Source organism: Dromiciops gliroides, chromosome 4, assembly GCF_019393635.1.
Source record: "Dromiciops gliroides isolate mDroGli1 chromosome 4, mDroGli1.pri, whole genome shotgun sequence".
Lineage (NCBI taxonomy): Eukaryota > Metazoa > Chordata > Mammalia > Microbiotheria > Microbiotheriidae > Dromiciops > Dromiciops gliroides.
The window spans coordinates 73087795-73376152 of NC_057864.1; the positions used below are offsets into that span (position 1 = coordinate 73087795).

At 38.8% G+C, this 288358-nt stretch overlaps 1 protein-coding gene across 1 annotated transcript; it reads right to left on the reverse strand.

Moving 5' to 3' along the window:
* Nucleotides 1–9910: 9910 nt before the first annotated feature.
* ACBD6 (acyl-CoA binding domain containing 6) lies at nt 9911–212255 on the reverse strand. The gene is given in 10 exon segments (XM_044001699.1): nt 9911–13898; nt 26452–26482; nt 110257–110346; nt 139597–139727; nt 163641–163688; nt 163691–163716; nt 199290–199294; nt 201551–201647; nt 204595–204659; nt 211580–212255. Coding segments are annotated over 10 exon segments (873 nt in total). The 5' UTR covers nt 211805–212255; the 3' UTR covers nt 9911–13743.
* Between the last annotated feature and the right edge of the window lie 76103 nt (nt 212256–288358).

Genomic DNA, 288358 nt, shown 5'->3' on the forward strand with positions numbered 1-288358 from the left:
ACCTGATCCACTGTTCCCAGGACTAACAAACCACTGAATAGCAACTTCACTTTCTACAGTGTATAGCTTCCATATTTGGACATGACATTTACTCCAGGAATTTTTGTCTGGGGTTTCGTGTCCTCAGTTAACAGAAGATGATCTGGTAGGAGAGGCTGAATGGTGCATTGGAAAGTGTGTTGTTCTTGGAGTTGGGAGGGCTGGGCTCCCATCTCGACCCTGCCACTCATTAGCTATGTGACCTTCGATAAATCACTTAACCTCTTTGATCACCAATTTCTTCATCTGCAAATGGCCCTGGCACTACTCTGTGTGATTACCTTTTTTCTTTGTCCATTAAAGACCTGTTCTTGAGTAGTTTGATTTTCAAGCTGAAGGCATCTCAAAAGGTCAGTTACTAGAGAAGTAGGGAAGGGAAGAAATAACTGGTTGGAGAAAATTACATCAGCTTGGAGTTTCAGAGCCCAGTAGGACTGAGATGGAGGGCTCATAAATCAGCTTTCCCGTTTGTCTTGGAATCCTTCATTTTTTGTCTCAGGATTTTATGTAGCCAAATGCAGGAGGAAAAGTGGCTTAGAATAGAAGATAAAAGGACTGCCTTGGAGTCATGAAGATCTGGGTTCAAGGGTTACCCTGGATACATACCAGCTCAATGACCATAAGCAAGTTCCTTAATTTCTCAATGATTCTAGCAACTAAGACTATATAAATCAAAGGCAAATTATCAATACACATTGGTGGAAAGTTTCCACCTGAAGCTCTTTAGACCAAGAAATCTACATGGGGTTGGTGGGTGAGGACTCAAGCCCTACAGCAGACCAGAAGCAAATTAAAAGGAACTGGAGGGTCCTGCCCCACTTTTTTTTTGAGGTGGTGATTTCTTTTTTTATATACTGGGTTGCTGTTTTTCTTTTTCTGGGGGGGGGTAGGGCAATGAGGGTTAAGTGACTTGCCCAAGGTCACACAGCTAGTAAGTGTAAAGTGTCTTACGCCAAATTTGAACTCAGGTCCTCCTGAATCCAAGGCCTGTGTTTTATTCACTGTGCCACCTAGCTGCCCCAGTGATTTTCTACTTTAAAGTTGGGAATTACTCTTGTTCTAATAGATGCACAGCCCCACATCTGGCACATAGTAGGTGCTTAAATGGATTGGAGGATAGAACCTGTCACAATGATTGACCCAGGGAGGCCAATTTTAGCTTAGCTGTTGCCCATCAGTGGAGATTTTCAAGAAATTGAATGTTGTGGATTTCTTAGTTCAGGTTGGGGTTGCTCTCAACCTCCAAGGTTCCTTTAAGCTCTTTGATTATTTGACTTCATGAGCCTCTTTCTTTGAACTGGAATAAAAATTATTAGGAGTAAAGGTGTTTGCTGCGTTCAGTGGAGTTCAGTTTTGAACCTCTCTAAAAACAATCATCTTTAGGTTCTAAATATTATAACCTCAATTCCTCCCTTCTTTGAAGAATGCCATTTTAGTTCCATTTTAGCACACAAAATTCACTATCCCCCCACAGCCCCCCACCCAAGTCCCAAAGACTGGCCAAAAGAGTGAATAACTAAATTCCACTTTGGGAATTTTTTCTTTGCTGAACATGCGACTGAAAAGTAAACATCAAGCTGCCATGTTGCCCTTTGTGCAGTAGAAATATGATGGGTGAGAGAGGAGGAAAGAAAAATCAATGCTTATAAAATGGGACCAAAATCATTAAGAAGAGGGAATTTTTTATCATCATGCTTCTAAGAGGGGTAATAAAAATATACCACTAGAACGATTAAATAAAGGTCTTTTAAATGATCAGCTCTTGCCCTAGAAAGAGTATATCACATGCTTATTTGGTGCTTTCTCCTTCCCAGATCTCTTAAAATAAGGATTTCTGAGGATTTTTTTACATTTGGTGTCTTTTCTGCTTGCTACCTAAACCCTATTTAAAAGAGGAATCAGACCTCAGGGTTTATACCATGAACGATTCTGGGGTGATTTCAGGCAGGAAGCACATAAACAAGTCCTACCCTACATCTACCTCATCCCTAAACCTCAGGCCAGTTTTGTGGTCATTCCTGTCTGGGAATCATGAATCTCCAGCCTTTCTTTATCATGCCACAGTAGCCTTCTCAGCCCTGGAAGTTCACTCCACCTCTGTAATGCCCTTATGGTGGCTGGTTCTTCCCAGAACCCCAATTTTAATGAAGGTGCTCAGGCACCATTCTGGACTCTCTATACCATACTCCTATATGGTACCTTCCCCCTCACCCCTTTCAGCTTCTTTTTATGTGTGGTCTTCCTCCTTCAGAATTCAAATTCCTTGAGGACAGGAGCTTTCTTTTGGCTTGTATATGTATTTCTACAATTTAGAAATGTGCAGGGCACATAGTAAACACTCAATATTATCTGTTGTTATCAAGTGTAATGCTCCTTCATTGAGTCCAAGATGGACAAATTCCTAAGATACTTACTTCCAGGATGGAATAAAATTAAACAACAAACCTCTGAACTTTCTGAAACAGTCAACACGGAATTTTTTCAACCCATCCCTCACCTGTTCCCCATTTCCATAATAGCAACTTTCTATTGGAATTTGAGCTAATTTACTAATATAAAACATGAACCCAAGTGGGTTTTGGTCCATGTCCTGGTGAAACCATGGGCAAGGTTAAACCACGCTACCAAGGCATTTGCAGGTTTTGGCAGATGTCTCCTTATACAGGAATAGAAAGTGCAGGTGATGAGTTGGGGGTTAAATCTGTCACATATTTTGGAAACCTGGGGCACGACTTTCATTTCAGAAAGACAGGCATTTATGATGGTGATGACATCCTTCCTTGTTACTGTTTGTGCATACCACAAATTCTCTGAAAGATGGTGTGATCCCAAAACGTTGCACTGAGGTATTCCTTCTTGCTGTTGTTTGCTTACTGTCCAGCAGTCTACAGACAGTGTCCTCGGAAGACAAAGTCTTGCTTTGTAGCAGATAGATACCTGTAAATAGCCAGTGCTTATCCAAGTTGGAGGGAACACTATAAAAAAGAACCATATTACTGGTGAACCAGGGCCCTTTCTACTCAGCATGCGTTGGCTTTATATTTTTTAATCATTTTAACATTTAATGCTTCTCAATTAAAGTGATTTCCTAGAGTGGATGCCAAGCTTCATTTAGAATGCGCATTAACCACTTTCGGCATCGGTAGTTAAAGGCACTGAGGGATTTAGACAGCAATCCACAAGTCTGTTCAGTAAAGGTTTGGTGGAATAAAGCAGATTATAAACAATAATATATGTCTCCCTTTTCTTTTTTTGGAAGGGCTCCAAACTCACAAACAGGGCTAAAGTGCTATAAACATATCCAGGACTAAGCTTGGAGCTCCACAAATGTACTTCATGAGAGCTGTGGGCACTGCTCGGCCACTTTTCATCCATATGTGTGTGTGGGGGGTGTATTTTAAAAGAATGTTTTATTACACAAAGTGTCCATCAAGCTGAACTTACCTTCCAAATATTAAAATGCAAACCAGGATTGCCACCTAAGTGAGAGGAATAAATCCTGGCCCCGACACAATGTGTTGCTGCAGCTCAGGCTCTGCATGAAGGTCACCTCCCTTCCCGACATGCTCCAAGTTCACAGCCACTGTACAGGTTAATTTTTGGTGCATGTTATTTTCTCACGCCAAAAGAAGAGCAGGAGGTAAATAAGCCCCTGGGATTCAGTCTGGGAAGGACTCCTCAGTTCTCTTCTCTGGCTGCCTCTCTGACACCATTTTGTGTTTCTGATGGGTAGCTGATAGTGTGGTCTTCATCTTAGTCCAGAGATTCTAAACCATCGCTTAACTTTGTTTTCTTGCTGGCCCCAGAAATGAGGAACTATCCCCAACAATTACCCGTTTGGGGACAGGTGGGAAGGTAGGAAAGTGTCCCAGATGGGAATTAGGGTCATGGGTTAACCACTCATCTTGGCAAGTTATTTCTCTGAGCAGCAAGTTGGTGTGGAAAATGTGTTGCAGTTAGGAGAGATCTGGGTTTGATTATTGTCTGAAAATACTAGTTGGGTGACCTTGAACAAGTCATTTTTGCTTTTTTATTTATTTATTATTTTTTGGTTTTTTTTTTGTGGTTTGGGGGGGCGGGGCAATGGGGGTTAAGTGACTTGCCCAGGGTCACACAGCTAGTAAGAGTCAAGTGTCTGAGGCCGGATTTGAACTCAGGAACTCCTGAATCCAGAGCTGGTGCTTTATCCACTGCACCACCTCGCTGCCCCCCATTTTTGCTTTTTTAAGCCTCAGTTTCCTCACCTCAAAAAAAAAAAAAAGATCACAATATCGATCTCACAGGATTGTGGTGAAGAAAGCACCTGGCCAACTCTAATGTGCTTTTATCAGTGACCTGTGAAATCTTGGCTCTACCCATTACTAGTTGTGTGTGATAGGCAATGTGAGATGGTAAACAGAGAACTGACTCTAGTCAGAGGACCTGGGTTCATCTCACTTTTGATGCTGTGGGTCATCTTGGGCAAGGCATTTAACTGTCCTGGGTGTCAGTTCCCTCATTTGCAAAATGAGTGTGGAAGGGTGAAAGATAGCCTTTGAGGTCAGTCACAACCTCTGTGTGCCTCTTTCCTCTTCTATAAATTGGGGATATTTGTACTACATCTCAGTTTTGTTGTGACACTCAAATAAAATAATGTATGTGAAGGCACATACATGTAAAATACTGTATAAACATAAGGTGTCTTTTGTTTAGGAAGAATATAAGTATGGTAAGAACCAATATTAAGAGTAAGACAGCCTCAGCACTGGCCATGAAGCATACAGCCAAATCACATAAGCCAGCACAAAACTCAGAGGCAACCATGCCTGTATTTCTTGTTACTATATCCTAATGTGGCCTTCCTGTTATAGTAGACCTTGTACTATATTGGTTAGCTGTCTTCAGAAATGTCTAGTTGTTCATTAAAAAAGGGGCATTTAGGGGCAGCTAGGTGGCGCAGTGGATAGAGCACCGGCCTTGGATTCAGGAGTACCTGAGTTCAAATCCAGCCTCAGACACTTAACACTTACTAGCTGTGTGACCCTGGGCAAGTCACTTAACCCCAATTGCCTCACTAAAAAAAAAAAAAAAAGGGCATTTAGACAGCTTTAGAATGGCATTAATTTGAAAGAAAGTAGCATGTAAAACAGTGAAAAAATGCTGAAATTCACTTGATTTATATGATAAAATTACAAATAGGAAAATTCTGAAAGGTCTTTTTCTTCATAAGGATCCGACCCTTATTTTGATGATTTGGAATTTTCTATGTCTCTAGCAGGAATATTTCAAGGTGTGATGACCTAGGACTAGGTCTGATTTCTCCTTGCATAGTGCCAATTAATATATCATTTAAAAATTCATTATTCTTTGTGTATTTTAAACTGAAAACAAGGATTCCAACTAGTAGGTTTTTGAGACTGTTATTCTAGAAAGGTTGTTTCTCTTCATTTAAAACCTACGCTTGACAATTACTTTCTCAGTCAGCTCTCAATATGTTAACTAGGCTTTTATGTTATGAGTGAAAATCTATAGTTCAGTCATTATGAAATGGTACTGAAACAATGAAAAGATAACTGAGTCAATGCTTCAACTAATCACGGATCCTTTTATTACCATCACAATACTGTATAACTGTTTCTCTGAGCAGATCAAATTCCAAGTTGACTAAATCTTCCAAATCTCATTTTAAACAAAATATTAAAAGCCTGTTATATAGAGAACTGAGGAAGGGGCTTCAGCTCTGAAGAGGCTACACTATGAGGAAAGCAGCACTTTCTTGTATGTCACTTTGTACCCGAGGACATGGATCTCAACCACAGCATGAGGGTATCCATGCAATAGCAAGGTATTTATTTTATAATGGGAGTTTACCACAGGGAAAAATACAATACCATGCTAACACAGCAAAGGAGAGGCTTTAATGAAGGCTTTAGGGCATGCTGACATGCCATAATGAACTTTTGCCTATATAAAATCTAAGTCAGGTTAAAAACTAGGCAAATGTTGTTCTGGTGATCAGGGGACAAAGAAACTGGAAAATGAATTTGGGATCTGGTTCCTTTTATTTTGATCAATATTTTAACAATTCAAACAATAACAAATCATCATAGGAAAAGAAATTTAATCTGTACTGGTGTGTAGGTAGAGTGTGGTCTATTTTATGCATTCTCCTTTGAAGAATGCACTCTGACTTACTAAAGGGGCTTTGAAAGCTTGAAATTTAACATAGATGTTGGGCAACTAAGATCTCACATTTCAGTTTTGAAAAAGAAACACCTAAAAATCTCTATGTACAACTGAAACAGCTACTTAATGAGCTCTATTACTTAACCCTCTAAGCAGACAAAGCTTAGCTTTGCTGCTATCCTAGACCTGGTACATATTAATCCTCAAAGATGCTGCAGTGTCCAGGACATGGAACAATAAGCCACAGCCAAGTAGTTAAAGCTGGCAGGAAGCAAAGAAATACCTATTTAATAAAAAGGTTCACTGGATAATAGCAACCTTTTAGCTAGAAAATGCTGAAACATTAAAAAAAAACCCAACAGATGATTCCAGATCTGTTTCCACTGCTATACTTCTGACTAAAGAGAATCAGACAGAATTATGTGGTGTTTCATATAAAATATGTGGAAAACGGTCCATAATTCTCACATCTTCATGAGAGACATGGTTATATTATAAGCTTAACTCTGAATTATGTTCTGATATTCATGTATTGTAGAAAGACTGTTTTTGAGTGATTTCATGAAACATTCTGAGACATCAGTAGAGAACCAATTCTTAATTATCTATGGTATTGGTGGGATGACCAGTGGTGAAGTATTCATGCAATTCTCACTCTGCATCCTCTGCCTGGAGTGTTATCCTTACTCTTCTTCAACATTAAGTCATTAGGTGCCCTTTAAAGCTCAACTAAATGCAGTTTCCGTCTTGGAATCTTCCTTGATCTCCCTTAACATTTTTTCCTCCTTGGTTGTAACTGTAATGTACTCATCTTGTATTGCTCTATGTTACAGCTGTGTCTAGGGTAACTGGGTGGAGCAGTGGATAGAGTGCTGAGTCACTCAGGTCAGAAAGACCTGAGCTCAAATGCAGTAGTATCTCTGGACAAGTTACTTAACCTTCTTTGCCTTAGGTCCTCATCTGTAAAATGAACTGGATAAGGAAATGGGAAACTACTCCAGTATCTTTTTTTTTTTTTTGTGGGGCAATGAGGGTTAAGTAATTTGCCCAGGGTCACACAGCTAGTAAGTGTCAAGTGTCTGAGGCCAGCTTTGAACTCAGATCCTCTTGACTCCAGGGCTGGTGCTTTACCACTGAGCCACCTAGCTGCCCCGTCCAGTATCTTTGCCAAGAAAACCCCAAATAGGGTCACAAAGTTGGACATGACTGAAATGATGGCACGACACAGCTCTATCTATTGATTTCTTAATCTACACTGAGATGATAAACTCCTTGAGAGTCTAGTTTGGCTAATTCAAAATTTCTCTAATTCAAATTTTATATCTCCACCAGCAACTAGCACAGTGGGTTGAATACAGTATGTATTTAATATTTATTGCAGGAGATTGTGTTTTAGATTTGGAAGGGACCTTGGTGACCCATTTAGTCAAACCTAAAACTGTAAGGAACCTCACTATAACATTTGACAAGTGGTTATCAACTCTCACTTTGAAGACTTCCAAAAAGAGGGAAAGAACAACCTTCTAAGGTAGTTCATTGAATTTTGGGGCAGCTCTTCTTGTTTAGAAGTTTTTTTCCTGAAATCAAACCTCAATCTGCCTCTAACTTCTACCCATTGATTCTGGTTCTCAGGCCAAACAAAGCTCAGCTGATTTTTTTTGGGGGGGTGGGGTGGGGTGGAGCAATGAGGGTTAAGAGATTTACCCAGGGTCACACAGGTAAGTGTCCAGTGACTGAGGCTAGATTTGAACTCAGGTCCTGCTGAATCCAGGGCCAGTGCTTTATCCACTTTGCCACCTAGCTGCCCCCAAGCTCAGCTGATTCTTTCACAAGACAGACCTTTAAATACCAGACCGATGTTAATATGTCTCCCTTTGAATCTTCTCTTTTCAGGCTAAACATCTCTTAACCAATTTATATGACAAGGCTGGTTTGGCTGTCTTCCTTTAGACATTCTCCAGCTTAACAATATCATCAAGAACTGAACACGATGTAGAGATGTGGTTTGAAGAGGGCAGAGCAGAGGACTAGTGCTTCTTTTTCCCCATACAGCAAGTCTTTCTAATTCAGGCCAAGATTCCATTCGGGTTTTTTTGGCCACCACATTACTACCTTATATTGAGTTTACATTCCATGAAAATCCCCAGATCTTTTCATACAAACTGCTGTCTGCCACGCTTCTACCCTCCCACGCTTATGAAGCTGATTTACACAGTAGGTGCTTCAATAAATGCCTGTTGGATAATATTAGCCTAATGAAGCCTTGCATTGAATAATGTAATGAACAGAGGAGAGAGGGCTGGATGTCAAGAAATCTCAACTCTTAGTTAGTTAGTCTGGAGTAGACTAACACCAAGGCTGGAGGTGGGGGCCTCTTATCATTAAGGAGTCATTATTTATGCTGCAATTTGCCACGCCAAATGAGGCTTTGGAGATTATCAAACTAAAAACAAAACATGGGCATCTGTCCCTTTTTGTCATCATGTCAACCTGGTCCTAATAATGGTGCTGCCACTAACCCGGTTGGGTTACTTTGGAAAAGCCAGTGAATCTTTAAATATCCCTAGATTCCTAATCTGTTAAACAGAGATCCTACTTCATTGGACTACTGTGAAGAAAAAAAATGCAATAATTTGTGTAATTTAAAATTCTAAATGTGGGTTCTAATCTATTCCCCCAGTTTTGGGGGAAACTGACTAAAATCACTGATAAAACGAGTTTAGATTTTTAAGGGTTTATTGAAATATAGAAAGAGAAAGATTGAGAACAGAATTCTTACAACCTCGCAATCCTATCTTTCCTCAGCTCCTCTCTGTCTTTTCACCACCAAGTCAGGAACCAAAAGGACACAGAGCTCTCCGCGCAGGCCCTCTTTCCTCCTTCCTGTCCCCTGCCAGAAAATAGGAGGCTCCTCAAGTTGATTGGCTGGTAGCCTTGATAGACAGCACCCATGAGCAACCGTCACTTCCTGACGCCAAGGAAAAGCCGCATGGCCTTGCCCTCTGAGGCATTCTCCTCATGGTGGAGCTTTCCTATAGTAAGTCTCCAGTAGTTGGCATCATTCCAATCATTACAAATTCATGATAAAGCACTTTGAAAAGGTAAAACAGGCATTATTTACATGATAACTAACCTCCATGTGGCTTTCTTTTCTGCCATGATGTGATTTTAGGAGATTAAACAGTAAAGGACCCAGCAGTTTATGGATTCAAAGGGTTTGGCTCTACCCTTTTAAAGGTTTCTCTAAGTTTTTTTATTTTTTTTTAAGGATTATAGGATTTCAAATTGTAAGGGACCTTGCAGATGATCTAGTCCAACCTCTTCACTTGAAAGTGATACTCATACTGTAATGACTCTGTGACCTCCCTGACATAGGTGTTCCATCCAGGGCTACAGCTCACAACCCATCCAAGTCCTCCTGATCAGGCTCTCTAGTATATGTCTACAGAGGAGCTTCACACAAAGAACATGCTATCCTCAGCACCTACTAGGTACATTTCTTATTCCCTACTCTTGCTATATGGCCAACCCATAATCCATCTAGTTGATCATATCTTTTATCAGCCTTTTAAATTCTTTGTTGGCAATGTGCTACAATCACTGACATCAATCCCACAAACCATCTTCACTGCTTATTGTGTAATATGCAGTTCTTATTCTTTATATTCCGCAATTCAGAGCCATAGAGTACTAGTGTTAAGTTTTGTTTTTGTTTTATTTTGTTTCAGGGCGGAGCTTGGGGGTCGTCAAAGTGCTGTACCATTTCCCAAATGCAACCCAGTACACTCTTCCTCCTATTCAACTATATTTGTTGTCCATCTACAATGTCTGTCCCAGATATATAGGCTGTAAAACCCTGATGGTTGCTACCCAAACCCTGGGAGGTAGGTTTAGCTGCTTTAGCTTTCAAACAGTACAACTGGACTAGATGGCTTTGGGTCTCTTTCAGTTCTAATAGTTTGTGGTTTTAGGATTCTAGGTCCAGGTTTGGAAGGCTGATGTTGGTGAGGAAGTAGATACACTCTATATACATACAGAGTATGTATTTTCCTTGGATTGTGACTCTAAAAACTATTAAAGGTATCACAAGTGGAGCAGCTAGAGCACTGGCCCTGGATTCAGAAGTACCTGAGTTCAAATCCAGCCTCAGACACTTGATACTTACTAGCTGTGTGACCCTGGGTAAGTCATTTAACCCCAATTGCCTTACAAAAAAAAAAAAAAACCACAAAAAACCCCACAAAAGTATCACAAGTCCACAAAAAGTTTCTAACCCTTGAAATAGTGGGAAAGGCGAGGAAATAAGCTTCAGGAAAGCATTTGGAAGACAGGGTGATAAATTTGATATTGTGTTTTGAATCCACTTGATACTTTGTATGCTCTCTTTTCATTCCTTATATTCACAGGTTCATAGAGTTGGAAGAAACCTTAAAGATGATCTTAAAGGTAGGTCATTTCTCACTCCTGCTCTCTCACGTTTTGATGATGAGTAACCTGAGACTCGATGAAGTACCATGCCCAAAGCCATATAGCCAGTAAGTAGCAGACCTGGGACTTGAACTCAGGGTCTTTACTCCAAATCCAGAACTTAAACAAAGTAAAACTTTGTAAGGCTGTTAGAAGGGAAATTTTAGGATGATAGTAAAAAATCTTCTAAAGATGTAACAATCAGAATAATGTACCTGGCCATGGGACTGGTGGGAAGAAGGGCGAAAGTATAGATAAAAATTTGACTGCTTTTCTTTTAAAATTCTGCTTTAAAAATGGAGACCAAAAGAGTTATGATAAAGGCCAAAGAGCAAGGATGCAAAAAATAACCTCAAACAGGGTTTGAGAAGTTTTTTAGTTACATCACTCACAGATGATTTATTCTTCTAACCAAAAGATAGCTCTAACCCCACAGAAACTGATTGTAGTACAAATTTTACAATGCTCTGTTGCATTAGAAATATCAAACAGGAAAGATCTGGAATCAGATATCTGAGCCAATAATAACTCAAACTATTCCCTCCCTTCCCCCAAATAACAGTGGCATCTGAAAAGTGATTTTAAAAATTCTTGTTGGTTCTTATAATAGAACCAGAAATAATTGTTTCAAAATACTTCCCATTATATTTTTGAGTATGATTAATTTGAATTATTATTAACATATCCAGGATTCACAGCTGACCTACACTTCCTCTTTCAAACCAGTTTGTTCATAGGATTTAGAGCTGAAAGGTACATGAGCAGTCACCTAATCCAGAATCTCCTCATTTTATACAGGAAAGTGAGGCCTAGAGAAGTAGAGAGATTCACTCTAAGTCCCAAAGATGATCAGGGCCGGAATCCGAAGCCAGGTTTCCTGACTTCAGGTATGGTAATCTCTAGGCCAAATTATGGGAAAATCCAAGTAAGTGATATGGAAGCATTAGCTCATCATGTACTCACCATGAGGAGGTTCTCAGATGACTAGTTGAGTTTCTGCCTCAAAACATATTCTTTACTTGGGAGTAGCTCCTCCACTTTTGGCAAGGAAACTCAAGGAATTGTCATAAAAAATGCTCAAGGCAGGAGCATAATTCTCTTTATAATAACTCAAGAAGAGTTAAAGGGGAATCAAAACCAAATTTCCACTTTTGTAATGGCTAATACCAGCACAACCCTTACGATACAAAGAGATAATTCACAGGCTGCCGTGTATGATAATATTAACTGCTTCTGGAAAAGTTTTCTGAATTCAAATCTTGGTAACGTAATGAAAGAAGGGTTAAATATTTTGAAACTGGCTTTATAATGCATTTGATATTTCTAGGGTGATGATTATATTCAATTAATGACCTAAAGTTGTAAAGATGAACTCAAAAAACCTTAAAGTGAAATAAATTTTTAAAAAAAGCTATCTCACACTTAAGTCCCATTGACTTTGTTTTGATGTGAGAGAAGAGGAAACTGAAAGTTTGGCTAATATGTATCAAGTTCAAACGACCAAATCTTGACAAAAGACAACAGTGTTTTGCACAGAGCAGGTGCTTAAGAAATGCTGGCAGAATCAGGTGAACAAAGGTCAATAGACCCAAGCAGCTGCCCTTCAAGCCTGTACAGAACAAACACTTTCCTAAATGTGCTCTGTTACTAATATTCACAAAATGACATTCATTTTAAGAGGGCATGCAACAGTTTTTGCAGTTGGGCTGCAACCAGGAGAGGGGGATTCTTACACACACCAGGGTACACAGTGGAAGAAAGCCACAGTGAGTTGCAGTGTAGCTTGAATATTGTGAAGGGAGCGCCAAGGTAAGGACAATGTTCTATAAGAATACCTGTGGAACTTCAGGAGGCTCTAACATGCACATCAGGTTTCCAAATAATTAAAAAACTGAATACAGGTGAAAGATGTTGGTCAATAACCTAGAAGAGCTAATTCTTCAAGTAAGCTTGAGAGCACTCCAGCAAGAGAGGCACCAATCAACATGCCTGACTTCTGCCATGGAAGCACTCCTGATGGGGGTACAAGCTGATGGAAAGCTTCACCACCAATCAACGTTCTGAGATGCTTGGCCTGCTACTATTTTGATATTGATTACAGACCTCAAACTAACTTCCTACTTAATGAGCTACTTGATTTGTACAGTAATAGCTTTCAAAAGAGTTTCCTGGATTAGTCTGAACCAGGATAACAAGGCAAACTTAGAGCCCAGGATGGATACTAGTATACTGATTTAAAAGCACCCATACACTTTTACAACAACAGAGGTTACCTTGGTGTCCACTCCACCCTCAAAAGCACTGGGTAATTGTGCACCATTTCACACTAGGTCTTAAAAGACTCTTACATAACATAATGCTGAAATCCTTCTGACACAAACATTGTATCTGGAGGGAGAGGGCTGGCTACTAAGGAAATCCCTCTCTTTTCTTCCCCCAAGTTGGTTAGGAGAAGAATACTGGCTTAATTGGTGCTTTGTCCATTATCAATATCTCTCCCACTGAGAGAACTTACTGGATCTTCCTTATGCCTTCCACATCCCTCAAAGAATGCAAACAAATGTTTTCCTTACTGTTTTTGACCACTACCTCTTCTTCCCCTCTCAAATTTGTCTGTCAAATGAGGAGTATACTTGGAATGTGTTCAGTTGTGTTAGTGCCACTGACCATTTGGTTACCACCAAATAAGGTATTTCATGAATAGATGCCCTCATTTTCTGTGTCAAATGGTCATTTTTTGCTTATATATCCATATTTTAAAGAGCAGCCACATTTAATGTTGTGAAAGATGATCTACTTCCTTCCCCTGCCCTCTTGAGCAATGGTATCAGAGCTTGCTCAAAAGAACCTGATCATATTATGCATTGCACCCAAGTTCATCTATTCTCCCCAGTGTATGCAGAAAGAATGAATGGCTGAGGCTTTGAACCACCAGTCCACATCTCTGAGTGTCCTAGTCCTCATTAGCCAATGCATACCAAAGAAGAGTGGCAGAGAAGGGTTATTATTGCAGTTTTCTTTCATTATTGAAGCCCTGGGCTAGTTAAAGGCTGCAGCTTCCCAGCTGTGGAGTTAAGCTTTGCCAGCTGTGTGTTGCTGCAGTACTAAAGAGACGGCTTTACAGCCTGTCACCTCCTCAGGCAGACAGCCCTCCTGGTCTCGTAGGGTGGGGTCAGCTCCACACTTCAGCAGCAGTTCCACAATGTCTAAGAACTCACAGGCAGAAGCTAAAGAGAAAAAAAAGGTTAGTTTGATATGAATGGAAAATATAATACCTCATTAGCAGTGATAAACACAAAGCCATAATGTATTACAAACAACGCTTAATGTTTAATGCTGAAAGTTTATAGTGACATAGTTCTGATAGTACGTTTGGATACTCAAGAGTTAGAAAAATTTAGTTTGTTCAGTGCCTTGAGAGGGAAATATAAATATCTGGCATATTTCAGAGAATTATAGAAACTCAGTTGTAAGAGATCTCAAAAGTCATTTATTCGGACCTGTATCCAAACAGGAATGAGGACATTTAATGGTGAACATGCGGATTTTAACTTACTGGTTAAGTATATGTAATAATTTTACTTCAGGGGTCTACTTTGTGGTACCCATGACCCAGACTACCTATGACTCATCTAAGAAGGTTTCATGTTGTTTGTTCTGTGTTTAAACATCTCAGTTTTGCTTTGTTGGTTTTTTTTGTTTTTTATTTTTAGTGAGGCAATTGGGGTTAAGTGACTTGTCCAGGGTCACACAGCTAGTAAGTGTTAAGTGTCTGAGGCCGGATTTGAACTCAGGTACTCCTGACTCCAGGTGCCGGGCTCTATCCACTGCGCCACCTAGCTGCCCCTCAGTTTTGCTAATGAATTCTGGTTAATCTGTTTCATCATAATGGCTATCTGAGTCAAAGCAGTATTTCAGGCAGATTCTTTCCATGCAGGGAAAATGTGTACGGAAGGCCCATGTGGAATGTGGAAATTTTTCAACTGTGCCTTTCAGAAGATGCATTTATGAGGCTGGAAAAAACCCCCAAACCTTAACAGGCACAAACTATTAATATCAGTTGTTAAACCACCCACTTACATTTTTGGCTACAATTTGTAGGAGGCCTTTTATTTTAAATGATTTTGTAGTGACATTTCCCTTTTTTCATCCCCTGGTGCATGCTCTCTCTCCTTAGGTAAGGAGCAAAATGATTTCTTTGACCATTCACAGTTCCCCAAAGGTCCTGGAGTCTTCAAGCTTAATTGTTGTTGTATCGCTCATTAGCTTCTTGAAGGGGGCACCTGACTTTCAAAGCCAATTTTTTTTTTTTTTTTTTTTTGCGGGGCAATGAGGGTTAAGTGACTTGCCCAGGGTTACACAGCTAGTAAGTGTCAAGTGTCTGAGGCCGCATTTGAACTCAGGTCCTCCTGAATACAGGGCTGGTGCTTTATCCACTGTGCCACCTAGCTAACCCCCAAACTTTTTTTTACAGGTTCATGATTTTTTTAAAGTAATAAACATTTTTATTTACAGTTTTGGGTTCCAATTTTTATCCCTCCTTCCCTTCCTCCCCTACCCCCTCCCTCTGAGGTGGTAAGCAATCAGATACGTGTACAATTATGTAAAACATGACCATATTAGTCATTTCCATAAGAAAATTGAATAAAAGAAAAAAATGAAAGAGTGAAAAATAGCCTGCTTCAATCTGTGTTCGATCAATATCAGTTCTTTGGAGGTAGACTGTATGTTTCATCAATAGTCCCTTGGGATTGTCTTGGATCATTGTATTGTTGAGAATAGTTGAGCTGTCAGTTTTTCATCAAACAATATTGCTGTCTCTGTGCACAATGCTCTCTTGGTTCTGTTCACTTCACTATACATCAGTTCAAACAAATCTTTCCAGGCCTTTCTGAAATCACCCTGCTTGTCATTTCTTATAGCACAATAATATTCCATCACAATCATATACCACAGCTTGTTTAGCCATTCCAATTGATGGGCATTCCTTTGATTTCCAAATCTTGTCCACCACAAAAAGAGCTGCTATAAATATTTTTATACAGATAGGTATTTTTCTCTTTTTGGAGATGTTTTTTGGATAGAAACCTAGCAGAGGTATTGCTGGATCAAAGGGTATGCACAGTTCTATAGCCCTTTGGGCACAGTTCCAAATTGCTCTCCAAAATGGTTTCAAAGCAGCACTTTCGGGGGTATCTTCCATCAGCACACACTTCCCTCCTCCCCCAGTCAGTTTTAATGATTCTTCAAATGGCAGAGAATAGGCTCAGGACAAGCCACCCCCACCCCCATCTCTCCTTCTCTCTCCCTCCAGTCTGCCATAGTTATCTAGATGCTGCTCTCAAGAAGCTCAATATGCAAATAGCTGTGTGCATACAAGGTATATAGAGAATAAATGGAAAGTAATCTCAGCATGAAGGCACCAGCAGTGGTGGTGGTAAAGGGAACCAATGGAACTAAGCCGAATCCCAAACAAAAGATAGTCATTTGTCATGCAAAAGAATAAAATTAAAGATATGTTGCTTGACAGTCACTATGAGAAGAAAAAACAACTAATCTGATTATAAACAGCAATGTGAATCTATATCACGAGCAATAATCATCTGACCTTATTGTTACTATAATGAAAATATTTCTGGCTGTCAATCTCTACTTTGGTGAAAACATCTGGATATGAGTCAATAAACCCAGGTCCTTTCACCAACAGTGAAGCAAGACTGTGCCTACTGTATTAATCTTTAATCCCAAATACTAATAACCAAGTTATTTCAGATCAGATTTACTTCCACCCTACTCTGAGATTGGACATGATCTGCTACTGTGATTTGACAAATATTTGTTACCGATGAAGATAAAACTGTAGTTTCCCAAAGATAAGGGGCATTAGTATGATAGTAACTACTTTATGGGAGGTGTAATATGATTGCACACCCATGTTTGTATGGGATTTGAACTTCTAAATACCATGCCTATTGGCAGGAATGAATAAAATTTAAGATCAAATGCAGCTGTCAAGTCTAATCTAATCTAAATTAAAAAATTTTAATATGGAATTTGAGGTATGGATAAACGTTACAGTATGTCTTCAGTCAGAGATTTTGTATAATCACAGGGAATGCCTACCATGTGTCACCTTTATTAAAACACTGTTTATAAATAAAACACTATTATTATAGTGTTTTATAAATAAAACACTATTATAAGTAAAACACTATTATTATAGAAAAGGGAAATTGGCAATATAGGAAAAAGCAGTAAACTGTAGAGATGAGGTAAAGGAAAAGAATATAAGTTAAGCCTCTTTAGGCTAGTACTTTGACACGATGAAGAACCCACATATGGGAATACTCTATAAGAAGATGGTAAAGTGTTGAGTGAAGGAAGCATTTGAAAGGTAATTCTTAGAATCTTTGACATAGAATCATCCAATTGGCCTCTACTGTATATTGCTTTTTGCTGTTACATAATTTTTCCTCTGTTTATGTCTTATTTTTCTATTTTCTATAAGATCCTTGAAGGCAGAGGTCATGTCATATCTTTTTGTATCCCCCATAATGCTTAGCATAGTCTTGGGTATTTCATAGGTGATCAATAATAGGTCATTGACAAGTATTTGCATCTTCAGTTAAAAATGGGGTACAAACTATTTTGAGATGTGACTTATGAACTTCCTACTCATTCCAAACAGACACAAAAATGGGCAAGATGAAGATGGGAGAAGTGTGCAAAGAGGGAAAATGGGCTGAATTTTGTATGAAATTAATGAGGAAATGGGTTGGTACTCACACTGCTGGGAAATCCAAAAATGGTCATCAGCCCATCTCGGAAAAGCTTGAAAAAATCTCTAGGGGTTAGAACAGCTGCTGAATTTATGGTACCCTGGGAACCTCTATTTGTCAAGTGCCAGAGAGGCAGCCCTGACACTGGCACAGGTGAAGATGAATTTTCATTCAGCACAGTTCGCCTTCTGACTCCATTAATCCTCGGGGTTTTGATGATGAATTTCTTTCTTTCTTTTTAAAAAATTTTTATTTATTTTCACTCTAATGTCTCCTCCCACTGCCCTGCAACAGCATGGAAGGAGCAGAACAGATGGTGCTTTACAGGGAAGATGGAGAGCCCATGAGGATACAAAGCCAGCCCACTCTGAAATCACATGACTACATGTGCAAGGAAAAGCCTTGATTTCCTCTGGGAGACATAGAAGCAATGATGTTAGTATTCCCGGTGGAGAGAGGGGAGGGGGGGAAAGACTAACAGGCCATTTATGAGGAAGACCACATTCATACCGATCAACTCTTCAACAAGGACCATATTTAATCATAAAATAACAGAAGCACCAATTCCTGAAGGTCAGTGAATACTAAAGTACAATGGAGGCAAACAGGTGCCATAGTATGTTGCTACCCAAAGTCCACGTGGGATGAACTGGTAAGGACATATGATAGTAGAATACTGGCCTCTATTTAACCCTTCTGTTGGCTCTGACCCCAGCTTTAATCGGAAGGGGCCAGTATTTACAACCCTTCTAAGGATGGAGTTTGACACCTGCTGTAATCACAAAAACTGTCATCACAAGGACAGCTGTCAGGACAAACTGTAATTAATAAAAAAGAATGGACAGAGCCTAAAGAAATCCCCAACATCTCACTATTCTCACTGAATTGAACCATATTTATAGTTATAATGAAGTTCCTAAAATAGTTACTTATACTGAAATAAAATGAAATCAAATCAGTAAATATGTATTGAATAGCTAAAAACTGGTCTGGGGTAGGTGTAGTAAAGATTGATGTTAACCTAGTAAATTAAAGGGTATTTTGTTTTAATTTAACTTAATGGAAAAAAAGAATTACTTTAAAAGTGTTTATTACATAATCTGCATAATTTCATTTTGAGGCATTTTTAAATGAGTACTTTTACTTTTTAAAAAGTTCATTTTAATTTGAAATATTTGCTATGTTACCAATCATTCGACAAATCATATTGTGTTGTGTCTACCTATCTTAATTATTAGCATTATCCCATTTGTTTTCTTTACAATGATTAATAAAACTACTTTGAAAGACAGCGACAGAGGCTTTATCTAGCAAGGAATCATTTGAGGTGTAAAATTTCTGAAATGGAATAATTTTTTACAATGACAACAATTCATTGCATAGGAAATAGAATGCAAATAAGTACATGAGCATGGAGACATGGGTATGATACACACAGACACACACACAAAATGTCAATAGCCTTGAAAAATAGCCATTACTTGGCCAAGGTGGTCAATGAGTGGAAAAGAATTTGGGTTTGCATTTAATTTTTCTATTGCACCTATGTACCACCCACAGGGAGAATGTAATATTTAAAAATTGGTGGGATGGTGAGTTTTTTGTATTACTTATAAGATTATCTGCCGTGGGGATTATCTATGGCAAATATTTAATCCTGAGCTGACTTCCCCTTACAACCCAGCAGGCTCCAGAGTTGCTTTCCCTCATTGTCCAGCTGGTGTATGCCCAGGGAATTCAAACTAATTTTAATATCCATCCAAACAAAATATAATTAAGAAGGCAGGTCATATGTGTAAAAACTGTATAATGCATTTCAAAGTCAAACAAAAATGACATTGAATTATCCATTGTTTTGAATTATCCCTACCACTGCTCCCTTCTATTAAAACAGGCTATAGATATAATTATATATATACATACTGATATATATATATATGTTAAATTGTAGGATCCAACACTAAATTGAGATTTTTGTGGAAAGTAAAATACAAAATACATAGGCATACACTGAAAATTTCCACAAAAATGACCATACAACATAAATGAAACTGTATTTACATTTCTTTCATTTCAAATAAAGATTCCTTATTCATTCATTTTATCTATCATTATAGTTATTTTCTTCTTAAGAATAGAAAACTTGTATTATAAGTGCTTTAAAGTTTGCAAAGTGCAAACTTATGTATATTTATCTAAATTGTTACAAACCCTGATCAGCTAAGTTATATTTTTATCTCCATTTTACAGATGAGGATGCTGAGGCTGTGAGTGTAAGTGACTTGGCCAGAGTCACACAGCCTAGGTAAGAGTGAGGTAGGATATAAACTCAGGTCTTCCTGACTCCCAAGTCCAACATTCAATCCACATTTGGCACCTAGCCAAATAAAACTTTTCTATGAGCCAAACTTAGTGGAAAAAGCACAGTGTCTGTATTCAAGTATGTTACATGATCCCACATCCATGTTTCAAGTGTGGTAACTCATCTCTAGAGCTGACCATCTCTTTTCTCACAAGGCCTGTGCAATCTGGGCAGGAAGTGGGAGGTAAACAGAAAGGGCACGAGAATGTTCTCCCCTGGAACATGGGGACACATCTAAAACATGTTGACAAGTCTCTAGACTCGCCTCTTTCTGATGAGAACACCCCCCAAGGTGAGCCATTTTTGACTCCTTTTGTTCTCCCCTCATCTTCAATCAGTTGCCAAGTCTCATCAAATGTACCAGTACATCTTCCTTCCACCTAACTTAGCTGAGGCAGCATTCATTCAACGCCTCCTATGTGCCAGGCCCTGTGCTAAGGACTTTGCAAGTATTTCATCTGAGCCTCCCAACAATCCTGGGAGGTAGGTGCTATTATTATCCACATCTTACAGATGAGTGAAGTGAGGAAAACACAGGGTAAGTGACTTGCCCAAGGTCACACAGCTAGTAAGTGTCTGAGGCTGAATTTGAACTCTGTTCTTCCTGACTCCAAGCCCAGCTTCTACTCACTGTACCATCCAGCTACCTCAATTTGTTTGAACCATAAAAAAAAAACTAGCTTCTAATCAGCTTCCTTATTTATGGTTTCTGTTCTCTCCAATTCATCCTCCATGTAGCTGCCAACAGAGTCTTCCTCTGTGTACATCTGTCCATCACCTCACAGTTCAATGAACTTCAGGGGCTCTCTCTTACCTCCAGAGTCAAATGCAAAGTCCTCTGATTTACATTTAAAGCCCTTTAAAACCAGGCCCTTTCTTATCTTCCTAGTCTTCTTATACCTCCCTCCCTTCAGCATACTCCCGGAATCCAGGGACATTGGCATTCTTGCTGTTACTCAGGAGTTAAGTCAAGTCTCACCACCTGTCAAAAACTTTTCCACATGCTTGCTGCTAATACCCTTTCCTCTGAGATAACTTCCCATCTATTCCATATTTTCTTGTCCTTACCTATTTACATATTGTTTTCTCCATTAAAATGGAAGCACTGTGAAGGAAGGGACTTGTTTTTTTACCTTTCTTTATATGCCCTGAGCTAAGCACATTCTGGAATGTAGTAAATGCTTAAAAGTGTTTGTTAACTGACTACAAAGCTGTCGAAATAATGTTCCTAAGGAAAGTATGACTGACCATCATGGTACTCCTCTACTCAAAAAATTTAATTGTGTTTCTATTAAATCTAAGAGAAAATGCAAACTCCTGAGGCCAGGCATTTAAAGGCTTCCAAAATCTGGCTCCCATCTACCTTTCCAGCTTTATTTCAAATCACTATCCTTTATATAATCCACATTCCAGCCAAACTGCACCAAGAGCTTCGTTTTGAACTTGACATGACAACTTAAGCCTCCACTCACTGTATAAAAAAATGTCCTCTGAGGGGCAGCTAGGTGGCACAGTGGATAGAGCACCGGCCCTGGAGTCAGGAGTACCTGAGTTCAAATCCAGCCTCAGACACTTAACACTTCCTAGCTGTGTGACCCTGGGCAAGTCACTTAACCCCAACTGCCTCACTAAAAAAAAAAAAAAAAAAAAAAGAATGTCCTCTGAATCTACAATGTGCACATTCACACTCTCTCATGCTCGATCTCTGCCTTGAAGGATCAGCTGACCTGCCAGTTCCTCAGTGAACTTCCCAGACCACTTCTACCTCCTCAAATTATTTTGTACTGACTTATCTGTATGACTACTGTACCATCCAGAGGAGTATCAGTTCCTTGAAGGTAAGGGCTACCTCGTTTCTGTCTTTGTACCCCCAGGGCCTGTCACAGAGAAATTGCTTAGTAAATGCTCTTTTATTGAATGTGTATTCCTGGCATATGGCACAGTGCCTTTAATATATAGAAGTCCCTTAAGAAACATTTGAGATGCTCAGAAATAACTGAATTGGCAGGGGTCTTCTTCCCTTTGGAGGTGCTTTCTTGATAAAATATGTATCCCTAGGGCAGCTAGGTAGCACAGTGGATAAAGCACCGGCCCTGGATTCAGGGGGACCTGAGTTCAAATCAGGCCTCAGACACTTGGCACTTACCAGCTGTGTGACCCTGGGTAAGTTGCTTAACCCTCATTGCCCCACAAAACCAAAACAAAATATGTATCCCTGAATTTAGGATTTCTCCTTTCTGATTCTCTGAAGTTGAGATTTATGTCTTATTACCCTGAAACACTTGGCGATTATCACCACTAGAAGCTGGTGGTGTTTATCTATTCCAATAATCTGGGCAGATATGCGTTCTCCCCTAAGGTACTCTCTTCTTCCAAGGCTCTATTTAGCCCTGTGATCTTTACCCTCTTCAGTAGCTCTGCCATGTGGCTGTTGTGGTTGGTTGGTGGGAGTCTATGTATGAGTGAAGGGATGTCTTGCAGGTTAGAGGGTCCCAAAATCCTATCTGGATTATGGCTGCTGGTTATGGCTCCTGATTTAGGTACTATCAGACAGAATCTTGATATAAATGACAGAATGAAAGCCAACCCAATGGGAAAAAAAGATGCAAAAAGAATGTGAAGGGAAGGATATGCACTAATGGAATTTGATGGCTTTGTGTTTTCTAAATTATGGGTTTCACTGAAATATTGTGGTTAGGCTATGTTATAATTAGTTGTGATTCAGAATTTTTATCCATATCTTTCTTATTTAATAGTCACAGAAGGAAGTTAATGGTAGTATCTTCCACTGGAGATTATTCTCCTGTTAATCTTATTTTTTTTATTTTTATTTTTTTAATTTTAGTGAGGCAATTGGGGTTAAGTGACTTGCCCAGGGTCACACAGCTAGTAAGTGTTAAGTGTCTGAGGCCGGATTTGAACTCAGGTACTCCTGATTCCAGAGCCGGTGCTCTATCCACTGCACCACCTAGCTGCCCCTGTTAATCTTATTTTTACACTGTTTTTTGCATGCTGTAAGATCTTTGAGGGCAGAGACTATTTTGCCTTTCTTTGTATCCTCAGTGCTTAGCATAGTCCCTGGCACATAGTAGGTGCTTCATAGATATTTTCTGACTTGGCAGCAGTGTAGGTGACTGTTTTTGTGCACGGTTAGAAGTCAGGTTAGGCAATAGCCAGCCACGGGGTGTCTTCAGGACCTGCTTCAACAGAAATGCCATCCCCACATGCTTCCAAGCTGGTCCTCCTTTTCTTGCCCCTGGAGGCAGTGTACACACACACACACACACACACACACACACACACACACACACACACACACACTCTGCAGAGGAGTGAGCACTTCAGGATGCTTATACTGGGAGGGAACAGGAGAATCGAATTCTTTTCTCTTTTCAAGTAAACCTGTTGAGGGACTTCCTTGTAAGGTTTATACACTTCTGCTTTTTAAACTTTAGGTAGGAGAGCAGGATCCAATGATATGTTTTTCTCCACTAAAGTCTTACCCTACATGCTTCAATGGCGTGGTGCTAACCCTGGTTTTCAAAAACAATGCCTTCCCCAAGCTGGCCAGGCTGTATGAATGATCCTGGTGAGACTCAGTAAGTCTGTCATTTCAGGACTTGCCCAGCTAGATTCAGAGGTTCACATCACAAGATGGGGAACCACTAACTGATGAATTTTTTTGGCTTATCTATTCATGAAGATCATTTGCTAAGGTATGAAGGGGTTATGATCTACATTGTTGGATGGAGTAATCACCCTGATGAAATCAAGGATCCTTACAATAGTAAAATATATTATAATCTGTACATGCTGGTTCATCTCCCAGAAGTCTGAGGAGCATTTAAATTTGGTTTTTCACATCTCGCATTGTCTATGGTACATAGATGGGATAAGCCAGAGCAGTGGACAAAGGAAGGGTGCCTGGGGGCTTTATGATGATTACAGAAGAAGGGCAATAGGACTGGCATGCTTATAATGACATCCGTGAGTCTCTTATCCTGGACTTGGTAATTTTTAGTCCAGAGGCTTCAGTATTGGTGGTCACAAATCTTTCCTCGTCATACCTAAATAGAATCTTCTAATGGCAGCACATAGTACTAAAATACAAAAACTATGCTATAGGAAGATCTTTTCCACATGTTCTCTCACAATAAAGGTGAAGGAGTGTTAGGAGCCCCTATATCTACTGTTAAGAGTTCTAACTTCTACTGGAATATCCAGGGAACCCTTGATCTCATTCCTACTATTCATTTATGTAAAGTCCAGGGGCTGAGGATTTTTTGGGAACTCCTAGAACTCCTGTAAAGTCAACATTTTCCCATTCCACCTCCACATCTCTTAAGCTCTATAGTTCAGGTGCAAGAACTGGACATACTAGATTATTTTGCCAGGGTTCAGCACTGGATTTCCTGTGGTCCATTCTAATGAAAAAGTACATTTGGGGGTCCAAATCTCCTCTCTAACATCTTCTGGGATTTAGGAGTTCTTCTGCTAAATATTAACTCTAGTGGTTACTTTAAAATATTTTAGACTGGAGTGTTCTTATTCCTTTTTTCAGTGAAGCATGCAAATTGTTGGTTTCAATTTATAAATTTAGAAAAAATCCTTACCAACTTGAGGGAGTTAAAAGTAATATATGTGAAATCTCCTGAAGGTAAAAATGCTATGGTAGCATTACTATATCACTATTATTGATTTATCTTAATTATTCAGTATTTTGCCAAAAATTTTTCAAGTGGGTCCAATTAGATAAGAGAGATGATCACTGTTGCCATCTTAAATCAGTTAGTTGTTTGTTTTAGTTTTAAAAGGGTTGAAATCTAAAAATATAAGAGTTATATATGCTATCATGTATGGAAAAAGAATATTGTAGTTTAGAGAAATCTGTAGTCATGTTTATTTCAAAGGAACATCCAAAATGTCAATGACCTTAATAAAGCAACATCATGGGGATTAAATATGAATGAAATTTAAGAAGAAAGGCAGTGTGGTATAGTGGGTAGAAATTCAGTTTTGGAATCGGGAAGACATGAGTTCATCTGCCTCTAGAACATTCTAGCTATGTAAAAGCTTGGGACAGGTCAATTAACCTGTCAGTTTCCTAAGGCAAATCTTGAAGACTATAATTTATTGATCTACAATGGTAGAGGATTTTCCATATCAGAGTTATTTGCAGGGATGAAATCACAAGAATAGATTCCTTCTTCACTCCCCGCCTCCCCGCTAAGGTGTGAGAAGTTATTCTTATTTTTACTTAATATGAAAGAATACCTAAGATGAATAGGAACATTTTTGCTGTCATTTCCACAGAAAGGGGGAATGGCTTTCCTAAATATTTGACATTTTCTGTTCTTTCCCACTTTTCCCTCTAAGATTTGAAAAACGTATCCATTAATGTGATCATTCAGACACCTCTTTTCTAGCCTATGTCTAATTCCATAGTCAAAAGAGGAAAGATATAGGATAAGGAATGGACCTGAGATTTCACAGGCAGAGGGAATTCTGGAGTAAGGAAATCTTCAGCATCTTTTGGGCAACTTATAATCTTGGGAAGTTACCTAAAGCACTGAAGGGCTAAGCAATTTGTTCACAATAACAGCCAGTACATAAGCAACAGGACTTGAACCCAGGTTGTTAGAAATGCAGCTAACTACTCTTCGTGTTGCGCAGCTCAAGTGTTGGCAGCCCTGGTGTTGCTAGCAGGTCGCTGTTCAAAAATGCCAAGCAGGCAGCAGTTGGTGAGTGAAGGCTTTATGCATCTTCTTGAAGATGGGCACTCTTCTGAATGTGCTGGAGAGTGCAGTGAACTGAGGTCCCTCACCTCTATTTATACCCCTCAAAGGGGTCCCTTCTGACCAATCACATTAAGGCATTTTGATGCCCCTCATTTACATTTCAGTTATTACAGTTGCTATTTATACAGAATAACAGTAACAGCCTAAGAACCCATCAGGTGGTACCAGTTAACCAATCAGATTTTACGAACTACGATAACCTATTCTGGGCAAGACTGTTAGCTCCCCCTCAGAACAATACTGTGTTAACATACATAACTCTTCAAGAAAGAAAACCTGTCTTGGGGTTTGACCAATCAGACTGCTCCATTTACCAACCAATCAGATTGCGGCCTTAGGCCCCAACCCTATGCAGCAGTAAGAATGTTCACATTCCCCACTAAACAGTGCTTGTGTAAATATAACCTTTCAAAACAAAACTCAAGTCAGGGCTTGAGCTCTGAGTCACGTGAGGATCACCTCGGGTACCCCAAGGTGAACTCCTAGCCCAGCCTGACTCCCACAAAACCCAGGCCCTTCTTCAGGCCCCAATCGGGCCTAAGGCCCAGAAGCCTCAGCTGGAAGCCTCATGTGCTGAGAGGCCCCCTGCTGGGAGGTTTGGGGGGGGGGGGGGGGGCCACAAAGCTGTTGGGCCTGAAACCGGACTCACTCTCTGCCTTTAGAGCTCTGAGAAGAGTCCAAATATAGTCTTTTCTCTCAAGGTCAAAGCTGGGAGAACCCAAAGCCCAAAGCCAGGAAGACCTGGGTTCAAGGCCAGCTCTCTAGTCCCTATGCTATGTTGCCTCTCTGAAGACATAGAACAGTATCAATTACAATTCTATAATATTAATCAATAGCTTACCATAATGTAGGGCTGTCTGACCTTCATTATCCTAAAAAGAAAGGAAATAACACATTTTAGAATGTCAAGCAAGTGATTTGTTGTTTAATTGTTTTTCGGTTATGCCTGGCTCTTTGTGACCCCGTTTGGGGTTTTCTTGGCTGAGACACTGGAATGGTTTGCCATTTCCTTCTCCAGTTCATTTTACAGATGAGGAAACTGAGACAAATAGGGTTAAGTGACTTGCCTAGGGTCACACAGCTAGTAAGTATCTGAGGCTGGATTTGAACTCAAGACAAGTTAAATGTTGAACAACAACCACAACCACAACCACAACCACAACAACCAACAAAAAACCAACAAAAAGCCTCACAGCAAGTCCAGTGGTAGGGAGACAACTTTTCAGTCAGCCTTTCCCCCTGTATTGTTGTTTGGTTAGGATGGCATTAGCAAAAGTGTCTGATCCCAGAGTTACAGCAGGATTGTGGGACAAGGGGAAATCCCAGCATGTGTGCTAGTGTGGTGATGGGCTCACATAACAGAGCACAATAAGATGGGAGCAGGTAACCTCCATCACAATAATAAAACAGCAAAATGCTGAAGAGGCAGGTTGTCAGATAAATGATTTGAAACACTTTCCTAGCGTGTGCTTGATTGTCATATGGACCTCCAAGCTTAGCACCCTACCCCTGCTTTCCAATTTCCATCCTAGCACTTGGATTTGGCAGTGCCTGAGAAATGCTGATTCATGATTCAGCATGACCTGTGGTTTATGTTTGCATTTTAGATTATACCCCTTCTTCCCCAGAAGGGGTTTTGCCTTCAGATCCAATTATGTCTCTAACTAAGGAAAATCCAACCCCTTGTGGCAAGAAATGCTAACAAATGGGCCCTTTTACTATTTTAAGCTGTTAGTGAATGACTATAATATGTGAGTAAGAAACTATAAAGCCCACGCAACTATGTTCCAAGATTCACAATTGTATCACATCACAGGAAGAACAATGGCAGTGAAAAGATGGGTTTTTCTCTTAGGGAATCACATTAAAAAAGATGGGCCTTTGTTTTAGGGAGAAAGTTAGGATCATTAAAAATACTGGAGATCTAGGATCCTGTGAGTCTGAGTCTTGAGATTAAATAGAAGCTGACAAGTATAGCAACTATGAAACCCTGGGAAAGTCACAAAATACAAAAATTTACATTTGGAAAGACCTCAGCAGTTACCAACCCATACCCTGAAAGGGACCCTTATTATAACAAGTTGGGGAAATCCCCACTTGACAAGTGGTAACCAGCCTTTACTAAAAGAGGTATAACGAGGGGGAACTCACTAACCCTCTCAAAAGAAGCCTATTTAACTTTTGGACAGTTCCAACTGTAAGTCTTTTTTCTTCCTTCTGACAAAGTCTAAACTTTTACTGTATTAGAAAAGGAACATCTTATGAGGGAGGGAAAAAAAGCAACAAAATTTATATAGAGGAACAAAAGATCAAGAATCTTAAGGGTAATAATGAAAAAAAAAAGTAGGAAGGATATGGGGGTGTTCATCTGTTTACCAGATCGCAAACTGTACTACAAAATGGCAAAAGCATTGAAACTATTTGAGACAGCTTAAAAAGGTTAGAGGTTGGTCAGTGGCACAGATTAGGTACACAACACAGAGAAACATAGTAGTAGCACAGCCTTTGGTAACCCCAAAGACCCAATTACTGGAGGAAGGACTCACTATTTAACAAAAACTGCTAGAAAAACTGGATAGCAATCTGCAGAAGCTGAGTTTAGACCCACATCTCATGCCATTTACTAAGAATAACCACAGCAATACCACCTTGCATTGATACAGTAGATTAAGGTTTGCACATTATTTTGGTGATACTATCTCATTTTATCTTGACAATAACCTGGGGAACTTAGGTTCTACTATTACTTCCATTTTTACAGATAAGGAACTGAAGATGACAGAAGTTGAGTGACTTGCCCAGGGTCCCATGGCTACAGTAAGTGTCTCAACCTGGATTTCATCTCAGGTCTTCCTGACTCTAAGTCTAGCACACTATATCCACTACACCTTCTATGTAGTTTTCACCATGATAAGTTCCAAATGAACACATGAAACCTAGATATCACATCATAAAGAAGTTAAAGGAGCAAGGAATACATTACCTTTTTAGCTCTATCAACAGTGGAGGAGCTCATGAAGAAACAAGGGATAGAAAGATCACCCAAGATTAAATTTAAAATTTTGATTATTATAAAATTTAAAAGTACTTGTGCAGACAAATCTTAAAATTAGAAGGCAAGCAGGTAGATAGGAAGTTTCTCTCATAAAAACCTCATATCCAAGATAAATACAGATAAATTTTCAATGGATATGAACAGGTAATTTTCTTTTTTTCTTTTTTTGGTGGGGCAATGAGGGTTAAGTGACTTGCCCAAGGTCACACAGCTAGGAAGTGTAAAGTGTCCGAGTGCGCATTTGAACTTGGGTCCTCCAGAATCTAGGGCCCGTGCTTTATCCACTGTGCCATCTAGCTGCCCAAACAGGTAATTTTCAAAAGAAGAAATCCAAGCTACCAATAAAGCACATGAAAAAATGTTCCAAATTAGCAATGATTAGAGAAATGTTAAAAGTTCTACCTCATACCCATGAGATTGGCAAAGATTCCAAAAAAAAAAAAAAAGAATATGGCAAATGCTGACATTTGTAGGAAAATAGGCATTTACTATATGACTTTTGGTGGAAGTGTGAACTGTATACCTACTCTGGAAAGCAAACTGGAACTATGTCCCAAAACTTATTAAAACGGTGCCTATAACTTTTGACTCAGCTATACCATTATTAGGCTCTTACATCAAAGAGATCAAAGGAAGAGGAAAAGGACCTGTGTGCATGGAAATATTTACAGCAGTTCTTTTCATTTTAGCCAAAAACTGGAAACTAAGCAGCTGACCTCCTTTTGAGGAATGGCTAAACAAATAGGAAAGTGATAGAATGTATGTATAGGAATGTGATAGAATACTACTGTGCCATAGGAAATGAAATTCCAAGAAATCTGGAAAGACCTGCAAGAAATGATGCATAGTTGGGGCAGCTAGGTGGTGCAGTGGATATAGCACTGGCCCTGGATTCAGGAGGACCTGAGTTCAAATTAGGCCTCAGACACTTAACACTTACTAGCTGTGTGACCCTGGGCAAGTCACTTAACCCCAAGTGCCTTACCAAAGAAAACAAAAACAAAAACAAAAAAAGGAAATTATACATAGTCAAGTGAGAAGAACTAGAACAATCTATAAAATGACAGCAAAATGGCAGAGAAAAGCAACTTATAAACTATGAGTCCAAAGGACTAAAGATGGTACATGTCACTCACCTCCTGGCCAGTGTGAGATTCAGTTTTTACTGGACTATGTACGTTTGTGATTAGAGATCTGTCTGTGCACCTATCTTTGTTCAATGGGGCAGTGACAGGAGGAGCAGATTACAAATGCATGTAAAAATAAATAATTTTTCAAAAAAATCTAAATGTTTCTTTGCAACTTCCTCTTCTGTACCTGATTCTAATTCAGCCCTTTACACACTTGAACAGAGTTAGCCTCTCTCTCTAGTCCCTCCTTCTCCCACCTTCTTTTCTCCAGCTGAAAACTAAACATCCTTTAGTTCCTTTAAATGATACTTATAGGACTCAAGGACCAACAGCATTTTGATGACCTTCTTCTGAGCACTCTCCAGTTTACCAATGTGCTTCTTAACCTCTATGCCCTAAAATTAAATACAATACTTCAGATGTGGTCTGGCCAAGCCTTTCAAATTCAGCTGAAGACCTCATTAAATAATTACTATATGCCAAGCACAAGCTAAATGCTGCAGATACAAACAGAAAAGCAGGACAGTCCTTGCCCTACAGATATAAACTGTCTTATGGGGAGAAAACACACACAGTAAGTTTTAGGTGCAATCAGATGGAAAGGCCCCTGGTTCTGAGGGTGCCTCAGCCAAGTAGATAGTAATGCATCTTCTTTCATGCCATGTTCATTCATTAAACAATGATCTATTTACGATACCACTTGACAGTGTCAAGAACTTTAGTGGTGAGTTTTCCCTTCCAGTTCCTCAGTAGTTATGGGTCCATCAGATGCAGTGCTTAATGACTAATATTAAGTTCGTGTTCACAGTAAGCACTAGATCTCCCAGATCTTCTTTAGACAAACTGTTGCGGCTGTATAACCATGTCTCCTCTGTCCTGTCGGCACTTGTGAACTTGGCTTTTTTAATCCAAGCATAAAACTTTACTTTTATCCCTGCTGAATTTCATCCTTCAAATCCTCATCATTCATCACATCTTGAACTCTTGCAATAGTGTTCTAATTGTTTTCCCTACCTTAAGACTCTCTTGACTCAAGCACAGGTCTGACCATAACTCTTCCATGTAGCAATTAAAGCCTTTTACAACCTGACTACCGCATACCTTTCCCATAGTATTCCACCGCACACATTTTTTACTCTGACAAAACTGTACTTCCTGCTGTTCGTCACACAGGACATCCCACTCCCGGCTACATGCCTTTGTGCAAGCCTTCCCACATTCTCTCCTCACTTCTTCCTCTTAGAACCCCCCAGTTTCCTTCAAAGGTCAGTTCCTATTACCCCCTACATGAGTCCTTTCCTCACTACCATTATTGTTATTCATTTGCATATATTTTGCAAAAACTTATTTATGTGCTGTTTCCCAGAGAGAATGTAAGCTCCTTGATGCAGGAATGGTTTCATTTTTGTCTCTTTATCCCCAACACCTGGCACTATTCTTGGCACACAGTAGGCTCTTAGTAAATACTTACTAATTGATGGATTGATCTTATTATAGCCAGCTCAGCATTCTAGACTGTCAAAATCTATTTGGATCCTGATTTTGTCACCCAGTGTTTTAGCTATCCCTCCCAGCTTTGTAGAATCCTCAAATTCAATGAGCATGACATCTATCCTTTTATTTAAGGGACTAATAAGAATTCTAAACAGCAAAGATCCCTGGGGCACTCTACTGGAAACCTCCTGCCATGTTGACACTGAACCATAATGACTATTCTTTTGAGTCTGGCCATTCAACCAGTTCCAAATCAATTTAAATGTATTAGTCTTGTCCATGTCTCTTCACTTTTTCCATAAGAATAATATGAAATGCTTTATTAAACGTTTTGCTAAAATCTAGTCTAGGTAAACAACATTTAGGGTAATCCCCCATCTACCAGTTTAGTAACCTAATTAAAAAAAGGAAATAAGGCTTTTCTAGAATGATGCATTCTTTTTAAGTTTGAAAAGTCATTTTAATTGATTCTGAGTTCAATGAATTTTAACTCATATACTCTAACATATATACTTGTTAATATATTTTGTTTTGACACAATAGGTACTTCACAGCAAATAGGCAATTATCATTTAAATGATAACCCTTATAATAGTTTTAATATTTTTTATGTTAAGAAGGAAGTGAGGAATATTCCCCAGGGGAAAAACAGTATTGATTTTTAAGTTAAAAATTTAACTTTTTTCTCAATTACACAAAACCAAAAAATTTTAACATTCTTTAAAAAAATTTTGAGTTCCAAATTCTCTACCTCTTCTCTCCTCTCCCTAAGAAGGCAAGCAAGCTGATATAGATTGTGCATGTGCAGTCTAGAATGATATACTCTTTATTTTATTTTAGCAGGGCAATGAGGGTTAAGTGACTTGCCCAGGGTCACACAGCTAGTAAGTGTCAAGTGTCTGAGGCCGGATTTGAACTCAGGTCCTCCTGAATCCAGGGCCAGTGCTCTATCCACTGTGCCACCTAGCTGCCCCCATGATATATTCTTTTTTTTTTTAAGTGAGGCAATTGGGGTTAAGTGACTTTCCCAGGGTCACACAGCTAGTAAGTATTAAGTGTCTGAGGCCGGATTTGAACTCAGGTACTCCTGAATCCAGGGCCGGTGCTCTATCCACTGCGCCATCTAGCTGCCCCCCCCCATGATATATTCTTAATGAAGCCATCAACTAAATTTCACATCAGTGTTCCTCGTGGTACTGCCATGAGGAATACTGGTGTGAAATTTGGTTGTACAAGGAACCTCCTATCATTTATCAATTTGGAGTATATACCTAGTATGGAATAGAAATGAAAATTAGGAATGATTTCTTTTTTTTTTTTTTTTAGTGAGGCAATTGGGGTTAAGTGACTTGCCCAGGGTCACACAGCTAATAAGTGTCAAGTGTCTGAGGCCGGATTTGAACTCAGGTACTCCTGACTCCAGGGCCGGTGCTCTATCCACTGCACCACCTAGCTGCCCCGGAATGATTTCTTATTAAATTCCAAATTGTTTTTCAAAACGGACTTATCCACAGCTCCATCAATACAACACATGCACCAGGGGCAGCTGGGTGTCGCAGTGGATAGAGCACTGGCCCTGGAGTCAGGAGGACCTGAGGTCAAGTACAGACTCAGGCACTTGACACTTACTAGCTGTGTGACCCTGGGCAAGTCACTTAACCTCAATTGTTTCACCAAAAAACAACACGTGCACCTCCAATGCTGACTATTTCTGTCTTTTGCCATCTTTGCCAAAAATGAAATCTTGGGGTGTGTGTGTGTGTGTGTGTGTGTGTGTGTGTGAGAGAGAGAGAGAGAGAGAGAGAGAAATAAGCATTTATTAAATACCTACTATATGCCAGGCACCATGCTAAGCATTTTACAAATATTAGATCACCTGATCTGCATTGTCTTAATATATTCTCTTACTATTACTGACTTGGAAGGAGCATATAGTTGCTGATGGTTTGCAATTCTACTAAGAACTGTACATATCTAACTAGTTTTCTTAGGAAATCTACTCTGTTACCAGAAAATTCAAAGAGTTGGAAAACTGGTCATGGACATATGACTACTAAAAGTTTTGTCCTTAAGAGTTTATTTTAGCTCAGTGGCTAAAACAAAACATGTAAGATTTCTATTTGTTCTAAAAGTAACAAAACAAGAATACAGCAGTTTAGCTTTAGAGGGGAGTGAAAAGACTGAACACATCTTTCATCTGCACATTACACCGCCACAGCGCCCTTCCATTTTGGCTGCAAGAGTAAAAGCAAACTACTGGATATAATATGTAAATGGATTAATAACTATTGCAAGCACAGCGAGGAACTGACTGAAAGGAAAACAATCAAAGACAGGGTCTATCGATTATTCATCCTTAATAAGACAACAGACCAGATTCACATCCACACAAATGGGTCTCAAGAATGGGCTGGCACTGGAAACTCCAGCTAAGATGACTACATTGACTTCAGCAAGATACTGAAATTGCTAGAGAGGCAGAGGCTGGGGTAGACCTGGCACAGTATAAATGAGTTATTGGAAATATAGAATGCATAATATATGTGAGGTTTTGCTAGCTTGTCATGGGGGAAGAAGAGTAGGAAGGAAAGTGATTCTCATGACAAGGAGCTCCTAGTCTATTTTTGGCCAACATTTTGACCAAAGTACTGGGACCTTTTTAAAATGTCAGTTATTACAGGGAAACTAAAGCTCTTTACTTTAAGTGGAAAAAAGACAAGGACTCCTAGATTACAAAAGAGGTATGTTCGAATAAAGCTGGCTGTAAAGCTAACATCTTAATTTTCCATTGATTTCCATCATAAAAATAAGAGATGCATTTTTTACAGAATGGCTTGAAATCTTTTGGTAACTAAAAAAATGACCAGCTTTTTAAAAAAAAAGGCAGGGGGAAAGCTAGGTGGCACAGTGGATAAAGCACCGACCCTGGATTCAGGAAGACCTGAGTTCAAATCCGGCCTCAGACCCTTGATACTTACTAGCTGTGTGACCCTGGGCAAGTCACTTAACCCTCATTGCCCCACCCCCTCCCCCCCAAAAGTAATCCAGATGTAAGTAGTTGGGCATCAGTGTTACACTTGCACAACTGCAGGACCTTCTCACTTTCCTTTGCAATAAATCAGAGACCAAGGACATTTCAAGAGTTGGAAGGGCTCTCACTGCATATAACCCAACTCATATCTGAATGACAATCCTCTCTACAGCATTTCCCAACAAGTCACAGTTTTCCGGCGATAAGCAAGCCATGATTTTGGGAGGCAGTCTACTCCACATGCAGTCATCTCTAATTGTTAGGAAATTTTTCATCATATTAAGTTTAAATATTCTACCCATTACTCTTGGTATTTCCCTCTGGCATGAAGCAGAAGCAGAACAAATCTAACCCCTTCTCCAAATATCTGAAGACAGGAATTGTATCCTACCTATGGTTTCTTCTTCAGGCCAACCACCACCAATGTTATCCTCATTACCCTAAACATTCAGTTATATTTAATTCAACAAACATTTATTGAGTGCCTTTCATGTGCCAGGAACTGTGCAAGCAGCTTGGAATACAAGGACAGAAATGCCAACGGTTCCTGAGCTTGAAGAGTTTACATTCAACTAGGGGAAAAGAAACAACACATACAAAGTTAACTAAAAACAAAATATAACATAGTGATTTTGAGCAGGGGAAGCTAATAATTGAGGGATCAGAAAAAGCTTCATGGAGAAGGCTGGATAGGGACAGGGATTGCACAGTGGAAGGGGGGAGAAGCAGCATTCTAAGAAACAAGAGAGGGGGCACATAGCCTGTGTAAGCTGTGAGGTAGGAGACTGAATGGTGTATACAGGGAATAACAGGAAGACCAATTTGGCTGGAACATTGAATACTTGGGGGGAAATGATAAGAAACATCTTGAAAGATAGGCTATAGGGGGCAGATAGGTGGTGTAGTGGATAAAGCCCTGGCCCTGGATTCAGGAGGACCTGAGTTCAAATTCAGCTTCAGACACTTGACACTGACTAGCTGTGTGACCCTGGGCAAGTCACTTAACCCTCATTGCCCTGCAAAAAAAAAAAAAAAAGAAAGAAAGAAAAAAGAAAAGAAAAAAAGAAAGATAGGCTGGGGACAGATTATAAAGGATTTTAAATGAAAAAAGGGGAGGGGGAACAAGCATTTATAAAATATCTACTATGTGCCCAGAACTGTTCTAAACCCTTTACCAATATTATCTCATATAATCCTCACAACAACCGTGTGAGGTAAGTGCTGCTATTATCCCCATTTTACAGTTGAGGAGAGAAAGGTTAAGTGACTTGCCCAAGGTAAAACAGCTAGTAAGTATCTGAGGTCATATTTGAACTCAGGTCTCCCTGACTCTAAGACATGCTCTTTATCCACTGTGTCACTAGTTGCCTTCTCTACAAAACAGAGAAGTTTGCATTTTTGTCCTGTAGGCAATAGATTGCCAATTAAGCTTCTTGAAAAGGGGAATGACATCTTCAGGCATATGTTTTAGGAATACCAATTTAGCAGTTCTGTAGAGGATGGGAAAGAGGTTAGAAGCAGGGACACCAATGAAGAGGAGGTAATACAGCAAAGAAGTGGTGAGGGACTGAATTAGGGTAGTAGTTGTGTGAGTAAAGGATCAATCAACTTGGCCATTTTCCTTAAACATGGTTGTCATTGTCCATCATAAAATATGGCCCCAGAACTGAAAATAATACTTTCGATGTAGCTTGAATGTGTGTAATGTGTAATGGAACTAGCACCTCTCTTGTAATGGACACTACACCTTTTTCTCTTAGATCACAATGGATATAGAGCTATAAGGGACCTCAGAGTACTGAAAGTAATTTCACCTAGTACATTTTTCATTTTGGTCACTGTATTTTCCTCTCTTTTTTTGGGGCTAGGTTAGCTAAAGATTTTTTTTTTTTAATTTTGATGGTCTATTCAAAGAACTAGCTTTTAGTTTTGTTAATTCTACAGTCTGTTTTCCATTTTATCTATTTCTCATGTCATTTTCTAGATTTCCTCTAATGTTTTCATCTTGGGTTTATTTTCTGATTTTCTAATTAAAATCAATAAGCATTTATTAAAATCCTACAATGTGCCAAGCATTGTGCTAAGTACTGGGGATACAAAGAGAGGCAAAAAAAAAATAACCCCTATTCTTGAAGAGCTCACAGTCTAATGGGGAAGACAACATACAAAAAATGGGAGATACTTTCACAGGGAAGGCACCAAGATTAAGGAGGATTCAGAAGGGCTTCTTGAAGAAAGTAAAAGGTTAGCTGAGATGCAAAGGAAGTCTGGGCAGCCAGGAGTCAGAGATGAGGAAGAAAAGTGTTCCAGGCATGGAGGACAGCTCGTGAAAATGTATGGAGTTGGGAGACTGAATATTGTGTGCAAGGAATGGCAAGGAGGCCTGTGTCACTACATGTGGGAGATGGGAGACTAGTGGGGGAAGGGGAAGGTGTAAGAAGACTAGAAAGGTAGGAAGGGGAATGTTTTGTTCATTCTTTCATCTCTATCTTGTTCATGTGTGTCTTTTACTTTCTCTAAATGCCTACTCTGTGTTTAGAAACTGATTTTCCAATGCTCCGTTTTTTTGCTGGAATAATTACTATTTACACTTGACCTATGAAGAATTATTAAAGCAGTTAAAAACCAGTCACTTTAAAATGCCCTTTGAGCATGCTCTGTTTTGTGTTCAGTATTCACATTCTCTTGCTTACTATCTGTTTCCAAGAGAACCATGTCTAATTCAAGACTAATGTGTTCAGGTGCTGTGTGTTAAAGTGTTCTAGTGAGATGTGAGATACTTTTTATCCTTTCCTGCCTGAAAACCAATTAGAGCAGGGGGCATGTACATAAGAAGAGGACTTAATTCAAAGAACTGATTGGCAAGTACAAAGTGGAAAGAAAAAGCTTAAGTGATTGTGCTCTAATTTCATTATCTTGTGTCTCATAGTAGAATTAGAGAAGGGGGGGAGCTATGTCTTTGACTAATTCATTATACATTTGAGAGATCTACAACATGGATGAAACCAACTATTTCCATTAATCGATGTTTCTAAAATATTCTATCTAAATGTGGGATGGTTCTGACTGCCCAACATGAAGCCATGTTTGTGTGCATATAAAATGTGTATATATAAAACACACACATATGGGGCAGCTAGGTGGCGCAGTGGATAGAGCACCGGCCCTGGAGTCAGGAGTACCTGAGTTCAAATCCAGCCTCAGACACTTAACACTTAATATCTGTGTGACCCTGGGCAAGTCACTTAACCCCCCATTGCCCTGCAAAAAAAAAAAAAAAATACAAAACACACACATGTGAACTTACTTAAATCTACAATACAATAGCCCCCAGTGTACTTGATAACTTTCCTATGTGAGGTACCTGAAATGACTCAGTATTCTAAACAGTAATCAACACCAAACTATTCAAATCATATGATCATTGAGGATGGGACTTAATTGAGTTGGATGTGAATGGTAGCTCTGAACTACCTATCATCTTCATTTTAGATTACACTTTTTGGCGGGACAGTGAGGGTTAAGTGACTTGCCCAGGGTCACACAGCTAGTAAGTGTCAAGTGTCTGAGGCTGGATTTGAACTCAGGTCCTCTGCAGTCCAGGGCTGGTGCTTCATCTACGGTGCAACCTAGCTGCCCCATTTTTAGATTACATTTAACTAAAAGGAATTATATCAACAATCCCTTGGATGAAAACTAAACACAACTACATGTGTTTATAAAAAGTAAAATAATCTTAAGTACAATAGTACTTGCTTTTGTTCTTTCCCTTTACAAGGGAATGCAAAAGCATGAATGTAGTTCTAAACTAAAAATGTGTTTCTATTCTTTCTGGGTAACCTTAAAATGAAGTATAAAGACAAAATTTCGATGTCTGTAAATTATTTTCAAATACATTGCAAAGACTGAATAAAGAAAACTCTCAAGAATGAGCACATGAGGGGCGGCTAGCTGGCACAGTGGATAAAGCACCGGCCCTGGAGTCAGGAGGACCTGAGTTCAAATCCGGCCTCAGACACTTAACACTTACTAGCTGTGTGACCCTGGGCAAGTCACTTAACCCCAATTGCCTCACTAAAAAAAAAAAGAAAAAAAGAAAAAAAAGAATGAGCACATGAAAGCTTTTACTTACCTATTACAAAACTAGTATTTGCTAATTTTTCTTGATTTAATGAGTTTTACAAAATTCTTTCAGTTTAGCCCAATTTCCCCAGTTTGATAAATCCGTCCTTTTAAAATAGAACCAGGCCCATTCCCAGACATTTCCAAACCATGCCACCTTCCACAACCCACTCCCCTGGCATCTTGGAGTCTGCTTATGAGATTTCTATAGCTAAGTGTCCTGGCCATTTCCAAACCACACCACCCCTCTATCAGCTCTTCTTTGTGTCTTGTCTACCCCCATGAGAATGCAAGTTTGGAGAGGATGGGAAGTGTCTCACTTGCTCATATAGACTCAGTGTTTAGCAGTGTACCTGGCACAGAGTGCTTAATAAACACTTTTTCTTTCATTCATAACAAAGAATTTGGGGGGGGGGCAGGGAGGAGGAAATTGGGGTTAACTGACTTGCTGAGGGTCATACACCTAGTAAGTATCTGAGGCTGGATTTGAACCCGGGTCCGCCTGACTCCAGTGCCAGTGCTCTATTCACTGTACCACCCAGCTGCCCTGTTTTGTTTTGTTAGTAAGAAGAAAAAAATCTTATTACTCCAAATAGTTCAAGGCACATAGTAAAAAGATGAGACAGTACAAAAAAAATCTTTATTCATTATGAATTTTTTCTCTACAATACTTCATTAGAGGCTAGAGTTCAGTGATTTACACTCAGAAGTTATATAGCAAGGAGACAACCAAGTGTAATAAAAAGAACTGGTCTGACATATCTGCACTGAAGGTAATATGAGTTCTCTTGTTTTAGGGAAATGAAATGAACAAAAACTTGCGGTCAACTGAAGTCTCTGTAATATATATACAATGCAATCCAGTAAAGTAAAACACAAAACCTAGCTGGAACAGTCAGATTAAACTCTGAGGATGGGGCCTGGAAGGTACCCAGCCCTGTCCCAGTATAGTTCGTTTAGAAGTTTATTGCTTGTCAAATTCTCACTGTCTCCTTTAAGTTTTATTGCCAATTAACAGTATTTTTACTTCTGCTCAGTCTCCCCACTTGTCAGCTACATATTAGTTTTGTCTGCAATCCATCATGTGTCAGAACCCCAGTCAGTGGGTCAGGGAGTTAGCCCACCAATTCAATACTTGGGACTCAAGAAGAAAGGACAGGACTCAGCACAGGATGCAGCAATTGAGTTGAGACCAGATGTTAAGTGACATGTCTCTTTTTCTCAGAGCAGAATCCCCCTGACCCTAGGGTCCCAACAATGTGTTATTCTTTTATTCTTTATTCTATTTCTTTGACTTCCCAACATAGCCGAAGATAAATTTTAACCCTGTCATCCTTAACAATGTTGAAGCACCTGAGTGACTCTTCCTGTTATTCAGGTTGAATATCTTTAGAGACAGGGGCCCGGAGAGGGGAGTCAGTGGGAACTGTGAGATCTGAAACATCTGACTGTCACTCCCCTGTTTCCTCTTCCTTTGGTTTGACCTTGTTCCCCCTCCCCTTTTCCCCCTTGCTCCTGGAACACGTATGCATGTCTCCATACATTGATCATGAGCTGAACATGCACCCTGGGTGAGACAGGATTGGATGTTAGATTGTGAGCTCGACCTAGTGTGTGTGGGGACTTCCCCTCTGACTGACATTCCTATATAAGGTCAAGGAATGTATTGGCTGGTGCGGTTCATGTATTGAACTTGCCCATTCCTATGGGAATGTAATAAATCTGTCTCTGCTTGACTTGGTGGTCTCCTCGAGTTATTTGGGTAAACTGAGGCAGTTTGCTCCATACACTATCAAAAAATGGAAGGGACAGCTTTGAGATGGTCCTTACAGGGCTCCAAGGAGAGGCTGAATGAACACTTGTCAGGTATGTTATAAGGGAGTGTTTGTCATCTTTGTTCTAAAATATTAGGCTGAATCTAATAAGAAGAAATTTAATGGAAATAAATGCTAAAAAATCTTATAATTGGAGATACAATGGGAAATGTGTTGGTGTAGGATGAAGCCCAGCTCTCATATGATTGTTATTCTAACAGATCAAAGAAGGCCACTAGATTGAGTAGTGACTGGGACTTCCAAGGAGAAACCTTAGTGATTTTTCCAATCCGTATCAGAAAAGCCAGAGACCTGTGGACACTGGGGGGGAGATCTGGCCAGGAGAGGCTGCTCAAAGCCTCACAGCATGGTAACTGGATTAGGGCCTTCAAGGCTAAATACCAGGACAAGAAGCAGAGGTTGAAGACATAGCATAGATGGGGCATAAAGCTGTATACCCTGCAAGGAAGAGGAACAAGAACCAGAAAGAAGTTGTGTCATTCTGACCCTGTAGGGGACTACAGAGGGACGGAGTTGTAGCTATGCATCAGGCAAGAATTAATTGATGAACTAGTGTGGACTAGGCCTAACAAGTAGCCGTGTGATTCTGACCCCAAATTGGTGTTGCAGATTCAGTCCACAGAGCCTGGCGGGGGCCTATGGCTCAGGAACCAGGGAAATGAGCTCAGATCAAGGGTGAGCCTGCAGTTCTGTCCCTCTGACCCTGTAGCTTTCCACTCAGCTGAAGGAGATTAAGGCTAGCGGCAGTCTGCTAGAGCCTTGCATTGTATCCCCAGCACTTATAACAATAGCACACAGAAGTACTTATTAATGCTTACTAACTGACTGTGTGTGTTGCCCAGACCCAAACGAGGAGGGCAGCCATCAAACTTAGCTCTATATCTGAACACTTGGGCATGTTGAAAGTTTTCAGTTCTCAGCCACCCTTGAGATTCTTGAAGATCACAGTACTTAATGCTTGGAGAAAACAACATCAGGTCTCCAGAGAATACAAGTGAAGAACAAATAAGGTCCTCGCATTCCCTTGAGAAGTGTGCAGAGTCTGGCCTGAACCCAAAGTCACAATTCAAGAAGTAATGTTGGAAGAATGAGTAAACAAAAAGGCATTCATAATATGAGCCATTATGAAGCCAGGAATACCCAAGGCAAAAGAAAAAAAAGAAAGAAAGAGAGAGAAAGAGAGAAAGAAAGAAAATAATAATTCCACAACACTGTTATTATCTATAAGCAAATCCACAAAGAAAAACACCTCTTGACCATAAAGTCAACTAGAATAAATAAATAAATCAGTCAAGTTTTAAAATATCATATTATAAGTGAAAAAAGATATTTTTAGAATAGAAATGGAAAAGTAATGAGACACTAGAAGAAAAGACCTAGGATAAGTAGATGTATAAGACCCTAAGTCAAGTAATGGATTCCCTGAAAATTAAAATGGATCAAACAGAAACGAATTACCCTATGAGAAGTCATGGAAAAAAAAAAAGCCTTGTTTTAATAACAAGTTTAAAGGGCATAATGTAGGAAACATAGGATACCTCATATCAAAATCAAATGACCTGGAAAACAAGTAAAGGAGAAAAAAGTTTTTTTCAAAAGAGCCATGAAACTGTATTATAAGAAATCACAAATGGAAACTTTTAAAACCTATTAGAACCAGAGGGCAAAGTAAAAACCGAAAGATTTCTCCCAGTCACCTCCTGAAAAAAACCTCAACTCCAGATCTTCCAGGTTAAAAAAAAAATAATAATGGAGGAAGCTGGGAAGACAGAGTTTAAGAACTGAGGAGCCACAGTCAGAATCACATAAAACTTGGAAGCTTCTAACTAAAAAGAATTGGAAAGCTTAGAATATAATTTTCTTAAAGGAAAAACAAAGGCTTATAACCATGAATAACTTGCAAAAGTGAAAGCATTCCTAATGAAAATTCCAAAGGTTAGTAGGAACTTTGAAACACAAGAACAAACACTATAAAAAAAATAAATATGTTTGAAGAATTAGAAGGGACTAGAAAAGGACAAAATGTTTACATTCTAATAGGGAAAAGAAACAAGTGGCACTTCCACATCCCTAATGCTATTAGTAAGGGAATGAAATAAGACAAAGAGCTTGTTCTATTATGATTTAATGATCTTAAAATAATAAATAAAGGCAGAGAAAAAACTAATACACTAGAGAAGAATAGTGGGGAAGAAACTTGCTATCATATATAATCTGTGTGAGCAAGTAGAGGATGATACAAAGAGAAAGGGGTGGACAAAATATCCTTCACTGAAACCTCACTTTCATTTAAACTAATCAAAAGAGGGTAGAATGTAGTTTGGTACAGAAATACATTCAACTTGTTACACAAATTGGAGCAAATTGGGATGATGAGGGGAATAAGAGAGAAGGTAGATTCAGGGAAGAAGTAGTCACAAGCAAAGCAAATTCTGATTCTAGAAAGTGGATCACTTAGGAGCTTAAAGAAAAAAAAAGAATGTTTATTATTGTGGTCTAGGAAAAGGGATGAACAGCAGAGGAATAGAAACAGACTGCATCAACTATAGACCATTAGTGCTTTGTAGACATTTTTTCTTGCTCAATACCCTCTTTATGAAGTGGGGGACTTCAGGGAAAGAGAGGAAAGGATATAAGAGAATACAATGAAGGGAAATATACAACTAATGACAATAATTCTGAATGTAAATGAGATAATTTAACACATAAAATGGAAAAGGATGGCAGAAAAAATTAGAAAGCAGAATTCAATAATATGATGTTTATAGGAAATGAATTTGAAACATGATCACACACATAGTTAAAATAAGAATCTGAAACAAAACCTATTATCTTCAGTTGGACTAAAAAAATCAGAAGTACCAATGAGATTTGATTAAAGAAGACCAATGGGGAAACTACATTATACATAATAGAACTGAAAAAGTGTGTTGTATGTGAAACTGTTAATGGATATTACATACAGCTTTTTTTCCTAAGTAATAATGCAATCTGTAACTTTCAAAGCTATTTTGCTTGTCTGTGCTTCTTTTTTGCTTTCCTTCTGTCCTTTTCTTTGCATTTTTGAAAAAAGATTCCTCAATAAACCTCTTTTCCTGGCTCAGCACCTCCCACTTGTAGGGAAAAAAAAGAAAACAAAGCCATTGGGACAAAACATATTCCCACAAAGACTATGTCTGAGAATGTATTGAGTCCATCATCTCTCTATCAAAAAGTGATTAATATTTAAATATACTATATCTCTGGTGATTACTGAATGGGAAAGGAAAGCATATATACTTCTCAGTTGTACATGACACCTTTACAAAAACTGACCATGTACTAGGAAATTAAAAATCTCACAAATACAGAAAAGAAAAAATATTAAACCTACCCTTTACTGATAAAAATTATATTCAGTAAGGGTCACTGAGGAAATTACTAAAAATTAACTGGAGACTAAATTATTTAATCTTAAAAAACTTGTGAGTCGAAGGAAAAAAAAATCACAGAAATGTAGATAATCTCATCAAAGAAAATGGTAACAGTCTGTGGAATTTAACTGAAGCAGTTTTTAAAGGTTAATATATGTCTAAACTCTTCATCATCAAAGAGAGAGAGAAAAACAATCAATGAATGTCAGACTAAAAAAATTTAAAAACAAATAAAAACCCATACCAATTAAACACCAAAAGTAGAAATTTTGACAAAGATGAGATTAATAAAACTAAAAAAACCCCACTGAAGAAAAATTAACTGTTTTTAAAGAAAAAACAAAAATTGACATCTTTTTAGCTAAGCTGATTTAAAAAAAGAAAAAAGAAAACAAAACTACCAGTATCAAAAAAGAAAAGAGAATTCACAATAAATTTACACAATGGAAATTATAAGAAACTATCCTGCCCAACTATATTCCAATAAAACTTACAATTTTGAATAGAATCAACTGATATTTACAAAAACATAAACTGCTCAGATTAGTGGAACAAGAAACAGGCCAATTAAATAAACCAATCTGTAAGGGGCTAAAATTCTAGCTAGTCTGTCTAAAATATCTAATGAGTGGTCGCCAATAAATTATAAGCTTTAGCAAGAGTTAGACTTTTAAGCATTTATTAAGGAGAATAAGAATTTGGTAGAGAGAGAGAAAGGCCTAGATTCATCTATCTATTAAAGGGAGAGAGCATTCTTAGCTCCGCTCTCTGCCAGAGTCCTGACGAAAGAGAGCGAGAAGCGCCAGCCTCGCCTCCTCTTCCTCCCACAAGCAAACGTCACTTCCTGATGCCAAAGAGCTGCGTGTCTTGCCCTCAGTTGCCTTCTCCTCATGGCAGAGCTTTGCTACAGTAAACCTCCAGCAGGTGGTGTTATTCCAATCGTTACAAATCTCAGAAAGACACTAAACAAGTCATAAATGAAGTACCAAAGGGAAAATAAACCCAAGACCAGAGAGATTTTTAAGTGAATTGTATCAAACATTCAAAGACCAAGCAATCTCAACATTACATAAACTGTTTGAAAAACAGGAACAAAAGAGATCCTACTGTAAAGAATTAACTGTTATTTGAGGTTTTTATGCCTCGCCGCACACTGGCCTGGGGCTCCGCAAACGGGTTTTAGCCGTTGCCAGGGCTCTGGCACCTCATGTCCTCACCACTCGCCAACGCCTACATGGGCCTGGCAAAATTATAATGATTGGAAGCCTAGTGAGGGCAGTCATGTGACTGTCAGAGCGGCCATCCCATTGGCTGGGGCTGTGTGGGAGTTTCTAGGTTTGGGGGAGGAGAATTGGGCATTCTAGGTGGAAGCTGGAAAGTGACAAGCGTTCTGCTGTGTATTTTCAGCTGATTCCTGGGCGGTGGTATTTTTTCAGGTATTATAATTTCCCCTTCCCCACTTTATTTCCTTTCCCTTGATCCTACTGATCCTGTCTGTGTTTGTTTTTTAAGTTCGTTCTTGTTAAAATAAATCTTGTTCTGTTTTGAGGGAGGCTGCCGGTCTCCTTCCTTGCCCCAATATTGTGGTGAGCTGCTTAGCTAGCACTCACTCCCCCATTAAAAATTGGTCCCCACACTACCAAATTCCTTCTACTATTTTATTATCATCTAAATACTTAAACAAGGTGGAGAAAAAGCTGAGAAACAACTATACACCAATATCCTATTAAACACTGATGCAAAAATGTTTAAATGAGATATTAATAAAGAGGCTAAAGCAACATATCAAAAATGTCATACACTTTGACTAGGTTGGATCTATAGTAGGAACGCAGGGCTGCTTCAGTATTTGGAAAATTATAAATAAAATTAACCACATTAATAACAAGAACAACAAAACTATATATCAATAGATACAAAATTTTTTTCAAAGTATAACTCATTTGTATTAAAAACACTAAAAATCATAGGAATAAATATGTCTTGCTAACCATGGTAAAAAGTATATATCTATTATTAAGCATCAACATTACAGAAAAATCATACCACCTTTACTTGCAGTTAACACCAACTTTCAGATAACAGCAATGTCTGTGTTTCCATTATTAGCATCCTTCATGGATACATGGGACATAATGCTCCCCAATATGTCATACTACAAAATGTTAACTTGAAATAATGAACAACTCCATAAAAAGCATATGAATTCTGAGTACCTTTTGCCAGTTAAGATTGCATGGGTCAATTCATAGGTGCTGCTTCAGCTACCCATTTTATATAATTTCAATGGCTTTAAATTATTTATCAGGCAGCCCTTTAATTTGGTAATGGCACGAATTGTCTGTCATATATCAAAATTTTCCAGTAATGGAAATAAAAGGTTTACCTAGTCCCTTATCTTCTATAACTGTTATAGGTATGATCATTTTACCTCCCATTTCCTTCTTTCACTTCACCTTACACTTTTGTTTTCTCCTTTTCCACCATTCCATTTGGAAGGTACCACATTATGTGTGGAATTAACTAAGTACTTCGGTTTTACATTTGACTTTTCAGTTTTGTAATCTCTCTTTTGGAGATCCTTTCAGGATCTTATTTTTCATTTGCAAAGGATTAATCTTACTTGGTCTTGAAAAGAAAGATGCCATCAGTCCAACTATGTGATTATTAACAGCAAAGCCTTTAACTTAGAATCAACATGTATTTATGTATTATTGTGATGAAGCACATTATATGAAGATGTTTAAGCTATGTATATTTAAGGAAAATCTGTAGAAGTTTCTCCATACTGAGTTGAAACTAGGGACTGAGAAAATACCCTAAACACTCTTTCACAACACATCACATTTCCACCACTCTCTTATTATCCTGTTGTTTTATGTTAGAGAAAGACATTTTTAATTTTGTGGAAATTAGTTGGTAAAATATGAATATTTATTGTTGTTGTATGTGGCAATTTGGAGTTATCTTTGTCTAATACATATGCTGCAGGACAATAATATGATTTTATGAGTTACATATCTTTTTACTGAGGGGCTACTGATGTGTTGGTTATTGTTAGTTTCCAGTTGGAATGGGCCTTAGTTACCTGTTCTTATTCTCATTTTCCAGATGAAGGAACCGAGAGGTCCAAAGATGTTAAATGACTTGCCCAAAGTCACATGGTAAATCTGGGACAAGAACACAGATCTTTTGGCTCCTAGAAAAATAATTTTTCTGTTACACTATGGCTAGTTGTCTCTACTTGTGTAAAATGACATTCACTGTATAACTATCATATAGTTACTATGCCTTTAGAATGCAACAAAGCAGCAAGCATTTATTAAGGTCCTGCTATGTTCCAAACACTGATCAGCACTGGAGATAAAAAGAAAGGCAAAAGAAAGTGTCTGCTTTTAAGGAGCTGACAATCTAATGGGAAAAATAATATGCAAATAACTATGTAAAACAAACTATATAGAGGATAAATCTAAAATAATCAATGCAAGGAAGGCATTCGCATTGGGAAGATGGGGGGGAAGAGAGGCTTCCTGAAGAACGTGGGCTGTTAGCTGAGATTTGAAGAAAGCCAGGGAAATCAGGGAGCAGAAATGAAGAGGGAGAGAGTTCTAGGCATGGTAGTGACAGCAAGTGAAAATACCCATAGTTGGGAGATGGGGTGTCTACTTCAAAGAATATCAACATCAAGGAGGACAGTGTCACTGGTTTGCAGAGTATGGGGCAGGGTGGGGAATAGTAAAGGGTGAGAAAACTGGGAAGGTAGTAAGGGGTCAGGTTATGGTGGGCTTTAATGAGTAATATGTAGATAGGAGAAGAGAGAAGAGAATATCAAGGAGAAGATGATAAATGGTCCCAAAGGCTGCAGAGTTCAAGAAAAATTAGACTTGAGAAAAGGCCATTAGATTTGGCAATTAAGAGATCACTGGTCATTTTGAAAAGAGCAGTTTCAGTTGAATGATGAGATTGGAAGCCAGTCTGCAGAGTTAAGGAGACAGCGAGAGGAACAGAAGTGAAGGCATCAATTGTAGATGGTCTTCTAAAGGATTATAGCCACAAAAGCAGGAGAAATAAAGGATAAGAAGTAGTGGGGACAGAGGGGTCAAGGGAAGGTTTTGTGAGGATGGAGAAGACAGACATGTTTGTAAGAAGTAGGCAAGCATTCATTAGAGAGGGAGAGATTGAAGAAAAGTTAGAGAGAGAATAATCTGATAGAAAAGATGGGATAGGAATGGGATCATTTGTGCATGGAGGGGAGTTTGCCTTGGTCATGGAAATATCATCACATACCATGTGAAAATGGGTGGTTATTGAAATGATGTGAGATGAAGAAGGAACTCTTGGCAATTGGTATTCTCTCAGTCTAAGGTATTTCTTCAGTGTGTTCAGCTCCCCCACCCTGCTTTTACTCCTATATCTAGCCTCAGTTTCTAGCTTGGGGGCTTGTGCTACAATAACATGTCATTCCCATTTTTGGACAGTATGAGTAGACCCTACTCAATTCTGAGTTCAGTGGTTAAGACTAGGTTCCATATTCTGCGGGAACTGACTGGCCACAATTCTTGCTGTGGCTCAGGCCCTGGTTGCCTGGATGCTTGTCTGTGTTCCTGGATGGGATGAGGCCCCTGGGTTGCCCCTCATTATTCTGGGCACTGTTCTGACCCTTCTGCTACAGGGCTGGGATGTTTTGTACTTCACCTTCCAAATACCCTCACTTTGTTTTTTGTTTTTTGTTTTTTGCAGGCAATGGGGATTAAGTGACTTGCCCAGGGTCAAAGGTTACTAGCTGTGTGACCCAAGTCACTGATGGATCTGAGACATGTTGGTTAACCTCAACTTGACCTAGCCCTTCTGAGGAGATGGTTTTACTAGGGTGTGGCCTTGTGCATGCTACAGCTTCTTGGAACCACAGGTGAGAGGAAAGTGGCAAAGAGACACTAAAGGTGAATAAGCAGCTCTGAAAAGGGCGCAGCAAGCCCTCACACCAGAGGTGCTAGCCCTCCCTGAACATCCCATATACCTATTAGGTGCCAGGCACTGTGCTAACCACTGGGGGATACAAAGAAAAGCAAAAGAAAGTTCCTGCTCTCAAGGAGTTCACAATCTAATGGGTGAAGATAAGCAAACATGAATATGTGTGAACAAGCTATATACAGGATCAATTGGGAATATTCAAGGCACTGGAATTGAAGGTGATTAGGAAAAGCTTCCAGTAGAAAGTGGGATTTTAGCTGGGTGTTGAAGGGAGTCAGGTAGGCCAGGAGGTAGAGATGAGGAAGGAGAGAATTCTAGGCCTGGGGGGACAGCCAGGGGAAATAGCCAGATCTGAGAGAGAAACTGTCTTGTCCATGGAATAGAGGATGTATTTCAAATTACCTTCTCAGAGTAACAATGGGATAGTTCTTTTACAGTTTGTATGAACTGTTGGTATAACTTAAAACTCTTGATCAATGGATCTAACGTCTTCAGTCTTCTTTTTACAGAAAAAAGTGGCTGGACTGGTTGATTTTAGGGTCCTTCTAAGTCTAAAAATTGTGATTCTACCTAAGGATATGATACTTGATTGCCCCTACTTGTGCCTGACCCCTTATTGTCTGGACTTGTAGCATCTGCCAGACTCTTGTTTCACTGGATTTCTGGCTTTTGACTCTCCCTGGCTAAAAATCACGTTCTGCTACCTTTGCCTCGGAATGGATGAACACACACACACACACACACACACACACACACACACACACACACACACACACACTCAAAACCAAAAAAAAAAGAGAAAAAAAGCCTTCCAAACTCTGTCATTGCCATGATTATTTTAAACATTAAGATTACTTTCATTTTTGTGGTAATAATTTTATTCAATTACTCTTAAAATCACAGACAGTATATTTATACTGGGCATGAATAAAATTTTATTAAATTCTTCATTGTTTCTCCATTTTCTTTCAATTCTATTTAATTTTAATTTTGACAGAGCTATCAGTAAGAAGTCTCATGACTACAGTAAATTTCAGTGGAGACGGTGGGCCATGTAGACAGTTTGATGTAGAGTGCCCATGTGCCAGAAAAAGATTGGCCTATTTCCCCATAAAATGTGGCCAATCTATCCACTGAAGGTTGGATGTAAAGGTGGACCCTGGAAAGAAGCATCATGGTAATAGGACGCTAAGGATGGAGGCAAAGCTTTTTCACCAGCACTAGTGATAGCTTTGAGTTTGGGTGTTTTATTTTTGGTTCTCTAGAAATCTTAAACTACTAGTGGTTTGTATTTAAGAAGTTTATCTCATTCTACACAGTCGATATGTTTTCTAAAACTTGCGTGTAACCATATTTTAAATTGGCTAGGAGTGCAAATTCTTTAAAAGGACAAAGAAACGAACCTTTTTGTTGAGCTTTTGCAATATGAATAACTACCCACTTAATCAAGTGGTGAATTCAGATTCTTTAATATGTATTTCCTTAAAGGGAAGGTCATAATGGTACTAAACCCACACAAGACTCTTATTCCATATGTGAGGCCCTGTGTTGAGGATAGGAATTCTTCAGGATTAAAGATGTACATCAATAAGTTGAAATAGAGATTGATATCCTTCATGTTAAAATCCTTTTACAGAATTTATGTACAAGCAGAAAAGAATAAGATTTATTAGCCTTATTGGTTATCAGTATACAACCAAAAAAATTCCCATAAACCCTGTATTTATATTCACCTAATGATTAAAAAAAATCCAAGTATACTTAAAGGCTAGATAAATAAGCAATTGGAAAATGAATCAAGCCTTGCTATGTTGAGAAAGATGTCAAAATTATGTCTATTCAGTGCAACACATCTTAAAATTAAAATGTGATTTAATTACACTCTATGAACTATACTGCCCCTTCATGAAACTATTAATAAAGTGAAAATACTTTCGGAGGCTATTTCGCAGGGTGTTAGATGTTTTTCCCTTTGTCCCTCTTCCTATAATTTTGGGAAATAAAGTTAGTGGATTTCTATTGCACTGCTGTTGTCACTATTGCCAAATGCTTTAGTATGGATGAAGTAGATACCTGGTTATTTAAGGAGCAGAATAAATGGGCCAAGACAGCTTTCCCCGTCCTCAATTCACCAGGGAACGTTAGAGAATTCCACCTGACATGGGGACGGCACAGTGCTCTTAAACAATCTACCGGCTGATCCGATTGTTCCCCAGTGGGGGAGGCTGACCACAGCTCACTCAAGAGTCATTGATTGGATTAACAGCCTAATTCCCAACAGATGAATAGAATACTGATGTCTTGTCAGCCTAGATCACAAAAGGAAAACACAATCTGCTTCTACAGCTCAGATTTAACCCTCAGTTTTCTTACCATGAAGGTCTTAATTTTGAGCAATTCAAGTATCTTCCACATCAAAATCATCTGATTCCACAAATAATATTCGAATGCACTATAACTCTGGCCCATGCTCACACTGCATACTACCAAAACCCTTTCATTCTTCTTTCAGGATTGTCCCTAAAGATGCATTTTAAATGTTTCAGAAATCGGCAGTATACTTTACTCAGAACTTTAATTCCCACTTCAATGATGCTACATACACATCTCAATTAAATGTGCTCCTCGACTTCTGGCTGGATTAGCTAAAGAAATGTTGAAACACTGTTGAGTCTTCAAACTGCATTATTACATCAGTCTCCTACAGGCATCTATTAAGAGCCTACTATTAGCTTCAGACATAAAGATAAACAAAGACAACCTCTTTGAAGAAGATTAAATGTTATTTAATGAGGAATTATTATATTTCATCATTGACTAGAGAAGAAAATGGGAGAAGATGTCAGGGGCTTATGAGATGAAGAGTACAATAGGGGAGAGTAAACTTGTGGATGGACAATGGCCTCTTCTCTCAGAAAAGTATATGAGGGGGTGGGGATGGGGGGGTCAGCTAGGTGGTACAGTGGATAAAGCACAGGCCCTGGATTCTGGAGGACTTGAGTTCAAATCCAGCCTCAGACACTTGACACTTACTAGCTGTGTGACCCTGGGCAAGTCACTTAACCCTCATTGCCACACAAAATAAAAAAAACAAGAAAAGTATATAGGGAGGTCCTTTGCTGAGAGGGACAGGGGAGAGATGTGGAGGCTTGAGGAAAGAAGTAGCTATGGGAAATGAATGGAGTCAATGAGGAACGAGTAAGGACTGCCTTGGCAGGAAGGATCCAGTTAAAATTAAAAGTTAAAATCAGTCAATCAAAATATATTTATTAAGCATTTACTATGTTCCAGGTCTAGTGTTAAACACTGCAGATACAAATAAAGGCTAAAATACAACCGTTGATCTCAGAAAATTCACATTCTAGTGGGGGGAAACAAAATGTGAAGAAGATATATGTACAGTGTAATTAAAAATATAAAATATAAAAAACCCCAATAAAATGAATGATTCATTGGATAATCTGATTTTTTAAAAGAAAACCAAAATAATCAGTATCAAAAATGAAAAAAGAGAATTCACAATGAAGAGATAAAAGCAAATATTAGGAGTCATTTTGCCTAACTATATGCCAATAAAACTGATGATCTAAGTGAAATGAATGAGTATTTACAAAAATATAAATTGCCCAGATTAAAAGAGGAAATAGGATACTTAAAAGAACCCTATCTTAGAAAATGAAACCAAACCAAGTCATAACTCCCAAAGGAAAAAATCCAGAACCAGATGGATTTACAACTGAATTCTACAAAACATTTTAAAGAACAATTAATTCCAATTATGCACGAAACTATTTGAAAAAACAGGAAGAGATCTTGCCTAATTCTTCCATCACACAAATATGGCCTTTATACTTAAACCAGAGAGTCAAAACAGAAAGAAAACTACAGACTGATTTTCCAAATGAATATTGATATAAACATCATAAATAAAACATTAGCAAGGTGACTATAGCACTATATCACAAAGATCATATACTATGACTAAAATGGATTTATACTAGAAATGTAGGGTTGGTTCAATATAAGGAAAACATAAACATAATTGACCATATCAATAACAAACCAACAAGTATCATGATTATTTCAAAAGACGTAAAAAAAAAATAAACTTGACAAAATACGACACTCATTCCGGTTAAAAACACTAGAAAGCATAAGAATAAACAGTTTTCCTTAAAATGATTAGTACCTATCTAGAACCAAAAGCCAGTATTATCTTTACCAGAAGCCTTTCCAGTAAGATCAGGAGTGAAGCAAGGATGTCCATTATCACCAGTACTATTCAATATTGTACTCGAAATGCTAGCTATAGCAATAAGACAAGTAAAAGAAATTGAAGGGATAATCACAGCAAGGAGGAAACAAAACTATCACTTTTTGCAAAGGGTATAAAGGTTTACTTAGAGAACCCTAGAGAGTCAACTAAAAAATTAATTGAAACAATCAATAACTATAGAAAAGTTGCAGTTTATAAAATGTTGTCGAGTTGTTTCAGTCCTGTCCAACTTTTTGTGACCCCATTTGGGGTTTTCTTGGCAAAGATACTGGAGTGGTTTGCCATTTCCTTCTCCAGCTCATTTTACAGATAAGGAAACTGAAGCAAACAAGGTTAAGTGACTTGCTCAGGGTCACACACGTCTGAAGTTGGATTTTAACTCAGGTCTTTCTCACTCCAGGCCCAGCACTATATCCACTGTGCCATACAATATAAAATATAAAATAAACCCATACACATCAGCAGCATTTCTGTACAGGAAGAGATAGAAAGAGAAATGCTTGAGAGTTTGAAAAAACACAAAATTATATGAACATAACTACAAAACACTTTTTAGACAATGACAGATCAAAGTAATTGGAGAAATATTAATTGTTCATTTGTAGGCCAACCCTGTATAATAAAAATGATATTATCTAAATGAACTTCCTTATTCAACGTCATACCAATCAAACTACTATCAGTGGAACAGATTAGGAATACAACATGCAGAAGCAAATGAGCACAGTAGCCTCGGGGTTGATAAACCCAAAGTTCCCAGCTATTGGGGCAAGAACTTATTATTCAACAAAAATTATTGTAAAATTTGGAAAGGAGCCTGCTACAAAGTAGGCATAGAACAATATTTCACACTATATACCAAAATAAGCTCAAAATGGGTACAAGGTTTAGACATAAAGGTTGACATAACAAATTGGAAGAGCATAGAAAAAAATTATCTGTAAGATTTATGGATGGGGAAGAGTTCATGATCAAACAAGAGATAAAAAGGTTCACAAGAAGTAAAATGGATAATTTTGATTACATATAATTAAAAGGCTTCTGTACAAACAAAACCAATGTACTAAAATTTAAAATGAGAAGTAGGAAACTGGGAACAAATCTTTGAAGCAAATTTCACTGATAAAAATCTCATTTCTAAGATATATAGGGAACTAAGTCATACATATAAGAAGAGATATTTTCCAATTGATAAATGGTCATTGTTTATGAATAGGTAGTTTTCAGAGAAAATCTAAATTATCAATAATAGCCATATAAAATGCTCTCAATCATCAATAACTATGAAAATGAAAAGGAAAACAGCTCTGAGCTACCTATCCCTTTGGTTTTTTGTTTTTGTTTTTTTTTAAGTGAGGCAATTGGGGTTAAGTGACTTGCCCAGGGTCACAGAGCTAGTAAGTGTTAAGTGTCTGAGGCCAGATTTGAACTCAGGTCCTCCTGACTCCAGGGCCGGTGCTCTATCCACTGCGCCACGTAGCTGCCCCTACCTATCACTTTGTATCCATCAGATTGATAAGATGACAAAAAAAGTAAAATGACAAATCTTGGAGGTGCTATGGGCAAACAGCTATACTAATGCACTGTTGGTGGAGCTGTAAACAATTCTAACCATTCTGGAAAGCAATTTGGAACTATGCTCCCAAAAGTTATTAACTGCAGCTAGAAATACAAAGATAATAAAGTAAGAATTTCTTATAATCTGTTTTTTTATATAACTACTTTAATGAAAATGTTTTTCCATTATTAGCAGTGATATATATATATATATATATATATATATATATTTAATGGGTAAATTCATTGGTCTTTGCTCAGTTTCTCTCTTCTGACATCTTGTAGCCTATGACAATACTATCATGTCCTCCCAAATAGTCTCTCCTATCTTCGTTTTTTAATTCTTAACTTTTTTGTTCTCTTCTTGCCTTTCTTACTCTTTTTTCATCTCTTTCACGGATTCTTTTTGGCCTGATTCTTACATTTGGCCTTTCTCTCCCTTTCATCTGTAATGTGCCCATTTTCATTTTCACTATACATGCTCTCCCTTGGTGATCTCATCAACTTCTGTGGGTTGAATTATCCTATCCATGCAGATTATTTCCACAGAAATCCAGGCCTAATCTCCTTCTCTAGTCCCACATGGTAAACTGTGTGCTAGACACTTCCACCTGGATATCTTGTAAGCATCTCAAAATCAAAAAGCTGAAAATAGAACTCATAATCTTTCCCTCTAATCTCCAAATTTCTCTATTTTTGTAAACCACCCTTCATCCTAGTTAACCAGCTTCATAATCCCAAAATCATTCTTTCTTCTCTGTCTCTGTCTCTGTCTCTGTCTCTCTCTGGTGTCTCCCAATATTCAATCAGATACCAAGTCTTGCTGATTCAACCTCCACATCATCTCTTATAATCTACTCACACAGGCATCACCCTAGTTTAGGACCTGATCAGCTTTTCCCTGCACTATCATAAAAGCCCTCGAATTACAATCCTTGCCTCCATTTCTTCTCTCCAATCTTCCTTGAACAGAGGCAAAATAATATTCCTAAAGCACAGATATTTTACACTTCAGCTAAGAGATCTTCAGTGGCTCCTTGTTGCCTATAAGATATAATAAAAATTCTTCAGCTTAGCATTTAAGGCCCTCTAAAGTCTAGCTCCAACCCACTTTTTCAAGTTTATTTCATATTATTCACCTTTAGCGCATTGCATTCTATCTAAACTACATTGTACTCAGCACTCCATCTTTTACTTCTATGTGTCCTTCTCCGCCCCTCCCCACTTTCCTAACTGCTGTGCATTGTAACAACTGCACCCCTCCATCCCTGTAATGCATGCAATTCAATTCAGCAAGCATTAGTAAATTCAATTGATCACACATTTATTGCTATGTGCAATGCACTCAGAAAACAAAACTCTTAAGGTACTTAGATTCTCCTGGTGGGATACATATATACAAGTACTGTAAGTATATACAAAGTAATTCCATGGTGGAGAATGCTAATAATTTGAGAAAATCAGGAAATGTTTCACTTTTTCCTCTTAGTATACATTTCTTTCAAAGCTCAGATCAGGTGCCTCTTTTTGGTGGAGTTTCCCGATTGTCTCCTAGTTTTTAGTCTCTCCTTCCACATATTACCTTGTATTTATCCTTCTATGTCCATGTTATATACCCAAGTAGGATGTAAATTCCTTGAGTGTTGGGGTTGCTTAATTATTGTCTTTGAATTTACAGAACTTAGCTCAAGCCTTTACACAGGAATATAAGATTTGCCAAACTGAACTGAAGACACAGACCTTGGTCTTCAAAAAGTTGACAATATGATGAATGGTGGGTGCTAGTTAAGAGAAGTATGTAAAAAATTATAAAAGTCTGGATGGGATATGTTCTAGGAATAAGTCTAGACAAAGTGTTATGGAAAGTGTGAAGGGAAAACCTTTTTTCAGCTAGGCAGAATAAGTAAAGATGGAGGGAAGGGAGGACTAAGTATTAAGAATATTCATTTGAAAGAAAAAGTATTTAGGGACAAGTCAGTACACAACTTCATTCAATTTAACAGGGGATTACAAAATTTCATGAAAGGAAACAAAGGCTGGATCAGCAATTAGGATGTCTGAGTTTAAATCTTCAATATCCCATTTATGGGGGCAGCTAGGTGGCGCAGTGGATAGAGCACCGGCCCTGGAGTCAGGAGGACCTGAGTTCAAATCCAGCCACAGATACTTGACACTTACTAGCTGTGTGACCTTGGGCAAGTCACTTAACCCCAACTGCCTCACCCCTGCCCAAAATCCCATTTATTAGATATATAACCATGGGCATATTATTTTGCCTTCTGGGCTTCAGTTTTCTATATGTAAAATGGGGGTCGGTTTAAATGACCTCCAGAGACTCTTCCAGCTCTGACAGTCTATAACTAAGATAACTGTAGGAAATGGAAAAAAAAAGACATTTTAAAAACTTTTCTAGGATTCTATGGGTTTTCTTTAATATGCTTATATGTAATAATTTACTTTTCAGTACTTTGGGGCTTTAAAAAATTAAAATTGAAGTTGTGGTATATGAATGTGATGGAATACTATTGTGCCATAAGAAATGATGAGTGGGTGGATTTCAGAAAGACTTACATGAATTAATGCTGAGTGAAGTGAGCAAAACTGAAAAAACATTGTACACAGTAACAGCAACATTGTACAATGATCTACTAAGATAGACTTAGCTCTTTTCAGCAATACAATGATACAAGACAATTCCAAAAGATTCATGATAGAAAACGCTATCCACATTCATACAAATAACTATGGAGTTTGAATGCAGATCGAAGCATACTATTTTTACTTTTTGTGTTTTTTGTTTTGTGGATTTCCTCTTATGTTCTCTTTCTTCTTTTACAACATGACTAATGTGGAAATATGTTTAACACAATTACACATGTATAATCTATATCAGATTGCTTGTTGCCTTGGGGAGGGAGGGAGAAAAACTGTAACTCAAAACCTTATAAAAAACTAATGTTGAAAACTATCTTTATCTGTAATTGGAAAAAATAAAATACTATTAAAATTAAATTTCAATTCTAAGTTTTTTGTTAATTTCTCTTTACATTTACTGTCCAGGAGTTCATTTCTTCATATGGCTTTCATCAACCACCAATAGGTAGAGAATTCTCAGATCTATATCTTGATCTCCTAATTTCTTTCCATTTTATGACTTCTCCTTCTTATATCTTTTACATATGTATGCATGTATGTATGCATGTATGTATGTCTGAGCACTACTAAAACTAGATTTAACAACAAATCACCTTCAAGACTACTTTCTCCTTCATTCCTTAAATCCAGTTTGTCATCAGTTCATAGCACCATAATTTCCCCTTCAAATTCCTCAGAGCTACATATTACCATGAATCTCATATTCCTTCTTTTCCATTTCCATCACCACAGATCAAATTCCAGGTCTTACCTTCCTAACATGTACAATGTCCCCAAAACTTTTCAGTCATTCTGTTATTAAATCTACTCACATTCACAAATTAAAAATAATTTTCTTTCAGCATCACACCCTGATGTTATCCCTCCACTTAAAACATATAAGTGTTTTTCAACTGTCTCTCAAATCTGATCAGAATTTGTAATAAAACATTTTGAGGCTCTTTGAAAAATGAGTTTTCTATTTATTATGGCCTCATAAGTGAATATCATGCATAGGAAATACAGAGTGAAAAAACCCCAATTCATTTAAAATTTGAAAATGTTCATTACAACTACTACTGCTACTACTACTCCCGATATTATTACTACTACTACTACTGTTGCTGTCATATAATACCTATTTTATGTATAATTCATAATTCAAAAAATGCTTTAAAAATTTAGGTGTTTCCAACATGCCAGACACTGTGCTAGGAGCTGGAAATAAAAAGAAAAAAATGAAATAGCTACATAACCTCAAGGACTTTATACTCCATGGGAGTGAGAATACAATGTGTATTACATAGTTCAATAAATAAAAGGCAACTTGATAAGAAAAGGAACACTACAAACTAGTAAAATATCATAGAAGATACTTGAGGAGCACTTGAGCTGAACCTCAAAGGAAATAAGAATTTTGAAGGTCAGAGATGAGGAAAAAAGAAATTCCAGGAATGAAGGCTAGTTTCTTTGGGTGGCCTTAAATACCACACTCAAGAGTTGCATTTTATCCTCAAGGCAAAACTTATTTGGACCCATTTAGATACACTTTTCTTTAAGCAACATATTGAAGAGGCAGATGTCAGTTTTTGAAATTTCAATGTTTACCTAGGTTTTTAAATTTTTCAGGTAAAAATTATAATTGAATTTATATTCTAATAAAATGTGAAATGTATAATATGGCCACAATATGTTATCCCCACCCTGAAATGTGTAGTCAGCATTCACTCAGTTATATATTTAAAAACATAATTGAGAGAGGGAAAAGACCAGTTAGTGGCCAAAAATGGTACCTCTACCCCACTACAAAGCAACTAATTGTTAATGACAAGACCAGTTTTCACTAATCTTATTCTGATGCCTCACTGTGACATGGAGCTATGCAAATCACAAACTCTGGAAGGGCCCACAAAGCTGTAAAGGCTCCAGTTATGATAGTAATTAACTGTCTATTTTTCCAATTCTAGGTAAATTTAAAGAGACTCATCATCATCAAATTGACTGCAGGATGATGACTTGTTTTTGACCAGAACAACTCTTAAAGACCATCTCTTAAGTTATAGAGACGTTGTGATCTGCATGCTTTGTATAGATGTGCTTATAGAAAGTCTGGCTTCCTTTAACAGGTGGAGAAGGGCTCTACAGAGCACCTGAGAAACCTAAGCTCTATTTCTGATTTGAAAAGCCTTGCATGTATATTTCTGGAGACCAGATTGGGTTGACCCAACTTCCTACTGTTGGCCTAAAAACATTGAGTGCGCCTTCAGATTTCTAATACTTTATCCCTTCAAATTCTATGAGTTTTCGGCTTTGGGGAAAAGAATTAAAGGGCCTTTTGGTTCTCACTAATAGAGAATAACAAGGAAGAAATCTCTGGATCAAGTGCCCTGATTGGGCAAATATGTAACTATTGGTGTCCATGTCCAATCAATCTTTGAAAAAAATATCCCCCGGGACAGCTAGGTGGTGGAGTGGATGGAGCACTGGCCCTGGAGTCAGGAGGACCTGAGTTCAAATCCGACCTCAGACACTTAGCACTTACTAGCTGTGTGACCCTGGGCGAGTCAATTAACTCCAATTGCCTCACCCCCCCAAAAAAAACCCCGAGATTATCATCTTCAATAAGTATCCATTTCCTCATATATGTATATACGAGGTATTCATATAATGGCACTTAGATACAATGTAGGATATTTAACAAATATCCCAATGATACCCATGAAAGAATATGCATTTCAGTAACTTCAAACATTTAGAAAATTAAAAAAAAAATCAAAAGAACAATCAACCTTAACAGCAAAGAAAAACCCAACTAAGACGGTATAGAAAGGAGAAAGCATGGTACGACAGAAAGGATACTGCCTCTGGAATCAGAGGACCTGCTAAATCCTACCTCTGGTACTTATTACCTATATAACCTTGGGCAAATAACCTCCCTGGTTCTCAGTTTCTTCATTTGCAAAATGAGGAGGCTGAAGATGTATCTGCTGTCCCTTTCAGATCTAGACCCATGATTCTAATGTGTATCACTGTGGCTGGAAAAACATACTAGCTGCTTGTGGAAACCAGGTTTAGGGCTGTGTTTGGACAGTTGTGCCCCTGAACTAGCAGACTGCATGTCTTATAAATACATACAGGAATAATTAAAATCTAAGGGGTTTAGAAGGATTAATCTCTTTTAAATAATCTCTGCCACAAAGCTTGTAAAGTCACTGCTGGCACTAGGCCCATGCTGGACCGGCTGTCGGGTATCAGAACAGCACATGGGAAATAGATGCAGAGTGATTAACTACTGTCTCTTCTCCACTGGTCTCTTCTTTGTCATTTTCTTTGGGTTCTAGTCTCCTGTACTCACTGTGGTACAGAGAAATTTTCTGAAGCCATCACTTGACAATATGGGCTAGACAGAAACAGAAAGATGGAAACGGAGGTGGGGGGGGAGAGACAGAGACACACAGACAGTAACAGAAAGATTCTGAGAGATTCAAAGAGAGAGTCAGATTTAAAGAGTCATGGGTAGGGAGAGAGAGGGAGAGAAAGAGAGGGAAGGAGGGAGGGAGAGAGGGGAGAGAGGGGAGAGAGAGGAGGGGGGGGGGGGAGAGAGAGAGAGAGAGAGAGAGAGAGAGAGAGAGAGAGAGAGAGAGAGAGAGAGAGAGAGAGAGAGAGAGAGAGCAAGAGAGAGAGCTTATTTTGGCAGCAGATTATATAGAATGCAGAGCTCTAGGACTCCAGGGAGAGGGAAGAGGACTCAAGAAAAGTGCTGATCGCTCTGGTCCAGCCGTTTAACCCATACCAATTTCAAAGCCATCTTTAATTATTTTCAAATTGAGTTTTAAGGAATACAGATAGCACTTTTACTCCCAAGAGAACCACGAAGTACCACTGACAGCTTTTTAACACAAAAACAGATTTCTTTCTTGAAAGCCCCAAATTCAACAGCTTAAAAAAAAAAAAGTGCTAAAAGTGCACTGTATAAAATTTTAAATGAGTACTATTCTATCAGCCAGAATATCTTTCCTGTCTGTACTTCAGTGTCTTTTAGTGCTGAGTTAAAAGGAAACCAGTTTGAAATGCACTTAAGTTGAAAAGAGATCATTACAATGAAATTTAGTGCATCTGAAGGTATACCTGAAAGCCATGGAAACAGCAGGTGATCACAGCAAAAATAGCCAAGTATTGGGGCAGCTAGGTGGCGCAGTGGATAAAGCACCGGCCCTGGATTCAGGAGTTCCTGAGTTCAAATCTGGCCTCAGACACATGACACTTACTGGCTGTGTGACCCTGGGCAAGTCACTTAACCCCACTGCCCCATTTAAAAAAAATAAAAAATAGCCAAGTATTTACTTTTCTAAAATTGGAGATAGCTATTATGTGCTTTTTTTCTACAGGTTAGAGAAGGTGATTTTATATATAGGTGGTTGACCATATTGAATGGTTTTACTTAAATGAAGACTGTCTAAACCAGAGCTTCTTAAACTTTTTTGTATTATGGACTCCTCAGAATAATTTTTTAAATGTATAAAATATGTAGGATTTGAAAGGTAACCAATTCATATCGAAATACAGTTCCCCTAACAGACTCAAGGGCGGTCTAAACCATGTATATACTACAGAAAGTTTTGGTGAGAACATTAGTGTTTATAATACTATGTTTTATAAGTGGCTTGAACTTGATGACCTAGTGAACTAGTTGACTTTCAACTCTGGTTCTTGGACCCATGCTATATGATTTAAGACAGATGTTACTTAGCCTCTTTATACTAAAGTTTTCAACTAAAAAGTCACATTTGCAAGGAAAAAAGCTTCAAGCTCTTGGTAAGAAAGGGATGCTGTAACCACAAAGGTATCATACCACAAACAATTATTTCAGTGTTAGAGAATGTCATGACCTCGTCGATCAAATATTCTAGACAATTATTTGAACGTGTCTTTCATAGATATTGTTTTCAAGGAATTGGACTACGAAGCATTGAACATTAAAAACTGCTAAATCTGATCATTTGATTTTTATTTTGATTCAAAAGACGGAATCTTGAAGGGACATCAATATGAACAAAACTTATCATATAGCTAAAATGTGGAAATGCCAGTTAAAAGATTTTTGCTATATCAGGTGAATAAGCTTTTACTGTACTATTATACAATTAGAAAAAGTTGATTTTTTAATAACACACATACAAGGATCCATATTGTTCTTAGCTTTGACCCTGAAGCATCATCTTTAGAAAAATCATTACTTAGATTAGGGCTTCTTAAACTCTTTTCACTTATGATCCCTTTTCACCCAAGAAATGTTTACATGACCCCATATATATAGGTATATAAAATAGGTATACATAAACTTTTACTGTTGCAAATTTTTCGCTACCCCCACATTTAGTTATGCAACCCCATATGGGGTAGTGACCAACAGTTTAAGAAGTTTTGAATTAGATAAAACTATCTTCATGCCCTTCCTTAATGTAGGCCTCAGAAACTGGCAATAAGACCAAATATCAAGTGACTACCTCTTCATTAAGAGCTATAGTCAGGGCAGCTAGATGGCATAGTAGATAAAGCACCAGCCCTGGATTCAGGAGGACCTGAGTTCAAATCCAACCTCAGACACTTACTAGCTGTGTGACCCTGGGCAAGTCACTTAACCCTCACTGCCCTGAAAAAAAAACCAAAACAAAACAAAGAACTATAGTCTAATCTATCAGCACGTGTTAGAGTCAACTGCTCTCTAATGTTAAAGACTTTTAGATTAAATGATATGATCCAAATTCTGGGTCAATGACCCATGAGTGAAGGGCTCTGTGCTACTTTTATCAATCAATGCCTATGCTAACTAGGTCCACTAGCATACATACATACTTATATATACATATATATATATATATATATATATACACACATATACACACATACACATAATTTTATAGAGACAAATGTCAACACCACCGAAATGAATAAAAGGTGATCAGTTTTCTAGAAGATTCTTTAAAATTCAAAGCTATTTAAAATCTTGTCTGTTTAAAACATTTTTTTAATATTTAAAACTATTTGGCAAGATTTCTTTTAATTTCCCTGTGACAAAGCTATCTATCACATGTGTCCTGCTGTACTGTTTGCATCGTGCAATAACATAAGCTGACATTTATTGGAGCTTCAGAGAATGTTGCTCCATCAACAAACATGAAGGGAGAGCAATAACCAAGTAAGCTTCATTGAGCAAATACCTACACATCAGGACACTTTTCAAAGCCATCAGGCAAAGGGGGTCAGTTGTGCTTTTTTTTTTTTTTAACTGCACAAGCTAATGCTTTAAGAGTGTCTTGATGGAATCAAGGAAATTGGATTGTCCCCCCATTTGCTGGGCTAAAACAAGCCTTTTTTTATTTATCCCATTAGAGGAACACAAGAGAAACCTTTTAAATGTCACTAAAAATTTCCCCTGCATTGCAAAACCCAGTCGAAAGGGTTTTAATTCTCCCTGAGAACTCTTAAGTAATGCAGTATGTCAAGGTTTAATAAATTGTGGGGGGGATCGTTTTCATTCCAGGCAACACTATTTTTTATTTCATTGCAGGTGGTTAGGAATACTCAGTCCCCAACATAGGAGGTCAGGGGTTGCCTGGGAGAGCTGTGAATTTACCTTCAATCACAAATAGCCATACCACAAATGCCATCTCAAAAATATTGAGATTTTTAAAAGTACTAAAGGGATTTTTAAAAGTATTTCTAATGAAAGATCTTTCTCTTCCTTATAAGTGATACTTCTGTTGCTGAGATTTTAAAAAACAGTTGATTAAGGAATATGACCTTGGAAGAGGCCTTCACCAGAGCCCCCAAGGAGCCCAGACAGAGGAGGCAGGTGGAATTTTCAATATGCTCACAGAAGGAATATTTGTAAAAGGATGAATCCCTGTATATTTATATTTTTTAAATGTTTAGTCAAGCCAACAAGCATTCATTACTTACTATGTGCCAGGCACTGTGTTAAGCTCAAGAAATACAAAAACAAGCAGAAAGATAGTCCTTGCCCTCATTTCTTGGAGGGAGGGGGTAATAGAAGACCATACATAAAAGTAAGATGAAAAGTGAAGAAGAGGAAAAGCAACTACCCACATGGAGGGACATGGTATACAAAATCTGTCAAGTCAGGAGTACAACCTGCAGAGGAATGAAGACATGGTTGGGCCTGGGTGAATCCCTTAAGATGGAGGTTCCTGGAAGAACTAGCCAATCAGAGGGTGGAGTGAGTTTAGGGAAGTGGTATCAAATTGGTGGCCCATAGGCTGCACGCAAACCCACAACACTCCCGAGTATAGCCTGAACCAGATTAAAATGTAATTGGGAAATATTTTTAAAAATAAAAATACAATAAAATATAGATAGCACTACATTTAAAAACTAAGTCAACATGCATCATTAGGAATCATTATGTATAGTTTAGCAGCCCCGGTTTCTATCTGAGTTTGACACTCCTGGTTTAGGAGAAAATATATGAGAATTGAGTATTTTTAAAAATCAACTTCTGATTTGTGATTACATCTAACTATAACTTAGCAGTGTTTAAAATCTCCTTCACAAAATCCCCATCTGATTTTGAATTGTGTTATGGAGATGAGTATGGATTACCACAGGCTGCTCAATGGATTCTACTGGCTTGCATAGCTGACTCACTCTGCTTTCTGAGGACCAGGCTGTATCATTACAAGGCTAGATAAGTATGGAGAACTTCATTGCCAGAAAGTTGACAAATTGGTAATGAAGTGTTGAGCCACAGTAACTCATGAAAAACATAAAAATACAGTTTCAGTTAGTGTGGCCCCTTTCCATTTTTGTTATGTTAATGATAGAGAAACAGAAAAATGGGGCACAAGAGGCTAAGAATCACATAGTGTTCAGACTATAAACTTTAATTTGGCCATTGGAATTTTGAGATTCTAATGATTAATGAATAGACATATTGTAGGAACTGAATCCTATCAATCTTTACATTTTCAATATAATGAAATCAAAAGAAATAAGGAAGTTGCAACTAAATAGGAAGACAGTTTACAGGTAATTTCTTGGAACATCAAATTAAGTAACTGGTAGAGTTTTTAGCATATGGGATGTCTGTTCATCTTATATTACAGTGCTGATGATATATATTTGCAAAAAAGATCATCATAAAAATTGTAGATTATATATCAAGATCAGTTACAAAAGATGAAGCAGAAAAATTTTATAAAGAATCTAATAAGAGCTTTCAAATTAATTTCATTAGCAGACACTGATACAAGATAACTTTGGAGCAAAGGTAGGAAGAGGTACGTTGGGAAATATGGGCAAGAATAGAGAGGGGAAAGAGTCAAAGATTTATATAGAATACACAGAAATCTCATGCATCTACATGATCAATATTTTCTTTTGAGAAAAGAACTTGTAGGTGTTTTAGATATGGTGAACACAAAATACCACCACAAAAAAATGAAATTTATTATATTTGAATGGATGGAAACAGACTTGTTACCACTATGGGAGTTATTTCTCAATCACCTGTCCATGTATAATCAGAGCACTGACTTATTGGAGCAAAGATCAAAATTAGAATAAGGATTAGAAGATATTAAATGATGATGAGAAAAGAGTAAGACAATTGAAATAATTTAATTCTGAAATTATTCAAATAAGTTACTGATAATGAAGAATGTGTAATAGACAGTACAAAGGATATTGACATTGAATACAAAAATTCAGTATAGGAATTTAATAGATATAAGTCACATGACATAACAAGGAGACCAAAAGAGCCATGAAAAGCAACTTAGTCAACAAATACTTGACTTATCTGGCAACTGAAGGCAATTAAGGTTTAGATATAAACTCATTGGGAGCTCTTCCACTCAGCCTGTACTTGCTTCCCCTTTACCCCCAAGCCTAGGCACCACCTCTTCTCTCTTAGTTTAAGACTTGCTACTTGAAAGATTGCCATGGATGATGATATTGCTGCACTCGGTTGTTGACAACAACTCCAGAATGTGCAAAATGGTGGATTTGGGCCAGAAAGACAGCTACATGGGGGATGAAGCCCAGAACAAGAAAGGTATTCTGACCTTGAAGTATTCCACTGAATATGGTATTGTCACCAACTGGGATGACATGGAAAAGATGTGGCATCATACTTAAAAAAAAATGCCATTCTCTACCCCCCCATTCCCAATTGCATGTAAAAATAATTTTTTTACTTTTTTTTATTCTGAGTTCCAAATTCATTCTCATTCTCTCTCTCTCTCTCTCTCTCTCTCTCTCTCTCTCTCTCTCTCTCTCTCTCTCCCACCCACCCCCATCCTATCTTCCTCCAACAAATGGTAAGTAATCTGATATGTTATACATGTGCAATCATGTAAAACATACTTCCATATTACTCATTTTGTGGAAGAAAACTCAAATAAAAAAAAAGAACAAAGAAAGAAAGTGAAAAATTGTATGGTTCAGTCTGCCTCATAAGGCAGAGATACAAACAGAAGGTAAAACAAAAAGAAGAAAAATGTAAATTATCTGTCAAGATTTTTGTGCAAAAGGACAACCAAACCCAAACTCCTGATATCACCAACTCAGACGTACTTCTAGAGGAGGTAAAAAACGGCTCTGAAAAGAATGAATATGGGACAAGCAGGTGGACTGGACCGTTTCATATGGAGGAGACTCAGGCTGGAAGCAACCTAAATGGTTGTTTTAAGTCATCTGTAGGCAAGAAAGATACCCAAAGTGTAAAAATGTTCACTGTTGTCTCCAGGATCAAATGCAAAAACCTGTTTTGAATATGGCCCTTTATAACCTATCCCCTACCCCACCCACAACTTTCCAGTATTCTTATACATTCCCCGACACATACTCTGTGACCCAATGACAATGGCCTCCTGGCTGTTGTCAGAACAAGACAGTCTGCCTCCTGCTTCCAGACATTTTCATTGGCTGTCCCCCATGCCTGGATTATTCTTCCTCCTCATCTTCACCTCCTGGCTTCTTCTAAATTCCAGCTAAAATCCCATCTTTCCCAAACCCTCTTTATTTTAAAAAATAATAATTAACATTTTTATTTAAAAATTTGAGTTCCAAATTCTATCCCTCCATCCCTACCTCCCCTACACCCTCCCTAAATTATACATGTGCAATTATGTAAAACATTTCCATATTAGTCATTTTGTATAAGAAAACTGTGCTAGGTGGCGCAGTGGATAAAGCAACAGCCCTGGATTCTGGAGGACCTGAGTTCAAATCTGATCCCAGACACTTGACACTTACTAGCTGTGTGACCCTGTGCAAAAAAAAAAAAGAGAGAGAGAAAAAAATTAAAGTGAAAAATAGCATGCTTCAGTCTGTGTCCAATCAGTATCAGTTCTTTCTTTGGAGGTGGATTGTATGCTTCATCATTAGTCTTTTGGGTTTGTCTTGGATCATTGTATTGCTAAGAATAGTTAAGTCATTCACAATTCTTCATCAAACAATACTGCTGTCTCTGTGCACAACGTTCTCCTGAGTTTGCTCACTTCACTATACGTCAGTTCACAGAAGTCTTTTGAGGCCTTTCTGAAATTGTCCTGTTTGTTATTTCTTACAGCACAATAATAATCCATTACAATCATCTACCACAATGTATGTAGCCATTCCCCAATTGACGGGCAATCTTTTGATTTCCAATTCTTAGCCACCACAAAAAGAGCTGCTATAAATATTTTTGTACAAATAGATCTTTTTCTCTTTTTTGTTTTCCAAACCCTCTTGATTCTAATACCTTTCCTCTGTTAATTATTTCCTATGTATCCTTTTTTTTTTTTTGGTGAGGCAATTGGGGTTAAGTGACTTGCCCAGGGTCACACAGCTAGTAATTGTTAAGTGTCTGAGGCCGAATTTGAACTCGGGTCCTCCTGAATCCAGGGCCGGTGCTCTATCCACTGCGACGCCTAACTGCCCCCCTATGTATCCTTTAAATGCCTTTTCTGTAAACAGTCATGTGTTCCTTGAGGGCAGGAACTTAGTACAGTGCTTGGCACATGGAGATTAATAAATGCTTACTGACTAACTAGAAAGAGTAATTATTACCAATAATAGCAATAACACAGTGCTTTAAGGTTTGCAAAGCTCTTTACTTGGCAAGGGTCACACTTGTCTGGCTAAGTACGTATCCAAGGAAGGATCTAAACACCAGTTTCCCTATTCCAAATCCAGCACTTTATCCACTGTGCCACCTACTTGCCATAAAAAAGATCAGATCTTATTAAAGAAGCAACTGAGAAAACATCAACAACTATTCACCTAAATGCTTACTTTCTATCTGCACACACATTAAGGGCATTCTCAGGGAGAGAATTAGTAGGGAACAGGAAGACGAAGTGATTTACATCTTCATCTTTACTATCAAATAACTGACACAAGTATGCTGAGAGTAGGGGCAGCTAGATGGCTCAGTGGATAGAGCGCTGGTCAGAAAGACCTAAGTTCAAATTTGGCTTCAGACACTTTTCTAGCTGTTTGACCTTGGGCAAGTCTATAAGGAATTGCAAATGAGTATCATCCTGTCAGTCGTCAGGTTGGTGTAAATAGGATGTAGCATGTTACAGACTAGAAACTCTTGAAAGGAGGTGATTTCAGCAAAGAAATGGGTAATCAAAAGAGAAGAATGACTAGTCACCTGGCTAGGGCGAGGTACAACAAGTGAAACGCCCAAGTCCTTGACTGGTATCCTCATGATGTCAAGACAAACTGAGGAGAACCCTGGCAATTCACATGAAGTCCCTATGGTGAACAACCACATGAACAAGGCTGGGCAGGCACTGAGAGGTTATGATCTGTTTCACTGGAAGAAACATCCCTCTCAGTCAATTTGCATATTTAAAAGTTAATGTCCAGGGGGCAGCTAGATGGTGCAGTGGGAAAGCACCGGCCCTGGATTCAGGAGTACCTGAGTTCAAATCCAGCCTCAGACACTTGACACTTACTAGCTGTGTGACCCTGGGCAAGTCACTTAACTCTCATTGCCCTGCAAACCCCTCCCCCCCAAAAAAATAAAAATAAAAGTTAATGTCCATCACTAGTGAAACTATATTTTTCTTTCTTTTAAAAACTCATTTATAGGGATGAATAAGTAGAACTTATCTGTAAAATTCTCCTATGTTAGAATTGAGAGTTTGGTTTATGAAAAATCACATCATTTGTTAATATTTGGGAAACGGGCACCTGTCCTAACCTAAGAAATTGTGTTATGTCATCAAGGGTAAAAGAAGACGACTAGGGAAAGTATAGAAACGTGAAAAGTGATCCTGTACTAAGTAACAAAGAAGGCCATCATGGCCAAGGGCCTCTCTTTTTCAGGGCAGGTACTTGTATAGCGATTTAGAAATCTCATCTCCTGGCAGTAAGCCTCTACAATTCTACTTTGTTGTGAAAGAACCCATTGGAGACAGCATAATTCTTATTAGAAAAAATAGCCTACATATATTTCTCTACATAAAAATTAACTTAAAGTGTCAATGATACCCCCAAACCTCATTTTTTCTCCCAAGTGCCAAAGTAAGTCGATTTGTCAGTTAAGCTGAAATGGAAGCAAGGTGTTTGGGTGGGGGCATAAATGTTTCTCAGTGTATGAAGGAGGTGATATGCAGAGGGAGGAGGGGTACAGTGAAAAGAAGATCTGGAGTCAGAGGTACTAGGTCTGATTTCAAATTCAGTCAGTTGACTATGGAGAGAAGTTACTCTACCTCTATAGGCTTCAGGTTACTCAGATATGAAGAGGTTGAACCAGATGACTGCTAAACTCCAAATCTATGATTAAGGATTGAATTTAGTTTTTCCATATCAAAACCTCTCAGGAGGCTGGCTACCATTTCCTAATTCTAGCATTTGGATTCCTTAATTTATTTTCGTTTTGCTTTTTACAAAATATCAACATTCTGCTTGAAAATAGAAGGAAAACAAAAAAAAATCTGTTTAGTGAAGCAAAGGCTGAGTTAAAAGGATCAAAAGGTGGTTAGTTTGGTGCTGGAAGGGGGAGGGGGAAAAGAGAAGGGGATAAAGTAGTGAGTCTAATCAAATCACTTAAAAAAGCTACAGTCTCTCAGAGTTAACCTTGCCAATCAGAGCCAGCAGTTGTAGAAGAGGAGCATGCCTGTGCAAATTAAACTGGGAGTATGTCCTTGAACCCATGGTGCACTTCACTCTCCCCTGAAGTCTAGGCAGGCTTTGTAAATGAGCACCCTCAGAGAGGGCCTTGAATTCCATTAAGAAAGCTTCTTAAGAGGGAGAAAGCCTCAAGTAGCAGCTTCCACAGCATAGCTAGCTCATACCCTTTACTGATATTAGAGGTGAGCTCATGGGATTAAGTCTGCAAGAGCCTAGAAAATTAAAAAGGACGAACCTACTGACAAAGGCCATTACACCAACAAGATGACAATATGTATTCCTAAACCATGCTTGTTTTTAAAGAGACACTGTTTGTTTAAAAACAATACTGCAATATCATTTGGGATAGGATAAGTCTAAGATAGTAATTACCTTTTGTTAAGTTCTATCTTGTATGTTAGATAAAAATCACATTCCCTACTAACTAAAGGAAAAACAACTAATTAGTATTTACAGTTTTCAAAGCACTTATATGTTATCTCATGTGATATTCTAGTACATATGAGAAACCACATATATTTAAAATTATAGAGAGGAGAAAATGGGATGAACTAGCTAACTGCAGGTAGATTTTCCTTTTTGCCTTGGTTGTTATACTTACTTAAATGGTTACATAGGCGAGAGGAGGTCATTGAAATCCAATCATTCCCAATTCTGACCTGCTTTAAGCATTCATTCTTATACACAAAAACCTGAAGGCATCTTGTGTAGGTATGTCATGTCAACTAATATAATACCAGGGACAAATTCCTCACATCAAACAAACAGTAAATTGGAATTTTTAAAAAAATGCATCAAAAAAAAAGACAGGTTCAAAGTCACAACCTAATTTGAGGGAATATACATTTTACCTATACAAAATGTTCACCTTTATTGCAAAGCTGTATTCAACAAACTCAGGATACAATAACTTTAACCTGATAAGAAATGCTACCGGGACAGCTAGGTGGCGCAGTGGATAGAGAACCAGCCCTGGAGTCAGGAGTACCTGAGTTCAAAACCGGCCTCAGTCATTTCACACTTACTAGTTGTGTGACCCTGGGCAAGTCACTTAACCCCAATTGCCTCACCAAAAAAACAAACAAACAAAAAACCCCCCAAAAAAACAAAAAACAAAAAAGAAATGCTACTGAGCAAAGTTACCATTTACTGGGTTTTATTAATATAATGTTCTCTCTGATGCCACAGTATTTAATCTCATTGTCTGGAAAAAGGTGAGCCTGATAAGCAAGCAAGTTATGCTAAAAATCTCTTCACAGAAACATGATATAGAAAGATCATCAAAGAAATACCACTTTTTTTTTCTAACTTAAGACTGACAGACCTCAAAACAACTCTTTAAGAAAAAGGCAGATAAATATTTCCATGACTCTAGAAAGAGTTTAAAGACTTACAAAGTAAAAGACCCTCATGGTACTGAATAATTTAGAAACTACTTGTTTCTATGGGAGGAAAGAACCAAATAAAAAGGAGAAGTAAATCACATGGGTGACTTGGAGAGAGCAAGGAAGAACAGTACTGGGCCTGCAGTCAGGAAGATCTAAATTCAAAATCAGTCTCACACACTAGCTGTGACCCTGGATAAGCACTTAAGACTGTTTGCCTCAATTTCCTCAACTGTAAAATGGGGATGATAATAATTGCACTCAGCTCCTAGTGTTGTTGTGAGGATCAAAATGATGCTGCTAGATCTTGGGGTATGTGAGGGCCAAAATTTGATATATGGAACGTTATTTGGGTGACGCCTTAAGATTGGGGTCCCGGATCTCCAAATCCAAGGAAAAAAAAAAGAACTGTGGAGTATAGATGCTGATTGAACCATACTATTTCTTTTGTTTTGGGTGCTGTTTTTTTTTTCTATTTTGAGGTTTTGCATCACTGCTCTGATTTTTTTCTCTTGTAACAGGATTAATGCAGAAATAGGATTAATGTTATTATGTGTATATATATATATATATATATGTGTGTGTATATATATATATATATCTATATCTATATGTATATGTATATAGATATATAGATACAACCTATATCAGATTACCTGCTGTCCAGGGGAGGGCGGAGGGAGGGGAGGGAGGGAGAAAAATCTGAAATTGTAAAGCTTGTATAAACAAAAGTTGAGAACTATCTTTACATGTAACGGAAAAAATAAAATACCTTATATGTAAAAAAAAAAAAAAAAGATTGGGGTCCCAGAAATATGAGGGACCTTTTAGGTTCACCCTCCCCTCTGAACTGCCCTTTTTTGATATTTCTCCCAGGCCAATAAGAAGAGAGCCTTTAAGCTTTAGATGACAAAAGGATCAGATTTTATTACTTGGGAATTAATTAAACAACAAAGGTAAAGCTAATAAAAATCAAAGATAAGGTAATAGGAAAATAGAAATACAGAGAAATGCTCTTAATTCTAAACTTAACCTATTCGATACCCAGACCGTTTCCAATTAAGCTAGTTCAAAGGAATTTAGGATTTTCTGTAATTAACTCACTGAAACTAAAAGTTTACAGACAGCTAACATGCACCACCACCATAAGGGCCAAGCACGAAAAAGGTCAAGTCCCGGAAGATGCCTAGCATTCCAGAAGCACCCTCCCCTCCTCCCTTCAGGGAGCGTTCAATCTTTCCTTCCCCAAAAGGGGAAGTCCTTCAAAAGCTGCTTAGCATACGTAATAATTTTTACCACAGTTATCCTTACTATAGTTCCACAGTAACTAAATCCCTTTTTTCTAGCTGCTTGCAATATTTTCTCCTTGACCTGGGAGCTCTGGAATTTGGCTATAACATTCCTGGAGGTTTTCCTCTGGGGATCTCTTTCAGGAGGTGATCAGTAAGTAGATTCTTTCACTTTCTATTTTACCTTCTGCTTCTAGAATATCAGGGCAATTTCCCCTGACAATATCTTGGAAGATGCTGTTTAACTCTTATTTTGCTCATGGTTTTCAGGTAGACCAATGATTTTCAAATGATCTCTCCTGGATCTGTTTTCCAGGTCAGCTATTTTTCCAAGAAGATATTTCACATTGCCCTCTATTTTTTTATTCATTTGGATTTGCTTTACTGTGTCTTGGTTTCCCATAAAGTCACTAGCTTTCATTTATTCAATCCTAATTCTTAGGCAATTATTTTCTTCTGAGAGCTTTTGTATCTCCTTTTCCATTTGCCTTTTCAAGCTGTTGACTTTTTTCTCATGACTCTCCTACATGGCTCTCATTTCTCTTTCCATTCTTTCCTCCACCTCTCTAAATCTTCCTTCTATCTATCCTACTTTCTCTTCAAAGTCCCTTTTGAGTGCTTCCATGGCCTGAGACTAATTCATATTTTTCTTGGAAGCTTTAGATGTAGGGGCCCTGAGGTTGCTATCCTTTTCTGAGAGTGCACCTCAATCTTCCTTGTTGCTAAAGAAACTTTAGATAGTTCTTAACTTTCTTTGCTTGCTCATCTTGCTGTCTTTTACTTGACTTTTAACTCCCTCTTACAGTGGGGCTCTACTTCCAAGCTTCAGAGGGTCCCAGGTGTTTCAGTTTGAGGGAGGGAAGGTTTTTCTCTCACCTGGCCTGGCTTGTTCTCTGGTCTGAAGATAACCTTAAGCCAACTGGCTAATTAGCCAGCCAGCAGAACTTTCTGTTCTGTGTTTCTTAGCTCCGAGGAGCCTGTGCCCCTCCCCCACCTGGGCCTCCCGCCGCTCAAGATTTCTTCCTGGTTCCCTTCTTGGGTGGAATAGCTGAATTCCTCCTTGGGTCCTGCAGATACCCCTGTATTTTCCATCCCCCGCCCCCCACCCCACCCCTGCCAGCCATTCAGCCCTCTAACCCAACTGTAAGGTTAGTTCCAGAAGATGCAGGTACTGCAGCTGATTTGACGGCCCGGGGGTAAGTTTCTCTGGTGTAGTGTGCCTGGGGTCTGTGTCTCACAGGGTTGGACTCTTCCTGAAGCCCACCATAGCCCCCTCGAAGATGTCTTTGGCTGAAGAATAATCTCAGCCTGGTGTTTTTGTGGGTTTTGCTGCTCCAGGAGTTGTTTTATTGCTGTTTTGGGGGTCGTGGGGATCAAATGAGATACTGTTTATAAAGCAATTAGTGCAGAGCCTAGAACATAGAAGGCACTATATAACTACTCATTCTCTTTTCCCTTCCTTCCCCCAAATCCCCAGAGGAATTTGGCCTAGTAAAGTAGATAAGAGGTTGAATTTGGGGAGGAGAAATTTGGAAAATAAATCAATCAGTAAATAATCAATAAACATGTATTAAATACTTATCATGTGCCAAGGACTATGCTAAGTGATGGAGAAATAAAAAGAGGCAAAAGACAGTTCCTGCCTCTGAGGAGCTCACAATCTAATGAGACAACATGTAAACAAATATGTATAAACAGGTTATACAGAGGATAAGTAGAAAATAATTAACAGAAGGAAAACACTAGGATTAAGAGGGGTTAGGAAAGGATTCCTATAAAAGATAGAATTTTACTGGGATTGAAAGAAATCCAGGGAAGTCACTAGATGCAGTTGAGGAGAGCCAGTATTCCAAGCACAGAGGACAGACAGAGAAGATTCCTAGAACCAAGAGATAGAGTGCCTTGTATGTGCAACAGCCTGGAGGCCAATGTTGATGGACTGAAGAGTGCATGTTGGGGAGTAAGGTTGTAAGAAGAATGGAAAAGTAGGAGGGAGCTAAGTTATGAAGGATTTTAAATGCTAAACAGAGCATTTTGAATGTGATCCTGAGGCAAAAGGGAGCCACTGGAGGTTACTGAGTAGGGGAGTGACATGGTTGGAACTACACTTTAGAAAAATCACTTTGGTGACTAAATGGAGGCTGGAGTGGGGAGAGGCTTAAAGCAGGCCAACCCACCAGCAGGCTATTACAACAGTACAGCATGAGGTGGTGAGAGCGTGCAGCAGGATGATGGCAGTGCCAAGGGAAAGAAGGAGCTGTATTTGAGAAATGTTGCAAAGGTGAAATTGACAGGTTTATGGGGAGTGAGAGATAGTGAAGGGTCAAGGATGACTCCTAGGTTGTAAGCTTGGTGTTGCCCTCTACAGTAATTAGAAAGAAGTGGAGAGAGTTTGGGGAAAAGATAATGAGTTCTGTTTGAGATGTCTGTAAGGCAATTGGAGATATGAGCTTGGGAATTGGCACAGAATAGGTAGATTTAAGAATCATCAAGCATGTACACAGTATCAACAACACTGTGATAGACTTGGCTCTTCTCAGCAATACAATGGTCCAAGATAGTTCCAAAGGACTCAGGATGGAAAATGCTCTCCAAATCCAGAAGAATAGAACTATGGAATCTAGATGCAGATTGAACCATACTATTTCTATTTTTTTGTTTGTTTTTTTTCTTTTATGAGGTTTTTCCTTTTTGCTCTGATTTTTCTTTTGCAGCATGACTAATGCAGAAATACATTTAATGTGATTGTACATATATAACCAGATCAGATTACTTGCTGTCTTGGGGGGGGGGGAGAGAAAATTTTGAAACTAGAAATCTTATAAAAACAAATGTTAAACTATTTCTACATGGAACTGGAAAATAATAAAATAATTTTATGAAGAAAAAAGAATCATCAATGTAGAGATGGTAATTAAATAAATGATAAATGATAAGATTACCAAGGGAGATAGTATAGAGGGAGGCCAGAAGGCAGCCTACAGTTAGGTGAAGTGATCAGGATGAGGATCCAGCAAAGGAGACTGAAAAGGAGCAGTCAGATAAGCTGGAGTCCCAAAAACCTCGAGGGAAGAGAGTACAAAGAAGGAGAGAGTGATCAACAGTGTCAAAGTCATCAGAGAGGTCAAAAGGAATGAGGATTGAGCAAAGGCCACTGATCTGGCAACTAAGAAAACACTGATAACTTTGCAGAGAGCCAATTTTGGTGAAATGGTAAGAGTGGAAGACAGACTGTAAGGGGTTAAGAAGAACGTGAAGAAAGTGGAGGTGTCTCCTCTAGATGGCCTCTTCAAGAAAAGATATAGAATGATCAATAGCAGAGATGAAAGGATTCAGTGAGGGTTTTACCAGGATGAGGGAGACATGGGCATATTTGTAGGCAATAGGGAATGAATCAGTAGACAAGGAGAGCTAGAAAATGAGAGCTAGAAAAGGGATGATAGAGGGGGCAATCTGTTGGAGGAGATGGGATGGAATGGGACTGATTGTGCAGGTAGAGAGGATGCCCTTGCTAAAGAGTAAGGCCACTTCATCATGGGAGGTGAAGGATGAGATAGTGTCAGAAGGCTTATGAATGTAATGAGATGGGAAAGAGGAGAAAAGAGAGAGAGCTCAAGGCAAATGGCCTCAATTTTTTTCTATAAAATATGAAAGACAAGGTTCTCAGCCTTCAGGGTGGGGGAGCCATGTGAGTTTTCAGGAGTGATGAAAAGATTGGAAGAGCTACTCTGGAGAGTGGGTCAGTGAGTTGATAATGCAAGCTTAGAAGGATTACCTAACAACAGTGAGGGCCCAGTTGAGGTTGTGGACCCAGTCAGAACAGTTGTGTGATTTTTCTCCACATACAGGAATGAAAGTGGCAAATGGGGGAGTGAAGCAAAGCTGAGGAACGGCAGACCATAACTGGCCAAACTATCATTTGGAGGCTGGTGATCCAAGAGAAGAAAACAGTGTAAAATGTAACTGATTCACCAAGGGATTAAGATGGGAAAAAGAGGAGAGTCTAGCTAGTGCAGGAGAGATGGTCTGGGAGAGGATTGAGGAGTCAAGGATTGGAGGTTGTCGTATGGACAAAGAGTTGGGTTTCATAAGGGAAGGCAGAGGAAAAGACAAAAGGAATCATGGCTGGATAAGGGGATTTTGGAATTTTTTTTCTTGAACATGGAGGTGGTACATTTGTAAGTGACAGCAAGACCAAGGGTGTGATTATCTTGACATGTGACTAAGGTGAGGTGGAAGTGGTGGTTATTGAAAATGAGAAATATCTCCAAGCTCAGATACTGGTTCAATTTTTACTTTTAAGTTAAAAGGGGGTAGTCAAGGAGAATTAAGGAATACCTAAAAGGATTATGGAGGACTAAGGTGAATCAAAGATTAGGGAGTAGAACCTAAAGAGGAAACTTCAAAAGGAAATGGAGAAAGTAGTAGGCTAGAAAAGACAAGTGAGAAAAGGTAGGTCAAATAATTAAGGGTAAAGAGCAAACTGACAGACTAGATAGGTGGGAGAGGGAAAATGGTCAGACAGATGAGAGGGGTAGGAAAAGTTGGAGAGGGAGGTAGATGTGGCTTTGGAGTTCTTGAGACTGAGGAAGGGAAGCTGAATGGTGATGTTGAGATTCTTTTTTTTTTTTTTTAAAGTGAGTTAAGGGGCAGCTAGGTGGCGCAGTGGATAGAGCACCGGCCCTGGAGTCAGGAGGACCTGAGTTCAAATCTGGCCTCAGACACTTAACACTTACTAGCTGTGTGACCCTGGGCAAGTCACTTAATCCCCATTGCCTCACTTTATTTTTTGTTTTTTGTTTTTTGTTTTTTGCAGGCAATGGGGATTAAGTGACTTGCCCAGGGTCACAGAGCTAGTAAGTGTTAAGTGTCTGAGGCCAGATTTGAACTCAGGTCCTCCTGACTCCAGGGCCGGTGCTCTATCCACTGCGCCACCTAGCTGCCCCTAAGATTTTTAAGAGGTGACAATTGGTTGTAAAAGTACCAACAAGGTTGAGAGGTAAAAACCACAACCAGTATGGAGAGTGGGGAAAATTGTGTAGTAACTTGCAGTGAGTATGCAATCTTTGTATTTTTGCCTTGGGTAAGGCTATAAGCCTCTACATATGTATCAACAGACATTCTTCTCTAGAATCTATCAGCTTTAGGTAAAGGTGAAGGTTGCCTTCTAATAATATCAACTGATGACCAACTGCTAGATACTGGTCTGGATATGAATAGCATTTTCATTGTAGAATCAGAGCTAAAAGAAATCTGAGAGATTCAATGGTCTCATTTTGCAGATAACTGTAGCATTTGGCTTTCTCTAGCAGTGACTAAGAAGTCATTAAGCTGTTTTCCACTTCCACTGTTAGCAATTTCTTGAAGGTAGGTATCCTGTCTAAAGTATTTTGTGTGTATAAGTAAGCCCTGGGGACTGGGGCCCTGAAACTTTGTAGATACTCTGCAAGTGCTTGCAGTGCTAAGTGGCTGATGGAATAGAATTCAGAAGTAACCTAGGGACATTCCCTTTCTACAAAGAATGGTTCATGTCAGAACACAAACTCAGAGGCAAGATATTCCTGGCTATGAGAGAAAGACAAGTGTCAATGGAAAAAATGTTTGAAAATTACTAACAAAGATGATTTAAGAATATTTATTTTAAAGTGATCTTCAAAAACTTAGTAGTTTTATACTTCACAAATATATAACTGAAGATATAGAGTAATTAAATGTTTTCATATCCTTAATATTTAGTTCTTTTTAATGAAATTTTGATATATGTAGGAATGGTTTTAAAATTTATCACTTTTACCAGTTCATTTTAACTTTTAGTTTCACTCTCCTTTTCCTTTCCACATTTCCTCTGAATAATCCCTTTTCATGAGAACTAAGATTTTAGAAATTGGATAATTTTTACTTTTTTGTTATTGTTGTTGTTGTCACTTTTATATTGAGTACTCACTTCTTTAGGTAAGTATTTGTTAGCAAGGATGAACAACCTGCAGTCCTTTAGCTCACAGTACAGTGTGAATCAAGTTCAAATTACTTTGAGTTCAGAGAACACCCAGTGTCACCTTATTTTTACATCTAACTGAATTATAGGACACTGTCAAAGTGTTATGACCTGGTATAGTAAATTGCTCCTCCTTAATGGTCCCCTGGCTACATTCCCTCTTACTGCTGCTGCAAGCCACAGAACTGTTGACTCTTTATACAAGTGTTACCCTGTGATAGTGTACTTCTTCAATGAAAATGTTTCAAAAATCACAGCTATATAAACTAAGTCACTATTCTTGCTTTCAAAGCCAATTATACCATTAGGATTGATCCATTTGAACTAATTAATAATTTGCCAACAGAGTTTTTGTTAAGGAGGTAACAGAGCAAAGGTGACTGAATTTGGAGTCAGAGGACCTGGGTTTGAGTCTTGGCTCTGTCCTTTACTGCCTAGACAAAGAGGCAAGACACTGTGCCTCTCTTGGTCTCATCTGCCAAATTTCATCTGTAAAATGAAAGGGAAGGGTTTGCACTGAATCCCTGATCATGTGATTCAGAGGCCACAGGGTATAAGAAAGAACACTAGATCAGGAATTGAGAAACCTGGATTTATATGCTCAAAGAGCCACAAAACTTGTGCGAACCAGCCTGGCCCTGCCCTACCCCAAGACATTGTGAGATGACCTTTTCTATAGGTCAGCCTGATGTCTGGAAGTTACCTCAATTCATAGAACCACCTATAAGTCATGTCAATCAGTGGACCAGCCAATTAGCTTGGAGCTGTGTGTGGGGACCGCCATGCTTCCTATTTCACAGGGGCTTCTGGGAGAACCGGCTGGGACTCAGGCTCTTTGGTTCAGGAAGAAGCTTGTGGTGGCAGAAGGAGGAGGAAGGTAGCCAGGTTTCCTAACTTTGTAACTTCATGTGTTTTCTCTTGGATAGCTAGGTGAAGGTGGCTTTCTCTCTCTCTCTTTGCTAACCCTTAATATGCTTTAATAAATGCTTAAAAGCCTAAACTGTTGCTGAATGTATAAGCAAACCGTAGCTACTTCTCTCCGCCCCCCCCCCCCCGCCCCCATGCATACCCTTTGATCCAGCAATACTACTGTTAGGTCTATATCCCAAAGGCATCTAAAAAGGAGGGGAAGGGACCTATTTGTAAAAAATATTTCTAGCAGCTCTTTTTGTGGTGGCTAAGAATTGGAAATCCAAGGAATGCCCATCAGTTGGGGAAATGGCTAAACAAGCTGTGGTATATCATTGTAATGGAATATTTCTGTGCTATAAGATATGACAAGCAGGATGATTTCAGAAAAACCTGGAAAGACTTACATGAACTGTTGCATAGTAAAGTGAACACAATCAGGAGAATGCTGTACACAGGAACAGCAATATCATTCAATGAAAAATTGTGAATGACTAAGCCATTCTCAGCAATACAAAGATCTTAGAAAATTTCAAAGGATTAATGATGAAGCATACTGTCCACCTCCTGAGAAAGAACTGATATTATCTGAATACAGACTTTAGTATGGTATTTTTCACTTTCTTACATTTTTCCCGTTATTTGAGTCTTCTTGTACAAAATGGCTACTCAAAACTTCAAATAAAAATGTTTTTAAAAATTGAAAAAATGAAATCCATGACAAAAAAGAATAAAAAATAAAAATAATTTAAAAAAAAGAAACCTGGTTTCAAATAGATTCTATAGATAGGTTCTATAGATAGAAGAGTTCACAACCAAACAAGGGACAGAGAAGATCACAGAAGATAGAATGAACAATTTCGATCGGCTATATGAAAAAAAAATGCTCCCAATCACTAATCAGAGAAATGAAAATTAAAGTAATTCTAAAGTTTCACCTTATACCCAACTGATTTGAAATAATGAGATAAAAGGAAAAAGAAAAAAAATGGAGAAGCTTCTAGAAAACAGACAATAATAAATTTTTGGTGGATCTATGAATTAGTCTAGTCATTTTGTAAAGCATTTTGGAATTATGTCCAACAAGTCACTAAATTGTCCCTTTGACCTACTAATAACCACCACTACGCCTATGCCCCATATGAACAAAAATATTTACAGCAACTCTTTTTTAATAAGAACTATAAACTAAAGGGATGCCCATCAAGTGAAGAATTACTAAACAAATTATAGCTTATGAATATAATAGATTATTATTGTTCTCTAAGAAATGATCAAGTTTTAGAGGAAACTGGGAAGACCTCTACGAAATGCTAAAGACTGAAGACAAATAAGAAAATAATTTACACAATATCAAATTACAAAGAAAAACAACTTTTTAAAACTTTAGAATTCTGATCAATACAGTAACAAACCATACTGCTCAACTCCTATGAAAGGTAGCAAATTTAAAATGCAGAATGAGAAATATATTTTTGGACTGGGCCAATGTAGGAATTTGTTTTGCTGCATTATACATATTTTTTATGATGGTTTTATTTTCTCTTAATTGAACAATGAGAATGGGGGTGACATAACAAATGAATGTAAAAAATAAATACAACACAAAAAAATTAAATAGGGTATTCCATGAGTGTTCTTTTTGCTTGTCCATTCTCAAAGAGGACCATGACATCGGGAGAAGATGTCATGACGGATTTAAGTGAGAGAAGGCTATGCAAAGTCACCAACTTCATTGTCTCCTTCAGAGGGTTCAGTGGCCACACATCAGGATGACTGGAGATGGCTCAGATGTTTAAGAATAACTAAAGTATGTCTTCAGGAGTTTCTTCAAAACCTTATTCTACTGAAAGCAATGAATGATCAATAAATGCTTGGTCTTCAGAGCAACTGGGAAAGCATGAAGAATTGATGAAAATGTATTTCTGAGGTATATAATTATAATCTTAACATATTTGGAAACTGCTTCATATTTTCAAATAAGGTCCCTTATGTGAACAATATTTCCTTAAGATACGCAGGCATGTATCCACCTCCAGAGAAAAAATGATGGAGTTTGAATGTGGATGAAAGCAAACCTTTTCACTTTTTTTTTTTTTTGGGGGGGGGGGGAAGCAGTCTGTGTTTTCTTTCACAATATAACTAATATGGAAATGTGTTTTGCATGATTGTACATGTATATAACCTGTATCAAATCGTTTACCCATCTCAGGGAGGGAAAAGGAGAAAGAGGAAGGAGAGAATTTGGAACTAAAAAATTTTTTTAAAGAATGTTAAAAATTATTTTTACTTGTAATTGGGAAAAAATAAAATACTCATTTAAAAAAAGATATAGAGTAATTCCATAATTAATTCCAATAAATTTAACACTGGATCTATGTTAAGCAGAAAGAAGCTTTTGATAAAAGGTTTGGTTAATATAATTAAGAATCTATTATGCTGGGGGCAGCTAGGTGGCGCAGTGGATAAAGCACCGGCGCCTGGATTCAGGAGTACCTGAGTTCAAATCCGACCTCAGACACTTGACACTTACTAGCTGTGTGACCCTGGGCAAGTCACTTAACCCCCATTGCCCCGCCAAAAAAAAAAAAAAAGAATCTATTATGAGAGTGGAGAAGAGAATAGCCATTTATAGAACACCTACTATATGCCAGGTACTGTGCTAAAGTACTTAACCCCCCAAGTTTATATTGATGATATCTTCTATTTTTTACATCTCCACAGCATCCCTTGTAACACTTCCCCTTCCCAGAGAGTCATCCCATATAACAAACAGAATTTTTTAGAGGGGGAAAAAATCAGCACAACCGACTGATATATTGAAAAAGTTAAAAAAGAAAACATGCGGTGTGTCACACCTGCAGACTTCCCACATCACTTCATTTGAGTCCTGATGGATCTTTATAATTTCATGACATTCATTTTTTTTTTGGTGTTTTGTTCTTTCCATTTACATTGTTGAAGTTATTGCAGATACTGTTTTCTTGACTTTGCTTACTTTGTGCCAGTATAATATGGATCTTTCCAAATTTCTCTGTAATCATCACACATCATTTCTTTTATCATGGTAATATTCCATTATATTCATATACCACAATTTACTTAATCATTCCTCAGTTGATGGGCATCTACTTTGTTTCTAATTGTTAGCCATTACCAAAAAAAAAAGTGCTGCTATGAATATTATGTAATATATGGGAACTTTCTTATCACTGATTTCTTTGAGGTATAAATCTAGTAATGCAGTCTCAAATGGTATGGGTGTTTTAATTTTATTTGCATAATTTCAAATTGTTTCCTTGAATGGCTGTACCATTTCACAGTTCCACAAGCAATGTAGTATTGTGCCACAATCTTTCCACAACCCCTCCAACACTGATTGTTACCTTTTTTGCTGTTTTTGCCAAATTGCAGGAAGGTGAAACCTCAAGGTTGTTTTGATTTGCATTTCTCTATTAGTGATTCAGGACATTTTTTCACAAGGTTGGGACTTAATTTTTTTAAATGCATAGTCAGTTCATTAATCCCCTCTTTTTCTATTTTGTTAATGTATGTTTGTAAGCATTTCACCCCTGAGAACTTCTTTAGCATCCCAGAAATTCTGGTAGGTTGCTTCATCATTATTTTCTTTTACATTATTATTAATTGCTCCCATGATTTATTCTTTGAGACACTCATTATTTAGGAATTCACTGGAAGCCTGTATTTGGGCCTGTGTCATATGTTTGTGGTCTCTTAATCCGTGACTATTTTTACTGAGTTATGGTTTGTAAAGGATGTATTACTATTTCTGCCTTTTTATATTTGCTTGCCACTCTGTATCCTGGTCAATTTTTGTAAAAGTTCCATTTGGTGCTACAAAGTATGTATATTCTCTGGCTGTCCCATTTGGAAGATGCCATCTTTCAACTCTACCTTCTCTAGAAATTTGTTCTGTTTCATGTTTTCCCTTTCGTTAATCTTTCTGTTAGGTTTATCCCAAACTGACAGAGGCATTTTGAAGTCCCTCATCACTTTTCTGGTACTTTCTATCTCTTCTTGTAACTCAGATGTTTCCTTTATGAATTTGGATTTTAAGGCAATTAGATATAAGTTTATTACTGATATTAGTTTGCTGTACATGGTTCCTTTCAGTATAATTTGGTGTACTTGTTTATCCCTTTTAATTTTTTGAATATTGTTTTTGCTTTGTTAGATACCTTGACTACAACTTCTCCTTTTTTGGTATTTACTTGATACATACATAGTAATCTCTCCCCTCCTTTACAGTTTTATTTTGGATATGTCTTGGTTTTTGAAATGTGTTTCTTGGAAGCAACAGATTGCAGGGTTTTGTTTCCTCATCTTTTTCATATTGTTAGATTGTTTAATCCATTGTTAGTTTCAGTTATGAGAGCTAGGTTTATATTTTCCTCTGTCTTTAATACAGGGTTTTTTTAGGTTAAGATTCTCCCCACCACCTTTCTGCTGCAAACACAGAACTATGTATTTTCAGTTACTTTTTTTTTTTTAAAGATGGCCCAGTTCCCACTGGTTTTCTTCCCTTTATTTATATCTTGGAATTTGCACCCTTGGGTGCAGATGATCTGTGAATTCTTTCAATTGGTATTTCATTTTTTATGTTCAGAAATTCTGGCTAGTTCTTTTCTATGATTTATTTCATTATGCCATTGAGGTTTTTGGTCCTGTTATATCTTCTGAGAGACCTATGAACCTCAAGTATTCTCCACTTATCTTTGTCTTTGAAATCAGTATGTGTTGCTTGCTTTGAATGTTGGTTTATCTTCTTGCTCCTTCTGGATCGTCCTTCACTTCTGTATATTTGTAGTCCCAATCTACTGCCCTCTCTTTTGTTTCTTTGGTGAGACTTGCCATCAGAAATTCCAGTTTTTCTATTCTGCTCATCATTTTTACTGTGCAGGTCACAAATTCTGCTCTCATAATTCTCATTTCTCTTAGAACTACTCAGGAATAGCATACTGTGTCATTCTGTGTTCTCATATTCTACAGAGACTTCTGTCTCACTCAACATTGTATCGTTTTCCTCTGATTTGTAGTATTTATTCATAGATACCTGAACTAGTTTGGTAAATCTGGAGGACGTATTTCCTTCTGTTGTTAGTACCTTCCCTGTTGATTTATCTGCTTTTGTTCAAAGTCTTTAAGCTTTCTTCTTCCTGAGATTTTTGGTTATTTCATCCTTTCCCCACCCCCTACCCCATTCTTCCCTCTTCTCTTTCTGACTGTCCCTTCTGATGATGGTTTCCTTGGGGGCTAGATCTCAAAGCATCACAGCCTGCTCCAACACTGTGTGGTTCACAGTTCACCAATCTAGTCCTTTGCCCCAAGAGCCTTTTAAATGGTCAGAGCTGACTCCACTTGAATGTTCTGTTCCTTTCCTAATACTCTGTGGAGTGCCACCAAGCCTCTCCCCCATAGTGTCCTGATGTGGTGACCTGTCTCACTCCTATGTCTTTGTTCTCTAGTCCAAGACCAGCGATTCAGAGCTTTGCAGTGCTTGTGTTATAGGGTTGTGGCCCCTGGCAAGCTTCTGCTCCACTAGAGCTGTGGCTGTGATGGTTGTTGCAGCCCAAACAAACTTCCACAGTACGGAGCTGGATCTCCACAGCATTAGAAGAAGCAAGGGAAGCCTGAAACATAGTGGTGGATTTTGTTGTAAGGCAGTGTTGTGTTCTTGGGTCTGATAGTACTACCTTGCTGTGGTAGAATGGGATTTCGTATGAGGCCGATGAAAGAGCTCAGGGTCAGTGAGGGTCAATTCTTGGGTTTGGAGGATTTTTTTAATCTTCTTTTGGATTCTGGGTATTTTAATGATTATTATTTTAAAAATCTATTAAACACAAGAAATGAACTAAAGCAGTGCATGAAAAATGTACCTTATACTTCAAAGACCACCAACAACCAAATAAAATAAAACCAGCCCACTGCCAAGAGATTTGTCACAAGTAATAAGTCACCTCAGCATGGGCATTGTGGTCTTATAATGCAAACCCTTCATTTAAAAGCATATCTAATTTATCTCTGATACGGCATCCTTAGTATGAAACTGCTTAAGAATACCTACCTGATGTATTAGTTACAGCACATTTATCTAGGTCTGTCACATTTAAACAATTCTATGTGGAACAAATGAGCATGATGCCAGCAGTTGTCATAATGTGCTGATGGCAGAGATTAAGGAAGCTACAATTTCTTCAAATATTTTTTTAAAGCATCTCTTCTTATCACCAAACTATTTCTTTTTTTCTTTTCATGAATTTCTCCAAACATTAAGGCATGTCACCATTTCTCTTTTTTATATTTTATCACTTTTGCCCTAAATTGAAAAAAATATATGTGAATTCTGTAGACTTACATATTTAGCCATCAAAATAAATATCCTAATGACAGAAAGTAGATCTATTAAAGAATCATAGTATTTCACAGTTGGAAGGTACCTGAATGGCCATCTAGTCAAATCTATAACTGAAAGAAATCCCCTCTACAGAGCAATGCTTATCTAGATTTCAGTCTTTGTATTCCCATTTCCTAATGGTGCTTTTCCTTATAACAAGCTCTTAAAAATGTTTGTTTACTTGAAATGAACTTAGTCTGGATTAAAAACTCAAAGAAGCTGAAATTTATTAGTGAAAAATTTAAATTTCTACCTAGTTTCATAAGATAAGAGACTGACTTAGAGGCCACCTCCTTCAACCCTTATTTTTAGAGATGAGGTCACACAAGTATTAAATGGCAGAATCAAGATCTTAACTTCACAAGTGATAGCAAAGGCATGGCTAGAAGTATCTAGGAAGAGGCAGTGCTTTAGTGGCTGTAAAGCCAGCCTTGGGTTGTGGTCTTACTTCTGACCCATACAAGAATAGCTGGGTGACTTTGAGGCACTTAACCTTTCAATGCCTCAAAAAACTGACCTAGACTTTAAGTCCAAGACCACATGTCTGGTTTCTTCATCAGAAATTCCCTATTCCATGAAATTACAATTTTAGACTAAGAGCTAAGTATTTTAGAGATAAGCTCAAAAGGAGTCAAAATTGTAACATCAAAGCCAAAAAAGCTAACTGATCTTAGGCTTCAGTGAAAACAAAACTGTAGTACCCAGAACTCAGGAGATGATAATAACACTATCATTGATCTAGTTGGCTCTTGTGTGTGGGGCAGCTGGCTGGTGCAGTAGGCAAATGCTGAGCCTGGAGACATGAAGACTTCTCTTGCTGAGTTCAAATATGGCCTCAGACACTAACTGCGTGACCCTGGGCAAGTCACTAAATCCTGTTTGTCTCAATTTCTTCATCTGTAAAATGAGCTGGGAAATGGCAAGCCACTCCAGTATCTTTGCCAAGAAAACCCCCCAAATAGGGTCACAAAGAGTCAGACACAACTGAAATGATACAATACCAACACCACAATTTTTCACTAAGGTCTAGGGAACTACCTATTTCACACAGAACTCTGATTTTTTATCTCTATTTGAGGATATTCTATAGTCTTGTTCTAAATGGAAATCAGATCATTGATAATAGCACTGCTTCTTTGTTTCCATTATCAGATAGATATTATTCATGGTTATCGTTTCTAATGTTTAAAAAATTAGCAAACTTGAAGTTTATCTTCAAAGTTATATGGTCTTACATGTTAGACAATTGAAAGAGACCACTGGAAGAGGAGGCCAACCAGGATTGTAGAGAGTTTTAAGATCAAACTACCCAAAGACAGGTGAAGGAACTGTGGAACTTGGAGAAGCAAAAATTTGGGGAGGTAGAACATAGTAACTTTTTTCAAGTATCTGAAGGATTGTCACCAACAGAAGAGAGATTAGATTCATTCGGCTTGACCTCAGAGAGGAGAACTAAGAACACTGGACAGCAGCTGCAGAGATACAAATTTAAGATAGAAGGAAAAACCTTAAAGCACTACAGAATGCTATTGTGACATTTAGAAATGTTTAGAATAAGGAAAAACCAATGTTGTAGAAGGTTTGGGGACCTGAATTGGGGAGGATTTGAACTTTTGGAGAGAAGGAAGAAAAGTTCTTCCAGAAAGAGGGAAAGAGATGATTGATAAAAAGTGTGGATGTGGGAACTAGTATGTATTATGAAAGCATCAGAGTATTACAAAGTGGACAGGGTGCTGGCCTTGGATCAGACAAAAACTCAGATCCTTTGTATCTTCACTTGGCTAATCATATTAGTGATGAGACTGAACACTTTGGAATAAAGGACTATGCCAGGAAGTAGAAGACAGAAGTTTGAATAAGCAGTATGATGGCCAAAACTCAGTCAATAAATTACAGAGGGCCACTGTATGTTTTTGAGCAAAGAAATTATATGATGACATAGAATTTTTAAAAATTAGAAAACAACTAATAGTGAGATCTAAAGTATAATAGGAAGGGAAGAAACTATTCACAAAGAAGTGTTTCATGGCTTGGACTAGGTGAGTAGTGGGAATGGAATACGTACAATGAATCTTTCGGGCTGCTCTTATCATACTTACACCACTCCTTTTGGGCCCTTAGAACCTTCCTTCCAGGTCAGGTGCTGCTTGAGTTCTAGTAGCATCACTGTTACAATTCATAAGATATGGGATACCAAATTTTCTCCAGAGCTTAGTGTTAGCAAGCTAATAGCAAAATTATACTGTGCAGTGTGATATAGTGGAAAGAGATTGAATTTGCAGTCAGAAAGCCTGGATTTCTGGCACAATTCTGTAACTTTGGGCAAACCATATAACCTTTCGGGCCTCAGTTTTCTCATTTGTAAATGGAGAGGTTTAGATAAAATAATCTCATAGATGGAAGTTCCAGGTATGACTGAACAGAAACGGTTAAGAGTTACCCCTCCTCTCCTTTTAAAAAAGACAATCCTTTATTATATAGTCACGTATTGAACTTTCATAGTTGGAACAACTATTAATAAAAGTCCATGTCTATCCCATATAATCAAAGTAATGGCATAAAGGTATTCTTCTTATCACAAGGCCATTCCTATATATAAATGAGTAATTTATGTTTGAGTAATCACAAAACTTTTCAAATTCTTGTGATCTTAGGATCAGAGTGACAAGGAAGCCATGAGACCTATCCCTATAGAGAATTTTCATTTCTATATTAGTAACTAGAAGTCACTCTGGATTACACACAGAATGTTTTCCCAGTGCTTCCAAAAGCCATTCAGATTAACAGCAGCATCTTCTTCCCAAGTGTCAGTGGGTATGAAGAAACATCACAAAGAACTATGGCATACTGAACATACTTCAGGACTTTGCCCTTAAAGGAACCAAGACCTCTGGCCAGTGTCAGATAATCTGTCACTAGAAGCTACTTGTATTCAGGCCAGATATTTATTACTATTGATCTGCCTGGTCCTAGAGAAAGACTTTTGTTCTCTCAGCCCAGGACTTTGACCTCAATTAAGTTATGAATTTCAATCCGATAGACTACTCCACTTACCCTACTGCTCTCTCTGACTGGATTAATTAGAATTAGCTAGGCCCAGAGTCACCCCAAGCTCCTCATGGATCATGTTATTTTAATAATAAATAAAGGAACAGAAGCAATGTACGAGGAAGGATTTTGAAAGATTGCTCAACCAAGAACATCATTCAGAACCTGCCAATACCAATTTCCCTGACTTTGATTGCCTCATTTACTTCTTTTTTATTTATTTTTATTAATTGGACCTTTTCCCTTTGCATGAGCTTCCCAAACATGTTCTTCTAATGAAGCTATCAAAAGAAGTACTTGCCATTTTGTATCCCTGATTTGCTGTTCCTTTTACGTTTCATTACAATTACTCATCAAAATTATCTTTAGCAAGAATGAAGAGACTTTAAACATTTAATAATCTAAGAACATTAAGACAAAGCTCATGATAATCTAGTAAAAGTAATACTAGTCTTTAGCCGAAAACTATTATCATTAAATATATAAAATAAGCTTTTTCTCTTGCTTATTGAAATGGGATAGGAGACAAATTGGAAAGTCACTGAATAGGCAATATCTAAGCCAGCAAAGGCTATGTATTCACATTGAATGTTCCTAATATCTATGACACATAAGAAATAAGAATAAAACAGATTAGTTACTGGACTAGATTAGGTACAGGTCAATGATAATTCTAGATCATACTGATATCAAACATAACCAGAAGGATAAGGTCTTGTTGAATTTATCAATTTATTTTATGTCCCTTTTAAATATAAAGGGCCACAATTTTAGATGCAATTTCAGGTATTTGGCAATAGTTATGGAGTGCTCAAAATTCTTCAGAGTATCAAAGAAACCATACACATCTTCAGTTATTATTTGTCATATCACGAAAAATCCTTTTTATTTGTTTACTGAAATATGAATTATTTTTATTGCTTCCAGAGGGATCACAGAAGTTTTTTGGCTAGAATGAGATGAAAAAATTGATATTGGTTTTAAAAAGATTACCTGTCATTTACTACAAAATAAAGATATATTTATCTATTTTGTATGTACTTAGTTACTTGCCTGATCTTTCCCATTTCAACGTGAGTTGCTTAAGGGAAAGGATATGTTTTTTGCCTTTCTTTCTATTACCTTTATATAAACGCTTAAAAAATGCTTGTTAACTATACAGAAAGCACTGACAACTAAGAATTATATCTGAATAGCTTTCATTTTCAACATATTATACATAAGATGAAGCATTACTCATATTTATCCTCTTTTTTGTTTCCATACCCACCAATCCATATGGTTGTAACTACTATTAAAAAAAGCTTGTTAATGACTTTTGGTTATTTTTATACCAATTATTTCCTGATAGTATCCCCCTCCTTTCCCTTCCCTTCCTAATAGTACCACCTGTTCTTTTAATACAGAAAAAAAAAAGCACAGATAACATTAAATGATAGAACAACTGTAACAGCACATGAACCATTCACCTTGATGGTCCTCTGTCTCTCTAATGAAAGAGAAATGTCACTTCACCTCTTTGGGCTTCAGTTTCCTTATCTGTAAAAATGAGGGGATTAGACTTGGCCTTTAACATCCTTTCAAACTGTAAATTTTTTGGCTTTTATCATCCATTCTTAGGTATCAAGATTGATCACTAGAATTATTATTAATTCTGCTGCCTCTTAGTACTGTTTTCATTTACTAGATTTGTCATTATATATTAATATTTTTCTTATTTTTGCTTTTTTTGCTCTGTGCAAGTTTGCACCAATCCTTTTAAATTTGTCTGAATCCCTGATATTCATAATTTCTTATAGTTTGGTAATATTTTATTACATTCCTATACCACGGTTTGTTCTGCTTTCCCAAATGATGGCCAATGATGGGTATATACTTTGTTTCCAGATCTGGGTTACTTTTATTAAAAGAGTGCTTCTATTTTAGCAAAATACAAGCATGCAAATTAAACTCACATAAATCAATAATGAAATATAAGAAGTAATAGAAAGGAAAGCCCCATTCAAAATAACTATAAAGTTCACAAAATATCTGAGTCTTCTACCAAGACATACTAAGGACTTGTATAGAAACAAGAAAACTCTTTTCAAAGAAATAAAGAATAAGAAATAAATGGAACCATATTCAGTGCTCACAGCTGGATCATACCAATATAGTTAAAAAAAAAAATACTGGGGGCAGCTGGATGGTGCAGTGGATAAAGCACCGGCCCTGGATTCTGAAGGACCTGAGTTCAAATCCAGCCTCAGACACTTGACACTTACTACCCATATGACCCTGGGCAAGTCACTTAACCCTCATTGCCCTGCAAAAAAACCCCAAAACAAAAACAAACAAAAAAATACTAAACTACTTAAATTAATTTACAGATGTGATATACCAATCAAACTATCAAGTAGACACCTTGCAGAGCTAGATAAAATAATAAAATTCGTTTTTAAGTCGTCTGAAATATCAAGGGAAATAATCTTTTTAAAGTAGATATGAAAGGGAATAACATTTCCAGACCTTGAATTATACTCTAAAGTAATAAACACACACACACACACACACACACACACACACACACACATTTTACTGATTAAAAAATAGAATTGTTAATGGGGGTAATAATAGTACCTATCTCCTAGGATTATTGTGAGGCTCAAATGCTATAACATATGTAAGGTGCTTCTGTAAACCTTAAAGTGCTACATAAATGTTAGCTATTGTTATTAACAGAGCAGCTAGGCAGTGTAGTGGATAGAGTTCTGGGCCTATAGTTAGGAAAACTCATCTTCCTGAATTTAAATCTGGCATCAGACACTTGAATAAGTGTGTGACCTCAGGCAAGTCAATTTACCCTGTTTGCCTCAGTTTCTTCACCTGTAAAGTAAACTGGAGAAGGAAATTGAAAACCACTACAGTATTTTTGCTAAGAAAATCTGTAACAATTGGAATGACACCACTTGCTGGAGACTTACTGTAGAAAAGCTCCGCCATGAGGTGAAGGCCTCTGAGGGCAAGCCACGTGGTCAAGGTCCTTAGCATCAGGAAGTGACATTTGCTCATGGATACTGTCTATCAAGGCTACCAGCCAATCAACTTGAGGAGCCTCCCATTTCTAGGAGGAACACACGAAGTAGGAAGCAGACGCTAGGGGAGGAGTTCTCTCTTTTTGGTTCCTGACCTTGCCATGGTGGGTCAGACGATAGGATCTCTTAGAAATAGTTAGATTTTTACCTTTCTCTCTGATCCTAATGCTCTTTAATAAAAACTTAAACACTTAAATACTCTTGATAAAGCTTATAATTTATTGGCGACCACTCATTAGATTTTAGATAGTATAGCTAGAATTTTAGCCCTTACAAATCCCAAATGGGGTAATGAAGGCGACCCAGCCTGAGGTTTGAGGGGAAAGAAGGATTATATAGGCTGGGGGGGTAGAGATGTAGAGGGAGAGGACAGTTAGCGAGAAGGTAGAGAGGCTGGGAGTTCAGCCAGTGGGAGAAGTGCAAGGGAGCTAGAGTGAAGGAGAGCAAAGGTGGCAGAAGGCCAGCCACACCCACAGAGAGGGAGCGGCTGATAGTTCACTGTAGCAGGTGAGAGACGTGCAGGGGAACAGGCAGCAGCAGAGTTCACTGGCTGAGGTTTCGGGTTGTATATTTTACTTTCCTGTATTCTGATTTCTAAATTGGTTCTCATAAATAAACTATTTTGCTTTAATAGAAAAGAAGCTTTAAAATCTTTTCCTTATCAGGCTGGGAGAGGCAGTAAGGGAGAGAGGGAGCCTCCCAACTGGTTCTTTCCATATTAAATTATTCTTTTGGGGGGGGGCAGGGCAATGAGGGTTAAGTGACTTGTCCAGGGTCACACAGCTAATAAGTGTCAAGTGTCTGAGGCTGGATTTGAACTCAGGTCCTCCTGAATCCAAGGTCGGCACTTCATCCATTGTGCCACCTAGCTGCCCCCTCCCATATTAAATCAAAAGCAGTCAGACAGTCAGCCAGGAGTTCACAGATTAGGGCCCAGTTAAAGTATTTTTTACACTATGAATATTTTAGAGTTCATGGGACCTTTCTGTCTATGACCCTTCTGGGGAACACATCTAGCAGTAAGATTTCTGGTTTGAAGGTATGGAGGTTTTAGTTGCTTTTTAGCAGAATTTCAAACTGCTTTTCAGAAGGGATGTACAATTATTATATTATATAAGCCTATATATGTATGTCCTAGATCAACTCATTCTCTGAATTGATCCACTTCATCAGCAATCTTGCTCAACTCAAAATGCCTCTGCCCCAAGGCCTGCTCTCCTATTTGGGGAATCCCTAGGTGGGAATCCCCAAGCCCACTTTCCAGCTCTTCTTCATGTTTTGTTTTGCCCTAGAATATATGGTGTTTGGGAGCAGGAACCATTTGGTTTCATAACATTTGTATTCCCAGCACTTAGGACAGTGCCTACCACATAATCACTCTTTTTTTTGGGGGGGGGGGCAATGAGGGTTAAGTGACTTGCCCAGGGTCACACAGCTAGTAAGTGTCAAATGTCTGAGGCTGGATTTGAATTCAGGTCCTCCTGAATCCAGGGCCAATGCTTTATCCACTGCACCACCTAGCTGCGCTCCCCCCGCCCTCCAATCACTTTTTTTTTTTGTGAGGCAATTGGGGTTAAGTGACTTGCCCAGGGTCACACAGCTAGTAAGTGTTAAGTGTCTGAGGCCGGATTTGAACTCAGGTACTCCTGAATCCAGGGCCAGTGCTCTATCCACTGCGCCACCTAGCTGCCCCCCACATAATCACTCTTAATGAATTTTTTATCTATCTATCTTGGTAGATTAACTCCTGGATAGTTTGTGTTTTTTAGTTATTCTTTAGGAAACTTCCCCTTCTAATTCTAACCCATTTTTTATTACTCCTCTATAGAATCACTGACAATTTTTGTGGATTTACTTTGTATACTGCTACTACCTGAATGAGTTTCTTCACTGATTCTCTGGAGTTTTCTAAGTAAACCATACAGCTGTTACCAGGGATCATTCTGTCTCCTTTGATAAAGTTAAAGTCATTAATTTTTTTCCTCTTGTTTTATCTTGCTCCTCAAGCGATTATTTTATACTTTTTTCTCCATAGCCAAAACTCAGAAAAAGTTGTTTATACAAGTTGTCTACACTTCTTCTCCTCTCACTTCTTAACCATTTGTAATCTAGTATATCTTCTTATCACTTAACTCAAACTGTTCCTTCCAAAGATATTCTCTGGGATTTCCTGATACTATTCTTAGTTTTCTTCCTACTTGCCTGACAATTCCTTTGTTGGATCATCTTACATATCTAGCCCTAATAACTCTGGGTAAACACTAAAACAAGGCTTGATTCTCTTCTCTTTCTCTTAAGTGATCTCAGCAACTCACATTGGTTTATCATTTCTATATACAGTCAGTTCTGCTATAAAGCTTGTTTCCAAAAGAGAATTTGCTTATGTGTAATTTCTTCTAGGATAAACAGTGAGAATACAAAAAATGAAACCTTGTCATAATAACTCACAAGCCAGTATCCTAATGCCCACTTCCACAGGCATACTTCAGGTCTTTTTTAAAGCACAACACCATATTTATTATATATCTTTTGGTGCAGCAGGATCCACTCACTAACGTATAACAATGTACATGTGACTTAACCTATGTTTGCTTCAGTTTCCTCAACTTTTAAATAGAGATGAAAGCACCTACTTGGCAGGGCTGTTGTCAGGATCATGAGATATTTGTAAAGTACTTAGTTCTGTGTCTAGCACAGGGTAGGTGCTGTACAAATGTTTATTCCCTTCCCCCACTCATTGTGCAATTTTGCATAGTGCAATGATTTTTGGGAATGCACATGTCATGTTATAACAGAACTGACTGTTCTGTGCTCTCAGAGTATCTTCTGATCTTCACTTTTACATCATGAACTTTTTGTTAGACATTTCCAATAGGATGTCTTATAGACATCTCAAACTCATTACATTTCAACCCAAATCTATTCTTCTTGAGGAAAATCCTCAACAATTTCAACTTTTCAAACATATGAGAAACTTCACTTGCAAATCTACCTGAACCAGGGTTTGGGGTTGTTTATTTTTTTTTCTAGCTTTTTTATGACATGTTAAATTTTATTCTTTGATCACGTTCCATTAATTTGGGAATTTTATATTTTTTATAGATAATCCTCCCTTTCTTTTAAAATTTCAATTGTGTTAGCATATAACTGTATATTAAGTTCTAAGGGTTCTTTTTATTCCTTCACTTATTGTGATTTTTGCCTTGTTTTTAATTTTGGCAATAGGAATTTCCTCCATTTTTTGACCCAAGTTAAATAAAAGTTAACCAGATTTCAGTTTCATCAGTCCTATAATCTTTTTATTTTCTATTTTATTTCTTTCTACTTGAGCTTTAAATGTTTTTTTCTTTTCTGCTTATTTTGGCTTAGCTCTTAATTTTCCAGTTTTTAAATTTGCACACTGATTTCATTAATGCATTTTCTATTTTGATAATATATGCTTTTGGAAATATTTTTCCTCTGAGATTACGTTAGCTGTATTCCAGAAATTGCTGGTGCATCATTATCATTTTCTTTCACAGTTACTGTCTGATTTGTGCCTAGTGAGGATATTTTTATTAATTTTCCATTTTGTTTTATATATTTTGCTTGTGTTCCCTACATTCACTACTATTTTATACTAATGCTATTCATTATGGTGTGAATAATTTTCTTAGTTTTTCTAATTATTTATATTTAGATGTAATTCTCTATGATCTAGCATAAGACCAATTTTTGTAAAGGTTTCACGTGGTACTGAAAAATCTGCTTTAATGTTCTTATCCAAAAGATATCATGTTTTTTCAAATCTAACTTTCCAACAATTTGTTCACCTCTGTTTTCCTTTTTTTTTTTCTAAATTTATCCTGAACTAAATGGAACATTAAAGACTCTCCATCCAAGTGCTTCCCTTGAGGTTTTTAAATTTTGCACTATTTCTGATTTCCAAATCAATTTCTTCTTTTAAAAGTTTTATGTCTTTTGAATTGTTGTGGAGTTTCTTGGTCTTGTCTCATGATGAATTTTGGTGCCTTCAGAATTCTCTTTTTGACTGGGGAGTTTAGATTCATTTTCCTTCTAAGTATGATGCTTGTTCCTACTGTTGGGGCTTTTCTCAATTTTTCCTCATCCTTCATCCTGAATTTCTCTGGTCACCTGCTTATGAGTAATATTTTTACTCAGCCTTTCCCCCTTTGCCTTTGAGGATTTTTACTCACTTACTCACTGTTTCTTTTCCTCACTCTTCCACTGCCCCACAGATGCCCAAGGCTGTGAATATATGCCTTTTCTTGTTTGTGGGGGCTTCAGGTTCCAACCATACTGTCTGCCCAGGACTCTTGAGAAGAAAGCACTGGCTCCAGTTGGTCTTCAACCCATTTTCCATCAGGGAACAGAAACTCTTCTACTCCTTAGCGAGCTCTGTATTGCCCATGCCTCCCTCCCTCTCAGCCCCCAACCCCAGGTTTTCTCTCTTTCCTTTCCATGGAAATATAGAATCAACCTTTGTTATCTCTTGTGCAGCAATAAAAGAGTGGTTCAGGTGGAGTCACTGCTGTAGGGGAAAAAGTCGACTGAAATATAAGCCTGAGAGGCTGCTGTATGTAGTATAAAAGAGAGGTCTGGGTTGAGATGCTATCTGGAATTTCTAAGTTTGTATATTCTCTGATATTATTTCATGGGCATTTTATCTTGTGCACTGTTTCTGTTTTCTTAGCTTGTGAGTTATAATAATTCAATATTTGATGCATTTTTTTTTACTGAGGTTTTTGGGTTGGAGTAATGTTCCTTTGCCAGTGACATGAACTACTTTATATTTTTTGTAGAATTAATCTGTCAAGGGGCAGCTAGGTGGTGCAGTGGATAAAGCACTGGCCCTGGATTCAAGAGGACCTGAGTTCAAATGTGGCCTCAGACACTTGACACTTACTAGCTGTGTGACTCTGGGCAAGTCACTTAACCCCCATTGCCCCACCCCCCCTCCAAAGAATTAATCTGTCACATGACCTTTGAAAAACATAAACTTAGCAAATATCTTTTCTATTGGCATATAAATCTCCTAATACCACACAAATTTTAACTATTTACAATGAGTAAATCTTAAAGAGCTGCCAGAAATTAAGTGAGAATAAGTGACTTGCTAGTTAGGTACCAAGAGGCAGCAGGACTGAAACTCAGGACTTTTAGACTTCAAGTACTGTATTCTACCATTATGCAGAACTCGTAATCCTTAAACTAACCCTGCAATATAGGCAGGGCAGGTACATACATATCTTCTTTGTGGTTCAGCTTCATCCAGTGATACTTTCCAAAATGAACAGATAATGACAGAACTGGAACTAGGTATCCTGCTTCCTTGTTCAGTGTTCTCCCTATTATACTACATCATTCCTTTATTACTCTATACATAAGGAAAGAAAGAAACCTTTCCAAAAGCAACAAATATTTACTTTAAAAACTGTACAAATTTTAAGACAGAATACAAATCACTTTGGGTCAGAGAGAAGAAACTCAATTATTAAACATCAAACTTAGGAAATGTTTAGGCTGTTACGACTATATCATGTAACTATGACGGGCAGTTATTGGCATAAATGTGATATTGTATCGTCTATTAACACACTAAAAATGAAATATTAAGAAACTATGTGTTAGATGCCAGAGATACAAAGAGAGAAATGACACAGACATAGCCTCTTCTTGAACTGATACTGAAAAAGAAAAGAAACGGCATACATACATATAATTATAATAATAAAAGGAAAATATACTAAGTACAAAGGGGAGATAGATCCTAGTAATTTGCTATAAGAAACTGACACAAAAATAAATTCTAGGAAACAAAATTATAAGAACTTGAGGGTGTACACAAGGGAGATCCTAGGTATGGGAATAATTCCTATGGCTAAGTGGGATGACAAAATAAGAAAGGTGTTATAAAGAGATGAACTAATAAGATTGCATTGGGGCTGGTCTGGGTGTCAGTAATTATAAACTGGTATAAGAGTACTATAGTACTCTTTTCAACACATTCCATTGGGAAACTGGTTTTCATGGAAGTAGAGTTATAATGTCATAGTATGATTATAGGGGGAAAAGAGGAAGTATTTTAAAGAAAATCATGTTGTAGATAACTTTGTATCTATAAAGCAAGAAATATATACCTATAGATATATACACGCATATTTATATGAGACATAAAAGGAAACAGGATAGTCCTAAACCAAGAATAAGCACTCCTGTAGAGAAACAAACATGCATGAGCACACACTCTTAAGAGAATTTTAAGGAATTGACATTCAAAAGTTTGAAAAATGAAGAATCTCGATCATTTATGATTTAACTAGTTGCCCAACAGTTTTCCATATGCAAAAAAGAAGTATCCCATTTTTAATATCATGTGTCATGTATCAGATAATGCTTTAATGAGGAAATCTATTTCTTGTTACTAAGATTTAGTAAAGGGTTTTATAAAAAGTAAATAAGGTGAAGAGTAGAGCAGAGAAAAGCTTTAGAAAGAAAGTGTTTTGACAGTATTGGACTAAACAAAATCTAAGTGTTCATTTTATGAAATAGTGTTTATTTTATAGATTATCTACAATTATTCAACTGATCTCAATTTGTAATGATTAAACTTTGTCTTATTTTAAAAGCAGTTTCCTTAGCATCATTTTTACTTTCAGTAAAACAAAATCCCGGGGCAGCTAGGTGGCGCAGTGGATAGAGCACCGGCCCTGAAGTCAGGAGTACCTGAGTTCAAATCCGGCCTCAGACACTTAACACACACTTACCAGCTGTGTGACCCTGGGCAAGTCACTTAACCCCAATTGCCTCACTAAAAAAAAAAAAATAATAATAATCCTGCCTTAAAGCATTATTAGCGACAAGTTCTCATGCATACACATCAAAATGATGCAAATCTTTGAAAGATATAACAACAGAGATAACCTTTTCCCCCCACAGCCATTAATTAATTAAGGTCATTGATATCAGCTGAGAAATAAGAAGAGGGATGTTTACCAAGGATTGTTGTGAAGATCAAATGATAGTAACTGTAAGTGCTTAGGACAGTGTATGGCACATAGTAAGCACTATAGAAATATTAGTTATTGTTGTTGTTATTATAGTCAGTGTCATAAATAAGATTCAATGCAGAATTCAAGTTGAAGAATTTTTTGTAGATGGTGAGGTTCTCCAGATTAACCCATTTAGAGATGATACTGTACTGATTGTTTCAGGCCCTGGAACATTTAAGCATTTCCTAAATGACATCCATAACCATGTAAAACAGGAAAAATCAAGTAGATGATTAATGTCTATGCTATATGACAAACTGTAGAGCTCATCTGTCTGTGTGTATTTTCATATGTCTCAGACAGTGTAAGTGTATAATGAGTTGGAACGAAAGTAAACAGCAGAGTAGGCTGGGCTGCTTTGGGAAATGGCAAATTTCTTTAAAATACTCCAAACTGGGGCAGCTAGATGGTGCAGTGGTTAAAGCACCGGCCCTGGATTCAGGAGTACCTGAGTTCAAATCCGGTCTCAGATACTTGACACTTACTAGCTGTGTGACCCTGGGCAAGTCACTTCACCCCCATTGCCTACAAAAAAAAAAAAAAAAGATCAAATAAATGGAATTTAAAAATTTTAAAAACAAATGTTAAAATTGTTTTTACATGTAATTGGAAAAAATTTAAAAACTAAAAAAAAAAGAAATGATGAATATAGAAAAACAATGGAAACATCTATATGAACTGATATAGAATGGAATAAGATGGCCAAGAAAAAAACATACACAATAGTTACAACAATGGAAATGGAAAGAACAATAATATGTTTAAAAAATCAAAGTTGAATGTAACAGGTGGCACAATGGAATAAAGCACCGGCCCTGGATTCAGGAAGACCTGAGTTCAAATCCGGCCTCAGACACTTGACACTAGCTGTGTGACCCTGGGCAAGTCACTTAACCCTCATTATCCCTTCCTCACACCCCCCCCCAAAAAGTTGAAGGTAACAGAATTATAAAGATAAATCATGACTTGAATGAAGAGATATGAAAAGGCATTTCCAAACCATCACTTTATGGAGGTAGAAGGTCCACAGGAATTAAATATTGTGCATGTTTTTGGACCTTTTCAACATATTGCTCAATTGAAATGATTTTTTTTGATGGCTCTCTGGGAGGTAGAGAAATGATACTGGTGATAACTATGAAGATGTAAGAAACAGAAGACATCAATAAAAATGTATGAAAATAAAATATCCCTAACCTCTCTCTGAAACAAAAGCCCATATTTTTTTATTTTATTTTATTTTATTTTTTAGTGAGGCAATTGGGGTTAAGTGACTTGCCCAGGGTCACACAGCTAGTAAGTGTTAAGTGTCTGAGGCTGGATATGAACTCAGGTAGTCCTACTCCAGGGCTGGTGCTCTATCCACTGCGCCACCTAACTGCCCCCAAAAGCCCATATTTAATATTAACAGTCTACTCAGGGGTTATTGTATGGCTGAGTCACAGAACATCACAGTCTTTAAAGAATTAAAAATGAGTATTATCTAGAAGGCAATAGTGAGATGCCTAATAAGTATGAGCAAGTTGTCTCATATCAAGAAAAAGCATAGTAAAGGATCATCAAAGAAATATATGATCAATAAAGAAGATGGGCTGGTCTAGTTTCAAGAATGAAGACAGCTGTGTGGATGAGAGACTGAAGTGAGAAGAGACCTCATGAGGCAGGGAGACCAATTAAGAGGCTACTGTAGGGGCAGCTAGATGGCGCAGTGGATAAAGCACCAGCCCTGGATTCAGGAGTACCTGAGCTCAAATCCAGCCTCAGACACTTAACACTTACTAGCTGTGTGACCCTGGGCAAGTCACTTAACCCCAACTGCCTCACCAAAAAAAAAAAAAAAAAGCTACTGTAAAAACCCAACTGACAAAAGATGAGGACTTGAACTGGGGTAGTAGTTGTGTGAGTGAATGTCTGAGTACTGAGAAAAAACTTCTTGGAGGTTCACACAGCTGTAATTTCATAGGTAATCAGGAACTCCCAGTATGTAAACTCTTACAGATGCAGACTGGCAATTCATCTGCAATTTATGGTTTGAGAGCACTAGAGGGCTGGGGTACTGAGAGCTTAAATGACTTGTCCAAGTAGTTATACTCTGAATATTTATCAGAAGCATGACTTGAATCCATTCCTGATTCCAAAGCTAGCCTTATAAATACCTTATCATGATACCTCTTTAAGAAAAACTAGCTCTAAAATTTCAATATTCAGGTCCCATTTAAATGACTGTGGAGCACTTTTAATCTTCCCATACATTAGGAAAAACTATTGTAGGCAGGAAGAGATCAGGTGCTTCCCTTTACATATATTCCAAACTTTACTTAACACTCAAATGGAGAAATTCCCCTGCTTTCTGAGAGGTGTGGTGGAGCTGGTGAACACAAAAATCAGTGCTCCTCAGAAGTTAAAAAGCAAAACTTCATCCATAAAAATGTTAAATGCATAATAAAATGTATACAAGAATCTTCCCTAGAAATAAAAATTTTAAAAGGCTCAAATTCCACTAGACAGATTTGTACTGGAGCTACAAAATTAAGAAGCAAAAAAAATACACATAGTACAATAAAAGACTATATGAAGGAAAATGAAGGGGAAAAATGACAGTAAAATACCAGTAAGACTTTGACATATCTATATTTACCGTTTCATTTCTGGCTAATGGTGGGAATTAGTCTTTAGAGAGTTGATAAAATCAGCCTGTCCAAGCTGGTTTAGTACTGTCATCTGTGGCCAGGCAGCTACTTCTAATAAAATTGATTTTCCTTTTTTGGCAACCAATAGGCCAGTCAATAATAATGTTGTTTGAGAAGGATTGAGTCATGAGGGAGATGAACCTTCCCTGCCATTTATTATGTTTGTATTGTCTACATTTGAAAAAGGTTTTCAATAAAGACAAAAAAAGAAGGAATTACAAGGCAAAGCTCTATTCTGTGAGCTGATCTTCTCAAGGCCTCAGAATCAAAAGTATGTTACCATCCCAAACTAACAGAAAATGAAGCTTTCCAGTTTACTGATGTGAACAAATAAGACAGATGAGTCAAGAAAGTTTGGGGGGAAGGGGTCAAAAGCAATAGGAGACAGCTAGCAGAGGAGGAGCTGGTGGCAGCCACCCTTCTGGCTAATAAAGCACGCCTCGACATCAAAGGTTACTTTGCGTTTTCCTGCAGCTATGCGTGTTAGAGTAGGCCCACCACAGGCAGGAATCTTCCTGAGTTAAAAACAAGACGTGGCCCTGGTAGCAGTCATTTTATCTTACACACAGTAATCTTAAAGCAGTTTCATATATATTCAGAGGATCAAAGCTTTGGAGCTGGAACAGACCTTAGCAGTCATCCAGTCCAAATTCCCTCACTTTAGAGAGGAGGAAACCATGGGGACATGAGCTAAGTTAGTGGTCCCAGGTCATACATAGCCAATAAGTAACAGCGTGAGGACCCAACCAATCAAGGTTCTCTGTTTCCAAATCCAGAATTGTTTCCACCATACCATATCATCTCATTTCATCATCACAACCATGTGAGTTAAGGGGGTACAAATTGCATTGTCTTCATTATAAAGTTGTGAGAGGAAGCTGATCACAGTTCCAGGAAATCTGGATTCAAGTCCCAACCTCTCCTAAATACTAGCTGTGGGACTCCAGGCAAGTCACTTCACTTGGCAGTGCTCGAGAAAGTTCAGTCAGTAACTTGCAGAAAAAGGTGCTAAATGTGCCTTGGTAGAGGAAATTTCTCACCAGCAACTCCCAATGTCAATGAAATCAAAGGTCCAGGCCCTAACCCAATTTAACAAATATCTACTGGGTACCTAATATGAATACTGATTACAGCTTAATTTTTTTCTTTTTTAGAAAGTTATTAAGAAAAAATGCTGTATAAAGTTTTCAAAGATAAAGTTAGCCAATAAATATTCATTAAGCACCTATTCTGAGCCAGACATTGTGCTAAGTGAGGGAGACACACCAAAAGGCCAAAAAATAGTCCTGCCCTCAAGGTGTTCACGATCTATTCCACTTCTCTGCCATTCTATTTGTTAGCCAGTACTGAATTGTTTTAATGATTACTACTTTGTACTATAGTTTGAGATCTGGATTGGTATGCCCCTTTCTTTCACATTTTCCCCGCAAAGATTCAAGTCTTTACGTTTTATTCCTCTAGATGAATTCTGTTACTATGTTTTTCTAGTTCTATAAAATAATTTTTGGCAATTGGCATGACACTGAATAAGTAAATTAATTTAGGTAATATTACCATTTTAAAATATTGGTTTGGCCTACCCATGAGCAATTAATTTTTCCAATTATTGAGCTTAATAATCAGTTTTCCTGATTATCTCTTTTAATGTCAAATTTTGCTTTTTCTTTATCTGTGATTTTGATTGCTACCCATGCCTTTTTAACTTTAGCTAAAGCATAACAGATTCTGTTCCGGACTCTTAGTTTAATTCTGTGTGTCTTTCTGTTTCAAGTGTGTCTCTTGTAAAAACATATTGTAGGCTTTTGGGTCTTTTTCCCAAAGAGATCATAAAAAAGGGGAAAGGACCCACATGTACAAAAATATTTATAGCTGCTCTTTTTGTGGTGGCAAGGAATTGGAAATTGAGGGGTTGTCCATCAATAGTTGTGGTATATGAATGTATATTATGTTGTAAGAAACGATGAGCAGGAGGAGTTCAGAGAAACCTGGAAGGATTTGCATGAACTGATGATTAGTGAGATGAGCAGAACCAGGAGAACATTATACAAAGTATCATCAACATTATGTGTTGATGAACTGTGATAGACTAGATTCTTCTCACCAATCCAATAGGAAGAAGTCCAAAGGAGTGGAGCCTGTTGCAAAAAGAAGAAATGGCTGACCTGAGGGCCTTCCTTCAATGGAGAATCTGAAAGGAGGTCTCCTCAGTCCATCATCTTCAATTAGAGGAAGGGAGGGGTCCCAGAGACAGGCAATATTTAGGAGGACATTCTTTATAGGGTTTTTATTTTCCACTGCTAATGGAGAAGTCAGTCATTCAACATTATTAGGAATCATCACTACTAAATATATTCTTATTGAATAATTATGTATACATGCTTTTAAATCACATTTTAAAGAATATTTAAGAATGATCTGAAGTTCCTCTTTTACATTACTCACAAAACACTTTCTAGCAGAAAGTCCTAATATCAGTATTTTAGATATAGGAAGGTCCCCATAGGCTTAAAAAGGACAATATAGTTTATAGATTCCTGTGCTGTGGGTATGACTTAGAGTTACCAACTACCCTATGTATACACATGCCAGAAAAGAGACACCTACTACAACCAACCACTGAGAAATGGCCTATGGTTCAGAGGATTTAGGTGATTCAATTTTATAAATGTCCTCTTTCAACCTAAAGCAAAAAGTATGCCTATTTGACTTCATACAATGCTCTGTTCCCATATGGCGAATCAATTATCACCTCTTTATATTAGATGAACCCAGGAGAACAATTAGAACTAATTACTAATACTCAAAAGAATTCCCTTGAAGCTAGCTTTATCCAATAAAATACCTCTTTAAAATAAAAATAAAACACATGCCACTAGAGTACTATAATTGAAAAGGGAAATCAATTCAAAACTGCCTCTGTTTAAGTTTAGAGACTGGAGCCCATCCAAGAAATATTGTACTTGTGGATTTATAGCACAAAATAATTAAGAGGTCTCAGTGCCTGGTACTGTTATCCACTGTCTTCACAAACACTAAATGATAAAGATGGATTAAGAATTTTTAAAAGGCGTTAACTACTACTTGCTTAAATTGTATCAAATTTATGACAAGAAAACCCAGTACCTAGATAGTGTTTTGTCCTTTCTCATTTGCCATATTAAGAGATACGAAACATATTAGGTCATTAATAGATGTTCGTTGAATGGATATTATCTTCTTTAGAAATAATAAACATTTTTATTTATAGTTTTGCATTCCAAATTTTATCCCTCCTTCCCTCCCTCCCCTACTCCTTCCCTGAGGCAGTAAGCAATCAGATACAGGTTATATATGTGTAGTTATGTAAAACATTACCATATTAGTCATTTTGTATAAGAAAACATGAATAAAAGAAAAAAAGGAAACAAAGTGAAAAATAGCATGCTTCACTCTGTGTTCAATGAATATTAGTTCTTTTTTTGGAAGTAGATAGCATTATCATTAGTGTTCTGAGATTGTCCTGGATCATTGTATTGCTGAGAATAGTTGTCATCCACAGTTCTTCAAACAATATTGCTGTTTCTGTGCACATTATTCTCTTGGTTCTGCTCTCTTCGCTATACATCAGTTCATACAAGTCTTTCCAGGCCTTTCTGAAATCATCCTGCTTGTCATTTCTTATAGCACAATAATATCCCATCACCATCATATAATTCCCCAATGGATGGGCATTCCTTTGATTTCCAATTCTTAGCTGCTCCAAAAAGAGCTGTTAGAAATATTTTTGTGCAAATAGGTCTTTTTCTCTTTTGAGGATGTCTTTGGGATATAAACCTGGCAGGGGTATTGCTGGATCAAAGGGTATGTACAGTTCTATCTATATATGTACAATGCTTATCTGAGGTTTTTAAATGCATTCTCTGAATCTTCAATATTTATTTGTCCTGCCTCCCTGTGTGACAGAAGTTATGTCTTCTTATTTTGCTTTCCCTTCAATCCAGGCCTCCTGGCCCTGCTCCTGACTCTCTCTGGACTTCAGAACCGTGCCTCTAAAACCAAACAAAGCACCACTCACCCTCTATTGCAGGCTCGTCCTGGGATGTTCCTCAGTGCTGTGGGCCTCTTCACGAGACTTGCTGTCCTTCCTCCCACTGGTGACCGGCCCAAGCAGCCCTATTTTCATCCCCCTCCAGGCTCTGTTCTAGACTTTTTTTGGACCTCAAAACCCTGGCCCTGGGCAGGTACCATCGATCCCCTGCCCCTTGCTGCTTTTCAGCTCCCTTTTGTGTTTTGTCTTCTCCTATTAGAATGGAAGTTCCTTGAAGGCAGGGACTGCTCATTTCCTTTCTTCCTAGTCTATCTCTCTACGAAGAAGTACTTGATGTCGCATAGTAGAAACTCAAGGAATTTCAGATTTAGAAAGGATGTTAGGTCATATCTGAGTAGGAATGTCCAAATATCTCTAAAAAGTAGAGATTCAGCCACATTTTAAAGGCACCTAGTAATTAGGAGCTCATGACTCCTAACACTGCCCATTCTACCTTTTTAGGAAACTGAGTCTTTTTGATCAAAAAAGACAACACTATCTTAGTATAAATTAAGAGAGACATCATGTCCATATCTACAGAGGCAATAGTCCTACTAATGTACTTTGTCTTAGATAGGCCACATCAGTTCTGGGAACCACATTTCAGAAAGGCCTTTAATAAGCTGGAGGAAGTTCAAGAGACAACCAGGATGGCGAAAGACTTCCATGTCCCATAAGGATCCATGGCAGACACTGGTGATATTTAACCTAGAGAAGATTTAGGGGGGTGGACTTATAGCTGTCTTCAAATGTTTGAAAGACTATCATGTTGAATAGGGTTTTGATGTGTTCTGTTTGTCATAACAAAGAGAGAGAGAGAGAGCAGCTTTTCAAGTGTGGAATGGGCTTAATAAATGAGCTTACAAATGGGTTTCCCTCTAATTAGAGGAAGTATCTTGTTGAGGGGATTCTTGTTCAATGACTAGATGACATCTGAGGTCCCTTCTAATTCTGACCTTGCAATTCTGTGAGATAACTCTAATTCTTGGGAAGTTTTCCCTTATATGGAGGTAATTCATTTTCTTTCTCTCTCTCTCCAACCTTCTTTCATCCACTCCTATTTCTTCTTCCAAGAGCTAAGCAGAATAAGTCTAATCCCTGACCCAATGCTATACTAACCTCTTAGCTGGTCACCTTATTTTCTGTCTCTCCTCACTTTAGCTCATCCTTTACATAACTGCCAAAATAACTTCCCTCCAGCATATGTTTGACATGTTACTTCCCTACATAAAGAGGTTACCTCCACTGTCTACCAGATAAAACGTAAACTCCTTAGGCCAAGCATTTCTGGTCCTCTATAATCTGAACCCAACCTAGTTTTCTAGCCTTTTTTTTTCCTCACATTACCACCATTCATGCATTTTATATTGCAGCCAAAAAGGGGCTACTAGCTGTTTTCCAACCTTGTTCTACCAGCTCCTGATCTGCACAGGCCACTCCCCTTGGCCTGGAATATACCACTTTCTTTACTAGTACCTTGTTTTTCTTAATGAGTACCTAGCTTCTTCAAATTCTCCACCACTCTGGATCTCTCCTTTGCTCCTATTGTACTTTATTTGCACATATGATTATATATGAACATGCCAAATACTCCTCTCCATCCCCAGCTCAATGTAAATAGCAACCTCCTTGAGGGCAGGATATATGTAATTTTTCATTTTTGTATTCCTAGCACCTAAGAGAGCTGAATCTTCTGAGTTGTTGCCATTTTTCAGCAGTCATGTCCAATTCTTCATGACCCCATTTGGGGTTTTCTTTTCTTTTCAAACAGGGCAATGAGGGTTAAGTGACTTGCCCAGGGTCACACAGCTAGTGTCAAGTGTCTGAGGTCACATTTGAACTCAGGTCCTCCTGAATCCAGGGCCGGTGCTTTATCCACTGTGCCACCTAACTGCCCCCCATTTGGGGTTTTCTTAGGAAAGATACTGGAATGGTTTGCCATTTCTTTCTCTAAGCCATTTTATAGATGAGGAAACTGAGGCAAACAGGGTTAAGTGACTTGCCCAGGATCATCCACCTAGTAAGTGTCTGAGGCTGGATTTGAACTGAGGTCTACCTGACTCTAGGCCCGGCACTCCAACCACTGTGCCACCTAGCTGCCTTGGTGTTGTTACTAGTGAGTGCTTAATGTTTGTTGAATGGAAGTGAATGTCGCATTAGAGCCCTTCCAATAGCTATCAGTTCCCCATCTCATAACCTCTTCCCCTTCTGAGTCTTCACTTCTCTGGGACAAATGTTGCTAGTTCTTTTTGCAAACCATCTTAGACATAACAACATTCTGGTTAGCTTCCTCCTCCTCAAATTTTGTGCCCAGAACTGGAAATACTCTCGATATGATCTGATCAGTGCAAAGCACAGCGGGCCCATCATTTTCCTTCTAGCTAGCATTGCTCTCTTCATGCAGGTAAAGATCATGTTGGTATTTTTGCCAACTATGTTGAACTACTGACTCCTGTAGTGCTTGTAGTCCTCTACAACTTCCAGGTCTTTTTCACATGAAGAGTGATCTAATTATGCTACATCCCTCTTGGACTTGTATTGGATCATTTTATCCCAACTATAGAAATTTACATTTACTCCCAGCCAAATGTCAGCTTCCTATACCTAACAATATTGAAATAGGAATACTTTAAGCTCCTTAAGTGAAAGGACTGTTTAGTTTATGGCTTCATTTAAAAAAAGCTGGAATATAATAGGTATTAAATAATTCCAACTTTTGAACTAAACTATACCTAATAATATCATCTAATTAGATTATACTCCCAACTATAATTATTTGCTAAAACTATAGTTGACTAATGATCCTTTATCCATAGCCAAATGTTTTCTCTATGAATTCAATGACATTATATGGGTATGAAACTCTATAATGTCTATGGTCATTCCTAGCTCTCATCATCATGAGGATTGCTTCGACTTTGATACTGAACACCTCCTTCAGTTGCCTCTCCCCTCTGATTAGAAAGCTGAAAGATAGAATCAAGGCTCCCTTTATACATGACTCAATTTCCAGTCAGCTCTTCAATTCCCACCAGCTGCTAAGCTTGGTTTCAACTCCATGAACAGTATGCTCCCAAGCCAGGTACTACCTGGCACTTAGGTGCCATCTACCCCTTTGAGTTTCCTTCTGTGTATTGTCTTCAACATTAAACTGTAAGCTCCTTGAGGACAGGAACTGTCTGTCTTTTTCTTATTTGTATACTCAATGCTTAGCACAGTGTCTGGCACATAACAGGCAAGTAATAAATGTTTACTGATTAGCTAACTAAAGGTCTATGTGAGTAACAAGCAGCAATGAGTGGGAAAAACTGATTAAAGAAAATTCTTCTTGAGGTTTCAAGTAAAGACCTTCTTCCTTTTCCCTCCTAAATAATTGTGTAGTATCACTATACAATATTAATTATTTTCACTACTGGAATGGTTACATTTTAGCATCACCTCAAACACATATGTGGGTAGGTTATTAAAGTAGACAGGGCCCTGGACTTGGAGTCAGGAAGATGTGAGTTCATATCTAGGCTCAGGCACATACTATGTGACCCCAGGCAAGTTATCAATTAACTTCCGTCTGCATTAGATTCCTCACATATCAAATGTGAATAATAAAAGCACCTACAACCCAGTGCTATTCTGGGGATAAAATTATATAATATATGTAACTATTACTTAGCAATGTACTTAGCACGGTGCCTGGCACATAGTAGGTACTTAATAAATGTATGTTAAAAATACATACATTGGAAAATTATATTAGAATAAAAAGCATTTTGTTAAAATGTTTTCAATCGTAGCTTTCCCTTTTATAGGCAACTTTCCAAGTGAAGAGAAAGAACAAGTATGGAATTATAGTGGGCATTAGTCAAGATAAATCAAAAGTAAAAATCTAACCCAGTATGACTCTCTGGACATGATAATACTAACTAATAAATTAACTCTTTCAGAGAAACTAAATAGTACAAAGTAAAAAAAAGGTTATCCCCAAAACAACTGAGAACACAAAACAGAAACATACAAAATTTCCCCAAATATTCTTCCCATTTCACCCTTCCTTACCTGACAATTAATGTCAGCTGTATATTGCAGCAGGACTGTTACTAGATCCTTATGTCCTCGGTCACATGCCCAATGGAGTAGAGCCCTGCCCTAAAAATTCAGAAAAAAAAAAATATTTGAGCACAATCATTAAAACAATTTAAAAAGAACCAGTTTAACATGGGTTAGCCAAAATTCAGTGTATTCTATACTGGAACAAATAATAGAAAAAAAATCAGATTTTCTTCGTATTCTGGTAAATTAAATGTTTTGTAATTCATTCAATAGTAATGAATAAACAGCAAAGTATTCAGTAAACAAGCATTTATTAAGTGCTTAGGCACTTGTGCCAAGTGCTGGATAAAAAGAAAGGCAAAACAGACCCTGCCCTCAAGAAGCTCATACTGTAACATGTAAGACAATATATAAATACTACACACACACACACACACACACACACACACACACACACACACACACACACACACCACACAGAGTAAATGGGAAGTAGTCTGAAAGGGGATGGAATTAGGAATTGGAAGGACCAGGAATGGCCTCCTGCACAAGATGGGATTAAAGCTGAATCTTGAAGGAGGAAGGGAAATGAAGAGACTGAGGCAAAAGGTCAGAGTATTACAGGTATGGAAGCTGGGGGGTGGGGGTGGGGAAACAGCCAGTACAAAAGGTAGAGATGATGCCATGTTGAAGAAACAGCAAGCAGGCCAGTGTAGCTGGATCATAGAGTGCATGGAGGAGTAGAAGAGTGACCTTCTTGAGGTCAGAGTCTGTGTCTTTGCCTTTCTTTGTATCCCCAGCACTTAGAATAGTTTAAGAACTGTTCTAACTCAGTGCGTAGTAGGGCTTAATAATTGCTTGCTGATGGCTCTTTGAGAAGGGCCCAGGGCATGAAGCTGATATCTGATCCTCCTGGAGGTAACAGAGCACCACTAGAGCTCAATAATATGAGAAGAAAGGGGGTAAATCTAATGGTCTTTGCTCAGTCTTTACCCTTCTTGACCCCTCTATAATCTCTGACCCTGTAGATTACCCTTTCCTCTAGGATAATCTCTCCTTTATAGGTTTTTCTTATACTGCTCCCTCCTGGTTCTCATCCTACCTGACTGACCACCTCTGGGTTCTTTTGTTTGATTTTCACCAGGTTTTTGCCCACTAACTGTTGTTATCCTCTAAGATTTCTTCTTGGACCCCCTTTCTTGGTAATCAGATCCTGGATTCAACTATCATCTCTATGCAAATGCGTCCCAGATTAATCTCTCTCCTGAACTAGTCATGCATCACCAACAGCCTCTTGGAAATCTCAAACTGGATTCCTATAGACATCCCACACTCAACTTGTCCAAAACAGACCTCATTATCTTTTGTCCCAAACCATTTCTTCATTCCATATCTTCCTATTACTGTCAAGGATACCACCATCATCCTGGGCCCATCCTCAACTTTTCACTTGAACTCACCTCACATACCTGATCTATGGCCAAAACTTGGTGTTTCTACCCTTGAAGTATTTCTCATGTAAATTCTCTTCTCTCCACCAACACAAGCATTGCCTTGGTTCAGGCCTCCATCATCTCCTGCCTGGACTACTTCAATGGCCTTCTGGTTAGTCTCTGTGCTTCAAGTCTCTCCCCACTCCAATACATACTCTACTCAGCTGCCAAGGTGATTTTTCTTCAATATACACCTCACCATGTACCCCTCTACTCAATAAATTCCAATGGCTCCCTAGTGTATTCAGGATCAAATACAAAATCCTTTTGGGCATTTAAAGGTGTTCACAACCTGGCCCCTTAATATCTTTCTAGTCTTACATTTTACCCCCTCCATAAATTCTATTATCCGGCTCCACTGGGCTCCTTGCTATTTCTCAGACATGAGACTCCATCTGCTGATAATGCATTTGCATTGGCAACCCCTATGCTTGGAATATCCCTTCTCACCTCCCAGTTTCCTTAGACTCTTCCATGACTCAGCTCAGTCTACCTTCCATTTTCTACAGGATGTTCCTGGTCACTGTTCCATCTCTTTCCCCTTTATCTAATGTAACAGCTACCCCCTTCCTTTAAAAATTGAGATGCAAGCTACTACCTATTTGTACAAAAATATTTACAGCAGCTCTTTCTGTGATTGGAAATCAAAGTAATGCCCAGCAATTGGGGAATGGCTAAACAAGCTGGGATATATGATTGTAATGGATTATTATTGTGCTATAAGAAATGACAAGCAGGATGGTTTCAGAAAGACTTACATGAACTGATGTATAGTGAAGTGAGCAGAACCATAGGAATATTGTGAACAGTGACAGTAATACTGTTTGATGAAGAACTGTGAGTGACTTAACTATTCTCAGCAATACAATTATCCAAGACAATCCCAAAGGAATAATGATAGAGCATATTATCTACCTCCAAAGAAAGAATTGATATTGATTGAACACATGAAGCATGCTATTTTTCACTTTACTTCTTTCATTTTTTTCCTTGTATTAGTTTTCCTGTACAAAATTACTAATATGGTAATGTTTTACATAATTGCACATGTATAACCTATATTTGATTGCTTACTGCCTCAGAGACGGGGTGGGGGAGGGAGGGAAATGAGGGATAGAATTTGGAACTCAAAACTTTAAATAAAAATGTTTATTATTATTAAAAAAAGAAAATATTTCATAATTTGCAAAGATACTAAGGCTACAACATCACTACAAAGTCATCACTGTTTCTATAATGATGCCAAAATCCAAAAGGAAAGGGAAACAGCATTCTAAATAACTACAAAGTACATAAACAATTTGGGGATCACTCTATCAAAGCAAAGTAATCCTTAAAGAAATAAAAATAACTTAAATAGCTGGAGCAATATTTAGCACTCCTGGCTGAGCCATACCAATATAATAAAAATGACAATGTAACCAAAGTTAATTTATAATTTTAATGCTCTACCAGTAAAATTATCAAAGGGACACTTTAAGGGAACTTGTTAAAAATAGTATGAGAATTCATACAGAAAAATTTTCAAAACTAGAATATCAAGTGAAATGATGCTAAGTGGTAAGGACAAAGGCACTTCTAAACCTCAAACTACAAAATAAAGCAGAAGTCATCAAAAACGTCTCTTATTATTTTAAAAACTAGAAAGGGAACATCAATGGAACAGACTAGATATGGGAGAGTTTACAAATTGCTTAGGAAAGAACTCCATGTTTGGGGGCAAAATGTGGGGAACACTGGAAAACTGCCTAGCAGAAATTAGGTTTAGACCAATGTTTTAAGCCACATTCCATAATACATTCTAAATGGATAATTATCTCTGATTTTAATGATCATACTATTTTTCTAAAATGAGAAGAAAAGCTTTCACAGCTATATGTGGGAGATATATTCTTAATCAAACAAGAGATAGAGATAATTACAGAAAATGAAATAGATAACTTTATGACACTTAAAAGCTTCTGGGGGCAGCTAGGTGGCGCAGTGTATAAAGCACCGGCCCTGGATTCAGGAGTACCTGAGTTCAAATCCAGCCTCAGACACATAACACTTACTAGCTGTGTGACCCTGGGCAAGTCATTTAACCCCAGTTGCCCACACACACACACACACACACACACACACACACACACACACACACACACAAAAGCACTTCTGAACAAAGAAAGTTAATATAGTTGAAATAGTTGAATGACAGGGAAAAAAATCTTTGAATCAAATTGCTTTCATAAGGGTTTAATATCCATGATATAGAAAAAATTAATAGCTATATAGAAGACCAAAAGCCATTCCTCAATAGCTAACTGCCTAAAGGACAGGAACAAATAGTTCTCAAAATAAGAATAAGAGATCCACGACCACATGAAAGAATGCTCTAAATCACTAATAAGAAGAGAAATACAAATAAAAACACCCTTGAGGTTTTACCTCATACTCTGCAAGTAAGTAGACAAGAATGACCAAAGAATAGGAATAGTCAATGTTGGAAGGGTTGCAGGAAGAGAAGCACACTAATGCATTCTTGGTGGATCTGTGTGTGAATCAGTACAAAAAACAAATTGAAATAAAGTAAATAGAATAGCTAGATAGAATGTCAATACACTTTGATCCAGAGATTCTATTATTAGGTTTACACCCCAAGCCACTGTAGCAGTACTTTTTGTGATATCAAAGAATTGGACACGGGGCAGCTAGGTGGTACAGTAGATAGAGCACCGGCCCTGGAGTCAGGAGTATCTGAGTTCAAATCCAGCCTCAGACACTTAACACTTACTAGCTGTGTGACCCTGGGCAAGTCACTTAACCCCAACTGCCTCACTAAAAAAAAAAAAAAAAAAGAATTGGACAGAGCAGATGTCTATAAATAAAAAATTATGGTGCATGAATGTAACAAAATATTACTAGATTACAATAAATTAAGAAAGTTGTGAAAACAGAAAAGCAAGGAGAGAACTATATGAACTAAATACAAGGTAGAGGAGGCAGAGCCAAGAAAACAATATATACACTGACACAATGACTATCTAGATACAGCCAAGTACCAAAATGGATAAAGCACTGGACCTAGAGCAGGGAAGACCTGAATTCAAATTCCACCTCGGACCATGACTAGCTATATGACCCTAGGCAACAAACTTAACCCCCATTAGTATCAGTTTCTTCATCTGTAAAATAAAAACAATACTACCCAGGGTTGTTATGAGGATAAAATGAGATGATATTTGGAAAAGTACTTCATAAATCTAGAAGATATAAACAAACACTAGCTTTTATTATTCACAAAATGTGTAAAATTCTAGGAAAAGTCACCTATGTGCAATTAGTTGAAACTGTAGATAGTTTTGAACTTGGGAGTTGAGAAGTGCAGAAATAAAATCCTGACTCACTTTCTAGCTGTGTGGCTCTAGGCAAGTCACATAACCTCTTTCTATCTCAGTTTCTTCATGTCTAAAATGTCTAATAATAGCACTCATCTCCCAGGGTTGTTGTGAGATCAAATAAGGTTTTTTAAAATTTAAACTGCTCTAAAAACCTTAAAGTGCTATAAATACAAGCTATTATTATTACTACCACAACAATTTAAATGGAAAGAAAAGCCATGAAAAAATAATAAAAACAGAAAACTGTAAAGTCATAAAGAATAAGCATGGTTCAAAGCAAGAGATATGAGGAGCGACCCCCATCCCAACCCTTTGCCAAAGTGAGAATTACAGAAGTGTTGCACATTGAATACACATTCAGGCTTTTTTGATGTACTGTTCAATTATGCTGATTTTTCCCCTCTTTTTTTCCTTAAAAATACTATCTATTATATGGGATAGCTTTCTGGGAGGGAAAAAGGAAAGAGTACTGGAGGAAATTATGGAGATATTTTTTTAAAAGACACAAATAACCTTTTTTTTTTTTAAGTGAGGCAATTGGGGTTAAGTGACTTACCCAGGGTCACACAGCTAGTAAGTATTAAGTGTCTGAGGCCGCATTTGAACTCAGGTCCTCCTGATTCCAGGGCCGGTGCTCTATCTACTGCGCCATCTAGCTGCCCCACAAATAACTTTTTTAAAAAACCTAAAAGGTGGAGCAGCTAGGTGGCGCAGTGGATAGAGCACCAGCCCTGGAGTCAGTAGGAACTGAGTTCAAATCCAGCCTCAGACACTTGACACTTACTTACTAGATGTGTGACGTTGGGCAAGTCACTTCACCACGACTGCCTCACAAAACAAAACAAAAAAAACCCCTAAAAGGTACATGAAGAAATTAGGTTATCATAAAATTCAACTGAGATAAAAATTTAACTACATAAGTGAACTCATTTATTTACATAAAAAAATATTCTACCACCTTGACATTCCAATTTCACACTCCAAAATTCTTTGAAAACAGTTACATTTACAATTTACAAGTGTTTTAAAGGGGACAAGTGACAGTATAGGCTATTTATAAACATGAATAGACTATAAATGTTTAACCAATCAGAAAGAACTAGGATATGTGAAAAACCAACCACACTGTCTACCACAAACACTATTACTAATGTAACTGCTCTAATAATGATGTCAATACTATTGCTTTGGGGGTAGGTAGGTGGCACAGTGGATAAAGCACCAGCCCTAGATTCAGGAGGCCCTGAGTTTAAATCCAGCCTCAGACACTTGAGACTTACTAGCTGTGTGACCCTGGGCAAGTCACTTAACCCTCATTGCCCCACAAACAAACAAACAAACAAACAAATAAATAAATAAATAAAAGGAAAAAAAAGAAAAATACTATTGCATTGTGAAATGGAATCTAAGTTTAGTTGATGTGAAAAATCTTAGAATATTAATAACCTAGGACCTATCTAATAGAATGACTGATGTAGTTCAGCATTGTTTTAAGAAAGGCCAGAGAGGGGCAGCTAGGTGGCGCAGTGGATAGAGCACCGGCCCTTGATTCAGGAAGACCTGAGTTCAAATCCAGCCTCAGACACTTGACACTTAATAGCTGTATGACCCTGGGCAAGTCACTTAACCCCAATTGCCTCACCAAAAAAAAAGAAGGAAGGAAGGAAGGAAGGAAAGAAGGAAAGAAAGAGAAGGAAAGAAAGTTGGAAAGAAAGAAAAAGAAAGGCCAGGGGGCACCTAGGTGGCGCAGCAGATAAAACAACAGCCCTGGATTCTGGAGGACCTGAGTTCAAATCTGGCCTCAGACACTTGACAGTAGCTGTGTGACCTTGGGCAAGTCACTTACCCTTACTGCCCTGGGGGGGAAAAAAAGAAAGGCTAATATGATGCTGCTGCCATGTTTAAAGGATATAGTGTTTTTTCACATTAAATTTTAAACTCTAAATTAGGTGATTTTAGAAGAGGTTAAGGAACTGCAGGATGTTCCAAGGATGGCATTAGAAAAGAAGACCTCTTAAGAACTCACCTTTGTTTTTTTATTCAAACTCTTCTTTTCCTTATAGATTTATTACATTAACAAATTAAAGGATCCAATATAAAAGTGATACAACTTAGGACTCAATTTTCTTCTGCTTTCACTTAATGCTTGACTGACTTCTTACTTATCTCTATATACTTATATACTTTAAAAAAAATTTTTTTTTGTTTTTAATCTTTTTAAAAATTTTTTTGAGGGGCAATGAGGGTTAAGTGATTTGCCCAGGGTCACACAGCTAATAAGTGTCAAGTGTCTGAGGCCGGATTTGAACTTAGGTCCTCCTGAATCCAGGGTCTGTGCTTTATCCACTGTGCCACCTAGCTGCCCCTATACTTTTTAATGAAACACCACAAAATCCAAAATGGAAAGGAAATTTTTAAATTGTCAGATGTGAATAAACCTTGTGCATATTTCTATTTTTTTTAAAAAACTTCTCTCATAATAAAAAAGTATTTAATCATTCTTTATATAGAATTAAATTAAATTAATTGGTCGAGATAAAATGTATACAAAAAACCCCAAAGGAACTTTTTGCTGTTGTGACTGGGTACCAAAGAATATTTTCTTTTACTGATACTCCTATAGCTTCTGTTACAGCTAATTATTCAGTTATTCTGAGTACTAACTCTAAAATCTTCCAAAGGAACAATTACATCCTTTAATGAGTAGTTCTAAAACATTTCCAATGAACTAGAATGTGTTTTATAAATTGATAATGTTTTACATCTCTTTAAGTGAAAGGAATCCGGTAAAATTCCAACTTGGAAGGTGCTATATGGTCTCTATCACTTTCAGTTCCAATTTTCAAGTGTATATTTTATGGCTGCTAAATTAAACTATTAACATGAATTACAATAGATCTAATATGTTATACCATATAGTGTATTAAGACACTTATCAGATCTACTATTTTAGTTAAGAAACCACAACATAATCTGTATTTTTTACAAAAACAAAACAAAAATATACAGCATATTCCTAGCTTCTTAATAAATATCTGCTTAGGTTCCCTGTTGTTAATTATAAAATTTGTTGTCAATTATAAAATGTAAAAAGGTTAAGAAAAGAAATACTAGCTCATAAATCTTCAGGAATTACTATAAGGAAGCAGACAAGCAACTCATTTTACTGTTAATAGGAGTTATATGTTAAATTTCCCATATGCAGTGCCAAAAATTTACTTTAGGGGAAACACCTATGACTGGACCTCACTAGTGATTTTCATTTTGGATATTTTTTCCAGAAGAGTGGTACATATATAACATTGTTTGAAGTATGATGATATGCTCTCAGACATTTGCACCAAGCTTTTTAACACACGTTTTGACCCAGTATGTAATTAATTTTTGTAACACATTATTTTAATGGTACACTAATTAACCTTGAATGAGAATGAATTCTTGGACAATGACTTTCTGTAGGAGCTCTGGAAGATATCCACATTAGTACTTTTGAAAGGGTTTTTTTTTTTTTACACAGTAGTATGCAAGCCCAAAAGCAAGCAAAGAACAAAAAAATTTAGTGAATATTTTAACACTTCATACATTTGGCAAACTAGATCATTCAAGCAAACCATATGAGGTCCCAGTTGTTTTGTTATAGAACTTTCCATCTTATTATAAAAATACAAAATCTACAAGCTTCAGTGGGCTGGTCTACAAAATAATATTGGTCCTGAACACCACAGATTTTAACCAAATGGATAAAATAGTACACAAAGCTGCATGTACTTATTTCCATAATGATTTTCATGTAATTTCTGTATATCTATGTAAATAAAACAATCTATTATCAATTCCGAAGGTGAAGTTTTATTGCTGCTAACTAAAATCTAGACAATTTTGCTTTTACTCTATTTCCTTTTATTCATCCATAATAAGCATTTAGGGAATATGGGTGAAAAAAAAAATCAAAGAATGGGAGGAAAAAAAGATGCAGGAAGGTCTTTAAAAGCCTTGACTGGACAGTCAGCAGACCAAATATAGCAGAGTGCCCTGAATCCATTTTTGGCGCTCCCAAAGCACAGCAGAGTAGAATGAAAAGAATTCTCCTCTATTAACAAAGGCTGTTAGTTAATACTGACCTACCGCAGACAGATAAATGACTACAAAGTGCTTTGAAAGTTCAGAGAGCTAGCTACACTGTTAAGTGGTATTACTTAGATGCTTTCTGGAAAATAAAAATTAGTCCTTCATATTTAAGGTGTTGCTTGTAACAATCCTTTACCTTGAAACCAATTATGTGTGTATGGATATATCACATGTAATATTATATATATATATATACATATATATATATGGTATGTAAAGGTTTTAACTTTTTAAAATGTGGTTCAATTGGAAAAGTTACTCTTAATAGTTCAGTTACTTGTGTTCCAACCAGAAAAAAAGTTATTATTTTAAATAACCCAATCTCAAAAAAAAGAAACAAAAACCTATAAATGAAGCACCAAGGGTAAGAGGAGAAAAGGGGAGACAGGGTAGGGGAATAGGACAAGACATATTCACAAGGAAATTATATCAAATATTCCAAGAACAATTAATTCCAATATAATATAAATTGTTTGCAAAAATAAGAACAGAAGGGATTCTACCAAATTCTTTCTTTGGCATAAATGTAGTATTTATATCTAAACCAAGGAGAGACTAAAGACTATAGACTAATGATCTGAATATTAATGTAAACATTTTGAATAAAATATTATTAGAAGCCACAGAAATATATCAAAAAGATTAATGCACTATAACCAGGTTGGCTTTATACCACAAATACAGATCTGGTTCAAAACTAAGAAAACCAACCATAAGCATAACATACTATACTGATAACAAAAAATCATGATTATATCAATAAATACAAGAAAGAAAGTTTCTGACAAAATACATCACACATTTCTATTAACAACACTAAGAACAAAGAAATAGACTTTTCCTTATTATGGTAGGTAGTCTCGATCTAAAACCAAAAGCTGCATTATATGTAAAGGGAATAAAATAAGAACAGGTGTAAAGGCAAGGATGTCTATTATCATCATAACGGTTTAATATAGTACTAAAGATGATGGCTATAATAAGGCAAGAAAAAAAACTGAAGAAATGAACACAGGCAAAGTAGAAACAAGATTACTGTTATTGGAGATCATATAATGGTTCATTTAAAGAACCCTAGCAAGTCAACTAAAAAAAATTTAATTGAAACAATTATTAAATTCAGCAAAATTGTAGTATATAAAACAAATACACACAAATTATCAGCATTCCTGACAATTACTAACAAAATCCATTAGTAAGAGAGAGATAACTATAGAATGTATAAAATACATTCTTAGAAGTATATAAACCAAGACATACACACACACACACGCACAGAGGAATTCTATGAATACAACTACAAAATAGCTACTGAAATAAAGACAAGTACAAATTCTTAAGGGAATATTAATTTCTCATGGATAGGAAATGCCTATGTAATAAAAATATGAATACTATCTAAGTAATTTACTTAGTGCCATACCAATCAACTATCAACGGATTACTTAATTGAAATAGAAAAAATGATAATGAAATTAATTTGCAGGAACAAAATGTCAAGAATTTCAAGGGATATAATGAAAAAAGTGGAAAGGAAGGAGGCCTACACATATCAGATTTCAAATTATACTACAAATCAATAATCTTCAAAATAATTGAGTACTGTTTAAAAGATAGGTCGAGGGCGGAGCCAAGATGGCAGAGGAAAGACATTAAGCTCTGTGGTAAAAAGTGAAAGTTTTTAACTGTCAGTTAGCGAAAACTGAAGGACCACCCTTTCGGGGAGGAGACAGTGAGCCGTTCATTTGCTAAGGCACTCCACCTTGGTCTGCTAGGGACTCCACTTCCAGGTGCCAGCTTAAAAGGCAAGGAGAAAACCGAAGTGAGTCCTTTTCTTTCCCGCTCTCCTCGTCTGCTGGTTGCGCTGCACACACAGAGGCTGACTCAGGTTCGACTGGGCCCGATTCTCCGTAACAGCACGTGCTTGACGAGGCTCAGAGGTGGCCTTGGGTTTTTGGTGAGTTCTATATGGAATATAGACTAAGCTTAGATCTAAGACTACTTATTTGTATTTCTACTTTCCTATCCCTCCAATCAACATCGCCTTGTAATTTCCAAACAATAAAAGCTCTAACTAAAGCTCAGAGGCTTCTTCCATTTACTGGTCTGGGAGATAAATAAGGGAAAGGTTAAAGGGGAGTTTAATGCTCTGGTATCCAATTTTAAATCTCACAGTTCACAGGGCTCCTGATACAATAACCCCCAAAATAGCAATAAAAGAACCCTTGGGGCAGAAAAACACACAAAAATACGGGCTGAGAGTTTTCTCCAGCTATAGATAGATTTCAGGGGGCTGTGCTGGGCCACGAATAAAGCCTAACCCTGCAATTGGGCTGACACACCAGACACCCGCCAGAGGAATTTGCCCCAGTGCTTTTGAATTGGGGGCAGCACCGGAGTCCTCTGGATCCGAGCGCGGGGTCAGACTAAACGTCTGGCGGGGGGGGGGGGGGGGGGGGGGGTGCAGGGGTACCAGTGGACTGGGGGGAAAGAAAGATTCGACTGTCCCACCCCAGTGGGCAACCAGGAAGAAATCCCGAGCTTCGGGAGACCCAGGTGGGCGGGGGGAGCAGGGGAACAATCTCATCGGAAGCTGAGAACCACACCACAGAAAGTTTTGCTGGTTGGTTTCTTAGTAAATAGGCCTGAGGTTATCTCAGGACCTGAGAACAGGCCAGGTGAGATTAAAGCCTGCCCCCCCTCAACCCAAAACACCTGGGACCCTCTGAAGCTGAGAACAGGAGTGGAGCCGAGAAGCAGCCCCCGCCCCCCTCCCCAGTGGAGAGTTTGAAATCAAATGAAAGCGAGGCCAGGCAGGCTGAGAAGAAGCCCAACCATTGCCCGGGCCACACTGTAGCTTGAACAGTGTGTCCTGGAAGCAGAGCCACACTTAAAGAAGGAGTTAAAAGATAAGAAATAGTAAGCCCAGGATGAGCAGGCAGAGAAAGCAGAAGACCATCGAAAACTTCTTTGGGGGTAAGGTAGACCACAATACAACCTCAGAAGAAGATAATAACAGGGTCAAAGCTCCAACATCCAAAGCTTCCAAGAAAAATATGAACTGGTCTCAGGCCATGGAAGCTCTCAAAAGGGACTCTGAAGAGAAAGTAGGAGAAATAGAAAGAAGATGTAGAGAAAAGGAGGAAAGAATAGAAAGGGAAAGGAGAGCAATGAAGGAGAGTCATGAGAAAAAAGTCAACAGTTTGAAAAGCCAAATGGAAAAGGAGATTAAAAAACTGTCTGATGAAAATAACTGCCTAAGAATTAGGATTGAACAAATGGAAGCTAGTAACTTTATGAGAAACCAGGACACAGTAAAGCAAATCCAATTGAATGAAAAAATAGAGGGCAGTGTGAAATATCTCCTTGGAAAAACAGCTGACCTAGAAAATAAATCTCTAGGAGAGTTAATTTGAAAATCATTGGACTACCTGAAAACCATGACCAAAACAAAAGCTTAGACACCATCCTCCAAGAGATTGTGAGGGAAAATTGCCCTGATATTCTAGAAGCAGAAGCTAAAATAGAAATTGAAAGAATCCACTGATCACCTCCTGAAAGAGATCCCAAAAGGAAAACCTCCAGGAATATTATAGCCAAATTCCAGAACTCCCAGGTCAAGGAAAAAATACTGCAAGCAACTAGAAAAAAGGAATTCAAATACTGTGGAGCTCCAATAAGGATAAAGCAAGATCTAGCAGCTTCTACATTAAAGGACCGAAGGGCATGGAATATGATATTCCAGAGGGCAAAGGAACTGGGACTTCAACCAAAAATCACATACCCAGCAAAACTGAGTATAATTTTTCAGAGGCAAAAATGGGATTTCAATGAGAAAGAGGACTTTCAAGCATTTGTGATGAAAAGACCTGAACTGAATAGAAAATTTGACTTTCAAATACAAGATCCCGGAGAAGCATAAAAAGGTAAACAGGAAAAAGACTTCAAGGGGGATATTAAATGATCAAACTGTTTACATTCTTACATGGGAAGATAATACTTTGAAATCATAAGAACTATCTCAGTAAGAAATTCAGGGGCAGTTGGGTAGTGCAGTGGATGGAGCGCCAACCCTGGACTCAGGAGAACCTGGGTTCAGGTGTGACCTCGGACACTTGACAACTGTTGGCTGTGTGACCCTGGGTAAGTTGCTTGGCACCGGTGGCCTTACCAAAAAACAAAACAAAACAAAAATTCTTCACAAGAAATTCACAGAAGACAGGGCCGAACTGAATATGAAGGGATGATATCTGTAAAGCATTTATGTTTTGTTCTTTGTAGGGCAGACAGGGAGGGGTGTCTTATGTCTGGGGCTGGATTTGGGCTTGGGGGGCCTCCTGGGTCCAGGGCTGGTACTTTATCCGCTGTGCCACCTAGCTAATCCATGATGACATCATTAAAATAGGGTTGAGGTGTAGGAGGAATAAACTGAGGGAGGGAGAAGGGGAGAGATGGTCTGGGGAGAGGTATTTCACATGAAAGAAACAAGAAGAAAGCTTATGGAGGAGAGTAGAAGAGGGGGAAGGAGTTGGGGAGTAAGTGAACCTTAATATCATCAGAATTGGCTCAAAGAAGGACTAACATACATACTCAAGTAGGTATAGTAATATACTTTTGCCCTGGGGGGGGGGGAGGGAGAAAAGGGCAGGGAGAGGGAAGGAGGAAAGGGCAGATTGGGGGAGAGAGCAGTAAAAAGCAAAACACTTTCAAGGAAGATGAAGATGTTCTACATTACTGCACCAGTATGACATATTGAATTGCTTAATCTCATAGGGAGGGTTGAGGAGGGAGGGAGGAAGAAAAATTTAGAACACAGAATTAGCTCAGGGACCCTGATCTCATTGGAGTGGGCTCATGGAGGGAATAGCTTTCATACCCAATTGGGAGGAACAATCTATTTAACCCTGCAGGAAAATAGGAGGGGAAGAAGACAAGGAAGGAAGGGTGAAAAAAGGAGTGCAGAGTGAGGGAGAGGATAGTCAGAAGTAAGGCACCTCTGAGGAGGAATAGGTAAAAAGAAGAGAGAGTAAATGTCATGGGAAGGGAGTGGGATGGAGGGAAATAGTTATGATGATTGATTATAATGGCAAAATGTATAGTACCTACTTTGCTGGGCTTTTGTGAAGAAGATTCTCTGTCAAGCTTAAGGTTCTGATGAACAGGATGCTATTGGGAAAACCTGGAGAGACCTAAATGAGCTAAAGCAGAGTGAAATGTACTGTATACAAAATAACAGCAATAGTGGGGGATGATCTGCTGGGAAGCATGTGGTTGTTTTCAGCAAGGCAATGATCCAATGTAACCCCAAGGGACTTATGAAGATTGCAGCCCATCTTCAGAGAAAGAACTGATAATATCTGAAAACAGATGGAAACACATTTAAAATTTTTTTTTCATTTCCTCTTTGACAATTCTTTAATCTGAAGTTTTCGGTTTTTTGACTGTTTTCTCTCACAACTAGCTATAATGGGAATTTTTACATGACTACTCATGTATAACTTATTTTGAATTGATGGAATTCTTGTGGGTGGGGGGCAGGAATGGAGGGGGGAAGAGAAGTTGGAACACAAAGTTTTGTAAAAATTGATGTTAAAATTTTGTTTTTACATATATTTTGGAAAATAAAATTCTATTCAGAAAAATAAATAAGTAAGAAAGTAAATAAATAAATAAATAAGATAGGTCAATCAGTACAACAGATTACATACACAACATACAAGCAAACAAACTCAAGTAGCCAAGTATTTGAAAAGTTCAAAGACCATACCTATTCGAATAAGTACTCACTAACACAAAAGCAAACAAACAAAACCCTACAAGGAAAACAAGAAAGCAGTCTGGCACAAATTAGGTTTAGATCAATACTCTACACCATTTACCAAGATAAATACCAAATACAGGACTTAGATATAAAAGGTTTCATTAGAAAACAAATTAGAGAAGCATAGAAGAAATTACCTTTCAGATCAGGATGGGAAAGACTTCATGACCAAACAAGGTACAGAAAGGATAAAAGATAAAACGAGCAATTTTTATTACATAAAGTTATAATGCTTTTGCACAAATAAAATCAATGACATTAAAACTAGAAGGGAAATGGGTAAGTGGAAAATGCCTTGCATTATGATTTTCTAATAAGGTCTTATTTCTAATATATGTGGGATACATATTGATATATAGCATATATAAAAAATATGGTGTATATTATACATCACACATATATCAAATATATGATAAACTAATTAAAATATACCTATGTATATATATATTTCCTATTCTTTTGTCATTTATTAGAAAATGACTGTGAAATATATGTCTGTATGTAGAATATGAAAAGGCAGCTTTCAAAGGCAGAAACCCAAGCTATCAACAATCCTACCAAGAAATGATTCCCTTAAGAATTAGAGAAATGCAAATTAAACCAACTCTGAAGTCCCATCTCACTTCCATCAGCTTAGCAAAGATGATCACCCCAAAATGATAAATACTGAAGAGATTGCAGGCCACCTGGTGAAGCCATGAATTGGTCCTGCCATTCTGGAAAGTATCTAGAACTATGCACCAAAATTACTAAGCTTGCATACCCTTTGACCCATCAAAACCACTAGTACTCCTATACCCCAAACAAAAAAAAAGCACATATTTGTAAAATATTTGTAATAGCTCTTTTTATAGGGTTAAAAAGGAAACTAATGTGGCATTCATCATTTGTATAATGACTGAGCAAATAAAGATACATAAATGTAATGCAATATTATGCCACAAAAAATATGAAAGAGATGGTTTCAGAGAAACCTATGAAAACCTGCATGAACTTATATGCAGTCAAGTAAGCAGAACCAGAAGAATAGTTTACATAACAATAGCAACATCATAAAGACAAAAAAAATTGAAAAATTTAAGAACTCTCATGAATGCAATAATCAGCCAAGATTCCAGAAGACTAATGATAGATCATGTTACCCATACCTGCTGATAAAATGGTGATGGAACTGTGATGCAGAGTGAGACAAGCGTTTTGGGATATGCTTCACCATGCAATTTGTTACAAGAATTTTGTTTTTCAATTTGGGAAGTATGTGGTAGAGAGAGAAAATAAACACTTTTTAATTGAAAACAAAATAAAAAGTTAATGGAAAAAATTATTCAACCAACAATGAATAGTAAAACATTTTAATGTATATACGAATTATGTTATATATTAAGATTACTGAATGAGTCTACACTTACATTTTAATATAGGAATAATTTTTAATTAAGTTTAAAAATTATATTTAGTGTTTCTCAAGATACCTATAATTATAATTACTTTGTTTTTCCTCTTGCCAATTGCAATCCTAAACCTTCAATAAATTTCACCAAGTATAAAACTGCCATTGTTGCAAAACATATGTATGCTACTACTTAACTAGCAAATGAAACATTATATATAGGCTAATAACAACAGTAATGCATTTATTTCATTCTGGGTTTGCAAAGCACTTTACAAACATTATCTCATGTGAGCATAGAATAATCCTGAAAGCTTAGATATATTATCACCTCCATTTTACATATGAGGAAAGTAATGAGAAGAGTTATGTCACTGCCTAGAATTAAAGAGCTACTAATGATATGAGCCAGAAATGAAACCTAGGTCTCCATTATTCCAAGTCCAGTGATCTGTTGTCTACACCTAAGTGCATAATATAGGTCAACCTGGTGAAGTGATGTATTTGAATGCAAAGCCATCACATTGAAAACTTTAGAAGTGCTAATTAACCTGGAATATATCTCCCCATCTCAAAATTTTAGCTAGTTCATGAATGCCACTCCCATACTTGCTGAATGGCTGGCCAACACAGATCAATCATTTGTGTTTATGTTTTACTGCTATATCCAAAAAGTACAGCATGCTTTCTATTTCCAGCTCTTGCCAATACCACAAAACCAATGTTACACAGAGAGGGAACGTGTCTGGGTGGGTGGTATACTAAAGTTACCAGGAGGAAGGTATTACTGATAGTGCATGAAGTACATGTCAATTTATAGAAAGGTGCTATTTTTATAAACCATAAGAGGCCATATTTATAACACATTTGCTGCATGGTAAAATATTTAAATATTGGAAATGTTAACAATAGTCAACAAACACAAACATATCAATACACAAAGAACAAGAAAGAGTATTGTATATGGAACTGTAAACTTGCTAGATTTTTATGTATATATTACATATGTTTAACAATGCAAAGAAGATCAACAAAACATTTTAAAATAAGAGTATAAATTTAAATTTCTTTTCTTTTTATGGTTGAGAAGTAGAGAAGCTTGGCTGCCAAATTCTAGCACTAATGAGCTGTAATGAAGGCTCAAGCTAACAATCAACATATTCCTTCATAAGAATGAGTAACAATGGTTATAACTATTAAATGATGTTTTAGTAATTGCTGGATTTTCCATTTCTGAGCTGCTATTTGCCTTTTTTCTTTGAGGTGCCAGGGAGTTTTACTTAGTTCTTTACAATAGCTTAGTTTGATCACACACATGTGTTCCTGCTATATTAAAAAAGACAGCATTGTTTTCTGTAGTGGTAAATGTCTTATAGTTTTCATAGACAAATGGAACACTAAAGACAAGTAGTTAAAAGCAAGAATCGAAGGGTAATCCCATTGAAAACTGTATCTACATATATTATCAGGCACATTAAGACAGCTTTAAGGAATCTACAAGATCTTCCATCAGAAAGAGATGGGTAATAAACTTGACAAGAATAAAAAGCTACTTGTGAAAATTCATTCATGAGCAATATTTACAGTAAGACCTAGGGAGGTAGATTAGAGTAAGGGAAGAGAAATAAACAAGAGGTAATGAATCTATTTTATAATCAAAGAAATAAGAATAGTAAAAGCTATCAATCTAGTATCTGAACAGCTCAAAGGATTTAAATAGTTTAATTATATTATTAGCATTTTAATTTTTGTTTCCAGTGTAAACTATATTACTTAAATACTATGATTTTTATTTTGTAAACAGCATTGTTTGCATTCATGCAAATTGATAAAATTTGATAATTCATAATGTACCTCCTAGTCATTAGAGTGAATGAGCAAGGTTCTGGTAAATTAATATTTTAATCAAGTACATTACCACTGCAGTGTATATACTGCTGTATAGAAGTTATTTAAGAGGGTGCATTTTTCTTCCTTCCTCAAATCTTGAATAAAAGCATAAATTTAGTCTCTGCAGACTGACCCTGCCTCTTAAATCTTCTGTGTTTCACTTGGGTTACTGTTGCCAGTTTGGCCAATTTTTGTAGTAGTTTCTCAAGCCAAAAGCATATAAATATTATTCTGACATGAGTCAAAGATTTATTTAAAAACAAAGCTAGAAGGGGGAGAGAAATTGTGAGAAAGGTAGCATCCTTCTAAGTCTTCTAAAGAATTAATAAACAAATAGAGAAAACGGATAACTATGATACTCTCATAAAAATGAGAAAGAGAATACATGGTGTGAAATGTCTCCTCTGAAAAGGAGAAATCAAGTTGATTAGAGGTAGTATGAAGTAGTGGAAAGAACACTACAAGTCAGGAGCCCTGGGTCTGAACCTGGGCAACAATACTGTTGGCTACAGAGACCACTGAACCTCAGCCTCAGTTTCCTTATCTACAAAATAATAAAAGGTAACAACATTAGACTATTTACTTCACAGGCTTGTTGTAAGGAAAGCTTTTTGCAAGCCCTAAAAAACTGATTTAAATAAAAGCTATTGTTATTATCATTAAAATAACCACCTCAGTAATAAAGAATTTGGGGATGGTAGTAGTAGATGGCATACCTGAATGATAGAATGTCTATTATCAAAAAATAAATCACTTAATAGAGGTCTGAATTCCCATTAAGATATATAATTACTTTCAATGCCATCAAAAAGTACTAATATAGGCCTAACCTAGGAATTATTGTTTGTCTGTATGTCTGTGTCTGTCTGTCTGTCTCCATCTCTCTCTCTCCATACACACACACAAATGCACACAAAATACATTTTGTCTGGACCTGAAAATTTTCATTAGGAGACCTTTGGATGAAAAAACTCCTTCTACCAATGTAGATCAGCAGCTCTCTTAGAGAACTACAAGGATTACTAAGTCAAGTCAACAATTATTTATTTTCTATTCTTTTTTCCTTTCTTTCTTTCTTTCTTTCTTTTTGGTGGGCCAATGAGAGTTAAATGACTTGTCCAAGGTCATACAGCTAGTAAGTGTCAAGTGTCTGAGGCTGGATTTGAATTCATGTGCTCCTGCATCGAAGGCTGGTGCTTTATCACTGCACCATCTAGCTGCCCTCAACAATTATTTATTAGGTACAAATTGCCTAGCAGGTAGTAGGAACTCAATAAATGTTTACTGATTATGTGTCAGTTACTGTGCTAAATACTAGTAATAGTCTTGTTCGGTGGGCAGCTAGGTGGCATAGTGAATAAAGCACCAGCCCTGGATTCAGAAGAACCTGAATTCAAATTCAGCCTCAGACACTTGATACTAACTAGCTGTGTGACCCTGGACAAGTCACTTAACCCTCACTACCCCACAAAAACAAACAAACAAAAAATAGTCTTGTTCTCAAGGAACTTATATACAGGATAAATTGGAGATAACCACAGAGGGAACATGCTAGCATTAAAGAAGACTGGGAAAGGTTTCTTGCAGAAGGTGGAACTTTAACTGAGACATGAAGGAAACCAAGGAAGCCAGGAGAAAGCGATGAGGAAGAAAAGAATTCCTATGGGGGACAACGAGTAAAAATGCTTACAGCCAGGAGATGGAGTTTCTTTTGCTTTTGGGTTTTTTTTTTTTTTGGGGGGGGGGGGTGGGGGCAGGTCAATGAGGGTTAAGTGATTTGCCCAGGGTCACACAGCTAGTTAGTGTCAAGTGTCTGAGGTTGGATTTGAACTCAGGTCCTCCTGACTCCAGGGCTGGTGCTTTATCCACTACACCACCTAGCTGCCCCCCTGAGATGGAGTTTCTTCTGCAAGAAACAGCAAGGAAGCCAATGTAATTGGATCAGAGTATTTAAAGTGAAGTAAGGTGTAAAAAAAGTGAAAGGTAGTAGGGGACCAGGTTGTAAAGGACTTTAAAAGACAAACAGGATTTTACAATTTGATCCTGGAGGTAATGATGGAGTTTACTGAATGGGGGGAGGGGTTTGCGAGGGACACAATATAGTCATACCTGTACTTTAGGAAGGTCATTTGGCTAGTGAGTGTGTAGAGATTTGAGACAAGGAGACCCACCTGAATAAGGCATAACAACCAGGCATAAATAAGGTGCTGAGGGCCTGGGTGGCTGTGTAAATGGAGAGAAGGGGAAGTATAGAAGAGACACTGCAAAGTCCTGTGCTGATGACAAAACTTAGCAACTGATAGGATATAGGGTATGAAAAAAGAGTAAGGAGTTAAGGATAACACCTAGGTTGGGAGCCCAGGTAACTGACAAGATGGCACTGTTCTTGACAGTAATAAGGAAGTGAAAAAGAGTGGTGAGTTTGGGGGAAAAGACAATGAGTTCGATTTTAGGCGTGTTGATTTTAAGATACCCATGGAACATCCAGTTTTAGATGTGCGACAAGCAGCTGGAGGTGGTGGGATACTGGAGATTATTGAGTCAATGAACATTTCTTAAGCACCTACTCTATTCCAAGTACTATGCTAAGAGTTGGGGGATACAAAAAGATGCAAAACACAGTCTCTGTCCTCAACAATCTAATGAAGGAGATAACAAACACATATTTACAAACAATGTACAGGATAATTATGAAATAAATAACAGAAGGAAGGGACTAGAAGAGTTAGGAAAGGCTTCCTGTAGAAGATAGGCTTAGGAGAAAAAGAAGAGGTTAGAAAAGATGGCAGGATTAGATAAACAGATCTAAGAATCATGCGCATGGAAGGAATAAATAGAATTTATGCGAACTGATGAATCGCTTAGCATGGTGGTTCTCAGAGTATAATTCAGGGATTCCACCCCCAGGGTCCAAAAGCTAAAAACTATTTTCATAATACCACTAAGACATTATTTGCCTTTTTCACTCAAATTCTCTCATACGTGTATAACTGAGTTCTACTGAGGCTATATGACTTGTGAGTTAAAAAATTATCTATAAATAAAAACTGAATTAATAAAGCTGTATTGTACTTTTATCTTACAAATGGACACATCTACAAACATTTCCTTATATTTATCAGGTACCAGCACAAACTAATTATTGAAGAAAAACATTTATATGAACATTTGGCAACAAACACAAGTGATGCTGAAATATTCTAAGTACTATATAATGAATCTCATGGTTTATCCTTGAACAACTGTGTTGAGACTTGTATTGATGGTACAAAAGGAATGGTGGATAAAATTGTTGATGATTAGCCAGAATCAAGGCAGTGGTATCAAACTGTAGTAGCCATCATTGTATGCTTCATCATCACACATTTACAGTATATATGAAGCCAGTTTTGCTTAAGAATGTCCTTGATGGGGGGCAGCTAAGTGGCGCAGTGGATAAAACACCGGCCCTGGAGTCAGGAGGACCTGAGTTCAAATTCTGCCTCAGATATGTGACACTTACTAGCTGTGTGACCCTGGGCAAGTCACTTAAACCCAATTCCCTCACCAAAAAAAAAAAAAAGAAAGAAAGAAAGAAAAAAGAAAAAAAAAAAAAGAAGAATGTCCTTGATGAACAGAAACAATGCACCCAAAATTAGAAGGGAGACAGAAAGCTGGGAAACAATTTTTATAACCAGTACTTCTGATAAAGGCCTCATTTCTAAAATATATAGGGAACAAAATTAAATTTATAAGAATCCAAGTCATTCCCCAATTGAAAGATGGTCAAAGGATATTAACAGACAGTTTTCTGATGAAGAAATCAAAGCTATCTATTGCCATATGAAAAAATACTCTAAATAACTACTGATTAGAGAAATGCAAATTAAAACAACTCTGAGGTACCACCTGACACCTATCAGATTGGCTAATATGACAAAAAAGGAAAATATTAAATGTTGGAGAAGCTATGGAAAAATTGGAACACTAATGCATTGTTGGTGGAGCTGCAAACTGATTCAACCATTCTGGAGAGCAATTTGGAATTATGCCCAAAGGACTATAAAGCTGTACATACCCTTTGACCCAGCAATACCACCACTAGGTCTTTTCCCCAAAGAGATCATAAAAAAGGGAAAAAGACCCACTGTACAAAAATATTTATAGTTCCTCTTTTTGTGGTGGCAAGAAATTGGAAATTGAGGGGTTCCCCACCAATTGGGGAATAGCTGAACAAGTTGTTTGTGTATGAATGTGATGTAATACTATTGTGCTATAAGAAATGATGAGCAGGCAGATTTCAGAGAAACCTCGAAGGACTTGCATGAACTGATGATGAGTAAGATGAACAGAACCAGGAAAACATTGTACACAGTATCAACAACATTATGTGTTGATCAACTGTGATAGACTTGACTCTTCTCAGCAATACAATGGTCCAAGATAGTTCCAAAGGACTCGTGATGGAAAATGCTCTCCAAATCCAGAAAAAAAAAAAAAGAACTGTGCAGAACTAGATGCAGATAGAACCATACTATTTCTATTGTTTTTTATTGTTGTTGTTTTTCTTTTTTGAGGTTTTTCCTTTTTGCTCTGATTCTTCTTTCACAGCATGACTAATGCAGAAATATGTTTAATGTGATTGTACATGTATAACCTATATCAGATTACTTGCTGTCTTGGGGAGGGGGAGAGGAAGGGAAGAAGGAAGAAAAAATCTGAAACTAGAAATCTTATAAAAACAAATGTTGAAAACTATCTCTATATGTAACTGGAAAATAATAAAATTTTCTATAAAAAAAAGAATGTCCTTACTGAAACAATAAAAATTACTAATTTTATTAAATCTCAACCCTTGAGTACATATCTTTTTAATATTCTGTGTGACAAGATGGAAAGTTTGCACAAAGCACTTCGCTGCATACAGAGTACAATGGTTGTCTTTAGGAGAAGCATTGTGCAACTGAGCTTCGAGCTGAATGAGGAGCTTTTTCCATGGAACACCATGTTTATGTGAAAGAATAACTGACAAACAACTGTTTTTCAGGCTTGGGTATCTGGCAGACATTTTCTCAAAAACAAATAACATAAGCCTGTCACTTCAAGTAAAGCAACTGATTCTTTGAGGCCAATGATACAAATCAAGCTTTTGAAAGAAAATTAGATCCAAGACAATCCCAAAGGACTAATAGTGAAGCATACTATCTACTTCCAAAGAAAGAATTGATATTGATAGAACACAGACTGAAGCATGCTATTTTTCACTTTCCTTTTTTCTTTTATTCAAGTTTTCTTATACAAAGTGACTAATATGGTAATGTTCTACATAACTGCACATGTATAACTTATATCTGATTGCTTAATGCCTCAGGGAGGGGGTAGGGGAAGGAGGGAAGGAGAGAATTTGCAACACAAAGCCATAAATAAAAATTTTTATTATTTAATTTTTTTAAAAAAGAAAGAAAATTAAAATTTTGTTAGACTTGTATATACTGTCATGAGCCTGACAGTTTACTGATACTTAAATACTTTTCTGATGAGATTGGTAGCAATATTATCAAATATGGAAGATCCACATAACTTGATGAACGCATCATTTCCAAATGACTAATGTATGATTGTGTACAATCATGCATAGGTAAAAAAAGATTCATTTAAAGTGCAAGACAGACTAGTGGATATTAATGTGAAAGAATAAGAAAAGTTCCTCATTATGATTTGAAATTCCACACTGCAAATAATTTTTAAGAAATTAACACTTTGTGAAGTTTTGGTATAGCTTCACAGAATAATATTCACAACTTTTTGAAAAGGTTATTAAAATACCCCTCCCTTTTCCAACTCCGTTATCGGTGCCCCCCTGGATTTTCTTAATATACGATAAACAAAACAACATATTGAAAAAGATTAGATACAGAAGCAAAAATGGGAATCTGGTTGTCTTCTATTAAGACATTGAAGAGATCCGAAAAAAATGTAAAAAACAATGCTACTCTTTTCACTACATTTTTTTTCACAAAAAAATATTATTTATGTTAACATGATGCAGTTTAGTTTATGTAACATACATTTTTGGTTACCACAGTGAGCATGGTCACTCAACAAGGAAACGGAGTAAAGGAGAAAAGGAGGGGAATAAGAAGGTGGGTATATGAAGAAAAGACTGGTCCTAAGGAACAAAAAAAGCCCCACATCAACAAAGCTTCTAAGGATGTGCAAAAATATTTATTGCAACTCTATTTAGGTGGTAAAAATGTGGGAGAGAGAGAATGATAGTTTTTGTTTTAAAATTGTCTTGCTGGACAGACAATGTTGTTTCCTCCCCATCCTTGAAAAGAGATTCTCATGGAACTTTGTACACCCATTGTCTGGGCTGGAAGGAAGAACAGCAAAAGCCTGAATGAAGCTCAGCAGCAGCAGCCTCTCAACACTCTGAGCTCTAGAAGGGTTGTAGGCTCAGCTAGAATGGCCCACCTCTTTTGAGACTGCTAAAAGGACAGTCAACTCTGTCCCTATTTCCTCTGCATTGGAGCAGACAAGCATCACTCCATGATTTCTCTATGTGTAATTCTTGCTCTCTTTAATATAGTCCAATGGTCTGTCATTAGGAAGCAGCTAGGTGGTGCAATGGATAGAGCACTGGGACTGGAGTAAGGAAGGCTCAAATCCAGCCTCAGACACTCACTGCGTGACCTTGGGCAAATCACTTAACCCTGTTTGCTTTAATCCACTGCAGGAAAAAAAAATCCACTCCTGTATCTTTGCCAAAAAACAAACAAACAAACAAACAAACAAACAACAACAAAAACACCAAACCACCACAACCAGTGTGGTCCCCAGGGGTCATAAATAATCAGACACAACTGAACAACAGCAATGATGGTCCATCGTTGCTTTTTTGTGCATCATATCTGCTTACTGTCTACAGAAGGACTATAATGAAGGAAGCAGGTGAAAAGATGTTTGTACCTCCTTTCAAAACATTGGGTTTTTTTTCCTCTCAGCTGGCAGCTGACCCAAATGGGAGACAATTTTTTGGCTTAGGTTTTCTTCATGACTCATAAGCTTTTACTAAGTAGGAGAGTAATGAAGCAAGTCGCTCAGGATCCCCTAAGTTCTGGAGTCCTGACGTATTGGGGTTCAGATGATTTGAGAATGGCAGCCTTTCAGTGAAGCTTTGGGCCTCTGGAGTGAAGGCACTGACCAAGGGAAGGGTAGCCAACTATGGGCTGCCAGGTGGAAGAAGGAAAGGCATGGCCTGAGAAAAGTGCCACACACACATTTCTCTTATGAGTGAATCACAGATTTATTCCCAAAGCACAAATATACACTACATCAGAGAGGCATGTAATTCCTGCTTACTGTTTAGTCAAGAAATGCTCTGTTCACACTTCAGGTATTTCTTAAACATTTTTTAAAGCTTTTTTTTTTTTCCCCTGGGGAGATAACATGGTACAGTGGATTGAGCACTGCCCTCTAAAGCAGAAAGACCTGGGCACATTCAAGTCCTGCCCCTGATGAACACCCAGCCATGTGAACCCAAGCAAGCCACTGAACCTCTAGGAGCCCTAGGCAACTCTCCAAAAAGCTAAGTTGCAGAGCAGTGACAAGTTGGGAGGGAGAGGTGACTCACTTGGGATTCTTTATACTAATAGAATCGTGGGTCCATTTCAGAAATAAAAGATAATTAAGAATTAAAAAAAGTTTTCCCCTCTTAAGATGCCACCCTAGCAACAAGGCAGATAGCAAATGTTTGACATAGACATATAAAGAGGATTCCAAAATGCTCTATTTTTAAAAGATGAAGTTTTAAAGGTTTCACTTTCTACCTTCAGGTTTTGTATATCAACTTCCAGCACTTTTTTTTTTTTTTCCGTGAGGCAATTGGGGTTAAGTGACTTGCCCGGGTCACACAGCTGGTAAGTGTCAAGTGTCTGAGGCCAAATTTGAACTCAGGTCCTCCTGACTCCAGGGCTGGTACTCTATCCACTGCGCCACCTAGCTGCCCCACAAAGATTTTTTTTAAAAAACTTCCGGCACTTCTTAAAAATTTGTTTGCATTTTTAAAATTTAAATAAAATTTATAGTAATTAAGATTAAAAGTCAATATATGCAAGACCATGGCTTTGTAATAATACTGGACAATAAGTCATTTGGTATAAACACAACTTCTTGAACTACTTCACTTCTCTGCCATATTTTATATCTCTATATGTGTATAAGTTGATTAAATTACTATTCTATGAGGAATCTACTTCATTTCCTCAAATTTGAAATATTTTCCTCACTGCAGGAACAGTGAATTTTATGCATTAATTTCAATGTAATTGAATAAAAAGTGCCAGTAGGGAAAAAGATAATTAATCACATTTAAATAAACATATACAGTATGTAGGAAGAACATTTTATATGAATTATCTACACATAACACAAAATGTAAGAATGTCCCTACATGCACATAAACATAGGTATGTGGCTAAACATACGTGTAGCTATATACAAATATATAATTATTACAATAAACCAGGCTATTTACTTCAATTATTTCACTGCAAATATAGTTCATCACAAAGAAAAAAGCATAAAGATTCAGAATACAACTTGAAAATTTACTTGTTTTTAATCATATTTCTTCATGTACACACGTCAAATCTGAAATATAACAACAATTTTTAGTTGTCCAATAAATAAATGTTAAAATGGAGTCAAACAAAATAAGAATTTTAAAATAATGGAATATCATGCACATAACTTTCCAAAGACATTACTAATAAAATACTTTAATTCAATACTGAATAATTACATGGAACACTATATGCCATTTCAAAATAATCTTTACTACATAAAAATGCGTTTTTATGTAATTCTACTACCTAATACAAGGATAACTTGAAATAATAAAATGAGAATTCTGCAACTTAATTTTGAGGCTCTGGTCCTTAAGTCAAGAACCAAAGCTGACCAACTTTACAAAGAACCGAATGCAAGAGCTTTAAAAAGCACAAAGCACTTCATGTATGGTGTTATGTTTTGACCTTGATTTTAAGTTATCCTTTCCTCCATGATTCTAAATGAATTCATATGAATTGCTGATTAATAATAAAATGACTTGCCATCAGCATTCAAAACCCCAGCCTGAGCTGTCATGGCTGAGAGGGCAGAAATCTGCTTAGAGCTATGAAAGAACCCAACTGAATTCGTGGCGTCTCAGTCTATGAATGTGTAAGCACTTCATCTGTTCAGAAAAACACAATGTTTTAGGAGCCAGGAGTAAGGCGAAACTTGGGGGTGATGTAAAGGTAGTTCAAGGTATGATGGACTGAAAGAAAGAAACACACTGGCAAAGGAAGTGAATGACCGAAGTGAGCATTTTTATTTCACCAAGAAGTTGCTTTTACTCAATATGAAGGACTTTTGTACTAAATACATCTATGTCTTCACTGTCACTCAAGACATCATCATGTGATTCAATATGGCACAGGCTAAGAGGGCTCTTGATAGTCACGTGTAATAGTTGACAACCAAGGTAAAATACCAATAATTTCCAAATAAGTCACATCTAATTTAATTTCATTAAAAGGCTGTAATTACCACTAGGCTTTGAAAGAAAATGGAAATTCCTTGATAGATCAAAATCAGACACCATATCGCCTAAGAAACAAAACTTTTTTTTGTCTTGGCTTTGCGATGTGTAATAATTATTTCAGGTTTTTAAAGTTACTATATGTCACTGAGAATTTCACCAGTGAAAAACACTGATATTTAAGTATTTGATAGAAAACAAACTGTGCTACTAGACACACTTTTCTCCATAATCAGAGGATCTAGGTTCATGTCACACTTCTGACCACTAGTTACTTAATGTCCCTGGGCCTCAGTTTCTTCATCAGTAAAATAAAGGAGTTGAACTAGATGGCCTTTGAAGTCCCTTTCAGCTCCAGATCTATGATCCTATGGATTCCAATTGTCTCTGTCAATGGAGCAGAAGTGAATTTCCTGAGATAGATATGATATTAAGGTCTAACTTGTTCAGAAAAAACACTACCATCTAGAATTTGATTATTTCCTATCACTACAGATTACCCAGTACCTTTTCTTGTTCTCCTCCCACCTATTTCCTGCCTCTTGGCCATTTCAATCATCTCAAACCCATAACAGAACTCACCTTCGCCCTTAGAGCCACTTGTGATCCAAACATTCTTATTTATGTCATTCCAAATCACCTCCATTTGCAATACTGGCATTCTCTTTAACTTTTTACTGTCACTCGGTCCCCGTACTCATTGCTTAGTCTTGACAAGTCTACCTCGACAACATCTCTTGCATCTATTCCCCTCTCTCCAGTTACCACCTTAGTTTAGACCCTCACCACTTCTCACTCAGACTTTTAATAGTCTATTTCAACATAGCTGCCACCCAGCTTTCAGTATCTCCCTTCTCCAATTTACCCTCTACACAGCTGTCGAATGAATACTCTTAAATACTCCTCCTCCTCCTCCTAAAGCAGAGATCTGACTAAACCATTCCCCAGCCCAAGAAGCTTCAGGAGCTTCCCACTTCCTAAAGGATCAAAAGCCATTCACAATTTGGTTCCAATGTCTCCTTGAACGTTGATCTCACACTCCTCTATTCCATCCCTCCCCCACCCCCCCACCAGTCCACCTGCTGTTCCCTACGCAGGGTATTCCGCTGGATATGGCACTGCCTCTGAGAAGGTGGAATATTCCCCCTACTCACCTTCACCTCTTGGAATGTCTAGGCCCCATTCAAGGTTCAATTCAGGAGATGGCACTAGCCCAAAGTTCCTTTGACTCAAAGTCAGTGCTCTTCCCACTACAGCATCCTGACTCAAAGTGGTACTTACCGGATAATTGATGAATTGAAAAAAAATCCAATATCCATTATTGTTGTGATTGGTATTTTATCAACAACTTCCTAATTGATGCAGCAGAAAACCTTTGGTTTGAACCATCTTCTCTAGTTTTAGTCATTCTTAGAACCCACACTATACTTTGAGGTGAAATCCATAAGTATTTGCAAAAAGGGCAAGGAGAAGGGGCAGCTAGGTGACGCAGTGATTAAAGCGCTGGCCCTGGATTCAGGAGGACCTGAGTTCAAATCCAGCCTCAGACACTTAACACTTACTAGCTGTGTGACCCTGGGCAAGTCACTTAACCCCCATTGCCCCGCGCAAAAAAAAAAAAAAAGGGCAAGGAGAATGCCGAGAGTTCTAAAAGAAAAGTAAACAGGACACAGTTTTCATACCTCTTCATCCTTCATGTTCACATCCACTTTTTTTGATCTGATGGCTTTGGTTATGTGGTCAATGTTGTTTTCCCTGCAGTAATCAAATATGTTCTTGTCTTCTTCTCTAATTAGGGTAGAAAAAGTAGATGCTCTCTTACTACGTGATGTATAAAAACCACACACATATAAAATACAAGCTGTTTAATTGTTAAAACAAACCATGCAGGGGCAGCTAGGTGGCGCAGTGGATAGAGTACCAGCCCTGGATTCAGGAGGACCTGAGTTCAAATTAGGCCTCAGACACTTAACACTTACTAGCTGTGGGACCCTGGGCAAGTCACTTAACCCCAATTGCCTCACCCAAAAAAAACCCAAAAACATGCAAATCAAGAAAATCATTGGAGTGGTATATATTTCTAACAATTTTCATGAATAAGTTGTTTTCCAACATTATATGACACAACCCTACTACAGGAGATATTATAATCCTATCAAATGAAACTATGGAAAAAAAAAAAACCTTTTAATGTGCATTCCAAAATGGAATAATAAGGTTCATTTTGATTAGTGCTTTGTCTTTTTCAAAGTGACTTTAGTCTTTTAGTCCTACAAAGAGGACATATTTACTTACTGATTCCAGCCCCTCACACTAAGGACTAACATACTTTTTATTGCAAGTACAGAATTATTCAAGTGTCAGTATATGTTAAAGGGACTAACACAATGTTTATCACTTTAAAAAGGTAAGAGTGCCCTATAGGACAATAGAAAAACCAGTGAAATATAAAGCAGAACTTAAGCTCTTTGAAGGCAGGAATGGTTTTCCCCCTTTTTAATCTTTGTAGCCCCAGGTCTGGCACAGAACCTTTGATAAATGTTCATGGAATTAAAATGCTACTTGGATATTTTTACTAAAGCTTTTTTTTTCCCCCTCATTTTAACCAGAAGCAGTTGTTTAGTTGTTTCAGTCATGTCCAACTCTTCATGACCCCATTTGGGGTTTTCTTGGCAAAGATATTGGAGTGATTTACCATTTCCTTCTCCAGCTAATCTTACAGATGAGGAACTAAGACAAACAAGGTTGGTTAGTGACTTGCCCAAGATCACACAGGTAGTAAGTGTCTGCAGCTTAGATCTTCCTAACTTCAGGTCTGGTGCTCTATCCACTGCACCACCTAGTTGCCTCCCATATTAGTTATCTTCCTGTTTTACCAGCGAGATTATGATGTCGAAGGGCAGGGAAGTGAAGAGGCTGCCTTTTTCAATGTGGAAAAATTTTCTCTATAGCTTTCATGGCTGCAGGGGCAACAAGGGAGAGGAGCAACTGATAACAGTTTCACAGAGATATGTCAGGAAGTAGAGAGGTTGCTATTACATTGCAAAGGATGTTGGATATGGGGCTAGCCTTGGTGCAGAGTCAAGTGTTAATAGAAAGTTAGGCACAAATCAGGAGATCAGTACTGCCTGTCACATAACTAGTGCTTAATAAATGCTTTTGAATTTAATTTTTTAAAAAGGAAGCTAACGGGGGCAGCTAGGTGGCGCAGTGGATAAAGCACCGGCCCTGGATTCAGGAGTACCTGAGTTCAAATCCGGCCTCAGACAGTTGACACTTACTAGCTGTGTGACCCTGGGCAAGTCACTTAACCCCCGCTGCCTTACAAAAAAAAAAAAAATAGCTACTTGGGGGCAACTAGATGGCGCAGTGGTTAAGCACGGCCCTGGATTCAGGAGTACCTGAGTTCAAATCTGGCCTCAGACACTTGACACTTACTAGCTGTGTGACCCTGGGCAAGTCACTTAACCCCCGTTGCCTGCAAAAAAAAAAAAAAAAAAAGGAAGCTAACAAATGCCATGCCCTTTAGGCATTTGTTAGTATTATTTGATGAAATGGATCAATTAAAATTAAACATCCACAGGAGAAATCCAATAAAGTTCTCATATTTTTACTTCACTACAACCCATCCCCACCCTCCTATGCTGTTTAATTCTTATCTATTCTTTCAGAGGCTCTACCCATCAATAGAAGCACATTTAATATGTAATATATTGAAAAATTCTTTATAGTTTCTTATCAAAGATGTCTTTCTCTAGTCTGCAACACAACTGTTAAGTAGGCCACACCCCAAGTTATCTACAATGGTATGTTGATTTTAATGTTTCTGGCCTGTCTTATCCATTAGTCTCTGATCCATCCCCGCCTGGCTGTCAAATTATTATTTGTAAGCATGGGTCAGACCCTCTCACTCCCTGCTAAAGAAGCTTCCAATGGTTCGCTGCTGACTCTAGAATGGAAGACAAACCCCTCTGTTCTTTAAACTGTTTCACAACCTGTCCCCACCTTACTTTCCGGGCTTCTAACCCATGACTCCTGTACTCTACAGTCTAACCAAACTAGTTTTCTTGCTGTTTACATGGTTTGTCAATCAATTAACCAACAAGCACACATTAAGTAGCTCCTATACATCAAGCATTGTGCCAGGGGCTGCTGATACAAATACAAGAAAGAAATCACTCCCTATTCTCAAGGAGCTCATATTCTGATGGTGAAGGACAATGCGTCCATAAAACTTACAGAGAATAAACACAGATCGGTCCTGGATCAGTTCTGCTGCTATGATGTCATCAGTATCGGAACTTAAAGTCGGGAACAAATGTGCGCTGGCATTGCAGATCAGCACCTTTTCTACAGCTTGCTGAGGCAGTTACTCAGAAGACAGGGCAAGAATGGTGCTGCTTTTGACAGAACTAGGGAAGTTTGGAAGAAGGCTGAGTTTGGGGGAAAGATGATGAGTTCTACTGTGCACAGGGTGAGCTTGAGATGTCTTAGGGACACCCAACTCGAAATGTCTAAAAACAATTGGTAGTTGAAGATGAGGACAAAAACTAGGCTTGGCTATACATATTTGTGAGTCATCTGCCCAGGGATAAATAACTAATCATACAGAAGCTTAAGATGATGCCAAAAGAGAGAGAGGAAGAAGGAGGCCCAGGATCGAGTTCTGGGGAATACTTTCAGTTTGGGGTCAGAAGGAACATGTATCAGTAATAACATTCCTCTCCCTACCTCTTTTCCTCACTTTCACTCCTTGAAATCTTAGGTGAGCTTTCCTCATATAGACGCAAACTCTAACCCAATACTATTACTATTCTGCTCCTATTTCTCCCTTCCCCTTCATTCTCCCCTCTTCCCTCATAAAAGCTGAGCTGTTACAATGGGTTAAAGCTTTCATTTATGAAATAGCACCATGCCAATAAAAGAACATTTTAAAATGTTCTTGGGACACACAGTAGGCCACACACACACACATACACCAGATAAAGTAAACCCAACCAGCTTTCACCTGTGATAAGTTACAGTACCCCTTGAGTTGTAGAACTCTTACACAGCATTTGGCCAGTAGCCATTTTTGCCCTAAGTTATTTAACCTTTACAAAGAGCTTGGATGACAGCCAGCTTCATCCTAGAGCAGTATAAATTAAGGACACTTCTCTTTAGACTTTGGATTCCTCAATTAAGAACAAAAATGCATGTCAGACACCTACCCAGACAATGAAGATCCTGGATTCTAGATGTAGAGGTGCCAGAGCAGTTGAGCAGGGATCCTGCACAAGGACAGCTTATGACGCATAAACAATATCCTTTACCTGAAAACTTTCTCTCTTTTTTTATCATTATCACTTTAAGTAAAGCTATTTTTGCTTTTAACTGAGTCCATAAACGAAGCCTTGTTGTGAAATTGTAAGCCCAGACATCATCACAGCTGTATTCTATAAAATGGCAAACTTGTTGATATTTTTCATCTTAATATATGATAATAATAATCGAGTCAACAAGCATTTATTAAATGCATACCGTGCTCCTGGCACTATGCTAAGCAATGAGAATACAACAAAAGCAAACACTGTTTGCTTTCTTGAACTCTCAAGGAACTCACAATCTAACAGGAGAAACAACATGCAAACAACTATGGACAAACGACATATTCATGCTAAGTTGGCACTTATGGAAAAGAGCTTCCCTGAAGGAAGTCATGAAAACTAGGAGGCAGAGGTAAGGAGGAAAAAATTCCAGAGTGGAGGAACAAAAAATTAAAAGTCCTGGTGTTGGGAGATGGGAGCGCCTTGTTTGAAGAAGAGCCAGGAGGATGGAGACACTAGATCACAGAGTACATGGGCGTGGAAGAAGACTGGAAAGGTAACAACAGGCCAGGTTGTGAAGGGCTTTAGATGCTCAAGGGAGCGTTTTATATTTGATCCTAAGGGTCATAGGAATTACTGGAATCTGTGTAAAAGAGGGCAGGGGGTTAATGTGGTCAGACCTATACTTTAGTAAGATCACTTGGATAACTGAGTAGAGGAAGGCCTGGAGTGAGAAGAGACTTGGGACAAGGAGAACATCCCAAAGTTCTGGCAAATAGTCCAGGCGTGAGGTGATGAGAGCCTGCACCAGGAGACTGGCAGTGTCAGAGGAAAGAAAAGAACGTACATGAGGGATGATGTGAAGGTAAATTTGACAGGAGTTAGCAACAGATTTAACACCTAAGTTAGAAGCCTGGGTGGCTGGGAGGATGGTAGTTACCTTCAACATAAAAGAAAAGTCAGGAAGAGGGGAGGGTTTGGGGGGATAGGGAGTGAGTTCAGATATGGACATGTCTGCTGAACATCTTGTCACGAAGATCCAATAGAGAGTTAGAGATGTGAGACTGGAGGTCAAGAGAAAGGCTGGGAAGGGGCGGCGCGATAGTTGACATTTATATGGAGCTTTAAGTTTTGTAAAGCAATATATGCATGTGTGGCATATATTGTACACACATAGAACATATAGCCTGTGCATGTATGCATGCATACAGACATACATTCATACTCTGGATCTTCTCAGTAACTGTGTGACGTTAAGTGCCTACTGGTATGGCTGTTCCATTTTGCAGATGAGAAAAGAAACAATTTGAGTGACTTGTTGTGTTCACACAATTAGGGTCAGGGGTACAACTGGAATATTTTTCTCTAATTCGTTCCACTACATCAGTGCTCCATGAAGTCACTTTTGTATTTTTATTTACTCAAAACAAGCCTATTGGGAAAAGGATGCAGGTATTATTACCTGTATTTTAAATAGAAGAAAACTGAGGCTCAGAGAGGACTTAGTGACTTGGCTGGGGTCACTGAGTAATTAAGTGTTAGAACCAGTAATTAACTATCTCCTTCATTTTGCTTTGTTATGTCCTTTATCTCCCCAAATTTTCTTTCAGGTGAATTACCATTAGTCTGGAGTTCTGAATAGATTATATTAAGGGTTACATTTAGTTTTAAAAGGAAAAAAAATTCTAAATAGCAGTCAGAGTCCTTGAAGAGACTCAAAAATGTCAGTGTAGGTCTAAATTTCTATGAATGTCTGTTATAAACCAAAACTAAATTCTAAGATGTTAATACTAGTGTCATCGTTTCTTTTCTTTTTTTTTTGACAGGGCAATGAGGATTAAGTGACTTGCCAGGGTCACACAGCTAGTAAGTGTCAGTGTCTGAGGCTGCATTTGAACTCAGGTCCTCCTGAATTCAGGGCCTGTGCTTTATCTACTGTACCACCTAGCTGTCCCCATCTTTTTCTTTTTTTTTAAGAAAAAATTCACAAAATATGTTACCTAGGTAGAACTGTCACAGTCAAAAAGCAAAATAATTTTAAAATTCCCCTCAAGTAATTTATTACTCAAGTGTATACTTCCCTCCATTTACAATCCTCTGTGGGGTATGCATGTGATACTAGCTTCTCAATGACTATGCCCAAAAAGTACAGTATGTTCACCTCCAAGGTTTTCTGAACTGAAGAAAAGGCCATTTACATACGAGAGGAAAAGAAAAGTCAAGCTCATATTAGTTCTGTTCCAATCTTGTGTGGAGACAGGGTTCAGCAGCTAGAACATCGTGCTTAGATCAAAAGATGTGTGTATAGACCTGCCTCAGTGATTAGTTGTGACCAAGGCAAACATTAACCTCTAAACCCCACAGCTTCCCAGCTATACAATGTGGATAAGGCTGAAATGGCCTAAGTTCCCTAATGTCTCTAATTAGTCTGTTTTCTCAACTATAAACAGAAATTAATTCTTATAGTACATAGCCTCAGAATGTTGAGAGGCTCAAAGACAATGTACATAGAAGTACTTAGCAACCTTTTTAATGCTATATAAGTATCAGTCTCATGTGAAAGCATATTTTCAAAAGAAACAATGCATTTTTTTTCTTTTCTTCTTTCTTCTTTCTTTTTTTTGGGGGGTTGAGGGGTGGGACAATGAGGGCTAGTGACTTGGCCAAGGTCACGTGGCTTGTAAGTGTCAAGTGTCTGAGGCAGATTGAACTCAGATCCTCCTGAATCCAGGGCTGGTGCTTAATCACTGAACCACCTAGCTACCCCAACAATGCTAACTTCCTAACATTGGTGGTAGGTTCCCATTGGTTCTGACTCTGTAACTGATATTGGCAATTTAATCTGACCATATTACAATTTCAGAAATATCCTGTATAATTTTAATTGATCCCACAAAATAAAACACAAGATAAAATAAGTTCTAACATTCCAGAGGACCATACTATATAAATGGGCCACCCAAGCTGTGAGCTGATCCAACCATTCTGGAGAGCAATTTGGAATTATGCCCAAAGGGCAATAAAGCTGTGCATACCCTTTGACCCAGCAATTCCACTTTTAGGTCTTTTGCCCAAAGAAATCATGGAAGGGGGAAAGGGACCCACATGTACAAAAATATTTATAGCTGCTCTTTACGTGGTAGCAGGGAATTGGAAGTCGAGGGGGTACCCATCAATTGGGGAATGGCTGGACAGTTGTGGTATATGAATACAATGGAATACTATTGTGCTGTAGAAATGATGAGCAGGAAGAGTTCAGAGAACCTGGAGGGTCGTACATGAGCTGATGATGAGTGAGATGAGCCAGAACCAGAAGAACATTGTACACAGTATCATCAACATTGAGTGTTGACCTACTGTGATGGACTATATTCTTCTCACCAATGCAATGTCAGAAGAGTTCCAGGGTACTGCATGATAGAAGAGGATCTCCAAATCCAAGAAAAAAAAAGAAAGAAAGAACTGTGGAGTATAGATGCTGATTGAATCATATTATTTCTTTGTTTTGGGTGCTGTTGTGTTTTTTTTCTATTTTGAAGTATTGCATCACTGCTCTGATTCTTCTTCTCTGTAACAGGATTAATGCAGAAATAGGATTAATGTTATTATGGATATATATATATGTGTGTGTATATATCTATATCTATATGTATATGTATAGAATATATAGATTTAGCCTATATCAGATTACCTGCTGTCTAGGGGCGGGGGGGGGGAGGGAGGGGAGGGAGGGAGAAAAATCTGAAATTGTAAAGCTTGTATAAACAAAAGTTGAGAACTATCTTTACATGTAACGGAAAAAATAAAATACCTTATACATTAAAAAAAAAAAAATGGGCCACCAGCTGATATGCCATTATGGTGGGACAAAGGGGTAAAAATTAAGGCACTGTTACAGTGCATTACCAGTCTCACTATGGACTGATCTGAGCAAGGTTATGTAGAAAATATCTGTTCCATCATACAGGAGGCAGAGGCCCTGGTCTTCGCCCCAACTTCTGAAGCAAGTCATTAACCTCACTGAACCTTAGTTTGCTAATCTGTAACATGAAGAGCCTGAATCAAAAGGTCTCTGAGGTCCAGCTCAGAATCTATAATCCTATGGAGCTTAGTATACTTCAAGTTCAACCAAAGATCATTTCAGCCTCATTTTTAGTGCTCTTTCTGCCAGAAAACATATTCTAAGTTCCAAAATAAAACCACTTTCAGAATAAAATCTGTTTGTAAAATTGGGGCCTTCCTATAATGATATTTCAGGTGTATTTTGTTTTAAAACAATGTATTGTTCTTGCTGAGTTTTACAAAGGGAGAGTTTCACCACCTCTGAGCCACATTCTGTCAGCCCCACGTACCATCAGCCAGCCCAATAACCAATATCCCAATTTCTCAAGTTTCCTTCTTGCAGGGCTGGCCTCTCACCCTCACTGCAACGATTCATATAGCTGATTCCCACACATCCACCATAACCCCAACCAAGATTCTTGTTCTAGGTTTATTTCCTTTATCTCTTCATTTTAACATTCCTATTTTCTTTCACTACTTGTGGGTCACCAATTCCATCTTGGGATACCTCTAACTGTTAGAAGGTTGTCCTCCTCCTTATGATAAAAATTGCAATCCGCGGGGCGGCTAGGTGGCGCAGTGGATAAAGCACCGGTCTCTGGATTCAGGAGTGCCTGAGTTCAAATCCGGCCTCAGACACTTGACACTTACTAGCTGTGTGACCTTGGGCAAGTCACTTAACCCCCACTGGCCCCACAAAAAAAAACAAACAAACAAACAAAATGCCAATCCACCTACAGAGAAAGAAATGATGGCATCTGAATGCAGACTGAATTATTACTTTTCCCTTTTCTTATTTTTTCTTGGGTTGGTTTTTGTTTTTGTGTTTTTTTGGTCTGAGTTTTCTTTCATAACATGGCTATATAGAAATAAGTTTACATGACTGCACATGTATCATCTATATCAAACTGCTTTGCCTTCTCAAGGAGGGGAGAAAGAAGAGAGGAAAGGAGAAATTTTGGAACTCAAATTTAAAAAAATGAATGTTAAGGGGCAGCTAAGTGGCGCAGTGGATAGAGCACCAGCCCTGGAGTCAGGAGGACCTGAGTTCAAATCCAGCCTCAGACACTTATTAATACTTACTAGCTGTGAGACCCTAGGCAAGTCACTTAACCCCATTTGCCTCACCAAAAAAAAAAAAGTTAAAAATTATTTTTACATGTAATTGGAAAAAAACAAAAATTTTTCCAAAAAAAATTTTTTAAAGAAAATACCTCAAAGGAAAATGGGAGAGAGGAGATTAGAGATATTTGAGAGATTTGGTCAAACCAAATCCTGAAGTCTCTGAGTAGCACAAAAAGTGGATAATCTAGAACCAGAGGCACGAACTAAATGAGGCAGTACAGTACCCCGAAAAAACAAAACAACAACAACAACAACAAAAACAACAACCCAGTTTTAGAGTCAGAGAAATCTGCAGTCAAATCCTCTCTTTAATGTTTAATACCTGTGTGACCTCAGACAACTCACAATCTCCAAAAAAAGAAAGGATTGGTTGAAATGACAAAATGAACTCTAGATTATAATCCTATGAAATAGTTATTTATTCTCTTATCTGTATTTTAAAAATTATTTAATCAACACTTTCTTTTTCTCACCCTAATGCTAACAAAGTAGTTAAAAACAAAGTACTAATACTAGGCTCTGATGGAAAAAAAAGTGCAAGGATGTATTTCTGAAGATTACTGCTCGAATACATTACCTCTCCTATGCATGAATTTTTTTTTTAAGTGAGGCAATTGGGGTTAAGTGACTTGCCCAGGGTCACACAGCTAGTAAGTGTTAAGTGTCTGAGGCCGGATTTGAACTCAGGTCCTCCTGACTCCAGGGCTGGTGTTCTATCCACTGCACCACCTAGCTGCCCCCTATGCATGAATTTTTAATCCCTGTTCCCTACTTTGGACATATGATGAGAAGGTGTCAAAATCAAGGGTAAAGGATTGATATTTCTGCTAAATGTGATGTCTGGAAATAACTGCTGTCTCTCTCTTTTTTTTGTAAACCTTTCAGTTCACTATGACAGTTTGTGTTCTGCTTGGTATGCCAAATACAAAGACCCAAAAGCTAATGACATGTCTTTTCAATAGTCTAAATGTTTTGTTGTGACTCAACTATCAGTGATTTACATACTGTTCCAAAATTATCTATATGTTATTTAAAAAAAGAAATTAAGCTATCATAGGAACATTTAAAGTTAAAAATGTAAAAAAAATCATAAGGCATTTTAGGTAACAATAAAGTGCTATTTCGGTCATTTAATATAATAATTGCTGTGGGGAAGTTAGGAAGTTAGTTAGCCTCAACTCGAGGCTCCAGCAGGTGATGAAAAGCAGCAAACAGACCCTGAAAACGATCAGACCAGGCAAAGCCAAATTGGTCATCTAGGCCAACAACTGCCCAGTCTTGAGGAATCAGAAATGGAACATTACACTATGTTGGCCAAAACTGGTGTACATCACTACAGTGGCAAGAACATTGAACTGGGTACAGCTTGTGGGAAGAACTACAGAGTTTGTACACTGGCTATCATTGATCCAGGTGATTCTGATATCATTAGAAGCATGCCAGAACAGACCAGTGAAAAGAAAACTGTACAACAGCATTCTTTAATAAAGTAGCCCAAAGCTTGTTTTTGGAAGGAAGGTAAGGAAGGAAGGAAGGAAGGAAGGAAGGAAGGAAGGAAGGAAAGGAAGGAAGGAAGGAAGGAAGGAAGGAAGGAAGGAAGGGAAGGAAGGAAGGAAGGAAGGAAGGAAGGAAGGAAGGAAGGAAGGAAGGAAGGAAGGAAGGAAGGAAGGAACAAGGGGGGTGGGGGGGGAGAGAGCGAGCAAGCGAGAGAGAGAGAGAGAGAGAGAGAGAGAGAGAGAGAGAGAGAGAGAGAGAAAAGAAGGAAGGAAGGAAGGAAGGAAGGAAGGAAGGAAGGAAGGAAGGAAGGAAGGAAGGAAGGAAGGAAGGAAGGAAGGAAGGAAGGAAGGAAGGAAGGAAGGAAGGAAGGAAGGAAGGAAGGAAGGAAGGAAGGAAGGAAGGAAGGAAGGAAGGAAGGGAAAAACTTCTTATCAATGAGAAAGATGGAAAATTGGGATAGGCTATCTAAGGAAGTGGCCAACTCCCCCACAAAGCTCTATAATCAAAGGCTGGTGAAACTTCCCTCAGGCATGATATAGAAAGGGTTTTTTTCTGGTAGGGCTTAGACTAGATAAAGTCCATTCTACCTCTACATTTCTGTGATTCTGATTGAGGAGTGTTATACAACAGCAAAAAAACCCCAAAAACCCCGTGATTTTTAGGCTACATTAAAGAGAGGGTGGCTACATCTAGAATATTTTAAGGTAAGGAGGCCAATATAACCAAATCTGAACTCATACTGACCCAAAGACCACCCAACCTAGTCATCCAGGCTTAAAATCTTAGAACGACCTTAATTCCGCCTTGTCCCTCAGCTACATTTTATTTTACTAAGGGAATTTATAAGCCGAAAGAACATTCAGAAAAGAGCAATCAGGATGGTGAAAGGCCTCGAGATCATCCCTATGAGGAAAGGGTTGTCATATGAAAGAGTGCTTAGACTTGGTCTACTGAGTTCCTAAATAGAATTTCCATATTGTGTAGTTCACTGAATGCAGGGGAGAGAAGGGGTGACATGGTCTGACTCATACTTTTGATGGAGTGGGAAAAAACTTGAGGCAGGGAGGCCAACCAGAAGTCTACCGCAATAGTCTAGGAGTGAGGTGGTATAGCAGGATTGTAGCTGATGAGTGGAGAAACAAGGGCATATTATAGAGATGTTGTAAAGATAGAAATAACAAGAATTGGTAAGAAATTATATAAAAGTGTCAAATGCTGCAAGGAGATCAAGAAGGATGAGAGTTGAGAAACAGTCCTTTGATTTGGCAATTAAGAAATCCCTGGCAACTTTAAAGAAAGCGGTTTCAGTTGAAAGATTAGAGTTAAGAGAGGGTGAGGAAAGGAATTAACACCACCAGATACAGACAGCTTTTTAAAGAATTTGATCTATGAAAGGGAAGAAAGCTATAGGAGGTTGGCTAGCTATGTGGGAGGGGGGGGACCAAGTGGAGAGTTTGTGTGGTGTGTGTGTGTGTGTGGTGTGTGTGTGTTTTAAAGTACACAGAGTCCTAGGGGGCTAATCCACTGTTGGTGAAGTTCTGAAGTGATCCAGCCATTCTGGAGAGCAATTTGGATACCATGCCGCAAAGGGCTATCAAACTGTGCATACCCTTTGATCCAGCAATACCACTGCTAGATCTATATCCCAAAGACATCCCCAAACGGAGGAAGAAAAGGGCTTATTTGCACAAAAATATTAATAGCAGCTCTTTTTGTGGTGCATAAGAACTGGAAAACAAAGGAATGTCCATCAAATGGGGAATGGTTTAAACAAGCTGTGGTGTATAACTATAATGGAATATTATTGTCCTATAAGAAATTACAAGCAGAAATGATTTCAGAAAGTCCTGAAAGATTACATGAACTGATATATAGTGAAGTGAGCCAAACTAAAAGAACAATGTGCATTGTGACAGAAATACATTCAATGAAGAACTGTGAATGACAACTATTCTCAGCAATACAAGGCTCCAAGACAATCCTGAAGGACTAATAGTGAAGCATACCATCCACCTCCAAAAAAAAGAACTGATATTGATTGAACACACAGATTGAAGCATGCCACATATACATAGAACCCAAAGCCATTCCCCAACAGATTAGATAAGTGACCAAAGAATATAACAAATCATAATAATAAACATAGAAATCAAAACACCGTGAAGCTTCGCCTTGCCCGCAGCAAAACTGGTACCTATGCCAAAAGGGAGCTTAGTCCAATGTTAGAGGCATTGTGGCAGCTAGATAGCTTAGTGGAGAGAAACACTGGACTTGGAGTCAGGAGACAAGTTCAAACCTGGCCACAAATGCTTACTAGCTGGTGAGACCATGGTGTGAGTCACTTAACCTGTTTGCCTCATTTTTCTTCAACTATTTTTTTTTTAAAAAGGATAATAATAGCATCTACCTCCTCTTAAGGGGTAGTTGTAAGGTCCAAAAGAGATATTTGTAAAACCTTAACACAGGACCTGAACCATTAATAAATGTTTGGTCCCTTCCCTTCCCCTCTCCCCACCTCAACTTTGTGGGAAGATAAGCGCTAATGTATTGTTGGTGGAAGTGTGAATTAGTACAACCATTTAAAAAAGCAATTTGGGGGGCAGCTAGGTGGTGCAGTGGAATAAAGCACCAGCCCTGGATTCAGGAGAAGCTGAGTTCAAATCTGGCCTCAGACAGTTAACACTTACTAGCTGTGTGACCCTGGGCAAGTCACTTAACCCTCATTGCCCCACTAAAATTAAAAAAAAAAAAAAGCAATTTAGAATTATGCAAATGTCCATATCTTTGGACCTGGAGATTCCATTATTATGCATATACAAAAAAGGAGGTTATTGATAAAAATGAAAGTCACTATATATACCAAAAATATTTTATAAACAGCACTTATTGTAGTAGTAAAGAACCAGAAAGAAAGTAAATACCAACTAGCTGGAAAAATGACTTAACAAATCATGGTACAACAAAGTGAATAGAATGGAATATTATAATGCTGAAATAAAAAATATGATCAAAAGAGAAAGCATGGAAAGACTTCTATGAACTGATGCTGAATGAAATAACCTGAGCCAAGAAAACAACATACATAATAACAACATAAGTAGAAAGAACAACCATGAAACAATCAAATATGAATGTTACAAAAGTACAAAGAACAAGCACTTGCCTTAATGAGAGACAGGAAAAGATACCCACCCCCTCTCCTTTACAGAGGTGGGAGGTCTATGGGTGTGGAATATTGATTATATTTTCAGATTTTTTAAGTATTGATTCATTTTGCCCATGTTTTTTCACCCTTTAAAAAATATATTTTCTTACTGGAGAGGGAAAGAAGAGGAGCACAGAAGGAAATCTAGGTTTTATGAAAACTAAATATATCAAGAAAAATTTATTTTTAAAAATGAAGGAGCCGGGCAAGATGGCCTCTGAGATCCTTTCCCAGTTCTTAAAAGAAAAGTCTCTTCCTCTGGACTTGTGTATGTTACATCACCAGAAGACAGCGCTTTACTTAGGACAAGTCATATGGCACCACCTGCCTTTTATTTGAGTAATGTTGTGCCTATGTATTTCTTAAGGAACAGTGTGGTGTGGCAAAGGAAGTCTTTTTACTTCTGGTGCTGCTACTAATTTACCTGTGCCTTGTATAAGTCACTTCACTTTTCAAGGCTTCAGTTTGCTTTCATTAAGTTAAGAGGGTTATAGCAGATTATCTCTATGGAATCTTTAAGACTCCAACTTTTTTTTACTGTACCTGGTTAAATTAAAAGCTCCTCAAAGATAGTCAGAACAGTGCCTTGCACAGTACTTTAAAATACATTCACCATTAAATAAATAGTTGCTGGTTTACTGAAAGAATGAAACAAAAACAGGGAGGTTTTGGCTAAAGGCTGCAAGCTTGCAGAGCCAAGACTGGGAACAACAAAACAGGTGCTCTGCTCGTATACTTGGCATCAGGCCAGGAGTCATACAAGAAACTAAATAAAGTGCATTTAAAAAGGCAAATATGGGAGCCAGGAAACTCCTGCAACAGTTACTTGTGGTGTCAAGGCCTTCTTGCCCAAGGGGCCCCATTTTCACATAATCTATAATTATCTCTTTGCTTTAATCGCCTTGTTCACTCCTGAGGCTCTCATGGGCACCCAACGAGGAAAAGCTCATTAACTGAACCTTTTCTCCTCCCTCCAACCACCCATAGCTTTTAATTGCTTGGTGTTGTTCTCATCGAGCAGTGCAACTGGGATCATTTTCATAAGAAAGGGAGGGAAAGGGAGGGAAGGGAGCCATGTGTCCCTGAGGTGTGCACCACAGACAAACCTTTGCTTTCTCAATTATTTATGCCAGCTGAGGTTTACAGGCTGAATAAATCCATAACTCAAGTTCATTCTGAGCAGTCAGATTCTCAAGGGGAGTTGCCACTCTCCTATACACTTTCATGGAGTCCTCAGGAGAATAACCGGGATGTAACCAGACATATGTCATCCAATTCCCAACCCATCACCAAAGTGTTAACACAGCTCTGATCACAGGTAAACAGTGCCATAGCCAGAGGATAACATACCAGGTCCATGTGGCACTCAGAACATAGAGGGTGGGGACCCAAAGATGATTCTACTCTTTCAAAAGGTAAAGCTACAAGCACAATTTTTAAAGAACTATTTTTAAAATATAAAATGTTTATAGTATGAGCTGCATAAAATACTGTTCAGGCACTACCAGTCTGAGAAGTACTTGGTCAGAAATGGGCCTTTTCTCCAACGTTTTGAGTCTTTAAATCCTCAACTGGCTGGGCGTCTATATGCTGTTTCTTTTCTCAGTAGTCACTGCTGTTTGGCAGGCAGAGCCATGTATAATACAACTACCTTTTCTTCCAGTTATTTAAGCTCTTTAGACAATTTTATAGCACAATTTATATGTGAAGTGACAGGTTTCAGTGCTGCGTTCATTCTGCCTACTGTATATAATATTGTATTGCCAACAGAGTTCTCATTCCTAGTAGTTGAGGGGGAAAAAAAGCCAAACCAGTCTAAGTTTTCTGCTTAATTCTTTAATTTTATATTCACTTAAGACTACAGAACTGCCCATGAAGAAAAAAACTTCAATCAGAATATTTTTAAGTCCATTATTGTTTAGGAACATCAAATTTACAAGTCTATGATAAAAGCATCTCTTTAAAAATTCTTCAGGCCTTTGTGCCTGACCACATGCAGTGACCTCTGGTATTTTCTGCCAAAACAGTTCATTTTCTCACAGAACAACTAATCAATTCCAGAGCCCATCAATCATTCCAGTTGTGCACAAGTACAGTCTTGCTCGGGCAGGTGCCAGATGGCTGCTTGTATAAGTGGGATTAATAAAATTCTGATAGATTACATAGCATCTAACAAACTACAAAACATAATGGGAACAATCAGTTCTGAGTGGCGTATGGGGGAGGAAGAAACACACAGCCTCGTAATTTGTTGGCATTTAAATTTTTGCTTTAATTTCTAAATTTATTTCCAACTCATGGAGCAAAGCTTTCTAAATATATGGACCAAAGTGACTACTTAGCAAGTGTAAATAACAATCTTGAGGTGTTTTTTGCAAACAGTTTGCCTATTAACTATGTTTTGTTTGCCCACCTGTTTGTTTCAAAATTAAACATAGCTAGGGGCAGCTAGTTGGCGCAGTGGATTAAAACACTAGCCTTGGAATCAGGAGGACCTGAGTTCAAATCCAGCCCAGACACTTGACATTATTAGCTGTGTGACCCTGGCAAGTCACTTACCCCAATTGCCCCACGAAAAAACCCAAAACAACAAAAACAATAGCATGTCAATAGTGGAAAGAGTCACATAAGACTAATGTTTTAGTTTCTGGTTCTGATAAGACTAGCTAGAATCACAAGTGAATTCCAGTTCCCAGACCTGGTTTCTGTCTATCCTGCCCATTATCCATAATTAACTCAGAGAGAACTAAAGAAAAGTCAAATGTTAGGTTTCTAAATATAAGAGAGAGTCCCATTCTTGACTCTACCATTGAGTATACTTTGCACTTGGAGCAAAGTATCTAGGAAACAAAGCTGGTCCAGAAGGATAAGGATCAGGGTCAGGTCTGACGTGGGAATTCTCTGCAGAGACCTGTGGACTCAAGATCCTATCCAGGAAGTGGGAAACAGAAGCCCTGACTTTCAGCTCCCATATCTTGGACAAGGTACAGTTTCCAGCAAAGGCCAGGAGTATAAGTGTCATAAAATGGGTATACTGTTTCATGAGGATATTAGTTTAGTATGAAAAGGAACCTCAGACTTTCAACCACTTCATTTTAGAGTAGCAAGTGGGAGAGACAGGACTCACCCCCCCCCCTTTTGATTCCAAATCCAGTGCTCTTTCCACAGGACCATACTGCGGCTCTCTAATTATACTTATCACTGCAAATAATTTGTTAACTACACCACAATGCTCTGCCAGTAGCCAAGACTTTCCACTTACAGTACACAACTTAGCATGGAATTTAGTTGAATTGCACTTTTATTTATTATTTTTTGTATGCACTTTTAAATTACATTTTTGATGTACAAAAATAAAATATTAAATACTACATTACTAAATAAAAGGTACAAGCAAATTTCATTGAAATAAACTTCAATATGGATAGGCTCTTTTTTTTCCATTTTAATTGACTACTGACTCTTAAGTAACTACATTAAATATTTCTGGCCTTTGGTTGGGATAGTCTAGCACCAGTTCCCTTATACCTCAATTTCTAACCATCATGATGACTTTTGCTATAATAAGATTCTGTCATGTTATAAAATGTATTAAGTAAGTCTAGTCTCTAAAATTTTCTAATCTATGTTAATAGTAACAAGATATTTTATATTAAAAAAGATTTTGTGCTATCTCCCTACACAATCGGCATATTCATGTATGACCTTCTTTTTGGTTTTATATCATAACAATGTGATTCAAAATAAATCTTAAGTAGGTTAAAGTCAAACCTTTTAGGGGGCAGCTAGGTGGCTCAGTAGATAAAGCACCAGCCCTGGATTCAGGAAGACCTGAGTTCAAATCTGACCTCAAGACACCTTATCTGTGTGACTCCGGGCAAGTCACTTAACCCTCGCCTGCCCCGCACAAAACAAAAAACAAAGTCAAGCCTTTATAAACTACTTTCTCCAAAGTCTAACTTTAATTTTCACTAAATCAGCCAAATCATCAATTCTTGGATTTATCTACATGTAAACAGCAAAAGTTTCATGAGCACAATGAGAAAAGTAAAGACAAATACCACTATGAAAAAATAGTAATAACTAAAGTAATAATAATACACATTTATATAGCACTTTGTGGTAACAAAGTCCCTTACATACTTATATCATTTGATTCCCACAACAATCCTGTCAGGTAGTGCAGGGATTTTAATCCTTACATTACAATGAGGAAACTGAAGCCCAGAATAATCACATGGCATGCACAAGGTCACGCGGATTCAAAATTGGGTAAAATCAGAATGATTTTCTACTTTACATCCAATGATTTTTCCACTAACTATAGCACACATGCCTCATTACTTATTATAATTTAATCATTTAAATGAATGAGCCAAATAACAAGGGACTAGCCATTCTACTGTGCTATCCAAAAGAAACTACATTTCAGTGCATTCTTTGCTGGACAAACACTACTAATTAATTGCCTATTGGACTTTTCAAATGATCTATCCCAGAGACATATTCCAACTTTACATGTTCAAACTGAACTATCTTTCCCCGCAAACCCTCCCTACTTTGAAATTTCTGTTTCTGTCAAAAGCATGCCCATCCTTCCAAACTCTCAGATTCATAACCTTGAGTGTATTACCTTCAAGGTCCTCACTCTTCTTCACCCCACATATTCAATCAGTGGTCAGATCTTGATTTTTCTACATCTATAACAATCGTGCATCAGACCACTTCTCTCAATACAAACAGCTACCACCTTAGTGATTAGTCCAGGCCCTCATCATCTCTCTTCTAAGTTACTGCAACAACCTCCTAGTTACTACAGCCTATCCTACACAGTGATGCCAAACCAAAGGTATTTTCCTTAAGGGCATATCTGACCATGACCCTCCCCTACTCCATGCCAGTGGCTTACCTACTGCCTCTAGGATCAAATATAATCTCCTTTGTTTAGCTTTTAAAGCCGCTTTAACACCTGGCTTTCACCTATCTTTCAGCCCCATTGGGACATTATTCTCCCTCTCCTATTTTGCTATCCAGTCAAACTGGCCTCATCTTAACTTTCCAGACTTATACATTACTCCATTTTCACTTTCTATTCCATCCAGCCAAACCAATCTTCTTGCAGTTCCTCAAATGCAGCATCCCATCTCTCATCTAGGTGCCTCAGAACTGGCTGCTTCCTAGAATCCTTCAACACTGAGCTCTCCTCTTCACCATGAAACCTCTGCTGGTATCCCCCAGCTTCTGCTACCTCCCCCCTCAAAAATGTAGTTACCCTGTATGTTGCACATGTACATGCTTATGACATGTGTCATCTTCCATTAGAACTTGAGCTCTTCTGGTATCCTAACGAGATCAAAGAAAAGTAAAAGGAACTATATGTGGTGGCAAGAATTGGAAATTGAAGAGATGTCCATCAACTGGAAATGGCTGAACATGTGATATGTATATGACTGTGATGGAATATTATAGTGCTATAATATGATGAATATAAACTTTGGAAGATCATATGAGTGAGCAGAGCCAGGAAAAACATTGTACACAGTAACAGCAATTTAATGATGATCAGCTGTGGAAAACTTAACTGCTCTGATCAATACAATGGCCCAAGACAATTCCAAAGGACCCCTTGGTGAAAAATGCTATCTGATGAACTCGAGTACTAACTGAAGCACCCTTTTTGCACTTTCTTTACATTTCTTGATTTTATTTTATTAATTTGTTTTTGCAAGATGTCTGATATAGAAACAGTCGGCTTGACTTCACAAGTGTAATTGATATATTGTTTGCCTTCTCAATGGGTGGGGGAGGGGCTAGAGGAAGGGCAAGAACTTAGAACTCAAACCATGAATGGCAAAAATTAATTATTTACTCTTTTAGGAAAAGGTCTATTTTGCTTTTGTCTTTGTAGCCTCAAAACTAAATATATGGTTGTACGTCAGCCAGTGAGCATTTATTAAGCCTGGCATTGTGTGCTAAATTCTGGGGACACAAAGAGAGGCTAAAACCTAGTTCCCTAACCTCAAAGAGCTCTCATTCTAGTGGAGGAGACAACATGACAACACATACATAACAAAGGAGAAGCACGGTACTGTCAGAAGTCACTAGTAATGTGGGGATGGCAGGGGGTGAGAGGTGGGGAATAGAGATGGACAGAGAAAGGCTTCTTAAAGACAGCACAATTTCATCTGAGTCTTACAGGAAGCCAGATGTCAGTAAGAAGAGGTAAAGAAGGAGAGTATCTATGGATGATCAAGAAAAAGGTATGGAAAGTGAGGAACAACAGAGAGAAAGGTGCTACAGGATCATAAAGTAAGGGGCTAAAATTCTAGCTATACTATCTAAAATCTAATGAGTGGTTGCCAATAAATTATGAGCTTTAGCAAGAGTATTTAAATGTTTAAGTATTTATTAAAGAGCATTAGGATCAGAGAGAAAGGTAAAAATCTATCTATTTCCAAGAGACCCCATCATCTGACTGCCATGGCGAGGGTCAGGAACCAAAAGAGGAAGAACCCCCTCCGCCAGTGTCTGCTTCCTACTTCATGTTCTCTTCCCAGAAATGGGGAGGCTCCTCAAGTTGATTGCCTGGCAACTTTGATAGACAGTACCACAAGCAAACATCACTTCCTGACACCAAGGACCTGACAGCATGGCTTGCCCTCAGATGCCTTCTCCTTGTGGCAGAGCTTTCCTACAGTACCTCTCCAGCAGGTGGCATCATTCCAATCATTACAGAGGGGAGGAAGGGGCAAGGTTGTGAAGAGCTTTAGATGGCAAAGAGAGAATCTGAGGTTTGATCCTGAAGGTGAAAGGGATCCCGTTTACTGAGTGAGTATGAGTGTGTGTGTTGGGGGTGAGGGGAGATAACAGCTGCTAAGTGGAAGGACTGACTGAAGAGGGAAGATCTTCAAGGCATGTAGGGGATCAAAAAACTACTACAATACCAGAGGCATGAGGGAAATGAGGGTCCTATCAGGGTAGCGACAGTATTAGAAAAGCAATATGGAGGGAGGGATATACCGGAGATGTTGTGATGGTAGAAAGGACAGGATCTGGCAAAAGACTGGCTTTAGGGGGCAGCTGGGTGGCGTAGTGGATAGAGCACCCACCCTGGATTCAGGAGGACTTGAGTTCCAAAATCTGACCCTCAGACACCCTGGGCAAGTCACTTAACCCTCACTGCCCTGCAAAAAAAAAATAATACTGGCTTCAGGTGTACAAGTGAGGAATTGACAATAACGCCTAGGTTTCGAGCCTCAGTGATTAGGAGGGTGGTAGAGACCTGGAAAACAGGGTGGAGTCAACAATGGTAGAGTAATCTGACTTAACCTCTTCTAAATTCCCCTCTAAACTAATTTAAAGGATGCCTTAAATTGAATTTTGGAGTGACAGAGCCAACAAAAGGTCAGGGTGAAGCAAAGTTTCCAGCCCAAAACAACATAGGAGGGCAGCAGAAAATGTCTGTCTCACAAGGTGGTGGCCAGCCCCAAGAAAAACAACACAGTAGCACCCTGGGAGCAGCTGAATCAGCAGGGCAGCAGCTTTGGGAGCACTTAGCCCACAGACGTTATGGGGAGTCAGAACAAGAGATGACAGAGGACCCTTTGCTGGCACTGGGTGAAAGACCAAGTTGCACTGCCCATACACAATCCCAGGTCACAGTACAAGGAGAAAAGGGACGCAAGCACACTGGTGCTCGTGGCCTTATCTTCTAATTCTCCCTTTCAAATCCCCCATGTTATTGGTAAAATGTACTACTTCTGAACTCACCTTTCCCTTTCCCCTGTATATACTCTTTTAAAAGAATTTTTCCCTGTATTTAATCTTACTACCTCCTATGTCTAGAATGCATTTCTCATCTTTGTCCACTGAAATATACACATTGTCCAAGGCCCAACTCAAATGCCACCTCTTTCATAAAGCTTTTTGTTATCCTTCCCCTTCCCTCACCACCCAAGCAAGAAATATATTATCTTCCTTCTTGGTTCCCTCATAGCACTTTCTAACCTTCTCAAGCTATTATCCTTTTATTTGTATGATAGTTATTTGTGTAAATGTTTCATTAGACTGCTGTACTAATAACAGTTCACACTTATAGACTGCTTCATAGTTTACAAAGCAAATTTCCTCCCAATGATCTTGTAAGGTAGATTAACACAAGTAATATTATTACCCCTAATTTAAAGATGAACAGGTTCAGAGAAGTAAGTTACCTGTAAGCCCATAATTATACTGCTAGAATCTTATACCTGCTAGGATCGATCAGAGATGTAAAGCTGGGAAAGGCCCTTGTTAATTAGTTCAACTTCCTGACTTTGTAAGAAGAAAGGAAAAGTCCAAAACAGTGAGCTGATCTTCTGGAGGCCACACAGGGAGGAAGGGGCTGAGCTGAGAACCAGGCAGATCTTCCCAGTCCAGGCACTCTGGCTGCCCCCCAGTCTGGTAGAAGGGGAGAAGCCTCAATCACTTGCTCCCATGCCTAGGTTTCATCGTCTTTACTGGGTTAGATGATCTCTAAATCTGGTTTGGAAGGGACATAGAGAGATCAGCTGTGCAACCCTCCACGGAGGCCCTGCTCACAGTCCACAAAGGGAGGCAATGGGGGAAGGAGATTGGAAACCCAAATTTTCTAACACAAGTCTACCCCTTCTTTTTGTTATGTAAGTGGCTTATAAAAATGAATAAATATCCCTGCTTTATTCAAATTTTCACAAGATAAAGCTGGTGTTCTTCCTACTAAACCATACTGTTATTTTTATCCCTCTGGCACCTCATGTTAAGTGGCAAATGAAGCAAACACTTAAATGTGTTTCAGAAATGGTTGCGGAATAAATTTCTGAGAACAAGAGCTAGGAGTACAGAGAGCCATTCATAAGGGGTAGTCTAGTACTGTAACTTCCCTTGGCTCTTGTGGAAGTAGTAGCTTCTTTTTAGGCTACACATTTTACTTAGAATCCTGGATCGGGGGGCAGCTAGATGGCCGCAGTGGATAGAGCACCGGCCCTGGAGTCAGGAGTACCTGAGTTCAAATCCGGCCTCAGACACTTAACACTTACTAGCTGTGTGACCCTGGGCAAGTCACTTAACCCCAACTGCCTCACTAAAAAAAAAAAAAAGAATCCTGGATCCCCTTTCGGTCACAAAGATTTACGAGTCTCTTTCCTTAACTAGCAATTATGAAACAGTGTCCTATACAAAAATCCCTTTTTCCCATTACCAACAACCAAGAAGGGGGGGAAGTGGAAGTGATCAGCAGGAACCTCCACTCCACCACTAAAGCCAGTCCCCTCTTCCCTTGACTTTGACCAAGTTAGGGGCCAGAATTAGAGTGAAGGTAGGGAAATGTTCTGGGTTACTTCAGTAAGGTGAAATCCCTTTAGATTTCCCCTCTGACAAGTGGAAAGAAGCATTCTTACAGGAGGTGGCAGAAAAAGAATGAATTGTTTCAGGAAAATTATTCTCTAGACGTGCTCTGACATTTTAAATTACTATTGTACTGAGATTGTGCCCTCAACTCTAAACATTTGCTTAATCTAGACTGTGGAATTGTGTCTATTATGAGAGAATATTATAAATTAATAAATCCAAAATTATTTTAGAGAGAGGTTTGCAAAGACAGGATTCCTGTCCTGCATGTTTTTTCTAAGCAGAAGGTAATTAGATCGATTTAATTTAATGAATAATTTTTTTTCCCCTGGGAAACCTGTACCAAAATGCAAAAACCAGAATTTTAATCCATACTCTCAAATCTACAAGGAGTTGCTCACAACAAATTTATGGGAAAACAATTTAAAAATTTTGCAGATTTGGTCACAACCAAATAAAAAATTAAGTAGTAGTCAAATTAAGAAACTTTTATTAAGTGATTAATTGCCAGGCACCATGCTAAGTAAGAAAACCAGAGGCAGTGTCTCAAACACTTTCATTGCTTCATAGATCGGATTTTTGTTACAAAGTCAGAATGATAATGGCATTTCTCAAATAACTTGCAGAAATACAGTATTAAAAAATTTTTAAGGTAATTCAGGATAGCTTACATTTTAAAATAAGTAGATCAGCTTTATTCACTAATGTAAGTTAGTTCTAATTCACCCTAGAGAAAATGTATACAAGTGCCTAGTTAATGAACTAAGAAAATTGATTTCTTTAAAGAAACAAAAGTATGTAGAAGGAAAAATAAGTATCAATTTTTAAAAAATCTACAGTTCAGGTTTTGTCATGAGACAGAAAACCCTGTCCTGCCTACTTCCCATGCTGGGAAAGGTTAGTATATGGCAATGATACAGACATTTATTGATTTAAAGATTTTGGACCTAAAGAGTTCTTTCTTGTCATTTATGATCCTGTAGAGATGTCAACAAATTAGTCTGATGTAAAGAGGAAAACGCCTTCCCAAACTTTTTTTATATAAACACACACACACACAAATGTATATATGCATCTCTGTATATGTGGTTACACATACATGTATACATATAGATGTACAGATATTTAATTTCACTGGTACCCTGAAACCCACAAAAAAATTTACCTGATAGTTTCTCTTGATACAAAGAACTAACAACTGGTCCACCAAACCAGAATTTACTTCTTTCCCTTTTTTTTCTCTGGCATCCTGAAAGAAAAAAAACAGGGACATGGTAAAAAAACAAAACCAAAACTATATCATTTAGGGTACTCCAGAAAATCATTTTGCTGAGAGATATTTTGTCTTTCACAATCTCTACCAACAACAAGAGTTTTGAGGGTAGTTTTAGAAAGTCATTTCTCATTTGTGATTCAGGACAAATACAGTATTGCTTCCTGGAGCTACTTACATGTTACTGACCTATCAGCATAGAGTATTTAATTATTGACCCTAACAGTGTAGAGTATTTAATTGCACAATAAGCTTAGAAAGGAAATCTGAAGTATTATCATTAAGCATGAGTATATTAAGGGAAACATCTGGTTAGTCGCAAGAAAATTTTCAAAAACCTTTAACTAGGTAGCTAGGTGATAATTGGATAGAATACTGGGCCTGAAATCAGAAGAATTGAGTTCAAATCCAGGCTCAGACACTATAAGCTGTGTATGATCCTGAGCAAGTCACAACCCTATGCCTGCTTCAGTTTCCTAAACTGTAATATGGAGATAATAACAGCACTATCTCCTAAGGTTTCTGTAAGGATCATATGAGATAATAACTGTAAAACCCTAAGCACAATGCATGGCACATAGTAAAGCCATATAAATTAAGTGGTGGTGGTGTGGTGGTAGTGTAAAAATCTGAGTATAATCATCCTGACAACTTTAAAGAGGCTAAAAAGAAACCACCTCAAAATTCAGAAAGAAAAGGGAAGCTAATCTGCATGACTATCTGGGCAGTAGAGGTTCACAAAGCAAGTTTTACTGCCTTTCAATATAAAGTAAATGAAATTGGTTGGTCTTTAAACAAGATATTGTAAGTGCAAGGATATATATATGCCAATAATGTAAAGCAATCAATGATACTGACTTAGATCTTACTAAATCCCAGAAAGAAAGAGAGTTCTCTATACTTCAGAAAGCTCTGGTTCTAGAAAATAGTTCTTGGTTGGTGGCTATATGAGCTCAGGAGCTCTATGGGTATCCATCCCGAGTTCAGCATCAATATGCCTCCCAGGTTGCCTCAGGAGGACTCTATCAGCCCAGGTTGAAAATGAAGCAGGTCAAAGGCCCTGTGCTGATCAGGACATGGGATTAGATTGTGAGAAGGCCCTGAACTCCCAGAGTGGGTACAATGGGGAGAGAGAAGGGAAAGAAGGGAAGGAGGGAAGAGGGGAAGGAGGGAAAGAGAGGCGAGGAAGAGGAAGGAAGGAAGGAAAGAAAGAAGGAAGATAGGTCTGAAATGGGGAACGATTGCCTTCATATTAAAAAGAAATCAAAATAGAAAAAAAATTAATCAAAAGATATTCCAAATACACGTCCACTTACTAAGATTAAAAATTTTAGTTATTTTCTCACCAAAAAGTAAAGTTCCTCCTAAATTAGTTTTTTTTTTTTAGTGAGGCAATTGGGGTTAAGTGACTTGCCCAGGGTCACACAGCTAGTAAGTGTTAAGTGTCTGAGGCCGGATTTGAACTCAGGTACTCCTGACTCCAGGGCCAGTGCTCTATCCACTGCACCACCTACCTGCCCCCTAAATTAGTTTTATGTTAAACTAGGAATGAGGAAACACGTTATAAAAGAAATAGATATACTGAAGATAAAAGTCCAATTAGATTTTTTCCTTAATTGAGTTCTCCTATCTCCAACACAATATATACTGAGAGTCGTAAGCTATTTTCATTGTTTTACATCAAGCAACAAGCCAAAGATATCTCTAATATCTGGTCTAACTTCAGTGAGTGATGTCAACTCTGATTAAGTCTGAAAAACTGGAAAACTATAACAGAAACAAACTGATATAATAATCATTGTATCTGTAAAATTTGTATAGTTTCTTAAGAAAGAAAATTCTAACTATCAAATAGGACAGCTAAGTAGCATGGTGAACAGAGTGATGGATTTGGGGTCAGTGAGACCTGAGTTCAAATCCTATCTCAGGCATTTGCTAGCTGTTCAATCTTGGGCAAATCAATTAACTTCTCTCAAATGGTTTCCCTCATTTGTAAAACATAGATAGTAATAGCACCACCTTCAAAGGTTGTTGTGACAATCAAATATACAGTTCTTTACAAATCTTAAGACACTATACAATACTAGATATTATTTTAGGCCACTCAATTTAGACCCTAAACTTTCCTGTCCTGGATAACACTCTATCTTGGCCAAAAGAGATACCAAAACTTCTGTCATCATGAAATTCAATTCAAATGAGACTGCTAAAGACAGGCTATCATTCTCTCTCTCACTCTATCAACTTCATGCATTTTGGACTAACTTGGACTACTTTTATGCTATGTCTCGGTTGCCCTTACACTCCAGTCTCCATATGGCCTGAATATCTCTTGTGAAGTTCAAGGGAACCAATTCCATTTTTCTCTACTATGAATCTATTTAACCATTAACTTGATAAAACATTAGTACCTAAATGAAAAAAAATATATAACCATTTGCAAATTTGATTTTAAGAATGTGGAAGCTAATTTATCATGATCACAAATACAAAATGGAAGAAGAATTTAAGTAAAATGTTAGAAACTATTTTGTCCAATCACATGCCAATAAAAACAAGAGCTAAATGAAATGGATGAAATTTTTTTAAAATACAAAGGAGCCAGATTAACTGAATAAAAAATATTGAATTCAACATAAATTTCTTTAGAAATAAAATGAATAGTTAATAAAATGCCAAAAGAAAAAAATATCAAACACAGATGGATGATTACAAATCTTATCAAATTTTCAAATAACAATTAATTCCAATATTGTATAAAGTGTCTGCAAAAATAGAGAAGAAGGCAAGAAAAAAGGCATCAAACCAAACTACTTCTCTAATATGGATAATAGCTTAAACCGGATCAAGAAAAGACACTATACTGTAGACCAATATCAATGCAAAAATATCAAATTAAAATTAACAAAGGGGCTACAACAACAGATATAAAGATTTTATATTATTGACTATGTTGGCATTATAGGAGAAATGCAAAGTGGGTATAACATTAAGAAAATGATACATGCATTAGACCATAATAATCACTTTTAAAAATTAACAATCGCAATCAATAGAAAGAAAAAAGATTTTGAAAAAATACATTATGCTAGAAACTATAAAAGACATTGGTATAAATGGATCATTTTTAATATGGTAAATAGAATGAAAAAATATTAAAAGATTTACAGTAAGATTAGGCATGAAAAGCAAGGTCACTGTCATGACCATAATTTATACACAGTCCCAGAAATGCTAGTTACTACAATGTGATAAAAATAAAGAAATTAAGTGAATAAGCATAGGCAAAAAAATGTCAATTTTGTAGGTGATTACAACTGTTTAATTAAAAGAACCCTGTAGATTCAATTTTAAATAAAATTAAACAACTAAGTGTATCAGTAAAGTAGCAGTATATAAAAGAAACCCATAAAATCATCAGGTTTTTTCTGGATATCAGCACCAAACCCCATAGAAGAAACTAAAACAAAAAAACTAAAGAATAGAAAACAAATCTAAGAGTACACCTATCAATGCATATATAGGATTACTGAATAAAACTACAAACCCTTTTTAGAAAAGTAAAGGAAAAATAAAGGAAACATAAAGAGTTGGAAAGATATGACAATACTACAGAAAGTAATTTACAGATTCCATGACACGCAACTACCAAATTATATGAAATAATAATAAAATTTATCTAGAGGAACATAAGGAAAAAATAACAAAGGAATAATTTTTAAAAGTAGGAAGGAAGGAGAAATAACCGTTAAAGATCTCAATATATGTTACAAAGTAGTAATCATCAAAACTATATTAGTTTAAAAAAATAAAAAATCAAGAGTAAATTACAATAAAATACAAGTAAAATACAAGAATATAGAAGTAAATGAATAGTAACTAGAAGTAAAATAGTACCATAATAGCTGATAAACCTATAGAACCCAACAACAGGATAAAGACTCAGCAGACAGAAAGTGTTGGGAAAACCAGAAAGCAGTCTGGCAGAAATAACTTTATACCAACATCACATAACATGTATCAGAATAACTCTAAACAGATATATGACAGATGTAAAAGGTCATAACATAAACAACTAAGAGGAGCAAGGAAGCAAATACCTTTTTACATCAAGAATGAACTCTTGACCAAAGAGGTCACAGAAGATAAAATGATGATTTTAAATACTTGAAAAGTTTCCATACAAACAAAATCAATGCAGGGTAAAATTAGAAGGGAAAAAAGTTAATCAAGGGAGGAAAAGAAAGGAAATCTTAGCAGTAAGTTTGTCTATTAAGGGTCAAATTCCCAAGATATACAGGTAATGGATTCAAATGCCTAAGAACAAGAACCATAACCCTAACAGATAATGGTCAAAGGAAGTGAACAAGAAGTTCTCCCCCAAAAATGCCCCAAATTACTATAAGAGAAATACAAAAAAAGCAATTCAGGTTTTGCCTAAAACCCAAGACTGAAAAAGATGATTAAAAAAAAATAAAGGAAAATGGCAATTGTTGGAGGGATGCAAAAGAACAGGCATATAAATGAAATAATAGTGGAGTGATGAACTAGTCCAGACATTCCAGAAAGCAATCTGGAATTATACCAAAAAGTCACTATACCATGTATCCCAATTTGACTTTAGTGATATCACTAAGACATATGGAAAACACTGATAATGGAAAAATGTATTAACAGAAGAAATTTTTAATTGTAACATAAAAAATAACGTGGCGCTCATCAATTGGGGGATGGCAAAAACAAAGTGTGATATACAAATATAGTGGAATTTTATTACACAATAAATATAACAAAATGAAAAATATTGGATGTTGGAAGGGATATGGGAAAACTGGGATGCTAATCCACTTTTTGGTGGAGTTTGTGAATTGATCCAACCATATTGGACAGCAATTTAGAACTATGCATGTTTGTAGGCAGTAAGGAAGCAGCTACCCAGCAGGTAAGTGAGCGAAAACGTTAGAGGGAGCAATCTGCTGGAGACGACTAGATAGAATAGGATCCACCTGTGCACAATCGAGAGGTTTGCCTTGGCAAGGAGAAGGGGCTACCTCATTATATGAGACAAGGGTGAGTGATAGTAAGATAGCGACATAGTGGCATCTAGGCATGTGGGTGAAGTAATGAAAAGAGAAGGAAAGAAGCGGGAGTTTTTGATGAATGGCCCTAAATTTTTTCAGTAAAGTATGTGGCAAAATTCTCAGCTGAGAGGGTAAGGAGAGTTTGAGGAGGGATGAAAGGGTTTGGAAGAGCTACTGAGGTTGAGTTTAACTAGAAATGTATAAAAAAGGATTGCTTTGTGGCAAAGAAGATCCAGCTGAGATCAGGCAACTGTAGTGGACCCAGTCAGCAGTTTCATGATTTTTCTTCAGTTTCTTTCTGCAGCACACGTATAGTAGGAAAGGCTTCTAGTGGGCAGGATCCAAGGATGTAGTCTGTCCAACTAATCTCCTTGATAAAGAGGCAACTGACTCAAGATCAGAGGACAGTAGAAAGGGCAGTAGACAGGTGAACTGGTTCTTGGTCCACCAAGAGGTCAAGATGGGGAAAGGAGGTCAAAAAAAAAAAGAACATAATCCTGTAGGAAGGAGGGAAAAAGGGCGTTGAGAGGGGTGGGGGTAGAATGGACCTTTAATGGATTAAGATTTTCAAACTGGGGGGAAAAAAACAGAGCTGAGTAGAAGCTTTGAAATTAAAAACAAGAGATACCTAGGAAGATAAATAACATTTGAGCTCCAAGTAAGAATTATAGAAGAGACAGGAAAAGGAACAAGAATTTATTAGATGCCTACTACGAAGAAACAAGTGTCCTCTCAGAACCCTAATGTCTTCAAGGGTAACAAAGGAAGTAATATAAGACACAGGCCTGAGAACAGTTTTGTTACTTTGTGATGATTTTTAAAGTAAAAAATAAAAGGATAGGAAAAAAAGACACTGAATAAAATTTTGGAAGTGAGTGGAAATTACCATTTCACATAACTGGAGTATCCCAGAGACTATACAAATATGGAAAAGGGGGAGCAGGGAGTAGGCTAAAGATGAACCTCAGTTTTCAACCAAACTGGACAACGAAAGGTTTAATCCACAGTTTGGTGTATAAACACATTCAAACCAACAAGGAATCAACTAGCAATAGGGGGAGGGGGAGTGGAGATTAAGAGGAGGGATAATTTCAGTTCGGTAAATTCAGAAAAGGAATAGTCATAAATAAAAGAAACAAACTTTGGAGAGTAAATTATGAAAGAGGAGTGAACGGGGGAAGTAAACAAATATTTACTGAATACCTAGTATGTGCCAGGCACTGTGATAAACCTTTACAAGCACTATCTCACTTAATCCTTATAACAACCTAGGAGGCAGGCAGAGGTTAAGTGATTTGTCCAGGGTCACAAAACTAGTAAATGTCTGAAGCCAAATTTAAATTCAAGTCTTCCTCACTCCAGGCCCAGTGCTCTATATACTATATATCTCCAGCTGCCTTGTGGTCTTGAATTTTTTAAATAAAGGGATATCTGAGAGCATTGAATGAATATTAATTCATCAAAAATATGAATTGGACGTGTAACTTTAGTCAAATATCTTTAATGAATATCAACACAAACATTTTAAATAAAATATTACCATAGAGGTCATTAAAAACACATTTAAAAGATAATATACAATGACTAGACTTCTTTAAATAATAAAGGTCTTTGGGGTAAATGAATTAAAATTTTCTTAATTTAAGACTTCTTTCTTGATAAGGGATTATATACCCACACATATGTATAAATATACACACACATACAATCTTCTTGTAAAACATCCCCAGATATATATATATATATATATATATATATATATATATATATATATATATATAAAAGAGCATTAACAAATAGAAAAACTTACAGCAAGCAAGTAAAATCACTTGGAATTCAATTTTGGCACAATCACCAAAATAAACATGGAACTGATGAAAACACAGAAAAAATTCCATTTCTAAGGTGTATTTTTTTTTAAATCACCATCTGTTAGTCTGGCTTTAGAAGATTATCTCAGAGTCTGAAGAAGCTAATATTCAAGTTGAGAAGATATCTAATTCTGTAGAGAGCCTTCCAAAAAGAACAGAAAATTGTAATGGAAGAAGAAACTCTAAACTCTAGCAACATTTTACTTACATAGCAAATTCAATTACCTATAACACAGCCTGGAAGGAAGCTAGTAAAAAATAAACTAAAATAAAAAATTGCTTCTGAGCTGTCAAAGCGATCTATGCATACATCTTACTCATAAGAGAGAAACTCAGGACCATAGTCAGAACCTATTTTACTATAATTTTATACATTAACATTATTATACTTAAATACTTAATAATGTTAACATATTGGTTATAATCATTTTAATGCATACTATGTTTAGAATATTACTGTTGCAATAATATTAGTAATTTATAATAGTAAGCTTTAATAACTTAAAAATGCACTAAGGCTTCTGGGACACCTTGAATAATTCTAACAAGCTTAGCTTGACAGGAAAACAACAGAAGGGAAAAAAACATAAAAGGAGGCACACGAATTGACAAGACATATTAGTCTGTGGCCACTGAATATAGAACCAAACAGTCCAACACATCTCAATAACCGCGGAGGCCAGCAACTGTCAATCATGGAATTTAAAGCCGAGAGAGAACATAAGAATTGATCTAAAACGAGCTCGATCTGGTCAAACTCACTCATTTTACAGATAAGAAACCTGAGGCCCTGAGAAGTTTTGTGGACTTCCTTTAGGCCTCAGAGGAAGCAAGTGCAAGAAGCAGAATTCAAACCCTGGCTTTCTGACTCCAAATCTAGTACTCATTCCTTTCCATCTTATTTTGGTCAAAGTCAGGGTTCTGGGTTATTTTTTTAGGTTCAATCATATGCAGTGTACTATCAGTTAAGATAAGAGACAATGGTTTCGATATAATCAATTTATAAAACATTTCCATCCAAAATGGTTAAAACTTAAAAGTTTGGTACTAAAAAGTTTCAGTTATCTGGAAATTTCACTTCTATGGACACTCTGATCCCTAATGATAACAGGCAAAATACTGCTTTACTAGATGATCCTATAGACATGACTATTTCCTTCATCCACAACCTTCTTATTTACATACTGGAAAGTAAGCTGAATGACTGTGGTGATAACACTGAATCCCAAATCAAAGATTACTAGCAAAAACTTGTCCTATTTAACAGCTTATAAATGATGGAAAGCTTTAACTATTTATTAAAAAGCAACTCCTGTCCAGAATGTTTGTTGAAACAAAAGTCATACAGTACTGTTTCAAAAGAGAAAGAGTACTTGAGATTCTCAACAATAAAACTGTCAACTTTGCCCCCAATCTACCTTTACATATGAGTGAGGTTTCGGTTCAGTTCTTTAAAAGGAAACAAAATAATTCTATAGTTTGGAATATGCAAATTGTGAAGATTAAGCTGAACTCACAAAAAGTTTAAGAAATTCTTTTTTCTCTTCCTCTCTGTGTCATGGCTTGGTTGCCCCTTGGGAAGGGAACTTAGGTAGACAATAATTATATTTGACAGCAGCAATTACATGCAAGGCTGGAGATTGGAATACCCTTAATTGGGTGCACTAGAATCGGTGCCCTCTTTTCTTTTACTCTTGAGAATGAGTAGCAGTTGAGTCACTACCCAACTTTACTCTAAGTGTAGGTGGTCTAAGAAAAGCATTATGTGGTATGTGAGGACACCACAAAAGTAAAAAAATGCTCTTTTGATAAGCTGGTTGATGAAGCATGAAACAAGAACAATTTTCAATTTTAAGTATTTTCTAATTACATTTTCCAGTTTGTTCATTATATGAAGTTCATGAATGCTCATCATAATAAATCCAAATATTCATCCCTAGTATTTCAAAATAATTCTGAAAAATCCTCTCTCTAAAAAGCCATATATCATGTTATAAGAAAAATCAGTGTAGCATTCAAAAAATCCTCCATGCCAAAAAAAACCCCAAAACCCTTGGAAATCATGATAACACAAATTTATTACCCCTAAAATGATACAAGCAAATGTCTTCCAAGAAAGACAAATGTTAAGATACACACATATACTGAAGGAATTATTGTTTTATAATCATCTCTATAAAACTACCTTTCATGAACATCTTTTGTACTATGAATAATCATATCAATCTCAAAACTCTACAATTGTAATATTTCACTATTACTCTGGCTCAAAATAGCTGCTATGGGGAAAAAAGTATGATTCAGGTTACACTGGATTACATATCTCTTTAGTTCACTTCTAGCTCTATGAAGTAAGTGCTTGAAGGGAAGACTTGATAAAAGAAGAGGAACTTGAAAAGCGCCATGAAAGCAAGGTAGGTAAAAAGGCATTTCAGGATTAAGACTAAAATGCCTAAGGTATAGAAGAAAGAATAAACATATCATGGTCAAAGTACAGTGAAGTTATGGTTGGACATGGACAGCAGAGCCTGATTATGCAGAGCCTTGCTACAAAGCATAGCTCCTACAGGAGTCTAGAATTGATAGAAGAGATAACATGTTCCATCCTCCCCAAATTACTATAAAACTATCTTGTCACTTTCCCATGGAAATGAGTGACACTGTAAAACAGTTTGTATAACGTGCAAAGTTATGGTTTTAAATTAATCCATTCTTAATGATAGGAAGGAAAATTCACAGGATTACTGAATTTCAGCGCCGGAAGAGACCTTGGAGGCCATCGGCTCCCAGTGAAAACTGAAAGAGTCCATACTACAATATGAGCCTGAAGACTCCACCAATGACAAGGGGCCCGTGTCCTGGCAAAGAAGCCCATTTCATTTGTGCAATCTCCTTTTTAGGAGATTTTTCCTTACATAAGTCTAATGTGTCTCTGCCGTGTCTATCACACTGCTCTAGAACAGGTCTAAATCCCTTTCTTCTGCATACAAGCCTTTCAAATAATTGAAAATCTCTCCAATTATGTTTTTAAATCATGTGATTTCCAATGGTTCTCTGAAAATGTTTCAGCTATTGAATCATATTTCTTCCTTACAGCAACTATTCTGGGCCAGAGTAATAGAGAAATATCAAAATTGGAAAAGTGTGATATTCATATAGTCACTAACATGCAAAAGTCATCCTCCCTAAGACTTCTCTAGGCTAACTATGCCCTATTCATACATAAACTAATTTTCATATGGCATGAATGCATTTCACTCCAGATAATCAATGTCTCTCCTGCCATGTCACACCCTGTACACTGTCCTTTCTGACACCTCCAGAATTTCAGACTGTAGGACCAGACACCCCCACCCTTCCCAACCCTGTGCCCTCTGCCTCCTCCAGGTCTGGGCTGAATGACCAGCTATGATCATGTGAAAAGAAATGGCTCCTGCCTCAGGGCCCTTCAGCTGAGTCATCCTCACTCAGGAAAATCAGACCAGGGTACGCCTGTCCTCAGTTGGCTCCTCCACCAAACTCTCTTGCTAACCTCTCTTCTGCTGACCAAGAGGAGCCACAGCAAGTGTCTGGGTAGCAGAGGTGCTCAGAGCTGCTGCAACAGCCTCTAGGCCCCCTAGGATCTGTCACTCAAATCCTCATTTTGTACAATGACTCCTCTTTTCCCCTCTTTTGATCTTCATCCGAAGGATCTTGACTACATCTACCCCTCCAGGCCCTGGATTTCTTCAGATGGGGGAGGGGAATAGAACAAGAATTTAGGCAGGGGCTGCCACATGCCAGGCCCTATGCGAAGTGCTTTACAAATATTCTCTCATTTGATCCTCACAACAATCCTGCTGTCATTATTCCCATTTCATAGTTGATGAAACTGAGGCAAACAGAGAGGTTAAGTGATGCTGGATTTGAACTCAAGTCTTCCTGACTCCAGGCCCATTGCTCTATCCACTGAGCCACCTCACTGGAAGGAAGCAAGCAACATCTACACAGATGAGGCAATACAGATTAAGTTAAACTGAGAGGAGGTGGGGATCACAGGGTAGAAATCACAAAAATCATCATGGACTGGTGGCATCTAAACTGAACCTTGAAAGGGGAAAGAGAAGCCCAATGACTTGCCCTAAATTCAGAGTTCTAAGCTAGAAGTCGGATGACTCCAAATACAGTGTGCTTCCCATACCATATGGCACCAAGGTGACGCACTGGAGAGCACTGGGCCTGTAGTCATGAATCCAGCCCTAGGTCCTGAGCAAATCACCTAAGCTGTCTGCCTCAGTTCCTCAGCCATAAAATGTGGATAATAACAGCACCTAACTTGCAGGTTGTTATGAAGACTAAATGAGAGAAACTTTATAAAGCGCGTAGCACAGTTGTCATCGTTACCAAATTTTCCAAATGCAATCCAAGTTTGTCTCTTTCACCTATTTCATTCTGAAGCCAGCTAACTGTCCAGTTGCAGTGCCTACCTAGAGATGTTGGTGTACTAGTTCAATGGACTGGTTATCCAATTACATAACACACTATATTTTAAAAATATATATTATGAATAAATAAACATGTTAAGAAAATTACATATTTAACACTAAAAGATGCTATTTTGAAATGCTAAAATAAGTAATTATTATTTATTCCCATTTTAATAGTTACTAGTTCTGGTACAAAATGAACATCAAAAAAGGAAAATCAAAAATGTCAAGTTCAACAGAGGCCTTGAAAATATAAATACTATATTCCTATTAAATTTACTACATATTCAGTTTGAAAGCACTTGCTGCCAGTGTTATGAGAACTTCAATTGTACCTAATAAAATCAGAGTTTATTCAGAGGGCCCTAGCACCTTTTAAAAAATATATCTTAGGGGCAGCTAGGTGGCGCAGTGGATAGAGCACTGGCCCTGAATTCAGGAGAACCTGAGTTCAAATCTGTCTTCAGACCCTTGACACTTACTAGCTGTGTGACCCTGGGCAAGTCACTTAACCCCAATTGCCTCACCAAAAAAAAATAATAATAAAAATTAAAAATATATCTTATAGGGGGCGGCTAGGTGGTGCAGTGGATAAAGCACCAGCCCTGGATTCAGGAGTACCTGAGTTCAAATCTGGCCTCAGACACCTGACACTTACTAGCTGTGTGACCCTGGGCAAGTCACTTAACCCCCATTGCCCTGCAAAAAAAAAAAAAATATATATATATATATCTTATATATCTCCTTAACAAATGAGTCCCTTTTCAGTGGCTTCCTACACTCCCACACAATCACTTAGTGAATAAGCATTTATTTATTAAGCCCTCACTATGTGACAAGAACTGTACCAAGCATTAGGGATACAAGGAAAGACAAGAATGGTCCCTGATCTCAAGGAGCTCACATGCTAGTGGAAGAGACAACATGCAAATTAATATGCATATACTTTTATTCTTTTTTCCTTTTTCTTTTTTTTTAAACATAGCTAATGTAGAAATTTATTTTCCATGTCTATACATATTTGTAATGAGTTTTGTTTTTCTTGCCTTATCACGGGGTGGGGAAGAGAGCAGGAGGGAGAGAATTTAGAACTGAAAAAAAATGAAAAATTAAAAAATCCCCGTGCTTTAAAAAAAATAAAATAGGGGCAGCTAGGTGGCACAGTGGATAGAGCACTGGCCCTGGAATCAGGAGTACCTGAGTTCAAATCCAGCCTCAGACACCTAACACTTACTAGCTGTGTGACCCTGGGCAAGTCACTTAACCCCAATTGTCTCACTAAAAAAATAAAATTAAATAGTATGTAGTAGAGTACCATGTACACTTGGAAGCACTCAATAAATATTTAACTTTTGACTGACAACCTGAAACAGAATTTTTCTCCTTGCACAAAGACAAATGTTCCCAAAGTTGACGTTTTCAGTCAGTTTTCACACAAATAAATTGGGCATATCCAGAATAAAAACAGTGATAGTATACTAGCACAACAAAAATCAAGAGACCTTTAGTATATCTTTTTTGGGGGGGGGGGGGCAATGAGGGTTAAGTGACTTGCCCAGGTGCTTTATCCACTGTGCCACCTAGCTGCCCTAGTATATCTTCTAAAAACTAGTTTTCCCTCCCTGAAGGTCGTGTAGTAAAGGCTGGATGGCCATTTTCTCAGGGATGCCATGAAGAAACTCCAATTCTGGTAGAGGCTGCACTCAATGGACTACAAGGAAGCCTCCAGCTGAGATCCAGGGAGCCCACTAAAGGGCTCTCATGTGTATAACACTGTGTGGGAAGATAAAAAGTTTAGGCAGGACATGAAACCTACGCTTAAAAAGCTTACAGTCTAATAGGGGGAAAGGATGTCAACACTGAGAATTACAATATAAATCACAATAGAAAAACAAATGACAAATGAATTAGAGAATTACACAACAGGTAGTAGAGGTGTTTGGAATGGGATTTAAAGGAATAGTTTAAGAGGAAAAGATGAAAATGGAGGCTACTGCATTCACTAAGAAAACAGAATGAATAAAGGGAAGGAGGTAGAAGCTGAGGAGGAATGGAGGGGAGGCGAGGGGTTCCGTGTTGGCTGCTATTTGTGCCAACAGATGGTGTCAATAGGTTATTCTTAGGTCTAAATTTCTCCTAGTAAAGTATGAAAGCTTTAAAATAATAAGATTAATCAGAATTTGATGTAAAAATCCGCATGTTACCAGTGCTTAGCATAATGCTTAAAGTTTTATCAAATTTAAGAAACTGAATGTGTCCTTATAGCTTTTAAAAACTAGATTTAATAAATAACTCAGGGCAATATTTTAAATTAACAAATAGCTAAGTAATCTATTGTACTTTCTCTATCCTAAATATAATTATTCCCCTTTTCCATCTTATTTAACTCCAAGAATCTGTATAGTGTAAGGAATAATCATTCTCCCCACAAGGCCAGTGACACATTGGTTTTGTCAATAAGAGGATCATGTGATCAATAATCTATGTGTGGCCCAGATGTAAACTTAATTAGATGATTAATTATATGCAGCTGCAATTACAATTACTAAATGATCCAAGCTTTTTTAACATACTACCTGGCAGCAAGCAGGAACATCATGGAAGCAATGGGCAGTTGTTTAGGCCTTATGACCAATAGTCCATGTATGCTAAACAATTAAATAAAACTTTTTTACTAAAAATCTCTGGGTCAAGTAAGCCAAATGTGGACCACGAGTTGCACATCGAAATTCTAATGTGAGAGAGCTCTAAATATGAAAAACATTCCATTCTATTCAGGTCCAAGCCTGCCCTGCTCCTATATCTAATTTCTTTCCCCCGTAGCTGCTTCAAGCAGGTAGCTATGGGATTGCACTGGTCAGATATTTAAGTCTATCAGTGAACAGTAAGAGAGAATTTAAGTACAGTGGTTAAACTATATATAGTTATCCCAGGGGTTAACAGAGCAGGCCATCTCTCAGTACCTCTCTGTTCTCATTTGATTCCAAGCCCAAAATGAACTCAATTCAAAGCAAGAACATCATGATGGCTGCGCCCTTTACAGCTACTATGATTCTATTTAGAAAACTGATTTTTGCTCTTTCACTGAGAACTTTAAAGATAAGGAAATGCTTCTTTCACTTGTCTCCCAACATCTTTGGGCATGCTGCTTCTGTAATGGGGAGCTTTCTTTGAACACAAGGCAATACTAAGCATGGAGAACCTGAACACAACTGTATAGTGCTGTTTATGGAAAGGAGCACACCAGATCAGAAGCTTAAATTCCAGTCTTAGCTTTGCATCTAACTAGACTGTATAACCTGGACAACTGACTGACTTCTTTGGGCCTCCATTCAACAAGCACTTATTGAACTTCAGTTTATCTTTAAACAAAGGGGATGAATTGTATGATCTCTTAAGATCACTGTGCAGTTGTAAATTTTTAAGGCACAGGGAAAACTCAGAAAAAACCACCAATGTATATTGATGATAATTTCCAGTATTTTCCTTCCTCAAATACCTTTCTCTTATCTTGTACCACCTCTTAACTATTTCAGGCTTAATTCCTGCAATACATCCAAAGTTCTGTCCATTTTCCTATTTTTCTTCCACTCTTCAGATAGTAACCCTATAGAATGTAAAAACTTTACAGAGAGAAGATGAATTTAGGAATAAAGCAGGTGTAATTTAGATACACTCATTAACTAGAGAAGGTTTTGGTTGTTAAAAGGAAACTATGCAAAATTATCTTCACTGGTTCTACCATTACATTATTAAAAATTGCACTGGGGGCAGCTAGGTGGCGCAGTGGATAGAGCACCGGCCCTGGATTCAGGAGGACCTGAGTTCAAATCCGGCCTCAGACACTTGACACTTACTAGCTGTGTGACGTTGGGCAAGTCACTTAACCCTCATTGCCCGCCCCCCCCCCCCAAAAAAATTGCACTGCCTAGGTAAAAAGGGAAAATTGTAATAAATATTTTAAAAACAAAGACAAAGCAAACACTCTGTCCAGGCAGTATGCTCAGTTCCAAACCAAGTCAAATCATATCAACACGTTTTTATTTGATTGTAGAAGAGTTTTAACTAGTGCTAAAGACTAGTTACAAGTCCAAAAGGGAGCAAAAATTATTATATGTAGTAAACAATTACAGATATAGCTGACATATCAGCTTTAGGCATGGAAATAGTATTTATCCAATACTAATCTGAGATGAAATAAAGCCAGTCTTTAAAGAATTAATATTTAAGTCTATTTCAACTAAATGTTTAGAAGGCATACCTTCCTTATGTCCTCCACCTCTTGGAGCCCATGGTTTTCTTCTAAGCCCAGGCAAAGTATTCCCTTCTACAAAAGGCCTTTCCTAATCCTGCAATGGCTAATACCTTGTAGATGGACTTATTATTGGGAGATTCTCCCTAGGGTGTAGCCAGAGGAACTGAAAGGTTAAGAGACTTGCCCAGGGTTAAAAAGCAAGTAAAAGTCAGAGATAAGCCTAGAATTGAGGTTTTCCAGATTTCAGGTCCAACTCTGTCTCCTATGCAAGGATCGTTCTTGGGAGAATGATCATAAAATTACAAAATGTGGCTACACCTAGCAGGAATACACACACACACACACACACACACACACACACACACACACATACACATGTATGTATGTATGTATGTATGTATGTATGTATGTATGTATGTATGTATGTATGTATGTATGTATGTATGTATATACCCAAACCAAATTATGCTGCAAAATATTAATACTTCAGTAATAAAATATGAACATTTCCCCCTAAGGGTAAGTCAACGATTACCTCCTAGTAACAGGAGGAAATTAATCTGTCATTCCAACTCCAAGGAATAATCAGCCATTTTCACCATTTCTTAAGAGATAAGATCATTATATTATCAAAAATGATGACGTAAAGTAGCAGAAAGATCTGAATCCTTATAAACAGAAAGGAGAGAAAGACAATTTATCTTGCCCTAGGAAACAGCATTATTAACACTACTAATTTCCTTTTCAAACCTGAGTACTTAAAAAATTCACACTAAATTAGTATTTCAATCAACTGCCTAAGATAAGACTATAATGCCATAAAGCACAACAATATTTAGTCTTAAAATCCAAAATACATAACTGCAAATTTTTAAAAAAGAAAAAATACTAACTTACTAAAAGCCAAGTTGACCACCCAACCAGCAAAGGTTTAATCTTTAATCTAGACACTGATACTGGGATTAACACCAAGGTCAAAATTCATATTCTTGCACTAGGTCTTTTAATTTTATATTTTGTTGTAAATTATTCTGCAGTGGAGAGAAGTCAATCAATTCTTTTGAATTCTGACAGTAAAAAGTACTACCCAGACTAGCACTGCTACATGAAATAATACTTGTATTTAGTATAGGCAACCACTTCATCTAAAGTACACAGTTGTTTGTCTTTCATTCTTGAAGATTACCATGACTTTGGGGTGATGTCATGACTTGCAGTGAATTGGATTTAGGAGTGCTGTGCAAAGTTACCAGCCTCACTCTCTCCTTCAGAGCCATCTGAGTCCAGTGGCAAGATATAAATCAGGACAAGTGGAGATGGCCCTGGATGTTTAAGGCAATCGGGGTTAAGTGACTTGCCCAAGGTCACAAACCTAATAAGTGTCTAAGGCTGGATTTGAATTCACATCTTTCTCATTCCAGGGCCAGTGCTCTATCCACTGTGCCACCTAGTTTCCACCTCACATCACCATCAAGAGGTATGACTGCCAAATTCTAAATCCAAATGACTGACTAGGAACTGTAATATTCCAAAAGACAAAAAAACTAAAAAAGACCAGCTTTTATTATTTACAAGAAAAGTGGGATAGCACTTATGCTACATCCAAGATATCCTTCTGTGCCTGATACTCACTGGTCATGTTACTTGTTCACCATAAAGCCTACTTTAAAGCAATTAATCATTCGACATCATATATTAGGCATCTACTACATGTCATCTACTGTTAGGCAATGGAGATATATAGACAAATTTTAAAGGCCACATTCAAATGATTCAAATGAAAAGAAAACTTGTAAATTTCTTCAAAGTTCAGCGCAGATGCCAATAACCTGTCGCCTCCATTCCATACTAACTTTCTAATAGAAACAACTCGAACCCCTCCTCTGTGTCATTTGTTATCACTCATTTCCTTCAAACCTCAGTTTAAGTGCCCCTTTCTACACACAGTCCTTCCTAACTCTCCCCCTCCAATGCTGGTTCCCTTCCTTCCCCCCATGCAAACCACCCTGTACTCACTGTCTTCAGCATATACTTGAGATGGATTCAGGCATGCTCCTTACAGGCAGGGCAGGCTCACTTTTGTCTTTGAGTTCTAGCCCTTGGCACAGTGCCTAGCACACAGCAGACCTTTTATTACGTTAAACAATATGTAAAAGAGTTTTACTTCTAAAAGAAATGGGCCACTGACAAACTCAAAACTAGCTGGAAAGATTCCATGCTTTTACCTTCAACAGCAGCAATGACAGAGGAAGCAAAATGTTTAAATGAGTCACATAGTATCGGAGTTTACTGTCAGTCAAAAATCACATTCCCAAGAATTTTGATTTTTAAAAGTTCTCAGAAGAAAGCTGCTATTAATCATTATTATTGGACAGAAGATCTCTGTGGGATCACAGCACTAATTCAGAGCTCTACAGTACACCCTGAAGGAGCTCAATAAATCTTAATTGAATTGAATCTCAAAGGATAAATTAATGTAGCCATCTCTAGTTTTATAACCCAACCAGACTTGGGATGGGGGGAGTTAAAGGCAAGTGCCAAGCACTAATATGATAGGATCTAGAATGTCTGTGATTCACAAAAACTATATAGTATAAACCATATCCTAAAGAAGGGTTCATAGAGATGAAGCAGTAGAAAATATAGAGTTATTAAAACAGTATTAAAAACTACTTAGCAAATTCATGGTCAAAGATTCTAATTTTAATCCCTAAATGAAGTACTTTTTCTTTATCCTTTTTAAAGGGGTTCTATCTATAACTGAAAAAGAAAAATTCAAGTCCCAAAATGTTGAGCATCAAAAATAAAAAGGGAAGAATTATTAAATTATTTAAGTACTAAAAACAACATTTTAAAACAAAAATCATATTGGGATTTGTTGTTCTTGAAACAAAAGAATATAATTTTTAAAACACTAGTTTTCTTTTTGAACGTGTCTAATTTTTTAATAATCAATTTCATTATTATTGATAAATAGTGCATCATTATAATTTGAGTAATCTAAATGAGATAATAAGCTTCCCCCAAAGTGCTTCAACTTACTCCTAGAGAACAGGTTAAGTCCTAAAAGGACCTGAGTTTTATTTTTTAACCTCAACTGTTATATTCACTTGACAGTGGAACACTGATAATTGCTTTTAAGTGTAATAATATGTTGATACCTACATGCATTCTTAATATAGAATATTATGATTAGAATTCTGAAATTAAAAGATCTTTCCCTTTGGGGGGCTTTTGTATATTTTATAGCTAACAAAAGCAATCCTTTCATATTTTTCAGAAGACTAGAAAGTCTTCCCAAAGTTACTCTGGAATTGATTGCTTCAAAATATAAGGTAGGTGAGGGAGGGAAACATGAGAAAATACTATTTCTTTGTTCCAGCAAAATTTCTAATTAACTAAATGGTTTTCCTAATAGTCACTTTCATTCATTGATAAATGCAAGAAATAAATAATGCTATGTTGCAAATAGTAGTTTGCAACATAGTACAAAATTATCTGAAAAGAGATATTTTCTATTTCTTATCTAAGTCATAAAAGCGCCAAGCTAGATTAGGCTAAAAGGGAACAGGGAAGTTTGGGCTTTAACATTACCTTTTTAATATGTAAAAGCACACGAGTCCTGGGAAAAAGCTATACTCATCAGCCAAAGCTTCAGCCATATAGCACTAAAAATCTGATGATTTTTTAGATGAATGATGTCATATACCTGGATATTCATATTATATTTCATATAAACTTTAATTTTACGCATATAAAAATGTAGTGTGACTAAGTGATACACACTTATACCATTTTAATGAAATATACTAGACTGGAACTGGAAAATTAAACAAATTACCTAAAAATTGGAACTTTCTATGCCTTATGTACTTGAAAAACTAAATTTGGTACAATAAACAATTTTTCTTTCCTGGAGTTAAAATGAAAGTTACCACATTTGCAGGTATTTATTTCACGTGAAATAGTATAGCACTGCAATGCTTGTGTTAGAATGGAAAAGTTACAATCAAACCTTTTGATATTTCTGACAGGATTAAAATACAAATAATATGCTCCTAGAAAATTGACTGACTTGGCTAAATAAATGTCACGTCTAAGTCAATGAAAAGTTGTAGACTGCTAAAGGGATATACCAACCTTGCTTCTAAATAGATATCTTAAATTTTTCATTAAGTAACAAGTTCAATCCAGAAGATTCCTGAAAAATGCCCTAGAAGTTCCACACTGCTAAGTACTTTACTCTATTTAGGTAATGGAGCAGCATAAAGAGCAATGGGATGAGTGACACTCAGTAGAAACAGACTCAATGGCCTATGTCCTACATCTCCCTTCCTGCCAGAAGGACCTTAAAGAAACCACTTGACCTCACCGGTCTTCGGTTTCCTCATCTGTAAAAAGAAGAGGTTGGATCAGACACCTCCAAGGCCCCTTATAGTAACTGCAGGCTCTATCATCCCTCTGATCACGGCCAGTCTTTAAGTCTGGGTACACACATAATCAACCAACCAAAAAATATTTATTAAGATCCTACTATGCTCCAGGCTGTGCTGCAAAGACATGAGTCAGACAAATAAAAAGAATTTTAAATCTTAGTTCTAGTGGAGGGGATAACAAGTACATGAATATGAATATGCAGTATATGCATGTATATATTCATGCTCATGTAAAGTGAATGCATGATGTAAATATATACAAATTAATTCAGTATCAGGTGGTACAAAAGGTGGCATCAGGAAAGGCTTCATGCATTAGATAGCACCTGGGCTTCATCTTGAAGAATGAGGCAGAGGTAAGGAGGGAGGTACTGTAAGCATGGAGGACAGCCAGAGCAGAAGCCCAGGGAAGGAGGGGGTTCCAAATGTTAAGGAGCAGAGAAGAAATCAGCTTCTCTCCATCAGAGAATGCAAAGGAGGTGATAAAACCCAATGAGGCTGAAGATTTGGAGCTAAATCGTGAAGGGCGTGAAGTTAACAAGGGTTCATATTTGATCGCAGAGACAATAAGATGACACTGAAGTTGAGTAATGGAATCATATGGTCATCTTTGCTTAAGTAAAATGACTTTGGCAGCACTGTGTTGGTTGGATTGGGATAGTGGGGAAGCTTGAGGCGCGGAGACCAATTAGGAAGATGCTGCAATTATCTAGAGAATAGGTGATAAGAGCCTGAATCAAGGTAGTGGTAGATGGATAAGAGAAGGAGTCAGATGAAGAAATGTTCTGGTGGTCGAAATTTAGATTTAGATTTAACAACTAATTGTCTATTTGGGTTAAGGAAAAGTGAGGAGTAGAGGATAATGCCAAGGTTATGAACTTGGGAGATTAAAGGATGGACCTTCAACAGAAACAGAAAGTGTGGAAGAAGCTGGAGGGTTTGGAGGGAAAGATAATTAATTGCTCTGCACATGGTATGTCTTGAAAATGTCCAATAGGCAAGTGGTTATATGGTACTGAAGTTCAGGGGAAGAGAATGTAGCTGGATATGTGGATATGTACAGAGATGACACCCACAAGAACAGTCTCTCAAAAGCCCTGGGCCATCCATCATGGCCCCAGCGGGCTGCTTTCTCTGCTATAGTCTCCTCCATCATTAACTTGGCACCCCTTCCTTAGGGCAAAAGCTGCCTTCTTTGCTATACTCTCCGTCAGTCCTGCTTATTAAGCTCCTACCTTGTGTTGGGTGATCCTTCATGTCTTAGAGGACATCGAGTATTTAGATGAGGCACAGTGCCTGCCCTCATGGAGTTTATAATCAAGTGCAGGGGCTCTTTACCCAGAGTCTGTGAACTTTAAAAAAAAATATAACTATAACTGCATATCAAAACTCATGAGAAGTGATGGGGTCACCAAGAATACAAAGAGAGACTAGAAGAAGGTCTAGGACAAAACTTTGGGGAAGATCTACATTGAGGGCACATGATATGGATGATGAGCCAGAAAAGGAGACTGTAAAGTAGTCCAACAGGGAGAAGAATAAGGAGAAGACTAAGACTACTGATGTCACACAGAAAAGAGAATATCCAAGAATAGATGGTTGAGTGTAGAATGCAGCAGACAAGATGAAGAATGAGAAAAGACCTTCAGATTCTGGAATTAAGAAATCACTGGTATGAAGAAAGCTGTTTCAGTTTAGTCTTTTTTTTGGTGGGGGAGGAGCAGGGCAATGAGAGTTAAGTGACTTGTCCAGGGTCACACAGCTAGTAAGTGTCAAGTGTCTGAGGCCGGATTTGAATTCAGGTCTTCCTGAATCTAGGGCCAGTGCTTTATCCACTGCACCACCTAGCTGACCCCCTCCCCCCTTCAGCTCAGTCTTGAAGCCAGAATGCAAAAGATTATGGAGAGAAGGAGAAAAGAAGATGAGACAGCAAGTAAAGGCACCTTTTTTCAGGGAGCTTGGCAGAAAAATAGGAAAAATATGGGATATTAGCCTGAAGAGATGGCAGGATCTTGTAGGGTTTTTTAAGGATAGGAGAGGCTTGAGCATATCTGGAGGCAATGGAGACAGAACTAATAGAGAGGGAGAGGCTGAATATTGAGAGAAGTAATGACAGGATGCAATCTGCTGGAGAATGTAGAGAGGAGCTGGCCTTGGCAAGGACAAGGGCAACCTTTTTGTCAGAAACTGCAGGAAAGGAGAATAAAAACAGGAGATGATGTCAGGAAATTTTGAATGAAATGGATTGGTGAAAAGAATGGCCTCAGTTTTCTCAGTAAAGTAAGGCTGGGTCCTAAGGTGAGAAGGAAGGTGAAGAAGAGTTATAGGAGGCTTGAGAAAGGAAAAGAAAATTTGGAATAGCTTCCACAGGGATCAGTGAGACAGGGAATCAATTACTGCTTTACTGCAGGAAAGGCCCACTGAAGAGGAAGAACATGAGTTTGTTCCATATTACGTGACTCAAGAAGTTTATAAGGGGTTAGACAGTGGGAAGAATCCAGAGCTGAGGCTGGGCAAGCCAATGACGGAAAAAAAAAAACCAATGAAGCAAGGGATCTGAGCACAGAGGGCAATGCAGAACAGTGGTATCAAATTCAAATGAAAAACCAGGCCACAATCCATAAGTAAGGATCCCTGCCTACTGCATGTAGACTTAGTTTTAAAATGTACTGCTATGTTTTATTATATTATTTTTTTGTTACATATTTCCCAATTACATTTTCACCTGGTTCAAGCTGTACTCAGGAGTGCTGAGCACATGGCCTCAAGCGTTTAACACCACTGATGAAAAATCAAATCAACCATCACATAGTCAGCACCCACTATGTGCCAGATAAGCTGAAATGACTACGGGTTGAGCTTGGAGAAAAAAGAAAATGAAGTCATAGGAAAGGTAATAAAGGAGAAATCCTTCCAGAACTTTTATTCCTTGAAATTTTTCAGTATTTTTTTTACTATTATATACTTTCAACATGTTTGAAAATGCACTTACAACTCAGCCTGACATTGTTTCTACAAGAAAAGACCCAGAATTATCATTCTACTTCCCAATAGCTCTTTGGTTCACCTTGCCTTCCAGCCAGCTAGGTAATCAAATACTGACCTCTAGAGTCCACTGGGCATCAAGACAAGCTTACTTATACAAGTCAAAACAAGAATGTATGAAAACCAATGGTTTTCCATGCCTTGTTGTTCCCTAAACATAATTCTCATATTAATTTACATTAATTTGCTTTTATGTTTTTATAGTTTATATGATAAAAGATTGCTGTTATCTACAAATAACTTCTAAGATGTTTTTACTTCTTTTCTGCTCATTTGGTACACCAAAGGCCCCATTTTGTGGTCAAATCTAAGAGTAAGTTTAAAGACATCTTCCTCTATCAGGAGTAGAGTACTGAACCCACTTAGCTCACTCTGAACCTATTCCAGGAATAATCATAAGCAAACTTCAGGAATACAAAAACTGTATATGCAAGATCGAGGCTAGGTAGGTCTTGGACCTGAAAAATTATTCTGGAGAGTCTGCAAACATTACCAAGGAGAAAAATCTGACAAAGGTAAAGACATAAGTAAACAGACTCAAAAATGTAAAAATGTGACCTTTGATAAAATATGTAATTTTGATGAATATTAGATCCCAAAAGGTAGAATTTTCACAAGTATATATTCATTTGTTCAATAGATATTTAGGGAATATAGTCTATAGGCCCTGCCCAGGCAATGCTGTAGGGAATACCACAATGTCTAAGATATAGCATCTTTCAAGAATTCATTATCTAGTAAGGATAAGACAAGTATAAAAATTATTACCAAATAAAATACTATAATAATAATAGCTAACAAAGATAACATTTTAAGGTTTGCAAAAGTGTTTTTCTGGGGGTAATGTGACAATTGAAGTGACACCACAGGCTGGAGAGTTACTGTAGGAAAGCTCCACCATGAGAAGGCGTCTGAAGGCAAGCCATGTGGCTTGGAAGGTCAGTTCCTTGGCATCAGGAAGTGATGTTTGCTCGTCGGTGCTGTCAATCAAAGCTACCAGCCAATTAGCTTGGAGCTGTGCATGTTGGGATGGCCCTGTGTCCGGTTTTACAGGCTTCTGGAAGGAAAAGGGGGCAAGGCACTCTTTTTCATGAGGACCTTGTGGGGAGTAGAGGTAGAAATGCCGGCTCCCTGAGATAGATAGATGTAGGCATCTAGGCCTCTTTCTCTCTCTTCACCAAATTCTTATGCTCCTTAATAAATGCTTAAAAGTCTAAATTCTTGCTAAAGCTTCTAATTTACTGGCGACCACTCATTAGATTTTTAGACAGTATAGCTAGATAGCAACTGAACAGTAAATAGGTGGCGAAGTAGATAAAGCACCAGCCCTGGATTCAGGAGAAGCTGAGTTCAAATCTGGCCTCAGACTCTTGACTTACTAGCTGTGTAACCCTGGACAAGTCACTTAACCCTCACTGCCCTGCCAAAAAAAAAAAAAATAAGGTGTTTTTCTAATTATCAACACCCTTTCAAAAACACCTATGAGGTAGATACTAGAGATATTACCCCCATTGTATATATAAGGAACCTGAGGCTTAGAGAAGTTCAATGCCCCTTTTCCACAGTCACACAGCTGGTAAATGTGGAGATAGGATTCAAATCTAGATTTTTTTTTCCCCTGATTACAATTTCAACATCCTTTCCACTAAAGCAAAATACTTCATTAAAAGCTTAGGAATTGGGGCAGCTAGGTGGCGCAGTGGATAGAGTACCAGCCCTGGATTCAGGAGGACCTGAGTTCAAATCCGACCTCAGACACTTTACACACTTACTAGCTGTATGACCCTGGGCAAGTCACTTAACCCCAATTGCCTCACCAAAAAAAAAGCTTAGGAATTGGAAAGGATGATCAATTAAGAGAAATAAGGGAGCTCTGATTCACAAAAACATGAGCAAAGGCATGGAAATAAGGTCAACAGAGTGTTCTAGGTGTATTATTTAGATTTTCTTAGCTTGAAATCAGGTTCTTTTTTGAAGGAATGAGAGATAAGCTTGAAAATGTAGGTTTGGCCAAGTTATATAAGACTCTGAATGCTAACTAAAGAAATAAGCATTTATTAATAGGCGATGAGGATACTTTGAAGATTTTTAAGAGAGTGCCATGACTAAAGCAATACTTTAGTAAGACTGATTTGATGGCAGTATGCAAGACAGATAATCACTTAGAAAAACTACCATCACTCACTCAACAGTGAAGCTTCAAGTTAACTGAAAATTGAGTAGGGCATCTTTAATTTTTCAGTCATCAAAGAGAGATACACCAACGCAAGCAATAATTTATTCAGGAAGATTAGAGAAACCTGAATTCAGATTATATAGACTATCTTTAGGAAATCTAATTAACTTTAAGGAATTCAGATTTTAGATGCCAAATAATTCTCTCTAGTCACCTATTATGTCATGCTAAACATAACAATGCTACTTTCCACAATAGGAAGACAAGCAGTTTGAGCTATTTTTCTAGTAAAGATGGTGATTTGAACTGATACATCTATATTCAAAATCTTTTTCACCAAAAAAAAGACATTATTTGTATTGTTTTGAAGTACGTTGAAAATATGGTCTAAAAGTTTCATGTCTAATCTGACAGTTATTTTGACTAATCATTTGTTGTAAGAGGCATAATATATAGCCATGAGCAAATATAATTGATCTATACAAGGGATCACAATTGGAATCATTGGGAATGTTCTAATCCAGTGGTGTCAAATTTAAACAGAAGTGGGGGCCACTAATCTATATACAAGAATCCTTGTGGGAGGCAGAACCAGAACACTGTACATTGTAGCACTGTACAATGATCAACTATGAATGACTTAACTATTCTTGGCTACACAATGAACTCATGATGAAAAATGCTATCCACATCCAGAAAAAGAGTTGATGGAGTCTGAATGCATATCAAAGCATACTATTTTCACTTTATTTTTGTGGGTTTTTTTTCTTTTAGTCTGTTTTTTACAATATGACTAATGTAGAAATATGTTTTACATGATTGCATATACATATATATTGCACATATATTGCAACTATATCAAATTGCTTACCTTCTTAGAGGAAGTAAAAGAAGAAAAAAATTTGGAACTTAAAAATTTTTTTTAAATGAATGTTAAAATTTGTCTTTACATGTAATTGGAAAAAACAAACTATTAAAAAAAAGAATCCCTGCAGCCTGAATTGACATAATTTTAAAAGATAATATTACCTATGTTTTATCGCATTTTTATTTATTTTCTTAAGTATTTCCCAATTACATTTTATTTTGTTTCAGGATGCACTCATGAGTTCTATGAGACACTTATAGCCAAGGGGGCCTCATGTATAACAAATCTGCTCTAATCCAATGGCTTTAAAATTCTTCACGTTAAACAAAATTTCAGTAGAAACTTACAGTAAAAACTTTTAAAGTTCTTTCTGAAATTTATAGTATTAATGGCACCAACAAATAAAAAGTTGATTTAAGTAATTATATTTTCAGTAAGTCAATAAATGTTTTGTAAGCACCTATTATGTGTCAGGCAGTGTACTGAACTCTGGGGATATAAAGAAAAGCAAAAGATGCCCTCTGCTCTCAAGGAGCTCACAGTCTAATGAGGGAGACATGTAAACAACTATGTACAAACAAGCTATATACAGGATAAACTGTCGATAATCAACAAAGAGAATGCACTAGAATTAAGAAGGATGGGGAAGGGGCAGCTAGATGGCGCAGTGGATAGAGCACCGGCCCTGGAATCAGGAGTACCTGAGTTCAAATCCGGCCTCAGACACTTTACACACTTACTAGCTGTGTGACCCTGGGCAAGTCACTTAACCCCAATTGCCTCACTTAAAAAAAAAAAAGTACAAAAAAAAAAAGAAGGATGGGGGAAAGTTTTCTGTAAAATGTAAGATGGGACCTGAAGAAAGCCAACAGGCAGAGATAAAGGAGAACATTTCATGTATGGAGGATTCCCAGAAAAAATGCCCAGAACTGGGAGATAGAGTTTCTTTTATGAGGAACAGCAAGGAAGACAGTATAACTGGATCACAGAGTACCTGGCAGGAGAGGTAGGAGAAGGGAGGGCAGGTTATGAAGGACTCTGAAGACAGAGGATTCTACAGATCTGATCTTGAAGGTGATAGGAAGCTACTAGAGTTTATTAAGCCTGGAATGGGAGTGATGTAGTCAGGACAGCACTTTTGCAAGTCTGCCAATTAAGCAAATGAAAACAGTAACCTAGTGTTTGATAAGCCCAAAGATCCAAACAGTATATTACTATATGCATTTGCTTCTGTCTATCTAGTACCTAATCTATCCCACTGATCAACAACTCTATTTCTTATCAAGTACCAAACCATTTTGACAATTACTGCTTTGAAATATAGTGTGAGGGGTAGCTAGGTGGCGCAGTGGAAAGAGCACTGGCCCTGGAGTCAGGAGTACCTGAGTTCAAATCCGGCCTCAGACACTTTACACACTTACTAGCTGTGTGACCCTGGGCAAGTCACTTAACCCCAATTGCCTCACTTAAAAAAAAAAAAGTACAAAAAAAAAAAGAAGGATGGGGGAAAGTTTTCTGTAAAATGTAAGATGGGACCTGAAGAAAGCCAACAGGCAGAGATAAAGGAGAACATTTCATGTATGGAGGATTCCCAGAAAAAATGCCCAGAACTGGGAGATAGAGTTTCTTTTATGAGGAACAGCAAGGAAGACAGTATAACTGGATCACAGAGTACCTGGCAGGAGAGGTAGGAGAAGGGAGGGCAGGTTATGAAGGACTCTGAAGACAGAGGATTCTACAGATCTGATCTTGTAGGTGATAGGAAGCTACTAGAGTTTATTAAGCCTGGAATGGGAGTGATGTAGTCAGGACAGCACTTTTGCAAGTCTGCCAATTAAGCAAATGAAAACAGTAACCTAGTGTTTGATAAGCCCAAAGATCCAAACAGTATATTACTATATGCATTTGCTTCTGTCTATCTAGTACCTAATCTATCCCACTGATCAACAACTCTATTTCTTATCAAGTACCAAACCATTTTGACAATTACTGCTTTGAAATATAGTGTGAGGGGTAGCTAGGTGGCGCAGTGGAAAGAGCACTGGCCCTGGAGTCAGGAGTACCTGAGTTCAAAGCTGGCCTCAGACACTTAACACTTACTAGCTATGTGACCCTGGGCAAGTCACTTAACCCCAATTGCCTCACTTAAAAAAAAAAAAGTACAAAAAAAAAAAGAAGGATGGGGGAAAGTTTTCTGTAAAATGTAAGATGGGACCTGAAGAAAGCCAACAGGCAGAGATAAAGGAGAACATTTCATGTATGGAGGATTCCCAGAAAAAATGCCCAGAACTGGGAGATAGAGTTTCTTTTATGAGGAACAGCAAGGAAGACAGTATAACTGGATCACAGAGTACCTGGCAGGAGAGGTAGGAGAAGGGAGGGCAGGTTATGAAGGACTCTGAAGACAGAGGATTCTACAGATCTGATCTTGAAGGTGATAGGAAGCTACTAGAGTTTATTAAGCCTGGAATGGGAGTGATGTAGTCAGGACAGCACTTTTGCAAGTCTGCCAATTAAGCAAATGAAAACAGTAACCTAGTGTTTGATAAGCCCAAAGATCCAAACAGTATATTACTATATGCATTTGCTTCTGTCTATCTAGTACCTAATCTATCCCACTGATCAACAACTCTATTTCTTATCAAGTACCAAACCATTTTGACAATTACTGCTTTGAAATATAGTGTGAGGGGTAGCTAGGTGGCGCAGTGGAAAGAGCACTGGCCCTGGAGTCAGGAGTACCTGAGTTCAAATCCGGCCTCAGACACTTTACACACTTACTAGCTGTGTGACCCTGGGCAAGTCACTTAACCCCAATTGCCTCACTTAAAAAAAAAAAAGTACAAAAAAAAAAAGAAGGATGGGGGAAAGTTTTCTGTAAAATGTAAGATGGGACCTGAAGAAAGCCAACAGGCAGAGATAAAGGAGAACATTTCATGTATGGAGGATTCCCAGAAAAAATGCCCAGAACTGGGAGATAGAGTTTCTTTTATGAGGAACAGCAAGGAAGACAGTATAACTGGATCACAGAGTACCTGGCAGGAGAGGTAGGAGAAGGGAGGGCAGGTTATGAAGGACTCTGAAGACAGAGGATTCTACAGATCTGATCTTGTAGGTGATAGGAAGCTACTAGAGTTTATTAAGCCTGGAATGGGAGTGATGTAGTCAGGACAGCACTTTTGCAAGTCTGCCAATTAAGCAAATGAAAACAGTAACCTAGTGTTTGATAAGCCCAAAGATCCAAACAGTATATTACTATATGCATTTGCTTCTGTCTATCTAGTACCTAATCTATCCCACTGATCAACAACTCTATTTCTTATCAAGTACCAAACCATTTTGACAATTACTGCTTTGAAATATAGTGTGAGGGGTAGCTAGGTGGCGCAGTGGAAAGAGCACTGGCCCTGGAGTCAGGAGTACCTGAGTTCAAATCCGGCCTCAGACACTTTACACACTTACTAGCTGTGTGACCCTGGGCAAGTCACTTAACCCCAATTGCCTCACTTAAAAAAAAAAAGTACAAAAAAAAAAAGAAGGATGGGGGAAAGTTTTCTGTAAAATGTAAGATGGGACCTGAAGAAAGCCAACAGGCAGAGATAAAGGAGAACATTTCATGTATGGAGGATTCCCAGAAAAAATGCCCAGAACTGGGAGATAGAGTTTCTTTTATGAGGAACAGCAAGGAAGACAGTATAACTGGATCACAGAGTACCTGGCAGGAGAGGTAGGAGAAGGGAGGGCAGGTTATGAAGGACTCTGAAGACAGAGGATTCTACAGATCTGATCTTGTAGGTGATAGGAAGCTACTAGAGTTTATTAAGCCTGGAATGGGAGTGATGTAGTCAGGACAGCACTTTTGCAAGTCTGCCAATTAAGCAAATGAAAACAGTAACCTAGTGTTTGATAAGCCCAAAGATCCAAACAGTATATTACTATATGCATTTGCTTCTGTCTATCTAGTACCTAATCTATCCCACTGATCAACAACTCTATTTCTTATCAAGTACCAAACCATTTTGACAATTACTGCTTTGAAATATAGTGTGAGGGGTAGCTAGGTGGCGCAGTGGAAAGAGCACTGGCCCTGGAGTCAGGAGTACCTGAGTTCAAAGCTGGCCTCAGACACTTAACACTTACTAGCTATGTGACCCTGGGCAAGTCACTTAACCCCAATTGCCTCACTAAAAACAAAAACAAAATCTAGTCTGAGATATGGACTGCTAGGCCCCCTCCCTTCACATTTCTAAAAATGGATTTCTTTGATAATCTTGATCTTTCTTCAGATCAACTTTATCATTATTTCTAATTCTATAAAGTAATTCTTTGGTAGTTCAATTGGCATGGCATTGAATAAGTAAATTAATTTATATAGCACCATCTTTTTATTATCTTGGCTCAGCTCATCCATGAGCAATTAATAATTTTCCAATTGTTTAGATAGGCATTTTATTTGTGCAAAGAATGTTTTGTAATTGCATTCATATAATTTCTGTGAGTGTCTTGGCAGGTAGAGTCCCCAGTATTTTATAATGTCTGCAGTTATTTTAGATGGAATTTCTTTTTCTATCTCTTCCTGATCTATTTTTTTGTTGGTAATATGTAGAAATGCTGGATTTTTTTTTAATATCCCTCAACTCTGCTAAAGTTGTTCATTATTTCAGTTAGGTTTTTTTAGTTGATTGTCTAGGTTCTCTAAGTATTCCATCATATTATCTACAAAAAGTTAGTTAGTTTTGTTTCCTGGTTGCCTATGCTCATTCCTTCAATTTCTTTTTCTTGTCTTATTGTTATAGATAGCATTTCTAGTACAATGATAAATAATAATGGCAATAAACGTTCTTGCTTCACCCCAATCTTAATGGATAGGCTTCTAGGTTATCCCTAATTATAGATTGGTTTTAGACGACTACTAATTTTAAGAAAAGCCCCATTTATTTCTATGCTTTCTAGTGGTTTTAATAGGAATGAATGTTGTATTTTGTCAAAAGTTTTTTCTGCATCTATTAATATAATCATGTTTTTTATTATTTCTGTTATTGATGTGGTCAATCATGATCATAGTTTTTCTAATACTGAACTAGAGTGCTGGGCCTGTAGTCAGGAAGACCTGAGTTCAAATCCAGCCTCAGACATTTACTTGCTGTGTGACCCTGGGCAAACCACTTAACCTCTGTAAGCCTCAGTTTTCTCAAATGTAAAATAAAGATAATAATAATATACTTACCTTGCAAGACTGTTGTGAGGACCAAGTGAGATAATATTTTAAAAAGCAATTACCACAGTGTCTGGATCATAGTAGGAGCTATATAAATGTTTATTCCCTTCTGTTCTTTTTTCTTCTCTCCCTTTCCCTTTCCTTCCCTTCCAACAGAAGTATTCAATAGAGGGCCAGCTAGGTGGCGCAGTGGATAGAGCACTGGCCCAGGATTCAGGAGGACCTGAGTTCAAATCCAACCTCAGACACTTAACACTTACTAGCTGTGTGACCCTAGGCAAGTTACTTAACCCCAACTGCCTCACCAAAAAAAAAAAAAAAAAGTATTCAATAGAAAGCAGAGCCTGGACTCAAATGCCAGTCCCTAAGACTCCAGATTCAGTGATCTCTCCACTACATCACACTGCCTTTAAAATAAGCATAACAGCTTTATTATTCTTTAAAATATCGATTCTAAAATTCATAAAAAACCTTTAGGGATAAATAAATGTATGTGTATGAATCATATCCTTTTTCATTAACTAGGTTCTTAGAGTTCAAAAGCAAAAGGGATATGACATTAACACCTATTCGTAGATGAATGAGTTCAAAACTTGCTGGAAACACTTTTACTGTAGCCAAGAAGTGGAAATAAAGTTGCTGTGTATCAACTAGTATTATGAATTAACTGTGGCAAATGACTACAATGGAATATTATTATTATATCATAAGAACTGTAGTATGTTAATGTAATGGAATATAAGATGATGAACAAGAAAGGGAAGGACTATATGAACTAATGTGAAGCAAAAGGGGCAGAATAAATAAACCAATTTATGAATGACAATGATATAAAGGAAAACAACCTAGAAAAAATCACATTTCATTATTATATCTGAAAGATTATAGAATACTGATAAATATAATGAGCTATCATAATTTCAGAAGACTGATGAAGCATACCACCCAGTTCTTGGCAGAGAAGTGACAGGCTGGAGGTATGGATTAAGATGTAACGATTGGAATAACGCCACCTGCTAGATACTTACTGTAGAGGAGTTCTGCCCATGAAGGGAAGGTCTTTGAGGGCAAGACCAGGAGTCAGGAAGTGACGCGGGCTAGTGGGAGGAGGAAGGAAGAGACTGGCGCTCAGTCTCGCTCTCTTTTCCTCTGGACTCTGGTGGAGAAGGGAGCTAGAAATGTGCTCTCCCTTTAATAGATAGAAATCTAGGCCTTTTTCTCTCTCTTTACCAAATTCTTATTCTCCTTAATAAATGCTTAAAAGTCTAACTCTTGCTAAAGTTTATAATTTATTGGCGACCACTCATTAGATATTTTAGACAGTTTAGCTAGAATTTTAGCCCTTAACAGATGGCTGACCACGAAGAGGAAAGCTAAACCTCAGTCTTCTGATCTTCTGGTTGGGTAAGAAATTTCCCCTACCCTTTAAATTGCTAAGTACTGGCGCACTGGCTGTGTTTTCCTTTAAATTTTTTCAAATGGACCTTTTAAACTCCCTAATTACCCTATTTTTGATTTTAGTCTGTTTAACCAGACAAATGGGAGATAAGATCATGTTAATGCTTTGTTTTTCTGGATTTTCTATTTTTCTTTTTATTTTTGTTAAAAGAGCCAGCAACTTACTCACACAAGGAAATATCTCTCCCTCTCCCAACCATGCTTTTTCAGAGAAACCTGAAGAGATTCCTGCTGCTTTTCCCAGTTCCAACACTAATTGTTGCTCTAATTTTGCATGCCTGGAGGCAATGACCCACCCTCTAGAAGCTTTTAATCCCCTAGCACCTGGAGGCAAAGTGGGGGAAGAGGAATCCAGGCCTGAGTTCAAAATCAAGTCGGATTCAAATTGCGCTGGTCCCTCCCCTCCTCCCCAGACCCCACCCTCTACTCCTCCTATGGCCAAGTCCATAGCTTCCCCTGCCTGGGAAGTCCAGAGATCTGATGCGCATGCTCAACTTTTTCTACCTGCATTTGCAGCTTCAGGCTCAGCCCTTCCCCGGCCTGGCTGTGCTTTTGAGACAATCTTAGAAAACTCTTTAAATTCCAGATATGCTTGTTTTGTTCATAATTTTGCTAACCTGCTTTTGTCTTTAATTAGTAATCTTATAAAGCATTTGTATGGTGAAAAGACTGACAGACAATATAAAGGGGTTAAAGAAGAAAAACTTAAGCTGAATAAGAATGACAACCATCAACATAGTTCAAGACTCTGCTTCTTTTGCCATGGAAGGGTATATATTTTAGAGAAATGTAGAAGTAAGCAGCAAGGTATTGATATGAGTGTTGGGGATTTTAGATATCGGAATCAAAAGTGTTCTGAATTCACTCAGAGTATTAATGTCAGTTCAGAGGTTACATAGGATTTCTATGCTATTATATATACATTTTGAAATTAATGGTATGGGTTTATTTTCATAGAGATTTTCATGCTTTTGAGATTGTGTCTTATACTTAGTTTTTAAAACAAGGAGAATATTTGTAAAAGCTTTTTATAGTCATGTGATCAAGTTTATATTTTATAGTACTCTTATTAATATTAAATTCATATTCATTTAGATTTCCCTAGTTTGAATTTCATTGTCTTTTATTATTCCACGTGTATTTTCTTCTATTCATTCATCTATCTAATTTTGAAACATGGTTTTGATTTCATAATACAATGTTAATTCTAGGAGTATTGTGCTCCCATATTCTGAGTTGTTTGTTTTTGTTATTTTTTTTTCCTCAACTGATTATTTGATCAAACTCTTTAAAGCATTTCCCTGGCAAATTGGTTGCCATGGCAAGTGTAAATTGATTCTAGAAGTATTATTTTTGATAAGCATATTCCCAAAAAAAAAAAAAAAGAGGGGAACATTTGTAAAAGTTTTCTTTTTTCAAAAAAAAAAAAGTTCTTTGAGATTCTGTTGTGCTTTAACTTGTATTTAAGTATGTTCTGATTTTTCACAAAAGTAATTGTATACTAAGTAAAAAAAAGGGTATTATTTGAAATTGTTGCATAATTATATATTATATTTTGAGTCAAGATGTATTCACATTTTTTGCAATCATTTATTATCCTCAATTTTAAATCCATATGAGACTTGGATTATGGGAACTTATCATTTAAGACATTAATTGCCTTTATTCTGAGTTATCAGATGCCAGTTGGCCAAGATGCCATCCAATCACAAGAGGAATACATGCAAGAGCAGACACTGAACTGTCACATGAGGGGAGACATGCATGAAGTCAAGGTATGGCCGAGGGAACGGCTTTTGACAAATGTTGAGGTTGGATTCTCTTGGTTTAATATTTTATTCTCTTTTTCCCCACAATATTGTACAGATGGCTGGAAGTATTGATCCCACCCATCTCACTTCTACACCTGGCTTCTATGCTCCCTCCTATATGCCTGATGCCATGGACATCTCAATCCCATGCATCTGATTAAGTCTGACTCAGTTTCTTCCAATATGTTCGGTGGCATGGACATATATTCCATCCACCTATTTTAAGCCTGGCATACTGTATGGGCAGTACATATTGCTCAAGTGTGGGAATGCTCATATCCCATCATTTCTCTGTTCTTTTATGGTAACCCCCATAATTATCTCAGGTGTCATGATAAATACAGTGTTGAATTTGGCCTTGACACCTGTTACCAATTATATTAGATTTTTAAATTTCTCATAATGGCATGAGGATAATTAGGCAGATGATGCAAAAAGTGATGAAACAAAGATAAAAAATTATTTTTAATAATTAATATCGCAGCAATTGTCTTCTCAATTACCCTCCATAAGGGGGGGACTATAGTAATATTATAATTTTAAAGAATGGTTCAATTTTTGTTTTATTATATGTTTCATGTGTAACAACTAAGATTCTGAATTCCCTTAGACATGTTTTTGAGAACTTTCATTGTTTGATTTGATTATTGACAAAGCTATTTTAAAGTTGTGTTAAGCTCAATTTTGTAGGAAATTTTCCTGGCTGATTACCAGCATCCACACATCAACCCCTGAAAAGACTTCCATTCCACGACTACACCTAGAGGACATCTGAGAAAAGACTTTCAGAGACTTTAAATGAACAGTTTTGATTTGTTCTTTTTGTTGGTTTTTTTCTCTTTCTGTTATAATATACACCATCTGTAACATGTATTCTCTGCAGAGGCCCTCCCTTTGCAAGACTAATGTCAAAGCGTCGGTTCATGAGGACAAAAAAAATCGCCCCTCTGGACAAAACTTTCCTCTCTTCCTTTTCTATATTGTTGTTCACATATTATTAGTTAGCAATAGTTATCATATTGTTTTTACTGTTCCGTCAAGGAAACATTTTGTTTCTTGAGGAACAACAGGGGGGACTGTAACGATTGGAATAACGCCACCTGCTGGATACTTACTGTAGAGGAGTTCTGCCCATGAAGGGAAGGTCTTTGAGGGCAAGACCAGGAGTCAGGAAGTGACGCGGGCTAGTGGGAGGAGGAAGGAAGAGACTGGCGCTCAGTCTCGCTCTCTTTTCCTCTGGACTCTGGTGGAGAAGGGAGCTAGAAATGTGCTCTCCCTTTAATAGATAGAAATCTAGGCCTTTTTCTCTCTCTTTACCAAATTCTTATTCTCCTTAATAAATGCTTAAAAGTCTAACTCTTGCTAAAGTTTATAATTTATTGGCGACCACTCATTAGATATTTTAGACAGTTTAGCTAGAATTTTAGCCCTTAACAAAGAGATATTTTCAGCCATGGTATCATTTTTTTTTTTAAGTGAGGCAATTGGGGGTTAAGTGACTTGCCCAGGATCACACAGCTAGTAAGTGTTAAGTGTCTGAGGCCAGATTTGAACTCAGGTCCTCCTGAATCCAGGGCCGGTGCTCTATCCACTGCGCCACCTAGCTGCCCCCAAGGTATCATTATTTATTACAAGGAAGGCACTGTAGGAGGGAGAAGGAAGCGAATGTGTAATGACAGAAATGGAAAAAAAAAAAGGCTCAATAAAATGTAAAAAGCACAAATAATAAAAAGAAGTTCAGAAATGGCCACAAGCCAAGGCAATCTTAGAACTACCTTGTTAAACTTAATATACTTTTTAAAAAATTATACATAACAAAGATCTGTGGTTCCATATACTTTTTGTTCTCTATAAACTGAAATATACATGTTTACTGATGATAACAGTTCATGATGAAGAACATTTAAATTAAAAAGAGAGAAAACTGAAAGATTTGTTGAAGTCTATATAACTGTCCATTTCAAAAACCAAGGTACAGCAGCCCTACTCTCGGTTCCCTGTGAATATGAAGTGCCATTACCCGTGACAACAACTACAAGAGAATCACTGACTGGAGGAAATTAGTGTAGCAAGATAAGGCAGGAAAAGATGATAAAATGGCACTCTGAAAATCCTAAATACAAAAGTTTTTACCTGGGTCGGGGTGGGGAGGGGGCAGTGGTTTTTTAACTAAGCCAAATTATAAAGAACAAGGCAGAAGCTTGAGATCATTTTTCACCAAAATTTATTTGATCCATAGTTTTTCAGTGACTAAAATGAACTTAGTTCCCTCTTGTGGCCACTAAAAACATATCTGGTATAAGGAGAAAAGTCTGGAAGAAATTGAAGGGTCAAAAGGGCTACTTTTACATATCAAGAGTGTCAAAAATTGCAGGGTTTTAAAAAAATTTTTAAATCTAAAAATCAATGGAATTTGACTTAAGAATGAGAATCCTTAGGCCAACAGCTGTTATGTTGGGGTTTTTCCCCACGTGGTACAAAGAATCTTACAATATCAGACTACAGTGTGTATACATATATATAGATAGATAGATAGATAGAGATATGTAGAGATATAGAGATATATATAGATATAGAGATATATATACACTGATATATATAGATATATAGATATAAATAAGTATAGTTCAATTTTTAAGTAATTTTATAATTGATTCAGGAAGATAACTCTAATAATATGACATCATCCTGACATTTATATTTTCCTCAGAAAAATGTTGAGTATATTAACTATGTATTCAGTAAAATTTTAGGAGTTAAGACACTACCTCCACGAAAGTTCTACGTCCATTCCTGATTATGGGAAAAGGTGCCCTAAATTTTCTCAAAGGCAAAGCTGATGGAATGCAAGCTCTGGAAGTTCTGCAAGGTCTAGAAGGTGAGAAAAGCTTCACATACAGGCTTAGTGACAGGTTCTCTGTCTGTTCATCCAAGGACCATCTACACTAAATTTTAAAAGACTCATATTCAGATTGACCAAAAGATAATGTTTGGCCATGGCAATTCTTCAAGACAATTAATAAAAAAGAGTAATAAAAAGGTATGAAAGGAATACCCACACCAACAAAATGACAGATCCTTCAATTGTTAAACAGCATTTGTATCTCTGAGTCTTACCTGAGGATTCCAATTTGGATCTAATTTTTTAACCATTGCAATATATTCCTGCATTGCTTGGCTAGGACTTGAATCTCCAAGTGCCTTCCATGCTTCCCTAGAATAGAGAAGAAATATCCAGAATGACATACTGTAATGTTCCTCTAACTTTTTGGTCTCAGTACCCTTTTATATTCTTAAAATTTATGAGGACTCTCCACAAAGAGTGTTTATGTGAGTTCTATCTATCAATATTTACCATGTTAAAAATTAAAATGTTTTAGTATTATTATAAGAAGTTTTGATCTCATAAACCCCCTGAAAGGTTCTCAAAGACTCCCAGGCATTCCTAAACCCCACTTTGAGAACCACTGACCTACTGAAAAACTACTGACCTTAAAGGTTTGGAGTTACAGGAATAATTCAGACCATTACTTTTCAGACTGATTTTGAAACACATCCACTTAACAATAAACAGCCCTCTCTTGCCCTCAGCTACACTTTAGTTCAAACAAGCCATCAGATAAACAAATGCAACAGAACAAACTTATTTTAAAAATTAATTATGTTGGGACAGCTAGGTGGCGCAGTGGATAGAGCACCGGCCCTGGATTCAGGAGGACCTGAGTTCAAATCCGTCCTCAGACACTTAACACTTACTATATGTGTGACCCTGGGCAAGTTACCTAACCCCCAATTGCCTCACTAAAAAAAAAAAAAAATTAATTATGTTGCAAATTTCTAAGTCAACTGCTTGACATCTGGAACCTTCCCCTTTTTTACATAAAAACCTGGTGTGTTTTTCCCCATAATACATGGTAGTTAGATTTCTGGGTCAGCATACATAATGGCCGAACGTCTGAATATGAGGCTCTGTAACTGAATCAGGCACACTGGAGAGAACAGGGAAAGGTTCAGGAGGTATTCAGGAGGGTATCAGGCATAATTACTACCCTAACCTTTGATATATTCAGAGAATCTTAAAGTTGGAAAGTATTTCAGAAGTCATTTAATCTGACCCATTTCTGAAAAATAATTCTCTTCTAAAAAAGCTAACAACTGGCCTGTAAAAGTTCATACCATGCTAGGAGTTTTCCTTACATCAAGCCTACGTTTGCCTCTCTCATTACCCCTAGTTCTACCCTCTGGAGCAAGCAAGACAATCATTCAGAAACCTAAAAACAGCCAGCAAGTCTTCCAGACGAGGTATCTCTAAGTCCTTCAGCCTATACAGGCACATGGAAAATGACGTCAAGACTCTTCACTGTGTTGGTTACTTTCTTTTAAATAATCTTCAACTCATCTGTGCTTCCTAAAGTATGGGGCCTAGAGCAGAGCGCACTGTTTCCAGACAGAGTCTGACCAAAGCATAATGGGAACATGACCTTCAAATCTCTGCCTCTCTCAATGCAGCTTCAGATTCCCTTAGCTTTCTTAGTTATTATGTCACACAAATGACATACTAATTCTATATCTAAGACCTCTAACATCTTAAAATTGAGCCCCAAAGAACAAAATGTTTGATTTAAAGAAGAAATAAGATGGTAATTATAGCATACAATGTCTTTGTGGGGAAGAGGGGAGATTAGATCTCAGGGCATTCTTCTCTCCTTATATGGGACAAATGAAAATTTCTGAGAGTTTCTAGGTAATTAATAATCAATTTATTAATTAGGCTAGCAGATAATCAATAAATGGAGGTCAGTGGTTCCTCTCATCAACCAAAAGACACCCCCAGTCCCCAAAACTGACTGCTTAAAAGCCTTGGGAAAAGGGAGGTGCCCCTGAGGGTGGAAACCAACTCTTACTGGTTAACAAGCAGTGACAGGGTGGACATATTAATGAGGAGGTGGGCAAAGTCTTCAGCTCCTCCTGCCTCCAGCAGTTTGGACAAAAGGCTCCATCTCTCCCCAGAGCACTCTGGTTGGTTTTCCCCTTCATAAGCTGGGTCACCCTAAATTTTAATGGGAGGTTCCAAGGACAGAAGTGCAAGAATTCGCCTAGACTGGAGTTTTTTGTACAGTCTTCTGAAGCATGTGCCCAGAGGATTTGGGCAGTCTCATCTATCAGCAATGTCCTTCAGAGATTGGCTGAAAAACCTACAGGGACTGGTTTCTGAATGAGGAAATAGGAAGAGAAAACCTTAATCCTAATTTAATAATTGGTTATTAATATAAGAAAGATAATAATTTCTTTCATGTCCCACTAATAAGAAAAAAAAGAAAAAATAATTACAATATAAAGTAAACTATGTCATACAAAGTTGTGTATGTGTGTGTATGTGCGCGCGCACATGAGCATGCACATAAAGTACTACAAGAGTTAAGGAGGAAAAGATGCTTAAAAATGTCTGTTGGTATTTGGGGCAGCTAGGTGGTGCAGTGGATAGAGAGCTGGCCCTGGATTCAGGAGGACCTGAGTTCAAATCCAGCCTCAGACACTTAACACCTACTAGCTGTGTGACCCTAGGCAAGTCACTTAGCCCCAATTGCCTCACCAAAAAAAAAAAAGTCTGTTGGTATTTCAAAGAAAGGCTACTCTATTCTTTTCATTACAGGTACTAAGAAGATGGAGGAGTAGAGAGCCTGTGTAGACAGAAATAGAATAAGTCCTGGGGGCAGTGAAAAGGTGATGACAATCTAGGTATGCTACCAATAAGATCACTAGCAGCAGTGTATGAGTAAAAGGAAAGTAGCTCCCTCCTGCTACTGAAGTCTCCATCCTAGCCTGACAATAGGACAAGATAAGAATGGAAAAGGAGAGGAAAAATACTAAACAGTAGTAGAGAGGGAAAACCAGTGTTTGTGACCACCACCTGGCTGGGGCCAAAGAGAATGTTCCTATGTAAGGCACAGTAAATCAAAGACTGCCTATCCACCAAACTCACAGTACATAAGAACCTTAGATAAAAGCGGATTTTTTTAATCTCCACAAACTGTTTGAATGTCATTAGAACTGAGAGATTAATCCAAGAATAATACTCTAATCTGCTCATTACTTAATTCCTATAGACCTAAAATATTTTTTAACGAGATCAAATAGAAATTCCAAGAATTCTGTCTTACCATTTCTGTTTCCCCTCAAAGTCAAAGAAGCTTGGTTTAGGTGTATTACAATTTCCAACTTTGACCTAGAGAAAAACAAAATACCAATAATTTATTTGCTTAAAGACCTGAGAATCATTTTTCCATCTCAAATGAATTATATGTATTGTATTACCATAATTAAGAAAATGTTGTAATAGAAAATTTTAGTATTATTACTAAAAGAATTAATCCTTTAAAAATTTTTAAATGTAGAATGTTCTTATTCTTTATAATTATTAGGTACAATAATTATTAGGTACTATTAACACATAGGATAAATTCCAATGATAAATGTCTTTGTACAAATCTCAATAACTAGATGTAGAATATGAAATAATAGGAGCTATTATAACAAAAAAAAATCTAAAATAACCTCAAATGTACCAGAAAACATAAAATATGTATCTGAGATTCTTGGGATAAAGTAGGACAAGAATAGGGTTATTATTAAGGGAAGGGAGATTTGAGGTCAAGAAAAGGGTAGGGCATAAGTCTAGAAAGGAAAGAGCTCTAGGTAAGGCATAATCTAGGTCCCAGAATCTATACCAGTAAGGGACACAGACTTTGCTTCTCCCAATATTTTCAGGTACCATAGCTCATAGTAAGACTGGCTCTGTCAATTTTACCAGGGAAAAAGGGAGACCGGGATGAATGGAGAATAAATTAAATCTGACTTCAACCAACCACTTGGCCTAGAACAGTTTCTGAGGCTCTTCCAGTGCATCAAAATACCTTCCCACAATCTTTCCTAAATTCCTTTAACAAAGATAAAGTCTTTCCATTCAACGTTAGGAGAACAAAAATATGAACACCTGAGGGAAGTAACACCAAGTATGACTGTGTTCCACTTAGAGTGTAATCAGTCCCTAGTATTGGGAAAAGAGAACTGGACTGGATTATAGTCCCTTTTCTTCAAGACCTCTGGCAACTTGTTTTTACCTCTCTGGCTTCAATTTTCTTCCTTGTTTTGACATGGGAGCAGAAGGTCAGTGACCTACCTAACATAAGGAAGGGATTATCAAAAAGTGGATCTTCGGCTTTACTTGCCATGGTTTATAAGATTTCATTGTGCATGTTTTGTTTTGAAATAAAGATGACTTCTCTTAAAGAGCTTTATACCCTAGATAATTAATCCAGTTATCAAGTGATTTTAAACAAAATGTATTCGAGACCAGTTTATCTTTAACTAGTATGTTGTATAACTATCAATATGATAATTTCACATTTTGATGGCAAGCTTCAAATCTATAACCAAGCTAAGAATCTTTCAGGAGAAAAAAAAAAGCATAAGTTCATTTATCTCATTTTACTCTGTACACAAGATTATGCCCAGGAATGTAAGCTGTAGTATTTTATTATCCCTACCTGCAAAATACAAATTCGTTGTGGGGAAAATGCACTACTTATCTGGCTATCTAAATTAAATGTATTAATGATAAATAGATCAGTATCTGTGCCTGTGCTGGTTACCATGTAAATCAGTAGAAGCTATCATCATTAGATGTTTGTAGAGTCAGCCAAAGATGTACTCTTTTTTAATGCTTTTTTGTTTCCCAAGATAACAACTAAGTTAGTTAAACAGGCTTTTGCTGTACTCAGTCCCTAATGGGGAACACATCCCCCAGTTTAAGTTTTAAAAAAAGCTATTAGATTCTGAACATCTATGTTCTACTAACTTGCTGATGGGTGACATACTACTAGTTCAAAATGTTAACGTTTCACAGACATCCCTTGGAACAGACATTACATTACGGTCAGGGGTTATATTATGTTGGCACATATGGGTTTTGAGAGCCAATTGTTACCTTTTCAATGTGAGCATTTATACCTCAGAAATTTGCAGAAAATATTAATAATGCAGATTAATTTAAAAGTGTGTTGTGCATATATTTTAGAGGGGGAAAAGCTGGTTATTAAACATTTACCAGCACATCCCTCATTACTGTCAAACCTGAAAAACTGTCAATGCTGTCACTTTAGGGAAAATATTTTTTAAAAAATAACTGAATTAAGCAGATTAGATGGATGAGAATTTGCAACAAAGGGGTGTGACATCATGATGAAAAAAGCTAAAAGGAGAGCCTGAACCTGCTTTTATATGTAAAGATGATATTACTAATACCAGTAACAGAAGATATTGCAAATTTACATCAGCACTGTTGTTCTGATTGGTTTATGACTCTCTCCTACTGTTCTGCTTCCCTGTTCTCTTATTTAAACAAGTCAAACAGATAAAGATCATGGAAAGAGGGATAGAATTTGGACAGAGGGATAGAATTTGGTACTCAAAACTTTAAAAAATGAATGAATGAATGAAGAGCAAATGAAAACATTTTTTTAAAAAAGATCATGGGAAAAGTCCCAGACTTAGAAGGAAAAAACCTGGGCTCGAGTTTTTCACTTGTGTGGACTTGTAGCATCCTCTCTCTGTGCCTTAATCCCCTCAAAAACAAGGCAGTTATTGTAAGGAAAGGTACTTTATTAAAAAGTATGATTACTATTACTACTTCCTACTTAAGAATCCCTGATTTTGTCAATGTCAATATTCCCTCCATTAAAGCAAGGCACAGCCCCTTCTAATGTAAGTAGAATTTTTGTTAGTCACTGTGCCCTCGAAAGTCATCACCCTGGGAGAAACCTGGTTAAGAGCCTCCCAAACTTAGCTATGCTGATCCTCCATCACCAGGCCAGAACTCTACTTAAAGCATTTCCAGCTAGGCAAGACCTGCAAGACTGAACTTGACTAGCATTCTGAAACTTGGGTTTCAAAAACCCAAGATTAGGGGCAGCTAGGCGGTGCAGTGGATAAAGCACGGGCCCTGGATTCAGGAGTTCCTGAGTTCAAATCCGGCCTCAGACACTTGACACTTACTAGCTGTGTGACCTTGGGCAAGTCACTTAACCCCCATTGCCCTTCAAAAAAAAAAACAACAACAACAACAACAAAAAACAAGATTACCTCTAGGCAAAGTAGTTTAGTGGAGGCAACTATTATTGTTACTGATTGTAACAATCTCATTGCCATTGACTTTTTAGGAGTAAACCTTTCAAAGCATGATAGTAAAGCTGAAAGTTCAATTTATTAGAACTTATAGTACTATTTTTATTAGTATGTAAAATCCTTCTTATTTTATATGGTTTTCAATGAAGAGATTTGACCTAGGCAGTTTGCTTATTTCTTTTCAGAAATATGGCCTTCATTTTAAAAACTAAAATACGGTATTTGAAATATTACATAAATGCAGTATTAGAAGCCTCAAAAAGCTAAATATAGTTGGTGAAAAGGAGTTTAGAACATGGTGACTTTTTCCAGAGGATTTGTATCTGAGAATCTATCCCCTCAACAGCGTTATAAAGTTGAGTAAATCAGCCCATTAGGGTAGCCAGCATTTATTATCTATATGATGTTATGTCATATATACATTTTATGTAGGTGTGCAAAAACTTTACTTATTATTTCATCTGATCCTCACAACCACCCTATGAGAGAGGTGCTTTTATAAGAAAACTGAGGCATAGACATTACATGACTTGACCAGAGTATCTAGTATCTGCAGCAAGATTCAAACTCAAGTCTTCCTGACTACAAGTCCAATACCATCCACTAAGCCCCATTTTGTGGTTAATGCTTGCCAGTTTCTATTCTGATAGATGCTGGGGAATCAATTTCCCAGAAGTTCACGGGATCACAGGATCATAGATTTAGAGTCAGAAAGGACTTCAGAAGCCGGATAGTCCAACTCCCTCACTTTACAGAGGAAACTAAGCCCCAGAGATAGTCAGTGTCTCAAGACTACACAGAATGGGGCAACTAGGTGGTGCAGTGGATAAAGCACCGGCCCTGGAGTCAGGAGGACCTGAGTTCAAATCTGACCTCAGACACTTGACACTTACTAGCTGTGTGACCCTGGGCAAGTCACTTAACCCCCATTGCCCTGCAAAAAAAAAAAAAAGAAAAAAAAAAAGACTACACAGCTAGTGGTTTAAATAGCATGTCTTAGATCTAAACAAAGCTATAAACCCAGAGCTCTTTGCACTGGAAAACACTGCCTCCTAAACAAGGTGGTTTAAACAAAATAAAGACACTTATGCTGTTTTTACATGTACTAATTGTGGAAAAAAACAAGCTTCGATGTTTTGGCTGAACTCTTTATTCGGGTTAGAAGCAATTTCAGAAGTTGACAATGACATTCAGAGTTTCCTCTGTCCCTCAAGTGAGCTCTGCTTAAAGTAATGTCCAACTAGCTAGTCACAATGAAACAAGGAATGCAGAAATATAGCCAATCAAAAGACAAAATACAGTGTTCCATTATAATTTTGTAACAAAAGGCAACAAGGGTATTGTCCAGAGTTTGAAAAATGTGCTCAGTGTGTGGAAGGGGCCTGCCTCAGTAGCTAGATGGAAGGTCCCCACCAGCCTCTGCTTAAAAACTGTTGAGAGGAAATGTACCCCTTCTCCAGGAAGCTGATTCCACTTGGGGCCAGCTGGGCTAGAAAATTTTCCTGTCATCAAGATTAAATTTGGCTCCTGATTCTGTCCAACAAGGTCAAACAGAACAAATCAAATACCTCTTCCACATGTAGAAGCAAAACCTTTTTAGTAAAACTGAAATATTAAGGACTGGTTTTCTCTAATGCCTTTTCCAAACCCCTGGGGGAAAGCTCCTTGGAAAGATGGTTGATCGGTCCAAGGCAAAAAGGCACAGTGTACTCTGCATAAGAAGAAAGAAAAGTCATGAAATGAGGATATGGCTAAACAAACTGGTTCATGAATGCAATGGAATATTACTGTGCTGTATGAAAGGACAAGCGTGATGAATGCAGAGAAATATGGAAAGATCTACATGAACTGATGCAGCGAAGTAAGCAGAGCCAAGAAAAATAATATATAAATTAATTACAACAGTGTGAATAGAAAGAACTGCCAAAAAAATTACGTGAAAGCTGCAAAATTATAACCAAGCATGGCTCCAAAAAAAGAGATAGAAGATATCCCTACCCCTTGCCCGTTACAAAGGTGGCAGGATGACAAATATACACTGCACATATTTTCAGATATTTTTGATGTGCTGATAAATTGTTGATTTTTCCCCCTCTTAATTCTAGTACCTTTCCTCTGTTAATTATTTCCTATTTATTCTGCATTTGCCTTGCTTGTAGACATTTCCTTGTGGCTCCCATTAGACTGTAAGCTCCTTGAGGGCAGGGACTGTCTCTTAGTGTAGTGCCTGGCACATAGTAGCTACTTAATAAATGTTTACTGACTGTATGTCTCCGTTCTAGTGCCTCAGTTTTCTTATCTGTAAAATGGGAAGACTGTATTAGATGATGATGTTCTCAAATTCTTTTCAGGCTCTGAAATGTCAGATTCTAACAGGAAACCACGGTCAGTCAAAACAAAAATGTAAGATAGAGAAGCATTGAAAAGTACAACAAAAATAGTAGTAATCCTTTATTTGGTCCAGCATATTTCTTGTTTATTGCAATTAAACTATTATACTCTCACAGTCTGAAAGCTCTTCATTTACAATTGCCACATTAACTATCATGATACTCTTCCCCAAGCAAGCCAGAAATAGAACTTTTAGGATCATCCCTCTTTTACAGATGAAAGAACTGAGGCCTAGAGAGCTCTAAGTATGATTCTCAAGGTCAGCCAGGTGGCCAAGTGGATAGTGGGAAGTCCTGAGTCTTTCTCAGTCCCCCCTAATGCTGGTGCCTTCCCTTGGTCAATTATCTCCAATTTACCCTTTCTGTTTTTACGTTTGAATGAACGGTTGTTTGCATGTTGCCTTCCCTGTTAGACTGTAAGCTCCTGGTAGGCAGGCACTGTCTTTTGCCCTTCTTTTAGGCCCAAAGCTTGGCCCTGTACCTAACACAAAGCAAACATTTAATGTTTACTGAATTTACTAGCAGGTAAAATCCTGCCTCAGGCACAGTGGATAGAGGTCTGGGGCTGGAATCCTAAGAACTGGATTTAATGATGAGTTAGTTCACTTACTGGCTAAGTGATTGGGCAAATCACTTCACCTCGGTCTCAGTTTCCTCATATGTAAATTGAGGATCATATTAGCACCTACCTCCCAGGGATGTTGTGAGGATCGATGAGATAATAATTATAAAGGGCTTAGCACGGTGCCTGGCACTTAATAAGTGCTAAATAAATGTGAGGTGCTGCTAGTATTATTACTGTGTGAACCTAGGCATATCACTTCACTTCTATTTACCTCTGTTTCCTCATCTGTAAAATGGAAATAAACCTCCCAGGGTTGTTCCGAGGATCAAATGAGATAATTATTTGTAACACATGCTTTGCAGCCCTTAAAGCACTACATTACATAAATGCCATTCCTATTATTCAGTTGACCACTGAAGGAAGGGGCACTATGGTCTAGTCTCCAACGCCAACCCCTAAAGAAGTCAAAGCCATGTATTATATAGGTAGGTAGGCGGGTAGATAGAAACGGTTAGATGTGGATAGATAAGACAGATCAGGAGATAGATGAGCGGGAAGGTAGGTAAGTAGGCAGACAGATCAGTAGATAGGTAAGTTAACAAGTAGGAGGTAAGTAGATAGAGAGGAAGATAGGTGGGGACGGGGAAAAAAGAAGGGGGAGGAAGAGAAGGGGGGGTACAGATCAGGATCAGTGGGTAGGTGGAGAGACAGGTAGGTACTAGATAGATGTTAACAAGTAGGTAGGCGTAGGAAGGAAGGAAGGACAGACAATCCTATCGGTAGGTAGGTAGGTAGGTAGGTAGGTAGGTAGGTAGATAGTGACTGATAGGTGGATGGACAGACACACCGGGAGGTGGGTAGCCAGGTAAATAGCGAGACAGAGCGCGTAGGTGCGCAGAGAGCAGGGTCGCCCGCGGGGGGAGGGGCGGCGCTTTCTCTGTCCCTGACCCTGACCTTGACCCTGTCCCTGACCCCCTTCTCCTCGGCTGCCCGGGCTCGTCAAGTTACCTGCTTGTACCTGGCGTACAGGTAGAGTAGCTGCTCCCTGCTGGCCACCTGGACTAGGCCCTGCAGGTGAGCCGCCGCCTTCTCAAAGAGCTCCACCAGGCTCTTGGGCGCCTCGCCCCCGGGGCCGTGCGGGGAGTCCCCCACGTCCCCAGACTCATCCCCGGAGCTCAGCTCTCCGCCGCTGTCGCCGGTCGTGGCCCCCGGGGCCGGGTAGGGGGAAGCCATAGCCCCTGGGCTCGCGGGGCACGGGCACCCGAGGTCTGCGCGCGGTGGGTCGGGTCGCGTCGAGTCGGCGGGTCCGCTCAGCCTCCGCTCCGGCTCCCCTCCCCGGGCTCCTCCTGTAACTGTCCCCGGGGGCGCCTGAGGTGAAGCGGCGGCAGGGGAAGGCTGGTATCCACCCTCGCTCGCTCCGCCACGGGCCCGGGCCCGGTTCTTCCCGCTCCGGCCAGAAGGAAGTTCGCAAACCTCCGGGGTCCGATCTCTCTAACGGCGGGAGGAAGGGGCGGGGGCGAGGGGCGCGGGGCGCGACAGCGGGAGCACGCCCGGGTGCCGACGGGAACGAGCGCTCGGCACGAACGCGCGCCGCTGGAGAGACGGAGGGAGGGAGGAAGGGTATGGGGCTGGGACGCGCGAGCCGGGGTTGGACCTCCTCGGCGCCTGTAGCGGCTCCCCCCTCCCCCCAAGCCCTGCCTCGGGCGGGACCCAGATGGAAAACGCCCCCGCCCTCCCCCTGCAAGTGTGAGTAGAGGGGCGATTTTGGCCTAGTGGTTTGCAGCGACCCCGCCCCCGCCCCCGCCCCACCCCTCTCAGCGGACGGATGGGAACGAGTTGGTGCAGCGACCTCAGTGGTACCGGGGGAACGCCAAATTGGGGAAGAAGGTTCCGCCTGCCTCCGCGGCCTCCTCGTGACCCCTCCCCCTGCGGCCTCTACCTTCCCCATACGTGGGCAGAGCTGGGGGCCGGCTCTCATTCACTCAGCCGTCACCGTTCCGCCACTTGCTTCTTGCTCCCCTTGGTCCCCTGTAGGATGCATCCCCCTCCCCTTCTCCTTGCGGAAGGGCTTTGAAGAGGTCTCCGACCTCCTGCTGCAGCAGCAGCCAAGGTTAACCCATCTCTGATCGATACAGACCCGTGGGGTGCGCTGTGGACGAGCCACTCGAGACCTTTGGCCTCGTTTTCCTCATTGGTAAAACGAGGGCGTTGAAGTAGATGGTTTCTAAGGGCCTCTGAGGATCTGATTTATTGTACACATCCACTGCACACTTTCCTTTATATTAAAATGCAATGCAATAAACAGGCACTGTGCAAAACGCCAGGGATACAAAAAGGCAAAAGACCCTGCTCTCCAGGTGCTTATAATCCAACGGGGGAGACAGCATGCAAACGTACATACAAAGCTAGCAGTATACAGGACACATGGGAAACAATGGAAAAGCAGACGTTTGGTGGGGTTCAGAAAGCTTCCTGTGGAAGGTAGGGTTTTAGTTGGGACTGAGCCTATCTTTGCTCCTGTGCTGATTTCTTGGGCCATCTCAGCCTTCCTTTGGAAAGGACGGCGTTCTCATTAGCTTATTCTCATTATCGCCATCAGAATTTACCGAACAAGGAGGGAGCTACCTCCACCAACATCCTACTGTCACTGAAAGACTATGTCCGCAGAGCATGAGCAGGAAGAGCTCCTAGTACCAGCCCAAGGGCAAACTGCCTTATATTCCAGCCCTTAGCTGACTGGCCCAGCCAAAGAACCTCATCCATCCGGCTGCTCCAAGTCTTCAGTCACAGTAATTCATGAAACGATCCATTAAGGCTTGGGTGAATTATTAAAGCTGATGTGGCATGATAATGGATGGATGTTGTGAAGAGATGTATCCTTTGACCTCTAGAAGCTCCCAGTATGAGGCTGGGAACATGGTCCAATTGAGACTGGACATTTGATCTACGGGTGCAGAGCACAACCCATGCATGTTTTCTCATCTTGTATGACTTATCCACATTCTTCCATAAATTAACCGTAGGAGATCATAGAGTCACAAATTTAGAGCTAGAAAAGAACTTTGAGGCCATAGAATCCAAAACTAATTTTACAGATGGGCAAACAGGGATGGAGGTTAAGTAACTTGCTCTGGGTCTGTGAACACGTTAGATTTGTTGGAGCTTCCCCTCTTTAGAGCAGAGCAGGACAGATACACAGAGGGGATACACAACAGCCAACCAATCAAGGATTTCTGAAACCCAGGATTGCTTGACATACCAGTGATGGTTTGCCACTGAACTCTAGCTGAATTTGGAGATGCCTGTAGCTACCAGAAACCACAGACTTACCCTCCACCAATCCAAGGACACCCTTGAGCAGCAGCTACAGACTCCAGATCTTGCTCAGGACTTTCTAGACATCCTGCTACTTGGCTTATTGTGTCTACAGATATCTTCTCTCTCCAAAACCCTCTAGAACCTATTAATAGCTCACCCTTTTCCACACCCCCTTTGAGGAGCTGAGTTCTCTCTCTCTCTCTCTCTCTCTCTCTCTCTCTCTCTCTCTCTCTCTCTCTCTCTCTCTCTCTCCTCCCTTGCAAATTTTTGTTTTGTTTTGTTTTGTTTTCTGCAAACTCTTCTCAGACAATAAACACTTTGTAATCTGTGATTGGACTCTGTTTCATTTAGGGTCCCTTTTTGGACCTGGGGTCTTTTGTTAACAGATCCCACAAGGAATAACTCTCTGAACCCAAATCCATAAGGTTATGCTGCCCCACAAACTGAGGTTTTTCTCTAGGTTTTCTTAATATCTCATGAATAGTGCAACAGCTAATGTTGCCAGCCAACTTTCCCAGTTACATGTGTTCATACATGGAAATATCAATACAGAAAAATTTAAAAATACAGACATAGATAATTGCCCCAGATTTAGACAAATGGAGCCATTAACATATGAACATTAGGACAAATGAATAGAATAAAGAATAGAAACATGGAGGTTACATGTACAGATAAAACAAGATAAGACGAATTACAACCTCTCTTCCAACAAGTCAGAAAAGGCAAAGGAGATGAGATTTTAGGAATTGTTTGAACAATTAATAAATCAACAAGCACTTATTAGAGTGTCTCCTTGGTGTATGGTATTATAGATACAATTACAGAAGTGAGACAGTTCCTGTCTTGAAAGCTTTACATTCTAGTATGGAGATATGACCTACTTAGGAGAGTGGTCAGCAAGGAAGGGAATTCCTGGCTTGATGGTAACAGAGGTTATTAGCGGAGTTTAGGGCCATGGTAGTAGTGATCTGATTATTGTTCCCCCAGCGAAAGGGGTGCTTCCCAGATTTCCCATTTTGAATGGAGAAAGTCCCATCTCTGATGTGTGTTACTGGAAGTTTATTCCTTTTCAGGAGTTCCAGAATTGTGATTCATGGGATACCAGGGATCATATGCTACCTATGTTTACCAATTTATGCTCTGGGATTTTTGAAGACATCAAGTGGTTGAGGGGGATACAAGAATGAAACAATTCCCTCATTTATTCAAAATTGGCTAACAAGGGGGAGATGGAGGGTCTTATCTATAATGCCAGTTGCTAAGGACTAGTTGGGCCCAGGAGTACACTTAGCTGTTATGAAGTTATTGAGCAAATAGGAATAAACCTCAGCTGGTTTTTAAGGGTGAAAGCAAAAAGCAATAAACAGTGAACACTTACAGGATACATTCCAGAAGAATGGTTTGGGATTATTCTCTCAAATGAGGAATCATAGACCTCACAGAGCTGCTAAAGATTTTTCCCTTGAGATTCTCCAAATGAATGCTGACTCTAGATTCCATTGTTGGGGGAAGGTGGTATAGGAATAAATGTCCATTAGACAAAGATCTTAACAAGAGGAGAAAGTCCTTACTTAGTCACACAACTGCATAAATGTGTATATGGATGTATGTTTTCTTTAGAATGTTCATTCATTATTATCATTATCATTTGTATTCCTCAGAGTGAGGAAGGAGCTTTTGCAGTTTAAAAATCTAAGAAACAAAACTATATCCTTATGAATATGATAAGAAGAATAGAGACTATATCAGACACTACAAAACAAATTCTGGCGATCACAACATCCCTTCCTATCTCCTCACGCTGCTACCACCCTAGTTCAGACCCTTATCACCATAGCCTCCTGATTGAACTCCTAAATTCCAGTCTTGCCCCTCTCCAATCCATCCTCCAAACAGCCAAGAAAACCCATCTGACCACATTACTCCCTCATTCAAGAATTTGAAGGGGGCAGCTAGGACTTTCACGAGAAAATTAATTCGCAAACTTTAAAGCAATATATAAACATGAGTTTTATGGTTTCTTCTATACCGTGATTCCTCCTCATTAATGGTCCATTTGAAAAAGGTCTTGGGGGGCAGGCAGGTGGTGCAGTGGATAAAGCACTGGCCCTGGATTCAAGAGGACCTGAGTTCAAATCCAGCCTCAGACACTTGACACTTATTAGCTGTGTGACCCTGGGCAAGTCATTTAACCCTCATTGCCCCCACCAAAAAAAAAGAAAGAAAGAAAAGAAAAGGCTACAAGCCAAGACTAAAGCAGAAGGAGAGTTGGTCCCCAAGTTGTTTTTTCTTGGATAATTATGCACTCAATGCAGCCTCTGAAGCTGAGATGTAATGAAGTATGGATTCTCTGCTACTTAGGTTAATTTTGACCTAACAGTTAACACCAAGGAAGCACAGGTTCTCCACCATCCAATACTACACCATCCATATGTGGAACCATCAGTTACAGCAAATGGAGAAATGTTGAATGCTGTGGATCTGTTCACTTACCTTGGCAGTATACATACCAAGGATATACACATAGATGATGAGTTTGACACATGCATTACCGGAGCTAGGTCAGTGTTTGGAAAGCTTGGAAGGACTGTATGGAAGAGAAGAGATATCAGATTGCCCACCAAACTCAAAGACTACAGAGCCATTGTTGTACACCTGTGAAACCTGGACAGTCCACCAGTGCCATGCCAGGAAACTGAATCTCTGCCATTTGAATTGTTTTAGGAAGATTCTGAAGGTCACCTGGCAGGTGAAGATACTGGACACTGAAGTCCTTTCTTGAGCTGAACTGCCAAGCATTCAGAATCTACTGTAGAGAGCACAACTCCCAGGAGCTGACCACATTGTTCGAATAGCAAACATATGTTTGCCCAAAAGACTATTTTTAGGAGAACTCACATGAGGCCAGAGCTCACATGGAGGTCAGAAGAAGTCATAAAAGGACACTCCCAAGTTCTCTCTGAAGAACTCTGGAACTGATTGCATGATGTGAGAGACTCTGGCAAATGACTACCCAGCATGGCATGCCTGCATCAAAGGAGGGCCTGTGCTCTAAGGATAAAGCAGAAGCTCAAAAGAAATGGGAGCTACGCAAATGAAGAGATATCTCCATCCTAAATGTTTATACAGGCTATTTGTGCCCAACTTGTAGTGGAGCCTTCAGAGCTTGTTGGATCAGCCATAGTCAGACACACTGTACCTTGACTTCAACATAGTGGTGTCATTCAAAGAATGAAGGACAACCACCAAGCCACAGTACTTAGCACAGTTCCTGGGACATAGTAAGCAATTTATAGGTGCTCATTTGTTCATTCAATAACACATGAGTTTTTAAATGCCCTCCTCAGAGTGAGGTCTACAGTTTTTTAACAACATGAACATACCTTTTTTTTGGTCCCCCTTTCATATGTCTGCTTTGTCCTTGCATAAGTGTGCTGGCAAATGTTGAATAAGCAGCTTTCATTTAAAAAAAAATTAATGCAGGATATACTTTTAAGCTTAATCTGCATTATTGATGTTTTATCCATCATATTCTCAAGTTTAGACAATTATTAAAAACAATAAACCGGGGCAGCTAGGTGGCACCGTGGATAGAGCACCGGCCCTGGAGTCAGGAGTACCTGAGTTCAAATCCAGCCTCAGACACTTAACACTTACTTAGCTGTGTGACCCTGGGCAAGTTACTCAACCCAAATTGCCTCACTAAATAACTAAATAACTAAATAAACAATAAACCAAGCCCCAATTTGTAGTGTTAGCTGACTTCCGAGGTGTAAAGTTCATCCTGAATATTTAACTATCACAGCCAGTATCAGCTGACTCTAGCAAGCCCCTGGACCCACCTCACAAATGCATGACACCCCAATAGATGAAGTACTGAACAAAATTCCATAATTCCTTTGCTTGGCTAATTCTGTTCTTCTCAGCAGCTGTAGCCTTTATGAAAAAAGCATGTAAATTAATTCTGCAGCACTATGTTGAATGATGAAGCAAAAAAACCTTGCACTCATTGCTATGTTATTAGATGGATATGTGATAAGATTACAAGAATATCTCTCTTATGTTCCAGAATTTCAAGTAGAAGATAATGCCCATTTTAGAACAGCCCAGATACATTTGTTTGTGAGGCAGTAAGGCATAGCAACATTAGAGTAAAGAAGACCTGGTTTAGGTCCCTCCGTGATATACATTGTGAAACCCTAGGCAAGGCACTGAAATTCTCAGTGCCCCAGGCAACTCTGAAGATAGAAATTACAGAGATCTGCTTTGATAAAGGAAGTTTTCTCATCTAAAGTTAACTACATCCAAGAAATCATAGGCCCAGTAAAAAAATTTAGCATAAATGTATTATTGTAATCCTCTGTTAAATGCCTGTTACCTTTGCTATCCTTGCATTCTTGAGTGATGGAGCATCTTTGTCCCAGTCTCCCACACTGGACTCCCAGAACTGAACAGGAGGAAAAGAGTTGACAAGGTCACAAATGTCAGGGTAGAATGTAAACTCCTTGAAGGAAGGGACAGTTTTTTGTTTTGTTTTTGCATCTCTGTCACATACAAGAATATGAACTATATCCCTGTACAGCCTAGTATAGTAATTTGTACTGTTTGTTCAGGTTTGGTTTGGTTTGGGGTTTTTGGTGTGTTTTTTTATCAGACTTGTGATTTCATTGGTGTAAAGTACTACTAGTAAGGAAACTCCTCCTATCCATGAAGATCTGCAAATGCTTTATAACCTCAAGTCTTAAAGAATTGGCTAAGTTACTGTAAGGGCCAGATTTATTATGGGGAGAGTTAATTGGGCAGCTCGCCGTAATATTGAGGTTCTGAAAATGACGAGAGACCTCTAGGTCCAAAGTTTCCTCCCTTCCAAACTGCCTTTTTTTAGTTATTTCTCCCAGGCTAATAAGAAAGGAGATTAACAGCCTTTTTTCTGCAAACAAACCAGGTTTTATTAATGGGAACAAAATTTACAACAAAGGTGAAGTTAATAAAGCTAGGGACAAGGGAATAGGGGAAGAGAAAATGAATAAGCTCCCTGGCTCTAGCAAAGACTGACTCAAACCCCGAACTTGGTTCCAGCTCAGCTAGCTCAAAGCGCTGGCCTTGCTTCCATAAACTCACCACCTGGGGTCTGTAGTTTCAATGAGAATCAGCTGTGCAGTCCCTCTCTGGTACAATCCGAAGCTCACCAAAAAGAAAAGAATTCTTCTATGAGCGAGCGTCCCCTTCCTACTTTCTCTCTCCCTCCTCCAAAGGGGAGGTCCTTTCAGGCTGGTTGGCTGAGAGTGGTACCCTGCTGACGTCAGTAGTACACCAAGACATCACTCAGGGCCGGCCAGGTGTGGCCTCCATCCAATCATCCCCAAGTAGGTACTTAGTCAGTTTCTCACTCTCACCCAATTCAAACAATACTAAGTCAATCAGGTGGAGCCCCTGAGCATCTGCCAAATTCCATTATTTTATCACAGTACTGAGAGGTTAAGTGATTTTTGTCTATATTCAAATAATCTGTATGTTCCAGACTCCAAGGCCTGCTCTCTCTCCATGACACCATACTGCTACTGATAGGCATTTAATAAATTCTTGCTGGATTAGATTAGATTGAGAAAGTGAGTAATGTTTCCAAAATTTCCAAGATTCTTCCTGAAATAAAACCCATCTTTTTAATAGAAATGTTCTTCTAATACAGCAATATAGCTGCAAATTATGGAATACCATAATCTCTGAGGAGCCCAAATTACAGCTTGCCATAGAGTATTGTGTAAAGTAGAAAGTGCATGGGCGGGGGGGGGGGGGGCCGGGAATACGCTGCTTTATTTTATATATATATATATATATATATATATATATATATATATATATATATATATGATCAGTGAAGATGTATATGCAAAAAGCAACATAAGAGACCTGGCAGCCCTCCAAAGTTCTATCCTGTGCCCTAGTCACTTCTGTCTCTAGAACCTCTCTGCTAGTGATCTTATCAGCTTCCCAGGGTTCAAATATCATCTTTACACAAATGACCATCGAATCTAAATATGTAGCCCTTTCCTCTCTCCTTAAGTCCAGCCCCATATCACTAATTTATGCCTGTATATCTCTACCTTTTCCTTCCATAAACATCTCATTCTCAATTTCTAAAATGGAACCTGCTCCTCTTCCAAATTCCCTATTTTTGTTGAGAGAATCACCACCCAAGTTTGCAATCTCAGAGTCATCCTTGCTGCTTCCTTTTCCTTTGCCTCAGCTTCCAAGCCTTATCAATTTTGCCTCTGTAGCATCTCTCAAATCTATTCCCTTTTATCCACATATGTATCTACTGCCCTAATTCTAGCCTTTATCACCTCTTGCCGGTACTTGGAATAGCCTTCTAATTGGTCTTCCTTCTTCCTGCCTACTTCCTTTGAATTAATAAATAAACTAGAAGCTATTTTTTTAAAAAATCTAATTAATAATAAATGTTTAATCATTCTGTTATTTTAAAAAAGAGAGAAGAGAGCCATTTTTAGTTTTGTGATAAAATAATGGAATTTGGCAGACACCCAGGGATCCACCTGAATGATCTAGTACTGTTTGGGAAACCGGCTAGGTACCTACTTGGGATGATTGGATATGGGCCACACTTGGCCTGCCCTGAGTGACATATGCTGCTGATGTCAGCAGTGCAACCATTCTCCAACATCCAGCTTGAAGGACCTCCCTTTTGGGGGAGGGAGAGTAAGACTAGAAAAGGGAACACTCACTGAGGGGAGCTCGTCTTTCCTGTCAGTGAGCTTCTGAGAGAGAGCAAACTGTAGAGGGGCTACACAGCTGTTTCCTATTTAAACTACTGTTAATCTCCTTTCTTATTGGCCTGGGAGAAATAATTTTTAAAAAGGCAGTTTGGAAGGAACTTTAGACCTAGAGGTCCCTCATTATTTTCTGAACCCCAATACTATGGCGAGCCACCCAATTAACTCTCCCCATATTAAATTTGGCCCCTACAGTTTGAAAAAGGAGAATTCACGATTGAAAATGAAATAGTAGACTGCAAAAAATCAGGAACTATTTTGCCCAATTATTTGACAATAAAACTGAAAACAGATGAATTGGATAGGTATTTACAAAAACGTGAAATATCCAAAGTAACAGAATAAGAAGTAGATTATTTAATTGACAACATCAGAAAAAGAAATTAAATAAGCCACAAATGAACTCCCACAGGGAAAAAATATTAAGGACCAGATGGATATATAAGTGAATTATATCAAACATTCAAAGAACAATTACTTCAATACTACATAAACTAAATGCAAAAATAGGAAAAGATCCTACCAAAACCCCTTCTGTGATACAAACATGGTCTTGATACCTAAACCAGGGAGGTCAAGGCAAAGAGGGGGAAAATCTTCCTAATAAATATTGGAGAAATAATATTAAATAAAATATTAATAAAAAGACCACAACATATTTAAAAGTTTTACAATATTACCAGGTTGGATTCATAACAGGAATGCAGAATTGGTTCAATGTCAGGAAAACAATAAATGTAAGAGTCCTTACAAACAGCAAAAATAATTTTTAAAAATGCAATTCTATCAATAAATGATAGAAAAGCTTTTAAAAACACAAATACAGGAATAAATGGAGCTTTCCTTAATATGGTAAGTAGCATCTATCTAAAATGAAGAATTGAAATTATTTGTAATAAGGATAAATGAGAGGTTTTTCCATTTAGATCAGATATGTTCTGGGCTGGGCCCATCTCAGTCAATCCCATAGTACAGGGTGGGCCAGAAGTCATGATGTTTTAATAACTTTTTGAAAATTCCTTTTCCTTTATTTTTCACCATTTATGAAGTTTGATTTCTAACATGTAATATAGATTCATTTCCTATGTATACTATGTATGATGCTATGGTATTATAAATTAAAAACAAAAAATAAAGGAGTTATTAAATATGGAAACCTCTTTGTGACTTTTGGCCTACCCTGTAGGCCAAATACTTGAATAAAATGAGACATTCATAGGTGATTCAACAATTAGCAGAAAGAGATTTAGTTAGCCAAAGAGAAGAAGGATATTTAACAAGGGTGGGTGTTGGGAATTGATTTAGCTGAGGGAAACTCCCATTATGATCCACCATCCCATTATCACCACTATTATTTAACATATATCTAGATATGCTCTCTATAGCAATAAGAAAAGAAAAAGAAATTGACTAAAAAAATACATTAAAAAAATAAACAAAAGTAGTGCTTTTTTCAAATGATATGGTAATCTATTGAGAGAACTCTAAAAATTAAATTTGAAATTTAAATAAAATTATTCATAACATCAGCAAATAGCAGGATAAAAAATAAACCTACACAAGAGCAGCTAGGTGGCTCAGTGGATAAAGCACCAGCCCTTGATTCAGGAGGACCTGAGTTCAAATTCAGCCTCAGACACTTGACACTTACTAGCTGTGTGACCCTGGGCAAGTCACTTAACCCTCATTGCCCCACAAAAAAAACCCCAAACCTATGCAGATCATCCTCATTTCTATACAGTGCCAACACAGCTTCGCAGGAAGAAAAAGAAATAGAAATTCCATTCAAAATAACTATAGGGGGCAGCTAGGTGGTGCAGTGGATAGAGCACCGGCCCTGGATTCAGGAATACCTGAGTTCAAATCTGGCCTCAGACACTTGACACTTACTAGCTGTGTGACCCCACGCAAGTCACTTAACCCCCATTGCCCCACAAAAACAAAACAAAAAAACCCTATAAAATGCATAAGTTATTTGAGAGTTCAACTATAAAGACATGCCTAGGATCTATATGGACAAAACTACAAAACACTTGTAACAGGTTGTCATTGTTCAGTTGTTTTTCAGTCAGGGCTCTGACTCAGTGACACCATTTGGGGTTTTCTTTACAAAGATACTAGAGTGATTTGTCATTTCCTTCTCCTGCTCATTTTACAGATTGGGAAATTGAAACAAATAGGGTGAAGTGACTTACCCAAGGTCAGGGGGTAAAAAGGAACAGTTGTTCAGTTGTTCAGTCATGTCCGACTCTTCGCAACCCCATGGACCATAGCAGCATTCTAGGCCCTTCTGTCCTCCACTCTTTCTCGAAGTCTGTCCAAGTTTATATTCGTTTGCTTCTGTGACACTATCCATCCATCTCATCCTCTGATATCCCCTTCTCTTTCTGTCTTCAGTCTTTCCCAACATCAGAGCCTTTTCCAAGGAATCCCATCTTCTCATTATGCGGCCAAAGTATTTAAGCTTTACCTTCAGTATATGACCTTCCATTGAATGGTATAAATCAATTTATTTAAGTATGAACTGATTTGATCTCCCAGGACTCTCAAAAGTCTTCTCCAGCACCACATTTTTTTGTTTGTTTGGGGGTTTTTTTGGTTTTTTTTGCAGGGCAATTGGGGTTGTGACTTGCAAGCACCACATTTTGAAAATGTCAATTCTGCAGCACTCAGATTTCCTTATGGTCCAACCCTCACAGTTCCATATTATTACTATGGGAAAAAGAATAGCTTTGACTGTGTGGACCTTTGTCAGGAAGGTGATGTCTCTGCTTTTTAGAATGCTATCCAGATTTGCCATAACTTTCCTTCCAAGAAGCAAGCGTCTTTTAATTGTGTGGCTTCAGTCGCTGTCGGCAGTGATCCTTGAGCCCAAGAATATAAAATCTGACACTGCTCCCATTTCTTCTAGAGGGAGAAGTGATGGGATCAGTTGCCAAGATCTTAGTTTTTTTTTTATTATTTTAAGCTTCGAGCCAGCTTTTACACTCTCTTCTTTCACCCTCATCAAGAAGCTTCTTAATTCCTCTTTACCGTCTGCCATCATACTGGTATCATCTGCATATCTGAGATTGTTGATATTTCTCCTGGCAACCTTAATTCCAGGTTTTTTGATTCGTCCAACCTGGCATTTTGCTGGAATAATGTGCTCTGCATATAAGTTATATAAATAAGGTGACAATATGCAGCTTTGTTGTATTCCTTTTCCAATCTTAAACCGATTGATTAGTTGTATATGATTATTTTTTTATTTTTAAATTTTTTTTAGTGAGGCAATTGGGGTTAAGTGACTTGCCCAGGGTCACACAGCAAGTAAGTGTTAAGGGTCTGAGGCCGAATTTGAACTCATGTACTCCTGACTCCAGGGCCACCTAGCTGCCCCAGTTGTATATGATTATAATGGAATATAATTGTGCTATAAGAAATGATGACCAGTAAGTAAACTCTCAGAAAAACCTAGAAAGACTTACATGCACTGACTCAAAGTGAAAAGAGCAGGAGTGGGAGAACATCATACATAGTAACAGCAATATTGGAAGAGGATCTACTGTGAATAACTTAGTTATTCTCAGCAATAAAATGATCCAAGACAATTCTGAAGGACCTTTAAGGGAAGGTGCTGTCCATCTTTAGAGAAAGAACTAGTGGAACCTGGATGCAGATCAAAGGCACTTTTTCTTTACTTTCTTTATTTTTCTTGGGTTTTTTTTGTCTGTGTTTTCTTTCACAACATGACTTACACGGAAATGTGTTTTGCATGACAACTGTGTTGTTTAAAATCTAAATTGTGGGCTCTAATCTGCGCCCCCCCCAGTCTTGGGGGGAAGCTGGCTAAAATCACTGATAAATTCAACAAGAGTTTAGGCTTTTAAAGATTTATTAAAATATATATTAAAGAGAGAGAGAGATTGAGAACAGATTCCTTATGGCATGGAAATCCTAGTTCAGATCTAATTCAGTATAGCCAGAGAGAAAGAAAGCAATTTCCTTTCCCAGTAGCCCTTGTGAAATCTCTCACCACCATGCCAGCGTCTGAACGACTAAGAGGGCCCCCCAGCCCTTTCTCCATCTGCCGCCACTCGAGAGGTCTTCTATGAGCAAGCATCCACTCCCTAGTTTCTCTCTCCCTCCCCCAAAGTGGAGGTCCTTCAAGCTGGTTGGTTGAGCGTAGTCTTTTGCTGATGTTAGTAGTACACCAACATGTCAACATGTCACTCAGGGCTGGCCAGGTGTGGCCTCCATCCAATCATCCTTAAGTAGGTACTTCGTCAGTTTCTCATTCTCACCCAATTCAAACAATATTAAATCAATCACGTGGGGCCCCTGGGCATCTGCCAAATTCCATTATTTTATCACACTACATATGTATAACCTATGTCAAATTGCTTGCCTCCTCAATGTGGGGGCAGGGCGAGAATTTGGAACTCAAAATTTGAAAAAAGAATGTTAAAATTGTTTTTACAGATAATTGGGGGAAATATTAAATTTCAAAGAGAAAAAATTAAACTGGACAGGAAGACATGGAAAGGTAGAGGAAATGGTGGTGATCATACTCACATCAAGGTATCAAAGAACTGGCTTTTGAGACTGAAGTTATTCTTTTGTTTGTTTTTTAATGGCACAGATTTATTTACTCTCTTGTTTTGTTTTTTTTTAGCTTCTAAATACAAAACTCCTGGTGCTTAATTTAGTTAAAACAGAAGTACATTTAGTATTATGGTATCTATGTATGTTAAGTTTTTCTATCTTTATTATGGCTATTTGAGTAGCTTATCCCCTCTATTTCAACCTTTTTATGTCATGAACATCATTGGCAGTCTGGTGAAGCCTATAGATCCCTTCTCAAAATAACATTTGAAATGCATAAAATAAAATACGTAGATTTGTAATGGGAACCATTTTTTTTTGCATGTAACTTTTCTTTGATATCCCATTATGTCTATACTTTCCTGCTTTAGGTAATAACTTGGCTATGCCTTTGTTGGAGCTTGATTTTAATTGGTCATATGGGTCCTGAGTAACTGGGTCAATCAGCGTCATAAGCAAATTACTAGCATTGAAAATTGATATTAGGAAGACAGTGGAATGGAGGCTTGAGCTACCAGCATTAAAGAACCCCTCTGCTTCTCAGCGGTTCCCTCAGAACTCTGAGGTAGAGTATATAGTCAGCCTCTCTCTTGGGACCCTAATCATCAGAATGAGTAAGAGTTATGATCCCCAAAGCTGAGGATAGGCTACATAGTCTTCCCTTGAGTTAAGCATTTGCTCTTCTTGTACTCCCAAATTAGTGCTGAGCAGTTCAGCAGGGAAATATTGGATTCCCTTCCTTGAGAATATTTAAGCCAGGATTAGCAGGCAAAGGAACAGCTCACTAGCAGAACTGATCCAGGGCTCAAAATTTAATGTGACGTGAAGGTCATCGTTAAATTTGGTCTGATGTTTGTACCGAGCATCTGTCTGACTCTACCTTTATTCTTTTTTTTTTTTTTTTGCGGGGCAATGAGGGTTAAGTGACTTGCCCAGGGTCACACAGCTAGTAAGTGTCAAGTGTCTGAGGCCAGATTTGAACTCAGGTCCTCCTGAATCCAGGGTCGGTGCTTTATTCACTGCGCCACCTAGCTGCCCCCTCTACCTTTATTCTTGCCAATGGAGAAGGGAAGGACCTGCTTCTGTTCATAAGCAAAGTGGGTCACCTGATAGGAGGATTCAGACTGGTAAAGTTAAGGCTGAGCAAATTGCTCCCCAAACCAATACTGGCTTCTCATATTCTGCCAACATTGCCAGCTGTCCAGTGTTGACCTAAAACAGAATGGTGCATATCTTTACACAGTCTACTCATGATGTCTACACTCTGATCATCCAGTCCAAGGTTCTAGGTTCTGTAAACTTGTTTTAAAATATATTTTAATGGTGCAGATAGGTGGCACAGTGGATAAAGCACTAGCCCTGAATTCAGGAGTACCTGAGTTCAAATCCAGTCTCAGACACTTGACACTTACTAGCTGTATGACCCTGGGCAAGTCACTTAACCGTCATTGCCCTGCAAAAAAAAAAAAAAATATATATATATATATATAATATATATATTTTGATAACCAATAGTTCAATATTTATTAGTTTCCTTTACAATCCTATTTTATACACTTAAAAACATTATTCTAGAAATAAATTTATAGGCTTCGACAGATTTCCAAAGAGCTCTATGACACATAAAAGGTAAAGAGCCCCTGAGCTACTTCAGTCTCTACCTAAAGCAAGAAGACCCTCCAATACTTTCATCCACCCATGTTGTTCAGTCATTTTCAGTCGAATATGACTCTCTGTGACCCCATTTGAGGTTTTCTTGGCAGAGATACTGGAGTAGTTTTGCCACTTCCTTCTCCAACTCATTTTACAGATAAGGAGCTGAGGCAAACAGGGTTAAGTGACCCACCCAGGCTCACACAGTTAGTAAGTGTCCAAGACCAGATTTGAAATCAGTCAGGTCTTGACTCCATACCCAGAGCTCTATCCACTGTGCCACCTACCTGTCCCCATCCAATCTATACTTCAAAACCTTTGATAGCCAAAAACGAACTCGCTGACTCACAAAGGAATCTATTCTATTTTTGAACAGCTCTCAAGGTTAGCAAGTTTCTTTACAGTGAACCAAAATCTGCTTTCCACCAGTTCCATTTTTCATTGCCAGCTGTGGCTCATCAGTAGGTGAGGCAGACTTGAAAGACAGATATTTCCTGAGCAATCAGAACTGAACACTGCAGCACCACAGAATCAATGACATCTCCTCTATTCCTGGTGAATCTTCTGCAGTCAGGAACGACCCTGAACACTAAGTATACTGTGTACATTGCATATCATTACTTTCTTCAAGATGAGAGTTGGAAGTTGTTAGACATGACAAGTTCTAGATAGCATCACAAAAAATAAATTTTTTTTTTAGCATACAGAAAACAACTGACTACCAATATCGGAGCCATTTTGGATACAGCTGTCTTTGTGTGTGTGCTGATATTCAAGCATAAGACTTCTCAATAGTCTACCAGCCTCTTTCCTTTCCTTGATCCTAAAGAGCATTTTCCAAAACGTTTGTCACTGTCCTCCCACATATGCACCGTCCCTTTAAAGGAGTTCAGTTAGATCCCCAACTGCTTGGGTCAAAGGAAAAAATCAACACCAAAAATTCAGGCTAAAGATAAGAGAAAAGACACTGTGTAATTGTATCGACTCCAACCCTACCTATTTAAACAGGCTCTTGACCTTGAAAATGAGAAATGGATTAAAGTCATTTACTTTATGTTTTATATACGGCTTTTCTTAGCAAAGTTTAACCATTGTAAAACAATCACCACAAAGAGGAGACAATCACTAAAACCATCACTAAAAGACCCTACAAACTAACCCAGACAGCAACCACTCTATGTCCTTGTCAAACAGAGAACACTAGAGGCCAAGGCAACATTCTTTGCTTCACCAAACAGCGAGATGAAGTGAAAAGGAAAACCCACAGAAAACCTGACACCCAACTAGGCCAGATGATCTGGTAGGTTCATTTCTAGATTATTACATCAAATTAGATTTAAGAATCAATCTTCTCTCAGACGCTTGACACTTACTAGCTGTGTGACCCTGGGCAAGTCACTTAACCCCAATTGCCTCACCAAAAGAATCAATCTTCTAGAAAATCTACCCCCTTTAATCCAAATCTTCAACTAAGCATGTTAGCAGTACTACAACACAGAATCAGATAAACATGTTAAGAGATTCTCTCATCTGTATAATCGAGAAGTTGAACAATCTGCAAATGAGATAACACGAACACAGAAGGGCCTTATAGATGTAGTCCAAGCCCCTATTCTACAGATGGAGAAATCGAGGCTCAGAAGTGAAATAACTTTTCCATGATTATGTGGCAAGTTAGTGGTGGACCCAGGACTAGAATGCAGGTCCCCTGACTCCTAGTCTAGAACTTACAGAATTACACAGTCATAGAATTTCAGAGTTGGGGGCAGCTAGATGGCGCAATGGATAAAACACCAGCTCTAGATTCAGGAAGACCTGAGTTCAAATCCGGCCTCAGACAGGACACTTACTAGCTGTGTGACCCTCAGCAAGTCTTAATCCTATTTACCTCGGCTCCCTCATCTGTAAAATAAGATGGAGAAGGAAATGGCAAACCACCCCAGTATTTTTTCCAAGAAAACCCTATTTGGGGTCACAAAGAGTCGAACATGATTGAAAAAGGACCAAACAAAAAGTCCCAACTATAGCCCACGTACTTTTTTCACTTCAGCAGCTTTCTAGAAGTCAAAACCATGACACTGAAACCTACTTTGTAATCGGTAAAATTCAAGTCAAATAAACATACATCAAATGCTTGTGTGCAGAACACTTGACTAGGTGCTAGGTGAAATAGTAGGAGAAATACTGTCAGAGAAGACATTGTTCTTACTCTTGTGATGCTTGCGGTCTTACATGAGCCTATGATTCATAATGCAAATAACATATAAAATCGTACAAAAGTGCATGACCGGTGTAAACAAAGTCTTATGTAAATGCTATGATGGACAAAACAAATTTTAAAATATAAACAATCTTCTCAAGCTCTTAGAAACAGTGTTTACTACTGAAATAAAGATGAAAACCTGAGTCATTTTGAAAGAAAAGTCAGCTAAAAAGTTCCCTGCTAAGTGGGAACAGAAGAAATAGGTAAGGGGGTGGCTAGGTGGTACAGTGGATTAAGCACCAGCCCTGGATTCAGGAGTACCTGAGTTCAAATCTGGCCTCAGACACTTAACACTTACTAGCTGTGTGACCCTGGGCAAGTCACTTAACCCCCATTGCCCCACAAAAAAAAAAAAAGAAGAAGAAGAAATAGGTAATACAGCAAGGTGAGGTTGAGGCTGTTAGGAAACCTATTCATCGGCATATACTTGTCAAAACTGCAATGTAGAGTTTGGCTTTACATGAATTTGCATGAATTTGTATATGCAAATCATGTCCCACAAGAAACCAATGGCCATGTGACTGTATAAACAGTCAGCTTATGGCATGGGCAGCTGGGTAGAGCTCTGGGCCTGGAGTCAGGAAGACTTGAATTCAAATCCAGCCTCAGACACTTACTAGCTGTCTGAACCTGGCCAAATCACTTTACCTCTCTTTGTCTCCATTTCCTCATCTGTAAAATGTGTATAATAATAGCACCTACCTCCCAACCTTGAATTTGTGAAGTACTTAGCTCTGGGTGTGGCCCATAGTAAGTGCTATGTAAATGTTAGCTACTACTAGTAGTATCAATGCTGTCTTCTGACTCCATGATTGTAAAACATTCCACTGTATTTGATAAATATATAGGACCACCCAGGGATCCCTAGACTAAGCTCTGCAGCAGGGCAATGCAAGGATCAACCTATGCATGACATTAGAGACCTTCTTTCCTAGAATACAGGAATGCACGTCCCATAGGGTAACTAGAACATCGTTGGTGCTCAGTGAATATGTCAGGCAATGGAAAGAGAGGAAGAATGGCATGACGGAAAGAGTGCCAGATTTGGAATCAGGAGACCTAGGTTCGAATTTCGGCTCCAGTGTCTACTGTCTGTGTGAGCTGAGACCACCTCTCTTCACCTTACTTTCCTCAACTATAGAATGAGGAGCTGAAATGCATCAGATGACTTCCAAGAAAATGGCTGTGATGAGTATATGTGTATATATGTGTATGCATGTCTATGTGGGCGTGTATGTGCATATACCCACAGTGTGTGCCTGTACTATGTGCGAGGCCAGTTTAAAGAGAGTTACCCAAGATATTTAGAAATTACAATCTAAGTGGCCCGGTGAACAGAGTGATTTAGGAATCAGAAAGGCCTCAGTTCAAATCCTGCCTCAGGCATTTATTTACTGACCCTCCACAGTTACTTAACCTTGTTGTTCCTCAGTTTCCTCATTTGTAAAAGAAAAGGGTTGGACTTAATGACCTCTAAGATCCCTTCCCAGCTCTAACCCCGGATTCCTACAATAAACAAATTCTTCCTAGAGAGGGACTGGACCAATCTGCTAGGAGGAACTCCCTGGAGAGGAAACTTCTCTTCCCAGTGTCAGTCATGGCCTTCTCAGGCCTTCAAAGCCCTTAGAGAGCTGCCTAGAACACTAAGCTAGGAAGGGACTTGCCCAAGGTTATACAACCAATACTGCAGAGGCAGGACTCAACATAAATCGTGAATGTGACGAATCATGGAGGGGGAAAAAAAAACCCAGGATTTTTCAAATGAAGATTTACAGGTTTGGCTAAGGATTTATTTTCCTTTTTGCTTAAGCCTCTTCTGGGTACCTTTGTACAAAATACAACATTCATTTTCTTGCTGTTACTTTTGGCTATTTGGACAAAAGTCAATTGATCGAGCAGATACAGTACTAAGTACTTGTCAAGTGTCTAGTATTCTGAAAGATGGGGGGGGAGGGAGGAGTATATAAAATTCGGTAGGTGTATGCAACAAGTTTACAGTGTAGTTGAGAGCAAAATAATAAACATACTATGATTTATGGCTCATAATCAACAAGCATTACTAAGTGCCCACCATGTGCCAGGCACTGTGCCAAACACTAGGAATACAAATACAAGAAGAAAGATAATCCCTGGCCCTCAAGGAACTTACATTCTAATGGGGAAAGACATAAATAGAAGTTAAAAGGGAGAGGGGAGTGGGAAGGAGACTAAGGTATCCAGCCCAGGGGCGTGGTAGAGAAAATCTGGAGTGCAGCCTGGAAAGGAATCATAGATTCAGAAATAGAAGAAAGCTTCAAAATCTAATGATGATGATGTTTATATAGTACTTATTGTGTCAGGTATTATGCTAAGTACTTTACAATTATTATCTCATTTGGTCCTCACAACAGCCCCAGGAGGTAGGTTCTATTATTATTCCCATTTTACAGATGAGGAAACTGTGGCAAATAGTAGGTGAAATGACTTGTCCAAGATCACACAGCTAGCAAGTGTCTGAGACTGGATTTGAACTCAGGCCTTCCTGACTTCAGTTCCAGTGATCTATCCATTACGGATGAAGAATGAGGCCTAGAGAAATTCAATAACCTGTGGCCCAGCCTAGAGCTGAATATTTACCCTTATCTCCAGAGTGAAATTCTTTAACTCTACCACATTCCCTCATGCCCTTATGAAGGCCAAGCATTCAGAAAAGGGGGTAATCAGTATAGTCGTAGAAGCCGTTCTACTGATTTTCAGGGGCACTGGAGGAATAGACCTTCAAAGACCATAGTTTGGCATTTTTTACTCAGAAATCAAATTGGTTTTGGCTGTCGTATTTTTTTCTGGATTTATCAACCTTTCAGAAAAGTTTATGGATAATCAAGAAGGGACACATTACATCTTCATAAAACATAAAGATGTGTGGTACTTAAAAGACATGAAAAATTGGGAATACAAAGAGAGATGGTAATTCACACCAGCCAAGATTGGCCTCTGGAGGGGCTTGAAAATTTCACATCACTCTATTTCATTCTTTGAATCCAGGTATTGTAATGCAGTTAAAGGCCACATGGTGGCACCACAGACTGTAGAGACATCTTTTGTGTCTCCATATGGCCTAGGCAATGTCTGAGAGGAATTCAGTTCTTGCCTTCCAAACCTCCAACCATGGTACAACTATGCTTTCATTTTTCAATAGCAGCCCTACTACATTCCCAGAAGAAGATACTGACCCCACTCCACTTCTGCCTATCCACTCTACCCAGATGTTGTGGGTAGCCTCCAACTGCTGGGAGTTGAGAAGCAACTGAGAAGAAATGCAGGGGCTTTATCCTGAGTTAGTGGAGGCTTTCATCGAAATCGGAGACATACCTCTCCGGTAGCTGAAGGTGAGAGGATTTTCTAGATAGGGGCCACAAACCAGAGGTTAAAGAAATTCCCCAAAGTGTAACTTGGGCCTTTAACCTATGCAGGGAATGACTAATATGGAAACTCTCTCTCCTAGTACAAATCAGGAACTCACTTGTAACTTAGGAGTCTTTAAGAGATTCCTAGAAGAGCCTGCAGCTATCGTGGTATCACAATAGTAGCATAAGCAGGCAGAACTTGGCCTCAGACTTTCCTAACTTCAAGGCCATCCAATTAGACAGCAGGTGTTCCTTTCCTAACTTCCTGGTACAAAATGCATTGAATTCACCGACTGCTTTGCATATGAAGCATATAGTTGCACATACAAGTTTAGCCAGAGTTGCCCTAAGCTTGGTAGAAAGTTAAATCGTTGTATAAAGAAAGTGACTCAATTATTCAACATATATTTATGGAACAGTATGTGTTAAGAAACTGTGTAGGCCCTGTGTAGAAGTATGACATGGTCCCTGTCTTTGGGGATCTTATCATCGACCTGGTGAAATTTGACTAATAGACTAATGGCCCTGAGTGGCCAATGGGACCCACATTTCTCTCTCAAACTCAAAATTGCAATATTAACAGAAGCATTATGTATTTCTGATAAAATAAAACATGGAATAGCCTTGCTTGAACTCAGGTCCTCCTAAATCCAGGGCTGGAGCTTTATCCACTGGGCCACCTGGCTGCCCCCTCAATTTCTAATTAGATGTAACACAGTAATCATGCATCCCTACTTAAGGTCAACTCCACTTGATAAATAATGCCCTCATGTACCAGCTTGTTGATATTTAACCACAATTTTCTTTCCTCTGTGAGCTTCAGCACACAAGGTGTGGCCTTGTGCTGTCTGGGTCTCTTAATACTCCTAACTCATATATTCTACGGAGACTTTAAAGTTGACATGATACTCTGTCTATGTTAACTCATTATTTTCCCCGAAACTCTAATGAGGTAGGCAGTACAAACATTATTATCTCTATTAAACAGGGGAGGAAACTGAGCTTCCCCCGGGTTTAGTGATTTACCTAAGATAATGCAGTGTCAGAACTGAGATTCAAATTCAGGTGTTCTTATTCTGAAGCCAGCCCTCTCTCTTCTGCAGTACCGTCATTCAAACTGACCTCTAAGCAACATTCTAGTACTACAACAGCTGAACATTCCCTGATGCTCAATCATTCTTTTATCCATTTCTAATTGACTGCCTTCGGAAGTCCCTACAACAACTGTTTCAAACTATCAAAGTAATAAAGAGAATAGGATACCGCTGGGGTATAGAAATGAAAGTGAAATGAGGAAAGAATTGCCAATTTCTCATCAGAGGACCTGCATTCAAGTGTTCACATTGTTCACAACCATGTGACCTAGGATAGGTCACTTAATCTCTCTGGGACTTGGGTTTTCTCAACCATAAGGAAGGGGTTGGTCTAGATCAGGGCTTTTTTTTTTTTTTTTTAAATGCAGGACAATAAGGGTTAAGTGATTTGCCCAGGGTCACACAGCTAGTAAATGTCAAGTGTCTGAGGTCAAATTTGAACTTGGGTCCTCCTGAATCCAGGGCCAGTGCTTTATCCACTACACCATCTAGCTGCCCCCTAGATCAGGGCTTCTTAAACTTTTTCCACTAGACACCCCTTTTTGCCTTAAAAATTTTTACACAACCCCGAATATATAGATATATAAAATAGGTATAGATAACCTTTTACTGTTGCCAAATTTTTGAGACCCTCACATTCAGTTATTTGACCCCATATAGGGGTCTCACCTCACAGTTTAAGGAGCTAGAGTCTGGATGCCCTCCAAAGTCCCTCACAGAGCTAAATCTATGAGGATGTGATAAACGCAGATAGTACCTTGCAGTGAATATGGGAATTCACGGTGATCAGTCCTTTTTGCCTCTTTTCTACCCCAGTTTTCTTATGAGCACCTAACACTGAGTATAAGGGTTCACAGGGATATTCCTGTTGCCTTTCCATCTTTCTGTTTCCCATTTTCCTCCAGGGGACCTGGGACAGGGGATATAAATTACCCTGGGCTGCTTCTTGAAAGAGCTCCAAAAGGGAAGGGGAAGGGTTAAAGGACATAAGGCTGCTTCCAGTGCAAACACCTATTTGACAAAAGAGGAAAACCTGCCCAAGCATCGAGTTTCATAGTCTAAAATCTCTTCTGCCTATTGAAAGTTTGCAAAGGCACCTAAACACTCCCTAAAACAGAATGGTTGAAATGAACATGTGATCATCAAAGTTTCCTGGGAGCTTTGTGCTAAGTCCAGAGAAATGCCCTTCTTTGAAGATCAGATCCAGCTCAGCCTCCGCCTCGCTGACATATTCTTTCTAACAGGTGCACAAGCAACAAGAGGGTGACCTTCAGGAAGTTCCAAACACCCAGAGGTGATAACTCTGCCTCATTAACACCAAAGTTGTGAGTCAGTAGGAATTAATATGAAGAGTTACTGATCTTTCCCCACCCTGATATCTCTCCTCGGTTTCCCTTTTTCCTTCTCTTTGTCAAATGCTATTCTAGTACTTCATGGACAATTCCATGTTGGGATAAGGTCCCTTTGCTGAGTGATGAGTTAGAGATGAATAGCCCTGTGTGTAGCACTTCCTCACAGGATAATTATGTGGTGTTCTGCAGGAAGTCGTGCATTTGAAGGAAGTGGGGATGTTTAGCTGAGAGAAGAAAAAAATGTAGGGGGGCATGGTAGCCTCTTCTCTTCAAGCATTTCAAGGACCCTCACACAGTTGGAGAAAATTTAGTCTTTCTTGGCTCCAAAGGGCAGAAGCAGGAACAGTGAGAAGAAGTAACGAAGGGACATTTAAGCTTGATATAAGGAAGAACTTACTAGCAATTAGAGTTCCTTCAGAAAGAAGTAGATCACCCTCTTCCCTCCCCGCCTTGGTAATCTTAAAGCAAAGTCTGGATCTTGTAGAGGAGAGGTATTAAATATAGGATGATGCAGCTTGCAACCCTAGGATGGTTTTAAATAGATTAAAATGTATTTTTGGAAATATTTAACAAAACAAATACAATTACAACAGAACAAAGATAATGTTCATATGTGGTTTTCTAAGTCAATATGCTGCCCTTTCTGCTTTTGACTGGGATAAGAGGGATTCATGTTCAGGTATTGGTTGGACTATATGGCCTTTGAGGTTCCAACCATGCTGAAACCTGGTGACACTGTGAATAGAACAGCATCAGATAAAAGAAACCCAACCCACACAAAGAGCCGCTGTGCCTTATTAAAAACCAACAAACCACAATGGGAGAAATATAATTGCATCGGATAACCTCCCATCAGGGCTGCCTTCTTTCTCTATAGAAGCAAGGTGAAAGTGATCAGCTACCAGACTGAGTGTGGCCACTAAAAACCAGTCAACAAATTGACCACTTCTGAAAATTCCTTATGCCACACCCATAATCTATTACCTCTCTGCCAAGAGATGGGTGCTGTGCTTCATCTTTATTTCTCTGAAGTCTTGATTGATTCCTTCTTTAATAGGAGTTGTTATCTTCCAAAGTTAGGGGCAGCAAGGTGGCACCGTGGACAGAGTGCCAGGCCTGGAGTCAGGATGACTCATCTTCCTGAGTTCAATCTGACCTCAGACACTTACTAGTTGTGTGACCCTGGGCAAGTCACTTAACCCTGTTTGTCTCAGTTTCCTCATCTATAAAATGAGCTGGAGAAGGAAATGCCAATATTTCTGCCAAGAAAACCCCAAATGGGGTCACAGAGTTGGATATGACTGAAAAAGGACTAAAACACAATAAAAATCTTCCAAAGATACTTTCTCCCTTTATATTGGAGAAGTAAGGAGTGAGTTAGTATGTAGTGATAAAAATGAAAAACAAAAAAAGTATTATTTTAAAATATACAGACAAAAAGAGGTTCAGAAGGGGAAATAAACCAAAAAAGGGGCAATTTTGCCATTACTCTGTTCAATTTAATACTGTTTCATTAAAATGCAACAAAAGGTCACAATTTCATATGTTAATCTCTTTATGCTAAAATGTTCATATTTGCCGATGATTGTTAAGTTGACAATAAAAACAAAAACAAAACAAGTTGTTTCTTAAGTAGACTTGAAGTGAAGATTTGCTTCTACTCCTCTGAGTTTGTTTAGGAACTGTCTCATTATCCCCACTAAGAGGGGAAACCAGGTCCTTCCCCTGTTTCCCTTGAACTTGACCTGCTTTTTGAGTGCAAAGCCTGAGTGTATCTCCCTCATCTTCCACCAGAGTCATGTGAAGAGTTTTTTCTGTTTGTTTTTCATTAAGGGAATGGCTGGCATGTCTGATGGGCCTAATAGGAGTTAGTTATCTGATCCCTGGAAGGGCACAAGTTCAGGCATATGGAGAGGGCTGCATAGCATTGCTAATGGCTGGTTTTTAATATCCCAGCTCTGGCTGCCTTCTAAACAAAGTTATGTGCTAAAGATTAAGCTACTGAGTCAACATCAATAGAATTGTGTTTTGTGTGTGTTTTTTTCCAAAGACAATGATGGATGTTACCAACCAGCAAACATGCATCAGGCATGTACTGAGCACTGGAGATAGAAATTTAAAAAATGAAAAGATTCCCTGCTCAAAAGGAGGTTACATTCTAATGGAGAAGACAAGTACATATAGAAGTAGATGCAGGATAAATGTTAAGAGAATAAATGCAAATGAATGCCAAACTATTCAATATCAGGTATTTTGGGAGGATGCTTGAAGTTGAAGGGATCAAGAAAGGCTTGACACAGACAATTGTGCTTGAGATGGGTCTTGAAGGCAGAGGGTGAGTCTGACATATGGGGGGTGGGGAGGGACGTGCATTCCAAGAATATGGGGCACAGAGGAATGGAGATGGAATCCCACATGTGAGAACAGAGGGAATGCCAGTTTGGTTGTAATAGAGTACAGGAGAGGGTGTAATGCTGAGCAAAGCTGGAAAGAGAGGTTGGGGCCAGGTTGTAGGAGGCTTTAAAAGCTAAACGGGGGGCAGCTAGGTGGCCCAGTGGATAGAGCACTGGCCCTGGAGTCAGGAGTACCTGAGTTCAAATCCGGCCTCAGACACTCAACACTTACTAGCTGTGTGACCCTGGGCAAGTCACTTAACCCCAATTGCCTCACTAAAAAAAAAAAAAAAGCTAAACGGAAGAATTTATATCTGATCATAAAGGCAATAGGGAGCCACTGGAGTTGATTGGTAGGAGAGTGACATTAAGGAAAATCAATTTTGTGGACAGTATGTAGGATAAAATAGAGCAGAGAGACCAATTAGGAAGATGCTGCAATAATCTAGTGGAAGGGGATGGGGGCCTGAACTAAGATGGTGGTAACTGAGAAAGTATAGAGAAGGTGTCAGAAAGGAGAGTTGTTGTAGAGGTACTAACTCAACCACTCACCACTGTCTGTGAGTTACAGGTGACCTTCGTATAGCTGTAGAATTGAATGAAGCTAATGCTTTCATTCCATAAACATTTATTAGATACCTACTGTGCACTATAGGCACTGTACTAGTGGGGAAAGAAACCTGATCCTGCCCTCACGAAGGGGGAGGAGAAACAACAAGTACATAGTAAATACAAAACAAGTGAGGGAAGGACCCTTTCAACTGGAGAGAGTAGACAACCCTTGTGTCAGAGGAGGAGGAAGAGGTGGCACTTGAAACTCACTGAAACCTATGGATTCTATAGATGAAAATCAAGAGAAAGTATGTTCTGGGCATTGTTTATCTTCAACCATTTTCTGTCTTATCAGACCCTTTCATGACCCCATTTGGGGCTTTCTTGGCAAAAATACTGGTTTGCCATTTACTTATTCCAGCTCATTTTACAGATAAAGAAACTGAGGCAAACAGGGTCAAGTGACTTGCCCAGGGTATCATAGCCAGTAAGTGTCTGAGACCAGATTTGAACTCAGGAAGATGTCTTCCCAAGGCCTGGCACTTTATGCACTATGGCAACACCTAGCTGCCCCAGGTATGAGCCTGTGTAAGGACAGAGGCTGGAATTGGAATGTCAAGTCAAATCAATTTGCATTTATTAATGCACCTACTACATGCCAAGCACTGTGCTAAGCCAGGGGATACATCTAACAGGGGTGACAACAAGGAAACAACCATGTGTGAATTCAACATATATGGGTTAAATTGGAGATAATCTCACAGGGAAAGCACTAAAATTATGGAGATTATTAAGAAGCCTTCTTGTGACTTAAGCTCAGACTTGAAAGAAGTCAGGTGAGCCAAGAGGCAGAGAAGCCAGAAGCCAGGAAGGGATGGGAAACAGTTTGTAGTCTGTGAAAAGATAATCAACCAAGAGGCACTTATGAAGCCCCACTATGTGCTAGGCACTGGTGCACAAAGACAAAAATGAGACACTCCCTGACTGAGTTCACATTCTGTCTAGGGAAACAAATACTTTCACATACTATATAAGGATATACAACATATCGCAAAGGACATATAAGATCATTGCAGGGAAGAACAAGACAGACTTCATGTAGGCGGTGACCCTTGGGATGACATGATAGGATAAACATTTGTTAAGTGCTGACTCTGTGCCAAGGACTGTGCTAAACTCTGGGGATACAAGTAAGAAAAACAAAGCCAACTCCTGCCCACAAGGAGTTTACATTCTAATGAGGAAGGACAAGCCGCCAAAGGGAATACATGAAAGGGCGGAGCAGTAAAGAAAGTGAGGGGGTCTGAGAAGTAGAGATGAGGAGGCAGTGTGTTCCAGACATGGAAGACAGCCTGTGCAAGAGATAGGATGGAATGTGTGAGGATTGCAAGGAGGCTTGGTGTCCCTGCCCAATATCCCGCTGGAGGCATCCAGGCAGCTAACAGACTCTTGGTCTTGACTGTATTCATATTAACTGATTTGGCCACTCTCCTTCCTAACAGAATAGCCTCCCATTCAGGAGCCAGCATTACTCACAGCCAGCAGCATCAGGGCTAGGGGGGTGTCTATCACAGTGGTCAGGGGGGCAAGGGCTAGCCTAATGAACCAGGTTTACACGCTCAAAAGAGCTTCAGCTTCATGATTGCCAATAAATTATAGTAACTTCTTTCCCTAGTTCAGGATCTTCCCTTGAGCTCCCCTTGCTGCAGTGGTGGTTGGCTCTTGCTTTGGCCCTGGGTGATCATTCTTTTTCTAATCTCCAATTTAATTGCTTCACTGCTCTTTTACTCTGGGACTGACCCTCACCCTCCTGGCTTCTGCTCCTGTTTTGATTCTGTTAGGAAAGCCTAAAAATGTCCCTGCCCCCCTAAAGGGCATGCCAGGGATTAGTGATAATGAGCAGGTCAGAGAGAGTCAACAAAACCAAGCCCAGGAAAAGGTTTGAGCTCAGTGCCAATTCCAGGGATCAAAGAGGAAAACCTGTAACCAAGCCAGGAAGCTAGATAACTTGTCAGTAAATAAATTAATTAATTTAAGGAAGATAGCAAAATCTGCCAGCTGTAGTCCAGTGAAGTTGACTTTGATTTCTGGGAAAAATCTAGAACCAATCATTACCATACATTACAGCACAACACAATACAATATAACAATGCAATACAACACAATGCAATAAACATTTCTCAGGTACTTACCACATGCCAGGCACTCTACTAAATATTGATGATACAGATAAGAAAAAAGACACCAAAAGGAGCTCACGATCCAATGGGGGAACACAACACAAAAAAGGAAATGGAAAAGGGTGGGGCTGGAAGGAGAAAAAGGTGGTGAGGGTGGCATGATGATGGTACAGTCCAATCTAAGGAGTGTAGCAGGTGGGAAATGAAGTTGGCTGGACTTCTGAATCCTCATTAAATGAAGGCTTTGGAAGGAGTTTTTTTGTTCAGCCTGCAAGTCCTCCAATCAGAGGGGCAGAGACAACTGAGGATACTAATGAGGTGCGGGTATCAAAGCTGATGCAATTTCTATCAAGGATATTGACTCTTTTATCAATTTTTAAGAGAAAACTGGCAAACGTCTGGAAAGGGAAGCAGTTATAAAGAGAACACCCAACACATTTGGATAGGGTTATAAAACTAGAAGATAAGAATACTATAGAGTTTACTGAGATTTTAGCCAAGTTTTTGATGAAATATCTCCTGCTAGTGTGTGTGTGTGTGTGTGTGTGTGTGTGTGTGTATGTGTGTGTGTGTAAGGTGGAGAAAAGTGGAATAGATGATATAATGAAATGGATTCAGAACCAGTTGAATGACTGGACTCAAAGAGGAATTTTACTCATTAATGTCAGTAGAGCAGCAGGTCTCCAGTGGAGTAATTCAAGGATCTGTACTCCAGGCTCTTTTTGTCAATGGCATCATAAAGGGCACAGATAGAAAGTTCACTGAATTTACAATGACTAAATCTGGTAGGGATGGCTAATGTAATGGATGATAGCATTAGGATCCAAAACGATCTGGAGGGACTAGAAGGAAACTTTAATACCACGAAAGTCAGGGTTGCCTTGGCTTCTTTCTTGAGGCAGCTAAATCAAACTGCACTGTTGCATGAACTGAATGGTGTAAAGTTTGATTCTTCCAAATTGACAAATATTTATTAAGGAGCTCTTCTGTGCAGAGGTATACCCTTGAAAAATGCATTTGGGGGGTAGGACAGCACAAAGGATAATTTAGCCAGTGTGCAACCTAAATGATAGAAGAAGGAGATGGAAGAGATCCCATCCCTCAAAATCTGGTCATTCTAGCAATGGAGGAATGTGGACCTTAGTTGTGTCTTTTTTGTTTGTTTTGGTTTGGTTTTGTGGGGCAATGAGGGTTAAGTGACTTGCCCAGGGTCACACAGCTAGTAAGTGTTAAGTGTCCGAGGCCACATTTGAACTCAGGTCCTCCTGAATCCAGGGCCAGTGCTTTATCCACTGTGCCACCTAGCTGCCCCAGAATGTGGACCTTAGGAGAGAGGCACCACCAAGATCGGATCCTGGGGGTGGTTGTCTGTGCAGACATGGGCAATGGAAGACTTTGAAGTCCAAGGATCAAGCTAGAAGATCACCAAGGGGAAGAAATTGTCGACACCCTTCAGAGACAAATGCCCTGCTGGTTCTGCCCTAGTTATGCTTCTGCCTATGTGCAAGACACTGAGAGAAATACAAAGAAAAACAAGACACAATTCTTGAACTACAGGAAGTGAGGACCAAACATTTTCCCATATCTATGGTATTTTCTTTAGTATGAGCATTATTACATTTAATGAGGTAAATTCTTTGTTTGAAAAGATTCTCACACTGCATTCACAGGCTTTCCACATTCTCTGCCAACCTGGAGAGATCAGGGAAGGCTTCATGAAGAAGATGTCTTTTGACAGGAGTCTTGAAGTCACAGGCAGAGCTGGGGAGGGGAGAAGATTGCAGACATGAAAAATGCAATGGCCAAGAAATGGCAGGAAAGAGCCATAAATGTCAACCTCCCTTTATCCTCATGATGGGGGTAGGGAGGGAAGGACTGGCAGCCTTTCTGAACAGATCAACCCCATCATGCATTCTCAGAGCAGACAGGCTAAGCTGCTGAAGTTAAGCATATTTGTCAGTGAGTGAAAAGAATCTAATCAGAATTTCCTCCATAAGAGAAGTGACCCGGGGGCAGCTAGGTGGCGCAGTGGATAAAGCACCAGCCTTGGATTCAGGAGACCTGAGTTCAAATCCGGCATCAGACACTTGACACTTACTAGCTGTGTGACCCTGGGCAAGTCACTTAACTCCCACTGCCCCGCGAGAGAGAGAGAGAGAGAGAGAGAGAGAGAGAGAGAGAGAGAGAGAGAGAGAGAAGTGACCCGGGAAAGAACTCCATGTAATACATGAAACTTGGAGAAGTAAAGACCCACCTTGAAGTAACAAGGTGATAAGTGCTTCCTATCAGGGCCATAGAAGGTGGGAGGTTGGCATAGGCGGTCCCCATGTAGGGTTACTTTAGTCCAACATGGTGGTAAATCCCATCTAAGATTAAATATAAGTAGATGACCCATGACCAACAAGTAAGTACCCTAAAGGAGAATTAAAAAGAACTTTAAAGTGAGGCTCAAGAGGGCATAACTGGGTGGTTTCTCAGTAGGGCATAGCTTGTGCAGGACATGTGACCAGAAGTGGGTCCCAAAGCATCCATGTAGTCCCTGGAACCAAGAATAAAAATGGCTATTCTCAGCTCGCTAGATAAAGAGGAGACATGCAGGAAGAATGGCCACTCTCTGTACTAAAAACAGACATCGGCGGAACCAAGATGGCGGAGAGGAAGCAGCAAGCTGCCTGAGCTCTCCTTCTGTTCCCTCAAAACGAACATTAAATCAAGCCTCTGGACAGATTCTGAAACTACAGAACCTGCAAAGAGACAGAGAGACACAGTCCTCCAACCAGAGATAATTTCGAAGATTTCAGGAAAAGGTCGGTCTGACTCGGGCAAAAGGGAGGCCCAGCGCAGGGCAGCAACCCAGCGCCGAGGGGGTCGGGGCAAGTCAGCAGGAGCTGCGGGCCACAGCCGAACAACTGAGGCTCCCGGAACCTGGTTCAAAAATCTGGTGGCCAAGAAGGACAGTGGAAAAACCTACCTGCACCGGCCGAGAGGGCCACGAATGAACGGCAGGATCAGACGCCGGGGTCTGGCGCCTGGCTGGCCAAGCACAATCAGACAGGAAGTGCAGGGCGGGGGATCTCCACACACCATAAAGGCCTCAGAGTAAAAGCCCGGTCACACAGCACCTATACACCTGCACAAGAAGCCCAAAACAGGGACCCTGGTGCCCCCAGAGCAGACCTCAACTTAAAGAATAAATAAATAAGCTGCAATAATGAGTAAGAAGCAAAAAAGAGCCCTCTCCATTGAGAGCTTCTGTATCAATAGGGAAGAAGCCAACACAAACTCAGATGAGGACAATAGCCTCAAATTGGCTACATCTGAAGCCTCACAAGGGAAGGTGAATTGGTCGCAAGAACAAAAAGCCTTCCTGGAAGAGCTCAAAAAGGATTTTAAAAATCAATTGCAAGAGGTAGAAGAAAAAATGGGGAGAGAAATGAAAGCAAAACAAAAAAACTATGAAAAAAGAATCAGCAGCTTGGAAAAGGAAGCTGAAGAAAACAAAGCCTTAAAAAATTCATTTGGCCAAATGGAAAAAAAGCTGCATAATCTCACTGAAGAAAACAATACTTTAAAAAATTCACTTGGCCAAATGGAAAAAAAGCTGCATAATCTCACTGAAGAAAACAATACCTTAAAAAATTCACTTAGCCAAATGGAAAAAAAGGTGCATAATCTCACTGAAGAAAACAATGCCTTAAAAATTAAAGTGGGACAGTTGGAAGATAAGGAATCCATGAGACACCAAGAATCAGTCAAGCAGAATAAAAAAAATGAAAAAATAGAAGAAAATGTGAAATACCTCATTGGAAAGACAACTGATCTGGAAAACAGATTGAGGAGAGACAATTTGAGAATCATTGGACTGCCTGAAAGCCATGACCAGAAAAAGAATCTAGACACCATATTCCAGGAAATTATTAAGGAGAACTGCCCTGATATCATAGAATCAGAGGATAAAATCATCATTGAAAGAATCCACCAATCACCTCCTGAAAGAGACCCCAAAAGGAAAACTCCAAGGAATATTGTAGTCAAATTCCAGAATTATCAGGTGAAGGAGAAAATACTCCAAGCAGCCAGAAAGAAGCAATTTAAATATCAGGGAGCCACAGTCAGGATTGCTCAGGACCTGGCAGCTTCAACATTAAAGGACCGCAAGGCTTGGAATATGATATTCCGGAAAGCAAAGGAGCTTGGATTGCAGCCGAGAATCTATTACCCAGCAAAAATGTGCATTTTCTTTCAGGGGAAAAGATGGACATTTAATGACATTGGGGACTTTCAATCTTTCCTGGTGAAAAGACAAGAACTGAATAGAAAATTTGATCTCAACATACAAGACTCAAGAGAAGTTTAAAAAGGTAAACAGAGGGGAAAAAAAAGTTACCCTATTAGGTTAAACTGTTTATATCTCTACACAGGAAGATAATACTCATAACTCTTAAGAACTGTAAATGTATTTGGGCAGAGAGAAGGACTTTATATAGAGGGTATAAATATAAATTGTCTTTGATATGATGATACAAAAGAATTAAGGGGATAAAAAGGGAGTCTATGGGGAGGAGAGGAAAGGGGAGGTGGAATGGGATGAATTATATCATATGAAGAGGTGGAAAAAAACCTATAACAATAGAGGGAAAGAAAGGAGGGGGGAACATGGTTTCAACCCTATTCTCATTAGATTTGACTCAAAGAGGGAATAACATATATGTTCATTGGGATAAAGAAACTTAACTCATTCTTTAGGGAAACAAAAGGGGAAGGGAAAGGGGGGGACTGATAGAAGAGAGGACAAAAGCAAGGGAGAAAAGGGTAAAGAAAAGAGAGGGGGGGTGATAAAAAGGGAGGGCAGATCGGGGGAGGCAGGGGTAAGAAGTAAAACATCGGTGAGGAGGAATAGGGTGAAAGAAGGGGGGAAAAGTACAAAGGGGGTAAATAGAATGGAGGGGAATAGACAGTCAGTAATAATAACTGTGAATGTGAATGGGATGAACTCTGCTATAAAACGGAAGCAAATTGCAGAGTGGATTAAAAACCAGAACCCTACAATATGCTGTTTACAAGAAACACATTTGAAGCAGAGAGATACACACAGAGTAAAGGTAAAAGGCTGGAGCAGAATATATTATGCCTCAGCTAAAGTAAGAAAGGCAGGGGTAGCAATCCTTATCTCAGACAAAGTGCAGGCAAAAATAGATCTCATTAAAAGAGATAAGGAAGGAAATTACATCTTACTTAAAGGTACTATAGATAATGAAGTAATATCAATATTAAATATGTATGCGCCAAGTGGTATAGCATCCAAGTTCTTAGAGGAGAAGTTAAATGAGTTACAAGAGGAATTAGATAGTAATACTATACTAGTGGGGGATCTGAATCTCCCCCTCTCAGAATTAGATAAATCTAGCCAAAAAATAAATAAGAAAGAAGTGAAAGAGGTGAATAGATTACTAGAAAAGTTAGACATGATAGATGTCTGGAGAAAATTGAATGGGGATAGAAAGGAATATACCTTTTTCTCAGCAGTACATGGCACATTTTCAAAAATTGACCATGTATTAGGGCACAAAAACATCATAGTCAAATGTAGAAAGGCAGAAATAGTAAATGCATCCTTCTCAGATCATGATGCAATAAAAATTACATGTAAGAAAGAGCCAGGGAAAAGTAGAATGAAAATCAATTGGAAACTAAATAATTTCATTCTAAAGAATGAATGGGCCAAACAAGAAATCATAGAAACAATCAATAACTTTATCCAAGAGAATGACAATAATGAGACAACATACCAAAATCTATGGGATGCAGCCAAAGCAGTGCTTAGGGGAAAATTTATATCTCTAAATGCTTACATGAATAAAAAAGAGAAAGAGGAGATTAATGAATTCGGCATGCAACTTAAAAAGTTAGAAAAAGAACAAATTAGAAATCCCCAATTAGACACTAAATTAGAGATCCTGAAAATTAAAGGAGAAATTAATAAGATTGAAAGCAAAAAAACTATAGAATTAATCAATAAAACTAAGAGCTGGTTTTATGAAAAAACCAATAAAATAGATAAAATATTGGTTAATTTGATTAAAAAAAAGAAAGAAGAAAACCAAATTACCAGTATCAAAAATGAAAAGGGTGATGTTACCACCAATGAAGTGGAAATTAAAGCAATAATTAGGAAATATTTTGCCCAACTGTATGCCAATAAATTTGACAATCTAAATGAAATGGATGAATATTTACAAAGATACAAACTGCCCAGGTTAACTGAAGAGGAAATAAAATCCTTAAATAAACCCATATTAGAAAAAGAAATTGAACAAGCTATTAATGAACTCCCTAAGAAAAAATCCCCAGGGCCAGATGGGTTTACGGGTGAATTTTACCAAACATTTAAAGAACAATTAATTCCAATATTATACAAATTATTTGGAAAAATAGGTGAAGAAGGAGTTCTACCAAATTCGTTTTATGACACAAATATGGTGGTGATACCAAAACCAGGCAAAGCAAAAACAGAGAAAGAAAATTATAGACCAATTCCCCTAATGAATATTGATGCTAAAATCTTAAATAAGATATTAGCAAGGAGATTACAGCAAGTGATCACCAGGATAATACACTATGACCAGGTGGGATTTATACCAGGAATGCAGGGCTGGTTCAACATTAGGAAAACTATTAACATAATCAACCACATCAATAAGAAGACCAACCAAAATCATATGATTATCTCAATAGATGCAGAGAAAGCTTTTGACAAAGTACAGCACCCATTCCTAATAAAAACACTAGAGAGTTTAGGAATAGGGGGAGCTTTCCTTAGAATAATAAACAGTATCTACCTAAAGCCATCAGCAAGTATTATATGCAATGGAGATAAATTAGAGGCCTTCCCAATAAGATCAGGGGTGAAACAGGGATGTCCATTATCACCCCTATTATTTAATATTGTTCTAGAAATGTTAGCTTTAGCAATCAGAGAAGAGAAGGGAATTAAAGTAATTAGAATAGGCAAGGAGGAAACAAAACTATCACTCTTTGCAGATGATATGATGGTATACTTAAGGAATCCTCGAGAATCAAGTCAAAAATTACTTGAAACAATTAACAACTTTAGCAAAGTAGCAGGATATAAAATAAATCCACATAAATCATCAGCATTTCTATACATGACCAACAAAGTCCAGCAGCAAGAGATAGAAAGAGAAATTCCATTTAAAGTAACAGTAGATAATATAAAATACTTGGGAGTCTACTTGCCAAGACAAACCCAGGAACTCTATGAACACAACTACCAAACACTCTTCACACAAATCAAATCAGATCTAAATAATTGGAAAGATATCAATTGCTCATGGATAGGCAGAGCTAATATAGTAAAAATGACAATACTGCCTAAATTAATTTACTTATTCAGTGTCATACCAATCAGACTACCTAAAAATTATTTTATACAGCTAGAAAAAATAATAACAAAATTCATCTGGAAAAACAAAAAATCAAGAATATCCAGGGAAATAATGAAAAAAAATTCACAGGAAGGTGGGTTAGCGGTACCAAACCTGGAGCTTTACTATAAAGCGGCAGTCATCAAAACTATCTGGTACTGGCTAAAAAATAGAGTGGTAGATCAATGGAATAGGCTAGGCTCAGGAAATGCAGTAGTAAATGACACTAGTAATGTAGTGTTTGATAAACCCAAAGACTCCAGCTTCTGGAATAGGAACTCAGTATTTGACAAAAACTGCTGGGAAAATTGGAAGATAGTATGGCAGAAATTAGGCATAGACCAACATCTTACACCTTATACTAAAATAAGGTCAAAATGGATACATGATTTAGACATAAGAGGTGATACCATAGGTAAATTAGGAGAGAAAGGAATAGTGTACCTATCAGATCTTTGGAAAGGAAAATAGTTTTTGACCAAACAAGAGATAGAGTATATTATAAAATGCAAAATGGATGATTTTGATTATATTAAATTAAAAAATTTTTGTACAAACAGAAGCAATGCATCCAAAATTGGAAGGGAGGCAGAAAGCTGGGAAACAATTTTTGAGGCCAGTGCTTCTGATAAAGGCCTCATCTCTAAAATATATAGGGAATTAAATCAAATTTATAAGAATCCAAGTCATTCCCCAATTGAGAAATGGTCAAAGGATATGAACAGGCAGTTTTCTGATGAAGAAACCAAAGCTATCTATTCCCATATGAAAAAATGCTCTAAATCTCTAATGATTAGAGAGATGCAAATTAAAACAACTTTGAGGTGCCACCTGACACCTATCAGATTGGCTAAAATGACAAAAAAGGAAGATAATAAATGTTGGAGAGGCTGTGGGAAAATTGGAACACTAATGCATTGTTGGTGGAGCTGTGAGCTGATCCAACCATTCTGGAGAGCAATTTGGAATTATGCCCAAAGGGCAATAAAGCTGTGCATACCCTTTGACCCAGCAATCCCACTTTCAGGTCTTTTGCCCAAAGAAATCATGGAAGGGGGAAAGGGACCCACATGTACAAAAATATTTATAGCTGCTCTTTACGTGGTAGCAAGGAATTGGAAGTTGAGGGGGTGCCCATCCATTGGGGAATGGCTGGACAAGTTGTGGTATATGAATACAATGGAATACTATTGTGCTGTAAGAAATGATGAGCAGGAAGAGTTCAGAGAAACCTGGAGGGTCTTACATGAGCTGATGATGAGTGAGATGAGCAGAACCAGAAGAACATTGTACACAGTATCATCAACATTGAGTGTTGACCTACTGTGATGGACTATATTCTTCTCACCAATGCAATGGTACAGAAGAGTTCCAGGGAACTCATGATAGAAGAGGATCTCCAAATCCAAGAAAAAAAAAAGAAAGAAAGAACTGTGGAGTATAGATGCTGATTGAACCATATTATTTCTTTTGTTTTGGGTGCTGTTGGTTTTTTTTTTTCTTTCTATTTTGAGGTTTTGCATCACTGCTCTGATTCTTTCTCTTGTAACAGGATTAATGCAGAAATAGGATTAATGTTATTATGTGTATATATATGTGTGTGTGTATATATCTATATATCTATATGTTTATGTATAGAGATATATAGATATAACCTATATCAGATTACCTGCTGTCTAGGGGAGGGGGAAGGGAGGGGTGGGAGGGAGAAAAATCTGAAATTGTACAGCATGTATAAACAAAAGTTGAGAACTAAAAAAAATAAATAAATAAAATTAAAAAAAAAAATAGACATCGAGCCAAACCCCATTCAAGGAACAAAATCTCCTACTACTAAAATAAAAGTGTAGCCCCTCCACTCTAGAATGTGATTCATTTTTTACCAGCCCCTAGCATGTTAGAATTCAGAGGATTCAGTAGCTGGAAAGTCATCGTGTCCAAACTAATTCTGCAGATAAGTAAACTGAGGCCCAGAACTTAGCTCAAGTCTTGTACATAGGAAGAAGTCAGAATTAGAAGCCAGGTCTCTGGGCTCCAGACCCAGTGCTGTTTCCAGTGTATGACTCTCCCTCTAGCAATCAATCAACAAACATTCATTGAGCCAGGCGATTGATTGGATGTTGTCCTTTGTTCTCTGAAGAGGACCAAAGTGACCTCATTATGTTGAAGTCAAGGTACAGTGTCCAACTGTGGCTGATCAGACCAATACAAGCTTGCAAGTCTCTACCACAGTTCAAATTCAAATAGTGCATATGAACATTTGGAGTGGAGATGTCTCAATGTACACATCTCATATTTCTTTTGAGCTACTGCTTTGCTCATAGAGCACAACTCCTTCTTTGATGCGGGCATGCCATGCTGGATGGTCCTTTGCCACTGTTCACACAATCGATTGCAGAGTTCTTCAGAGAGACCTTGAGAGTGACCTTGTATCACTTCTTCTGACCTCTTTGTGAGTGCTTGCCTTATGTGAGTTCTACATAAAATAGTCTTTTAGGCAAACATACATTTGGCATTTGAACAACATGGCCAGCCCAAAGGAGTTGTACTCTCTGCAGTAGAATTTGAATGCTTGGCAGTTTGGCTTGAGAAAGTATCTCAGTGTCCGGTACCTTATCTTGCCAGGTGATCTTCAGAATCTTCCTAACACAATTCAGTGGAAGGGATTCAATTTCCTGGCATGGTGTTGGAATACTGTCCGGGTCTCACGGGAATACAACAATGAGGTCAGCACAATGACTCTAGATCTTCAGTTTGGTAGGCAGTTTAATACACTCCTCTCTCCTACACTTTACTTCAGATCCAGGAAATAGGAAAACAACATAGGAAAACTGAGACATCTCTCTCCCTTTGAAGTTCATAACCTATTTGGGGGACATGTCACCTATGCAGAGGATGCTATGGCAGAATATTCTTTTTTGTCCCTTAGTTGTATAATGTAAGGAGTTTCTGGCAGAATTAATCAGACTCTGCCTGCCTGCCTGATAAGGGTATCCATGATTTATGAGTGACTAGAACTAGATGAGGCCTTCAAGGGCCTTTGCATTCCTGATTCTATGAGAATGCTGTTATTTTGTGGGAAACTTGAGGGTAACTGGCTCTAAACCAATTAGGGCACGTCTTTGCACAGTTGGCAGCTTCATGATTTTACAGTGGCTTCCTCGTAACTAACCATACGCCTTCCAGCTAATCCAAAATGTCTTAAGACTATCTAAGCCACTGAACATATTTTTTCTCTGTGTGTATGCATGTGTGTGTATGTATGTAAATAATTCCTTATGTAAATCCCATCTAGGAGAGAAACAGAGAAGGAGCACATGTAGTGGATAAGGGGCTGGACTTAGGATCAGCAAGACCTTAGGCCAAATCCTGCCCCAACATTTTACTGGCTGTGACCCCAAGCTTAATCTCTTAATCACTCGGTCTCTCTAGACCTCGGTACCCTGCTCTGTAAAATGGGAGAATTGGGCTCAGTGGTCTCTTAGGTCCATTCAAGCTCTAAATCAGATCCATTGAGCAAAAGGAGATTTAGAGAAAGATTCCATAAAAATAATCCCCGAACAACATGAAGTAAGGGCAGCTAGGTCATACAGCAGACACAACCCTGGACCTGGAGTCAGGAAAACTCATCTTCTTGAGTTCAAATCTGAGCTCAGACACTTACTAGCTGTGTGACCCTGGGCAAGTCACTTAACCTTGTTTGTCTTAGTTTCCTCATCTATGAAATGAGCTGGAGAAGGGAATGGCAAACCACTCCTCTGTCTTTCCCAAGAAACCCCCAAATGGGGTCATAAAGAGTGGAACACAACTGAAAAATGACTGCACAACAACTTGACATAGAGAGATGCTGGGAAGAGCACTGGGCATGGATGACATCCCCAGTCTAAATCCCCACTCCAATATTTATTAGCCATATGGCTGTGGGCAGGATCTAAGCTGAGATCCCCACATCATTTCCTCTGCTAATTGTGAGAGTGGTGATCAGGCATGCTGACCCCTGGACCAAATTCAGTTGAGTCAGAGGTGGGCAGAGGGAGAGAGGAATCACACACTCCAATGGTTATCGCATGCTAGAGAAAGATGTTGGGGGAGTCAAGGAACTGGGAAGCCAGGATGTTTGAAGGAGGCAGGGGTTGGGAGAGAAAAGAAAGCTGTAAGCCTGTTATTGAACTTATGAGAGAGGAGGGGAAGTAACTCAGAACCTCCTAGAGGGTAGTGACAAAAACCTGGACGTGAGGGAGTCAGAGGAGGAAAGCTGGTTGCTTTGTGATGGTGCCAACTCCTCCTTCTGACCCTATCTATATATCAGGAGAGGAGCAGCCAGCCTTCAAGAAGGTGCCAAGAAATGTAGGTGCCTTTGGAAGAAAGTTAGATTTCAGTGACAATCTGAAGATGGAAGGAGTGTGAGAAGAAAATAACAAGAGTGGAAGAGATAGAGGAAGACACTGTCATTAACTCCAATTTTCAATACCAAAAATGTGGTGCAGAAATGGAACACAAAACAGGAATCACCATCAGAATAGATACTTTTAGAGGTTAAGAGGGGACATCCAGAGCAAATGTTTTTCATTGGATTGAGTTGCGTCAGAAATGGGAAGAGAGACAGGGAACAGATCCAAAAGAAATGGAGTGGAGAGCCCATACATGATTTCATGAATAGGCTAATAAACCATGGCTATCTCTTACATTGGGGTTGGGGGATGGGGGAAGGAATCTTTAAAAAAAGTCATGAAAACTCCAACAAGGCCATTAATTCAGTCATAGACTTAAAGAAGTTCCTCAAGTGAGCTAAACAGAATCTAAGGTACTTCAGGGAAGGGACTCGTGGGATAAGCTCATCCTTATGCCCTGCTCGGCTCATAACCCATAATAATGCTTCATGCTTGATAAATGTTTAGCAGCCTCTTCCAAACACAAAAACAAAATCCCACAATGGGGTTTGGGGGGGTGGTGACAGTGGAAAGGGCAGACAGAGGAATAAGTGAACTGAGTAGTCTAGGGATGAGAGCGCCAGGCAAGGTAGCAGGGGCAAGAAGTTCGCCCCCATGCAGAAGGCAGTTGTGAATCATGGGCATTAGAGGAGAAGGAAGTGATAAATGGCTAGCCACAGTGCATGGAGAGAAGCAAGGCATCATAAATGTGGAGTCAGAAGGCACCTCAGAGGTCACTTAGTCCAACCACCTCATTTTACAGATGAGAAAACTGAGGCCCAGGGTTATTAAATGACTCTCCCAGAGTCACACAGGTAAATATCATAAGGTGGGGTTTGAACTTGGGTCCTTTGAGTCCAGAACCAGTGCTATTTCCAGTATATTAGAATGGCCTGTGAAAATCCTACCTCTGATGAACAGGATGCTTTCAGAAGGACTTATGAAAAATGCGATCCATCCACAGAAAAAGAACTGATGGTATCTGAATATAGACTGAAGTATAATTTTTTTGTTAGTTCTAATGTGGAAATGTTTTGCAAGACTGCACATGTATAACAAATTGAATTGCTTGAGTTCTTAAGGAGGGGTGGGGAGGGAAGAAGAGAATTTGGAATGCAAAGTTTTAAAAAATCAATCTGAAAATTTGTTTTTACATGTAACTTGGGGAAAATTCTAAATAAATAAATTTATAAAATGAAAATGCTACTCAAAGGAAGGAGCATTTTTTGAGTGCCTACAATGTGCTAAGCACTTTACAAATATCTTATTTGATTCTCACCACAACTCTGTAAGGTAAGGTCATTATTATCCTCATTTTAAAACTGAAGAAACTGAGGCAGACAGAGTCTAAAGTGATTCAGCCAAGGTCACATAAGTAGTAAGTCTGAGGATGGATTTGAACTCAGGTCCTCCTGACTCCAGGCATAGAATCGCAGGATTCTATCCATTGTACCACTTAGCTGCCTCTTTCTTAGTTCTCCTTAATCTTAGTGCCTTTCCTTTCATGGTTTCTCCAATTTATCCTGTCTATATCTCACTTGAACATAGTTATTGGCACATTGTCTCCCCTACTAGACTGTGAGTTCCTTGAGAGTTTGCCTTTCTTTGCATTTTCAGGACTTGGCACAGTGTCTGGCACATAATGGGCACTTAATAAATGCATATTGATTTCCCCAACAATTCTCTACAGTATCTCATGTCTTTAAAGCCACACAACTGACATCAAAGTGCAAAGAATACAAGATGCTATTAGTTTTACTGTTTGTTGATCACAAAAAACACTAAAACTACTTAACTCTTCTAAGTAGAGCAAAACACAGTCTCAGTAGCTTTCCATCAAAAAGAAGGCTCATACTTATGTTAAGATCATATACAAGGGGGCAGCGAGTTGACTCAGTAGATAAAGCACCAGCCCTAGATTCAGGGGTACCTGAGTTCAAATCTGGCCTGAGACACTTGACACTTACTAGCTGTGTGACCCTGGGCAAGTCACTTAACCCTCATTGCCCTGCAAAAAAAAAAAAAGATCATATACAATCACTTGAAACATACAACCACAAAGATACCTATTCAAAACCACCATGATCATTATTAGTCAAAGCATGAAAGAGAGGTATATGCTTGACAATTGGAGGAAGGGACATCATGGAGCGTGTCTTGTTCAAAGATCAAATGGAAGAGGTTAGGGCCAGTAAATGGCATGGTTCTCCTGATATTCCTGGTTTCAGATGATATTACACTGATCACAGCAAGCCCCAGAACCATTTACCCTCAGTGAGAGCCACAGTCACTCAAAAGAAATAGAACCAATCATAGATGAAAAGTGCCTGTTGTTTTTGGAAAATTGGGCATCAATTTGAATAATCACAAACTGTTCCCTATCCCAAAGAACCAGCTCTGTTTTAAACACAACTGTTCTTCTCACAACCTTCTTTGGTCACTAATCTTTCTTTGTCACTAATCTTAGAACACCACAATATCCATGAAATCCAAGTTGAAGGGGACCCAGAGGACAACGGTGAGACAGGTGGTAGGAGCAAAGAGGCTGCGGCATATTTCCAGCGATGACCTACATACAAGAAGTGGTATGTGATGAGAAGGAAAGGAGATGTACTGCTTCAAAGGGAGGTGGGCAAGTCATGTGGAAAGAGCAGGAGATGACAGATGGGCAGCCCAGCTCATCTTCAGAAAATGGAAGAAGATTTGGAGGAGAGAGAGTGTAGTGAGGGAAGAAAAGAGGGTGCCGGAAGCAGGCAAAGCTGGGAATGTCAGTTCAGCAAAGGAGATTGAGAAGGAATATCTATCTACCAGTCAGTCAGGTAGGGGGAGACCCAGAGTCTCAAACTCCAGGGTTTTACCACTGCACCTCACGGCCCTTTTGAGGTTTATGTGAATACATTCAAATAACCTATTTTTCTTTTTCAGAATCACCTTATGGGACAGCTAGGTGACGCAGTGGATAAAGCACCAGCCCTGGATTCGGGAGGACCTGAGTTCAAATCCGGACGTAAACACTTGACACTTACTAGCTGTGTGACCCTGGGTAAGTCACTTAATTCCAACTGCCTTACCCCCCTCCAAAAGAATCACGTTATAAGAGGGCATCAGTGTAAAGCTATATTGATAGATACAAAACAGCACAGTCAATATACATTTATTAAGTGCCTGCTATGCGCCAGGCATGGTGTTAACATTGTGGTTACAAAAAGAGGGAATAGTCAGTCCCTGCCCTCAAGGAGCTCACAGTCTAAAGGGAGAGACAATAAGCAAACAAATATGTACAAAGGAACAACGTACGGGATAAATAGGAAATAACTAACAGAAGGAAGGACCTAGAATTAAGAGGGGTTGGGGAAGGCTTCCTGCAGAAGATAGAAAGCCAGGAAAACCAATAGGCAGAGATGAGGAGAACAGTCTAGGAGTGGGGACAGCCAGAAAGGATGACCAGAGCTAAGAGATGGAGTGTTTTGTTCCAGGAAGAGCAAGGAGGCTGATGTCACTGGGTCACAGTATATGTGTGTGTATGTGTGTGGGGGGGTGTACACCTTACACCTTCCTTCTGAGATATAATGTCTAAGGCCAAATGGGATTTTGTATTTGATGCTGGTGGTCATAGGGAGCCAATAGAGTTTATTGAGTGGGGGAATGACATGGTCAGACCTGAGCTTTAAGAAAATCCCTTTGGTGACTGAGTGGAGGATGGACAGGAGCAGGGACTTGAGGCAGGCAGACCCACCAGCTATTGCAACAGAATAACACTCTATTTCCTGCTCTCTTTCTGAAACTCCTTAAGAAATTTTAGAGTTGGGGGGCAGCTAGGTGGTACAGTGGATAAAGCACCGGCCCTGGATCCAGGAGAACCTGAGTTTGAATATGGCCTCAGACACTTGACACTTACTAGCTGTGTGACCCTGGGCAAGTCACTTAACCCTAACTGTCTCACAAAAAAAAAAAAAGAAAGAAAGAAAGAAATTTTAGAGTTGGGAGTTAGGTTAAGGAGAATCAAGTCCTCTTTCTCACTGATAATTCTCATATTTAGGGTAAAAAGGAAAGATGAGGAGATGAACAGCAGAAGATTGGGACTTGGGGGCAGCTAGGTGGTGCAGTGGATAGAGCACCAGCCCTGGAGTCAGGAGGACCTGAGTTCAGTTCTGGCCACAGACACAACACTTACTAGCTGTGTGACCTTAGGCAAGTCACTTAACCCCAAATGCCTCACTAAAAAGAGAGAGAGAGAGAGAGAGAGAGAGTCCCTGCCCTCAAGGAGCTTACGTTCTAATTAGACAAGATATCATATAAAAGGAAACTGATAAGGAGAGTAGAGGAGGGAAGACAGAAAGGTATTCAGCTAGGAGACCAGAGAAAGGGTGTAGCCTAGGGAGGGATGAGATAATAGGACAAATATGATTCCCATCCACGAAGCTGATACATCAGCTATGTTTGTAATTGTTGACTATATGTGTATCATGTATATTTATATACATTTTTAATGTATATAATTTTAGCTTCATCTATATAACTGTGTTAAAGACTTGGAACTAGTCTTTAACCCCAGTTAGAACTCCCTATTGTCATCTTGGGCATTACCTTCACGCCCAACCCATGTCCTTCCTGAGGACTCTGCCCTTTCAGCTCTGGCCTTCCCCCCCACCCCCCCCACCCCTTGCAGGTCTGACTGGTGAGTGCCTTGTGGCCCACTATATCAGAATGGCCCATGCTTTGTTTTATTCCCCAGGAATCACCAACAGAGATCATGCCTTTCAGTCAGCAAATTCCTGCCCTGGGGCCTTTGCTGGATTGATTGATGAGTATTGCATGGGATCCACTATTTTAGCTCTCCAAGCCACAAACACCCCACCATTTCATTATATATGTTATCTCTCCCTTTTAGGATCTAAAACCTCCAGACCAACGACTGTCTTCATAGTATTTGTATTCCCAGCACCTAGAACGGGCACACAGTAAGCCTTTTTGCTTATTCATTCCACATTTCTGTATCTATCTTCTGATTGGACTATTACTCCACCTATTGTCATTTGGAATTTTTATTGTGAGCAGGAGAGGATATTTAAAAACACTGATTCCCTAAAAATGTCACGGTGGAATTTGATTTCAAAGTGCCTAGGGATACTTTCTGGTACTTTCCTGTTTTTTAAGTACTCCAGGTTAAACCTAATAATTCCTATGGAAATACTGAGGACTTTTGTTTCTTGCTTTTATTCCACCCCACCCCCCCAATATAAAGATAAAGAGACAGAATGATATTCCACAAGCCATAATATGACTGTTGAGGTGAGGAGGATGGGGGCCAGTCTCATATTTTACTGCAGGTGTTCCAGGAAAGATAGGCAAGAGATATTATTTTCTGAGATTGAAGATCCTAGGAATGGGTGTACAAAGTAGAAGGGAACTCTGTTGCTCACAGGTACACAAGTGTCTTCTGGGTTGTGCTTAAATAAATAAGGCCCTTAGTAGATGGGGAAAAAAATTCCTCTAGTAAATTTTTATTCTACTTGTGAGTGCGTCTGGGCAATTTGTCTGAGCCAAAGTAATAAAAGTGACTGAAGTCTGGCCCAACCTGCTCTGTCTCCCTCCCTGCCTCCCTCTCTCTCCCTCTCCGTCTCTGATGACTCTTCTCTCCTTTGAAAGTGATCGATAAGAACTTAGCCAAGCATTTTTATAAAAGGGCAACAATCTGTTATTCAGGAAAAGAAAAGCCTTCAAGGCAAAGTCAATACACCCATCTCTAGGAGAACCACTTTACTGTGTAATGTATGCTTGGCACTGGAGACACCATAAGCTCACTACATTTTATTGGGATTGTTTTAAAGGAGCAGAATTTTTAACATATTTTTATCTAAAGCAAGATATATGGAATAGCTGGTCTTCTTGTCCTGGCAATACCAACCCCTAAAAATAAAAATTTTTCCTTCCTTCCTTCCTTCTTTCCTTCCTTCCTTCTCCCCCCATCATTTCTCTCATTCAGGAACTTACCAGGTTGTTCAGTCATTTTCAGTCATATCTGACTCTTCTTGATCCCATTTGGGATTTTCTTGGAAAATAGTTTGCCATTTCCTTCTCCAGCTCATTTTGCAGATGAGGTAACTGAGACAAACAGGGTTAAGTGACTTGCCCAGGGTCACCCAGATAGTAAATGTCTGAGATCCAAATTTGAACTCAGGTCTTCCTGACTCCAGACCTAGCACTCTATTCACTGTACCACCTAGCTGCCGATATTTGATGCCAAATTTAATGTAGTCCCCCAAGTGACAGCCCACTGCAGCTGAGAACTCTTTAGTCTCCCTGATATCAGAGACTGATCATAGGCTCACCACTATACCCAGCACAGACACTGCTTCTTAGCTACTCCACAGTAGAACTTGCCCCTGTTGTTTAAAATTTCTCAGCAGGCATTTCAGTTAAGACTTCCCTATATGCCTGAACTACAACCCATCCCAGAGTGTAAAGAAAGAGGAGGTAAAAGCAAGAGAGCATAAGACCTTGTGAGAATATATAATTTGCCAAAGCCACCAAATAAATACAGATGATAAGGTGTCCCTTTTACCTCCCAAATATCCACACACTTTTCACTGTCCACAGCGGGTCCCATTGTTCCCTTCTCTGGTAAGGGAACCTTAGCCTTTAGGAATTACTAATTAATATGTCAGCTGCTAGACTGGGCACTGGGCCTGGAGTCAGGAAGACTCATCTTTCTGAGTACAGATCTGGCCTCAGACACTAGCTGTGTGACCCTGGGCGAGTCTTAACCTAGTTTGCCTCAGTTTCCTCAGCCATAAAATGGGGTGGAGAAGGAAATGGCAAACCACTCCAGTATCTTTGCCAAGAAAACCCCAAATAGCATCACGAAGAGTCACGACTGAAAGACTGAGCAAAATTTAACTTGTAGAAGTTACCCATCTGTGGAGAACTACTGTAGAGTGTTGGATCCCAGGGCCACTTTCTATAGATCTCTCTCCCTCTCCCTCTGCCATCTTTCACGGCTGCTAAATTCACTTCAACAATTATTTAGAAATTTGTATTGCGATGCACTGGACACCGTGCTAAGGATCAAAATCAAACATCCTCTGACCTCAAAGATCTCCTGTTCTTATTGCAAAGATACAAAGTAAATATAGAGAATATTCAAAGTTTAATGAATGCTTTCAAGAGTTAGAGTGCACTAATAAAGAAAACAAATAGCTATCATTTATGTAGCACTTTAAGGTTTGCAAAACACTTTACAAATATTATCTCATTGGATCTTCAGAATAATTCTGGGAAGGAGGTGCTACCTCCACTTTACAGATGGCAGTTAAAGGTGAAGTGACTTGCCCAGGGTCACACAGCTAATGGTGTCTAAGGCTAAATGTGAAAACTCAGGTCTTCCTGATTCCAGGTCCAGTACTCTATCCATTGAGCCACTCTGTGTGTGTGTGTGTGTGTGTGTGTGTGTGTGTGTTGGGGGAGGGGGGCAATGAGGGTTAAGTGACTTGCCCAGGGTCACACAGCTAGTAAGTGTCAAGTGTCTGAGATCAAATTTGAACTCAGGTCCTCCTGAATCCAGGGCCAGTGCTTTATCCACTGTGCCACCTAGCTGCCCCACCACCTACTTTCTACTAAATGGTGGGTGGGTGGGATCTAGAAGGTCCTCAGGTAGGAGGAAGGTCCTGATCCTTTATTTGAAGGAAGCCAAGGTTTCTAAGAGGTAAAGGGGAGAAGAAGAAGGGCATCGAGAACACCCATGAAAAGGCACGTAAGCAAGACATGGAATGTCACGTACAGTTCGGCTAGAATAGAGAGGGCATGAAAAGGACTAATAAGACAGGAAAGGTAAGCGACAGGCAGATTGTGAAGGGCTTTCCATGCCAGACTATTTTGTATTTTATCATAGCGTCAATGGGAGCCACAGAAGTCTCTCAAGATGGCCGAGGGGCAGACCTCTGAAGGTTTCCAGAAGGCCTTCCTTAATAATGATGATAATAGAGGCAGCTAGGTGGTGCAGTGGATAAAACACTGGCCCTGGGTTCAGGAGTACCTGAGTTCAAATCCAGCCTCAGACACTTGATACTTACTAGCTGTGTGACTCTGGGCAAGTCACTTAACCCCCGTTGCCCCCCACACACAAAAAAAAATGATGATGATAACAGCTTGGACAATGGGCTTTCTGTTCAAATCAAATGAGGGTAACTTGATCCCAGAAAAATACTTTACTCAGCCTTGGTCCATGAGAAGGTTTGTGATGTCATTTCCTACATTCTTACCTCTTGAAAAGGGCTATCTGCCTTTTGACTAAGTCCCTGCTAAAGCATAGCCAAGAGGGAGTTTCGATAAGTACTTCTTTTTTTTTTTTTTTTTTTTGGCAGGGCAACGAGGGTTAAGTGACTTGCCCAGGGTTGCACAGTTAGTGCCAAGTGTCTGAGGTCGGATTTGAACTCAGGTCCTCCTGAATCCAGGGCCAGTGCTTTATTCACTGCGCCACCAAGCTGCCCCGTTAAGTACTTTTAAAGGGACATTTCAAGGGTATCTCTGCTAAAATCCTTGGCTGCCTCACTATACAATGGAGGTGCCCCTGGGTTCCTGAAGGCCACTCAAGCAGAGCATAAATGCAGATCTATCCACGGCCCACCAAGCTGGGAAGGCTTCACGTACAGGCCTAACAAGGGCCTGTATGTCTGTTGTCCAAGAGCCAGCCTGGGTTCCAAGAGGATTATCACCAAAGGGGCCACAGAATGATGGATCTTTCAGCCACAGCAACTTTCAACCCCATGACCTAGTCATTCACAGGGGAGATTGTGATTTGTATTGGTAGAAACCCCTGAAATCACAAGTCCTTGCAGTATCAAGTAGTGCATCTCACTGATTTCACTAGACTGCAAAAGAGAACCGGCTTCTAAGAATAGTTTCCAAACTTTCCCTCTCCTCAAATCATCTGGACTGAGCTTACTGTGAAAGTAACAGAGAACTGTAAAGAGCCAAGAATAGGGTTTCAATAGTCAAAAGAAGGGGAGAGAGGAAGATGACAGAACCTCAGATTCAGAGCTCAAAGAGATGCAGTGGTAATCCCATCTAACTGCCTCATTTCACAGATAAGAAATCTGAGGCTCATGAGTCTAAGGGACTTGGCTAAGGTTGCACAAGTCGTTAGTGATGGAGTCAAAATGTTCGAACCTGGGTCTTCTGGACTCCAAATGCAGCAATCTTTTTTTTTTTCCCCGAATGCAGGGCAATGAGGGTTAAGTGATTTGCCCAGGGTCACACAGCTAGTAAGTGTCAAGTATCTGAGGTTGGATTTGAACTCAGGTCCTCCTGAATCCAGGGCCCGTGCTTTATCCACTGTGCCACCTAGCTGCCGCCAAATGTAGCAATCTTTCCATTGTTCCACACCCCCTGCCTTCCATCCTGCTACATCCCCACCCTGCTTATTGCAGTTCAATGAGTTAGCCAATAACTCTTTGTTGAGCATCTGCTTCATATGAGACTGTCTGTTGTGTGCTGTAGGGGACTAAAATGAGTGTGGTTTCTACCTTCTAGGAGTTTATAATCTAACTGGTGAGAGAAGACATGTACATAAAAAAATATCAGTTCAAGGCAGAATACAAGCACAATATCAATGGTACCAGCATTAAGTACTATCTTTTAGGAATTCAGCAGAAAACTAGATTCCTTATGACTGAGGAAGGTTTTGTGGGAGAGGTAGGATTTGAACTGAGCTTTGGAAAAGCTTTTTTTAGAGACAGCTAAGTGTTGCAGTGGATAGAGTGTCAGGCCTGGAGTCAAGAAGACCTGAGTTCAAATCTAGCCTCAGAAACCTACTAGCTGAGTGACTCTGGGCAAGTCACCTAACCCTGTTTGCCTCAGTTTCCTCATCTGTAAAATGATTTGGAGAAGGAATTGACAAACCACTCCAGTATCTTTGCCAGGAAAACCCCAAATGGGGGTCATGAAGAGAAGCTCAACAACTCTGTGGCCAGTGGAACATTGTCTGGTAGTGACCAGCAATGACCACAGGATCAGCAAAAGCCCATCAGATGGTAATCACAAGAGACCAGCAGTGAGTAATGGCCAGCAGAGACTACATACCATACCCACAAGACTAACAGAGACTCTACACTCCGGCAGAAACTGTATGTTAACATTGCCAGAAGATAGTGGCATGCCTGTACCATTCATTGGAAGCATGAGTCCACATATACCTTGACCATTCATGTTTCCTGCCTGTATTACTTTCTACACATGTACCCTAATCACACATTTTCCTCATGCATAAGCCATATGTGTAGCCATTCTATTCACTGATGGTGGGAGGGTGTACCTCATGTTTATGGGGGAAATGCTTTATTTCCAATTTTATTACTATGATATTTCATGAAACACCTTTGTTTTGAATTGGGTTTGTCTTCTGACCAACTGGAAAAGATATCAGTGGGGGCTCATGAGCTAGGGTTTATAGGAGATATAGTTGGCACAGTACATAGGGTGGAGGACCTGGAGTTGGGAAAACCTGAGTTCAAATCCAGCTTCAGATACTTACTAGCTGTGTGACCCTGGGCAAGTCACTTACCCTCTGTTTGTATCAGTTTCCTTATCTGTAAAATGGGCATAATAATAGCACCTTCTTCCCAGGATTGTTGTGAAGATCATGAAACAATCATGTTTCAAGTAAAGCACTTAGCACTGTGCCTGGCACATAGTAAGCACTATATAAACATCAGCTATTAATTATTATTATTGGTGACACATATTGTATTGGTAGTGGTGGGGTATCACCCCCCCCACCCAGATAATTTAAATAGACTTCTATGTTCTTAGCTATCCTACTATCTTATTTTTATTTTTAAGACCTACTCTTTTATATCGGTCGAAGAAACTGGAAATGTTTGTCTGCAAAAATGAAAAGATTCAAGAGGACAACATAACAGTTGTCCTCAAATACTTGGTGGGCTTGCATATGGAAGAGATATCCCATTCATTTAGCCTGATAAGTGGGCAGAACAAGGAGTAGTGAGTGAAAGTTTCAAATGGGTGAATTTCTGCTTGATAGAAGAAAAAAATAAACTTGCCTCATGATTCAAGATATTGAAAAGTGGAGTAGGTTACCTTGGTGAGGAGTAGCGGGTCACCCCTCCTTGGAGATCTTCAGGCTGAGGTGAAAAGATGACCGTTTGCTGGGCGTAGCACAGAGGGGTTTTATTCTGTATGGGTTGGATCCCATGGCCATTTGGGTCTATTCTGACCCTCAAGTTTTGTGATTTTTTTTTACTAGCTCCCCCTTGCTATTACTCTAAGGATTTCTATCCCACCCACTCCTATCACACAATACAATTCATTTTGTGGCTCACAGCCTGTTCTTTCTAGCACTGTCTTCCTGACTGACTTCTGCACATCAATCATATGCTTCAAGCTAATGTTGAATCTCTTAGACCCTTCCATCAAAAATCTATGAACTCAAGGTTATTGTAAAATAATTTTAAATTTAAATTTATGTATTCCTCTCCTGTGGTACCCTTTTGTCACCCCACTTCTTACCTTCCCTCAGACCAGAAATGGCCACTATGATAGCCTCACAGTAAGATAGCCACTACTGAAGGCCACTATGAGGAGCTGATCCTCTTTTTAAAAGAACAGATGAGAAACCCCAACTCAGGAAAACTGAGAAAGATCAGTCTTGGGGATAGGAAATGGGGCAGGCAATCAAACCACAAGTGTATTTATTGAGTACCTACTATGTGTTATGCTAGGTGCTGGGAGTACGAATGCACAAGTAAATAATGCCTACTCTCAAGAAGCTTACATTCTAAATGGGGATGGTAGTGGGAGGGAAACAGCAGGCACATTTATAGGCATATCTAGGACAATGGTAAAAGAGATAAAAGGTAATGGAGTGTGGGGTGAGGGCATGGGTACTCTAGCCACTAGGAAAAGTCCTGGAAAAGATTCAGGCAGAAGGTGATGCTTGAACTGAGTCTTTGAAAGAAATCAGGGAGTCCAAGTGATAGAGGTAAAGAGGGAGTGCATTCCAGACATAGGAGGGGGGGGCAGTCCGTGCAAAGGCACAGAGATGGGGACAAGGAACAGTGAGGAGGCCATCTTAACTGGAACAGAGATTGTGTGAAGAGGAATAACATATAATCATGTTGGAAAGGTCTGATGGTGCCAGGTAGTGAAGAACTTTAAATACCAAACAGGTTCTTGTATTTGAACCTAGAAGTATAGGAAGGCACTGGAATTTATTGAGCGGGGGTGTGACTTTGTCAGATCTGTGCTTTAGGGAGATCACTTTGATGACTCTGTGGACAAATTAGACCTGGGAGATACCCGAGTCAGGGAAATGAACTAGGAAAGCCATTGTTGTAGTTTTAGAGAGAGGTGATGAGAGCTTTAGCTAGGTTGAGTGCTAGGTGACAGATGTAGAGGTGGAATCAACAGGATTTTGCAACCGATTGGATATGTGGGGTATGTGAAAGCAAGAAGTTGGACTGACCATGAGGTGGTGGACCCCAGGTGAATGGAAGGATGGTGGTGTCCTTAATAGTAATAGGAGAGGGGCAGCTAGGTGGCACAAGGGATAGAGCACTGGCCCTAGATTCAGGAGGACCTGAGTTCAAAGCCAGACTCAGACACTTTAAACTTACTAGCCCTGTGACCCAGGGCAAGTCACTTAACCCTCATTGCCCCGAAAAAACAAAACAAAACCAAAAACAAACCCAAAAAAACAAAAAGGAGAATAGCATTAGGGAAGAGGAGATAATTTGGGCTGTGACTCCTTCTGGGAGTTCTGATGACTCCCCCACCTACCTCAACCAGGATGTTTTCCTAAGCCCCCATGAATCATACGCTCTCTATTTTTCAGAATGTTCTAGCTGACAATGACATGTATTTAAATCCCAATGCAGCTTCCTCTTTTCAGATGCCCCAAGCCCTGTATGTATCATCTGCAAACCTGGTCAACAATTCCAGTAACTCCTGGCATGGTCATGTCAAGGGCTGAGCTGTTTGTTCCTAGAAGAAAAGATTAATGCATGTAGACAGAGAATGAAGAATCACACCTGTCTGCAAAGGAGGAAATCCTAATGGCTTCCTGAATGGATAAATGATGGCTTGTAAGCAGCTTTTTAAAAGCTTTCACGGAGCTACAGCCTCAAAGTCTGCTTTAAGGGAAGATTCTTAATGGGGCCTGAATACTCCATGGTGTTTGCAGGCTTAATAATATCAGGCCCTGGAAGAAAGATCAGTGACCTAGAGACAATTTTAAAGAATGAAGCATTTCTGGGTTTACTGTCCTCTTTAAAAAAAAACACCACTTAAAATATGGTTTTGAGGGATGGGAAAGGCCTTCTTCATTGTTGCCTTTTATCACAGCAGGTAAAGGGCCAAATGATCTGCTTCTCATCTCCTCCCACCCCCTTCCAGACCCAGTCTGAGCAGACTCAGAGAAAGAGCTCATCACACCCAAACTACCACTTGAGGGCAGCCAAAAGCATCTTTTCCGTTCCTATTCCTGTTCTTCCAGTTTTTCTCTCCAGTTCCCAAATGAATTTCTTGTCTCAGTTCCTGGTCCTCCTTGTAATAGGAGGGGGTGGGGTCTACTCACAAAGGAGAGAGAGTGGAGAAGCCGAAAAACAGTTATAGTGTCGGGGAATACGATATGCATTTTATTTCTAAGGAAGATTGGGTTTGACTAGATAAAAATAAGAATCATAAAGAATAAAAATAAGGATTCTAGAAAGGACCTTAGGAACCACCTAATCCAGACCTTTCTTTTACTGAAGAGGAGCCAGTGGTCCATAGAGGGCTTGCCCAAGATCAGACGCAGTAAGAGGCACAAGCAGAATTTGAACCCATAACTTTTGATTTTGAGTTGAATGATCTTTCCACTACACCATGCTGCAAATTGAAGGAAGAGGCATGTTAGAAGGAGCCACATTTCTGACCCTGTGCCTTTTCTAAGAAATTTTCCCCTTCCTATGGAAGGTGTGATCAAAATCGCATTTCATAGTTTAATATCAATCCCCTTAAACATGGACAAAAACAGTTTGCCTAGATCCACTTACCATGCTCCACTCAACAAGGCAGTTTAATTAATGGGCAAACAGCCCAATGGTGGCATTCTCCTTCAGAGTATCACTAACGAGGGATGATCCATCTTTGCAAATAGCTAGTTGGCCCATCTCTCTGGATACATTTCAGAAACGGGACTCCGTGTCATATGGTTCCTGGAAAGAGATTGTTTTGTAGGCCTGCAGCACCCAGTGAGTCTCCTTGGAAAGAAGAGCTTTGAGCAAGCCTTTGTGCAAACCAGGATACCAAGGGCGATGGGCTGTCTAAGATGGCGGTGGGGAGGGAGGAAGGGGGAAGATATGCAGCAAGTTAGGCAAAGCTCAGTGGTGTTAATATGACCATAAGTTGTTCCTGTTCCCCCTGTAGCAGTCCATCCATCCATTTATTAACAAGGATTTATCAAGTACTTGCTGCTGCTTCTGTTCACACTGTGTCAATTACTTGGGGCAATCAGTCGAGGAGAATACAAAAAAAGTAGAATTTTTTACTCCTTAGGTCCAAGATTAGCTTATTATGTAGTTGGGGAGATCACATGTAAATGCATAAAAGAACTGGGGAACAATTCAAAGCTCTCTCCATCTCAGTTTCCCATCAAGTCTTTGTGCCAAGAGGGACTGAGGGGAAGGAGGGGTGAAACACTCCTTCATTCTGAAAGATGAAGGCCAGAGCACCCTACTAGCTTCCAGACACTTGGATATTCCCGAGGAAGATTCCCACCACCTTTGTCTCATTTTTTAAAGACATTTTTTGTTTTGTTTTTGTTTTTGTGAGGCAGTTGGGGTTAAGTGACTTGCCCAGGGTCACACAGCTAGTAAGTGTCAAGTGTCTGAGACCAAATATGAACTCAGGTCCTCCTTACTCCAGGGCTGGTGCTCTATCTACTGTGCCACCTAGCTGCCCCAAGAAATAGATTTTTTGTTTTGTTTTTTTAATTTTTGCGGGGCAATGAGGGTTAAGTGACTTGCCCAGGGTCACACAGCTAATAAGTGTCAAGTGTCTGAGGCCGGATTTGAACTCAGGTCCTCCTGAATCCAGGGCCCGTGCTTTATCTACTGCGCCACATAGCTGCCCCACTCTGTCTCATTTTTTAGGGAGGTTGAAGTCAAATTTGAGCCTTAAGCATATTTAGCTTGGTTTCCCCATCATCACAGCTGTGGAGCCCATCTCCCTGTCCACCCTCCATCTCAGCAAATGGCAGAAAAGCTTTTCTAGTTGACATATTTCAAGAAGCCTGGGCCAGTCTTATTAATGGGATGCCCTTTCCATCCTCCCTGCAGTGGAACCCGACAATATGTATTGTCTCTTAGTAAATGTAATTTCCTTGAGAGTGAGAACTATCTCACTTTTCTATTTGTCTCCCCAATGTCCCTAATAATTTGATCCCATTGAACCAGCAAGGGCCAGAGAGGTTCTCTGAGTAGCTGCCTACTGCTTACATATGCTAAAGGCTTGGGGGTGGGTAGGGATGGGAAGAAGGGGAGAGGGTGGCAGAGCTCTCTCTGTCTTCTGTCTAGCTTAAGGAGCCACTTTTGATAGAAAGGCCAACGATTGCCCCCTTTCTCCTCTTGTAAGGGAGTAGCTCCTTGAGGATGTTCCTCCTGACTCTCCCCACCATGCCTGTCTACATCTTTGTGTGTGGTTTACCAAACACTTTCATTTCCTCCTGATTCAGAGCCAGAGCTGCTCACAGTCACGTCTGGATTATAGCAGGTAGCAGCAACAGCAGCAGCGAGCTTAATGAGAGAATGCCAAGGGTATACTGGGTTGTTCTCATAGCTGGCCACCTCTCCTGCACCCCAGCCACACCAAAAATAACCTATCATCAGCCTTAAGGGCAAATCAGATAATCCACCTTGTGTCTGGGACTACACATGTGGTTCTCCAGCTGCAAAGGGCTGAGCTCACAGCAAGTTACTGTGAAGAAGCAGACAACCTGGGTTCGAGAAGTCACTGCCACAAACAACTACCTGTGTAACCTTGAACAAATTGCTTCTCCTCTCTGGGCTTTAGTTAACTCATTTTGAAAACAGAGGGGTTGGACTAGCTCTCCCATAAGCTTCCCAGTTCTTACATCCAGTGATCCCATGGAATCCTATAGAATGCTACAGCTAGAAAGGAGCCCAGTTCAACAGGACACTCCACCCCCTGTTCCTCCATTTTACACTTGAAGAAAGTGAAGTGAAGGAAGGAAAGGGAAATCCAAAGCCATCAAGGTACTAATAGAGTTGGAATAGATTCTATGTACATAAAGAGGGGGAAATCACAAAAACGACAAACCAGCACTTCATCCTGGGGGCCACCCACACCCAGCTGCCCACTCCCACCCAGCCTAAAAATTATTTGGAGGGAAACAGACCAGTCTAGTCACTTAAAGGAAACCGTGTCTCATGCAAGGGGGTAGCTGTCAAAAAACAAAACAAAACAAAACAAAACACAAAAAACAAGCCCAGCCTTCTCACACAAGAAGCACAGCAGAGCCAGCTGTCAAAACACTGAGGCACTGGGAGAGCAAATGTCCAGTGGATGGCTGGGAAATGGAACGCAGCTGGGATGAGTGATTCAGCAGCTGATACTTATGTCACGATTATGAGGAACCAGTAAATCCTGGGTCTGGGCGGAGGCAGGGGCAGACTGGCCCTGGTGCTGGTAGTCTAAGCAGGCCACTTTTCTGTGTTTGTGCAGGGCAGGTTAATATTGAATGAAATCAGGTGAGCTCCACAATTGAGAAACTCAGAGGTTTGTGGAGATCGATTCCCCACTATTTTTTGGACATTTCTATGGGTCACTCTAGTCTCCTGGGAAATCTTCTCTTTGGATTTCAGTCCTCTTCTCTTTTGACTTTGCCTTTTTTCATGACCTCAGAGTTTCTCATGGGCTCAATAATCATCTTGCAGACAGCTCCTAGATCTAGTTATACAAGGCTAAAAACTCTCTTCTGAGCTCCAATTCTTCATCATCAATCTCCTCTATTTCCACCTGATTGTCCTGAAGGCATCTCAAACCCAATATATCTGAAACAGAAGTTATTATCTCTTTCCTCCAAACCCCTCCTGTTCCTCACTTCCTTGATTCTGCCAAGGACACTCAATCAACCATGTTCCCAACCTTGAAGTCATCCTAAGCTCTCCACTCTCCCCACCTCTCTCCCCTCAATATCCAGTTAATTGACAAGCCTTATTGGTCTTCTATCTACAACATCCTCAAATCCATCCCCTTCTTTCCACTCTTCTTTCTACTTTACCATGGTAGTTCAGGCTATAATTACCTCTCATCTGGACTATTCTAATAGCCTCCTAGTCCTTTCCATTTTCAATCCATCTTCCACACAGCTGCCAAAGTGACATCCCTAAAATAGATATCTAACCAGGTTACTCCCTTGCTCAAGTACTCAGGTGTCTCCCTATTGACTCAAAAATAAAACAGATTGGGGCAGCTAGGTGGCGCAGTGGATAAAGCACTGGCCCTGGATTCCTGAGGATCTGAGTTCAAACAGACACTTGACACCAGTTGTATGACCCTGGGCAAGTCACTTAACCCTCATTGCCCAGCATACAAATAAACAAGCCAGATTCCACTTTGGGGCATTTAAAGTCTTTCGCAGTCTGCTTCCAGCCTCTGTTTCCAGATTTACCATGCATTAATTTTCCTTCATACAGTGACACTGGCTTTTGCCTTCCTCTTCCTAAACACCATTCTATATCTCATCTCCAGGCTTTTGTACAGATTCACTCATGCTGGGAAAATGCTTCTGCCTCTTCCTTAACTCTTAGAATTCCTGGTTGCCTTCAAAATTAATCTCAAGCGCAGCTAGGTGGCGCAGTGGATAAAGCACCAGCCCTGGATTCAGGAGTTCCTGAGTTCAAATCCGGCCTCAGACACTTGACATTTACTAGCTGTGTGACCCTGGGCAAGTCACTTAACCCCATTGCCCCGTAAAAAACAACAAACAAACAAACAAAATTAATCTCAAGTACAACCTTCTATGTGAGGATTTTGCTGACACTCCCCCCCCCCCCCAGCTGAAACCCTCCCTGCCCCCCTGAAATCATTTTGCATTTGCTTGGAATATAGTTTGCATTTCCTTATCTGTGTATACTTGTCTCCCATCCATCCATACAGATACACTTCCTCTGTAGAATACAAAATCCTTGAAAACAAGGATTATTTTATTTTTTGTATGCCCAGGATTTACTATAGTTCTTGGCACATAGTAGGTGCTTAGCAAATGCTCAAGCGATGGATAGCTTCAGTCCAGAGAGCTGTAGCTTTGTGGGATAATGGGAATTCTTTTAAAACTGAAATCTATGTATCTTTTTCTACCTAAGGGAAGTAAAAGGAACTCAATGAGCTGATCAATCTTATACTAATGAGAGGAAGTCATTGCTGATGAAATCTGGCTCCAGACTTAAGCTAAGTGCGTTTTTTATCTGAGAGATCAGGTTCGAGTCATTCTTTATTCTTCCTACTCACATATGACAGGAAAGAATTAAAAACTCTTACAAGGCATTCCAAGAAGGGAGAAACCATCATGGGCTAGAATAAAATCAGGGACTTTGAGGAAGAAGTAGGCTTGAAGAGAGGTCATATCTAGGTAGGTAAAGGGATGGACATCCTAGGCAAGAGAAAGAAAAACCCTGGGTGCGTAGACTGCAGAATATCACAGCACTGCCCCTTTAAGAACTAGAGGAGACCCCGGCTGTCACAGTGGCCTCCTGGCCAGCCCGTATGCCATAAGAAGATTTGGCCAAAACGTGTACGAAGTATGGCAAATTGTCATTTCACTGCTGGTTCTGAGCTCCTGTTTTGGCTCCCAGTAATCCTGAATTAGCATCCCTGTTCCACCCCCACCCCCACTCCATTCCTTTCCGATCTCTGACCCCTGTTTGCCCAGCTCCGTTTCCACTTGCTTTTCCCTCTATCTTGGTATGACAACCATGTTCTCCAGTTTGAACCTTGGCCCAGACTCTGACCATTGACTTCTTTCCCTTCGTTTCTCATTTCAGCTTCTCTCTTGAAAGACAAAGCTGCCTTCTACCTGCTAATGATTAACCCTCAGATGACAGATGCTAACTGGCTCAATGGGATCCCGTAGCAGAAACTGACAGAATATGAGTTGTCATAGACAAGAAAGTCAATTGTGCCAGCCCTTCCCCAAACAGGGCTCCTTCTGGAGCACTCTGATAAGTGGCCATCCAGCCTCTACCAGAAAACCTTCAGGGAAGGGGAACCCATCACTTCCTGAGGCAGCTCATTCCATTTAAGATAGCTCTAATCATTAGGAAGCTAAAATTTGCCCCTCTATAATTTCCACTTCTTTTTGGTGAGAGACACCACACAGAACAAATATATTTCCTCTTCCTGAGCAGCCTTTTAGATATTTTCAGACAAGTATCATGTCCCCCATAAGTCCCTCCAACCTAAATATCTCCAGGTTTGTTTTTTTCAATTGATCCCCATAAGGCCATGTCTCTAGTCTCTCATCATCCTGGCTGACCTCCCTTGGATATTCTGGGTCATCAGTGGCCTTCTTCAAATGTGTAACCTAGAACTGAACATAATCCTTTAAAAGTCAGTTCACCAGGATAAAAGAGAACCATCACCTCTCCAATTCCAGGCACTAGAACCTTAGTTTAAGAGTTGGAAGGGACTTCAGAACAGGGATCACCTTTAACGGGCAGTCCATGGATAGATTTCAGGGGCTCCATGAACTTAGATGGGCAAAATACATCTTTATTTAAATATATTTGGTTTCCTTTGCAATTTTATGTATTTTATTTTATACATTTATATATTTAAATGTTCTAGAGAGTACATGATGTAAAAAAAAGATAAGATTCTCCAACTTAGTGGTCAGAATCCAACTCCCTTATTTCCAAGAGGAGAAAATTAAGGCCAAGAGGGATCAAGTTATTTGCCCAGAATGACTAAGTGAGTAAGCCTCTGAACCCAGGTTTTCCTTACTTTAGGTTCAATATTCTATCCACTATACCAAGATGCTTCTCCTAATGGATGGAATCATATTATCTTTCCTAGCTGCAGTTCGTCACACTGGTGACATGAAAGCTGTTATGGGGGAAATTTGTGAGGGGTTGGGGGTTCTTAAGGTATTCCTCTTTAAAGAATTATACCTTCGGGCAGCTAGATGGCACAGTGGATAAAGCACCGGCCCTGGATTCAGGAGTACCTGAGTTCAAATCCGGCCTCAGACACTTGACACTTACTAGCTGTGTGACCCTGGGCAAGTCACTTAACCCTCATTGCCCCGCAAAACAAAACAAAAAAAAAAAGAATTATACCTTCTCTCACAGAAATCCAATTAGAATAAAATAATATTTTATTTGAGCACTAGAGGTAGATCCAGAGACATGGTTCTCTGAGATAGCTATGCCCTTGAGCAGGAGAAAGGCAAATACTCTTATAGAGGACCCATGGTAGAGGGACTGATGGGGTGATCATCTGACTGTGGAAAATTCCCTTACTGAGGGGGATCACCTGAGGGAGGACCATCCCCCACTGGTGGTGGCTGGGGGAAGTTGGCAAAGAGCAGCTCAGATCTTTCCAGCCATTTCCATCCCCTTATCGACACCCAGGCAGTAGCCACACTTAATAGGCTTATCTCTCTTGCTGCAAAGTGTGTTTCAAGAAGACCCCTGTCAGCTAGCCAGGTTAAACTTTAATAGTCCTACCCCATAACAAAAGCCAAAAAAGGTGGCAGCTCGGTGGTGCAGTGGATAAAACACCAGCCCTGGATTCAGGAGGACCTGAGTTTAAAACAGGCCTCAGACACTTGACACTTACTAGCTGTGTTACCCTGGGCAAGTCATTTAACCCTTATTGTCCCTAAAAAAAAGCCAAAAAAAAAAAAAGAAAGAAAGGGGGGAGAAGGGAGGGAGAGACAGAGAGACAGAAACAAAGAAAGGAAGGGGGGGAGCAGGGAGGGGGAGGGAGAGAGACAGAGAGAGAATGAATAGATAAATTATCTTGGAGTAAAGGGACAGTGAGGAGATTAGGTCCGTGTCCTCATTTTATAGGGGTTACCAAGAGGTTAATTAAAACAACTTGTCAAAAGTTATGCAGTGATTCAGTGATGGAACATCAGGCCTGAGCTGGCTGCACTGAATGATGCTCCAGCTAAAAGCACCGATTTCTGTGCACTTCAGATGAAAGGTGGCCAGTGGTCTTTCTTCATCTAGTAATTGCCTCCCCTACTCCAGACCAAGATAAAATCTTAAAAGTGCACTTTTCGATCACTGAAGTAAAAAAAAACAACAATATAGGTGTGAGAAATGGGTAGTTGTCTCCTCTCAATGTGGATATAACAGTCAGTCATACTTCCCTGACCTGTTTGTAGGACAAAGGTCTCAGATCCCCTCCTCCCCCTCAGGTTAGCAAGGTCACATGGATCAAGGAGCCCTGGTCTCAATTAGGTCCTCTCCAGAGTTCTGTCCATATAAGGAAGTATAAGGTCTGCTCCTACATACAAGGAAGAGGGGTGGGAATACTGCGTTCTGATTAGCTAGTTTTTGCGAGTAGATTGTAACCCCGACCAGTGATGAAAAAGGGGAAGGTCCATTCGAGTTAGGGACTAGGGTATAAAACAGGGCCTTCGAGCCCCCTTTCGGGGCACCCACTAGCTGCACAGTAGGGTGCCTCCTTCTCATGAGAAGAAAATAAAGCCTTTGTCACCTCGCTGCTGAGTTCCTGAGAATTATTGAGAAGAGGATGGGTTTTTCCCTCACAATAGGGGATCTTTGGGGCACAAAATTCCTAATTTGGGGGAAAAAAACAACAGAAGCAACCTGGTAAATGTCCCTCCTTCAAAGTAAGGGTAAATTGATGAACTTGCATTGGATTTTCCACCTTCTCAGAAAGTCCTATCCAAATTTGTGAGTCAGGTGGTCTCTGACTCAAATTGCATATTTATTTTCAGTTAACTGCACTCATTTATTGTTCACTCATTTCAGTTCAACAAACATTCGTTAAGACCTTCCATGTGTCAAATGATAGGGTAACCACAGTGGGTACTGAGACAAAAACAGAACACTCCCGGTCCCCAAGGAGTTTATAGTTTCCTTGGAGAAAATAATGTGTGCACAGATAAATAAATAAAATTATTCCAAAAGAATTATTTTGGAAGTAGGGGAAAGGCTTCATGTAGAAGAAGGTGGCCCTGGGACTGAATGTTTAGTGGGGTTAAGGGAAAGGAGGGATAACTTCCCATTTTACAGATTGACACACAAAAGGGGGAAGTGATTCACCAACTATTTATGCCTTTACCTTTTTGGGGGAGGAGGGGTCTAAACCACTGGGTGGTGCTCTGAGTCTTGGGAGCCTATGTAGGACTATGTGAGAAAGAGGGACTCACCCCAATAGCAACATAAAGTTTAGTTCCCTCCTGGAGGAGAGCTGAGGAGTAATGTGGGTGCTTTAGGCTTCTACATTTGTCCATGGGCTCTTGTGCGTCCTTCATGGGGTGAAGGAAGGGTGGTCCTATACCTGATAACCATATTGTATGTTGAGTTGAGTTTCTGTGAGGAAGAATTTGGAGATCCTGCCACCTGCATTTGAGATGCCCTAGAATTCAGGTGTCGAACTCATGGTTGGATCATCACTGCCTGCAAAACTCAAACTGGAAAATGGAACATTGAACAAAATTAAAATGCAATACAACATAGATAATGTTAACTTGTGGTTTTTTCTAAGTCAATATTTTGTAGACTTTTCCAGGGGCGGGGACACAATGATCTAAAAGGAAGAAAGACAACCCCTTTGGGGTTAAGCCCCAGGTTTGGACACGTCGTGGGTTAAGATCAGTTTTTGGAAGCCTAGGGCCAGAGGTTATGTTTTGGGAGCCTAGGGACCAGACTAGGTTAAGAGCACAGATTTTCCTTCCAACTTGCTTTGCATTTTTACTAAGTCTCAAAGACTTATTCATTGAATTACATATTCATTTGAACACTAGGACAAAGGACTGCATAATATACCTTGGGAGACTGCCTACAGTCCCATGTGACAGAGGCCCTCAGACTTGAGATTTCTCTGCACTAGGGTATTCATGGGTTTGGTGGTGGTTGTTTTTCTCTTAAGGAGAAAATTTCTAATGAGCCTGCCTATTCCTGCTTCTCAGGAGAGAAGATTCCTAAGAGAAGTGTGGAGAAGCAAGGGTACTTTACACAGAAGTCAAACACCTACTATAATTAACTGCTTTATCAGCTGTCCTGGAAACCTATCATCGAGGATTGCTAGAAAGGAGAAAACTTGGGTTTCCCAGCTGAGACTGTTTGGAACCTGGTCTCTGGGTTTTCCATAACTTAAACTATCATTAAACATTCCTACTACAAAAGGGGGTCATTAGGTGCTCAAGGCCATTCCATTTAAATGCCTGCTTATTTTTGTTGTGGGTCTTGACAAAGAGTCATGTCCTTGGGCAGAAGAGCAGGCTATGGCATTTATGAGATTTAACCTTGGGCAATGATGAGAGCTGCAAAAAGGACTGGAAACATAGGTTGCCCAAAGATTCCTCCCCCATTCCCCCCTTTCATTTGCCAGTTAACAATGGCTAAGGGGCAGGAGTAGCTGTAGGCAGAGTTTACCTTTGACATCCTTTCCTTTCAAGTGTTCTTCTCCCCCCTTGAGCCTATTCTCCTTCCTCATCCCACCAAGACACAGATGCAGCCAGATGCCTCTCCTGTGTCACTGACATAGGCACATAGTCTGTTAAAGATGGAAAGGACCCTGGAGTAAAAGTCTTTAACCTTATTTTTGTGTCATGGCCACCTTGGGCAGTCTGGTGAAGCCTTTGGCTACCTTCTCAGAATCATGTTCTTAAATGAATAAAAAAAGAATTAAAAAGAAAATTAGTGAAAATAAATATATCATTTTTTCCCATCTAAATTCATAGACCTTCTGAAATCTATCCCCTAAGATACCTGTGGACCCCAGGTTAAGAACTCTAGCCTTGGGGCAGCTAGATGGCACAGTGGATAGAGCACTGGCCCTGGAGTCAGGAGTACCTGAGTTCAAATCCGGCCTCAGACACTTAACACTTACTAGCTGTGTGACCCTGGGGAAGTCACTTAACCCCAATTGCCTCACTTAAAAAAAAAAAAAGAACTCTAACCTTAAAGTTCATAACTGCAGTGCAAAGAGGGCTGAGTTCAAATCCCATTTCAACCTCCTATTACCTCCATGGGCTCAGGCAAGCTACTTAACCTCTTATAGCCTCAGTTTCCTCATCTATAAAATGAAGGATTTAGAGACCAGATAACATTTAAAATCTCTTCCATGTCTAGATACATGATCCTATGGTCAATCTACAGATGAGGTCCATTGAACCCGAAAGAGAAGTGACTTGTCCAAGCAAGTTTAGGGCATGTCATGGGCCCAGGATACCTCAGAAGTTTGGGGGTACATCAAATAACCTTCTCCTTGAGAAACTAAACCAAAGACAGACACACCTAAAGAGATAAGACACACTGGATCAGGACTGAGCTAGCTCCAGGACCACTACCCTTCATTCCAGTCTTCCCCACCCCTTGGGGAGATAAGATTAGGTGTGGCTGCTGTCTTTGTGGCATGAGGAGGACAGAGATGGCTTGAGAGATCTGGAGACACCCCTCACCCAACTTCCCCCAGCCACCACCAGTTGGGGATAGTCCTCCCCCAATAAGGGAACTTTCCACAGTCAGATGATCACCCCATTGGACCACCACCATCGGTCCTCTATAAAAAGATTTCCCTGTCTCCTGCTAGAGGAGATAGATATCTCAGAGCCAGGCCTCTGTGCCATGCCTTCTCCCCATGAGAAGAAGTCCAAGGATTTCTCTCTTGGTTTCCTTTCCCTAGCACCTAAATAAACTATTATTTTATTCTAATTGGATTTGTGTGCAAGAGGGTGTAATTCTTTAAAGAGGAATTCCTAAGGACCCCCACCCCAAACCCCCATCTATTTCCCCACAACAGAGCAGAATGGGGATTACAATCCAGGCTTCCCAGGTTATGCCACAACTCCATGTCTGTCACAATGAAATTGGTGTTATTGTTATTACTATGTTGACATTAGCACGTGAGAATATGGCAGGACTGATGGAAAGCTGGCTTCAGAGCCAGGAAGACCTGGGTTCCAGACTTAGCATTATACACATATTGGTTGTATAGAATGGCCAAGTCACTTGATCATGACAATTCCCTGAGACTATTAGTGGAGGAATAAGTGCTGCACTGCTTAGGAGGAGAGGGTTTCTTTGTCAGCAGATGCCCATAGCAAAGAGACCGTAGATCTAGTCCAAAGAAAAGTTGGCTTATCATGTCATCCCAACTCATATCAAGCTTGTGGTCTACTACACACCCCTCACACCTGATATTTTTTCAGATACGTGGTTTATCTAACCCTACTTTTCTTGTGCTTGGGAAGCTGATTTTTTTTTTAATTTTTTTTTTTTTAGTGAGGCAATTGGGGTTAAGTGACTTGCCCAGGGTCACACAGCTAGTAAGTGTTAAGTGTCTGAGGCCGGATTTGAACTCAGGTACTCCTGAATCCAGGGCCGGTGCTCTATCCTCTGCGCCACCTAGCTGCCCCGGGAAGCTGATTTTTTAACCCAAGGATTTAACATTTATCTGTATTCAATTTTATTTTATTTTATTTTATTTATTTATTTTTTAGTGAGGCAATTGGGGTTAAGTGACTTGCCCAGGGTCACACAGCTAGTAAGTGTTAAATGTCTGAGGCCGGATTTGAACTCAGGTACTCCTGACTCCAGGGCCGGTGCTTTATCCACTGCGCCATCTAGCTGCCCCCAATTTTATTTTAATAGTTGATGTACAAGCAGAATACTTTATTGTACTTATTATTTAAATCAATGAGGCCTAGATCAAGACATAACAACCAGAGGATGTAAATTATTTCATGATACAGTCCAGAGAGTGGGGAGGGTCAGGAGAGAAGAAATAGATATTAGATTGGAACTACAGAAGAAGGTCCTTTGGGCTTCCATGCCACACTCAAAATGCTACCTCATAGGGGGCAGCTAGGTGGCGCAGTGGATAAAGCACCAGCCTTGGATCCAGAAAGACATGAGTTCAAATCCTGCCTCAGCCACTTGACACTTACTAACTGTGTGACCCTGGGCATGTCACTTAACCCTCATTGCCCCACCAAAAAAAATTGCTGCCTCATGGAATCTTAAGGGCAACCATATAAGCATATTAACATGAACATGCACACTGCCTATATCACCCAGTCCAGGGTTCTAAGATTCCTCTGTTATTTGTGTGCATCACATCCTTCTGCTAGATTGGGAGCTTTCTGAGGGCTGACCATGTCTTATTCAAATTTTATGCCTTCCTCAATACCAACAGGATGCCCTGGGCACAGTAGGTATTTTTTTTTTTTAGTGAGGCAATTGGGGTTAAGTGACTTGCCCAGGGTCACACAGCTAGTAAGTGTTAAGTGTCTGAGGCCGGATTTGAACTCAGGTCCTCCTGACTCCAGGGCCGATGCTCTATCCACTGCGCCATCTAGCTGCCCCCTACAGTAGGTATTTAATGAATGCTTGTTGAATTGAAATGAACTGACTTGTTCAATTGAATCTGCCCTTTCCCAAGGTCACATTTATTGACATCTATCATTATCAGTATCATCAACATTGACACAAGTCATACCCTTCTTGTCATAGGCAAATAAAGAGGTTGTTAAAACCACTGGCATTAGAAGTATAATATGGTCACCCCTTTGTAGTATTCGTCATTCTTATTCTTCAAAGATTATGGGGCTCCAAGATCAATAACCATATAGCATTAACAGGAGAATAGCCTTCATATTATTAAAGATGATAGAAAATAATGGGTTTTGCCAACACCCAAAGGCCCCAGCTCAGGGGGATTGATTTGGATTGATTGGATTGACTGACTCTGCTGATTGATACATTTGAAGTAGACTTGATTGAAACCAAGCCTGCCTGAAAAAGAAAAGGGCTTTTGAAGTAGCAAGCAGTCTGGAATTACTGAAAATACCTCACAGTTTCCCAAATGCAATTAAGCACATTCTCAACCTTCTACTCAATGCTGATCCTACTTCATTATCTATCTATAATATTAACGCGAGATATTTACATTGTTGAACTAAGCCGAGGGGCTGCATGGTCATTGTCTAGACTATATGCATCTTTCATTTTCTTACTTATGTCAGTGGGAAAGGGGAGATCAATTTCTTTTTCACTACCATGGATTTCACTTTCTAATGTTCTGGGCTTGAGGCTATTTGCCTTGCAAATAAATAAGAGCATTTGGAGACTCTTGCCACAGTCTGAGTGGACATCTTCCATGAGCATGTCTTGTTTTTCACCTCACTAGATGTCAACACTCAGCGAGCAAATTATTGAACAAATTTATTACATTTCTATGGTCTTATCTATAACAGAGACATAAGATTTTAATGTATGCATAAGACACTCTTTGAAGATAGCCTTCAATGCTACATTTTGTTCTAGAGTCAAATGCCTTTAAAAAAATTAATAAACTATATACATAAAGAGATCTTATGTTCTCTACCCATCTCTGTCAGTTTCATGACCATAAGGATATAGTCTATTTCAGAAAATCTTCTATGAAAGCATGCCTATTTTCTTTTTTTTTTCACATTTTCATGAAGAATAGCATCCTTGATGAATAGACCATTGAATAGACATATGAATAGACCATTCTTCTAAAGATTTTATAGAGATGGAAAAGCAAGTAAACATGTCAATAGATGCTGATGGCATTTTGATTGACCTTTTTGTTTTAGCAGAAACAGTCTGCTGTTTTTTCCATTCTCTTAGAATCTTCCCTTCTTTGGGATATCTTGAAACTCAAACCCTGAGTGCCTTTAAATCTGTATTCCCATCTGTTTCTATTTCTTTTGTGTGTATTTCATCAGGTCTAATGACTTTCCTTGACTTCATCTTATTCAGTCTAATTTCTTCTTCCTCCCATATTGTACTGAATATCATAATGGTAGAATTAAGACAGTGGCTCCATTATCATCGCTGAAAAAATAAATCATTATAAAAATGCCCACAACGTGCGCCAGTTCACATCTGTTTATTGTTCTTCTTTCAATTTAATGTACAAATACCGTTGGCATGATCTGGCTCAGTAGGATCTCAGACCCAACTCTCTGCGGGCCCATTTTGTCCTCAATTGCTTTTCATTGTTTTGTAGGGCAATACGGCAAGTAATCCTCTGTTATCCTTCTTTATAAAGTTTTGCAAGTGAGTCTGTCCCCTAAACTTGGCTCCAATGTCTATTTGGTTTGTGTTTTCTGGTTGAGGGGGTTTCATAATTCAGTGTCCTCATTACGGAAATCACTTTGCATCTTTTGTTGTTGTTTCAGTCATGTCCAACTCTTCGCAACCCCATTTGAGGTTTTCTTGACAAAGATATTAGAGTGGTTTGCCACTCCCTTCTCCAGCTCATTTTACAGATGAGGAACTAAGGCAAACAGGGTTAAATGACTTGCCCAGGGTCACACAGCAAGTAAATGTCTCAGGCTAGATTTGAACTCAGGGAATTGAGTCTTCTTGACTCCAGGACTGGCACTCTCTGCACTATGGTGCCACCTAGCTGCCCCCTTGCATTTTTTAGAGTTCTTCAAGAAATAGTGATATGTATAACCTATATCTGATTGCTTACTATCTGCGGAGGGGGAAGGGGAGGGAGGAAAGGAGGGATAAAATTTGGAACTCAAAACTTTAAATAAAATTGTTTATTATTTAAAAAAAGAAATGGTGATAAAGTCAACACTCTTGTCTCCCATATTTTTGAGTTGACAGCTCATTTAGATGGTTCAATTCAAAGGTTCTGTAATAGTACACAATGTCTTCTCATGTTTATCCTTCCTTCTAGTTTGGTATTTAATTTGACCTTAGTTCTAACTAGTCAATGGTCTAACTGCACACACTGCTGATTTTGAATTGACTGCCTCATCTATAACTAGCCCTGTCATGTCTGTTAAAATACAGTCAATTTCTTTTTTGTTTTAATGGTATTCAGTGCTCTCCAAATCTAGCCCCTTCTAACTACAAATACACCAGGTTCTCTTCCTTCTTAAAATACCTTAACTTGATCATATCATCCTCAAATTATCATTTTATAGCTCTCTTCTCTTTCACAGCTAAACCTCTAGAAAAATATTTTTATTTTCCTAGGTACTGCCCTCTATCCTGTCACTTTTCAACCATGTACTTCTGCCTTCACCACTCCACTGAGATTCATCTCTCAAAAGTTACCATCAGTATCTTAATCTGGTGGCCTTTTCTAGGTCTTCATTCCTCTTGACATCTTTGCGATATTTGACTCTGTTGGACACCTTTTCCTCCATGATCGATCCTTTCATCTCGTAGGGTTTTTGCAATGGGTTCTCCTATCTGACCATTCCTCACTTTCCTTTGCTAGATCACCATCCACTTGCTGTCCCCTAACAATGGATGTCCCCCAAGGCCCTATTCTGGGTCCTCTTCTCTCTCTACACTAACTCTTATCTCATTAGCTTCCATGGGCTTTATTATTATCTCTATGCAGAAGCTTTCAAAATCTATACATCTAGCCTTAATATCTCTCTTGAGCTCTATCCAGTTCTATATCACCAACCACCTGTCAACTATCTCTCCCAGTCAGTCAGACAGTAAGGACCTGTTAGGTGTCTACTATGTGCCAGGCACTGTGCTAAGCTTTGGGATGATGAAGTGTAGGGGGCTAGTGGAGTACCCTGGTATGGATGTATTAGTCATGACCCCACTGTAAAGTGGAAGAGTAGATCATTACGGTATTCTGGTACCCTTCACTTGCCCTTGCTTCCTTTTTTCCTTAGGTCTTTCTTTCTTTTTTCTTTTTTTCTTTCTTTTTGGCAGGACAGTGAGGGTTAAATGACTTGCCCAGGGTCACACAGCTAGTAAGTGTCAAGTGTCAGAGGCCAGATTTGAACTCAGGTCTTCCTGAATCCAGGGCCGGTGCTTTATCCACTGTACCACCTAGCGGCACCCCCCCCTTAGGTCTTTCTAATTAAGCTGTGTATCCTTCCCTTTCCCCCTTAGATTTCAAACAAAAGCGTGTACTGCTTCCAGCATTTACTGGTTTGTCTGACTCCTCTGTGAAGTCTCTGTAGTGCTGGCAACAGAACCTGACACCTGTTCATTCACATCCTGAGTGCCTTCTCCCACTCATGGCACAGTAAACTTGGGGATAGCCCACCCCCTGTATGTATGAGGGAATCTTTTCTTCTCACTTAGTTTGCTTTGCCATTTGTTAAATGTCTTTAGCTTTGAATAAAAATGTCCTCTGGTTGGCTGGTAAAGGTGTGTGAAGATGTTTACATCTTGGCCGGGACTTTAGATTATGGTTTTGAGTGAGTGCTAGCCCCCAAATTGCCTTGAACCTAGAGCAATTCCTGGGGGCTCAAATGTGAGGGGGCTCCTAGGTGCTAGTTAAGCTAGCCATATATATTAACATAGTCCCCTGGAAGAGGCCATATGCTGACTAAAATTCATTTACCCCAAAGTATTTAATGACCGGCATCCAATTCTGTCTTGTTTTAATAGCAGCGCCTGGGAGGAATATAGAAAATAGAGAGTATCGAGATACTCTGAAGAGAAGGGCGTTAAGAATTCTGAGAATCAGGGGCGGCTAGGTAGTGCAGTGGATAGAGCACTGGCCCTGGATTCGGGAGTACCTGAGTTCAAATCCAGCCTCAGACACTTGACACTTACTAGCTGTGTGACCCTGGGCAAGTCACTTAACCCCCATTGCCCCGGGAAAAAAAAAAAAAAAGAGTTCTGAGAATCATTTAAAGGTTGTATGGCCACCAGCACTTCAATAGAGCAAAATTGTAGCTGGGCAACTAGAATTGTTTGAGAGAGAGAAAGAGACAGAGAGAGAGAGAGAGAGAGAGAGGGATATAGATAAGACATTTATTAAGCACTTACTATGTAACAGGCACTATTCTAAATGCTGTTAATATAAATACATGCAAAAAGAAAGATATTCCCTTACCTCAAGGAGCTTACATTTTAATGGGGAAAGACAACACATAAAAGGGAGCAAAATGGGGCAGCTAGGTGGTGCAGTGGATAAAGCACCGGCCCTGGATTCAGGAAGACCTGAGTTCAAATCTAGACCCAGACACTTGACACTAGCTATATGACCCTGGGCAAGTCACTTAACCCTCATTGCCCTGCAAAAAAAAAGGGTGGGGAGCAAAGGCTGATGGAAAAGTTACCAACAGAGGCAAGATAAAGAAATGATCAAGGGGTTCATGGGCTTGTCTGGATTTAAAGAGAGCATAATGTCTGGTATGTGTGTTTTCTCAAATGGAAGTTTAGGGAGTAATTCACTGGTTTTAATCTCCCATATTGAAATGTGGAAGATACATCCCAAATTTTAGACAAATTGCCCTACTCTCCAATTTTGCCCAGGGTCAGTTCTGTTCTCCTTAAACTTTATGGCAAATAGAAGGCATGCAGGAGGATTGGGCCAAACCTATAGCTTGAAGGGAGCAAGGGTACAAGAAAGGAAATGAGGAGGGATGGGATTTACATGTTATTGGTGCTTCTGCCACTTAAAATGTCTTATCTTTCCATATTTTCCTTCCAAGAATACTATCAGATACTCCAATACTCCCATATTTCTTTTTTTCTGCTTCCTATCTCCCTATGTACAAAGAACTAGATTCCCCAATGTCTCAAGGCCAAGTAAGAATATATTTCTGGCTCCAAAAAGACCAGATAACAGAGTCTGTGAAATTCTATCCAAATTGCGATCTTAGGTTTATAGCACGACCTTGGGGGGGGTCCTCATTTTTACTCTCCATATCTTGGCTCTTACATCTGAAATATAGCTAATCATATTTGACACTTTCCCATAAGGGGCCAAATACATGTGAGCTATCGTTATTATTGTTGTCATTATTACCCTCCTGGGATGTTAGGAAGATGAATAAAATACTGACTATAAATGCACCGAGTCCCCAGGAGAAAGATGCCATAAACCTTGAACATGTGATCATGTTGAGTTGGAATGACATGTTCTTTACTCAATCTGCCACCAATGTCCCTTCTGTTCATCACCTGATTTCAAGAGGTAGAAGAGAATTCAGTTTAATTTTTATTCTATTTTTGTGTTTCCTATTCTGAGAACCATTTAAAGGTTGTATGTCTACCAGTATCTCAATAGAGCAAAATCCTGGCTGGGTGACTGGAACTGTGATAGATATAGCTAGCTAGCTAGCTAGATGGATAGATAGCTAGATTATAGATAAATGATTAGATAGATAGGTATATAGATACGTAAAGAAGTAGATAGATGGATATAGATAAGACATTTATTAAGCACTTACTATGTGAAGGACACTATTTTAAATGTTGGTAATATAGAAATACATGCAAAAAGAAAGATATTTCCTTTCCTCAAGGAGCTTACATTCTAATGGGGAAAGACAACACATAAAAGGGAGCAAAGGCTGGTGGAGAAAGTATGGGCAGAGGCAAGCTAGAGAAATGATCAAGGGGCTCATGGGCTTCTCTGGGTTTAAAGCAAGGGTAATGGCTGGTGTGGATGTTTCCTCTAATGGAGGTTTAGGGAGTAACTCACTGGTTTTAATCTCATACATTCAAAGATGGAAGATACATCACTTATGAATCCAGTGCTATGGTAGCTGGGTATAGACACAAAACTAGAAGACATAGTAGCCTGGGGAAATTGAGTCAGGTGGTAGGCCACCAAATGAAGCGACAGTAAGACTATCAAAAGGTACTTCTAAACCCTGAGTTTGTTTAATTCTGTAGTCATTGCTGCCACTCAGCAGAAGCCATTCTAATATGTGTGTGTTTAAATGGAGGACAAGATGGAACTGGAGGATCCTTGGGAAATATGGTTTATTTTCTGGCATCAAGGAAGCTTGAGTGAGCTGGTGAGTTCTTGACTGACAGGGATTAGATCCAATTGGGTATGAGGGGACAAGTTGAGGGAGAACACTGGCCTTTGGGAGTAAAACTCTATCTCCCTGCATTAATTTTAGAATGGTTCAGACTCCCTAGAGATGCCCTAGGGCAAGCCTCCTGTCCCAAGGATCCTGTCAGCATCAATCTCCGAGTGTTAACTATTACTGTTATTATTACTGTGGAATCAACCTGGTTTCCAGAGGTGTAGAGAAAGCTGAACCCTGGCCCTGTACATACTTACATGACAATAATAATAACTTACCTCACAACAACCTTGTGAGGCAGGTAGGGGGATCATTATCATATTCATTTCACAAAGATGAATTACCTCGTGTGGGATCACACAGCTAGTTAAGCATCAAAGCTGGGGCTTAACCCTAGGTCTCCTGACTGCAAGTCAGGAGTTCTTTTGACCACACCATGCAGCTTTATCATGACAAAAATGGCAGTCTTTTTTCTCTATTCCTACCAGCTCACCCCACCCTCTTCCCCCAATTCTTCTCAGCTTGATACAGGGGACAGTGCAATGTCATTCATTGTAGACATAGACTAAACTACAATGTCTCCATCCCCCATAGCTATGTTTGGTAAGTGCATTTCCACTGGCCCTTGTTGTGATCCCTCATACCAATGGGCACTGCCAGCTGTTATGTGTCCTCATTCAGTAGGTTCCAGACTCATATTCCCGTAACACTAGTGAAAGCTTTAATGAATTTATGACATCCTACTTACAAAAATGTTGGCATGCACTGCCCCTTCTTATCCTCCTGGCTGGAGATAAAACGTTCTGCCATCCCCATGGGAACGGCTTTTGACTTAAGGAGTTTCTCAGCCAGCAATAATTGTTTGCTCTCTGAATGTTAGTGGTAATCGGAATTTCTGGAGTATAAGTGGTGTCCTGTCAAACAGAATCACACAGACTCTAAACGTGACCTTCAGCCAAGGTATTCTGAGGCAGCAGAGAATGCTCCCTGGGTTTGAATTACTGACTGTAAAAATAAATTCATATTCCATCACTGGGGTTTTGCTTTAAGTTACTGTTTTAGCAAAGAATAGCAAAGGCATCTTTTGGCCCCCACAGTATGTAAGTTTCTTGAGGGCAGAGACAATTTGATTCTTGTCTTTGTATCCTCGAAGTCTTACAGTAGAGTAGTAAGCATTTGATAAATGCTTACTGAATAGAATTGGGGCCAATAATTAATGCCCCAAATACTAGGCAACAGCAGGAGAACATCTAACAAATACTATTCCCAAGGTTTTGACTGAGGAAGGTAATGGAAAGATGCAATAAATTCTATTTTTTAGAAATTCAGTAGAGTAGGATGGAATGAATCAGAATTGGGATTTAAGCTCCGTGGGCAGAAATGACCATGAGTTAGCCTATTCAGCAAGCTACATGACTCAGGGACCCTTAACCCCATGCTCTGAGCTATAGTTAATGCTATGTAGGGCTTGGTTACTTGCATACACAATCTTTGATGGTTTCTTCACTTCCTAAGGCGAGTTAAAACCTCATCACCAGAATTTGTTCTCAGAGATTTGCAACTTCAAGATGCTGTGGAATGGGAAGGAATGGAATTATTTGAAAAGCAGGAAGTGTCATAGAGAGAGTGGAGGACTTGGTGGGGAGGGAGGGAGACCTTCGTTTGAATCCTAGCTTTGCCACTTCCTGGTGCTGTCATCTCGGGCAAGTCATTTAATAAGAACCACAAATGGGCATTTTTGCACCCAGGGCCAAGTAGAACAAACTATACCTAGGGGAAGCGGACTCTAGTTGAGCACTGTTCAGGGATGTGCCCCATATAGCACTGTGCCCCATAAAGGAGAGATAGAGACGTTGGGATACTGGCATGAGGTCTCTTTTGAGGAGTCTGCTCTGCTCTAGAAAAGTTGGGGGAGAAGAACCAACTCTAGTTCACCACCTCGAGCATCCTATTTAAACAAATGATTCTTGCTAATGAAACTAAATGCTAAGCTCTGTGGTTTCTATCCTGCTGAAAGACTACAAGGGAAAGCCTCAGCTATCTCACCCTAGTTATGGTCCCAAAATTAATCAAACTCAGTTTCCTGATCTGTAAAATGGGAACAATGAAACTCGTTAAATCGATAAATAATTTATGCAATTATGAAATGGGGACAGTCACTCCTGATTCTTTAGGTACTCACAGGGAAAGATCACTGTTGGCAGCAGGAAATGAGGTGGCAATCATTTTAATTAAACGAAGAGAGTATGAGGGCAAAAACATTCACAAAGGTGGGGGCAGCTAAGTAGTGCAGTGGATAGAGCACTGGCCCTGGATTCAGGAGGAGCTGAGTTCAAATCTGGCCTCAGACACTTGACACTTACTAGCTGTGTGACCCTGGGCAAGTCACTTAACCCTCATTGCCCCACAAAAAAAAAGTTCACAAAGGTAAAGACAAGTGTCGAAAGAGCTACAGAGGCAAACAGCAAGGGTGGGGACGGGAACGGGATGGCAAAGCAAGGAAGGAAAGAGGATAGGGAGGGGGAGAGGCAGAGAGTATCACTTGTCACTGTAGATTAGAGTTAAGAACACGGTAGCATGGATTGGATGGAATGGCAAAAGGACTGGAGAGGGGGGAGGAAGGGAGAGGAATTTGAGGTATCCTTTTCATAGTTTTTTTTGGGGGGAAACAGACCAACTCCTATCTGTGCTACCTCGAGATCAGTTCATTAACATATCTAAATCATCTCACCTTTTTGATGTTCTGTGGCCCTGGAATTTTTCTGGAATTTACATATCACAGAACCAGAAGTCTGACAGTAGCAGCTGGATGGCTTCTGCTGATCCAGCACATATTCCCGGAATGTGAATTTTAGTTAATATGTGATACAATTTGTAAATTATGCTCCTTCGATCTTTGGGTCAGTCGGTACGTGACTTCCAGGTTCCCTTTTGCAATCTTATTTCCTGCTATTGTTCCCTTATACTGCTACTTAGAAATCTACTGTACTGACTAGAAGGATGTCGAGGAGAGGTGGCTGGGGGGACCAGAACAAGATACAGTTTTAACACTCTTGTACTATGGTATTTCACTGGGGGCCCGGGTGAGCAAAGTGCTTTATAAACCTTAAAGTGCTACTACAGTGTGAATTATACACATGAAACTAGCAATTGTGCCTACCCAAATTAAAGCATTTTCTGAGGGGGGAAAAAACCACTTGAATTTTTCCTGAGACAGAGAAAGAGAGACTACAGCCCACCGTGAATAGAGTCCAGTTTCTTTTATTCCTGATGATTCTGGAGAATTTCTCAGGTTAACAGAGGGCACTTTTTGCTCCTTTTTTTTTT